A 243,918-nucleotide genomic window follows, 5' to 3' on the forward strand; every position below is an offset into this window, starting at 1 on the left:
TGTGTCTCTTTCAATTCTGGTTTCCTCGGTGTGTATGCCCAGCAGGGGGATTGCTGGGTCATATGGCAGTTCTATTTCCAGTTTTTTAAGGAATCTCCACACCATTCTCCATAGTGGCTGTACTAGTTTGCATTCCCACCAACAGTGTAAGAGAGTTCCCTTTTCTCCACACCCTCTCCAGCATTTATTGTTTGTAGACTTTTTGATGGCAGCCATTCTGACCAGTGTGAGATGGTACCTCACTGTAGTTTAGATTTGCATTTCTCTGATAATGAGTGATGCTGAACATCTTTTCATGTGTTTGTTAGCCATCTGTGTATCTTCTTTGGAGAAATGTCTGTTTAGTTCTTTCTAACAAGTGATTTCTAACAGGAGATACTGTTGCTGATAATGAGGGAGCAGTCTGCAAATGACACCTTAAGAATTTCTGCCTCGAGAGGTTGCCTGAGTTTAAGGACACAGTGAAGATATCAGAGACTAGACCTCAGTGAACCTGGGTACACAGAGGCGCCTCGAAGGGATACCTGGACCATACAGGGCGGAGGGCCCAGGACCAAAGTCCGGGCGTCTCCAGTCAAGTCAGCGTGCAGAAGGGTGAGCCACGCTCTGACCTCTGCTGTGTGTTGATACAGTTTGCAGCTCTGAGCCCACAAAGCAGGATGTACCAATGACTCAAGATTTTGTTCCTTTCAGTTCTCTGAAACTGGGCTCTGCTCATCTGAAGAGATCTTAGGAAATGTCACCTTGGATGTGGGGTGCTGGCCCCACCCCTGACCTGGGACAGGAAGACACAGTTCTCCTGACATCCAGCAGACCCTCCGCTGTCAGCCACGATGCTGTCTACCTGGGGTGTCTGCTGTTTGCCCAACTGCAGGTTTCCCGTGCTGGCGGGCTGGGGGGCCTGTCAGGGCCAGCAGGACAAGCCCTCTGAGCGCCTCCTCTGCCCTCGGGCACTGTGCCCACTCTCCTCTGTGCTTTCTCCCACTTTGATCCACTCATCTCTTTTCTTCATGTCCTGATAGCTGGATTCACCTCAAAAGGGTTTTAAGGTAAATTTGTTTTCTGGTCCTCACAAAAGCCTGTGAGGTAAGGATTATTATTTCCATTTTAAAGTCCTTGAACTGCTGCTTAGAGTGGGGACATAGCATAGCTAGTGGGCACAGCTAATGGCAGAACTGGGATTGGAACATTGATCTTTTTGACTCCAAATCATGTTCTCTCTTCCTCCCCAATAGGTTATTTTTTAAAAAAGATATGAAGAATTGATACAGATAGAAGAATATATGTAAACTTATGTAGATTATGTGCTATGCTTAGTTGCTCAATCGTGTCTGACTCTGTGACCCCATGGACTGTAGCCCACCAGGCTCCTCTGTCCATGGGATTTCTTCAGGCAAGAATACTGGAGTGGGTTGCCATGCCCTCCTCCAGGATGTAGGTTATAACCCATAACCAAAAAAAAAAAAAAAAAAAAATGCCCCCTGTGAACCTGCCCTTGGGCTCTCCATGGGACACGCTGCCTCCACACAGATATTGCCAGGGACCCTCCAGGAGCCAAGCTGAGCTGAGGGCATTCTGGTTTTTTCCTTTTTTCTGTCACTCTCACCTCCCCTGGGAGTCAGGCATGCCATGCTCAGCTTGGAGACAGAGAAACCAAGGTGCTGAACCTCTCCAACCAGACCAAGATCCCAGGTGGGGTCCCAAGGTGACCTGAGATTCTCAGAGCCCAGGGCGTCCTCACTTGGCTGTTTGTCACACCCTCTGGGCCCATTTTTGAACATGTGGATCCCTGGTCTCCATCCCTGATCTCCAGGGCAGTGGTCCAGGGCAGTATTTTTTCAGAATTCCATAGGTGATGACCCTGGTTCGGCTGGCCCACAGTCCAGGTTGGGGGACAAGGTTCTTGGGCCCCAGGCTACACCGAGCGACCCAGGGAGCTGGAGCTGGAGCTGCAGAGCCAAGGCAAACACTTCTACTTGGCTTTGCCCCCTCCCGGTTCTCAGGGTGACCTGCAGCCATGGGAGGGTGGAGGTGGGGTGGGCTCCTGCTACAAACATGTAAACCTTTTCCCCAGCACTCCACCCCAAAGGCTGTCATTTCACGTAAGACCAAGGTTAATGAATGAGTGTTAAGGGTTTCTAATATTTGTTGTTTATAAGGTAAGATGAGCCTATTGCTAGAGCTGACTGAAGACTCTTAATTCAGTATTCTACTGAGAAGCCTGGCTGTCACCCAGCTCTTGGCATCAGAAATGGCTGGGAATCCTGCAACTTTGGGGAGGAGTACACGCTGCCAGAGTCCCATTGCTGCTGCCTGTGTTTTCAGCTTCACCAGTGGCATTGGTGGCGAGCTGTCTGGTTAACCCTGCAGTGTGCAGTGATGTCCATTTGCATCAGCCGTTTGGGGAATCTATCATTTTCCAATAACTAGATACTAACATTATATCCCGGCTTCCCTGGTGGCTCAGTGGTAAAGAATTAGCCTGCTAATGCAGGAGACATGGGTTTGATCCCTGATTCAGGAAGATCCCCTAGAGAAGGAAATGGCAACCTATTGCCATATTCTTGCCTGGAAATGCCCGTGGACAGAAGGGCCTGGTGGGCTTCAGTCCATGGGGTCGCAAAGAGTCGGACACAACTTAGTGACTGAACAACATCAATAACATTAAATTCACATGCAAATTATCCACACGGCTGTTGCAAAGGCGGATGTGAGCATGCACTTTGGTACCCTCAAATTTGCTTGGATAGTGGCATTGCATGTTACCACACAGTTTCTTTTCTAAGGAAAATTGGGACAGGTGGGGGCTAGTGGTCCATGGGGTATCTTTTATCCAACCGGGTCACCAGGCAACAAAGTTTGAGAGTCATCGACAAAGTATGAGATGCCTGAGCCTCTAGGCATCACCTCCTAGAGTTGGGAGGGGCTTCTGCCCCAAAGTCAGGGAACCTCAGAATCTGCTATGGTTTCTTTAATACACTAGACCCAAGAGGTAGTTTCTTCCAATTTCTAAGTCCAAGACCAGGCACATGTACAGTGGCTGCCTGCCCAATAAAGTGCTATTTCATTTACAGCAGCCCAAGAGCGTAGCTTGTGCATGTTAATATCGGATTATTTCTCTTCATAGTTAGCTGCCTCCTCACTTCCCTGTCTCCATGGCAACACTTCTCAAACACCACTTCATACTCTGAATACACAATGTAAACAATCTGCAGTTGAACATTTCCCAATTTAGGGATTTGGAGCCACAGCCAGCAGGCTTGCCGTTAGAAATAAAGGCGAGACTCCAATCCTGAGAAGCCGCTCAGAAGCAGCGCGCTGTGGGAACACACGACAAAGGATGCCTGAGCCAAATTCTTGATGGATAAGAAGCCCAAAAGTCACTCACCAATACTCTGTCCTTTCTTAGTATATGAGGGACTCAGGGTGACTCACTGAACTGGCAGGGACTCCTCTGTCATTTAGAGACAGAGCTTGAAAGAGAGAGAGAGAGAAGGGAAGTGACTTTCCTATTGTCACACGGGTTGTGATGGAGTGAAGACCAGAACCAGGGCGAGTCCAGGGAACAGCACATGCTCACCTTGCATGCGGTCCCCCAGCACCCCTGCACTCGTGACAGACATTGTTGGTACATCTTTCCCGTTGAGCCTAGACTTGTGCTTCTCAATTCTAGCATTAACACTCTGGGAAGTCATTGCCAGTTGATTGGAAATGGCATGTGAGATGGTGATGAGTTACCATCCAGCATGACTAGTTCTAGAGCCAGTACTGCAAAGAGAATGGCATCAGTGTGGGTCACTCGTATGTTCCAGAAGCCTGGAGATCCAAGAAATAGGAAGATAAGGCAGGAAGGAAGTAACTCAACTGAGCGTCTTCTGAGAGCCAGACGCTAACCAAGGTTGGTGTTCCCATAAGCATATGACTGAAAAGATGCCCATTCATGGGGCGTCAAGGGTTGGCTCAGTCCAGGCAACAGTCAACAGAGGGGCAGAGCCAGCTGGGGAATATCAGAGAGGAGCTAAGCATGGACATTACAAGAAGCATAAGGCAAAGCGAGTCCATGGAGGCTCCAAGGAATGGACGGGGGGAAGCTGAGACAGAAGAACAACCCCAAAGGAGGACAGTGGAGCCAAAAATGGGAGACCAAGCCAAGTGCTGCTGGGTGTGGGGCCCTGGAGGAAGCACAGCTGATAGGCAGAAGTGGGCAGGAGTGTGGCAGAGCAGAGAAACTTTAGAGGGGCAGGAGACTGGTGAGGGTGCCTCCTTTCCTCCAGGGGTCTGGTACAGGCAATGCGGGTTGTCCAGAGCCACCTGACGTGGGGCTTCCTCAGCAGCTGGGGGCCACACCATTTGTGTCTCTTGTCTTGAGAACTGCCTCCTCTGGGCTTGCTGGCTGCAGGAATGTTCCCCGAGGCAACCCAGACTGGCACCCCACCTGTGCTTCAGGGAAAGGCACCGATCCATCCATGCAGGGGAGCCTGGAGGAAAGCCACACGTCCTTTCCCCCCACAGCCCAGAAGAACACCACTGGGTGCTAGGAGGGCCTCAGTGGGCTCCACACTCAGGCAGCTCTACTGTAGGAACTTCCTCCACTGAAAAAATAGGGACTCAACCTGCTAGGTGGGGAACGGCTTAGGACCCCCGTAAAGGCATTGTTTTTTTCTCTTCATCAAAGGAGATATTTTTCTTTCTCGTCTCTACCCACGTATAGTAATGCACACATTTTCCACATAGTTATAAGCATTGCAAGGATGATTGTTGGGTTTTTTAAAATAGAAAAACTCAGACCTTTTACTTTCTAAGTCTTAGCAATCCTTAGCATCCTTTGATTTCTGAGCAAATGATCACATGCTGTATCTTTAGCAGAGAACCGAAGTGCACCCCTAGCCTCAGGAAGCTGAAGACAGACTCAGAGAGTGGGTCCAGAAGCATGCCACCAGTGGTGTCCTATGGGAGGAGGCTGCCATTCCAAAGGGTGAATACTCTGGGAAGTGAGTGAGGAGGGGGGATCCCCCCATTTAGCTGCCAAACAGGCTTTGGAGCAGTGGGAGGATGGAGTCCATCATTTCCAGGTTTTAAACAAGCGAACAGAAGGAGAAGCTCATCCCTAATATAGTTGCTGCACAGTTTCTGCCTCATCATCTGCATCCCAGGGGCCCTGATTCTGCCCCCTCAGCCATCAGAATGCTGGTGACAAAGGGGTGCATGGCCAAGGGGGGTTTACCAGTTGTCTGTACTCCTGGGGATGGCATATCAGGTTTCCCAGTGAGACCAGGGCAGGTCCCAGATCTAAAAACGTCCTTGAGAGTCAGGCCTGGGCTTCAGGTCCCCATTCAGTAACCTATGCTAGGCTGATCTTGCCTGGGGCCCTCTTAATGAGGAGGCAACATCCTTAGGGCATCGCCATGGAAGGAAGTTCACATTCACATCAAGGTTCTAGGCTGTGATGACCTGGGGATTGCATCTGAGCATTAGACCTGGGGCGCTGAGAATGCCTTGGATATTGTTTCTGCTTTCTGTTCGTTCTCCTGCCTCCTCTCAGAGGAAAGACAAGGCTGATTACAGCATCCCCTGCCAAAGAAGACCTCTTTGCTGGGGCAGTTTGCTGAATGGAAAGAACTCCAAGCCAGGACACAACCTTCTAGCTTCACCTATGACTCACTCTGAACTTGGGAAAGTCTTGTCCCTTTTCTGGGCCCCAGTTTCCCCATCTATAAAGTGCAGGGATTATATAGCAGGATTCCTCAAAACATCAGTTCTGTGGGATTATTAACTGGAGATAAGAGCAGAAAGGAAAGTGGGGCCAAATTAGTTTGGGAAATGTAGAATTCAGCAAAATAAAAATGCTCCATTGCTGTGGATGTTCTCAGAGTCTTTAATACACTTTGCAGGTTTCCAAAAGATTATAGCATAAGGTATTTCCAAAATTTGGGCTTCCTTGGTGGCTCAGTGGTAATGAATCCACCTGCCAATGCAGGAGACACAAGAGATGCAGTTTCTATCCCTGGGTTGGGAATCCCCTGAAGGAGGGCATGGCAACTCACTCCAGTATTCTTGCCCGGAGAATCCCATGGACAGAGGAGCCTAGCAGGCTGCAGTCCATGGGGTCATAAGAGTCAGATACAACTTAGTGATAACAGCACGTTTCCAAAATTTATTTAAACACAGACCTTCTAAACTCTTTCAGGGTCAGTATTAGAATTCTTTTTCTTTCCTTGGAGAGCCTACAAAGTCATTGATCTTCACTTCTTGGAGCATCTCAGGCTGTTTGGTTTTTCAGTTTGTTTCTAAAATATAAATAGTCCTTGTGAGGTCTTAGGGGTGGGGGAAGAGTTCACCTTAAACCAGAGGCTCTTGAAAGTCCTCGGAAGATGGTTTTGGTAGGGAAGGGTTTGGTAGGGAAGTTTCTGCCTCTCTGGCAGAAACTGTATTCCAAAGCAGGTGTGTCTACTTTGGACACTTTTCCAGGGGGACCAGAGTAAAGCATCTGTCAAATTTTCAAAGGCATTTATACCCCAAAGATGGTGAAGCATTGTGTTCCAGCTCTTGGTAGAAATGGTTTGATTTTGCCGGAATTTGAATGAGACTTTGAAACCTTTAAAGAGTATTTATTTATTCATTTTTGGCTGTGTTGGGTCTCAGCTGTGGCATGCAGAATCTTTGTTGAAGTGCATGAGTTTCTTTCTAGTTGTGGCTCGTCAGCTCTCTAGCTGTGGCGTGTGGGCCTAGTTGTCCCGCAGCACGTGGGGTCTTAGTTCTTGGACCAGTATTAAACCCGAGTTTCCTGCATTGGAAGGCGGATTCTTAACCACTGGATCACCAGGGAAGTCCCGAGACCTTGATATCTTGATTGAAATCAGAGCAGTGAGGAATAGGGAAGAGAAGTGACTGCAAAGTGGACAGAAGATGGGGGAAACAAGAGGATTCAGCAGTGACTGCATACAGGGCAGGGCACAGCATTCCCTGGTGTCTTCCCTCTTCCCCCTGTGAGTGCCTCTAAAAGTCATCACGTGATTCTTAGCAATGGAACTCAGCTACTGAATATTAATGCTCCAAGGCAGGGAGAAAACTACCACTGCCCCAGAAAGTCTCCATCTTTTACAGGTTGCCAGGGCTCCATCTATTAAATTCTTGCTCAAGGGCACAAATGTCCAGAAAGTATGTGTCTCCTCAAGGCCAGATACTGTCTCTTCCTCAAAGACACTGGGGCCTCCACCTTGGACTCCGTACATGAAAACCGAAAACCGGTGAGGTTGCTGGAAATCTGAGAAATGGTGGCAGGAAACTGCCCTGGCTCCACAGCAGAGTCCACACAGACCAATGTGTCTGGAGGCACTGGGGCACTCGTGGGGGTGGTTCAAAGAAGATTCTGGTGGAACCAAAACCAGAAGACTACATCCACAGGAGACTTTGAAGTGTTAATTCAGCAGAGTTCTCAAGTTTACCACTCTGACCATCCTTTGATCACTGGCCTTTGCAACAGAATGCTAATCATAAGTTTCTGCATTATTATTTATCAGCAGCTCGGGGGATTAGAATTCTCTCTGCTTGAACAGCCTCATGACTGTTTACACACATGACCCCAGGAAGCACGGGGTTAGCAGCAGTCTGAGGGGAGAGCGTCACTTATTGGGTGTGCTCTCACAAAAGCTCTTTCTTTATATTTTCAGAAATATCTCCACCCTGCAGGTAAGAATTGACGTTCAGAACCTGGGTCAAACGAGGGAAGACAGGAAGGTCAGATCCCAAAGCTAATTGACAGCATTCATCCAAAATCTTTTAAATTAATTTAAAATGATGAATCATACCCACCCATCCACATTTCGTAACAGTCATGAAAGTATTAGTGTTTCTTTGGGGGGCTCTTTATTATGCAACCCAGTGATGAATCTCCTCTGGGCCTTCAATTCCCTCAAAGAGTTGCAGTTTGCTAATTTATTTTCCAGTGAATTGAGCCTTCTATTTAGCTTTTTGTTTCAGCTTAAAGGTGGTGGACCATGTGAAAGTTGATGTCCGGCCTAAAAACCTTGCTTGATGTTTTAAAAAGACTTTAAATCATCTACCAAAGCAGAATCACCCATCCATTCACTTAGCAGGTATTTACCAATGGCTTAGACGTGCAGGTGTGAGGGGAAACACTGACTGAAACCACACACCCTGGCCAGGCACCACAGTGACCATTTGCATGAGTTATTTTATGACAAGAGGTCCTGATAAGGAATACGGAACTAACAAGCCACCATCAACCGGAAGTATTTGGGGACAGGTCTAAAGGAGACACCAGTCCATAATGTCATACAAACCTCCCAGAATCCTCCTTGCTGTAATCCATCTTGGCTGAGTGATGCATGCACCGTCATGAAGGAGGCTGAGTCAGAATGATTGTCCAAAGACAATCCGGAAACTAACCGTATCTTCATAAGGCTTCCCAGGTGGCGCTAGAGGTCAAGAACCCGCCTGAAATGCGGGACATGTAAAGAAACATGAGTTCGATCCCTGGGTCAGGAAGATCCCCTGGAGAGGGGAATGGTAACCTATTCTAGTATTCTTGCCTGGAGAATCCCATGGACAGAGGAGTCTGGTGGGCTACAGCCCATAGGGTCGGGAAAGAGTCAGACACCGCTGAAGCAACCGAGCACTCAGGCACTATCACCCTCAAAGCCATAAAGGTGAGTCTGGGTGTGTCAGAGCAGTTCTGCTCTCCACCCAGGCACCTGATCCCAATATGTCTCTTCCTTTCGTTGGCACGTGTGTCTCCTTGGACAATTCATTTCCGAGTGTTAGACAAGAACCTGCTTGTGGGCCCTGGAAGGGATTCCCCTCCTTGCAACACAGGCGGGTGAACTCTGAGCTTCCATCTCACTCTGGCTTTTCTGGATCTCAGTTTCCCCACCTGTCAAAGGAGGGCTTGGACAGGAAGCTGCCTTCTTGGGGCAGGACAATGAAGCGCAGAGATCCTGGATCCAGACTGCCTGGCTTTGAATCCCAGCTTTGTCATTTACCAGTTGGGTAAACTGATGATTACAGCCTAGTCGGGAGGATTAAGAGGGTCGATAGATATAAAGTGCTTTGAACACTGCTTGGCCCCTGAGCAAGGATTGATAAATGGGCTATACTGTTATGATTATGCTTGCTGAGGCCCTGGTGAGATGACTCCGTGTGCAGGGCACAGACCCCTCGCTGTATCCTTGGCTCCCCAGCTGCTCAGCTGGACTGCATTTCCGGCCTCCCTTGCAGCTCTGGCACATGGATGAGCTCTAACCTCCCAGTGTGGGTGGAAGTGAAATCGCCATGTCCAGGTCTGACTCATGAAAATCTTCCCTGGAGGTTGGATTTTCCATGTTTCTCCCACTCTGCTGCTTCAGTGCAGGTGAGCTTGGCACACCTAGAAGCCCAGTGCTGAAGATGGTGTGGCCACAAGAGGGAAGGGACTGGGAACTCCATCTCACCACTTGGAGAAGTGCCGCCTGCCTTGACATCCAGTTCAGACTATGCCAGTGAGATCTGTGGCTGGGCACCAGGCTAGTGTGGACATTCGCGGCAACTCAAACATCTTTTCCTAGTGGCTGGACCTGCTTGTGGTTGTTTAATGTCTTGTCTCCAAGTTTCTGATGTTATCTGGGTGATGGAGCCAAAGGACACCCAGTTCTCTGGCTGGGGACAAGAGCTTGTATGTCCAGCAAGCCCTGGACTTCTCTCTGGCAAGCTCCCCACAGACAACTGCCCAAGTCTGGCCACCCGGGCTGGCTGCCCTCACTTTCTGGACAATGGGGCTGTATTTCTGCCCAGATGCCACAAAAAGCTACTCAGGTTCCCCAGCAGCAGCCCATGTTCCAAGTATTCCATCTCAGTCATCAGGTCTTGGTCCTCCCCTGTCTTCCCCATGGTGGTCCCTTGAGTGGGAACTAGCAGGAGGGTTGTGGAGAAGCCTCCAAAGTGGGCAAAGTGAAACTTTTCTTCATTGGAACTCAAACTGTAACACCCTCCCTGATGAAGCCAGGGCTAAATGGATGCTCACCGTGTGAAATTGGTTTCTGGTGAGGAGTGGTTTGCTGACAGTGTGCCTGAGTTGGAGACACGTGTGTCCCCGTGGTCCAGCGGCACTTATTAATGCCCCTTGTGGCTGAGTCCCTCTCCCTTTGATGAAGATCTTCTCCAACACTTCCTCTGTCCCTCTCTCCCCACCCTTGTCATTCTCCTGGCATGACTGACATTTCTCCCTGTGTATTCAGGCCCTTCCAGAAATGCAGAGAAGTCAGGGCTTTTGAGGTCTGAGCCATTAGAAAGACAGAAAAGTGAAAACAAAATAAAGCACTTCCAGAGAAAAATAAGAACCCAAACTGCTCTAGCCTTTGGCTGAGCGGTACATCAATTGTAAAGGAAAACTCAGCTTTTGTGCAATGTCATGTTACATACTGAGCTGGGAGAGGTCAATCCAAAAGCAGAAAATTAGCAAGGGTCAAAATTGGAGGTACCTTTGAACCGTGTCCCTTGCCAAAGAGCCCTTCCAACTGTCCCTTGGGGTCAGCCCTACCTGCCTCATTTCTACTTTCAGACTGACAAGCGCCAGGTGGTCAGAGAGGCAGCGGGCAGAGGACACTCAGGAGTCTGCACCTTGGAATGGAGTCTTGGACTGTGGCTGGTTACCCTGGGGATTTTGGCCAAGTCACTTAGTCTCCTTAAGTCACAATTTGATGTCTGTGTGGAGGCTGACAGTTGCCCACCTAAATCCTTCCTCTTCTTCTGCAAGAACAGGATCCTCCTGGGCACAGGCTTCTCAGGGAGGTGTTTTCAGCCTTCTTTGGGCAGGCTGATCATGTGACTAAGCTTTTCCCCAATGGACTGTAAGGAGTGACACAGACTGGGCTGGGACTTCTGACACCAGGTGTTTCTGTTTCATGCTCTCCCCCTCTGTCCTGTGGATTGAAACCCAGGCATGCTGGTGAACCAGCTCTGACCACAGAGATGCTGAGAATGCCCTGGAGGCTGGAGAGCCACAGTATGGCAAGAGTCTGAGTGATGAGGAGGAGCAGAGCCACCTTACAAACCTGGGTGGCCCTGTGGGGACTCTTGCATAAAAGAAACTACTGTTCTCAAAGACACTCTTGTTTAGTGACCAAGTCACGTCCGACTCGTCTGTGACCCCATGGACTGTAGCCTGCCAGGCTTCTCTGTCTGTGGGATTTCCTAGGCAAGAATATTGGAATGGGTTGCCATTTTCTTCTCCAAGGGATCTTCCTGACCCACAACTCCTGCCAGCTCCTGCATTGTAAGCAGATTCTTTACCCCTGAGCCACTAGCAAAGCCACTCTAAGACATTCTTCACTTCAATTCAGTTGCTCAGTCGTGTCCAGCTCCTTGCGACCCCATGGACTGCAGCACGCCAGGCTTCCCTGTCCATCACCAACTCCCGGAGCTTGCTCAAACTCATGTCCATAGAGTCAATGATGCCATCCAATCACCTCATCCAGCTTTGACTAGATGGACGTGTTTAAACATCTTTCCTCTTCTAGTTGGCCTTGACTGAGATTTCTCATCATAGTCAGTAACCAGGAGCTGACCCAGGCAGTAAACAAGGACATCATGTATAGCCTTCTATCTCTACCCAGTGAACTAGTTAGCACACCCATGAGATCTATCAGAAGGAGGAGCTGTGGCTTGGTGTGGTAGGTGATGGGTATGGCTAATGAGCAGAATATGTGTGTTCTTAGTTGCTCAGTGGTGTCTGACTCTTTGCGACCCTATGGACTGTAGCCCGCCAGGCACCTCTTACCATGGGATTTTCCAGGCAAGAAACTGGAGTGGGTTGCCATTTCCTGCTCCAGGAGAACCTTCCAACTCAGGGATCAAACCCATGTCTCCTGCATTGGCAGGCAGATTCTTTACCACTGAGCCATCTGGGAACGGGCAGAAGACTGGCTTCAAATCCTAGCCATATTGCTAACTCCTTCTGCAAACTTAAGTAGGGCACTTAATTGTGAGGATCCTTAGCTTCCTGTTCAGTTCAGTTCAGTCGCTCAGTCGTGTCCGACTCTTTCAACCCCATGAATTGCAGCACGCCAGGACACCTTGTCCATCACCAACTCTTGGAGTTCACTCAAACTCATGTCCATCGAGTCATTGATGCCATCCAGCCATCTCATCCTCTGTCGTCCCCTTCTCCTCCTGCCCTCAATCACTCCCAGCATCAGAGTCTTTTCCAATGAGTCAACTCTTCGCATGAAGTGGCCAGAGTACTGGAGTTTCAGCTTTAGCATCATTTCTTCCAAAGAACACCCAGGACTGATCTCCTTGCAGTCCAAGGGACTCTCAAGAGTCTTCTCTAACACCACAATTCAAAAGCATCAATTCTTCGGTGCTCAGTTTTCTTCAGTCCAACTCTCACATCCATACATTACTACTGGAAAAACCATAGCCTTGACTAGATGGACTTTGGTGGCAAAATAATGTCTCTGCTTTTCAATATGCTATCTAGGGTGGTCACAACTTTCCTTCCAAGGAGTAAGTGTCTTTTAATTTCATGGCTGCAATCACCATCTGCAGTGATTTTGGACCCAAAAAATATAAAGTCTGACACTGTTTCCACTGTTTCCCCATCTATTTCCCATGAAGTGATGGGACCAGATGCCACTATCTTCGTTTTCTGAATGTTGAGCTTTGAGTCAACATTTTCACTCTCCTCTTTCACTTTCATCAAGAGGCTTTTTAGTTCCTCTTCACTTTCTGCCATAAGGGTGGTGTCGTCTGTGTATCTGAGGTTGTTGATATTTCTCCCTGCAATCTTGATTCCAGCTTGTGCTTCATCCAGCCCAGCATTTCTCATGATGTACTCTGCATATAAGTTGAATAAGCAGGATGACAATATACAACCTTGACATACTCCTTTTCCTATTTGGAACCAATCTGTTGTTCCATGTCCAGTTCTAACTGTTGCTTCCTGACCTGCATAAAGGTTTCTCAAGAGGCAGGCCAGGTGGTCTGGTCTGCCTATCTCTTGCAGAATTTTCCACAGCTTATTGCTGATTCTGGCTATGCCTGTTCCCCAGGGATATTATGGGGGTCAAAGGACACAAGATGGTGAAAACACCACATATGGCAGTTGCCAATGGGAGAAACAGGTCAAGTCATATTTGCTGAATGTGGAACATTGTCTCTTCCTTCCATCTGTATTTGCTGAGCATCTACCAAGTCCAGTGAATGTGCAGGCAAGATGTGGTTCCTGTCCTCACAGAGCTTGGAGTTTGCTGGAAACTGTACACAAGGAAATGGCTTATCACAATACAGCGTGATGAATTCTTTGACAGAAAAACATAGAAGAGAATGCTCTTAACTCAGCCTTCAGTGGTCCTGGGAGGAAATGATATATCCTTTAAGATTGGAAGCAACAGAAAGAGTTAGCCAGGTGCCTTAGTCCAGGCTGCTTTAACAGAAGTACACATAGCAAGCGTAAACAACAGAAAGTTATTTCTCAGAGTTCTGAAGGCAGGAAAGTCCAACATCATGGTGCCAGCACATTCAGGAACTGATGAGATCCACTTCTGATTCATAGATGGGTATCTTCTTGCTGTGTTCCTACAAGGGGAGAGGGAGTTCCTGGGGTGCTATTGTGTGTGTGTGTGTGTGTGTGTGTGTGTGTGTGTGTGTGTTAGTCACTCAGTCATGTCTGACTCTTTGCAACCCCATGGACTTGTATCCTGCCAGGCTCCTCTGTCCATGGAATTCTCCAGGCAAGAATATTGGAGTGTGTTGTCATTTCCTTCTCCAGAGGTGCTATTATAAGGGCACTAATCCCATCCACGAAGGCCCCACCTTTAAGACCTCATCACCTCCTAAGGGCTCCACCTCCTAACACCTCCTAACACATCAAATTTGACAATAGATTTCAACATGCGAATTTTGTAGGGACACAAACATTCAGTCCATACCACCAGAAAATGTGAGCTTTGGAGGTGGCAAGGCATGGTCATGGAAAATTAAACAAGGGTCACCTTTGAAGAGCAAGAAAGAGCCTGAAAGAGGTTTGAAAGCTGGAGCCTGGAGTGAAAGTAAAGGAATAATGAAATATTGAACTGGAGGCGCCAGGAGGTTCTGGAGCAGTTTGGGTAAAACAATCTTGTCTGCAACTTGTATGAAATACCATTGCCCAGCTCCCACCCCCAGGTGGTTAAAAACAACCCAGGAGAATTGAATGCAGCCAATGTTGAAAGTACTGATTAGATCAAGCAGTATCTTATTTGTTTAGTTCAGGAGCTGGAGGTCTGGCTTGAAAGCAGCAGGGTATCTCTGAGGATTCTGTGGGAGGAAAGGACATAACTGGATTTTTCCTTTACGCTAGCTACTGGGTAGTCATTTCCAGTAGTCATGTGTGGATATGAGAGTTGGACCACAAAGAAGGCTGAACACTAAAGAACTGATGTATTTGAACTGTGGTGCTGGATAAGACTCTTGAGAGTCCCTTGGACTACAAGGAGATCAAACCAGTTATTCCTAAAGGAAACCAACCCTGAACATTCATTGGAAGGAATAATGTTAAAGTTGAAGCTCCAATACTTTGGCCACATGATAGGAAGAGTCAACTCACTGGAAAAGATCCGGATGCTAGGAAAGATTGAAGGCAAAAGGAGAAGGGGGTGGTAGAGGATGAGATGGTTAGAGAGCATCACTGACTCAATAGACATGAATTTGAGCAAACTCTGGGAGATACAAAAGGACAGAGGAGCCTGGCGTGCTATAGTCCATGGGGTCACAGTCAGACATGATTTAGCGATTGAACAACAACAAGAATAGCTGCTGGATGGAGGAAAGAAAGTGATGTAAAGACTGGTTAAGAAGGCTGCTTGGGGGTGCAGGTGAGGAGTGGAGCCAGAGCTGATATGGGATGACAAGAAGGGGACAAATCTGAGTCCTAAGTGACAACAGACTGGAGGGCAGTGGGGAAGAGGCAGGAAGACAAGACAAGAATGAGCCCCAGATTCCTGACACAGGGCTCAGAATTCCTGAAAAGACTCCAGATATAGACACATGAGTCAGTAGCAGAGAGTGAGTAACTTCAGCTGGAGAATTGATGAGCTTTTCTGGGAAGAGGTTGATAAAAAGGGAAGAAAAGAGAGCCTAGGACAGAGGCACAGAGGACCAAGGGAAGAGCTGGATGGAGAAGGAAGAGAAAAACTATAAGCACAGACTGTTAAGATCTTACGTTAAGGATGTGACTATTGTAAGAAGGGTATATTCAGAGTGTCCATTGTGTTGAGATGTATCCACAGGTCACTGGTGGCCTTGACAGTAAAGATGAATGGGAACTTGGGGTGGCATTGAAGTGATGGTGAGAGCGGGCTCCACCTAACAGAGGCAAGCATTCTTTATCTTTTTCACATTGTAACCAAGCCATGTTCATTTATTCATTCCATAAATACTTCGTTCATTAAGCACTTAATGTGCTGGGCACTGTGTTCAGAGCTGTGGATAAGACGGCCGGTCCTTGAAGTCCTCACTGGCCAGGAGGAGACAGATATTCTCATCCATTTCACAAAACCACGTGATGGAAGTGCTATACTGGCCATGCACTCCAGGGGCTTTGGAACAAGCTGGATCAACTCTATCAGGGAGGGGGAAGGGGCAGGCAACAAAGGTTCCAGAAAGCAAGGAGGCGGGTTGAGGTTTGCACTGGTATGGCTGTCATGGGGGTTGCCCACTGCAGAGTGCAGAGCTCAGCCTGGCAGGGGTAGGAAGGGCACTTCTGGCCCCTCCCACGGTGCTGGGGCCTTGTGACTAGCTTTAGACAATGAGTGGTGAGTAGTGGTGTGCAGAGCCCAGAGTCGTCGACTGCCAGCTGAAGATCCTCTCGAGGGCTTTCTACCCTCTGGCATGACAAGCAGCAGTCTTTGAGAATGTGGCTGCTCCCAAGAACCCAAGTAACTGCCCTCAAGACACACACCTCTTTATAGACAAGAAACGTAGGGGGTAAAAACTATTTTCCATCCACCTATCTTAGGCTCATTGGCGGGACCCTTGTAAATCAGACCAACAAAAGACAGACTAACAAGAGGAAAACAAATGAGTTTATTAACATGGGCATCATGCATACACATGGGATTACCTAGTAATGAGTAATTCAAAGGGGTGGTAAGAATTTGGGCTTACATAGCATTTTAATGTACATTTCATATATACAATGGAAAATAAATTAAAGTAATTTCATATATACAATAGAATATGACTCAGCCATTAAAAAGAATGAAAGAATGCCATCTGCAGCAACATGGTTGGACCTGGAGAATGTCATGCTGAGTGAAGTAAGTCAGAGAAGGAAAAATATGACATCCTTTAAATGTGGAATCTAAAAGGAGATAATACAAATGAGCATATTTATGAAACAGAAACAGATTTATGTTGCCAGGGGGGAAGAATAGGGGAAGGGATAGTCAGGGATGTACACACTGCTATGTTTTACGTGGATAACTAACAAGGTCCTACTGTATAGCACAGGGAACTCTGCCCAGTGTTATGCAGCAACCTGGAGGGGAGGGGAGTTTGGGGAAGACTGGATACATGTATATGTATGGCTGAGACCCTTTGCCATCCACTTGAAACTCTCACAGCATCGTTAATCAGCTGTACTCCAATATAAAATAAAAAGTTATAAAAGGTACATTTTCAGAGAAGTGAGAAGACAAAGGAAAAAGACTTTGTGTTTCTAGGGTGGCAAATTGTGGGAAGGCAAATGTAAGGGCTTCCCTGGAGGCTCAGTGGTAAAGAATCTGCCTGCCAATGCACGAGATGCAGGTTTGATCCCTGGGTTGGGACAATCTCCTGGAGCAGGAAATGGCAACCCACTCCAGGATTCTTGCCTGGGAAATCCCATGGACAGAGGAGCCTGGCGGATTATAGTCCATGGGCTCACAATGAGCTGGACACGACTTAGCGACTAAACAACAACAGCAACAAAAATATACGGGGAGATCAACGGTGGATAAGGGTGAATTTTAGCAAAGTTTGTAGCTAGATTCCTCTGGTGCTGTCCCTGGGTTGATAAGAATCTAGAGTTGTTCCAGTGATTAACTTCTGTCCTTCCTGGTAGAAAGGAGTGGGGACATCTCTACAAATTTATTTCCTACATTTAGGCAAATAGGGGAAAGGCAAGTAGAGGCAGCTTTTCTTGTATTTGCTTCTTCTTATTTAGCTTCAGCTCAAAATAATCCTTATGCCAAAGTGGCATGTTTTGGGGTCAAATATTCTGCTACCCTGAAGCAAACTTTTGTTGTTTTACCATATGTTATGGTTATCAGGGCATAACCTAGCCCAGTGACTCTCAAAATACGGTTTCTGGACTAGCCGCATCAGCTTCACCTGGGAACTTGTTAGAAATACTAATTCTTGAGCCCCACCCCAGACTTCAGTTCAGTTCAGTGGCTCAGTTATGTCTGACTCTTTGCTACCCCATGGAGTTTCAGCTTCAGGATCAGTCCTTCCAGTGAATATTCAGGATAGATTTCCTTTAGGATGGACTGGTTGGCTCTCCTTGCAGTCCAAGCCGAGTCTTCTCCAACACCACAGTTCAAAAGCATCAATTCTTCGGTGCTCAGCTTTCTTTATAGTCCAACTCTCACATCCATACATGACTTACTGAAGCTGAAACCCTGGGGTGGGGCTCAGCAGTTGGATTCTGAAGCATGAAAACTGCTGTCCTAGGTGTTGCCAACTGATACTGCCATCTGGAAAACAGAGCAGGAGGAGTTACAATTCATAGAGAAAGTCATTCTGGTAAACTTGCAAAAATGAAGAAGAATTAAATGGTGAGGCTCTTCATATCATAGGAATGAATTTTTAAGAAAAAAAAATTTTTTACTTATCTCCACCTACTGAGCTTTCCTATCAAAATGGTGAAAACTGGTCATGCGGACGGTCTCCTACTGTGACATATGACAGAAAACACTATTGCATAGAGAATACTCGGAATCCAACGTCACTGAAGCCAGAACTAGGCTAACGAAGACAAACCCAGAAATGCACTTTCCATCTGTCTCCATGGCCCTGCTTAGAGAATGCTCCTGGACGCTTTGAATTGAAAAGAACATAAGACCCAATTCTGTCTTCTGCAAGGTGAGTCATTAGAACTGCAGCAAAGACTATTTGGTAATGGGCACTATTTAAATGAAACAAAAAGTACAGTTTCCAACGACTTGCTTTTTAAACTGTCAAATAAAAAAATCCGTTTGTGCATATGAAATTATTCCAAGGGTTCTATTAACTGAGAGCAGGTGAAAGATGTCAAAGAAACGTTCTATTAAAGAGCAGGTTAAATGTTTAAAGACGGGCACCTGATGACTCCTTTGCCCTGTTTTCTATTCAGAAATGTCTATTTTCGCCAGCCCTACATGAGCTCCATGCACAACGGTTTTAAGAGAATATTGCAAGCTCAGTGTCTAAGTCATATCCAACTCTTTGCAACTCTGCCAGCCTCCTCTGTCCATGGGATTTTCCAGACAAGAATACTGGAGTGAGTTGCCATTTTCTGCTTTAGGGGATCTTCCCAACCCAGGGATTGAACCCAAGTCTCCTGCATTGGCGGGTGGACTCTTTACCACTGAACCACCTGGGTATCCTAATAATAAGATTCCATTTTTAAAGCTTCAATAAGTTTTTTTTTAAATTGAAACATAGTTGATTTACAATGCTGTATTAGTTTCAGCTGTACAGAAAAATGATTCAATTTTGCGTATATATCTGTGTGTGTGTTTTCAGATTCTTTTCCCTTATGGGTTATTACAATATATTGAGTATATCTTCCCGTGCTATGCAGTAGGTCCTTATTGGTTATCTATCTTACACACAGTAGTGTGTATATGTTTATCCCAAACTCCTAATTTGTCCTCCCCATGCCCCCTCAACACTTTCTCCTTTGGCAACCATAATTTTATTTTCTATGTCTTCAGGTCTAATTCTAGTTTCTAATACAAGTGAATAAGCTCACTTGTATTATTTTTTAGATTCTACAATAAATGATATATAATATTTGTCTTTGGCTTATTTCACTTAGTAATCTGTAGGCCCATCCATGTTGCTGCAAATGACATTATTTCATTCTTTTTAATGGCTAAGTAATATTCCATTGTATAAATATACCACATCTTCTTTACACACTCATTTGTCAGTGGGCATTTAGGTGGCTTCCATGTCTTGGCTATTGTATTATAAATGTGCTTCTATAAATACTGAGGTGCATGTATAATATGCCATTTTGTTCATTCTGCTAAGTCGCTTCAGTCTTGTCCGGCTCTGTGCGACCCCAGAGACGGCAGCCCACCAGGCTCCCCTGTCCCTGGGATTTTCCAGGCAAGAACACTGGAGTGGGTTGCCATTTCCTTCTCCAATGCATGAAAGTAAAAAGTGAAAGTGAAGTCGCTCAGTCATGTCCGACTCTTAGCGACCCCATGGACTGCAGCCTACCAGGCTCCTCCGTCTGTGGATTCTTCAGGCAAGAGTACTGGAGTGGGGTACCACTGAGAGTTGACTTAACCTATGTGATCTGAATGCTGTCTTGTGGATGGGATGAAAGCATATTATCACTTTAACTCTTTTTCCTTTGGCAAAAATAGGATGTCATCAGCTCTTTGCTAGCTTTCCAAATGCCACATTTAACACTGTTTTATGGTTTTTTTACTTGCTATTGCTAAATAGCAATCTTTGTACAGCCTGGTCATTAAGAAAATTCTTCAAACATATGAAAAGTGGGTTTTTTTGGTCACTGGCAGGGATGCTTGGTAGAGGTCACTCATATAGAGAGAGGTCCTCAATGGTAAGGCTGCTCTACAGACAAAACAGAACCCTGAGCTGTTCTATACAAGGCCTACCCGGCTGTTTCCATCTCGTTTACTCTAGGGGTTTCCACTGCAATTAGTCTTGTGTTCATGCCTTCAGTATCCGTGGGTACTGAAAAGGGACTATGGAAAATAATTAGTGAAACTTCTCCCTCCCCTGGCCCTCCAGGTACCTCTCACTTGTGTCACTGTGCCAGGCCAACACAAGCAATGCGTAGTCTGAGAGGAACTGTGCAGATGGTGTCCCACTAGAATCAGTGGGACAGATTTGAAAGGGTCACGCTTCTGACACTTGAGTGTACACACAATCCTCTTAGGGGGTCTGGTGAAAAATTCACATTCTCAGTAGGTCTGGGCTGGAACTCTAGAGCCTGAATTTCTTGCAACCTCCCAGGCAATGCTTATGCTGCTGTGACCACATTTTGAGTAGTGATAAATAAAATAACACACATCCTGCAAAAACAGTGACTTTTGTAACTGACTCTGTTAAACCGGCATTTATCTAAGGGTCTGGCTCCCCTTTGATTTGGGGTTCCTTGAAAGCAGGAACTGGATAGTACACATATTTTGGTTGTTTTGTTCTCTGACTGGCACTTGGCACTGATCCTGCACTCGGTGGGTGTGTATTTATTTAATTAAACAGATCTGGCCTTGTTCCAAAAAGGATTTTACATGGACTTAACCCCTAGCACACTCTAACTAGGTGCTCAATGGCCAGGGAAAGAAGTCATTCCCAGGGGCTGAGGCCCTCTGGCTCAAGGTCCCCACCACCTGCTTGCACCTGGACACCAACTCAGCGGCTGCTCTTCTGAAATTCTGCCTCCTGGCCCATTTTTGAAGCGGTTTACGCTAGAGGGCCGATCAGAGAGAAGGCGGAAAAACAAAACCAAGCCCAGAAAGCCCCGTGAAACGGTACGGCTCCAGAACATCAAAAGCTCAACTCTCCGCGGCGGGGCGGCAGAACTCTCGGGTTTCTCTCCAACGGATCTCCTGCGTTTTGCAGGTCAGCGTTGCGCCCCCGCTGCCGGCTCCCCCGCCCGCCCCGAGAGCCCTGCAGGAGCTGGTCCCCGCGGGCGCGGGCGCTTGTTGGCTTGGTGCAAGCGTGTTTGTTATCTCAGCTCGAGCAATTAATCTTCTCCTGCATCTCCCGCCCCGCGGGGGCGTAGGGGCCTCGGGTCGCCTCGGGGGTCGTGCAGAGCCCGGACTAGAGCGATCGTTCTACGGAAACCCTCGTTTCCAGAGTCCCTGCGGTGCCATAACCTGTTCCTCTCTGCAGCAGCCCCGCAGGGTTAGAGAAGGGCTAGTTTCGGCTCCGTAGGGGCAGGGGGAGAGAAAAAGGGAGAAGGAGGGTGACTGTGTGGGTCAGTAGCTGAGCCTCGCCGGGGAAGGGAGGAGCGCACCGGCGAGTGCGCCCTAGGGGAGGAGTACACGTGCTGGGGAGGAGGGGCGGGAGGGGAGGAGAAGGGAGGCGAGAGCTGCAGGCGGGAGGCGCCGCGGCCTCACAGACGCAGGCGCCGGTAGCCGGAGACAAAGTTCCCGGGGAGAGCTCGCCCCCGGAGGGACGACGTCTAGGCGGCTCGCGGCGAGCGTCGCAGGTCCCGCGCGTCCAGTCTGCCTCCCCACTTGAACGCACTGGGCCGGCCCGGCTCCGCTCGCCGGGAAGCAGGGGAGCATCGCTGGCCGGCGACCGCCGCCAAACTTGGAGCGGGAGGATGCTACGAGTGGGAGCGGCGGCGCGGCGCGCGGGGGCGCACTGAGTGCTCCCGCGGGCGCCCCGGGGCACTGCTCCCAGGGCTGCGGCCGGGCGAGGGCGCCGAGGCTGAGCGGGCAGGTAGCGGCACCAACGCCGGGACTGCGCCAGCCCTGCGATCCAGGGCCACCAGCGCCACCGTGCCGGCGTCGCCTCCTTGCCGCCGAGCCATGGTGCGCGGAGCGCGCACACCGCGCGCGGGACTCTGAGCTCCGGCTGCGCTGCGCGCCCCCCCACCTCCTCTCTCTGCTTCCCTGCCGAGCTCGCCCGCTGGCCATGAACCTTTGGCCTGGAGCCCCTGGCCTCTGAGCCTCGAGTCGACCGCTCCAGTCCACGCCGCTCGGCCCCAGATAGCACTCCGGCCGCTGAGGCTCCCCATCCTCTGTCAGAGACGGCATCCAGGCGCTGCGGGATGGCGCTCCGCGGGCCCCCTGGGCCGCGCAAAGTTCGCAGCAGGCGAGAGATGCTGCCGCAGCAAGTTGGCTTTGTGTGCGCGATTTTGGCCCTGGTGTGCTGTGCGTCTGGCCTCTTTGGCAGCTGGGGTAGGTAATGGTGCGGGCCTGCCCGGGGAGTTGGGGGGTTTGAGCTGGAAAACCGCGGGACAGTTCTGGGAGGTGTTCCCTCTTTTCCCAGCCAGGTTAGCTCCAAGGGTTCATCCAGTCCCCTCCCCATCAGGCAGGTAGAGCGCACCCAGGAGGGCTGAAGGCTACGCTCCGAGCGCTGGTGCCTGTTCCCCTGAGCTGCGCGTGGCCGCTGGGGGCTCAGAACGCGGCTGCAGGTCTGTGTTACTAAGACGAAAGCATGAACCACTGGCCCCTCGGCGCCAGAGTTCTGTCCCTGGGGGTGCCCAGGGAGTGTGGGGAGCGTAGCGGCGAGGTCCATGTATGGATTCTCTTGGCCTGGGGAGGACAAGCCTGAATGGACTACCTTCCAGTTTTGCAGAGCACGGAAGATTGTTCTCCGGGTCCCTCGAAAACCCAGGTTTTGAGTCTCAGCTCTCGCCCCCGCCCCTGCCGAAGGGGCGCCCGGGGTGTCCTGACGCGTCCTCTCCAAACCCTAAAAATGGTGGGGCAGTCTGTCCCCTGGGGAGGTTGCCGCTGTGTTTCAAAATCACTTTTCAACTCCTCTTAATCCCCGCGGAATTAGAGTGTTGGTGCCTGGAACCACTATCCACACGCCTTCCAACCGAGAAGAGACAAGGAAATTTGGGAGTTGCTTAGGATATGCAAATTTAAGATGGAGAGAAAAAGAAACTTACAAAAAATGTTAGGGATGGGGTAGGGCATGTGACCCAGGTGGAATCTTCAAAAGACAGAGTGGCTAACGTTCCCATTATATGGGTGCTGGGGACCTTTTAGTGTTGTTTTTAATATTCTGTTTTAATTTTTAATGTTCTCTGGCAACTTTATTTCAACTTTTCAATTGAAGTATAGTTGATTGATAATGTGTTAGTTTCAGGTGTACAGCAAAGTGATTCGGTTATACATATATGTGCATATGTATGTATGTGTGTATTTTCAAACATTTAAGAAAACAAGAAATGCTGTGATTTAACAATCAGGATATGGGGAATAAAGCAGATGGTACCTTGTTGAGCAGTTAGAGACAATTTAGAGAGGCTCATAGTGATTGATAAAAATCAGGTGGCGCTTCATTAAACTTTATACAGCCTTTCAAAACTCAAACTTCGTGATTTGAGGATGAAAGATTAAACAAAACTTGCCCTTTCCAAAAGAAATCCAGAAAGGTTATTTGAACACCATAGTACCTGGTGCTTTGCAATTGGGCAAGTTGATGTGTTTTCTCCCTCAATTACACACTAGAAATAACAAAATACCTAGAGGCTCTTAGATGTCAGCATTATAGAAGAGGTATTATTACCCAGCTGAAGCAGTGTGCACCTCAGGAGAGGTAAATGAATACTTTAAAGGTCTTAAAGTGAGAATTATTTTTTATTTGCTGGATCAGGAAGGCCTTTAGACGTTCAGCTGCACTTGGTCATCAGCATCCACTCCAGTGATCTTCCTTGTTACTCAGTATGGCCCTTGGACCATCAGAATCAGTGTCACCTGGGAGCTTGTTAGTGAAGTCCAGGTCCTGGCTCAGACCTACTGAATCAGAATGTGCATTGTAACAAGGTTCCCGGGTGATTTGTATGCACATTCGAGGGTGCAAAGTCCCGGGACAGACCCCATCACCTTTCTCCACCTGTTTGCCGACTATCCTTCAGGACCGGGATACCTGAGCACGTTTACTGGCTAAGAACTTAAGGGTTACCTGTCTAAACCCGGTATTGCACTTGTGAGGGGCTGAGACCGAAGCAATCTTGGCCAAGGTCAGAGCACATGCTGACCTATCTGGGACTAGAAACAATGAACTAGACCTAGGAAACAGATTACTGTAGGTGAGCAGGTGATCCTGTGCTTCCAGTCACTGACTCATCCCTGCAGATGGCTTTAAATAGTCAAACAGGGCTGTTGCTGACAGAGCCAGATATATGCTGTAAGGCCATTGTGAGAATGTAGGTGCCATGTTGATCTCATGGTGTTTGTGACTTATTTTCCAATCCAGGGCACAGAACAGCTTCTGTGAGCAAATATGTTCTCCCAGACACATGGAGAAATAGAAGGCTGATGGCACCAGTGAATGGGACTGAGGCAGCCAAGAATTGCACAGATCCTGGTAAGAGATTCTTCCCAAGGCATTTGACTTGGCCTCAAGATGGTATGGATGTAGACAGTCGTAACCAGAGCTGAGAAAAGATGGTTTTGTGACCCTGAATGGGAAAGGGTAGCAATAAGGAGCTGAAAGGTAACATACAGACATTAATCAGTTGTGCTGCTAAGCAACTCACATTCTTTATCCAACAACTGAAAAGGTCACATTTGAGAGTTTTCCATTTTCAGTTTTTGCTCTCACAGTGCTACTAAAGGGTCAGTGTTCTGCCCCGACCCCCCATTTTGCTTATCTGGATGTCTTCGTTTTCTCTCCCTTTTGCTCGCTGAGTCCATCTGATGGAACTCCAGGGGCAGCACACCCAGCTGCTTGGGGAGAGGACACTTTGGGATGACCCACCAGGTCATACCACCCAGGGTCGCTGCAGGGGTGGGACACACTGGGACCCCTTCTTTGGGAGAGGAATTCCAGGTATCATTGCAACCTGAGAGATGGTTCTGCTTGCCCTGGGAGGTGGTTTGATGTTCCTCTTCAGACTTCTCCAGGGAGTCAGAGGCTGTAGGGACCCAGTCTTGTCTGTTCTTCTTGCCAGACACAGGCTTTGCTTAAACGGGTAGAGATTTCTTCCCAGGAGCTGTACTGGCCAGCTAATAGAAGCTCAGACAGGCCAGTCCTAGGTTTTAGCTTCAGCCCCCAAACTTGGGGCCCCTTGTGCTAAGGACTCAATGGGATGATGCATTTGAAAGCTCTTTGGGAACCGTGAAGTTTTATCTTATTTAAAATAATTGAAGTATAGTTCATTTCTAATGTGTTAGTTTCAAGTCTATAGTAAGGTGATTCAGTTATATGTATATGTCTATTATCTTTCAGATTCTTTTCCATTTAGGTTATTATAGAGTGTTGAGTATAGTCCCCCATACAGGCTTATACTATAAACCTTGCTGTTTACCTATTTTACATATAGTAGTGTGTATATGTTAGTCCCAAGCACCTAATTTACCCCCACCTCCCCTCTATCCCCTGTGGTAACTGTAAGTTTCTTTCTAAGTCTATGAGTCTATGTCTGTTTTATACATAAGTTCATTTGTATCATTTTTTAAGCTTCCATATATAAGTGATATGATATTTGTCTTTCTTGCTTGATATGATAACCCCTAGGTCCATCCACGTTGCTGCAAATGGCCTTATTTCACTCTTTTTTTTTAAAATAGCCAAGCAATATTCCCTTGTGTGTATATCTTCTTTATCCATTCATCTGTTGATAACATTTAGGTTGCTTCTGTGTCTTGGGTGTTGTAAATAGCTCTGCTATGAACATTGGGGAACATGGGGTGCATATCTTTTCAAATTATAGTTTTCTCTGGATATATGCCCAGGAGTGGGAGTGCAGGATCACGTGGTAACTCTATGTTTAGTTTTTTAAGGAACCTCCATACTGTTCTCCATGGTGGTTTCACCAATTTACATTCCCACCGAGGGTGTAGGAGGGTTCCTTTTTCTCCACACTCTATGGAGGTTTTATTTTAGATGGATACCACTCAGCTTTTCCACCAAGTTGCCAAGCAAGTCAGTCTTTTTAGATATCTGGTTTCTTACCTGTAAAATGGGAAGAATAGAACTTGGCCTCCTACTCTAGGGTTGTTAGAAGAACCGGGTGAGGCTCTGCATGGGGCTGTATGAAGAAGGAACTAGAAACCCAGGCCAAAGGAACAGGTTAGGAGGCAGTCTTCCCATGACTTATTCTCATGGGAGTGCCAGCAAAGCAGTGCTGTGCTCCATTGAATCCAACACTTTGCGACCCCATGGACTGTAGCCCACCAGGCTCCTCTGTCCATGGGACTCTCCAGGCAAGAATACTGGAGTGAGTTGCCATTTCCTTCTCCAGGGGATCTTCCCCACCGAGGGACTGAACCCGCATCTCTTGTGTCTCCTGCATTGGCAGGCAGATTCTTTACCACTAGCGCCACCTGGGAAGCCCTTATTTTCATAGGCAAGTCTTATCCACATTTTACAGGTGGGTAAATACCTAGGGAGGAGACAGGAGTCACTTAAAGTCATGAAACTTTTAAGTGGGAAGCTGGTCCGGGAACCTAGGCCTGTAGGTCTGAAATGTTCGGTTAGTTCCATGCACCAACGAAGGCCAGGGCCTTCCCTCAAAGCCTGTTTTCAACACCATCAACTTCCCTTCCCTCAAAATGCTGTCAGAGGAGTCCATCTGGGACACAGAGGTTTAGCTAAATCTCTAAATTGTTCACCCTCTGCTTGATGGGGATGGGGCCGGGTGAACTTGCAGAAAAGCAGCTGGGATTCCCTTTGAACTCCCACCTGTCCTGGTGACCCAGTGGGCAGTGGTGCCGTCCTGTCATTTCACCTCCCTCAGCACATTCTTCCAGCAGCAGGAAGTGGCTGACGCATGTGTGGGACTAACCCGTGAACATGTGTACAGCCAGAAACTGTGGCTGGGGCCCATCCTCTCATTCCAGTCTCCTGAGATGCTAAAATCAGCACTCTCCATGTGGGGAATGCTTTTTCACCCTGGGTAAAGAGGGGGAGTGCATTCTGCACTGATTTCTAGCTCACCAAGCTCTCATCTTGGACTGGCTATGTCTTCCTCCTGTAGCTTCTGTCACGTGTAGTCTGGGCACACTGGCTGATTCAGGACTCCATTTCTTAGGAGCCCTACTGTTGCTCCTATCTCTTCAGTGTACTGTCTGATCAAAAATTATTCCACTAACTATGGAGCAGTCAGCCCTATATGGCAGGATTGCCTGGTTTTGTCCCCCTTCAAAGAAGGAAGCAGGGAAACTGGCAAACTGTTTAGCAACAAGTCACTTGAATTGGGCTTCCCAGTTGGCACAAGTGGCAAAGAACCCGCCTGCCAATGCAGGAGACATGAGAGACACGGGTTTGATCCCTGGATTGGGAAGACACCCTGGAGAAGGAAAGGGCAACTGACTCCAGTATTCTTGCCTGGAGAATCCCATGGACAGAGGAGCCTGGTGGGCTACAGTCCTTGGGGTTCCAAAGAGTTCATTTTGTATCAACTGTTTCTGGGATCGTGTCCTGCACATTAGAAAGGACTTGGTAAATATTGGTCAGGTGATGGAATGAAAGTGCCCTTTCCAACATTAAACACCTCAGTGTTTTTGCAAAGGTGAGGAACACAAGGCTCAAAAGTTTAGTGACTTCCCAGGATCTCTTGGCCGCAATGAACATCCTGGGGTCAACTGGCTCTGATCGCATGCCCTCCCTATTGTACTTGCCCCTGCTCTCCACCTAGACCAGATGGGGCCGAAGCCTGAGTTCCCTTCCAGCCTCTTCATCCGAGGACCATGAGACTATCTAGCCCCCTTTCCATTTCACAAGTGGGCACTTGGTGGAGGTAGAAGCAAGTATAAGAGGCAGCCCTTGTCATCAAGCAGATCATAATCGAGTAGAGAAGACAGAGTCTCAACCCAGGGGACTCAGTGACCTGGGAGGACTGCAGAGGTCCTCCAGGCAGCAGCCTCACAGGACCACATCAGGGGCTTGGAGAATGGCGAATGAGTCCAAGGCAGTTCTGCAGAGTCTGGGGGTCTAGATGAAGCAGGCCTCTGCTGCAGTGACGGAAAACTTTCCCAAGCTGGGTTTAGCCAAAAAGGGGGTTTATTGGCTGAGATCAAAGGTGAACTGTGATGCTCACTTTCCGCCTCTGAGCTCAGATATCATCCAGCGTGTGGTGACCACAGCCCTGGCTTTAGGTCCTCCCAGACCCCAAATGCTGGACAGAGCGCTGCTGGCTGAGGTGTTTCTGCAGAAGCCCTGAGGTTCTGGTGGGTTGGTGTGACTTGAGTCACATGACTTCCTTAAGCCAGCTGCTTGGCCAGGGGAGTGTTGGGCCTGGACCCGCTTAGAGTTAGGTCACAGGCTCTGTGTCTGGAGGGATGGGACTGAAGCTTCCTCCTCCAACACCTGAACTCCCCCTGGGAGCTGGCAGGGGTAGGCATTTTCAGGAGGTGGCTTTGTAGCAGTCCTGTTCTGGGGCTGCTGTGTTGAAGGTGGACAAGAGCTCCCTACCAGTTAGTGTCGGGGTGTGGGGGGTAGTGGTGACAAGGTGGCATTTGATGGCTGCCTTCTTTGCTACAGTTACAGGAGCTGCCTGTAAAGAACCGCAAGTTTCTTGCATCCTCTGAGAATCCACCGTGCATCCCTCTCCACCAGCTAGACTGCCTCCTTTGTGACCTACCAAATGGGGTCTTTTAGGGATGTGGTCTCCCCATGTGGTCTCTCCACATGTTTCTTCATGTGGAGCTTGAACAATGGCCTGCTGTGTCAGTTCCCAGACCGGAAGCATTGCCCACAGTAGGTGTTCAGCAAACATTAGTTCACATTGCCCACAGTAGGTGTTCAGCAAACATTAGTTCATGTTTTCATAAGAACCTCCAGGAAGGAAACGTGTCTTATTTTCTCTCCCCTCAGAGTGCAACCTGTGTGTCTCTCAGAGAGATAGCTTTGTGTCCTAAAAACACAAATGGGACCCTGCTCTTGTCATCCCTTAAGACTTGAGGTGGAAAGTGGGCTCTTTTCTCAGCCTGGGGTCATGTCTTCGTATCTCGGGAGTGTTTCTAGTTATTTGCGCTTCAGTGTGATTCCCGCTTGCCCCCCTCCCCCCACCCCCCGCTGACCTCATCACGTTATCCCATGTTGTTCTTATGACATATGTCTCTGCTGTCTAAAATAATTTAGTTATTTCTCATCTGTCTCCCCTTGAGGGCTACCTAGCTCACTGCTCTATGTCCAGAAGAGTGATTCTTAACCCTGGCTGCACGTTCAGATCACTGAGCCCTTTATTTATTTCTGGTTGTCCTGAGTCTTCATTGCTGCACGTGGGTTTTCTTTAGTTGTGGAGAGCAGGGACCACTCCACGTTGTGGTGCCCGGGCCTCTCTTGTTGTGGGGCTCTAGGGCGCATGGGCTTCGGTAGTTGCAGCACGCAGGCTCGGTAGTTGAGGCACATGGGCTTAGTGACCCCGAGGCATGTGGAATCTTCCTGGACCAGGTATCAAACCTGTGTTGCCTGCACTGACATGTGGATTCTTATCTACTGTGCCACCAGGGAAGTCCCCACTGAGCACTTTTGAAATGCCCGGGCCCCACCCTGGAGTGTCTAATTGCCTTTGTCTGGGGTAGAGCCCAGAAATCAGGACTTGTTCAGACCTCTCCAGCTTATTCCAGGTTGAAGCCAGAGTTGATGCACTTGCTGGGCTGGAGTCCTGCTGCTCAGTGTGGTTGGCATCACCTGGGAGCGTTAGGGATGCAGAGTTTCAGGCCCACCCCAGACCTACTGCAGGGTCAGAGTCTGCATGCTAACGGAATCCCCCAGGGCACTCCCATGCCCACCGAAGGCCAGGCAGCACTGGGTTAGAACGCCGTCTGCCACTTGTAGGCTTTCAGTATCTGAATGTTAAATGAAGGCTTAGACTTGGTCTGACATAGTGATTTTCCTGAAACAGTTTGGTTTCTTTTTAAATGTAGGGAAGCTAAAACAAAAAACAAAAACAAAAAAACCACAAGCTTCCTTTTGACCACTGAAGTCTATGGAAAAGTCATTTATTTTTCTTCCCTCAGAGGCATTGGGTCCCTCCCTACAAAATGCATGAAATAGGAATGAAGGGCAGTGACACTGAATCCTGTGGGAACTACCTTAATTTGGGCTGACAGAACAAAGCATTATAGGCTGGGTGGCTTAAAGAGCAGACATTTATTTTTTCAAACATTTTTTTGGAGGATAATTGCTTTGCAATATTATGCTGGCTTCTGCCATATATCAACATGAATCGGCCATAGGTATACGTATGTTCTCTCCCTCTTGAAGCTCCCTCTCATCTCCCACAACATCCCACCCCTCTAGGTTGTCACAGAGCTCTGGGTTGAGCTCCCTGTGTCCTACAGCAAATTCCCACTGGCTATGTATTTTACATATGGTGATGTGTATGTTTCCATACTACTCTCTCAATTCGTCCCGCCTTCTCCTTCCCCACTGTGTTCACAAATCTATTCTCCATGTCTGCATTTCCATTACTACCCTGCAAGTAGGTTTATCAGCAATATCTTTCTAGATTCCATATGCATGCATTAATATATGATATTTGTTCTTTCTCTTTCAAGAGCAGACATTTATTTCTCACAGTTCTGGAGCTAAGATCAAGGTGTTGGCTAGTTCCATTCCTAGCTTGCAGATGGCTTTCTTCTTGCTGTGTGTCCGTATGGTGGAGAGAGAACTGGAGGTCTGGTCCCCCTTCCCTTTATTAGAAGGGCACTAATCCTGTCATGCGGACTCCACCCTCATGACCTCAAATAAATCTAATCATTTCCCAAAGGCTGTACCTCCAAACACCATGACATTTGGGGGTTAGGGATTCAACGTAAGAGTTTCAGGGAGACACAAACCTTCAGTCTGCATCAGGACCCAAAGGGTTTCCACACATCTCTCGGTGGTGACAGCTGGAGTGTTTGAAGACAGTGGAGGGTGGGACCTGTGACTCTGGGAGGTTCTGAGAGCTGCAAATGCCTGAGCCTGGCACTGACCTGTGAGATCCAGGGATGGACACGTTCTGTGGCTGACTTTTGGAGCTTCTGGGGACCACGTACTCCTCCACCCCCAATCTTCCAAGATGGGTTCCTTTGTGTGATTGCCAGCTCCCGCTGGTCTTTCCTGATCACCCAACCCAAAGTAGCCTTCTACGTCACTGGTTCTCTTGGTTGCGCTTTTAACAGGCTCTCTATCTATTATTACACTGTTTGCCTCTCTCAACTAGGATATAAAAGACAAGGCTCATTTGCTCTTTAAAACCATAATAGGTATTTAGTGTTTCCTTGTGTAAAATGATGGTGGTAAGGGGGTGATAATTGCATTCATTTCATAGGGTTGTTAGAATTAAATGAGTTAATACCCATCAAGCATTTATACACACATGTTCACACATCAGCTTCCATTTTCATGATTATTTTTTTAATCTGCTTATCCAGAGATGACACAGTGCCTGTGTATTATAAGGACTGGAAAACTATCTGTCAATTGAATTTTATGAGGACAAGTTAAGAAGTAAACATCTTACCACACACTGTTTATTTTCTCTTCTGGAAATACATTTACATTTCTTATTTGTTTTTAACCTTTTGGAGGTTTGGGATGCTGGAGGATGGTGTACCTTGCAGAAATTGCCTCTGAATAAAGAAACTGGTTTTCATCTCTCGGCATTTAGGTGGCGTTTTATCCTTTGGCTTCTCAGCTGGGGTGGGAATGCCTTCCCCCATTCTTTTCTGCCTTTTCCCACACATTTGAGATGGAATCAGTGGCCCTGCCTCTGCCATGTCACTCCTGTTCATTTGGGCTCCCTATATCCTGTGCCTTGTGCTTGAAAAGGGAGAGAGGAGCTTGGTTCCCCCCACTGATGCTGGAGGAATTTTCTTCATCATGTTTGATTTTCCTGCTTTTCACATATGTCTTTTGAAAGGGCTCACGGTGCTGTGTCTTTGCTTGGGTGGCCATAACAAGAATACCATAGGTTGGGTGGCTTAAACAACAGAGATGTATTTTCTCACAGTTCTGGAGGCTGGAAATCCAAGATCAGGATACCAGCATGGTCAGGCTCCTGTGAGAATGCACTTTCTGGCCTATGTGTATCCTCACGTGGCAGGAGAGAGCAAGTGAGAACAACTCAGCTGGCTCTTCCTGTGAGGCCACTAATCCCATCAGGTCCAAAGCCATCCTTCATGACTTGTGCCACCCATGTGACCTCCCAGAGGCCCCATCTCTAACACCACTACCCTGGTGAGAGTACGGTTAGTGCTTCAGCAAAGGAATTTTGTGGGGACACCTTCAGTCCATATGGAGTAGGAAATGGCAAGCCACTGCAGTATTCTTGCCTGGAAAATTCCATGGACAGAGGCACCTGGTGGGCTGCAGTTCATGGGGGTGACAAAAAAGTCAGACATGACTGAGCATGCATGCATTCAGCCCATAAGAGTGTCCATAGAGGGAAGGCCGGGGGGAGGAGAGGGCAAACAGGTTCTTGAGAGGCGTGTGAAGATGAAGGGAGGCTCTAGATTTTCAGGAAAGCAGAGGCATTGGATCACATTCTAGGTGGAGGATATTTTGCAGTCAGCCTGGCTCTGATCTACTTTCCCTGTCTGTTCCGGGTCAGGGCTACATGTACAGACCAGGGGGAGAGGAGAGGGGGTGGGTGGTGGGGGGTGTGATGTCCTGCACACAGGAGCTGGCATTGAGCCAGGTTAGGAGGACATGTGATCATGGAGCAGGAACCCACTGCTGTGGGTCCCTGTAGGCGCCCCCGGTGTGGGGAGCAGAGGTGCAGAAAGCACGAGAAGGCAAGAGTAGGAGGAGGGGACCCAGAGCTGCAAAAAGTACATCAGGCCTCGTGGGTGTGGAGGTGAGGTGGTACCGGAGACGAGATGAAGTGTCTGGATTCTGAACGAACGTCTGTTCGGAGGCTGCTCCAGCAGGCTTGGGAGACAAGTCACATATCCCAAGTTTGAAAGTTGTTATGTAAAAGCAAATGCTGCTTTGGAAAAGCAAGAATTGAACTTATCCCTGTGGGCAGGGAGATCATGGTTCAGTTACTGTCCCAAGTGGCAGAGCAGGCGGTCCAGCCTGGACAGGGGCTTTCCTGCAAGGGACAACCTCTAGAGGAGCCAGGTGACTTCTGGGGGCCGTTGTCACCATCTGCCTTGGAACAGAGATAGGCTGGCAGAGCCACAAGTGGAGGCCAAGGAAGAGAACAGTCTGTCATCAGGGTGATCACTCTTGGCTTTTTTATGTGGGTGAACTGGATATGTTAATACAGCGGATCAAGTGGGAGCCAAAGTCTGGGTTCTAGTACTGGCTCTACCAAGATCCTGCTTGGCCTTTGGGGTTCGCCTCTCCCCTCATATCCCCCCTCCTTCCCCCACACCCCTGTCCCTCTCTCATGCCCCCAACCCTCCAAAGTGAGATTACATAGGATAAGTGTAAAGCCTTCCAGCAGCCAGACAGTGGCCCTGTCCAGAGAGCACTTTCCTCCTTGGACATGGCAGCTTGTGGTGGGGAAGGCAGACGTGTGGGTTTGAGTCCCAGCTCACTCGTACTGGCCAGCCATGTGACCCTCAGCGAGTTATATAATCTCTCTAAGCTTCAGATTTTCTCTTTTGTAGCATTTCCTACCTGCCTTGTAGGGCTGCTGCAAGCCTTAAATCCCATGATGGATGATTGAAGTATCTCAGGGTAGCCGGCACACAGTATCTGTGGCCACCATTGTAACCATGGCTAATACCAGCATACTATGGGCAGGAGCTATTCCACGTACCTTCTGTGTATTAACTTACTTACTCCTCATAAAAACCGTTTGGGTCAGTGCTATCAGTGTCTTCATTTTGAAGATAAGGAAAAGGCGACTTAGAGAGGTTAAATGACCAGTTCAAGGTCACCCAGCCAGCAAGAAGAGCCAGGTGTGTGTGTGTGCGAGGGAGAATCCACAAACTTTGTTTTAGAGTTGTTTTAGGTTTTCAGAAAATTCGAGAAGAAAATAGAGTTCCTCTATTATTGTTCTTTTTCCCAGCTTCCCCGTTAATACTTGCTGTTACTGCGGTACATTTGTTGCAGTTGATGAGCCAATATTCATACATTATTGTTAACCACAACCACAGTTTACATCAGGATTCACCCTTTGTGCTGTGCATTCTCTGAGTTGTGATATAGGCCTGTAATGACGTTGTATCCACCGGAACAATATCCTGCAGAATGCTTTCACTGCCCTAAACATCCTCTGTGGGGCCAAGCTTTTTAATTTGGATGGTCTGAATTGTGTGCCTACATCCTTATCCATAATTATGAATAAACTGGGTGGAAAAAGACAATTGAGAGGTGAGGACTTGCGTTGCAATTCCAGCCTCCTTCACTGACTGGGACTGGGTGCCCCCCTAAAGGAACAGGGAATGCCTGCCCATTTGCAACAGCAAACATCTGTGTGGGCCTCTCTTCTTGGTATGCTTCTAATACCAATTTGTTTGCAATCAAAAGTTTTTTTTTTCTTTTTGCCTTATCCAAACTATGGGGGCCATCTGCTAGCAATCTCGCCTCCTTGCTGGGCCATCTGCTCCCCCCGTTGACTTCCAGATTCTCCTCTCCTGACGCCATGCGGGCCTCCCGCAATCCAGAGCGCCCACTCGGCTTCCTCTTGAACTCTGAGGAACGTTCCTCCTTGAGTTAAAAATGGAAATCATTAAGCATTGCCATGTGTTGCCTTGGGTGGAAGAGATCCAGCCGTTCAACTCAATAGCAAAGTCAAATGCTTGAAAAGGGTTTTTTTTTAAAAAAAAAAAAACAACAACAAACATTGTCCATTATGAAGAGGCCATTGGAGCATAGCATTTGATGAAAAAAGAAGAAAAATAAATGTGCCGGAATAATTTACAGTTTCTTCTGAAAGGGCAGTGCATGTCCCCTTTGGGAAAGGAATAGGAAGGTCACTATGTGGCCGAGAAGCAGAGGAGCTCGCTGCCCAGTGGCTTGTCCCCTTGCACATGGGAAGGTGCCCCCAGATTCTGAGTCATGGCAACCTTTGCTAATTCAGCACAGGAGGGGGCTGCAGCTCTCTGTCTCAAGACATTGCCTGAGGACCTAATGGCAATGTGTATTTCTCAGCTGTCTACAAAGCCTGAGATGTACTAGGCTGTGAAGCTGGGAGTGGGGCGTGGGGGCTGGGTGGAGGTTGGGGGTGGGGATCTAGTCTCCGCTGTCAGGGAATAGGCTTTGCACGGAGGAGTCGGGGGCTTAAATAACAGAGTCGCCTATGGCAAATGCCTCTGGAGGAATGAGTATGGTGGATCAGGGCAAGGGTCACCTCCCTGGAGAAGGTGACGCCTGATCGAGCCCTGGAAGGGTAGGAGGTGGCGGTTGAAGGGTGTTCTGAAGTGGAGGGCTTGGTCCATAGGAAAGTGCTGCGCAAGAAATCACAGCTTTATCCCCTACCTGAGCAATGCTCACTAGCAACCACTGCCTTCTGCTCATTGGCTGTCCACGGGGAGAGAGAAAACAAACACCTCCTAAGATTACCATGCACAATAGTTAAGTAATTAGGCTTTGGGGATTTAGCAGGGAGTCAGTGCTCAACCAGGGCTAGGCTGAATCAGATTACTTTGATTTTTTTTTTTTTAAAGCAGAAGGAGGTAGGGTTGGGCAATATGCTGGGGCTGCTCAGGATGAAGTTGGTAAACGGTTTCAAGTTGCCCCCACCCCCAGTCACAATTCGGGCAGTTCACCCCAGTTCACAGGTTGTGCTGGGCCCAGCGCAGACAGTAAACTAATAGACCTATTTGCTAGTCTTTCCGCACTAGCCTGGGAACTTCTTGAGGGCACGGCTGTGTCCCCTGCATCCTTGGCTCTAGAACTGAGGCCGGAGCTGGGCATGAACTCAGTTTGTGGCAAATAGTGATTGGACAACAGAGGTCCCCATTCTCCCTGGCAGGGAGGTGCAGCCCACGAATGCAGCTCCTGTCTCCCCCGCTGTGCCCACTTGCCTGTTGATGCTTTGGGACAGATCAGGACACCCAGCCAAGAGGAATTAAGAGTTAAGAGCTCAGGGGTTAAGAACATGGACTCCGGAGCCAATGTGCCTGGTTTCCAATCCTACCTCTGCCCTTACTGCTTACTTGACCTTGAACTAGTTACTTTATTTTCTAACGTCACAGAAGGGGCAGGGTTTGTTTTGTTCACTGATACAGCCCAAACTCTAGAATAGCACGGTATGTGTGTGTGTGTGTGTGTGCGTGCATGTAGAGGCCTGTACAGTACCTTCCTCATGGGGTTGCATGTGCTTAGCATGTTAATCTACATAATGTACTTACAAGAGAGCTTGGCACAGAGCAAGTACTGAGCAGCTTTTTGCTGCTGAAATTGCCTCCAAAAGATAAGTCAAACTGAACATCATTTTACAGGATGAATTTTTTAGAAACAAAGGAATGAGGGTGAATTTTGTAAAGGCAGCACTTGCTTCATTTCGAGTAGAAAGGGTAAGAAATCGATATCTGGACCTATGTGTACTGTTGGCCTTTTGCGTGGTTGATGCTGAGATGGCCCAGACTATGGAGGTTGCAGGAGGCCTCTATGTGTCCCACATCTGGTCCTTTCGGGTGGTGAAGGGGGACTTAATGAATGCGATCTGGAATTTGGAGATCAGAGTCTGCATTCTGGCCCTGATACAACCTGCACAGATGAGTCATTTCAGCTATCATAGCCTTAGTTTTCTGCCTGTGAAATGGGCATCGTGATGACACTGTTTATTCTAAGGCTTTTCAGGATCAAGTGCCAGGTGCTATACACGTATTATTCCTACTGTTTGCATAACTATGCTGTTGTTTAGTCCCTAAGGCATATCCCCATGAACTGTGGTCCATCAGGCTCTTCTGTCCCTGGAATTTCCCAGGCAGGAATACTGGAGTGGATTGCCTTCTCCAGGACATCTTCCTGACCCAGAGATCGAACCAGTCTCTCCTGCTTGGCAGGTGGATTCTTTATCACTGAGCCACCAGGGAAGCCCTTTGCATAACTATAATAGATGCTTAACCTTTTGAAGAACATTCCTTCATTGTGAAATGGAGAAAATCAGTTATTTGGGATTTTTCAGAACTGACTCATTAAACCACAAGTAGGATTTGGTGCAAGTGCTGCACATGGCCCGTATGCAGGAAAGGCTCCCTTTGTGGAATGTCTGGCTAGAAAAAAAAAAGATGCAGGAGGTCTTTAGAACATCTTTCCAAATACCAGCTTTTATGACCCTCCTCATTGGTTTATCTCATTTCACTTTATAAATGTCTGACTGTTGATTTCATTATACATGCCTAGTTCAGGGACTAGCCTTTTAGCTGGGTCAGTCCCATACCAGCTGGTTCAACTCTGTACTTAAGATTTATGAAAGATTTAAGATTTATTACAATAATCACATGGATTAAAAAAAAATTACTTAGAAGGCCTCCTGAGGGCATTTTGTCTGAGCTCAGGTAGGAAACCATCTTTGAGTTTAGTACTTGGCGGCTAGATGAGTTTTGATCGAATAATACTATCTCCTAGGCCCGTGGGGAAGTGAAAACTGATCTAGATGTGACCCTGCCTGCAGGGAGCTCTCATTCCAGTTGAGAGGCTCAAAATACAAAATTGAGTGTACTACAAGTAGGAATATGAAGTGTTCCAATCCTGGGGATTAGAATCCAAGAAGGACAGGTAGGTTGTAAATATCAGGATCCAAGAGCATCCTGTCAAAAGGGGGCCCTGAAGATGGGCCTACACAGTCCCTTGCTGAGCCTTGTAGCAATCCTAGGAAGATAGGTGGTAGGTGGGTATTACTGTTGTTTTTATTATATTCAGTTTACAGAAGATACGAGGGAGGCACAGAGAGCTTAAATAGTTGGCCCAAGTTCTCCTAACCTGGAATTGGCAGAGTGGGAACTAGAACTCAGGCCACCTGGCCCCAAGGCTTGTATTCTTTGGGGAGATGATGAAGGGTCTCCTGGGTGAGGGACAGTTAGATCTCGGGGTAAGCTTGGAACACAACGTGTATGGGCGAGTGTGGGAGGCTAGTCATCGTGTAACAAGCATGTTGGACCAAGAGACTCAAACATCACAAGGCCTTTGTCCCCTGCCCTGTAAGCAGTGAGGACCACAGATGGTTTCTGAGCAGCTCTGTGTTTTAGGAAGATGACTTTGCTGGCACCATGGGGGATAACTTTAAAGGAATAACTTTAAGGTAATAAGGTGAACATTCTTAGCATCATGCCTAGAAACAAAGTGAAGACAGGGAGAACAGTTATGAGCTATTGCAAAGAAATTTAGGCAAAAATGGTTGTCTTCTGCTGGATGTGGAGGACTAGATGAAGAAGGGCATCTTCTGCAGGTCTCAGCAGATGTTGGAGGTAGGAGGTGTCATTTCTGACCACAGATGCAGATAAAGGTCCCGGACAAATCACCATTTTCCAAGATGGGGGCCTGGGAAGCACCCCTTTGTTCTTTAGACTTGGACCCCTCTGTAGGGACCCTCGCCCAGAACCTTGTGCTGAGCACAATGGCTGGTTTCTGTCCTCTGTTTTGTGTTCTGAAGTGCACAGACACTCATTGACTCTCCGTGTGTGAGGCCCTCGGTCAGTGCTGAGGGGAGGGAGAGAAGGCCCTGTTCTTGGTGAGCCCATAGGTGTGACTGTGACGTGTGACCTGGAATGACACTATAATGCCCAGTGCCGCTGGAAGACATCATGCAGGGTTGAGATGTGCTTTGACGCAAGTGGTGTTTGCTGGACAGACGGGAGCGTGCAACATTTCTGGTGCTGGGTATGATGGTTGCAGAAATAGGGTGGTAAGAGAGGACCCAGCTGGATCAGGGGCAAGAGTGGCCCTTTTCAGCTAGCTTTGCTCGGGCGGGCATGGTGGGCCCTGTGGCTGCATCGTGCCAAGCCTGAAGGGCACTGCTCCTCCATCTGGCTCGTGCAGGGTGAAGGATGCCGTTGTTTGCCTTGGGGCGCACAGCCAACTGGTGAGGGAACATGGGTCACCTCAATCCTCCTTCTGCACTCTGCCCCCCATGTTGGGATGCCTGGGTTATGACGCTTTCTGTATCAGCTGGGCTTAAGCCCCACGGGATTTTGCAGAGGCTTCAATTGCAGAGGCTTTTGCTGTAAGTGACACATAGGCATTTAAACCAAACCAGATTTAGCAGAGAGAGAATTCTGTGGCCCTTATTCTGGGTGATAGCCAACACTCAGAGCCCCACAGAGTCCCGCTTCTGTAGCTCTTTGCCCACTCTGAGTATGCAGAGGGGCAGCTGAGTGCCTGTCCTGGAAGGATTTGTGTCATCACGAGGGCCCCTGGCAGGGTGTCAGCGCTCCAGCCTCCCTTTGTGGGCTGGTGGCCTCTGGGTCCTACATTATTTGAAGGTGAACATCAGGACAAGGACCATTTATGCGCCACATGAAATGTCCTCTGTGCTGAATGGGCTGCCTCAGAGTGGCTGATGACCTTGCCTGACCCTCCCCTCCCCCAGGGTGTGGAGGAGCATTGGGTGGGGGCTCCTGGGATTGCCTTTAGAGGACATGGATGAGAGCCAGAGATGGGAGTCCTGAAGTTGAAAGGCTGGTCTGCAGTCTGGAGAAGCCCATTACCAGAAAGAAGTGGAACCTCTCTGGAGACCTGGAAGAATGTCGATAGAGGTGATTAATGGTGTAGATAGAATGACTTAGAAGCAGAGATTAGAGCAGCTAAGTCACTGTGGTTTATTAAGCCTCTGTCAAAGCAGACTGTGTTGAGGGAGGGCACTTGACATGGTTTGGGAGTGATTTCATCTGGTTGCAGGAGGCTGTACCTGGGGAATCCTCAGACCAGGAAGGGAAGAGACTCTTAAAGGAAACCTTGGCTCATCAAACAGCCTCCCCAGGAAAATGGAAGCCCCATCACCTGGGCTCTTTAAATTGGCTGGGGCAGCATGCTGGAGGGTTTATAACGGACCTGGTAGCAGAATGAACTGGCTATGCTGTTGAATCTTTTCTCTAATTTCTGAGTGATTCTTCTATGGACCTCAGAGGGGGCAAATCCTTGGAAGAATTGCTTTGAAATCTCTTTGGTCACTTAAAAACCTTGCTTGTTTTTCCTTCGCTGGCAAAAATCCCAATGTAGCATGGTGTGACAAGTATCTAAATGACTAGAGGGCTTTGGGTGGCCCGTATGCATTCGGAGGAAGAAAGAAAGAAGTGGAAGGGATTGGTGTCTAATTTGTAGACCACAGGCACTGGGCAGGTATTGCTGCTGCTTCCACAGCCTCTGAGCTCCAAGCTCACAGTGAATATTTAGACGCACACGATGAAGTCAGAAGGGCCCCGAGAGATCACGGCCGTGCACGTGTTAGAGCACAGAGCCGTGCGTCTCCATCGTTAATGTGCCCACGGTCACCTGGGGACTTGGTTAAAATGCAGACGCAGGAGGTCTGGGGGGTGCCTGAGGCTCTGCATTTCTAACAAGCTCGGGGGAGATATCAGCACCGTTGCTTCGGAGTACAGTAAGTCTCCTACCTACGAAACTTCAAGTTTCAAATTTTCAAAGGTGCAAACGTGCGTTCCATAAACATCAGGCGTGAGTGACACTGCGGCTTGCCCTCTGTCTCCTGTTGCTGACGATCCTTCAGCTCTACCATCTTCCGCCTCCTCTCCCTCCTGCCACCAGAACCTCTTCTTGCCAGCCCCTGTATGCTAGCTGTTGTACTCATGTGCTTTTCAAGGTACTGTGCTTTAAGATTAAAAACGCTTTATTTTATTGTGGTTGCTTTTTATGTGTTTGTGTGAAAGGCATAAACCTATTCCAGTACAGTACTATATAGCCAATCGTGTTAGTTGGGTACCTAGGCTAACTTTGTTGGACTTAAAAACACATTGGACTTACAAACGTGCTCTTAGATGAAACTTGTTCAAATGTAGGGAACTTAACTATAGTGAGAGTAGAGTCTGCCTGTCCTAGATATGAGTCCCAGCCCTGCGCGTGAGCTGAGCAGCCTTGGGCCAGTTACTGGGCCTCTCTGAGCCTCAGTTTCCGCAGCAATGAAATGAGGGCTATATTGCTTACCCAGCAGGGGCCTTGGTAGAATTCAGTGAGATCCTTCCGTTAGCTGCTTTGCTGAATGCTCTAGCAGCTACAGCGCCAGGGTTCGGATATGGAAAGCTTGTGCTTAGTGCTTGGTTCAGCATTCTCCCAGTGGCTTCGAGAAGCACGGGTCCTGAAGGTGATCTGCCCCACTCCCCATCTCTTGTTCGAAACAGCATTGGTGATCAGATAACTTTGGGGAAGACTTGTAAAGTCTGCCTCTAGTGGAGACAGATTGGCTCACAATAGCATGTTCAAGTTTCTGAAACAGTCTGCAGTCAGAAACCATTTAAACTTAGAAACCTGTATAATGGAAAAAGGCGTAAAAGTTACCATTTAAACCATTTTAAAGTACGAAGTGTAGTGGGATTAGGTGCAGTTCGCATAAGTGTGCAGCCCTTACCACCATCCCCCTCCAGAACGTTCTGGTCATCCCCACTGAAACTCGACTGAAACCAGAGCTGACTCCTTTCCCCTCCCCCAGCCCCTAGCAGCTCCCGTTCTCCTTTCTGATTTGACTCCTGTGGATACCTTGCATAAGTGGAATCATATTGTGTTTTCCTTTTTGTGACTGGCTTGTTTCACTTAGCATAATGTCCTCAAGGTTCATCCACACTGTAGCATGTGTCAGAATTCCCTTCCTTTTTCAAGACTGAGTAATCTGTTGTTGTGTATAGACCACCTTTTGTTTATCTAGTCACCCATCATTGGATATGTGGTTGCTTCCACCTTTTGACTGTGGTGACTAACGTTGCTGTGAATAGAGATTTACAAGTATCTGAGCTTTAAACTTTTTTCAACCTAGTATTTCCCAAATATTGTGGGAGGTGGGGAGAAGTTTGGGTGGAGAAATGCTGAACAGTCTAGCCCACTCTCTCCAACCCTGTATATTACAGCCCTGGTGAGACTCCCAGGTCTGAAGTTCTTAACCTGCCTGTGTTTTAGACTCACCCAGGGAGCTTTAAAAAAAAAAAAAATTATCCATACCTGGATTCCACCCTGGGCCAATTAAATGAGGACCTTTAAGGTTGGGACCTGGAGAGAGGTATTCTTAAAGCTCCCAGGTGACATTAATGAGGAGCTGGGGGTGGGAGGACTTCCCAAGGTTCACACACAGGGGCAGTGCAGGGCTGGGGTGAGAGCGGCGGCCCATTGAGTCCCAGGATGTTGCGTGCTGCAGTCCCTGCATAAGTCTCCATCACCCAGATCGAGCTCCTGCCCTGGCGTTCCTGCCATGGGTGCCCAAGAGCAAGGGGATGACCTTGTGCTTAGCAGTCCCTCGGGTTCCCATAAACCCAGGCCATATTGACAAGTGTATTTTGACCCTCTCTGCTGGGGAGGTCCTGCCAGGGGCAAGCCTGCACATGTGTGGTCACTAAAGCTGCTGTTTAGTGCCCAGATGTGGACTTGCCTCAGCGTGGCATGCCTCAGAGCTGAATACAGAGGAGACAAAGCCTTCCTGGTTTGGGAGGGTTTTGTTTACAGAGGATGGTAGGAGCACCACAGTTCAACTACTTCTCATCCAGGAAGATGGCTGTGGATTCTCCTTGTCACTTTGAGAGACTGAGTTTCCGGCCTTCATGCTGTCGGCCAGATGGCCTGGGCTGGTAAACGCTCCTCCTCCCTGAGACAGGGACTTGCCTCAGCAGGACTTGACCTTAGGAGCCATTGTTTAGTGGTCTGCCGTCCATGTTTAATTTCCTGGTGATCTTGATTGCCCAATCGCACTTTGGTCTGGTGTGTCATAGTGTGGAGGAAAAACTTAAAGGCATTTAAATAAGTGTGTGTGTGTGTGTGTGTGTGTGTGTGTGTTTTAATAGCATACCATGGGCCCAGGACACATGCCAAAGGGCTGTTTTTCCTCCAAGTTAAGCCTTCCAGCTTGGTCCTCTCTTCTTGAGAGTGCGGGGTCCTGGGATTTCCTGTGAGGAGACCTTCAACCCCGAAGAGATCATGGCAGTGTTCTGCTCTGTCCTGCTGGGTGATATACCGGGAGGCTGAGGTGAGCTAAGCACCAGAGGGTCTGCCCCTTTCCTGGGCCCAGAAGCACAATTTGCAGAGCTGGTGAACCCATGGTAACCAAGCCCACACATTCGCTTCAAACTAGTAACCAGTCCCCTCAGCAGGCAAGCTGCAGAGCCCAGGGACAGGAAAGTCCCTTTCTGATTTGGTACCTCTGACTATGGTATCATGGTGGTGGCCTTCCCCTTCACCCTTTCCAGTTGGAGAGAATGGCACACGTGGTTTGAACAAACTAGCAGAAATATCTTCAAGCTGTTTTACTCCATAGATACATGTGATATCAAAGGAATGATTTTTTAAAAACCCTCACAGCCACAAGGAATGATTTCAATTCTTGACCACATTGTCCTCTTAGGGAGTTTTTATGACCTTTTATACCCAGGTCTTTATCCACGGTGCAGAAGGAAGATAAGGGCTGTTTCTTCCTTTTTGTGCATCAGGCTCCTCCATGCCCATCTTCTCCTCCACGCCCAAAGGAGCAGGTACTTCTTTGTATTGGTTGTGAAAATCCATCACGAAGAGTAGACCACGAAGCCTGGGGGTTTGCATTCTAGGTTTGAAGAATCAGGCCAGGCGCCTGTGTGGGTGAGTCGGTCTGGAACTTACTCTGAGCTGCAGGCGTTCGACACTGATCATCTGGCAACCAGCTTTGTTGGCTGTTGAAGGCACATCACTACTCAGCTCATGCCATTCGTGGTGTAGCTGCCTGTTCAGTTCACCTGTCTTAGAAGTCCACCATTTCCCTTCCTGCGCATTCCTGGTTTCATATAACCCAGTGTCAATATAGCAACAAGGGACAGAGGTGACCCTGAAACTCTGTAGTAGACTCATCTCTCCTGGTCTATTTGCTATGGTTTGTTCTGGCCCGTCTGTGTGGTCACCTCTTTTCCTCTCCTGTCATTGTGTCTTGGGAGCCATCTTTTGGACACAATCTGTGTCTTAAATGGTAGTACCCTGTTGTCTCTTTCTAGGAGTAGTTGGCAGAGTAAGATGCCGTTTGCAGACTTATCAGAAATTCACTGTCATTCTCCATTCAATTTGAATAATCATTATTTTGAGTTTAGCTAATCCTCGAAGCCAGATTTTTCCAGTTAGCTTCTCCCTGCCTCTCAGATTGACTGGGTCCCCCCCTCCCCTCACACCTCTCCTGCTGCCTCTGGGGTTGAAGTCTGCTCAGACGATCTGCTCACTCATTTATTTACTCATTTGCTCATTTACCCAAGAAATGCAAGAGCCTCTGATATGGGAAGCACTTTGCCAAGTGCAGATGAATCAAACAGGGCTCACCCTAACATACAGTGTGGAAGGAAAGAGGAAGCATGAATCCAATTATTAGCACATCATGATGAAGAAAGTAACTGCTTTTGCAAAAAAAAAAAAAAAATCCTCAAAGTCAAATAGAAATCTAACTCTTTACTCTGAAAACTCATTCTCTCATGAAATAAACATTACTTAAATGCCCACCCTGTGCAGATACCATAGGCAGAAAGACCAACTCCAGTGTCAAGGATCCTAAATTATAATTTGGCTTCCCTGGTGGCTCAGTGGTAAAGAATCCTGCAGTGCAGGCGATATGGGTTCAATTCCTGGGTTGGGGTGATCCCCAGAGAAGGAAATGGCAACTCACTTCAGTATTCTTGCCTGGGAAATCCCACGGACAGGGGACCCTGGTGGGCTACAGCCCATGGAGTCTCCGAAGAGTCTGACATGACTAAACAACAAAGTTAAAATCTGACAGGGAGGTGAACTGTGAAGGACCAATAACTAAAACACTCTCTGGGGATACAGGGGCTTTCAGATCTACATACCTTCAGAGGCAGATAAAGCTGTGTCAAGGCTCAGAGAAGCAAAAGATTTTCCCTCGTGGTTGATTGTGGAGGAGCTGGCCTTAAAGATGGCATGCACAACTTTAGACCCCACAGATGGAGGAAACTCCATGAACCTAGGCCCTAATCCGACTCTTTAAGACCCCATGGACCGTCACCTGCCAGGCTTCTCTTCCCATGGGATTCTCTAGGCAAGAATGTTGGAGTGGGTTGCCATTCCCTTCTCCAGGGGATTTTCCCAACCCAGGGATCAAACCCAGGTCTCCAGGCCCTAAGGTAGAACTTTACGTGATTATTTGTGTATGTCTGCCGTTCCTTATCTCCAGCTCTCCCCATCTAGGTAGAAATGTGACTTGTGTGGATATTCAATCCACTGATGTTGGACAGGGACATGAAGCTTGCTTTGGGACATGAAGCTGCTCAGGGGCACATGAGCAGATGTGACTGATTCTGTGTCTGAACAGAAGCGTTAAAAGTCGCTGTGTGTCTCTGCCAGCTCTTTCTCTTTCCCCTTTCTCATGAGGATGGCGTGTCCTGGATGGACCTTTTCCTTCTGCCTGGATTCTAGAATGGGAAGACAGGAGAAGCTAACTTATGATTGCCAGTATACAATGCAAACATGAAGTAAGTGTGTGCTGTATGCCCCTGGTATACTGCGTCATAACAGTCATCTAGTGAAAGCTGACTTGTAACAGTCTCAGAATGGAGTGTTTTGCACACATGTAAAGTGAGGGGAGATTTGTGGAAGAGAGATTGCCTTAGAAGCAGATGGACAACAGGCTTCTGTTGTCCAGCTAAGGAGTTTGGATTTCTTACTGAGATAGTGGGAGTTGGGGGCGGGGGGCTTCTGAGCCAAAAGTTGATGGGATGAGGAATGTGCTTTGGGAAGATGATTCTAACCTCAGGACAGAGGATGGAACTGGTCCTAGGGAGATGTTTGAGGCTGTTTAGTTTCCAGGCAGAAGAAGAAGGGGCAGGAACAGTGGAGTAAAGAGAGGGTCCAATTTCAGAGACTAGGTCGTGGTCAGATTGACATAGACCTGGCAGCTGCCTGAAGGCTGGGGGGAGAGCGGCGCAGGGACCAGGTTCTTGCTGGGGTGGGAGATGCTTTGTCTTGTTAGACCCTCCATAAGCAGGGAGAACTGGCACCATCTGGCCAGCTCACCATGTGTCTCAGTACTGCCTGTTTCCAAGATGCTTCATTTTGCTGTGTCAAGATGAGAGATCTGGGGAGACATGCCAGTTATTGGGTGGACTTCAAGTTCACTCCCAGCTTTGAAACTGACTAAAATTCTGCTGCTGCAAGAACTGTTTTGCTAACAGGGTAAAGGTGTGACAGGTCCTGACCGAGGAAGCAGATAGAATGCCCAGGGGGATGGGGTCCAGTTGGGGTGCAGTGTACCCCAGAGCAGAATGCAAGGGGACCCCCTGAGGGACTTGGGGATTTGACTTGCCCCCATTCATTGATCAGTGTTTAGTCATCCGCTGTGTCCATGGGGGATTACTTCCAGGGACACCTGAATCCCAGGGTGTTCAAGTCCTTTAGATAAAATGGAGCATTAGAGTCAGCCCTCCTTGTCCACAGGCTCAGGTATGAATTTTGATCAGTGGTTGGTTGAATCTGGGGATTCGGAGCCTGCAGATATGGTGTACCAACTATAGCAGCATCAGTCCTTTATTAATCATTCAGCAAAGTGGTTAAAGTACCAACCCTGAAGCTGGATTGCATAGGTTTGAATCCTGGCTCTGCCATTCACTAACAACGATGTTGGGCAGGTTATTCATTAACCCTTCTGTGCCTGAGTTTCCCCATGTGTAGGATGGTGATGACATCCCTGAGGTGCGTTGTCTTAGGGTTCAATGCATTAACATGAGTGTAGTACTTAGAATAGGATTTGATACACAGTAAGGACTGTTGAAGTAGTGGGGGTGGGGTGGGGCAGTATTTATTGAGCACCTACTAGGTGCCAGGTACTTCTCTAGGCACTGGGGATGCGGCATTGACCGGAGTCCCTGCCCTCGTGAAGTTTATTTTAGCGAAGGGGGCAGCACGTAAATTTGCAAATAAGTAGATGTCTAAGATCAGATGATAAACAGCACAAGGAAGCATAAACTGGGATAAGGAGATAGCGACCAGGGTGAGTTTGGGGGTTTTCAGGGGACTTTTCTGGTGGTCTAGTGGTGAAGATTTTGCTGTCTAATTTTGCTGGCAGTGCAGGTTTGACTCTAGGTCAAGGAACTAAAATCCCACATGCCTTGGGGCCAAAAAAACCAAAACAAAACAGAAGCAGTATTATAACAAATTCAGTAGACTTTTAAAATAGTCCACATTAAAAAAATCTTAAAAAAAAAATAGAGTTTTCAGGAAGGCTTCTTTGTGGATGGGACTTCAGTATAGCAAGGGAGGGCTATCTAGCTGTCTGCCAAAAGAAAGGGAGGTTGTGTTTCTGGCTAAGGAAATAGAAAGTGTAAAGGCCCTGAGGAGACTTTTTCCAGAACAGCAAGGCTATGTGGCTGGAACATAGTTTGGTCATTGAAATACTTCCACTTCTTTTTTAAGGAAATTGAGGTTTTCTGCCTCTTTGGCAGGGTCAGTTTGTACAGCAGATGGGATACACAGTGGCGCTGGAATATATTGTTCTCAAACCTAACATTGTTTTTGGAGCCTCAGTAAAATGGGAATGGTCATCAGCAAATGGTCCCACGAGCAAAATGGGAATGGGCTTCCTTACTCCCTTGGGATGGTTATGGGGAATACATGAGGTCATGTGTCCTCAATCTCAGCACCGAGGTTGTGTTCAGTAAACATTAATTATTAGAAGCCTTGGGAGAGAGTGATCTGAGGGAAGGGATGGAAATGTCTCCCCAATATAACATGTTGGGCTCAAATCTGAGGTCATAAGGGAGTGATGGATCATTACTGTAACCATCTAATTAAAAAGGCCTTATATCCAAGCTGTTATCTATATTGCAGTAATAGCTACTTGTGGTGGTAATTTTACTTGCAAAAGGGGGTAATGACCACGGCATCTGTGAAATGGCATTGAACAAGGGCGGTGGTTCTCAAGTTTGGTTGCTCATTAGACTCACCTGGGGGATTTAAAAAATCCTGACGCTGAGGCCACATCTCAGACAAAGTAAGTCAGAATCTCTGGGTGTGGACCAGTCTGCAGTAGTTTTTAAAGCTCTCTTAGTGATTCAGATGTGCAGCCATGATTAAAAACCACTGAGCTGGGTTGGAGGGGGTGACCTCTTGTTCTGGAAGATTCTGCAAGGAGACTTGGGGGCACGTGTGCCAGATGCATGATCCTTCCCCCTGTGATACGGGACTGCTGCAGGGGGTGGTGCTGGGGTGAGAGTGACCTCGAGTCAGGACTCCACTAAGCTACTTCCTATGTAGTGCTGCAAGCTACTTTCATTGCCGGTACGGTTCATTTATGCAGTGGGACGTAGCTTGATTTTTAATCTTCTAAGAAAAGTGTCATAAAAATGAGTGCTTTACAGTGGCCTCCCTGTGTGTCACTAAAAAGAGTGCAGGCTCTCCGGTAGGTTCTGATGTCAATCTCCTAGTTCTTCCTTCTGGGGAATTGGTGATAACCCTTAGCCAGTGTGGTGATGGGAATTAATGTGATACATTCTTGAACCTGTCCAACGTCCTAACACAGATTCATTCCACCTTGTTTGTGTTGGGATGCACCAAACCTATCAAGGAGTCAAAGACACCAGCTGCCTGGTATGTCTCTTTGTGGGTTAAGACCACACTATCATGGCATCTGGTCCCATCACTTCGTGGCAAATAGATGGGGGAACAGTGGAAACAGTGTCAGACTTTATTTTGGGGGGCTCCAAAATCACTGCAGATGGTAACTGCAGCCATGAAATTAAAAGATGCTTACTCCTTGGAAGGAAAGTTATGACCAACCTAGATAGCATGTTCAAAAGCAGAGACATTACTTTGCCAACAAAGGTCTGTCTAGTCAAGGCTATGGTTTTTCCAGTGGTCGTGTATGGATGTGAGAGTTGGACTGTGAAGAAAGCTGAGTGCCGAAGAATTGATGCTTTGGAACTGTGGTGTTGGAGAAGACTCTTGAGAGTCCCTTGGGCTGCAAGGAGATCCAACCAGTCCATTCTGAAGGAGATCAGTCCTGGGATTTCTTTGCAAGGAGTGATGCTAAAGCTGAAACTCCAATACTTTGGCCACCTCATGTGAAGAGTTGAGTCATTGGAAAAGACTCTGATGCTGGGAGGGATTGGGGGCAGGAGGAGAAGGGGACGACCGAGGATGAGATGGCTGGATGGCATCACTGACTCGATGGATGTGAGTCTGAGTGAACTCCGGGAGTTGGTGATGGACAGGGAGGCCTGGTGTGCTGCGATTCATGGGGTCGCAAAGAGTTAGACCATGACTGAGCGACTGAACTGAACTGAACTGAATGGCAACACAGAGTCAGTAACACTGAAGCTTCAAGGTAAAGTAGCAGTCAGGAAAGGAAGAGGTGTCTCATTAGGTAGTGAGCTTCTGGTTATTTCTATTGTTTCCCTTCTTGCTTGGGTTGCCAGGGAGCTCTTATGCTCATTTGCCTTAGTCTCAAAAAAAAAAACAAAAACAAAAAAAAACCCACTAATTCTCAAGTCCTTCTTTACTATTACTTCTCCACATAGCTACTTGACTTTCAGCCGTTTTCTGATTTCAAGTATTTGGGCTATAACAATACTTATAAAGAAAATAAATGCTAGGTATTTTGGATATCACCCTGTGCCTCAGTAGTTGACTGCAAAAGAGCTGCTCTTATCATGTTCAGAGAAGTTGTTGGGATATTAGAGCTTCTTCTGTGACCCTGACACCCAGGCCCAAGGAGCAGAAAGACTTGCTCAGGAGATAAGATGGTGCAATGGAGCAAGCTAGGCACTCAGTATCAGATGCACAGGAGTCTGAATCCTGGCTTCTTCATTTACTAGACATGGGAACTCAGGCAGGTTTTAACCTCCTTATAAATTCCTTATTTATGAGATGGAGACCATCCTAGCTTTGCAGGTTTGTTGTGGGGATTGGATGAGTTAAGGTGTATAAAGCACTTGGCAGGGTGCCTGGCACTTGAAAACAGACACAGTAGCATTTTTATCATGATTATTGCCAAGTCTGGGGTCAGCAAAAATCTTTCTGTAAAGGGCCAGAGAGTAAATATTTTAGGTTTTCAAGCTGTATGATGTCTATGGCAATCGTTCAACTCTGCCATTGTACGACGCATTTGTGTGTGTGGACATGCTGCAGTAAAACTGTATTAACTCTGAGCTGCAGTTGATGACCCGCCCTGGGTCACACAACCAGTTGGCAGTTTCCTGATCCCCAGTCTCCGGGGTCCCTTCCTCTGGACTCCCCACTGCACACCATCATAAATGGAGACTGCACAGTAATTAGTCTCATGTTGTCCAAGCTATTAGTTTTCTGGGTTAATGTCTTTTTCCTAAGGTTCATATGAAGACAGAGTTTCGTCTTGAGAAATTGGAAACAGGATCAGCATGCCCATGCATTTCCTCTGGGCTTCATCATCGTCTTCTTTTTTAAATTTATTTTTGGCTACACTAGGTCTTTGTTGCTGCACACAGACCTTTTTTTTCTCTAGTTCTCTAGCTGCAGTGAGTGGGGGCTACTGTCTAGTTGCAGTGTTCAGGCTTTCCCTTGCAATGGCTTTTCTTGTGGTGGAGCAAAGGCTCTAGGGTGCTTGGGCTCAGTAGTTGCAGTGCCCAAGCTTAACTGCCCCGTGGCATGTGGAATCTTCCCAGACCAGGGATCGAACCCATGTTCCCTGCAACTGGCAGGTGGATTCTTAACCACTCTACCACAAAGGAAGTCCTGGGATTCATCTTCTGATGTGCAGGGGGAAATGTTTTTGAAGCACGTGGTTCTGAGTTCTCTCTTTGGGGAAGGCTTGTTGGAACCCAGGGCTGCCAAGGGATGGGGCCAGGTTCTTGTGAATGTGGGAACACCATCACTGAGAACGTTACACGGGAGTGAGAGTCTAAACTCAGGAAGGAAAGCAGGCTCTAAGGTTTAGCCACTGACCTTGGCTGATGATCTGAAGTTACCAGCTCTTAGGGAGGCAGCAATCCATGCGGTAACCTCAGGAAGGCTCATAATGAACCATCATGGAACAGCAGGCAAAAATGGGGACACGCCCCATTCCAGGTAGGAAGGGTGATGTGTGGATTACTGTGAATCACAGCCCCTCCTGCCCACCTCCCGATTTTCAGTGTCCTAAATAAGAAGTGACTGGATGATATTTCTTGAGCGTAGAAGGCATACTCTTTTTTTTTTTTTAACATCAGCCCCCACCTTTTAGTGCTTCCCTAGTAGCTCAGCTGGTAAAGAATCTGCCTGCAATGCAGAAGACCCTGGTTCGATTCCTGGGTCTGGAAGATCCACTGGAGAAGGGATAGGCTACCCATTCCAGTATCCCTGGGCTTCCCTGGTGACTCAACTGGTAAAGAATCCATCTGCAATGCAGGAGACTTGGGTTTGATCCCTGGGTTGGGAAGATCCCCTGGAGAAGGGAAAGGCTACCCACTCCAGTATTCTGGCCTGGAGAATTCCATGGACTGTGTAGTCCATGGGGTTGCAAAGAGTCAGACATGAGAGCACTTTCACTCCACCTTTTCAATTATTTGCTTATTTGTTTACGGCTGTGTTGGCTCTTGGTTGCTGTGTGCAGGCTTTCTCTAGTTGCAGTGAGCGGGCTTCTCATTGCGATGGCCTCTTTTGTTGCAGAGCACGGGCTTTAGAGAGCGTGGCTTCGGTCGTTGTAGCTCTTGGGCTTAGTTGCCCCGTGGCATGTGGAATCTTCCCAGACCAGGGATTGAATCCCTGTCCTCTGTATTGGTGGGTGGATTCTTAATCACTGGACTATAAGGGAAGTCCCTTTTTAAGGTTTTTTTTTTTTAAATTAAACTTTTAATTTTGAGAGCTGTCGATTCACACATAGTTGCAAGAAATAGTGCAGGGAGGTTCTGTGTACTCTTGTTTTCGCTGATGGAGATATTTTGAAAAACTATTGTACAGTATCACTGTCACGATATTGCCACGGATGCAGTCGAGATACAGAACATTTCCATCATCGCAAGGATCCCTCCTGTTGTCGTAGCGCATTTTAAAATATAAGCTTTCATTAAATTTGGGGGCATTCAAATAGAGTAGCATGCCAGCAGAACGGTTCTATCATTTTAATGACCTTCTTTTCCAAATACTATCTGTAACTGAGAGTCTTGTTTCCAACAGCAGAATGTCTTCTTTCTGAATTATGGATAAAGGAGCTTTAGAATTGATTGTTTTCCTAAGAGGCTGTACTTGTGGGTTGGAGGATGCTCCACAGCACCAATCCCACAGGACAGACACTTGCCACTCAACCTGGTGGACACTTGGTCAAAAGGAATCATTTTAGGGATGATTGTAGAGGGGAAACTTGCCTGAGCTCAGAATAATGCATTTATAAACGATGGCTGCAGGCTTGCAAATGTATTGCTCTTGCTGTTTAATTGCTCAGTCGTGTCCAACTATTTGCAACTCCATGGACTGTAGCCCACCAGGCTTTTCTGTCCATGGGATTCTCCAGGCAAGAATACTGGAATGGGTTTCCATTTCCTTCTCCAGGGGATCTTTATGACCCAGGGATTGAACCTGCATCTCCAGTGTCTCCTGCACTGCAGGCGGATTCTTTACCATGGAGCCACCAGACCCTATTAAAGTCTCTGAATCTAGAAAGACAGTGGAGAGTATTAACTGGTGAACCGACTCTGCCATTTGATCATGGGCAACTAAGTACTTTTTGGGGAACTGCTAACACTGGAGGGTGGAGGAGCCCGAGGAGCAAGTTGCTCCTCAGCATAACCTTGCTGCCAGGTTATAAAGAGAGGAAGCTACCAGTCAGATTCTGCCACGTGTGAATGTACAATCACTAGTGAGACAAATGAGGCTCTAACACACTATCCTTTTAGGTATGCTGAGCACAACCTGTAGGGAAGTTCAAGGTAGAATTGATAACATATTCATGTGTCAGGATTCAGTTAACCTTATAGTCAGGATCAGACAATCAGAACCCACCCTGAGCCAACAGTCAGGTTGAGACCATTTGGCGATCAGGCAGCACCCTTAAGGATGCAGGCTTCACTTCCTGGTTGCCCTGGGTGGAGATGACCTTCAAAATATCTCAGCCTATCCACCCATCTCCAAGGTCACTGATTTAATCAATGAGAATCCATTTCTAACACCCAGTATGTTGATCATCAAATTAGAATTCTGTTTACCAGTATATCCAAGTCATTATGCAGATTAGCAGAGTCCCTGAGTTGATGGGGAATAGTGGCAGCTGAAGGACCTGGGGTTTGGCCATTCATCATGCTAACTCACTACCCCAGGGGTGGGAATTCTAGATTAGGGCACTGGCATCCTCTAGGGCAGGGGTCCCCAACTTCCGGGATCTAATGCCTGATGATCTGAGGTGGAGCTGATGTAATAATAACAGGGGAAAAAATACACAATAAATGTAGTGCACTTGAATCATCCTAAAACCATCCCTGCCCCTCTTTCCTGGTCTGTGGAAAAATCGTCTTCCACAACATACACACACACTGTCTATACCGAAAGCTCTGAGTAAATTACAGATATCTTTTAAAAAGTGGTTGCAGGACAGGCTGAAAAACAGAATGCCACCTTCAACACTTATGGACTGTGGGACTCAGATTTTTTTAACTGCCCTGTTTCCCCATCCATGAAGTGAGGATAAGATCTACCTTAAGGCTTGCTGGTAGAGCTTAAGAAATGTTAGCTGCTGTTGTTAAGTGAAAAGAAATGCTTCTGAGCTTGCCTTCTGTCTCCACGGATGTGAACAAGACACGTGCCCTTTAGAATCATTCTTTAGTGCTCCTTCTCTGATGGAAAAGCTATAGGCTTCATTATAGCTGGAGAGTTGGGAACAAGAATGGCCGGGGCTGGGGACGTAGAGGAAACGAAGTGGCATTCCAGCAGCTGCTCTTTGATCAGCACTGTTGTGGGTGACAGTGAACAAGAGTCCTGACCCCCAGGGAGACGTGGGGGCTCTCCTAGGGAGGAGAAGCCTTGAACAAGAATTCAAGAATGAGATGAGCTGGGAACAGGTGCAACAGGCAGTCAGAGCAGTCAAGGGGCTTGATCTCTTAAGAGAAAGCTCCACCAAAGCAGGGATATTTGACTTGAGATATCATCATAGACAAGGTAGGAGTTACCTCAGTGGAGAAAGATGGAAGATGAAAAGACAGGTGCAAAGGCCCTGGGGCAGGGAAGGATGTGGTATATTACAGCAATACAGCCAAGTCTGGAGTGTGTAGAGCGATAGAGGAAGAACGCAGGAGGTGAAGGTGTAAGGGTGTTGTGGTTCTAAAGGTTCTAAAGGTCACTCAGTCATGTCTGACTCCCTGTGATCCCATGGACTGCAGCACACCAGGCTTCCCTGTCCTTTACCATCTCCCAGAGTTTGCTCAAATTCATGGCCATTGAGTCTCTGATGCCATCTTCTTTCTTCTTCTGCCTTCAATCTTTCCCTGCATCAGGGTCTTTACCAATGAGTCATCTCTTCGCATCAGGTGGCCAAAGTATTGGAGCTTCAGCATCAGTTCTTCCAATGAATATTCAGGACTGATTTCCTTTAAGATGGACTGGTCTCCTTGCAGTCCAAGGGGCTCTCAAGAGTCTTCTCCAACACCATGCTTCAAGAGCATCAGTTCTTTGGTGCTCAGCCTTCTTTATGGTCCAACTCTCACATTCATACATAACTACTGGAAAAACCATAGCTTTGACTAGACGGACCTTTGTCAGCAAAGTAATGTCTGTGCTTTTCAATATGATGTCTAGGTTGGTCATAGCTTTTCTTCCAAGAAGCAAACGTCTTATAATTTCATGGCTACAGTCACCATCTGCAGTGATTCTGGAGCCTAAGAAAGTAAAGTCTGTCACTGTTTCCATTGTTTCCCCCATCTATTTGCCATGAAGTGATGAGACCGGATGCCATGATCTTAGTTTTCTGAATGTTGAGCTTTAAGCCAGCTTTTTCACTCTCCTCTTTCACTTTCATCAAGAGGCTCTTTAGTTCTTTTTCGCTTTCTGCTGTAAGGGTGGTGTCATCTGCATATCTGAGGTTATTGATATTTCTCCTGGCAGTCTCGATTCCAGCTTGTGCTTTATCCAGGCTGGCATTTCACATGATGTATTCTGCATATAAGTTAAATAAGCAGGGTGACAATATACAGCCTTGACATACTCCTTTCCCAATTTTAAATCAGTCCATTGTTCCATGTCTTGTTCTAACTGTTGCTTCTTGACCTACATACAGATTTCTCAGGAGGCAAGTAAGGTGATCTGGTTGGTATTCCCATCTCTTTCAGAATTTTCCACAGTTTATTGTGATCCACACAGTCAAAGGCTTTGGCATAGTCAATAAAGCAGAAATAGATGTTTTTTCTGGAACTCTCTTACTTTTTCAATGATCCAGTGAATGTTAGCAATTTGATCTCTGGTTTGTCTGCCTTTCCTAAAACCAGCTTGAACATCTGGAAGTTCATGGTTCACATATTGCTGAAGCCTGGCTTGGAGAATTTTGAACATTACTAGTATGTGCTGCTGCTGCTAAGTTGCTTCAGTCGTGTCCGACTCTGTGCGACCCCATAGACGGCAGCCCACCAGGCTCCCCCATCCCTGGGATTCTCCAGGCAAGAACACTGGAGTGGGTTGTCATTTCCTTCTCCATTGCATGAACGTGAAAAGTGAAAGTGAAGTCGCTCTGTCGTGTCTGACTCTTAGTGACCCCATGGACTGCAGCCCACCAGGCTTCTCTGTCCATGGGATTTTCCAGGCAAGAATTCTGGAGTGGGTTGCCATTCCCTCCTCCAGGGGATCTTCCTGACCAGGGATCGAACCTAAGTCTCTTGAATTGCAGGCAGATTCCTTACCACTTGAGTTACCAGGGAAGTCCTGCTGTCCGGCAGCTCCCCATATCCATGTCACAAGGCAACCCTCCCCCAGTTTTGGCATGCAGCTATACACAGAGCATGGGGCTGTGTGATGGTTCCTATATTTCACACAGTTAGCACAGCAGACACATTGTTCTGAACCTTTCCTTGCTGTTGAAAGCTATCACAGGTCATTAGTAGATTAAATGTGGGTTTCTTCCTCTTTAGCCTGCATAGTATTCTGTTGTAGGATAGGGCTGTGATCTACCGAGCCAGCTCCCTCCTGACCCCCATGTGTAGACAGGTGAAGCAAAAGAGAGCAAGGAACAGAGCGTTCCCTGGTGATCCAGGGGTTGGGACTTAGCCTTCCAGTGCAGAGGGTGAGGTCCAATCCCTGGTTGGGGAGCTAAGATCCCATATGCCTCATGGCCAAAAAAACTAAAACATAAAGCAATCAATGTTATAACAAATCCAATAAAGACTTAAAGGATCCACATCAAAAAAACTTAGAAAAAGAGAGAGCAAGAACAGTGGTGTGATGAGTAACTTAGAAGGGGGATTGCTGGCCAGAGAGTATGTGAATTTGGGATTTTGACAGCTGGTACCAAATGACCCCCCATCGAGTTTGGATCAATTACCAACCTCTGTCCCATGGAGCCAGGGATGAAGGACCCCATGGTGTCATCAGACTTGTCGAGGCTGCCAGTCTGGCGCCTGGTTATGGGGTGGGTGGGTTTTTGTTTCTCACTTGTGAACGAGGTTGAACATCTTTTCCTGTTTGAACCGTTTTGTGTCCCTTTCTGTGTACTATCATTTACATTCTTTTCTATGCAGACACTTAATCAATTGCACATGATGGCTGTCTTGTCAGAAAGAGGAATTGCCCGCCTTCAGGGATCCTGAAGATGAGTTTAGAGAGCCCTGATGTGGAGGGCCTGACCGAGCAGGCTAGGGGAGGGGCAGGGAGAGCTCAGCTCCCGAGGCAGCTCTAACCCTCCAGGGGTCGGGGCTTCACCCAGTTTTGCTGCCTGCCTGTACTGCGGACTTCTCTCCAGCATCCTGCACAGCTGGCCTGGACAGAGGGACAGCACTCCTGTCACCCACAGTCACAAACTATGAGAACTTGAACTGAATCACCTCCCGGTTTTCCGGGCCTTCCTAGTGAGCTAGACGATAGGGTTCTCCTGTTAGAACCCAAGGCCACGTCTTAGACCCTCCCCTGCTCCCCGGTTGCCAGGGGATCATGGCCCTCACTGTCCTGACCTTGATCGCTTTTCAGTTCATTCATTTGTTCATTATCTATTGGCCTGCCTACAATGTCACCAGGAACTTTGTAGTTTGGGGGCCACAGTAGGGATGAGAATGAATGAATGCCCAGAACCTACGGCCCAGGTCGGGGAGGAAACAGGATACACAAGCAAAGTATATAACCCACTGTAATAGACCCTCTCTTGTACACAGATCTCCTGGGGCACCTTGTGAGAAAGCAGATTTTAATTCAGGCAAAGCCTGAGATTTTCAATTTCTAACAGTCTCCCAGGAGATGCTGCTGGTATTGGTCTCCAGACCACACTCTTGGAAACAAGGCCCAAGAAGGTGTTAAAAGCAATGGGGGAAAGACTTCCCTGGTGGTCCAATCCACCTTCCAGTGCAGGCGACATGGGTTTGATCCCTGGTCAGGGAACTTAGGTCACAGATAGTGGCGGGGCAATTAAATCGCAACTGCTGAGCCTGCACACCACAGCTAGAGAGCCTGGGTGCACATCTAGAGAGAGGCTTGAGTGCCACAATGAAGGCACCATGTGCTACAACTAAAAGACCCGATGCAGCCAAAACTTTTTTTTCTAAATCAAAGGGACAAAACCCTCAAAACAATAGGGGAAAACATAGAGCAGGGAAAAGGGGCCCTGGATGTTCTTGAGGGTGGGGCAGCGGGACTATCCCATGGGTTCCCCACCCCAGGCCTTGCTGAGAAAATGATGTGTGAACAGGAATAGGAAGGAGGTGGGGCACAGGCTTGCAGACACTGAGGGGACAGCCAGCGCTTGGGCCCTATGGCAGTGGGAGAAGCCTGGGTCATCAGGGGGACAGCAAGGGGTGCATGTGGCTGGAGTCTTGTTTAGTCACCAAGTCATGTCCAGCTCTTTTGTGACCCTGTGGACTGTAGCCCATCAGGCTCCCCTGTCTATGAGATTTCACAGGCAAGAACATTGGAGTGGGTTGCCATTTCCTTCTCCAGGGGATCTTCCCAACCCAGGGATCAAACCCATGTCTCCTGCTCGGCAGGTGGATTCTTTACCACTGAGCCACCAGGGAAGTCGGGCTAGAGTCTGGTGGGGGTCATCAGGAGAGTAGATTGTGGACATGGGGCAGAAGGTCTCATAGGCCTTGGAAACATGAATGCTGCCTTCATTTAGAAAATGACAATGGCCCAGTGGGTCTCACGTTCAGGTCGAAGCCAACATCAGAGAGATTTGGTGGTTTGTCTGAAGACAGCCCCTGAGCCCAGGTCCTCAGCCTGCAGATTTTTCTACTTGGAGACGCAAACCTGCAAAGTGTGGGAACTTTGTCAGTTCATGCAGAAATTGGTCTAGTGTTTCGAAATGCCTTTTTGCCCAAATACTGGAAGCAGGAGTTGCTGGGGAAGGGCAGAGGGGAAGCTCAGGGCAGCTGGGCCTGGGAGTGCCATCTGCCCAGGCTGGGGGTGTCCACCGGGGCTGGGGCCCCAGGCTTTGGGAGATCCCTCTGTACTCTCAAGCTGAGGTCACATGCAGTGGCCCTTAGTGATGCTGGCCCCATGAGCTGGTGGGTAAGTGGTCCTGAGTGTGGTCTTAGCAGGAAAGTCTTTCCATGTGCGGCACCCACCCTTTCTCATGGTCCCCTTGTTCCCTGAAAACTGGGTTTGCCTCTTGGTGGGTATTGAGCCAAAAGACCCAGCCATGCCAAACAGCCAGAGAAGGAGGGATTTATTACTTGCAGCAAATAAGAAGACCAGGGATCTTTCCCAAAGGAGTGTGTCCCTGAGCAGCACAATTGGGGGGGGGGCGCATTTTAAGCTAAGGGAGCATGCATCTTCATGAGGGCTCTTGTACAGAGAAGAGCTGAGCATAGACTTGGGACAAGAGTCACGCTAGGTTGGAGGAGCCCAGGTCTTAGCTGCTGAAAGTCATGAGAGGCAGCTGTGTGGTCAGCTCCGTCAGTTCTCTGGCACCGTTTAGTCTGGAGGCTAATTGTCCGAGGGCGTCTGGACCCTGTAAAACAACTCAAGGATGTGCGTCAGGCTATTCTTCACCTTTGAAACAGAACTGGGAGTCTTTGTGACTGATTTATTGTCTCCGTTATGGTTATTTCACCCAGCCAGGCAATAAGCGGCTTGTTCCCGCATTCTTTTGTTCCCTTAAAATCATTAACTACTAGGACCTGTTCTTCTGCACAGGCAAGCATGAAGGCCAGGCTTAGACCACAGAATGGCCTCAGCCTACAGTGGTTGCTCTTAAGTCAAGAAAGCCACGCCTGGTTCTCTTCCCTGGGGACCCCAGCCTTACCTGCCTACAACCCTGACTGGCTGATGTCATGTTTATTTCCTTGTGGGTGTGTGCATGCCACAGAAGGTATGAAGCATACACTTGCCTCACGTATACCCAGTCTAAATAGGAAGCACAGAGCTCTGATGACGCTGATGTGACATTTGCCGTGGTTTTCTCTCTTGCACGCCAGCATGAGCATGCCGCCCTGTGGACTGTTGCAGGTAGGAAAGCTGAGTCTCTGAAACCAGAACTCCTGAATTTGAACCCCAGATCCTCCATTCACTAGCTGTGTGAAACATCTGGCCTTTCAGTGTCTTAGTTCCTCTGACTGTAAAGTGGGGACAACGATGGCAGTGCCTTGGTGGCCGTAAGGGTTAGAGGAATTAATGGATTGCATTGTATGGCGTGGGGCCTGGCACATAGAACGAGCTTAGTGAATTGCACCATGCCCTCCTCCTTGATGAAGTGTCAGTGGATTCCATGGATACAGGATGAAGCGCAGTCTCTGCCCTGGGATGCTGTTCAGCCCTCTCTGGGATCTAAACCCCTGCCCCCTTCTCTGGCTACTCTCTTCTCATGCCCCTCGCTTACCTGATAACCCAGGTATGCAGATAACCCATTGTCACAATACATTACAGCTTCATGTCCCGAGCATCTGACGCTAAGCTGACACACTTTACAGCTCTCGAGTACAGAGAAAGCACTTTCAATGCCAAAGGAATCTTATAGAGATGTTGGATGCTGATATACAGGTTTCCCAGGTAACTGGACATGGGACATTTGCTTCTGTTGGGCCTGAGTGGTGGTGTTCTCTCTGTATTTTACTCAGTTGTATTTCTAGCTTTGATGAATAGTCATTGGATAATTACATCACCTTTCAGTATTAGAACCACATTTCTCAGTTTCTTGAGACTTACACTCAGGCTATTTCATCAAAAAATGTCAAGTCAATGCTACAGCCTTCCTTGGAAGGGTAAGATTAGGATCGTCTCTGCCAGAAGGACTTGGCACAATTAGGACCTAGGGAGAGGTTCTTCTAAAGTCAGTAAAGATCCAGACAGAAAGCTTGATTGCAAAAAGGGATTAGATATCCTGGTGTCAAACCAGAAATTGGTCAGCTTGATTACCTTTCATTTTGGAAGCTTAACCATGTAGAATACATGTTGCATTTTGGAACTTGAAGAGACATTTGCATGCTCACATTCATAGCGTTATTCATAGTTGTCAAAAGGTGGAAGCAGCCCAAGTATCCATCAATGAATGAATAGATAAAATGTGGTGTATACGTACAGTGGAATGTTATCCAGCTTTAGAAAGGACCTCCCTAGTAGCTCAGCTGGTAAGGAATCTACCTGCAATGCAGGAGACCCCTGTTGGATTCCTGGGTTAGGAAGATCTGCTAGAGAAGGGATAGGCTACCCACTCTAGTATCCTTGGGCTTCCCTGGTGGCTCAGCTGGTAAAGAATCCACCTGCAATGTGGGAGACCTGGGTTCAACCCCTGGGTTGGGAAGATCCCCTGGAGAAGGGAATGGCTACCCACTCCAGTATTCTGGCCTGGAGAATTCCATAGACTCTATAGTCCATGGGGTCGCAAAGAATCAGACACGACTGAGTGACTTTCACTTTAAAAAGGAAGGAGATTCTGATATGTGCTACAACCTGGATGAAACTTGTGTGAAATGAAATAAGCCTCTCACAAAAATATAATCCTGTGTGATTCCAATTATATCAGTTACCCAGAGCAGTCAAGATCAGTTCATTCACTCAGTCGTGTCTGACTCTTTGCCGACCCCATGAACCGCAGCATGCCAGGCCTCCCTGTCCATCACCAACTCCCGAAGTTTACCCAAACTCATGTCCATTGAGTCAGTGATGCCATCCAGCCATCTCATCCTCTGTCGTCCCCTTCTCCTCCTGCCTTCAATCCTTCCCAACATCAGAGTCTTTTCAAATGAGTCAGCTCTGTGCATAGAACAGTCAAATGATACAGAAAGTAAAATGGTAGTTACCAGGGGCTGGCAGGAGGAAGGAAAGTTATCGCTTAATGGGTCCAAAGTTAGATTTTTACAACATGGAAAGAATTCTAGAGATGGAAGGTGGTGATGGTTGTATAACAATGTGAAAGTACTTAATGCCACTGAACTGTGTGCTTTTAAAAATGATTAAGATGGTAGCGTTTATGTGTATTTTACCACAGTTTAAAATTTTTAAAGAATATATGTTGTGTTTCAGAAATGTGACAAGTAAAGGGGAGATCGTCTCAGCCTATCTTGGGCTGTTTTTAGTGGAGTGAAATCAATGAAAGTCTCTCAGATCTCCCTAAAACACAAAACTAAATGTGAACAAATGTTTGTTTTTGGTTACCTTCTGAGCATGTTCCTGGAAGGCCTGCTATTTGAGGCTGCTTTGGCAGAGAGTGTGGAGTGGAGGGAGAAATTAAAGTTGGTTCTTTTCTCCTGAATTCTCCTCTTCCAAAAATTGCTTGTTTCCGTTCTGCCTAGAGGGGACATAAGGTAGAAATATTGGGTAGGGAACTGGAAAGGAAAAGGAGAGTATGCTCAGAGAGGCCATTTAAATGCATTCAACTGGTATAGGTCTTTCTTTTTCTCCATCTAAAGAGCAAACAGTGGTGACCCATTTTGAAACATGTTTATTTTAAATTAAGTTGACCCTTAGGAATGATGGGCCTCCCTGGTGGCTCAGACAGGAAAGAATCTGTCTGCAATGCAGCAGACCTGGGTTCGATCCCTGGGTCAGGAAGATTCCCCTGGAGAAGAGAATGGCTACCCACTCCAGTATTCTTGCCTGGAGAATCCTATGGACAGAGGAGCCTGGCGGGCTACAGTCCATGGGGTCGCAAAGAGTCAGACACAACTGACTGACTTTCACTTCACTTAGCAATGATAAACATGCTTGTGGGTTCTGCTGTTTGCAAGCACAGGTTGAAATCCTATGACATAGGAGAAGATTATTTGCTGATCCAGTGGTGTTCTGTATCAGCAGGAAGCTGGTGTGTAGGAGTGGTGGGTGGCTTGACTGGGCTGCCCAATGAGCATCACTCAGCAATCTTCACTCATTCTAGCATGGAGAGCTCCCATATCCAGTGGCCTCCTGGACACCTCCTCTGGGATGTCCACCAGGCACCTCCGAGTTCACACGAGTAGTGCGGATTCTTGATGTCCTCCCTATCCCTCCCATGTCAGCCCCAGCTCCTCACCATCTCTCAGTGACATCACCAGCTGCCCAGGTCACAAGCTAGAAGTTATCAGACGTCCTTCCTTCCCACACCCCGCCGACGGCCTGATCAGGCTCCAAAGCACACCGTGAATCTGTCATTTTCTTCCATCTGTGTTATCACCTCCCCAGTCCTGGTGTAGCCTGCGGTGACAATCTAACCCATGGGGCCTGTCCTGTCTAGTCTAGCCTAGGGAGCTGTCTGCCCTTATCTCGCCAAGCCTCTTGGGCTCCTTGAGACAAGTCGGGGAGCATCTTACTGAGCCCCTGGCTGTCCCCCTCCCCCACAATCCACTTTTCAAACAGCCACGACGATTGTTGAATCCTTTCTAAAATTATCAAATACTATACCACAGGTGCAAATATATGCATAAGACACAAATATAAGTATGAAAGTGAAAAAAGTGAAAGAGTTAGTTGCTCAGTTGTGTCCAACTCTTTGTGACCCCATGGACTGTTCAGCCTGCCAGTCTCCTCTGTCCATGGGGTTCTCCAGGCAAGAATACTGGAGTGGGTTGCCATGCCCTTCTCCAGAGGATCTTCCTGACCCAGGGATAGAACCTGGGTCTCCTGCATTGCCAGGTGGATTCTTTACCATCTAAGCCATCAGGGAACACAGCATTATAAAGTGAACACTTATAGAAAGGTCACTCAGGTCAAGAAATGGAGCACTGTCACAACCCCCAGGGGCTCCCTAGCATGTCCTCTGCCAACCACACCCCTTTACTCCAGTAACCACCTTCAGTTCAGTTGCTTAGTCGTGCCTGACTTTTTGCGACCCCATGAATCACAGCACACCAGGCCTCCCTGTCCATCACCAACTCGCTGCCTTGCGTTTCCTAAACTAGGTAACACTAGTTTTATTTTGCTTTAAAAGCCTTTATATTATTGGAGTTATATGAAAACACACACACGTCTGTGTCTTTTTCTTTTACTCTGTTTTTGTCCATGGGTTCTTGTAGCTGTAGTTCACGGTCATTGTGTTTATTTCAGACAGGGCTGTGCATTGTTTTATACACTATGATGCGTTTTATTGAATACAGTTTACTTATCCACTTGCAATCGTTAGATGTTCAGTGCTAATACCAGCCATGCTCCTCTATCTATTCTTGTCCATGTCACCTGGTCCATGGGCTAACCCTACTTCTAGGGCAAGCCCTAGAAATGGAATTGCTTCCAAACAGCTTCCACGGTGTTTGTATCAATTTACATTCCCTCTAGTTGCATTTGTGAGTTCTAGGGCACCATACGCTCATCAACACATAGTATGGTGGCCTTTGTAACTATCACTGTCTGCGTGGGGCTGTGTAAGTGATATCTTATTGGAATTGTAGTTGCCCAGTGTCTTAAGAGATGGAACATATTTTCACCAGTCTAATGGCCATGAGACATCTTCTGTGTGAACTGCCTGTTTTCAGCTTTTACTCATTTTTCTATAAGTTGTCTTATTGACTTGTAAAACTTGTTTGTGTTTTGGATATGGGTTCATTGTTTTTGCTACAGTTACCTCCCAGTCTGTGACTTGCTTTTTTTTTTTTTTCTCTTAAGGGTGTCTTTTGTTAAAGAGAGGTCTACCTTTAATAGAGTCAAATGCATCAGTCTGCCTAGTTAGTATGCCCTGAGTTTTGATAAAGATTGATTTCCCTACCTCAAAGTCACAAGGATATTCTCTTGTCTTGTCTTCTAAGAACTCTGTTTTTAGTTTTCACCTTCAATTCTGTAATTTGCCTGAGAATGTGGAAGAAAGAGGTCCAGTGACACTGTTTCTGGTAGATAAACCCAGTGTCCTATTAATGAAGGGTGACCTTTTAAAAATGCAAATCATGGAGTGTCACCTGCTCCTTTGAATCAGCTGTATTTAACCTCAAATAGCTTCTAAACCCCTTACCTCTTTCTTACCTTCCTGTTTAACCATTTTAGCTCTACTTCTGTTTCTCAACTGGGTAGTATAGCCGAGCAGTCTACGGTGCTGGAGTAAGGCTCCAGTCTCTTTGGAGTTGTGGGTTTGAATCCCACCACTGCCAAGAAGCACTTTGGGCTTCCCTGGTGGCTCAGACAGTAAAACATCTGCCTGGAGTACTGGAGACCTGCGTTTGATCCCTGGGTTGGAAAGATCCCCTGGAGAAGGGAATGGCTACCCACTCCAGTATTCTTGCCTGGAGAATTCCATGGACAGAGGAGCCTGGAAGGCTACAGTCCATGGGATCATAAAGAGTCAGACATGACTAAGCAAATTTCACTTTTGTTTCTCAAACAGACGAAGCTCATTGATGCCTCAGGGCCTTTGCACTTGCTGGTCTCTTTCCCTGGAATACTCTTGTCTTGGAGTTTTGCCTGGATGTCTCTTGTATCTTTAATATCAGTACCACCCTCTCAGAGAACCTTCTCGGTTTACCCAATAGATCTCTCCCCTCATTGTTCTTTCTCCTGTATTAAAATCACCGGTCATGTCTTAAACTATTTTTCTTTAATTTCTCTCTCCCTGGTCAAATATCACTTCGAAATTAGAGATTATTTGGCTTGTCTTCTGCTGTGTTTCTGGTCCCAAAACATAGCCTAGTTAATAGTAGAAGCTCATTCACTGTTGAATAAATCAACCATAGTTCTGTGAAATAAATTCTGTGAAAAATAGCCACCAGGTGCCACAAAGGACTTTTGAAAACACTTAAAAGGTGGTTGATGTATGTTGTGATGATTTTCATTATTGAACTCTTATGTAGTGCTTACATGTACTTGGCACTGTTTTAAATTGCTTCCTCCGATGAGGAAAATGAGGAAGAGACACAGTAAATACTTAAGGTCACCAAATTGGAATGTCAAAGAGCTGGGATTCAAACCTAGGCAGGATTCATGTGCACTGTAAAATTCAATGAATGAGAAAGGGAAAAAGTGTGGGAGAGTATCAGTGTCTCTCTGGAAATTTGCAGGTGTCCCTGAGGAGCGGCAGAGCTTAGCGAAGCATCTCCCACTGTGTTGCATAGAGTTCTAAACCCTGAAAATGATCCACTGATAAGAGGTGCTGGGAAATGTGTATTTTGTATCCTTCGGAGAGTCACAGCCCAAGTTCAACATAATAAAGGGAAATCCTTTACCGTGCAGCAGGAACTCTCTCCCGTTGAGCCCAGCATTTCCCAGTTTGTATGAGCACAGCCTCCTTGCAGTACAACTATCAATACTCCATTAGTTAATGTTCTATGAACACATTTTGAACACACTGAGAACAGTATGCGATCATAAACAAAACAGCATCTGTGCTGTGCTTAGTCGCTCAGTCGTGTCCAATTCTTTGCGACCTCGTGGACTGTAGCCCACCAGGCTCCTCTGTCCAAGGGGATTCTCCAGGCAAGAACACTGGAGTGGGTTGCCATGCCCTCCTCCAAGTAAATCAGCATATATATATATATATATATATATATGTGTGTGTGTGTGTGTGTGTGTGTGTGTGTGTGTGTGTGTATCTTGCTTCTATATCTTTACTCTGGTTTTTTTTTGCTAAAATAATTATTCACAGATATGTACTTATTTGCCATGTGATTGTTTTCTGGTTATTTTTGTAGTTTTTTCCTGTTCTTTTCCCTTTGTGACTGGATGACTGTCTCAGTGTTGTGTTGGAATTCCTTTCTCTTGTGTATGTGTGTCTGTTGTAGGTTTTTGATCTGTGGTTATCATAAGGTTCATAGATAACAATGTCTCCGTCTTTCTCTTTCTCTCTCTCTCGTGTGTGTGTGTGTGTGTGTGTAAAATGTATAAATATATATGTGTATACATAATGTGTATATACACACATATTATTTTAAGATGATGAACGCTTAGGTTCAAACAGATTCTAACAGCCTTGTATTTTCCACTCCCCACACATTTAATCGTTTTGGCATCATGCATTCTCCTTGCATGTACTCTCTGTTGTGTCCGACTGTTTGTGACCCATGGACTGTAGCCCACCAGACTCCTCTGTCCATGGGATTCTCCAGGCAAGAATACTGGAGTGGGCTGCCACTTCCTTCTCCAGGGGATCTTCCAGACCCAGGATCGAACCACCTCTCTTGTGTCTTTTGCACTGACGGGCCGATTCTTTACTACTGTTGCCACCTCAGAAGCATATTTTGTTTTATTTGTTTGTTTGTTTGTTTTGAGTATTCCTGGTGGCTCAGTGGTAAAGAATCTGCCTGCAATGCAGGAGAAGTGGGTTCGATACGAGTTAGCTATTAAACACCAACAACATTCCTATACTAATTGTGGGTATAGGTGATTTTGTTCCTTTTGGCTTTTAACTTGCCATAATCTTTGTAAGTGATTGATTTACTGTATGTTTGCTTTTACCAATGGGATATTTTCTTTGATAACTTTCAGATTTCTAGTCACAGTCTTTTATTTTCCACTTTAAAAAATCCCTTTAACATTCCTTGTAAATCTGGTTTAATTGTGCTGAAATCTCTTAGCTTTTGCTTGTCTGTAAAACTCTTTATCTCTTCTTCAAATCTAAATGATATCCCTGCTGGGCAGAGTATTCCTAGTTAATAGGTTTTTTCCACTTATCACTTTGCATATATTGTGCCATGCTCTTCTGGCCTGCAAAGTTTTTGCTGAAAAGTCAGTTGATACTTTTGCTTTTCACTTGCCGCTTTCATATTCTCTTTACGTTAATTTTTTCCATTTTAATTATAATGTTTCTTGATTGGGACCTCTTTAGGTTCATGGGGTTTGGACTCTCTGTGTTTCTTGCATCTGGATGTCTGTTCCTTTCCCAGGTTAGGGAAGTTTTTCAACTATTATTTCTTCAAATAAGTTCTCTGCCCCTTTCCCCCTCTTTCCTCATTCTGGGACCCTGTGATGTGAATGTTAATGTGCTTGATGTTGTCCCAGAGGTCTCGTAAACTCATTTTCAAATTTTTCTTTTTATCTGTTTGGATTGGGTGGTTTCCACTACCATCTTCCAGTTTGCTGATCTGTTCCTCTGTATCATTTAATCTGTTTTCTCTCATTTATTGTATTCTTCAGCTCTGTTTGGTTCTTCTTTATATTTTCTCTTTGTTAATCTTTTCATTGTGTTCACCCATTCTTCTCCCAAGTTGGAATATTTTTATGATCATTATCTTGATCTCCACTGGGTAGTTTGCCTATCTCCACTTCACTTAATTCTTCTGGGGTTTCACGTTGTTCCTTTGTTTGAAACAATCCCTCTGTCTCCTCATTTTGCCTAATTCTGTGTGTTTATTTTTGTGTATGAGGTAGGTTGGTTACACTGCCTGATCTTGGAGAAGTGACCTCATGTAGTAGACATCCTATGGAGCCTTGCAGCAGACTCCCCTCTGGTCACCAGAGCTATGTGCTCTAGTTGTTGTTCAGCCCCTAAGTCACGTCCACCTCTTTGTGACCCATGGATTGTAGCGCACCAGGCTTCCTTGTCCTTCACTATCTCCTGGAGTTTGGTCAGACTCATATCCATTGATCCGGTGATGTCGTCCAACCATCTCATCCTCTGTTGCCCCCTTCTCCTCCTGCCCTCCTATATGCTCTAGGGGTGCCCCCTATGTGGGCTCTATGGGGGTGAGGCTGACTACAGAAGGTGAGCTGGTAGGTGCAGCTGGCTCTGAGCCCAGTTGGCTGCCAGGCCCTGCCTTATGTGGTGACTCTGGCCCCACTATCGGACGGGGCTGGATCCCAGGGTGGGAAGCAGGAGTGCCGGGGCTGCTGCTGGACCACTGGAGGACCCCAAAATGGCACTAGCCAGTGCCAGTGTCCTCATGGTAGGCTGAGCTCCCCAAAGTGGCTGCCACCAGCATCTCTGTCCCCAGGGGGAGTCCCAGTTGCTCTCACCCCTCAGTCCTCAGTGAGGCTCTCTAGCACGGCCAATAGGTCTTCTCCACCCAGGCTCCTTTAAAATTACCACCTCTGTGCTGGGACTTAGCATCGAAGAGCTTTCGTGTGTAGTTTTTAAGAGCAAAGTCTGTTTCCTACAGCCTTCTGGCTCTCCATACACAAGCCCCACTGGCGTTCAAAGCCAAATGTTTCAGGGGCCCCCGCTTCCTGTTGTAGGACTCCAGGGCTGGGAAGCCAGTGTGGGGCTTGGACCCCTCATTCCTGGGGAAGGACCTTTGCAGTTGTAATTGTCCTCTCATCGGTGAGCTGCCTGTTTGATGATGTTGGTCTCGACTATCCCTGCTCCCATCCCAAGCAGGAGTTGTGGTTTCTTCTTTATATCTTCGGGTTTCCCTGATGGCTCAGTGGGTAAAGAATCTGTCTACAGTGCAGGAGACATAGGAAATGTGGGTGTGATCCCTGGAGAAGGACACAGCCACCCACTGCGGTATTCTTGCCTGGAGAATCCCATGGACAGAGGAGCCTAGTGGGCTGCAGTCCGTAGGGTTGCCAAGAGTCGGACGTGACTGAAGCAACTGAGCGTATGCACACATATCTGCTCTCCATCCCTCCTGTCTTACTGTGTTCCTTCTTTATAGCTTTAGTTATGGAAAGTCTTTTCTGCTAGTCTATAGGTTGTTCTCACAGATAGTGACTCTCATATCTTTCATAGATAGTGACTCTCATATATCTCATAGATAGTGACTCTGCAGATGGTTATAATTTTTGATATCCTCACAGAAGAGATGAGCTCAGGGTCTTCCTTCTCTTTCATCTCAGCCATGCTTCTCTATGTATAAGTCCATGTATAATTTAAAAGCAAGGGAAGAAGGCATGTAAGCACAATTCTTATTAAACTCTTTGTCTATTTCCTTCCTGTAACTTTGTTATGAGTTTTAAACATACCTGACTATATTGAAATCTTTATAAAGATTTCAATAAAAGATAAAAGAAAACTTCCTATTAAATTTTTCTTCCATTTAACATTTGATTAATAAATATGATTATATAATTTTTGAAAAGATTATTTAAAATTAAAAAAATTTGATCCTCCCCTTTATGGTTTTATGCCCCTTCACCTAACCATTGATCTGTTCTTTGTATATATGAGCTTGTTTTGTTTCACATTGATTTGATTTTTTAAATTCTATATATAGGGGAGATCATATGGTATTTGTCTTTCTCTGACTTGTTTCACTTAGCATAAATGTACTCAAGGTCCATTCATATTGTGAATGGTGAGCTTTCATTCTTTTTACGGCTGAATAATGTTCCATTGTATATATACCACATCTTTCTTTATCCATTTATCCGCGGATGGACACTTAGGTTGTATCTAGAGTTTGGCTATTGTGAATAAATGCTGTAGTGAACTTAGAGGTGAATATATCTTTTTGAATTACTGTTTTCATTTTCTTCAGATAAATAGCCAAAAGTGAAAGTGCTGGATCTTATGGTACTTCTATTTTTACTGTTTAGAGGAGTCTCCGTACTGTTTTCCATAGTGGTGGTACCGGTGTACATTCCCACCAGCAGTAAGCCAGGGTTCCTTGTTCTCCACCTCCTTGCTAACATTTGCTATTTTGTTGTCTCAGATAACGCCCATTCTGACAGGTGTGAGATGATATCTCATTGTAATTTTGATTAGCATTTCCCTGATGACTAATGATGTTTGAGCCTCTTTTCATGTGCCTGTTGGCCCTCAGTAGGTCTTTGGAAAGAAGGTCTATTCAGATCCTATCCTCAGGTTGCTTGGGGGTTTTTGCTTTTGAGTTTGTGTAAGTTTTTAAAATATATTCGTGATATTAATCTCTTGCCAGATAACATGATTTGCAAATATTCTCTCCCATCCAGCAGGTTGCCTTTTCATTTTGTCGACGGTTTCCTTTGTTGTACAGAAGATTTTTATTTCGTTATAGTTCCACTTGCTTATTATTGCTTTTGTTGCCTCTGCTTTTGGAGTCAGATCTGGAAAATCACCACCCAGACTTGATTACAAGGAGCTCTTGTGTTTTCTTCTAGGAGTTTGATGGTTTCAGGTCTTAACATTGAAGTCTTTAATCCATTTTGAATTTTTGTATATGGTGTAAGACAGTCATCTAGTTACATTCTTTTGCGTATGGATGTCTGTTTTCCCCAACACCTTTTTTGCTTTTTAATGTATCTGGCTGCACAGGGCCTTCAACTGCAGCACATGGGTCCTCACTGTATCACGCGCGTGCTCTTTCATTGCAGTGCAGACTCGCTTGTGGGTGCTCTACCTGTGGCACGTGGCTTAGTTACTCCAGGCATCTGGGATCTTAGTTCCCTAACCAAGGATTGAATCCGTGTCCTGTGCACTGTAGATTCTTAACCACTGGACCACCAGGCGAGTCCCCTCCAACACCTTTTATTGCAGAGACTGTCATTCCCCCACTGTGTGTTCTTGGCTCCTGCGCTGTAACTTAATGAACCATATGTATGTAGGTTAATTTCTGGGCTCTCTAATTTATTCCATTTATCTATGTGTTTGTTTCTATGCCAAAGATTACTTGTTATAATTACATCCTGAGAAGCAGCTACACCATTAAATAAAAAAAGACTTTACTTCAGTCGTTAGATTTCTAGGTGGTTTCTAACTTCTGCCATCATAAATAAATAGTGTTAGGATAAATGCCTTCTGTGATAAAGCTTTTAAAAATACACTTAAAATTGTTACCTTCAGATACTTTCCTGAAAATAGAATTACTTGGGCAGAGTATACACATTTTTAAGGCTTTGATCTATTAAACTGCTTTTTAAAAAAGAGTCATGCCAGTTCGCTATCTGCAGGGTATAAAATTCTTGGTTTTTAAAATAGATGTCAGTGACCTGGTTTTGATTAGAAAATTCTACTACGAGGTGGATAATGGGTGCCATGAATTTTTGTATTCTTACAATTAAACTTGTTTCCCATGTGTTGAACTAAGGCTGTTGTTCAGGAATCATTCTCCCACATTTCACAGTTTTTATCTTTTCTGTAAATAGCTAAAAAGTCTGTTCCTTATCTGTCTGGGGATTTTGTGGCTTTACAACAAATGTGGATTTAAACAGACTAAGGGAAGGCCTAGGAAGATACTAAGATTCAGCTTGGTTGCACAGGGCTTGGGGTCGCGTAAGAGCTGTGCCCTTGGTGTGGGGGTAATCACTCCTAGGTCAAGCCCAGTCTAGCATTTGAGAAACTCAAAGAATCTGTATGTAGTTCCTTCTCCGGCACAGTGGAGCTGACAGAGAATATGAATTTACTTCTTCCAGGTCATTTACATTTTAACAGCGTCTTGAAAACACCCCTCTGTGCAAACCTCCAAAGTCCATAAGTGAAGGGATTTCAGGTGCTTTAAGTGGTTAGTGGAGAAGATGTTTTGGTCCAAGATGCCTGCCCAGTATCGATAATAATACAGCTTATATTCCTGTTTAATTTCCAACACCCCTGCACATTTTCTCCTCTCATTTGAGCCTCACAGAGGCGCTATGAGGGAGGGAAGATGCTCACTGTCTGTTTTTAGATAAAGTGATGCCCCCCTGGACAGGTACAGGAGTGACTCCTGGAGGAGTCAGTGCTCACTTACTGGACCATCCATCACCACCACTAGATCTGAAAATGTTTTGAGGATGAGTGTCCTTTTATCTGTGTTGATGGTACCTGCACATTGCCTGTCCTCCATGAGTCATTTATCAGGGTGATGGATAACCTTGATCCTAGGACCCACGGTCTTCCTTCCTTCATACTCACCAGGCTTCCAGGTTACCACAGGATCTCTCTGAGTTTCTACAGCACAAAAATCTCCAATGCCCAACTTGGCTACACAGTATCATCTTGTTATTTCAAAGGATGGGCCATTCTGTGTGCGTAAGTAATTAGAATAAAACTGTCCAGCCTCTTAAGTACACAATTGAAGTGAAACGGAACGTTTTAATCTTATAAAAAGACATGGCGTTGCCATGCTCCCAGCAAGCTTTCAGGTAGGAGGCGTCAGGATGGAAAAAGCCACAAGTGTTCACGGCCAAAATCTGCCTGTGGCTGGTGAATGTTTCAGGTTGGCCCACAGTTGGCATCACTCCCCACACGTTTCTCATCTCGAGGATGTTGACGGATTATGTAATAGAACATTTTTTGCTGAAGATAGCATTTGAAACTGCAAAAATGTTCCCTGCACTAGCTAAAAAATGTTTTGGGGAAAAAAAGTCTTAGGCTTCAGGCTTTCTTCTTGAAAAATGCCAACAGGGGGCAGGGGGTGGGGAGAAGAAGAGTAGTTAGGGAGAAAGGGGTCCTTGTGAAGGTATGGGGTGGGGCTCAACTGATTTCCCTAAAGCTAAGCTCTCAGCTGCGAGAGTTTCTGGTTGCTGAGTCGCTTTGTAAAGATAAAGCAAACGAAGGTTGAGATGGAAAGGAAGTGAGTGAACGGAGGACATTTCAGAGGCAAGGAGAGCATGCTTGGAGTTGTTCAGTCAACACATTCAGTAAATCTGATGCTTGCTGAGTGCTGGGACAGCAATTAACGAAAAGTTCTTGTCCTCATGATGCTGCGGTCTAGTGTGTGGGCAAAGAGAGACAGTCAACACTGTGTTTGGTAGAAAAACCCAGGTGACAATTACAGAGATGAAAAGCCTCCGCTTGAGTTGGGGTGTGTGGGATGGGGGTGGAGTAAGACGATGAGCTTAGCTTTAGTGTTGTTGAATTTGTGGTCTCCGTGGGTCCTCCAGGTAGGAGCTGGTGCCCAGCTTGGTGGTTGGAGTTGGAGCCCGGAGAGATGCGGGCTTGATATGGGATCTTCCAGGGTTGGGAGGGGCAAGGAGAGCTTTGTGAAGCATCCTATTCTGGGGCCAAGAGGAGAACCCATGCTTTGCCTGGCTCACAGTGCTCAGGGAGGCTCCATCATAGTAACAAATCCTGACAACGGCCTGAAACACGGGGAAGTTAGAGCAGGCGTGGTCCCTGGACCAAGTAACTTGGGGATGTGGCCCAGGACTTTCCTATCTTTGCTTGGCTGGAGTGAAACAGAAACCCCAGGCCTTGGCCTCCCTGTGGGATCCCAGCCTGATTCAGGTGGCCCTGGGGGCTGACCTCAGGGGCCTTTCACGTTGCTAGACTCTTGGCAGCTCAGGCCCAACCTTCTCTGCGTTGCTTCCCTCCGGCCTCTGGAGAGAGAACTTCCTTTTCCAAGACGCCTGGATGGCAGCGTCTTAGTACCACATCCGTCCAGGCTGGGGTGCTGCCTGACTTCCGGCCCTCCCTGTGCTCTTGGCCCCTTTGTTGCTCCTTCTGGCACTTCAGTCCTCCCCCTCCTTCCAGTCCCTCCAGTCTCAGCTCTCCTGTTGCTCAGAGAGGCCTGGGGGTTGGGTACCAGGTGGGCAGCTGTAGATTGGATTGACGCCACTGAAATTTACTATCAAGTCATTAAGCCAATATATTCACACAGCCACTGACGCAAATGGGCATCCCTAAGAGGGATTTTGAGGGGCATGGTAGAGATGGCTTCTGGCTTAAGAGCTTCCAGGGAAATGGAAATTTGGGCTTAAAAATGAGGACTTTTAGAAAATAGTTCCCTTTTACCCAACCCCCACCCCATGTAGCACTGGCGTCTGTGCTGGAGTGAACACGTTTTGCTCAACGAATTTTGCAGAATGAAGGTGCAAAGAGAGGAGACAGCTTGGGGCAGAAGCTGCAATGCTGTTGGTATTCAGTCAGCAAACACTGAATGCCTACTGTATGCCAGAGGGTGGCAGCTGGTAAGGAGCACACAGGATGAGGCTTTCTCTTAGCCAAGCCTTGTATGCCTCCTCAGTCGCTTCAGTCCTGTCCGACTCTTGGCGACCCCATGGATTGTAGCCCACCAGTCTCCTCTATCCATGAGATTCTCCAGCAAGAATACTGGAGTGGATTGCCATTCCTTTCTCCAGGGGATCTTCTTAATCCAGGAATCCAGCCCAAGCCTCCTGCATTAGAGGCGGATTCTTTACCCACCGAGGCATCTGGGAAGGCTAATGAAGGAAATTTGGAGTTTGTTGGAACAAAGAAAAAGAAGGATCGCGGAGGAGGGGAGAATTCCTCCCATTTTCCAGTCCCTTGTCTCTCTCTTGGGTGGCGGGTGCTGCAGGGGGATGTGCGATGCATGTCAGGCAGAAGGCCCAGCTGGTGCCTGGAGGACAAGCCTGTCCCCAGCAGGGTCTCGGGTAACAGTCACAGGACGTGAAGCTGGAGCAGACCCGCTGGGTGCTAAGCGCCGCAGCGGGGTGCGGGGGAGTTGCCGCTGTGCAGCGGGTGCGGACGTCTACAGTCCGGGAGAGATTCGGTTTCCGCACTCCATCTGAAGGCCCCCCGTGTTCCCGGGGTCAGGTGGCCACCAACTCCCTGCCACTGGCTGCTGCCCGGCCAGCACCACTTAGGACACAGGCCCATGAGGACTCTTCGCCGTGTGCAGGGTTCAGGTTACTGATGTTGAGGGTTTGTTCTCGGCTCTGTCGTCCACGTGGCCACGAGACCGCCTTTCTGAAGGCGGTCACTGCCCAAGGCCCTGCTTTGTTAAAGTCTCCAGAATGCACCACTGCCCTCAGGATGAAGAAGAAACTTCTCAGCCGAGCACTGAGGGCCTGGCTGGCGCTCTGGGCCTGGCTGCCAGGGCCCCCTCGCTGGGCCTGTGCACTTCGTGGCGGCATCTCTCACCCTTGGAAGCTTCCTCGGCACTCGCTCCCCTGTCCCCTTCCTCTGCCCCACATCCTGTGATCTGATGACTTCAGCTTCTTATTTCAACACCTAAATAAACAGCTGACGCCCTCAGACCGGGTTACCTGTAGGTTTTTTTGTTTTTTGTTTTCATTACTGCTTTTATAACATCATTAGATTATAATAATTAGTGTGTCACATTGCTGTCTTTTCAGATGTGCTTATAAGGGCTTCCCTGTAGCTCAAACGGTAAAGAATCTGCCTCCAATGCAGGAGACCTGGGTTCAATCCCTGGGTTGGGAAGATCCCCTGGAGCAGCGCCTGGCAACCCTCTCCAGTATTCTTGCCTGGAGAATCCTGTGGACAGAGGAGCCTGGTGGGCTGTGTCCATGGGGTCTCAAAGAGTCCGACACGACTGAGTGACTAGCACCGCTACTACGACCAGACGTGCTGTGAGCAGCTCAGCTCACCTCCCAGCCCGAGGTTGGCACGTGATGGTCCCAAGCCTTTAGCAGATTGGCCCGAATCTGTCATGGTTGTGGTCCCCTCCTTGGTGACCCCCTGCTAGACTCTTGGGGGCTGGAGAAGGGTGGGAAGGACGAGAGGAAGTGACAGGGGTGTGCCCTGAAGTGATGGGGATGGGACGGCTGCCTTTGGGGATAAAAGGGAGAGACAGGGAGCACACATGTTTATCTGTAAACACAGGATGAAACGAATGTGTACACAGACGGCAACACCTGTGCAGGTGGAGGGGGTGGGCGGGGCGATGGTGGCTGTGGGCATCAGGAGGCGTCATTGGAGCACAAGGCCCATCAGAAAACAGCCTTTTGCTCAATTCCAGAGGCCCTGCCCCCGCCACAGGAGGCCGGAAGCCAGGAAGGAAGGACTCAGTGTACATTCGCTGTTCCCTTTGCACAGAGAGGCTCCCCCCACCCAGGGGTCTCTTCCACCTCCATCGGGTGTTCCCTGATGGTCCGTGGGAAATCGGAGCCCCTTCCCCTACTCCTCCAATGACAGACGGCGCTAGTGACCGGGACAGCCTTGGCTCCTGCTTGAGTGTGTCCAGCAGAAGCTCCCCCAGCATCCAGCACACACCAGGGGCTTAGCAAGTGTTTGTTGAATGAAGCTCCTACCCTACTCCCTCCACTGAGGCCCAGCAGCCTGCTGACTTCCCAAGCCCACCCTGTGGGCCCCGTCTCCCTGCCTTGCTCCTGTCTTTCCCTCTTTGCCTGACTCTCCTCCCTCTCAGCCTCTCCAGCTTCCTTTGTGCGGTGCCTCCCTCGTGAAGCCCCCCTGGATATACCCCACAGCGTCAACTGGGCCCTTCTCCTTCTGTATATCTAGGCCGCTTGGTGTGAACAGACTCACAGTCTGACTACCACTTGTTTATCGCCACCGCATCCTGGGGACTCCCCGAGGGGAAGAGCCACTTGCTCATCCTTTGGCTGCCAGGACACAATGTGTTGTCTGGCACATATGTGCCCACTGGGAAAAGTCTGAGTTAATCTTCATTCACCTCCCAGGGCTGTTGGAGCCTTGATGAGGCTGTCTTGATGAGCTTGGGTCTGCAGATCAGCCAGGTACCTACAGTGATCTCAAGGCTTGCTATTGTCTTTTTTTCCCCTAAATATGTTTAGGAGTCAGTTCCAATGAGGCGGATGAACCTAGAACCTGTTATACAGAGTGAAGTGAGTCAGAAAGAGAAAGATAAATACTGTATTCTAATGTGTATATATGGAATCTAGAAAAATGATTCTGAAGAATTTATTTACAGGGCAGCAGTGGAGAAACAGACATAGCGAATAGACTTATGGACACGGGGAGAGGGGAGCAGAGGGTGAGGTGTATGGAGAGAGTAACATGGAAACTCACATTACCATATGTAAAATAGACAGCCAATGGGAATTTGCTGTGTGGCTCAGGAAACTCAAACAGGGGCTCTGTAGCAACCTAGAGGGGTGGGATGGGGAGGGAGATGGGAGGGAGTTTCAAAAGGGAGTGGATATACATATACCTATGGCTGATTCATGTTGAGGTTTGACAGAGAAAACAGCAAAATTCTGTAAAGCAATTATCTGTTAATTAAAAAAGAAGAATATACACAACATTGAGTGAATGAGTGCTAGAAATCTAATGCACAGAGTAGTGAATATAGACAGCGGTTTTTTATTATGTTTTTGGTGCTACTTCACTTTGTTTTTGGCTGCATTGGGCTGCATGTGGTGTCTTCATTCCCTGACCAGGGAACCTGCACCCCCTGCATTGGAAGTGCTGAGTCTTAACCACTGGACCGCAAGGGAAGTCCCAACAGTCTTGTATTATAATCATCAAGGTTGCTGTTGTCTTAACAATCCTTGTTTTGGAGCAGGTCTGAATGGGCTCATCGCTCACATGTCCAAAGGGCAAGAAAGCCTCCCTGTCTGGCTGGGCTGACCTCTGAGCCCTAGCATTCATGAAGGGGAACCAGGCTGGAGCTTCTAGGCACTGGTTTGTGCTTCTCCCATCCTCCAAGGCCCTCCCCTCGTGCTCCCCCCTCCAGCACGTCTTACCTGTGACCTGTTGTCGGCTTCCTTCTTCTCACCGTGAAGGCAGGACTGTAGCTACTCACCCTTCTGTCCCCAGGGCCTAAAGCTCAGAGAGGGAGCACAGTTAGGGAACAAGCCAGCCTCGGGTCCTAACATCCCTGGGGTGGTGTGTGCTGTGACAGGGAGGTCCCCAAGCAGGTGGAAGATGATTATAATAGCAGCTCATGTTCATTGATGACTTCCTATGTATCTGCCACTGTTCTTAGAATTTCATGCATAGAATATAACTATTCTTTTTATCAGTTTTTAATTTTTTCTTTATTATAGTATAATTGATGTGCATTTCTAAAATTCACTTTTTTCAAAGCCTTTATTGAATTTGTTATAATATTACTTCTGTTTTATGCACTTTGGGTGGCTTTTTTGGGGTTATGATGTATGTGGGATCATCGAAAGGCAAAGTTTTAACCACAGGACCGCCAAGGAAGTCACAAATTTCACCCATTTTAAAGTGTACAGTTTGAGAATTGTGTTCATTGTGTGAGACTCTGTAACCATGCTACAGTCAAGATGCAGAAATTTCCTTCACCCCCAAAACTTCTTCACGCCCACTTTGTCCTTGACCCCTAGTCCCAGGCAATCATTGATTTGATTTTTTTCTCACTACAGTTTTGCCTTTTCTATAGTTTCATACAAATTAGATCATACAGAGTGTAGCCATCCTCTTCGGCTTCTTTTCTTTAGTGTAAATTTCTCAAGATCGATGATGTCGAGATACTGTACGCCTTTCTGCTGCTGTGTAATGTTCCACGTAGCATGCTGGGACTAGACCCCAGTCTCTTGTTCTTAGCTCAGCGTCTTCTTGGCTGCTCTGTAAAGCCCCCTTCCAAGCTCTGGCTGAGGAATCTGAGCTTTCCATCTGGCTTTGAGTCTCAGGAGTGGAGTGAGGGGGCAGGTGGCTGTCCCACGTATCATCCAGGAATTGTTGGGTCCTTATTGTCACTTTAACACCTTCTGGTGCAGCAGGAATAAAGGAAAAGGCTCACCCGGGGTCTTGCTCATTTGGAGGTTGGGAGGTCAGTCCTTTGACACTAATCACATGAAAGCAGGAGTGTAATCACTGCTGCTGCCCAAGCTCTGTGCTATTTTGGCGAGAGGTGGAGACACACTTCCAAGAGCTATCGAGCACTTGTTACGTGAAGTCAGGGGCTGCTATTTTCTTTAATTAATTTATTTTTTAATTGAAGGATAGTTGCTTTACAGAATTTTGTTGTTTTCTGTCATAACAAAATTCTGTAAAGCAACTATCCTTCAGCCATCAGTACACATATATCCCCTCTCTCTTGAACCTCCCTCCAGGGGCTTCTACTCTAACAGTGTTGTACTGAGTCAGTGAATCCTCACCACAAGGCAGAGGGAAGGCAGAGGGAAGGCAGAGGGAAGGGAGAGGCAGAGGGAAGTTTATTCTGCCCAGTTACTCAGCAGCAGAGCTCTAACGTGCTCTTAATCCCACACCGTTTGCGGAGCACTGGAATGGAATTTGGTTTTTCCCAAGGTTGGCCCTGGCCTGGTTTGGAAGATGATGAGATTTGAGGTAGTAAACTGAAATGCTCTGCCTAAGAAATGAACAAGAGTAAAGGGATGTCAGCAGGTAGAAGGTAGCTCTTTATAAGAGAAACAGCGAGAAAAAGAGGGTCGCAGGCTGCTCAGGGGGAGAGACTCCCCATCCTGGATCATGGTGGGGGTGCAGAGCGGCTCCATTAGGCTCTGTTTCAGGTGGTGTTTGCGCTGTTACACCAGACCTTCAATGGCTGCGATGCACTTTCTGGTCTGAGGTGCTTTGGGGAATGAAAAAGCAGGAGGTGACATCAGAGCATGGGGCAGGGTGGGGAAAGGCCAGTGTTTGCTGCCTCTGAGTCTCAGGGTGGAGAATGGGCATTTAAGAGGAGCAGAAACTCAGAAACAGGAGTATTTGGAGAGTTGTCAGAGTATAGTTTTGAAAAAGGTAAACATAATTCTCATACAAATGGAGAGCAAACACTTGTCAAAGACTTACTTATCTCACTAATGACAGAGTCAGCAGGATGACAAAGGTGTTCTAGGAAAGATACAGAAGGAAAACATTCCCATGACTGAAAGGGTGCTGCAATTTGATTCTACCAAATCAACGGACATCCTTTAGAGAATGAAGCTACCACCTTTGGGATCATCTTTTATCCCTCTAGACAGAAACGAACGGCTGTTGACCAGTTCTCAGTGAGTTATCCTCCAAGTTTACTAAGTCTGAGCTACAGTGTTGTTGTTGTTCAATTGCTGAGTCGTGTCTGACTCTTTGTGACCCCACAGACTGCAGCATGCCAGGCCTCCCTGTCCTTCACTGTCTTCTGGAGCTTGCTCAAACTGATGTCCATTGAGTTGGTGATGCCATCCAACAGTCTCATCCTCTGTCGCCCCTTTCTGCTCTTGCCTTCAATCTTTCCCAGCTTTGGGGTCTTTTCCAATGAGTCAACTCTTCTCATCAGGTGACCAAAGTATTGGAGCTTCAGCATCAGTCCTTCCAATGAATATTCAGGGTTGATTTCCTTTAGAGTTGGCTATTTTGATCTACTTGCTGTCCAAAGGACTCTCAAGAGTCTTCTCCAGCACCACAATTCAAAAGCATCAGGAGGAAATTATTAAAATGACATTCCCAGGAGGACCAGATGACCTTTTGCTGGACAGGTTAGATGCTGCTCCAGTGTGACGTTGAAGGGACAGCAGATATCCATCTGCCTTATTTCAGAGTTGGATAATTTTTCCTCAAGTCTTTAGTGACATCTGGGGAGAGGTTCCTCCAAATTTCCTGTCATGGATGGGTTTGGGATTCTCGCTGCTATTTAAATATTAAAGGACACAGGCTCACTGTCAAAGGTAATGGACTGAAAATACATATCACCTTCACTCCTTCCCAAAATCCCATTGGAAGACCAGGGAAATGGTTTTTCTTAAGAACTAGAAGCCAGAAAGATAAGAAAAAGAAAATATCAAGAGTTTTGGAAGCTGGGGAGTAGAAATGTGAATAGTAAGTCATCTTGCAAGTGGAAGGGACAGCTTAAGTTGGGGGAGAGTACAACACCTTTATAAGTTGTGGGGGGGACGTGATGGGCTGAAGACACAGGGGTCGGTGGGAGGTCAGAGAAGCAGTTTGATGCCCTCTCCTCACTCTTCCTCCACTTAGGACAACCAGACTACCCTCCCACTTTCTACTATGCCAAAAAAAAAAAAAAAGAGGGATTACTTTTTAGAGAGAGTAGAGCCAAGAAAAGGGATTAGGGGAAGGTTTAGGGAGCTGGCTGGAGACTCAGAGCTGTCTTCCCCACTCAACAAGCCGGCAGCCAATTCTGTACCCACTCAGAGGAGACTGGGAAGTTCTCTGGGGACTGATCAGCCTGAGAAGAAAGATCTAAAGACCTAACCTCCAGAGGTCCCCACCGAAACACCCTGATTGCGCTACGATGAGATGTTCAGCCACCAGCTTCATGCGTGTGCCCTGCGTGTCCAGGCAGCTCTTCATACGTCTGTCTTGAGTCCAGATGACCGACTCACCTGGCATCCAAGAAGAGCGTTGACTTTGTAAGGCAAACAGAAGAGAAACAATTTAGAGTCAACCCGACTATGCATGGGTGGGGGCAGATGAAAGTTGGGGCCCAGCATATATTCCTAGGAGAAAGGTAGGTTTTGCAGTACTATGGCTCAGCGGTAATGAATCTGCCTACAATGCAGGAACTCCTGAAGACACGGGTTGGATCCCTGGGTTGGGAAATTCCCCTAGAGAAGAAAATGGCAACTCACTTCAGTATGCTTGCCTGGGAAATCCCATAGACAGAGGAACCTGGTGAGATACAGTCCTTAGGGATGCAAAGAGTCAGACATGATTGAGCCACTGAACATGTACACATGTAGTATTCTTGCCAAAATCTTTAGTGTGGATCTAATCCTGGGGACACAGGCAAATTCTTGTGTGGATCAGTCTGCAGGAAACTTCAAAGATGTGGAGACCTCAAAGATGGCGATGAGAAGGAAAGTTGACCTAACTCTAGAACAAAGGAGATGAAGATGGTGTGTCTACCAAATGCTATGGTTGGATCCTGAACTGGAAAAAGTACATATTTGCAAAACATATTTCAGGGATGGTTGGAGAAATCTAAACGTGAGCTCTATGTGAGTAATATATTAAGATTAAATTGCTTGACAGTCACGGTAGTGATGTGGGTAGAAACAAGGTCTCTAAATTTTGGTACTGTTGATGTTTTCGGTCAGATCATTCTTTGTTGGGGACAGGGGTGCTGCCCTGTACATTGTAGGGTGTTTAGTAGAATTCCTGGTCTCTACCCCCCAGATTTTAGTAATACTCTCTCAACTCTTAACAATAGAAACTGTCTCCAGACACTGAATTTCTCCTGGGAAAGGAGGCAAAGAGAGGGTAAAATTGCCCTTGGATGAGACCCCTTGGCATGAAGGAGAGACTGTTCTTTTTCTAAGGAGAAAGGTATTAAAGTATTGAGTTGGCCAAAAAGTTCATTTGGTTTTCCATAAGGTGTTATGGGAAACCCGAATGAACTTTTTGGCCAGCCCAGTACTTGGGGCTGAATGTCACTTCAGCAGTTTATCTTCGAATGGTTTAACAAAACAAATGTATGGTACAGAAAAAGTGTGACAAATATTAAATGGTTAGTCTAGGTGAAGGGTACAAGGGAGTTCGTTACATAATTTTTTCTTTAAATTTTCCTTTAGGTTTGAAAATTCCCACAGTAAGATAATGTAACAAATTTGCAAAGGAGAAGTCATAGAACTCAAAAAAAATGGCTAAAAGGTAAAAGTGATTAGTCTCCTAGGTATGGAGCAGAAATTAAATACAGGAGCTGCCGCATATTAACCATCTGACTTTGGGCAACTGTGTGACCTCTACAGATCTCAATTTCTTTGTTGGGAGAATGAAGCTCATCATTTGTCCTGCCTCCCTCACGAATGGAGAAGGCGGTTGCTGACTTTAATACGGAACACATTTCTCTGACCCTTAGACTTTGTGTGAATGGGGTTTATGTACATTTCTGATTTGTATTCATTCACTTGTTCGTCCATTTGTAAAATATTCTTTAACAATAGTTCAATAAATAAACATGCTTGTCTTAAACAGGAGGGGAAACAGTAAGAAAATTAGAGATCAGAAGGTCCAACATTAGAATACTATTCTAGGAAGAGAAGATAAGAGAAATGGAGGGGCAAGTTATTAAAAATAATTCAAGAACACTTTTTGGAACCAAATTTCCCAATGAAAAGCCCATTAAGTCTTTGGCAATATGGATAAAAATGGGCCTTGCTAAGGCTTCTCACTGTGGAATTGTCCCCCGTGTTTAGTAAAGTGTCTGAAAATTTCCAAACAAGGAGAAAGAGGTCACATCGGATGTCTTGAAAGACCAGGGAGTGACACCTTGGAAATTCTGGAAGAAAACCACTCCAGCCTAGATTCTCTGTCCTGATGAGCCTCTGATCGAGGCTGAGTGCAGAATAAAGGCATTTTCAGACATGCAGGGTCTTAAATGTATCTCGGTATCAGCCACTTTGCAAACGCAACACATGTCGCACACACTCTGGGGTCTGCTCCTCAGGTGGCCTTTGGGGCCTGGCTCAGTGTCCCCAACTGGCGCTGGCCCTTCCTCGGTCATCAGGGTAGGGGACTCCATCCTCTCTCCCAGGGGCTCTCATGTCTGTGCTGTTGGCCAGACGCTGACCACCACACTGGGCTGGGCTCCTGGTCCACCGGGGAGAAGATGCCCAGTGGCACTGGGTACTTCCTCAAGTCTGACACTGGCTCTGAACTTGGCCTGTGTCTCAGGAAGTGTAGATTTCAGAGGTCGTGACCCTGATTCTCTCTCAGACTGTCACAGTTGTGAGTATGTGAATCAAGAACAGAGAGATTTGTTCAAGAATCCAAGGATCTGGGATGTAGGCGTGGCTTGGAAGGGAACAGGCCATGATGTGTTTATATAAGTAAAGCACACCGTGAAAGGAAGACTTCAACCTGTAGATGCCAGGAAGGGTTCTCAGGGCTCTGAGCTGCATTTTGAAATTGGGTTGGGGGGGTGGGTGCGCAGGACTTAGGCCAGCAGAGGGGGTGTCTGTGTGAATATGTGCAGACATGAATCAGTACTGGGGAGAGGGCTTACAGGTAGAGGGGTCCCCCGTGAGTTTGAGATTCCTTGCAGCCCTTGGGAACCAGTCAGAGCATATGAGTCTCAGAGGATGGACCCACCTTCCACGCCACCTCCCCACAACTGAGTGAAAGCGGCAGGGTGTACGGGGAACCCACGGCCAGGCTGGCTCTGACCTTGAGTAGCCACTGTCCACAGGTATTTGCCACTGGGGGCCTGAGTCCGACCCAGGAGGGAGGAGTGTAGTGGCTCCACTGCGCTCTGCTGCTGGGGGCGTCTCAGAGGTAGGCAGGGTGTGGGTGGAGGCTTCTCTCCTAAGTCTAACTGCATATGCTGTATGTCACGGCCACGAGCTCTGACCGCGTGGATTGTGAGCTGGGATGTCTTAGCATTGTATCATCAGGGACTTTTAGGCAGTGATTTTTAGCAAAGTGTGCCCCAGAATCTGGAAGGAGACTCACTTCCTCGGACCATCATCAGACTCTGAGCCTTTCTGATCTCACTTCTCCTGTCCACAGAGTGGGGATGATGTCAGCCTCTGGGTTTCACAGATGTGGGTGGAACATTGCCCATTGCATTGCGTTTGTAATTCCATTGAGCCTAAGAGAAAGGGTGAGAGGGCATTACTGGAGTTCTTAAGAAAATCGTATATTTGGAAACGGAGGCTCTGGGAGGAGAATGCCTTGCCCAGGGTCCTTAGGGAGCCAGGGTGCCCAGTATCCAGGGGTGCATGTCCCCTACATGGGGGCTACAGCCCCACTTTCCTTCATTGATTGTTTTATCCTATCCTTATCAGACATCCTGGGTGACAGTGTTAGGTTTTGCAATAATTATTCCCTCTTCAGGTCTTTTAGATATCAGAGAAACTCACCATGGAGAATCAGGGTGGGGACGAGATCTGTCTCCACCCCTAGTGTTTTTTGGGGGGCCATGTTGGGTCCCTGTTGTTGCACGTGGGCTTTCTCCGGTTGTGGCAAACGGGGCTGCTCTCTATTGTGGTGCTCAGCTTCTCACGTGATGTCTTCTCAGTGTTTCGGAGCGCAGCCCTGGGTGTGCGGGCTTCAGGAGTCACGGCACGTGTGCCCAGTGGTTGTGGACTCTAGAGCACGGTCTCAATAGTTGTGGTGCATGGGCTTAGCTGCTCTGCAGCACATGGAATCTTCCTGGATCAGGGATCTAACCCCTGGTTAGATCTAATTCCCTGCATTGGCAGGTGGATTCTTAACCACTGGATGACCAGGAAAGTCCCCCCAGCTGGACTTTTAAGATGAGGACTGTGAACTCCATGGATTTGGACAGCCACACAGCACTTTTCTAATGAGAAAAAACACCCTTCACTTAGCTATGTGCGGGTATGTGTTTAACCATGGCCATTCTTATTTTTTTTTTAGAAATTTCAAACAAGTATAAAATTAGAGATAATAGTATAATGAGCCCCCCACACACACATATCCATCATCCAGATTCGTGGCCCATCCCATTTTATCGCTATCCCCCTACTTGCCCCTTCGCATTATTAGAGGCAAACTGCACATATACAGGATATCATTCATCAGCTATTCAGCATGTATCTCTAAAAGGCTTTTTAACGACATCACCACTATTGCATGCCATTCTTGCATCTGCGAAATGAACTGTTTTTATACTTTATTCAAACTAGACCTGGGTCTCCACTGCCTCCATGGGAAAAGAAGGCCCCAGCCCAAAGGCTGAGGGAAACTCAGAAGTTCTTTGCTTTCGTTCTTCCCTGGACGTGGCTCCTGGAGACGGAAGACTGGGTTCAGGGGCTGTCACGAATGATTTAGATCCGGGGTGATATTTACCCCACCTCTCCTGAGCCCTCGTGGCTCAAGCGGTAAAGAATCCGCCAGGTGGCGCTAGCGGTAAAGAACCTGCCGGCCCATGCAGGAGACCCACGAGACCCGTTGGATCCCTGGTGGGGAAGATTCCCTGGAGGAGGGCATGGCAACCCATTCCAGTATTCTTGCCTGCGGAATACCATTTACAGAGAAGCCTGGCAGGCTGTAGTTGATAGGATCGCAAAATGTCGGATGTGACTGAAGTGACTTAGCATTCAATACAGGAGACGCCGGTTCAATCCCTAGGACAGGAAGATGCCCTGGAGTGGGAAATGGCAACCTACTCCAGGATTCTTGTGCCTGGAGAATCCCATGGACAGAAGAGCCTGACAGGCTGCAGTCCATGGGGTCGCCAAGAGTCGGACACAAGAGTTGGGTCCCTCTTGTGAGATTAAATTGGATCATCTTGGAGGATGTGAATCTCTGGTCATGGTTCTATAAGCCGTTAGCCTCTTGGAAGGTGGCATCAAGTCACAAAGCTGAACTCCATAAACAGAGGACAGGTGTTCTCCCACAGCCAGGGGTACTCCCGTAGGTAGGTGCCTGGCAGGTGGGCACCGAGCCTGTTGTATCTTTCGTAGAAGGCTCGGGCATTCCGGAAAGAAGAGTCCCTTGCAACAATCTCCTGCATCCACCTTCTCTTCCTTAACTCTCAACATCACCGGCTCTCACCACATTTTCTCATTATGCCCAGTGTTTGAGAGCTCAGCCTGAATTTTAAATTCATGCTCTCAATATACTGCACCTTAAAAAACAGGACATTTTAACACTGTATTACACAAAGTTAGGGGACCTTTAAGCATTGGGTCCAATGTTTTGCAATTTGCTTGCTTGCCCTATTTTTGTTAATAGACCTTTAATTCTCCTTAAACATTTGCTCCTATCTTTTGCTTTTATTAAATTTTGAAATGCACGTGTGTTTTTGAGTCCTCTGGGTAACAAAATGTCAACAGATTATAGAGTACATTTTTTTCCATGCCTGCTCGCCTGCAGAATTACAACGGTAATCTAAATCTGATTAGAAATGAGGTCATGACCCCCCCAACACTCACCCCAGAACCTCTGATAATAAGACCAGGGAAATGTGAGAAATTAAACCAGTGATTAGGTTCCCTTCAAAACAGTTACAACTTTGTGCCGGATTCACTTCTAGGGGTTGGGCTTAGTGGGATGAAGTATCATTCAGTCCTTTATGCCCATCAGTGATCTGAGTGCCTGCAGAGTAAGGGTCATGAAGCAAGTGATCGAGAGAGAGTTGGGAGATGCTGTTTGACTCCCACTGGGGATGGCTGTAATTTAGGGAAAAAAAAAAAAAGAAGAAGAAGGGCTGGGAAGAATGTGGAGAAATTGAAACTCTCCTACACCGCTTATGAGGATGTAAAATGGTGCAGCTGCCAAGGGAGATAGTTTGGAGGTCCCTAAATAGGTTAAACACAGAAGGTCTCTGTTTTCTCCCCCTCTGTGGTCCATCTGCTGCACGCTGCATGCAAGACTCTGGGCTGGAGTTGAAAAGGCCTGGAAGCCTCTTTGCCAGGTGCCGGGCAGGCCCATACCTGTCCAGCTCCTGCTGAGGGGTGATGCGTGTGCCCTTGTCCTCAGCTGGGACCTGCAGGTTTTTCCAGGCATGGATTAGCCCAGCACCAGGATCAGCTGCTTACACCAGCTTTAGTTCTGGTGCCAGCAGAGTTTGGGAGTTCCTGGGACCAAAACCAAAGTCAGTGGTTCCCGACTGCCTCCCAGGGGACATGTGTCGAGGTCTGGAGACATTCTTGGCTGTCACAGCCCCCAGGGGAGGGATTTCTAAGGGCATCCGGTGAGCAGAGGCCAGAGATGGTGCCAAACGCCATGCAATGCTTAGGACAGCTTTGAGGACAGGTGACTTTCTGGTGCAGACAGTCAGTAGTGCTGGGGCTCAGATCCCTCTGCTGAGCACAGCGGTCAGGAGGGCAGCTTTGGTCGTGGCTCTGCTTGGTCTGGCTGCAGCGCGTGGGCTCTCCGTTGCTACCCTCACGCTTTCTCCAGTTGCGGCTAGCGGGGGCTTTTCTTCGTTGAAGTGCACTGGCTTCTCTTTGTGTTGTCTCTCTTGTTGCAGAGCATGGGCGTCAGTAGTTGGGCTTAGTTTCCCTATGGCATGTGGGTTCTTAGTTCTTACAAGAACTAAGGATTGAGTCTGTATCCCCTGCATTGGCAGGTAGATTCTTAACCAATGGACCACCAGGGAAATGCCAGGAGGGTGGGTTTATAATGCTAGGGAAACACCCCAGAGGGGACCATTCCTGCCTGCCACTTGTGTCCCATTTGTTATCTCAACAGCCACATAGGCACCTCCCTACTTCATGGAGGAAGACAAGTGAGACCCAGGAGGGGTCAGTGACTTGTTCAGGGACCATCTGAAAAGACCCTGATGCTGGGGAAAATTGAAGGCAGGAGGAGAAGGGGATGACAGAGGATGAGATGGTTGGGTGGCATCCCTGACTCACTGGGCATGAGTTTGAGCAAGCTCCAGGAGATGGTGAAGGGCAGGGAAGCCTGGCGTGCTACAGTCCATGGGGTCGCAAAGAGTTGGATGTGACTGAGCAACTGAACCACAGCAGCAACAGGGAACACACCTGCCCTGTGGCCAGGCTGGGATTTGAACTGAGGTCTGTCTCCCTCCAGGACCTGTTTCTTCAACGGTCCATCAGTAAAACAGGGAGAAGAACACATGTCTAGGCCACTTTATGGAGACCAAATGGGTCAGGTATGTTTTATTTAGAAAAACCAACATTACTCACTGCTTCTTGCCTGGGAGCCCTGGGGTATGGTCCTTGCTCACAAGGCACCTAGAAATGTAGTGTAGGGGGGCAGACCTTAAAACAAATTAAATCTACCATGCTGAAGATGAAGAGCTTCAGGGAGAAGGGTGCAGCCAAACTGAGGAGGTGCTGCCCGAGCTGAGTAGCCAGCCTGTAGAAGAAAAGCAGGGAAAGGTGTTTCAAGTAGGTGGAACAGCATGTCCAAAGGGATGGGGTTATGACCCAGTGTGGAGCTGTGGCAGGAGCCAAACTCCAAACTGGCTGCAGAGGCCCAGGTGAGAAGCGTGGCTTAGAGTAAGGGGACCTGGATGCTGTGCAGAAGGGCTGAGACTTCATCCTGAGAGTGAGAGAGGGGAGCGACAGGTCAGGTACATTCTAGGTCAGGCATCCTGGCTGCTGTGTAGAAGAGCGACCTGGGCAGGTGATGGGTCAGGGTGTCAGGTTGCTTTACGCTGTGAAGTTGGGCTGAATCAGTGGGGATGGAGGGGTGGGGAGGAGGGGACAGATTAGAGGCAGGAGGTGAACCAAGCAGAACTCCGTGATTGGTTTGCTCTCGAAGGAGAGAGTTCTGGGTTTCTAGCTTGGTGAAGGGGAGTGTTAGGATCCTACCTAAAAGGGAGGGTGCAGGAGATTTGGGGGTGGAAGGTCTGAGTGAGTCACGGTGGGACCAGCAGTGGGGTTTGTCCAACACGTGGTTGAGTCTGACCTTGGGGTGGTAGGTGTGTGTGCGGTCTGACTGCTCTCACTCACATGATCCGTGAGACTCCTCCAAGTTGCAGGAGCAATAGCTCACTCTGTTTCACTGCTCTAATTCTGTGACATGACTACATAAGGGACTGGTTGGTCCATCCAGCTCTCGGTGAACATTTAGTTTGTTTGGAGCCATTAGGAATAATGCTGCAGCGAGCATCCTTCTGTTACCCACTCCAGTCCTTGGATTCTTTCATCAGAGGCCAGAGGAGTTCAGGCAAGGCTTTCCCGGGCTCCTACAGCCCCGGGGCATGAAAACAAGCAGCAGCTGCCCTTGCTTGTTCCCTGAGTGGAGGTCGAGCTGATTCCTAAAGTGGGGTGAGGGACAGGGTCGGCTAGGAGGGGGAGGCGGGGGAGGGAGGGAGGCTTAGGTAACCTGCCCACCTTCTTGCTGCTGCTGTGTGCTGGGATCACGCCCGGTTCGCTGCTTTTGCTCCCGGAGCCTCAGAAATAGCAGTTGATTTGTGGCCTTTTTTTTAGTATCTTCTTTTAAAAATAGGTTTTATTTATTATTTGTTTGTTTTAAAAATTATTTGGCCATGCCGCATGGCATGTGGGCTCTTAGTTCCCCGACCAGGGATCAAACTCATTCCCTCTGCATTGAAGGTGCAGAGTCTGAACCACTGGACCACACTGGAAGTCCTATATCATTTTGTTTATAGTTGTCCCAACCGTGCATGTATGCAATTATTATTTTTGTGTGTTATAGTTTCTACGTGTTCTGTTGCTTGAGGAAATATGTGTTCAGGTACAAGTGCAAACTCGGGTAAAGGATACCGGGTCCCAGCCTATCTCACTTATACGTGCTTCTTGGGAGCCATGGTCTCTCATTTTTGTTGACTGTTTAGGAGTAGAACTGCCGGGTCATGGGGAGGTGCTTGGACATCTTTCAGACTTGGCCAGACAGTTTTCCCAAGTGTACCTCTCTTCACTTCCACCAGGGCATATGGGGAGCTGGTTCCTTTATGTCCTGACCAACATCTCTCTTCCGGTGCCTTGTTGTAATTTTAATATGCATTTCTCTGCAGATGAGGGTCTGGGCACCTTCACCTGTGTGTATCTGAGTCTTTTCCAGTTTTCTATACCTGCTAGGTCACTTCAGTTGTGCCTGACTCTGTGTGACATTATGGACTATAGGCTGCCAGGCTCCCCTGTGCATGGGATTCTCCAGGCTGGAATACTGGAATGGATTGCCATGCCCTCCCACAGGGAAATCTTCCTGACCCAGGGATTGAACCCACAACTCTTACGTCTCCTGCATTGGCAGACAGGTTCCTTACCACTTGTGCCACCTGGGAAGCCCCCAAGGTTTCTATTATATTGTCTTTTTCTGATTAATTTGTATCCATGTCTCTTGATTGTCAGATTTGTGTGTTGTGAGTATCTTCTTCCCTTGTGGCTCAGCTGGTAAAGAATCCACCTGCAATGCAGGAGACCTGGTTTCGATCTCTGGCTTGGGAAGATCCCCCTGGAGGATAAAAAGACCACCCGCTCCAGTATCTTCTTAGGTCTCCTATGAGTATCTTCTTACCCCCGTGTGTTTCATTTGTACTCTTACTGTTGTTTTTGAATGAAGGTTTTAAATCTGAATACATTCAAGTGAATAATGACGGCAATGAAGTAAACATCTTTATTAAAACTGGAGCGAACTGGGAGCTTAGAACAGCAGTTCCCAACCTTCTTGACATCAGGGACTGGTTTCATGGAAGACAGTTTTTCCATGGACTGGGGGGTGGGGACGATTTCAGGATGATTCCATTGCTGTTGGGTTTGTGCTCCTATGAGAATATAATGCCACCACTGACCTGAGAGGAGGTGGAGCTCAGGCAGTAATGCTCGCAATGGGGAGCGGCCGTAAATACAGAAGTTCTGCTCACTGGCCTGCCGCTCACCTCCTGCTGTGTGGCCCGGTTCCTAACAGGCCACTGACCCGTACTGATCCGTGGCCCAGGGCTTGGGGACCATTGGCTTAGAGACAGAGGAAATCTAGTACTCTGACTAGTGTGACTGCTTTTTTTTTTGGCCATTCAGTGTGGTTTGTGGGATCTTAATTCCCTGACCAGGGGCTGCACCTGCACCCTCAGTGGTGAAAGTGCAGAGCCCTAACCCCTGGACTGCCCGGGAATTCCTGCTAGCGTGATTTAAAATGTCTGGTTTCTGGAGGGGAGAAAGAAGGCCTCAGAGTAGATCTTGAGTCTTGGATTGTTACTATTTAGGTGGGTCCCCAGGTCTCTGGCTGTAAAGGGAATGCCGTCTGCCTGGCTTCCTGGGGTGTGCAGAGAATCCAGGGAGTTCACACGGATGAGTGGTATGTTCTCAGAGAGTCTGCTCTGAACCCAAAGGCAGAAGCGAGGCCCCAGACCACCTCCTCTCTGGCTGCCGGGGCAGCCTCGTCGCCCACAACCACAGCAGGGGCTGCTGGAATAACTAGCAGGAAGCGGGTCAGGCTCAGGCCCGAGGCGGCCTGCGGGGAAGCTGGGTACCCCTACCCTCTCTGCCTCCCCAGGGTCTCCCTCTGCCCATCCAAGACCTGGGAGCCCTGGAGAAAGGAGGCTTCAGGAGGCTGGCTGGCCTGGATCCCTGGCATCAGGGATTGTGCCACCCTGGCAGGTGCCTGGTTTGAAGGGGCTGAGGCTCGTTCCCACAAGGACCAGCACTCCTGCTGGAAACCCAGATCCCTACCACTCAGCGCAGCCTCAGCACAGCCTCCCTCCCCATCACTTTTGCTCCAGCCACTTGACCTTCCTGTTCCTCGATCACATCACCACTTCCTGCCTTTGCCTAAACCGTGCCCTGAGCTAAAGCTAAAGATTCTGTCTCCTCACCCACCCACCAGCACCACCCCGCCCTGTTTTCCCATCGTCCAGGTCTCTGCTCCCTGTCTCCCCTGTTCGGGAGCCCTTCCCACTCTCACCCTCTTCTGCCCTGGTCTCTTCTGGAGCTCGCCTCTCCCTGAAGCTGGGCCACATGGCACGACTGGGTAGGTTGCCCCTCCCTCCAGCACGGACCTCACCCTGTTTGCTGCAACCCTGTGGCCTGTACGTGTGCTTGGCACGTAGTAGGAAGTCACAAACCCTGAAGGCAGAGGGACGCAGACCCACAGATGACAAGGAGTCAGTCCTCTGCCACGGAAGGCAGAACAGGATGGCTGAGCGAGTTCCACGACCAGAGGTGAGAGGACCCCACCTTCCATCTGCGCCCTCTGGTTTAAAGAGGACTAGGAGCAGAGCTGGAAGCTCTAAAGGTTGAGTTTTCTAAGAGGCAGCCAACCGTGATCTCTCTCGTAACCCTTGGCCCCGTCAGTCTGAAGGAGAGGGCCAGCACGTTTCCCAGCCTCAGGGAGGGCTCTGCCCTGAGAAGCCTGCTTCCTGCCTCTCGGAGTCATGTGTTGCTATGACAACCGCAGCCCCACGCTGGGCTCAGAGCAGTGCCAGGTGGCCCTTTGCTGGGGCAGGCGAGTGTAGGTGCGAGGGTGGCTTTCTGGTGTCTGGGCAGACTCAGTCAGTGTGAGATCCTGCTGTCTTGGGGTTGGGTTTTCAGCACTCCACCCCTCACTAGGGGCTTCTCTGACCATCAGAGCAGGATGCGCTGCTTTTACAACAACTGGATCGGCCTTTGCAGAATTCCACTTCTGAGACAGGTGAGGTTTATCAGCTCCAGAAGGAACTTGTGGGTCCCACCCAGGGTCCCTCAGCACCCGGAAATCTCAGCCTTCAGGCGAGGCTGTTCCCCCTGTCCCGTACAGGTGCCAGACTGGGTGACCAGTAGGCCAGAGGCTCTGAAGGCACAAGGAGCCTAGACTGGACATGAGGTGCTGCTGTTTGTGAGCCAGTAACCATAGACAAGGGAGGTGAACCCTCCGAGCCCAAGCTGTCTCTTGTGTGAAAGGGGCATTGCTCCTTTTTCTGGGACCTGTTGTAAGGATTCTGTCAAAACAGCAATCCCAGGAGGATGTGCACCAAGTAAGAGGTGGATGGCAGAGATGCCCACTGAACCACAAAATGCAGTCTGATGGTCACTTTAAAAATCTGAATTGCATTTGCGTAACAGTACTTTGAAGTTCTTCAATTAAGTGATCCTGGTTTGCTTTGCTTTTTATTCTAGTAGGCTCAGGATTTTCAATCATGCCTGAAGAGTGGAATCACCTGGAGAACTTTAAAAAGTTTTTTAAAAATTAATTTTTTAAATTAAAATTTGAGATTCCCCATCCTCTCCCAGCATTATGATGCCACCACAGGAGCATGGCCTGGGCCCCAGGATTTTTCCAAGTTCCTCAAGTGATTCCAAGGCTGAGAAGCCCCTGTTTTAAGACATTATGTCTATTTTTTTTTAATAAATAGAATTTATTTATTTATTGGCTGCACAGTGCAGCATGCAGAATTTTAGTTCCCTGACCGGGGGTGAACGCACACCCCCTGCAGTGGAAGCTTGGAGTCTTAACCCCTGAACTGCCAGGGAAGTCCCATGTGTATTCTTTGATTCACTACCTTTTAGAAAACTGTAGGATCCTCAAGACAGGTAATTTTAAAAATCATGGAGGTTCTTAAAAGAAACTTTGCCTTATTGTGCAATCTGTATCTATCATCTTGTCTGTTTTTGCAGTGTGGGGGTCAGCTCCCTAACGGAAAATCTCCGCTGATTTTTTTTCCCTCTAAACCCCTTCCTGCCTCAGGGTTTTTGCACCCCCTGTTTTCTCTTTCTAAACACTCTTCCCAGATCTTGATAAGGTGGGATCCTTGAAATCTATTCCCCGCTAGTTTAAATGTCACCTCCTCAGAGAAGCCGTCTCAGACTTTCCAGGCTCAAGCCACTCTCTCCCTAGTCACATCCTATCACATTACCCTTCATGGCCGGAACTGCTATAATTACTCTGTTTATTTCCTTACTTATTGCTGGCTGCTCTGTTCTGGAGCATGAACCCTTGAGAGCCTCACTCTCCGTTCACCGCTGGATCTCCAGGCCTGGCACGTGGGAAGTGCCCAGTGAGGCCTGCTTGAATGTAAATGGGCTTGAATGTGCATCTCGGGCATTTGTGAGACCCTTGAGCACAGGCCCAAGGGTTGTCCCTGTAAGGCCTTTTGCAGGAGTAGAGGTGCAAGTGGTGCTGATGCATGAAAACACATTAACCAACCGTTAGAGGATGAGGCGTCTAAACCACAAAGACGGGTCTGCTTTAGGATTTGCCCTAGACTATTACAGGGAGAGGGGAAAATGAAGAAGGCACAAAACTGTACTAGAGAGCTCTCCCTTGAGGTCACGTGGATACTCCTATCAGTTCAGTTCAGTCGCTCAGTCGTGTCCAGCTCTTTGTGACCCCATGGACTGCAGCACACTAGGCTTCCCTGTCCATCACCAGCTCTTGGAGTTTACTCAAACCCATGTCCATCGAGTTGGTGTTGCCATCCAACCATCTCATCCTCTGTCTTCACCTTCTCCTCCTACCTTCAATCTTTCCCAGCATCAGGGTCTTTTCCAGTGAGTCAGTTCTTCACATCAGGTGGGCAAAGTATTGGAGTTTCAGCTTCAGCATCAGTCCTTCCAATGAATATTTAGGGTTTATTTTCTTTAGTATTGACTGGTTTGATCTCCTTGCAGTCCAAGGGACTCTCAAGAGTCTTCTCCAACACCACAATGCAAAAGCGTCAGTTCTTTGGTGCTCAGCTTTCTTTATGGTCCAACTCTCACATCCATACATGACTACTGGGAAAACCATAGCTTTGCCTAGACAGACCTTTGTTGTCAAAGTAATGTCTCTGCTTTTGAATATGCTATCTAGGTTGGTCATAGCTTTTCTTCCAAGGAGCAAATGCTATCATAGCTTTTCTTCCAAGAATATTCCTATGGATATACTGTAATGATAGAGGCCAAATACTACTAAGCTATAACCATGAAGATGCCAAAGTCAAGTGTTAATCTCTGGGTTGAAGGATAGCCAGGAATTTCATTTTATGATTATTTCATATTTTTTAATTTTTCTCTGGACACATTTCCTCTAACTAGATATACTAAATTTTACAGTGGTTTAAACACTGACTTGCAAATATATATGTATATAAATAATATATATACTATATATATATATAAACACACACACACATATATAAGTAATAATACCTCTGGCTCTGAAGCCAGATGAACCTGGCTCTACAGCTTGCTAGCTCTACCTTAGGCCAATTAACCTTTCTAAACATCAGTACATCATGAGAAATGCTGAACTGGATGAAGCACAAGCTGGAATCAAGATTGCCGGGAGAAATATCAATAACCTCAGCTATGCAAATGACACCACACTTATAACAGAAAGCGAAGAAGAACTAAAGAGCCTCTTGATGAAAGTGAAAGAGGAGAGTGAAAAAGTTGGCTTAAAGCTCAACATTCAGAAAATGAAGATCATGGCATCCAGTCCCATCACTTCATGGGAAATAGATGGGGAAACAGTGGAAACAGTGTCAGACTTTATTTTTTGGCACTCCAAAATCACTGCAGATGGTGATTGCAGCCATGAAATTAAAAGACGCTTACTCCTTGGAAGGAAAGTTATGACCAACCTCAATAGCATATTGAAAATCAGAGACATTACTTTGCCAACAAAGGTCCGTCTAGTCAAAGCTATAGCTTTTCCAGTGGTCATGTATGGATGTGAGAGTTGGACCATAAAGAAAGCTGAGCACCAAAGAATTGATGCTTTTGCATTGTGGTGTTGGAGAAGACTCTTGAGAGTCCCTTGGACAGCAAGGAAGTCCAACCAGTCCATCCTAAAGGAGATCAGTCCTGGGTGTTCATTGGAAGAACTGATGCTGAAGCTGAAACTCCAATACTTTGGCCACCTGATGTGAAGAACCATCTCATCTGAAAAGACCCTGATGCTGGGAAAGACTGAAGGTGGGAAGAGAAGGGGACGACAGAGGATGAGATGGTTGGATGGCATCACCGACTCCATGTATATGAGTTCAAGTAAACTCCAGGAGTCGGTGATAGACAGGGAGGCCTGGCATGCTGCAGTTCACGGGGTCACAGAGTCGGACATGACTGAGTGACTGAACTGAAGCCTCAGTATTCCCAGCTGTTAAATGGGGTAATTAGTCTGCCTCAGAGTTGTAGTGAGGGTTAAATATGTTAATATACATAAACTTTGGTTAGCACATAGTGCTCAGTATGCATTAGTCTGTATTTTTGCTATTACTGGGGTATTAGTATATTTTAGGTATCAGTTCAGTCGCTTAGTCGTGTCCAACTCTTTGTGACCCCATGAATTGCAGCACACCAGGCCTCCCTGTCTATCACCAACTCCCAGAGTTTACTCAAACTCATATCCATTGAGTCGGTGATGCCATCCAGCCATCTCATCCTCTGTCGTCCCCTTCTCTTCCTGCCCCCAATCCCTTTCAGCATCAGAGTCTTTTCCAATGAGTCAACTCCTCGCATGAGGTGGCCAAAGTATTGGAGTTTCAGCTTCAGCATCAGTCCTTCCAATGAACACCCAGGACTGATTACCTTTAGGATGGACTGGTTGGACTTCCTTGCTGTGCAAGGGACTCTCAAGAGTCTTCTCCAACATCACAATGCAAAAGCATCAATTCTTCGGTGCTCAGCTTTCTTTATGGTCCAACTCTCACATCCATACATGACCACTGGCTGGATCTCACATGCTAGTAAAGTAATTTTAGGTATACCATCTCATATAATCATTTAATCCCCCAAACAAACCTGTGAGGTAGCTGTAGAAGCAGAAACTGAGGAAAATTAAGCAAAACTTGCCTTTGGTTGTTGTCAGAGCCTGAATTGGGGCACAGGTTTGAGCTATCTTCTCAGGATATATCTTCTCATGTGTTGACCACCTGACCCTACTTGGACACAGAAGAATGGGTCAGTTCTATAAACTGGTCCTAGAGCAATTCTTAGAGAATCTTGTGTCCCTAGAAGTGGCCCTGGGTAAGGCTTGCAGTGAGCGGTGGGGTTGGGGGGGCAGGGGGCGTGGGGCGTGGGGTAGAGGAGGAGACTTCCTTGGTGATCCAGTTGCTAAAACTCGGAGCTCCCAGCGCATGCGGCCCGGGTTTGATCCCTAGTCAGGGAACTAGATCCCACATGCTGCAACTAAAGAGTTCGCATGCCACACCTGAAAGATCCTGCAACTAAGACCTGGTGCAGCCCAGTAGGTAGATACATACGTACTTAAAAAAACAAGTGGCCCTGGAACTCAGAGGGTCCAGAGGGTCCTGCCTTGGGCACGCTGCCCCCCAGTGGCAGATATGGGAAGTGCGTCTGATCTAGGCCACAGAGTCTCTTGGCCTGGTATGAAGAGTCAGACCATCTGTATCACCAGCTGTGTGTCTTCGCTGTCTAACAGTGAAGTCGTTGGCTTACCTCTCTCATCCACTCCGCCTTCGCCCTGCCTCCCCCGACCCCAGCCTCTTCTGGACAATCGCAGGGGTCTGCCTGTCTGCCTCGCTCCCCGAGCCTTCATTCATAGCGCCTCCTAGTTGTCTCCATAACCAGCAGATGCGTTCTTGTCACTTTCATATGTTAAGACCCTCCCTCTGCCTGGCCCTGGCCCTGTTCACTAGCCTCATTTTGTGCCCCCCTCTCCCTTACACCCCTGCGTAGCCCAAAGAGGGCACCAAGGAAGGGAAACTGGGTTGTGGAATTGACAGACTGGGGCAGGCAGACACAGGCTGCACAGATGTGAGCCAAAAGCCCTGACCTCTGCCTGCTCCCTCCTCGGTGTCCTTCCCCCTCTGTCTCCAGGCCCCACCCCCATGGCCTTTAGGCACAGCTCCCTCTCATCTGGTAAAGAATCTGCCTATAATGCAGGAGACATGGGTTCGATCTCTGGGTTGGGAAGATCCCCTGGAGAAGGGAAAGGCTACCCAGTCCAGTATTCTGGCCTGGAGAATTCCTTGGACTGTATAGTCAGACACGACTGAGCAACTTTTACTTTCCAGCTCTCCTTTTCTGAAACATTTCCTGTTGACACTCCAGGCAGCAAGGACTGCTTTCTGCTCTCTTCTGTTCCCCCTGTGGCCCCCCAACCCCTCCCGCCCGGCCTCACAGTTGAGCCTGTGACACCGTGTTTCCCACTTGGTGTTCCCAGCTACACTGGGTGCTTCCCCAGGGCAGAGGCTGAATCAGCTGTCAGAGTTACTTCGCCTATCAACAAGGTGCCGCTCATGGAATGGGCTCCAGTGTTCATAAATGATTGAAGGTGAAGGCCACTTCCCAGACCCCCAGGCCCTGTGCCCTGGGGGCCTCCTCCTGCAGAAACTCCTCCTTTTTTTTTTTTTTTTAAATTTCATTCTCTTTTTCTTTGGCTGTCTGTACAGCAATGCAGGATCTTAGTTCCCTGACCAGGGATTGAACCCACATCCCCTGCTGTGGAAGCTCAGAGTCTTAACCCTGGACAGCCAGGAAAGTCCCAGAGGTACCTTCTTTATCCACTCCTTTGAGAATATCTTCAGCTTGGCCCAGAGCCGTGCCTGGCTGGACCTCTGTCCCAGCTGCTAGAGATCGTGCTTTTGGCCGAGAACCCAGTAACTCTGAACTATAAGCCAGAATTAGTCTTGACCAAACCATTGCTCAGTCGGTAAAGAATCTGCCTGCAATGTAGGAGACCCCGGTTCTATTCCTGGGTCAGGAAGATCCCCTGGAAAAGGGATAGGCTACCCACTCCAGTATTCTTGGGCTTCCCTTGTGGCTCAGCTGGTAAAGAATCTGCCTGCAACGTGGGAGATCTGGGTTCAATCCCTGGGTTGGGAAGATGCCCTGGAGAAGGGAAAGGCTACCCACTCCAGTATTCTGGCCTGGAGAATTCCATGGACTGTATAGTCCATGGGGTCGCAAAGAGTCGGACTCGACTGAATGACTTTCACTTTCACACTTACACTTTCACTTTCCCACTTTCAAACCATTGCAGGACTTCAGCTTGACTCACATGCAATAGGAACGGAATAAACACCTAGTGAAATGAATTTTTGATTACCGCGTGGGCATTGTGAATCTTTGCGTCTTCCTTGCCCTGTGTTTCTCTCCCCCAGCTCAATCCTGAACGTATACTCTGTAGCTCCTCTGGAGAGAGCCTTGCAGGCAAGGCCTTTGGGGTAAAGTAACACTGGAAGTAGCATAAGAAAAGAAAATGACAGGCCTCTGTAGGCAGAGGTTTTAGCCTCTGCTGTAATTAAAATTTGCTTTAAGTTTCAGGACTGCATTTATCAAGACAGGCTGTACAGTGTAATGTGGTCACATTTTAGAGCTGATTTTTTTTTTCAGGGACGTTTAATGGAGGTTTTTAGGTCGGTTCTGATTTCTCAAGACGTACCTGCATGCACATCCGGAGCCTGCTCTTGCCTGTGCTGCAGAGGAAATGGGGCGATAGAGAGGTGAACTGGGTAAGAAACCTGTCCTCAGCAGACAGCTGTAAATAACGCAGGACAAGTAGAACGGTCTCTGGGTGCCAGGAAAAGGCAGCAAGTTCGGAACTCTAGCAGGTCCATCCTAGGGGGCTTCATGGAGGAGCTGGCCATCTAGGCAGGCCTTGGAAGACACTGAGGCTATAAATACATGTTAACTGCATCTGGGGAAAGGCAGCCCAGGTGGAGGGAGCAAGATAAAGGCCCAGAAAAGCAGCTGGCTCAGAAACCAGGAGGCTGCTAGATGGGCCTAAGTGGGACCCAGGAATAGGAAAGGGACAGGCTTGAGAAGGGAAGTTGGGGTCAAGTAGTGGAGGGTGTTTGAGAGTCACAGCTCTGGCAGTGGCTGCCCGTGGCTGCCCGTGGCATGCAAGAGCTCTTGTCACTGGGGGCAGTTTCCACTGTTGGGGCTATGGGGATGACAGTAGAACCTGCCAGCTGGTGAATGGTGGGTGAATGTTCCCACTCCCTGAGCTCAGAGGGCAGCTTGTAGGGGCTGGTTACTAAGTGACCCATCCGCACGACACAGAGAAAGGATCTGGCTTCTCTCTGCCTCCACCCCCACTCCCATCTGTTCTTTGAAACCTGACTCAGATTGACCAGTGCTAAGAGGAGAGTAATATTTAAGAGACTGATCTGGCGGGTGGGTGGTTTGGGGAGCACCCACTGCCAAGGCTTGAAGCCTGCCTCTTGCTTGTGCTAACTGTGTGACTTCAGACAAGTGATTTAACTTCTCTGAACCATCATTTCATGGTTTCTCTGAACCATCTGCAATCGACAAAGTAATTAGGATAGCACCTGAGAGGTAAAGTGGTTCTGAGCTATAAAGGAAGCCATTAGTGAGACTTAGAAACCATGCCTGAAGAATAGCAAGTGCTTAATAAGCTGCTGCTCTGCTTGACTTACTGTCTTACTACCCAGTTTGGGTCATGCCTTAACTCTTAGCATCTCTGCTAAGACACAGTGCCTCCCAGTTCCCAGGTGTTCTGAGAGGGATCTGGAGATAGTTCCCATCCGCCTAGAGCAGCAACAAGCTCAGCTGGAGGTCAAGGTCACACAGGTCCGTTTAGATGCTCATACAGGGATTCCAGGGCTTCCTAGGTGGCTCAGTGGTAAAGAATCTGTCTGCAATGCAGGAAATGTGACTTTGATCCCTGGGTTGGGAAGATACCCTGGAGGAGGAAATGGCAACCCACTCTGCTATCCTTGCCTGGGAAATCCCAGGGACAGAGGAGCCTGGCGGGCTGCAGTCCATGGGGTCGCAAAAAGTTGGACACGACTGAGTACGCACACGTGCATGACAGGGCTTCCAAATAGTGGCTCAGCTCCCACTGCTTGCTCAGGAACAGGCATGGGTGTTGGTCACACATTCTAGGTGAGCTGGCACCTGTGTAGTCTCAGCGCACCCCTGTCTCCCGGTTAGGCTGAGCTGGCATGTCTCAAGGACTGTGTCTGCCTATCCTGTGTGCCTCCCTTCAGCCCCCCTGCTTCCTGAACTTGATATCTCCCCTCCCAGGATTTGTGGGGAGAGGTGAGAGGACAGCAGAGGTGAAGCCCTCCCCAGAAGAGGAGGGGCTTCTAGGTGGCAGGACTCTGGATGCTCAGAACTTGTGTCCCTTCAAGGCAGCTACCACTCTGGTGAGGCTGATTTGGGGAGGTAGGGAGGGGGTGTCTAGAAGATCTGTGAGATTCCTCAGAAGGGGAATTTTCAGACTCCAAATCTCCATTCTTGGGAGCATATTTCCCTTGATGGTTTCATCTTTTCTCTTTGCTAGATGCTCAGTGGGAGCAAAGTGGCCCTCTGGGGAGCAGGCGGCACGGAATGTCATATGACAGCACTAAAATGCAGTGAACTCTGGGAGTTGGTGATGGACAGGGAGGCCTTGCGTGTGGCAGTCCATGGGGTCGAGAAAAGTCAGACACAACTGAGCGACTGAACTGACTGAAAACGGTGTTGGGAAGAGAGGGGCCTGGGTTTCACTCATGAGGACCTTGGAAAAAGTCTCTAACATCCTCTGCACCTCAGTTTTCTCAGCTGTAAAATGGGTTCAGACATACTTTCCAAAGTCACTATGCAGATTGACTGAATGCACGTAAAGCACTTAGTCATCTTTCCTGCTATAATTCCCTGGGAGAGCCTGAAACCAGCAGGGCGCCTGGGATCCAGCTGTGAGCAAGACACTGCCCAGTGGGGTCTGCTTTTTGGGGGAGCATGGGGTAGCCTTTAGCACAGTGCCTGATACACGCTAAACCCTCTAAATGATACGTGGTACCTGCTGTTAACCAGAATTGATGGTATTTAAAGCCAGCTTCTTCGTCCCCTCTGTCCTCCCCTCAAAAGGCAGTTAAATCAGGGAAAGTCAGAGAAGAACGTTGTCCACAGCAGGCGCCAAAGAGACAGAAAGGGGTTTGTTTGGCGTTTCCTTTAATCTGTGTTTAATGTGTAAGCAGATTATCTGAGCAGAACTGGGACTTCTGTGCGGGATGATTTGCCCATCTTTGGCCTGGGCAGCTGGTGGTGGAGTTGACACCACCGTTGAGGCTGGGTTCATCATTTCTGTTGAAATTCCAAGTAGCCCTCGGTGGAGAGATGTGGGCGAGAGGAGGAGGGAGCAGTCTTGCACGTTGCTGCAGAAATGTGTTCTCGCAGCTGTCCATGAACGCGAATCCCCTTTGCCCTTGACGCTGCAGAGGCTGCCGCTCTCACTCCCAGCCTCACGGCGTGAGTCTGTCTTCAGTCCCGCGGACCCACCTCCACCAGCCTCCTATTGTGCTGTGGGATCTGAGGGAGAAAAATGAAACAGCAGGAGCTGAGGGGGACTGGGGGCGACAGGCAGGGGTGAGGGGGAGCCGTCTGCCTCTGGAGAGGAGTGTTTGTATCACTGGCGTTTAAAGTTATATCAATATTTTTTTAATCATGGGAAATATACATAACATAAATTGTATCATTTCAACCACGTTTAAGTGTGCAGTTCAATGGCATTTCATCCTTTTGCTTCGTTGTGCAACTATCGCCACCATCCATCTCCAGAACTTTCCAGACTAGAACTCCACACCCATTCAACACTAGCTCCTCATCCTGCACCCCTCAGTCCTGGGCGCCCACCAGCCTGCCTTCTGTCCATACACATCCGACTGCTCTGTGTGTGTTACTGAGTTGTGTCTGTCTGAGCCATGAAGGAAGCCCCTTTGACTACGCTGCTGCTGCTGCTGCTGCTGCTGCTAAGTCGCTTCAGTCGTGTCTGACTCTGTGCGACCCCATAGATGGCAGCCCACCAGGCTCCCCCGTCCCTGGGATTCTCCAGGCAAGAACACTGGAGTGGGTTACCATTTCCTTCTCCAATGCATGAAAGTGAAAAGTGAAAGTGAAGCTGCTCAGTCGTGTCCGACTCTTAGCGACCCCATGGACTGCAGCCCACCAGGCTCCTCCGTCCATGGGATTTTTCCAGGCAAGAGTACTGGAGTGGGGTGCCATTGACTACTCTAGATGCCTCTAAATGAGATTATGTAGTATTTAGCTTTTTTTTTTCTTTTGACTGGCTTATTTCATTTGGTATAATATGTGCAAGGTTCATCTGTGTTGTAGGTGTATCAGTCCTTTATTCCTTTTTAAGGGTGAATAACATTCCATGGTACGTGTTTACCACGTGGTGCTTCCCCATTGAGTCATAGATGGAATGTGGGTTGCTTCCACCTCTTGGCTATTGCGGATAATGCTGCAATGAACATGGAACTACAATATCTGTTTCAATCCCTGCGTTCAATTCTTTTTTTTTTTTCTTAAAAAAATTTTTTTTTGGCCATGCTGTGGGGCAAGTGGGATTTTAGGCCCCTGCCCAGAGATTGAACCCAAGTTCCCTGCACTGGCAGCTCGAGGTCTTAACCACTAGACAGTCAGGGAAACCCCTTTGCTGTCAGTTCTTTCAGGCACATACCTAGAAGAGAAATTTCTAGATCATCTGGCAATTTCAAGTTTAATTTTTTGAGAAACTGCCACACTGTTTAAACTCTCATGCACAGTCCACCCCTTTATTGCCTGCATCTGGGGTTGACACACCCAGCCCTCCTTCAGTGCCCATTCCTACGCTGTTTTCCTCTGTTTTACCTAATAAAGCCTTGAGAGAGACCTTAGCACCTGTGTGAGACAGAGTTAGGTCTGAAGCGTGAGGAAGACCTGGGGCTGTGTCCTAGTCATGGGAGATGGACTCCCCAGGACTCAGTATTGAGACCTGCAGCTGCTCCCATACAGCCTGGCTTCCCAGCCACATGCTCTCTGGTTCTTGGAAGCTTCTGATGGATGGACTTCCAACCTTGTTGGCTGAAGAAGGACCACAGGCATTCACTGGGGACACTTATGCTCTGGGCTTGACTTTAGCCAATGGCCTGGGTTGAGCTCTCCCCTTGTGGCTTTCTAGCCATTTAATGTCTACACTTATGCAGTTGCAGAGTAGAGATGCCACCCTTCCCCCTTCTCATCTGGGCACCAAGGAGGAGGAGAGGGAACATCAGAGGTATCCTTGCTCATGTGGGGTGGTCAATACCAGTTCCAGCTGATGGTTCTGGAACTCATGTTGTCGACCCCGAGGGATGTCAAGGCTACTGGTGTTCAGGTAATTGGGAAAAGGACTTCAGGCTCTGGGGCAAACCCCCAAGACCAAGGCTGGTGCCCGGGAGATGTCTCGTGCCCACCTCTGGTCAGCCTGCAGAGGGAGTGGAGAACACTTTTGGTGCACTTGTCCTGAATTTGTGTTGCATTTCTTTAAAAAACAGAAAGACCCACTTCCATTTAGATACATGCAATGGCACCCCACTCCAGTAATTTTGCCTGGAGAATCCCATGGGCAGAGAAGCCTGGTAGGCTGCAGTCCATGGGGTCTCTAAGAGTCAGACATGACTAAGTGACTTTACTTTCTCTCTTCACTTTCATGCATTGGAAAAGGAAATGGCAACCCACTCCAGTTTCTTGCCTGGAGAATCCCAGGGACAGGGGAGCCTAGTGGGCTGCCGTCTCTGGGGTCGCACAGAGTTGGACACGACTGAAGCAACTTAGCAGTAGCAGCACTTGAACATTTATGGTAGAAATACCATAATAACTGGGATTTTCTTCAAAACAAATGGGATGGGGAGACAGTGGGAGCTGGCACAACTGACGGGGATATGAGATGAAACCAGATCGACCCTGAGTTGATAGTCGTTGAAGCTGGGGGGCAAACACATGAGCGCTCCTTACACTATTCTCTCTGTTCCTATGTCTGACCTTTTCCATACTGAAAATTAAGAAAAATAGAGCCTTTTCTTCCACCCTATTCTTGAAAGGAAGCTAACCTGCACCAAGCTCTTCTTACATTTAGACGCTTCTCTAATCTATTAAATGCTCACAACCTATGAGTAGTGGGTGCTGTTATCCCCATTTTTCAGGTGGGTAAATGGAGGCACCTTGACATTTCAGCAGCTGAGTGTTTTAGCTGGGCTCTGAACCTGGTATGGTTCCCTTACTGATGCTCTACCCTGTGGAGCTAGGGCTCCTGGAAGGAGGGTGTCAGCCCCGGGTCTGTGCAGCCCTTGGAAACCAGTGTCCTGGGCAACCCCTGACCCTGCCTCTGTGGCTTTGCCTTCCCCAGGAAGCCCTGCCTGCAGAACCTAGAGATCATTACAGGAAGAGGTAATGACTCGGCTCAGGTCACTCAGCTCCAGTGGGGCAAAGTGACTCTTGCACCGGGTGGGTGCTCCTGGCCAGCCCCCAGGTACCGTGCGCCTCATTAGCACAGTCTCGGTTCCTGTGTTCTCCCTGGGCCCCTGAACTTTGCTGTTCAAATCTCCGCTCGCCCTGGGGTTCCTGCATTCCCTGTCGAGTCTCACTCCCAAACATCCTCTTGTACTTGTTTTCCGCCCTGTCTGTTTGGTTTCTTAACTTGCCTCCTCTGCAGATGCCAGCTGGCCCCTCTGCACAGGTGGCTTCACCCATCGTTTGCAAAATCCATGTATCCCTGCCCCATCTCCTCCCTCCTCCCGGGTCGTTCCTGCTTCCCTCTGACCTGTGTCTCCCAGCTCAGCGCCCCCCGCCCCGCTCATGCGCTGCTGCCCCGCTGCCCCCATGGCCCAGGTTCACGGCTTCCTCCCACCCTCACGGAGGAAAGTGCATTTCTCTCCACTCACGCCAAGGCGTGCCCACGCCATCTCACCTTCCCCTTGAGTGGAGGGCACGGCAACTGCCAAACAGGACCTGAATTCCCGGCCTCCTACTCAGTTTCATCAGCTTGTCAGCCTTTATTCCATTTGAGATATTTTTAAACCCTCTTAACACTTCTGCCTTAGTTTTAACTCTCCCCCAACCCCAGTTAAAACACAGTTCTCCTTCCAGTGGATTTTCCCCTGAAGATGTGACAATATATTTTCTTAAAATGGCTTCTGGAACTTGATTCCTTCGCAACACATTTGAAATGAGAACCTCCACAAAAATGATACAGCGTTCTCCTTGGCTGTACTGTGTACCCTGCCCCAGACTAGGTGGGGGAGGGGGCTCCTCTATGAGCCCCATAAGCCTTCCTGGGGACCCATCTGTATCATTGAATTTACTTGTCACCAGATGAGCCTGGCAGCACTTTTTTTTTTTTTTTTTAAACAAAAAGTTTACCAGGGAAAACTGCAGTCCCTATTTTAGGAACCTTGAGTTGACCGTGAGCAGGAGGTGGTGTGGTATTAGATCAAGATGCCAGCTAGGGTAACAGACCCTCATATTTCAGCGTCTTAGCACAATAAAGGTTTTCATCTCACTACATAACACTCCAGAGTGTGTTCTTGGCTTGCGGAGCGTCTTCCACATGGTCATTCAGGGACCTGGGTTCCTTCCATCTTTGGCTTTCTCTCTCTAGGGCTCTGGGGAAAGAAAATGGTGAAATAAACACACCTGCTCCTTGATGACCTTGGTCTGAAAGGATGTATCGCTTCCACTACTTCCACATATGCCCCGCCTAAGTGCAAGTGACATTGGAGGTGTTCCCGTGGGCTGACAGCCCCAGCTGGGTTCCTAACACAGTGCCAGCATCACCTGCCAGCCAGGTACATGCATCCTTTAGGATGCAAAGCCCAGTCAAGCCTTTGGATGACAGCGACTTTGGTCAGCATCAGGCTTGGCTGCCTGAGAGGCCCCGAGTGAGAACGACTCTTCTGACCCAAGTTCCACGTGCTCTGTCCTGCCCACTCTTCCCACCGAGCCAGGACCTCCAACACCAGCTCTGGCTGCATGGCCACCCTCCTCGAAAGCACCTTTCTCAAACTCTTCTTTCCTTCTCCCCAGTCTCTTGTGGATTTTACTGATTCTTCTCTTTCAACAGTATCAGAAACACTTTGTATTATAATTTTCTAGAGATCAGGCAGAATTTCTGCATTTAGATTTAGTGTGTAAAAAACTAATATCTTGATCTGAAAAATATTGGGTTGTTATCTTCTCACTTTTAATTTTAGGGTCACTGAAAGAGGTTCAGTTCAGTCACTCAGTCGTATCCGACTCTGCGACACCATGAACCACAGCATGCCAGGCCTCCCTCTCCATCACCAACTCCTGTAGTCCAGCCAAACCCATGTCCATTGTGTCAGAGATGCCATGCAACCATCTCATCCTCTGTCGTCCCCTTCTCCTCCTGCCCTCAATCTTTCCCAGCATCAGATTCTTTTCAAATGAGTCAGCTCTTCGCATTCAGGTGGCCAAAGTATTGGAGTTGCAGCTTTAACATCAGGCCCTCCAATGAACACCCAGGACTGATCTCCTTTAAAATAGACTGGTTGGATCTCCTTGCAGTCCAAGGGACTCTCAGGAGTCTTCTCCAACACCACAGTTCAAAAGCATCAATTCTTCGGCGCTCAGCCTACTTCACAGTCCAACTCTCACATCCATACATGACTATTGGAAAAACCATAGCCTTGACTAGACGGACCTTTGTTGCCAAAATAATGTCTCTGCTTTTGAATATGCTATCTAGGTTGGTCATAACTTTACTTCCAAGGAGCAAGCGTCTTTTAATTTCATGGCTGCAATCACCATCTGCAGTGATTTTGGAGCCCAGAAAAATAAAATCAGCCACTGTTTCCACTGTTTCCCCATCTATTTGCCATGAAGTGATGGGACCAGATGCCATGATCTTCGTTTTCTGAATGTTGAGCTTTAAGCCAACTTTTTCCCTCTCCTCTTTCACTTTCATCAAGAGGCTTTTTAGCTCCTCTTCACTTTCTGCCATAAGGGTGGTGTCATCTGCATATCTGAGGTGATTGATATTTCTCCCGGCAATCTTGATTCCAGCTTGTGCTTCCTCCAGCCCAGCGTTTCTCATGATGTACTCTGCATATAAGTTAAATAAGTAGGGTGACAATATACAGCCTTGACGTACTCCTTTTCCTATTTGGAAGCAGTCTGTTGTTCCATGTCCAGTTCTAACTGTTGCTTCCTGACCTGCATACAGGTTTCTCAAGAGGCAGATCAGCTAGTCTGGTATTCCCATCTCTTGAAGAATTTTCCACAGTTTATTGTGATCCACACAGTCAGAGGCTTTGGCATAGTCAATAAAGCAGAAATAGATGTTTTTCTGGAACTCTCTTGCTTTTTTGATGATCCAGAGGATGTTGGCAATTTGATCTCTGGTTCCTCTGCCTTTTCTAAAGCCAGCTTGAACATCTGGATATTCACAGTTCACATATTGCTGAAGCCTGGCTTGGAGAATTTTGAGCATTACTTTACTAGTGTGTGAGATGAGTGCAATTGTGTGGTAGTTTGAGCATTCTTTGGCATTGCCTTTCTTTGGGACTGGAATGAAAACTGACCTTTTCCAGTCCTGTGGCCTCTGCTGAGTTTTCCAAATTTGCTGGCGTATTGAGTGCAGCACTTTCACAGCATCATCTTTCAAGATTTGAAATAGCTGAACTGGAATTCCATCACCTCCACTAGCTTTGTTCGTAGTGATGCTTTCCAAGGTTCACTTGACTTCACATTCCGGGATGTCCGGCTCTAGGTGACTGTGAGTGATCACACCATCGTGATTATCTGGGTCGTGAAGATCTTTTTTGTACAGTTCTTCTTTGTATTATTGCCACCTCTTTAATATCTTCTGCTTCTGTTAGGTCCAGACCATTTCTGTCCTTTATCAAGCCCATCTTTGCATGAAATGTTCCCTTGGTATCTCTAATTTTCTTGAAGAGATCTCTAGTCTTTCGCATTCTGTTGTTTTCTGCTATTTCTTTGCATTGATCACTGAGAAAGGCTTTCTCATCTCTTCTTGCTATTCTCTGGAACTCTGCATTCAGATGCGTATATGTTTCCTTTTCTCCTTTGCTTTTCGCTTGTCTTCTTTTCACAGCTATTTGTAAGGCCTCCCCAGACAGCCATTTTGCTTTTTTGCATTTCTTTTTCTAGGGATGGTCTTGCTCCCTGTCTCCTGTACAGTGTCACAAACCTCCGTCCATAGTTCATCAGGCACTCTGTCTGTCAGATCTAGGCTCTTAAATCTATTTCTCACTTCCACTGTATAATCATAATGGATTTGATTTAGGTCATACCTGAATGGTCTAGTGGTTTTCCCCACTTTCTTCAATTTAAGTCTCAATTTGGCAATAAGGGATTCATGATCTGAGCCACAATCTGCTCCCAGTCTTGTTTTGGTTGACTGTATAGAGCTTCTCCATCTTTGGCTGCATAGAATATAATCAATCTGATTTCAGTGTTGACCATCTGGTGATGTCCATGTGTAGAGTCTTCTCTTGTATTGTTGGAAGAGGGTGTTTGCTATGACCAGTGCGTTCTCTTGGCAGAACTCTGTTAGCCTTTGCCCTGCTTCATTCTGTACTCCAAGGCCAAATTTGCCTGTTACTCCAGGTATTTCTTGACTTCCTACTTTTGCATTCCAGTCCCCTATAATGAAAAGGACATCTTTTTTGGGTGTTAGTTCTAGAAGGTCTTGTAGGTCTTCATAGAGCCGTTCAACTTCAGCTTCTTCAGCCTTACTGGTCAGGGCATAGACTTGGATTACTGTGATATTGAATGGTTTGCCTTGGAAACGAACAGAGATCATTCTGTCATTTTTGAGATTGCATCCAAGTACTGCATTTCAGACTCTTTTGTTGACCATGATGACTACTCCCTTTCTCCTACGGGATTCCCGCTCACTGAAAGAGGAGGCAGTCACAGAAGATTTTTTTTTCCTTTTCTTCCAAGTTGCATCAGCATTGCTTGATTTCTCCCTGAGATCCCATCTGCCTGCCACTTCTCTTCTGAATGTCTGGGCCCTGATGACTCCATTTGAATCCTGGGCCAATTTTCCATCCTTCACATACAACACTGTTTCTTTTTAATTTTTGTTTTTAATCGGATAATCACTTCACAGTATTGTGATGGTCTCTGTCATACATCAGCATGAATTAGCCATAGGTATACATATGTCCCCTCTCTCCCCTTCTCACCCCTCTAGGTTGTCACAGAGCACCAGCTTTGGGTTCCATGTGTCATAGAGCAAATTCCCACTGGCTGTCTATGTTACCTATGGTTTGATCTATGTGTTGAGGCAACAGCTTCTCGTCTCTGGCTTGTGGCCAGAAGCAGCCTTGTTTCCAGTGACTTCTCAAGCAGAGGGACGTCCAGGTTTTGTTGATTGCTTTTCATGCCCTTCTGGGTACCCCATGTTCACTTTTAGGACCACTCTGTAAAGTAGGCCTTGGCATGGGAGATGGGCACCCAGATACCACAGTGGTAGAATCATAGAGCCCTCTGAGTTGGTGGCAAAGAGTAAGAGGGAGAAACAGTCAGTTGGGATTGACTTTACTTTTCCATCATTCAAAGAATCCAAGCTGCTGGTGAGCATCTCCCCTTCTGGAAATATCTATGGAATGATTTCTGCTTAGAGGCTCCAAGAGTTCCTACTGTTATCCTTCAGGTGGTTACCGAGTGTCTCCTGCAGGGCAGTGGGCACAAGGGACTTACCCCACATGGATACTGGCCATCCGAAATAGAGGCCGAACAGGTGCCAAGGGAGATGGTCACGGTTTCTGTCTAGTTCTATCCAAGACAAGATTTTAAGAACAAAGCCATGAGTCCTAATTTTCCCTTATCATTAATTCTCACACTTTGGATTTTGCCATTTGCTCTTTTTATAAATTAGAACGTTTTACTTGATTTGGGCAAGTCACATCTATAGGCAATGTTGTTAACATGCATAAGAAATGCAGGCTTCTGCAAACAGTTAACAAGGGTCATCCAGATGAGAAATTACTGCACTTGTAATACTGCTTTTATCATCATACATAATCCTACACAGAGTTTTGTTCAAAACAATCATGAAAGAGACTAGTATCATATGTTTTTTCTGTAGAAATTCAGATTATTCTTCCTATAACTTTGGAAACTACTCTGAACCATAAATAGCTGCTTAATGTGCAGTCATGTAGGATATCAGCAATACCATTTACACATCTGTGAATGTTGTTAAATTTTAAATGATAAGGTAGAGTTGAAAAAGAGATACTAAATTGAATACTGTCATTCCAGGCTCTTCTGCTTCAGGGTCTATTTCCTGGCTCCTTCCACCCAAAGAAAGCAGGGTGCCAATTAAGAACTGCTTTGAGACTAGAGCTAAAGGGTAACTTTCCCACTCAAAAGCCAGACATCAACTGATAAGAAGGGAGAGCAGAAAAAACAAAGGGATTCAGTAGGAGAGGGGCTGAGTGACCTCCCAGGTAGATAATGCAACCCAACAGTTCTGAACTTGACCCCAGATAGATTTATAAACCGTCCTTCTATTTTTCTTTAGAAATTGTGCACCCATCTTTTGGCCTGTTTTTTTTTAATTGAAAATAGTTGTTTTATAATGTGTTAATTTCTGCTGCATAGCAAAGTTGATTCAGTTATATGTATGTATACATTTCAGAGAAGGCAATGGCACCCCACTCCAGTACTCTTGCCTGGAAAATCCCATGGACGGAGGAGCCTGGTAGACTGCAGTCCATGGGGTCGCTAAGAGTCAGACACGACTGAGCGACGTCACTTTCACTTTTCACTTTCATGCATTTGAGAAGGAAATGGCAACCCACTCCAGTGTTCTTGCCTGGAGAATCCCAGGGACAGGGGAGCCTGATGGGCTGCCGTCTATGGGGTGACACAGAATTGAACACGACTGAAGCGACTTAGCAGCAGCAGCATGTATACATTTTGGCTTATCACAGGATGTTGAATATAATTCCCTATGTCTATCTATAGTTCCCTTGTTGTTTATTTTATATATACTAGTTTATACCTGCTAACCTCAAATTCCTGTATCCCTCCCCTCTCCCATCCTCCTTGGCAACCATGAGGCTATTCTGTATGTCTGAGTCTATTTCTGTTTCATAGATAAGTTCTTTTGTGTCATATTTCAGACTCCCCATGTACGTGATATCATGATATTTGTCTTTCTCTGTCTGACTTACTTTATTTAATATGATAATCTCTCAGTCCATTCACGTTGCTGCAAATGGCATTATTTCATTTTATTTCAATCTTTTTAATGGCTGAGTAGTATTCCATTGTATATATGTTATCACATCTTCTTTACCCATTCCTCTGTTGATGGACATTAAGATTTTTTTTCCTTGACTATCATGAATAGTGCTGCAATGAACATAGGGCTGCAGATATCCTTTTGAATTATGGTTTTATCCAGATATTAATATATGTCCAGGAGTGGGATTCCTGGAGTGTACTGGCCTGACTTTTGCAGCCAATTATTTCTGCCTGACTGAGGAGCTCAGGTATCTTGGTTAAGGGTTAATCTTGGCTGTACTACTTTTTAAATATTTATTTGTTTATTTGTGCTGGGTCTTAGTTGAGGCATGAGAACTCTTAGTTGTGGCTTCTGGGGGATTTAGTTCCCTGACTAAGCATCGAACCATGGCCCCTTGCACTGAGAGAGCAGAGTCTTAGCCACTGGACCACCAGGGAAGTCCTTTGACTGCACTATTTTTAACTTGCTCTGAGTTGCCATGAGTGGAAGCCAGGCTTCCCAACCCCACTGCCTCGAACAAGGCAGTGATGCACAAGTGCTCTCGAGACCAGTGGTTCTCAGAGCAGAGTCCTCAGCTTAACAGGAAGACTTAGGGGGACTCCTGACAGGCCAGAGCTGATGTTAAAAAAAAATTTTCCTCTGGTTCTTATGGACAAATGACATGTGTGTGTATGTGCTAAGTTGCTTCAGTCGTGTCTAACTCTTTGCAACCCCATGGACTGTAGCCTGCCAGGCTCCTCTGTCTATGGGATTCTCCAGGCAAGAACACTGGAGTGGGTTGCCATGCCCTCCTCCAGGGGATCTTCCCAACGCAGGGACTGAATTCGTGTCTGTTACATCTCTTTCATTGGTAGGTGGGTTCTTTACCACTAGCACTACCTGGAAAGCCTGGACAAATGATGTACCTAGGACTAACTTCATTTGCAAAACCTTCATTTGCAGAAATTGTGAAGGGTAACTATTACCCTACCTAGCTATTACAGACCGCTTTGCTAACACTTTCTATTTGTGAACTAAAATTTCACAAGTGTCTAGCACTTGAGGGCCCTGCTTCAAGATTCTGTAAGAAGTCTGGATCCCACTCAACAGCTGGTGATACTGCCCAGTTCTGACTACACATGTATCCATAGAGTTGGAATCTCCTTGACTTGGAGGAAGTTTGCTTGACAAGTGCCCCTTCTGTTTATTGTCTGGAGATGCTCATAGTTTTTAATTGCTGCTGTTCTTGCTTTCTCATAGTTTTTAATTGCTGCTGTTCTTGCTTTTCATTTATAAGCAAATCCCTATTAGCTGGGCTTCATTGCCCGTTTAGTTTGCATCACAGCACGAAGTTTGCCATACCTTCGTATTTTGGCTTGTTATCTGCCAGACTGAGATTTGTATATGTTTTCATTTGACTAAATCACACCCCACTTCTCCCATCCCCCCCCCAAACTGACTAAGGAGTGATGCTTCATGTCCATCATGAAATTCTTTGTCCCCTGAGAAGTGGGGACAGATGAGGCTGGGTGAACCCCGTATGCTGTTATTCCTCCTTCGTGGGCCATAGTGTAAAAAGATAAACAGTGAAAGATGAGAGAGTGAACCTCCTACACTGTTGGTGGGGATGTAAACTGGTGCAACCAACATGGAGAAAAAAAACCGAAACTAGAGTTAGCAGGAGATCCTGCAATCCCATACCTGAGCTTATATCCAGATAAAACTGTAATTTGAAGAGATACATGCATGCTAATGTCCATAGCAGCACTCTCTACAGTAGCCAAGACATGGAAGCAGCCTGAACAGCCACTGACAGATGAACTGGATAAAGATGTGGCTTATACACACGCGGAATATCAGCCGTAAAGAAGAATGGAGTAATGCCATTTGCAGCATCGTGGACGGACCTAGAGATGATCGTACTAAGTGAAGTCAGTCAGACAAATACCGTATAATATCACTGATATGGGGAATCTAAAGTATAATGCACATGACCTCATTTACAAAACAGAAATAGAAAACAAACTTATGGTTACCAAAGGGGCTAGCAGGTATGGGGGAGAGAGATAAATCAGGAGGTTGGGATTAACATATCTGCACATACATACTACCATATATTAATATAAATAGGTAAATAACAAGGTTCTATTGCATAGCACAGGGAACTATACTCAGTATCTTGTAGTAGTGAAAGTACTATATGAAATGTAAATAAGTTCATGTGTATTATTTTTTAGATTCCACATATAAGTGATATTATATGGTATTTGTCTCTTTCTGACTGACTTCACTTAATATGATCATCTCCAGGTCCAGCCATGTTGCTGCAAATGGCATTATTTCTTTTTTATGGCTAATATTCCATGTGGGAAAAGAATCTGAAAAAGGTTGTTTATGTACAACTGAGTCACTTTGCTGAACACTTGAAACTAATACAGCATTGTAAATTAACTGTCCATCAGTTTTAAAAAGTGAAAGATGTGGGAACTCTTGCTCAAAGAAAGACCAGGGTGCAGGAATCCCAAGGAGGGAATGGAGACCAAACCTAGGGAGGGTGACTTCCTGCGTCGCCATACAGCTCAGCGTCGTATTTAAAAGCACACCCGCAGCTTCTCTGTCTTAAGTCAGTTGACACCTACCACATCTGTAACTCTTTCTCTGCAATTAGGTTTAGTGTGTTTGACTTAGTGTTCTGTTTCTCCATCTGTCTTCTCTCTTCTTGACTGTATCTCTCTTTGAGGGTCAGAATTGTGTCTCCTATGTATACAGCAGTCTGCTGAGCTGTGATGTTAACAGATCTAATGGGGGCATTTGAAGGGCTTCCTGAATCTCCATCACAGCCTCTGCTCATGATGGCCCGCCTCCCTGCCACCCATACACCCTATTTCTACCAAAATATAGATAAGAATTGGAGTCTTCCTGTAGCATGGAGGGTTATAGGGCACCATCTCCATGCTGGGCTCTGTGCTGCCCCAGGGATCCTAACAGAGACAAGCCACTGGCTCCTGCCTTCAAGATGTTAATAGCATTTTCTCATTGTCTGGTAGGTAGAAAGTATAATTTTCTTCTTATCGCTCTAAGTTTTGACTACTTACACGGTTTGTATAGAGAAGCATCAGGGGAAAGGAGAAGTTCTCTGCCATTTTTGCTATAGTAATACACACCAGAGGTTCCCTGGTTGTTGCCCTGAGATTGGAGGATGGTGTGAAACCTCTCACAGTGGATAATCTGAAATTTGCATTTACAGTGCAGAGGTGTCTGTGCTCAGAGTCCCCCGGAAAATTAGCCTCCCTCTGTGCCTAGCTCTTTCTGCTCCTGCCTGGTTCTCCCGGCTGTGATATTGGAAGGAGTCTCTGAGTCACCATGTGGAGTGACCATCTGTGACTGATGAGGGGTCACAGCCTGGAGATATGTGGGTGTCTGTCTGTGATGAGCAGAGTACCGTCCTGTTTCCTTAACGCCCAGTCCAGGGCTGTTTCCCCCATTGTTGAAGGAAAAAAGACCGTTTGCCTGAGAATAGTTGCTTTATCATCCTGTGGGGGTTGTCTGTGCTCAAGAGGGATTTAAACGGACAAAGGAAGGGGTGTGCATGAGTAGAGATGTGGAGGTCAGCCTGGCCAGACATTGTGTGTGGGACGCTGATCAGGACTGGGCTCACCCACGACCCCGAGGGAATGGCTGGCAAGATTGGAATTGTTATGTTGTTTAGTCACTAAATCATGTCTAACTCTTTTGTGAGCCATGGAATGTAGCCTGTTATGCTCCTCTGTCTGTGGGATTTCCCAGGCAAGAATACTGGAGTGGATTGCCATTTCATTGTGCAGGGGATCTTCCCGACCCAGAGATCGAACCTGCGTCTCCTGCCTTTTCAGGCCGATTCTTTACCGCTGAGCCACCAGGGAAGCTCTGGAATTGTTATCCAGGGCAACAAATTTTGGAAGGAATGAGGGGTGTTTCTGAAAGTTGTGTTTGTGATTATCTAAGGTGCAAATTGGGATTTGTAAAACCTAAAGAGCAAGCCTACCTGGTAGCGAGGCTTTTCTGACCTATGTTTTTACTCACCCTAAAAATAAAAGCAAATGACTTATGGCTATTTAGGATTCATAATGTTACTGGACTTTAGGTTTGGCCACTTAAACTGAAAAGCCAATAGTTCAAGAGGCAGGTGTCAATAGAAGGGAAAGTTGCTTTAATCAGAAAAAATAACAATCTGGGGAGAAGGTGTCCTGAGAGCAGCTCCCAAGATTCTGCTCAGCTGTGACAGTTTTTCAAGGGAAAATGGAGGGAAAAAATCTCAGGGAATTGTCGAGGCAGGAGGTTGGGTTCTGGGTCGTTCTTCACTGAGTGCAGGCTGGCTGGGTCTGTCTTCAGATGTTACCTTTCCCGCGTGATCTGCCTGCAAGATTGTTTATGGGGCTGATGGAGGTAGACAGCTAGTCATTCTCTTCCGACTTCATTCTTCATTCTTTTTATCTAGGAAAAGAATCAGCAGGTTAGGCGAGGCGTGGTGTGTGTTCAGGAAAACATAAGTCAGGAGTTCATTTCAATTGCTTAGTGATCTCATTCCTATATTTAGGCTTTTAAGGTTAGAAGGGGACAGAAATGGGTCAACAGGAAAGGGGCAAAAAAGCTGCTTTCAATTTTCCCCTGTCAGACATCATTCCATTTCTATGGGATCAGAGGCAAAGGTCTGTTTTCTGTAACTCCTCCTTGCTGACATAGGGCACCATATTCTCAGAGTGGAAGATGTCAACGTGGGTAGCATCTCTTTGCCGACACTTTTAGTTGCCTGCTTGCATATATGAGCAGAGCAAGCTACAGTTATCTTTGATGCCCATAAAAATATACTATTATTATGAGCAATGATGTTAATTCTATTCTCTTGACTCCAGTTCTTAGAACTGAGCTAGCCATAGACATGGGGTTGCAAAGAGTTGGACACGACTGAGCAACTAGCCCTATAGACACAGTACAGCTCAAGGTGGAATACCTTATGTTGTGGCTGCAGGCTGGTCATCATGCAGTTAGCTTTTTCCCTCTGGTGACAGTTACAGTGTCTGTACAGTAACCCAGGAATGTGTATCAGAGACTGAAAGAGAATGTGGCTCTCTCGTCCTAATCATTAGCTGCTCAAGCCTGCTCTTTTGTGACTGTGGGAGTCCTGGGAGGCTTCAGCTTTTCTACAAACAAGAGGCAGGGGACTTAGAGGGGTTTTTGTACTTAATATCAGGGGAAGGTACTACAAGGTTCTGCTCAGTTTCAATAGAATATGCAGGGTTCGATATATACACTATTGATACTGTGTATAAATGGATAACTAGTGAGAAGCTAGCTCAGGACACTCTGCTCAATGCTCTGTGGTGACTTAAATGGGAAGGGAATCCAAAAAAGAGGGGATGTACATATAACTGATTCACTTTGTTGTCCCGTAGAAACTAACACAGCATGATAAAGCAACTATAATCCAATAAAAATTAATTTTAAAGAATTTTAAAAATAGAGTATGTAGGATTTGGCTCCAGAGTGGTCTGGAACAGAAAACTTAATGGAGGCCACAGGGAACCCAACCTGACTTCTTTTTGAGAACAAGCCAAGCACCCACAATAAGGGCCCAGCAGGGCTGAACCCTGAGCTCAGGGTGTGAGCACAGCTGTCATCGTGCCTGCACCGGGGCCCTGGCTCAGGGCTGAGCCTTGGGGAGGATGGGCTTTTGCTGTCACCCCTTCAGTGCACAGCCCCCCGCATAGGCCTGGTTTCTGTTTTCTAATCGTCCTGGGTGTTTATGTGCGTAAGTTGGCAGAAACACGCAAGTGGGCCACTTGGGGGGAGGTGTAAATTGTCATCAGAAACCACTGGGCAACAGAAAGGCAGGTCTGTGCCACCCTGGGGGTGGCCTTGTCCCTAGGGCAGCGGGGGCCACCGAAGGCCTCTGAGAAACAGCCTGGCACAACCACGGCAGGGCTGAGAAGAGGCGAGTCTGGCAGGGAGCGTCCTCTAGAGGGTCAGGGAGCTGGACGTGTGAGAGCCATTTTGGAGGGAGAACTGGTGGGCTTGTTTAAAGATAGGAGGGGAGGGATGGGAAAGGACATGAAAGGGGTGAGCCCCCAAAGCCTGGTTTTACTGACATCTCCTCCTCTTCCTTGAAGCTCTCCATGCCCTAGGAAAAAGCCTGGGGACTTCCCTGGTGGTTCAGTGGCCAAGACACCCTGCTCACAGTGCAGGGGCCATGGGTTCAATCCCTGGTCAGGGAATTAGATCCCATATGCTGCAACTAAGATTTCACATTTCAGTTCAGTTCAGTCGCTCAGTCATGTCCGACTAGCTGTGACCCCACGGACTGCAGCATGCCAGGCTTCCCTATCCGTCACCAACTCCCAGAGCTTGCTCAAACTCATGTCCATTGAGTCAGTGATGCCATCCAACTAACTCATCCTCTGTTGTCCCCTTCTCCTCCTGCCCTCAATCTTTCCCAGCATCAGGGTCTTTTCCAATGAGTCAGTTCTTCTTATCAGGTGGCCAAAGTATTGGAGCTTCAGCATTAGTCCTTCCAATGAATAGTCAGGACTGATTTCCTTTAGGATGGACTGGTTGGATCTCCTTGCAGTCCAAGGGACTCTCAAGAGTCTTCTCCAACACCACAGTTCAAAAGCATCAATTCTTCGGCACACAGCTTTTGTTATGATCCAAATCTCACATCCATATATACTGCAACTAAAGATCTCACATGCCGCAATGAAGACCCAGAGCAGCTAAATGAGTAAATAAATATTTTTTAAAAAGAAAGAAAAAGTGCTTTGCTTCTTCCCAGGACCCTGACCAGCCAAGGGCTTCTCATTTGGTTCTCTCACACTTGTCCCACCTAATGGGCCCAAACAGAGCCTTTCTGACCCTCACGATGTGGGGAGGGGAATTTCTATGGCTGTTCGGGCATAAATTACCACCAAGAGGGTGGGCTACACTGGATGGAGTTACCACATAAGGGAGCCTTGTCTTCCTGTGGGGTGGCCCTTCCCCACCCAACGCCTGCTGCTGTCCAATCCTGGGATCCTCCCGGCCCAGGGCCAGCCAGACCGAGGGAGCCTGGCTGCAGACTTGGCAATCATCCAGCACCTGAGGATGATCGCCGAACTCCTGGAGGGGGATCCCAGCAAGATTTAGGATCTTAATTAACAACTGTAACAACCTAATTTTGCTCAGCCTGGTTAGATGACATTTAAATGCCAGTACTTTCCTAAACTGCCTGCTGAGAGCCCTGCTAATTTGTTCAGGCCTCAATTGATGGTAAAATGCATTCTCAGGAAGATACAGTTTTCTAGACTCAGATTCTCGAAAGATAGCATGCTGTTAATTTCATGTTCACTGAGTTAAACATGTCACTTCATGGGGTCTAAATTACGATAAACTTGCTTACGCAGTTCAATCTCACCTCAACTTTGGCACCTACTAGATAGGAATAAAGCTTTCCCATTTGGCCGGATGAATCCAAACAGTTCCAATTAGTGGCATTTGGATCTGAGGTTTCTTTTTCCCTAGAAGGGGCAGGACAAATATATCTAAAGGAAATTAGGAAAAGGCAGTTGGATTTTTACGAAACATGTCTAGAAAATAATGTGATATTCTGGTTACTTTTCATATGCAAGGTGTTACCTGAGGAAGAAATCAGTATTTCCTGGTGTGGACTTTTAAATGTTGCCTCATATTTGGATTGAAAGCCATGTTATTGCCTCATCGGAGCGGTTATGGAATTTTGAAGCATCTTTAGTTACTTCTTCCTGCTTTTGTTTTCCTTTGGTGAGATATTGGAGCTGGAGCTCAGCTGGCTGCCAAGGCTTTGCTCTACAATGGAAGTGAGCCAGCCCCTGGCCCTCTGGTACCTCCAAGCACATTCTTCCAATGAGCATTTCCATCACACTGGTTAATTAAGACAACTGTAGCAAAATTTATTAATTGCAAAGGTATTAGGTTGGCCAAAAAGTTCGTTTGAGTTTCAATGACAGCTTACAGAAAAACCCAATTGAATTTTTTTTAATATAAGTGTATTTATTTTAACCAATTGAACTTTTTAGCTAGCCCAACAGTTAGATACTTGAAAGTGGCCTAAAGAAAGCTTTGCAGAGAAGGAGAATTTGTCTTGAGCTTTAAAGGTTGAAGGTAGGCGCTGGGGAGGTGAGGCACAATTTCAAATCAAGTCACCACTATGTTGGAACTGGTGGTGTTCTGTTAACGATCTGTATTTGATCAACTGGAAAAGATCAGAAGCTGTGGGTTCAGAACTTGGGGGAAAGCACACCCAGCCACCTGGAGGCAGGTAAACAGGGGAGAGAAGACCAGAGGGCTTGGCTAGGAAGCTCCAGCCACAGTTGTCTCCTTTGGACAATGGAGAGCCTTGAACCTCAGGTCATTAGGAGTGCCCCTTCCTCCCCGCTTCTTGGGGAAGTATTGGACAGTATACGTAGCTCAACACGTAATTATCTAAGATGAGAGACCATATCATCATGAGCTGCAGTGATGTGAAGTGAATTCCTTTCCTCTGACTGCCCTGAAAGCACCCTGAGAACCTGGGCCTCCTCTTATTTTGGGCTTGTCTTGTTTATTTCTGTGGGCTTTGGTGCTTCGGGGGAGGAGCCTACTCCCACTTGTAAATACAAGTGTTTTTGTTGATATCCTTGATGCCTGGTGTAAACAAGTGTGTTTGAGGAGCTGTTGGCTAAAGGAAAGAAAGAAAGCTCAAGTCTCATCTGTCTTTCTGCCCAGTGCCTGCTTGAAAGGAGAAAGTGGGAAATGAGGGTGAAAACCCAGGTGGAAATGACTGTTTTGAAAGCGTCTCCACTCACGCAGGTGTCTATCCGTTCTTGATTTCCCGCAGCAGAGCAGGGGAAACAATGAAAAGACCCCAGCCTGATCACTTGGTCTCGTAACAGAGTCAGAAATCACCTGCCTCTTGGAGTCGAGTTAACCAGCAATGCTCGCTGGTTAAAATCACCAAAAATCTGTTGTGTGCCTGGTGCTGTGTTGAAAATGGGCAGCATCAAAGGAAAAACACAGAGTGTACTCAAGAAACTTGTGCTCATGGTCTGGGGGTAGATCACTGTGTAGAGCTATGCAGGTTGTACAACGCTCGGGGGCGCCATTCAAGTCAGACATATTGTTGACTTGTCACTTAATTATGAGATTATTCCAATAGATAGAAGCAAAATATGTTGAGGAAGGGACACTTTCCCCCTAATTCTAGTGCCTTATGGGCTAATAAAGTCTGAATGTGGAGGCAGACAGAAAAACAGTTGCAGGACACCATGCCAATGGCCAGAGGGGACCTGTGTGCACAAGACAGACTTAGTAGAAGAACCCTCCATGTACCTGAGAGAGCAGTGGAGGGCTTTGCAAAGGCAGTCCTTTGGAATACCATCTCCCTGAGCAGAGAGCCAGTATCATATAGTGGGAAAGACATTAGGTTCAACACCCAGATTCCTGGGTTCACATCTCAGATGTGCCCCTTACTGTATGACCTTGGACAAGTTACCTAGCCTCTCTGTGCTTTTCCTGAGTTGCTACTAATTCTGCAGTAATCCTCAGGACTTGTTCTCTCCAACCAGGCTTAGAAATGAAGAATAGAGCAGAGTGGGGGTGCAGGTAGGGAGGCATCTCAGTCCTGCCCCTATGGACTAATATGCTCACATCTCTCCCCACAAAACGCTCCTGCCCTTTCCTAGGGTACAGACCCGACAAAAGCCAAATTCACCCAGTAACAACAAAACTCATTCTGTTTTTCCTCTAAGCACCAATATTCACAAAAGTAAGAGAAATATGGGTTAGACACATTCAGATCTTCAAGGTCCATTGCCCAGTTTCCTTGATGATGGGCTACATTGGTTCCCTAGCATTTAAGCACTTGGTAGTTGCTGATTATGGTCCTCAGATAATGTTTATCAACTCATACTCTTGTTTCAAGTTACAAGGGCAAAGCTGAACAAGATTAATGTTCGCTGGGATAAGTAAACCTTATGTCAAAAGCAGGACATAAAACTGGTTACCCTGGCTTCTAAAAATATCTCCATGAGGCAGGCAGGATTATTGAATGCTAAGGGTGCTCACAACTTAATTTAGTGTGTGCGCTTAGAGTTCTGTTGTGTCTGACTCCTTGCAACCCTTTGGACTGGAGCCCACCTGGTTCCTCTGTCCATGGGATTTTTCAGGCAAGAAATACTGGAGTGGGTTGCTATTTCCTTCTCCAGGGCATCTTCCCAACCCAGGGATCAAACCCACGTCTCTTGTGTCTCCTGCATTGTAGGCGGGTTCTTTACCCATTGAGTCACTGGGGAAGTATTTGGTATGGTTACCCACTAAATTGGGATGGTCCTGAAGTTACATATTGATAGTAGAAACTCTCTGGGTATATCTCCTTGAGCACAGCCATGAAGGGCATCCCAGCTCCTTCACATCACCTAAGTGTGATCTATAGATCATGAACAAAACCCCCAACTCTAGATCATAGAGGCAGTTGCTTCAAGACTGAGGGCATATATTAGGAAAATCAGAAAATATTATTCCTTTGAATGTTAAGATAACAACCACAACAGTAACCGACAAATCCCCAAATCTCAGTAGCTTTACCCAGTAGTACTTAATTTTTCATTTGTTCAGCAGTTCAATGTGAGCATTTGGCAGGGAGCCTTGCAGGGAATGACACAGGGATCCGGGCCCTTCCTGCCTCCACTGCCGTCCTCAGGTGGCCCCCAGGACCCCCGTGGAAGGTGAGAGAGGGTTGAGAAGAAGCAGTGTTGGCTTCTGAGGGACTTGGGAACAGAAGTGACGCATGGCACACACTGGTGGTCTGGCTGATGAAGTCCTCTGGGTGGACAGCAGTTTATACCAGCAGCAACCCTGTACTGTGGAAGGGAGCATGGCTCTTTAGGAAACCTCCCCCTCACCACCTTACCACCGTGTAGTCATGAGTAATAGTATCCCCCCCCCAACAGACACAGACACACGCAAAGAGACGCAGAGACACGCAGACACAGACACACATGCTGACACACACAGCTACAGAGACACACAGACACACACCCACAGACACCCCTGAAGAGCAGATTATCTAAAGCTCAGAGAGTACTGGCTGGAGTTTGAGGTCCTGGAAACAGGACTTGAAAAATCAGGGAGAATTATCTTCATCTCTTCTGGATACAATTAGGGGCAGCCTTTAGTCAAAATTTGAAGTAGGCATCTTCTTGCCTCGATTTCTTCTTTCTTTTACATCCTTCTAATGCCTTCCTCTACAGACTCTGCTAAAAATCTCTATTTGGGCACTGCATCCTCACCCCCTCCATTCTGAATTGTATCCCCGTTCCGGCATTATATCCCTCCCTTCTCTTCAGTACCGCTGATGCCCAGTATTAAGAGGTGAAGTTGATAGGAGTCATTTACACTAACATGTAGTTGACTGACAGCTCTTTTTCTCTGGGAAATAATTGCATTTTTAAAAGAACATGTTTGAAAAGGCTTTGCTCTGGGTTTGTCAGACACTCAGTTCAGTGACTGCATTAGAAAGAAGTGAGCTGTGAAATTTAAACACAAATGTAAAAGAAATGGGGAAAATGAATACTGCCCTTGGTGCCTGGACTCTATGCATGTCCATCTCCCTGAGCAGAGAGGAATGCAGTGTAGTGATGACATGCTGAGCACCTCAGTACAAACCCCTATTTTGCCACTTGCTGTGTGACTGTAGACAGGTTACCTAACCTCTCTGTGCCTGATGCTCAGTTATTGTAGAAATTTCTGCTGTACCCCAGGGATTGTGTGTTCCCAGCTAGACAGACCGGGTAGATCAGTTTGCCCTTCAGCTGGGAGCTGGATCACCTCCAGAGAAATGACATGATTTAAGAACAGGGCATAGTAGTTGTTTGTGTTTGTAAGAAAGTGGCAAATATGAGCATTCAAGTGGGAGATTTTCTATCAGTCCCTGAGTGGTCAAGATGGTGCCTGGAATTAAAATATTTAGCATAGGCCACAACCACTTGAGTGGTTTCCAGCATTAAGGATTGATTTCAGCATTAGAATCAGTTTGCAGGGTGACCTGAATCAGTGAAGGCAGAGGGAAATGTATATATATACACACACATATACATATTTACATACATACTCATAATATGTAATATACATATACGCATATGTGTGTTCAGTCACTTCAGTCATGTCCAACTCTCTGCAACCCCATGGACCTCGGCCCGCCAGGTATACGTATTTTGGGGAAGGAGGGCTACGTTTGTTTCTAGTACAGTTTCAGACAAAAATGATTTCCAGTGAACCAAAGTGCTAACTTGTAATGGGATGCTCATATGGTATCTGTGTGCATGTCCTTGCTGCAAGAGTGTGTCTCTCTTTTATTTTGCATTCACAAGGGGGGATGAGTCAGGATGGAAGAAAAAATGGGGGGGGGGGGTGACTAAATTGACCTGGGATTAGAATCTATTTTTGTACTTGTGGTTAAATAGAGTCTTCTGGGTTTATTTGTTTAAGGAAGTGGCTTACTGCATTATTTACTTGGTTCTCCCAGAACAGCAAGAGGCAGTGCCTCTGTGTTGGAAAGTGCAGCTAAAGCTTTTCTCCCTCTGCAAGCACGTGAGTCTGTTTCCTGGGAAGCCTTCTAGGTGGGCTAATTATGTTGGGGGTGGACCCCTGTTTGTTTTACCCTTGCTTTGTTTTAGAGCAGGTTGATCTATACCTGTTCTGCCAGCAGGGAATTTCCCTGTGGGAAAACTTCAGGCGGATGTATTACTGTATGCCTTTTCCTCACGCGGGGAACTTTGATGCCAGTATGTGTGGATTACAAGGCATTATTGTCTGGACTAAATAGAACATCCTGGGGGCTGGAGTTTTCTGAGAGAGAAAAGAAGCTGCAGGAAATCTGGCCTGAGGACCATCTGGCTGAGTCTTTGGGGATGATTGGGGGTGTGAGTGAGGATTTGGATGGACTTTCTGCAGACACAGGTGGGGGCTGGGTCAGGACGGCCTATGGAAAACAGCGCCCCAGTCAGTTCTGATAAAGTTCAGCCTCCTCAGGCCTTTCCTATCTCAGCCAGGGTCACTGAGACACGAAGGGGTCCAGCAAGCTGACGTCAGCAACCCCAGGTTGTAAGAGGAGGCACTGTTCAGCAACTGGATGGAGGAATGGACCTGGGGTGGGGGGTTGCCAGCGCTATTTCCCAGGGAGCCTGTTTTCTGCTGGGCTGGACAAAGATGAAGGCCGTTTGAGGCTATGAGGTGCAAAGCAGGTAGAGGAGCTGCTCAGGAACAAGGGATAGGGAATGCAAATGCAGTAAATACTTTCATTATTGGGAGCTTTGCAGCTGCTGCTGAACTTCTGTCTTTTTGTTCGAGAGTAGGCTGGGTTTTAGAACTTTTTATTGACAGATAACATACATGAAAGTGGGCTTAATACATTTTCCCAAGCCATGCGTACCCGGGTCACCAGCACGAGACCAAGCAACAAAATATTGCTGGCCCCAGAAGGCCGCCTGCACCCCCTTCTGGTTGCCCAGCCTCCCTGGCTGTCCTGACCATTGCTATATACTGGGCCCTCTTCCACATGTTTATGTAGACCGTCTTGCTCCATTTTCTGAACAAGCCTCAGAGATAGCAACTAACAGTGTGCCTCTATCACAGGTAGTACACATAGACACAGCAAGTTAAGCACCTCACCCAAGGCCACACCACTAGCAAGCGGTAGACCCGAATTTAAAGGTGGTGAGAGGTCCACCTTGCCCATGGGGCCTCTGGGCGGAGATGGGGGACACTTGGAGGTACTGTATTTTGCATACCAAGAAAATAGAATGGCCAAGTGTAATTGTTCCATTAGTACTCTGATGAATACGCTATAAATGCATCCGCAAATGGAGGTCTAGACATTTCTGATGCTTGCATATGTGGGGGTGTGCTCACCCCACGTTCACTCAGCACACTTGGGTGTGAGCACCTCTTGACCAACTCTGAGCCCTTCCCTCAACTGGAGAAGCACTTCTGTGGTCCCGCTCTCTCATTTATAGGTGAGGAAGAGGGTCCAATCCTCTCATCACAGAGAGGGGAAGTGACTCACGGAAGGTCACACATTCAGTGAGAGTCAGAACTAGGACTCAGACACGAGGGTGTGGACTCCTTGTATAGATCTCTTTCCTTTCTGCCCTGCAACACCCCAGCTCATCAGCTTCTCTGTGAACACAATCCATAGACACTCACAGTTGAGCTGAATAGTGCAGAGCCTCTCTCGGGTCACAGGCTGGGGTCCCAAGCTGCCTGCGCACATCCGCCCCCTCCAGCCTTGGAATCAAGGTTGAACACTTAGTAGGCTCCATTGCCCACTTACTCTCTTTGCCCAGTGAGCTGCTGCTGATAGCCAGCATCTTCCGTGCCCAGTGGGAGGCCTGCCCCTTTTTGACCATCTCTGAGACCAAGTAATTCCCCTCTCTCATTTAGGCTCTTACCCGACATGCAGTGAGAACAGGCACCCCTCCAGTCTCTGCCAGCTGGAGCCTCTCTGGGTTGTTTGTATGACACAGAACAAGGTCCCTGAAGCTCATGCATCCTCTGAACCCTTAGTTGGTGGGGGAAGACAAGAAATCCATACCGCCTGCCGTTGCTTCTCTTCCGAGAGCTTCCTCCAGCTCAGTGTGTTGGTGCCTGGGATTAGTGCCTTCGTTTTTGCCCCAGTGTTATTGAGCACCTGCTGTGTATAAGGGACAATGCCCAGAGATAAATAAGACAGATGTGAATGCTTTAGATGAGGCCATTTATCAAATAATCCTCTTGGATGGACACTTTATCACATGCAGTTCCAAGATCAAGGCCTCTGCCTTCCTGGGTTTCAATCTAATAGCAGCTGGTTGATTTAGGACTTTGGTTGAAAGTGACCAAGACCCAGCCTGGACTGGCATGAGCAAGTGATGGGATGTGATTGGCTCCTGATCTGGGAGGTCTGGAGCCAGCTGTAGGCATAGCTGGATCCAGGGGTCAGTGAGCAGCAACAGGATGGGCCCAGCTCTCTTCCATGCTGGTTTCCTTCCCAGCCAATCTTGCTCTACACAGGGATCCCGGAAAGTCACAGCCTGCATCTTTCATACTTTTAGGTTCAGCGGAAGACAGCTTCCCCTCACATTCCTGGGACTGACTCTCATTGGATCATTTACCTATCTCTGAACCAACCTCGTAGCCCTAGGGAGAGACCAGGCCCACGCTCATCAAATGGCCAAGAACAGGGAAAAGGTGCTCCCCAGAGGAGAACAAGGGTTGCGGGATGCGGAGCAGGCCAAAACAAGGACATCAACCCTGTCGTCTACCCCGGGACTCTGAGTCCCCAACTCTGGCATAATCTAGCTCTCTCTGAGTCCAGCAGAGCTGCGTTTGGGCCAGGCACATTTGTCCTCTTGGTCACAGGGTGAGGGGCCATAGCCCCCAAGCCTTCCTGAACCGTGCCACCTCCGTATCATCACCCGCCTATATTCATGGCATCTCACGGCCCTCTCGTCATTCTAGCCAGAAACCACAGGTGTGTCCTTCCTGCCCTCCCTTGGTCCTCCATCCTGCTGCTCAGGCGGCCCCAGTATCTGTGCACCTGTCCCTTCCTCTCCATCCTCAAGTTACTCCAGCAGCTTCTGCCCGAGGTCCCTGCTCCTCACCCCCATCTCCCCACCACTCCAAATGATCTTCCTAAAACAGGCATCAGCAAACTATGGTCCAGGAGCCAAATCTGGTTCCCACCTGTTTGTAGATGGCCTACACGCTAAAACTGGTTCTCACTTCTTGAAATGGTTGAGAGAAACGTGTAAGAGTAATCGTTTGTGATACTCAAACATTATGTGAGATTCACATTGCAATGAGCATCAGGCTTTATCGACACATAGCCACACCCATCTGTTGATGTGCGTGTATATGGCCGCTTTCATTGCTACCAAAGCGGAGATTAGTTATTTGAGAGATTATATGGCCCCCAAAACCTGAAATACTCACTATCTGGCCCTTTACAGAATTAAGTTTCCAGTTGTTGGGGTAAAATATTCTAATCCTGTCATCCCTGTGCTCAGAAGCCTTCAAGTGCTTGCTGGTGTCACGGGGACGTAGCTGATTGCCACCCTGGCACTCAGAGCTTCTCCTGATGGTCGCCTCCCTTACTCCCTGGGTCCTGACTGCACAGAATTCCATGACTCGGAGGCGCTCTCCTTCCAGCTTCAGCATCCAGTTCATTCCTTTCCCTAGAAAGCTCGTCTCTCCTTCCTGGGAGAGACCAGGAAATCTTTGGAGCCCAGCTCTCTCATCTGCTGCTTTTTCCCTGAGTCCTTTTCTGAGTTGGAGGTAATTGTTCCCTCTTCTGTATTCCACTAAAGCTCTGCCCCTGCGGCGTTTGTCTCATTACAGTCACCATCCAAACTGTACATGTTTCTCCTCCCCACTAGATTGCAAACACTGCTGGGTTTATCTGTCCTTCCTTGCAGCCGCCGGCACAAACCCTCCCAGTAGATGGTACCCGCTTGGTATTTCTCAGAAGGAGTGGAAGTCAGAGTCTGATCTGGAAGCAGCTTCTGTTTGAGGGACAGACCTGCTGCTTGTATAGGAACACATGCGTTGTAAAGTGCAGCTTGCCGAAGAAAAATATGAAACTATTATAAGACAGAATGACTAGGAATTGATTAACTTAATGTGATATTAAGGGGGGAAGGGGAAGAAGCAGAGGTTTCTGGCATGTTCCTAGGCACCCAGTTTGGGCAGAGAGGGTGCTGTGAGGGAGGAAGAACTGTCCTTAACAGCATCTGGACTGGTAAACCCACCATGCATGAGAGGCAGAGTGGGCACTTCTTAGTTATAGGAGGCAGAGAGAGGCAGGCATCAGTGTTCAGTGGACAAAGACAGCAGTCACTGTCTTTGTGTTTAAAGTATTTCATTCCCTAGACAAGCGTCTCTCAACCCAGACGCTATTGGCATTTGGGTCTGTATGATTCTTTTCTTTTTTTTCTAAGATTTTTTTTTTTTTGGATGGGGACAATTTTTAAAGTCTTTATTGAGCTTGTTAAAATATTACTTCAGTTTTATGTTTTGGTTTTTTGGCTGAGAGTCATACGGAATCTTGGCTCCCCAACCAAGGATCAAACCTGCACCCCCCTCTACTGGAAGGTGAAGTCTTAACCACTGGACCACTAGGGAAGTTCCAGGGCTGCACAGTGTTGGTTATGGGGGCTGTTCTGTGCATTGTGGGGTGTTTAACAGTATTCCTGGCCTCTGTACTCACCTCTGCCCCCAGCATGCCAGCAAAAGGCATCTCCAGAGCTCGCCTGAGCAAAGGGACACAACTGTTTCTGGCTGAGAAACACTTTCCCGGTGACCGCGTCTCACACTTTCTGTGGTGAAAGACTTGTTTCTTTACTTTCGCCAATACTCTTGAATATGCTACAAAAGTGTGTTCGTAAAATACTGGAAAAATGAGTCAGTCAACAAATGATCACGTTTGTTTGTCACAGCATCAAATCGCTCGCAAGTGTTTCATTGGTCTCCTTTCTGCTTCGCACTCTGCTCTCCTCCTGCAGCGGACCAGTAACAAAAGGGTTTGCAGACCGCACTTGAGCACAACTCTAGACCCGGGAGAAGGTTTAAGAGTCTTCATTCTCTGCTCGAGTAGAAGTGGAGGATGGTTGCCGCTGAATGGGTATCACTTTTACACCGTGGCAAAGTAAGAAAGTCATGCGTGGAAGCATCGTTAGGTCGGGAATGGTCTGTGGAGTGCCTTTGGGGAGGAGTCTGCATTGCTGGGCGGACGTGTAGAGGGAGGCAATTCAGGCTGGTTGGAAAGTGAGACTCCTTTCCCCGCCTTAGTGATCAGCGTCTCTCCTGCCACACACAGTGTGTCCCACACGGAGGGGACGAGACACGAATGAACTGAGTGAGGAACTGTTGGGTCAGGCATCTCATCAGGGACCTCTTACTCTCCTCTTCCTCAGGTGGAAACCAAAGCTGCTCTGTCAAAACGACACTTAGTGGCAGAACTGAGGCCAGAACTGAGCTTTCTGGACTCAGTCCAGTGACCACTGTCGATTCTTTTTGGAAAATGAATTTGTTTCTGGCCGAGCTGGGTCCTCGTGGCTGCACTGGTGTTCTCTAGTTGTGACGAGGGGACTACGCACCAGCTGTGCTGTGCAGACTCCTCATTGCCGTGACTTCTCTTGTTGCTGAGCACAGGCTTTAGACACGTGGGCTCAGTAGTCGTGACTCACAGGCTTAGTTGCTCTGCGGCATGTGAGATCTTCCCGGACCAGGGATCGAAACTGTGTCCCCTGCATTGGCAGGTGGATTCTTTACCACTGGACCACCATGGAAGTCCCTCATTATCTGATTCTTGACTGTCTCACAAATCTTAATTTTGTTGATATTTGTGAGGGGGGAGCATGGGCCTGAGTTTCAGTGAACACATGTGGTTCATTTTATAGTTTGTTCTGTGCTTTGATGACTCTCCTGTTCATAAAAAGCTAATAACCTCCTCAAACCTCACAGCGCTTCATGGAAACTAAGGAGCCAAGTAATTTTCCTCTGGCTCACAAAGGAAGGCCAAGAATAAAATTCAGACCCTAGTGACTCTTCATCGGAAATGTTTTTGACAATCTAAGGATGAGAGCAAGCATAGAACTTAGAATTAGGCAGACTTTTTTGATCTTCTGAGATCTTAGGAAAGAGACGTTGTGTGTCTAAATTACAACTGTCTGTCATTCAGCGACTGTTTAGTTAAGCATCTATGATGTGCAACACCCTGGGAATCCATCAATCTGCCAGCCTCCTCCTTTCTGCTTGTCACCTTGCTTCACCCTGTTAGTTGAGCTCCAGTAGCTCAATGGTCTCATTAGAGCTGTGAATGTTGACAAGGCCACCGAGGGACTGCCTGGGATTAGCACAAAAGCAGAAGCTGTTGTGTCCTTTTCAAGAGGGTCTCAGTGGGCCTTGCCGGATATAACTGATGACCTCAGTTTCTGTTTGTACTCAGTCCTGACCAGAGGCTTCTTGCCTTGAGGCTGCCCAGGGGACCAGCATGGATTAAGTCTGGGAAGAGAGGCAGTTTTATAAGCCACGGAGAAGGATGGCCAAACAGGGAGCCTCTTGAGTGAGGGCTGGAGAGACAGGGCAAGGCCTCGGAGTGCTGAAGTGGGATGACTGACCCACAGCTGTGGCTTATCAAGCCAGCGGTGAAAGCAGCCTTCAGGTCCCTAGGAAGGGGATGTACTGAATGTCTATGTCGGAAATGGTGTAAGTCTTTCCTGGCACATAGGCAGGGGTTAACTTGAACTCTCTTGACTAGTTGATAGTGAGTTTCTACTAAAGGGCACTTAACTTCTAACAAATAGAATAGCCGTAAAATTTATCATCAAACTGGTACACTTGGACAAGTGGAGGGGAATCATTTTGGGCAGCAGATGTAAATAAGATGGTTTGGGAATATATAAAAGACTGAATAACAATGATTATTATATTGTTCTTAAGAACTCATTAATGCAGAGTGGTCTTCTGTGTTCTGTAGATAAAGGTTAATCAAGTCAACAAATAATAAACACAATTATGGTGTTGAGCTGTGTCCCCCAAAAGAGGTATCGAAGTCCTAGCCCCTGGCATCTGTGAAAGTGTCGGTCTCTCAGTCATGTCCTACTCTTTGAGACCCTGTGAACTGTAGCCTGCCAGGCTCCTCTGTCCATGGGGTTTCCCAGGCAAGAACACTACAGTGGGTAGCCATTCCCTTCTCCAGGGGATCTTCCCAACCCAGGGATCAAACTCTGGTCTCCTGCAATGCAGGTGAATTCTTTACCATCTGAGGCACCAGGGAAGCCCAGCATTGTGACTGGGATCTTATTTGGAAATAAGGCCTTTGCAGATGTAATTAGTCAAGACGAGGTCATCGTGGAATAGGGGGCAGGCCCTAAATCCAGTGACTGGTCCCTTACAAGAAGGCCATGTGAAGATGCAGAAACACCCAGAGGAGAAGCTATATGATGACGAAACAGACTGGAGTGATGCGTCTTAAGTCAAGGAACTCCGGGGGTTGCTGGCTGTCACTGGAAGCCAGAAAGGAGTCAGAAACACATTTCTCTGAGTCTCTGGAAGGAACCATCCACACCTTGGTTTTTCCCATTTCCAGCCTTCAGAACCACAGGAGAATAAATTGCTGTCGTTTTAGGTCACCTGACGTGTGGTACTTTCATACATAAGCCCTAGGAAACGAATCTGGGTACCTCCTATGCGCCAGGATCTGGTGGAAGTGCCAGGGTTACATCAGAGACCTCCAGTCAACATAGCCCAATACCATGAGGGCTCACGACGTAGAGCTCTGTCCCTGGGACTTGGCACAAACTTCTGGTTTCTGCATATACAGCCAGACAATAACTGTTTCGGGATGTTGATCAGACAACATGCTATTTTTGTTTAATACATGAAAGAAGTCATGCTAAGAAAAGTTGTGCCTATGAAAAAGTTGTCTGTCCTTTTCATAACTTGATAGTGCTATGCGGTGCCCACTGGTGAGCAGTTCAGAGTTGCATTGCTGTGTGATGGACAGGAGTCTTGATGACTGATCCCCTTCAGATATTTTATTGGCCTTTCTGGAAAATGTTCTTGTTGGATTCAGTTGGATTGAGTTGGGAATCGGGACAAGCAGTAGAGAGGCTGGCCCTTGCTGATCATGTCTTGACCATCTGGACCATTACTCTGGCTGGTGGGCCAATCACTGTGGCTTATGGTTGGGCTTCCTGGACTGGCTGTTGCAGAGGACATGAGTCAAAGTTCTGTTGTCCCATATGGCCTGGCCAGTATCTGTTTATATGTTTGGGCCTTTGTCCTGCTGTTGCCAACCAGCAGTGATGCTGAGGAAAGCTCTTGACCTGTCTGGAAATCCATGTTCTCTCTTCCCTTGAAAATGGGAGGTTATGCCATTGTCAGTGGGCAGGACAAGGATGCTCAGCATCAGGGCAGGGAGAGAGGTGGAGATGGCAAGAATGGCTTCAAAAATGTTTCTCAGGGGATTTTAATAAGCCAGGTCCCCTCCTGAGTGGAGAACAGCTGGGTCATGTGGCATCTGGAACTTCTTCCAACCATAAAATTCCACAGTGGTTTCTCCTGGAGAGAACAATACTTCCACTGGACCTTCCAATCATATTTTTATTTTTCATGGTGCTTAATCTCTTTCGGAATGTACTGAAATGAGAGAGTGGATTTTAGACTCATTTTCATGCTGGTTAAGCCAATGATTTAATCTAATTATTTTTACTCCTGTTTGGGACATGGGAGTGATGCTATAAAACCTATACATTTCAACTGCTGTCCTTGAAAAATATGCAACTCTTTGCAACATTATTTTAAACCATAGAATTGGAGGGAATCACGACTTTTCTTATTTTTTTATTTTTTTATTTTTTTTTGCTTTTGGTTTCTGGCACATGGGTGATATCTAAAACACAGAAGTTGGAATGATAGAAATTTGAAGCTCTTTCAGTTACTCCCCAGACTGCCCGTCTAGCTTTCATAGTTTCAGAATTAACGTCAGGGCTTAGAATATGGAGTTATTTTTAACCAGGATAGAAAGTGAAGAGAGAATGGCATGTTTTGAGGCAATTTTCTTTCCTTTTGAAAAATTCAATTCACAGTTTCTATTCCCAAAAGGGAATACACTAATTAGGAGGTTTAAGAAAGATCAACATCTAATGGAAACACATCTTTGTCCAACACGCTCCATCAGGGAAGGATCATGGCTCAGCATCCAGGCAGCAGTTTGGAAAGCCAGGAACTGGGAAAGGAGACCAGCTAGCCACACCATCTCCTGGTCATCCCTCCAGGCAAAGCCCATCCTAGCAGCTCCTGGGTTCATGTCAGAAGAGAGTGGATGGCCAAATACTCGTGACTCAGCAGGCGTTTCCTGAGTACCTACCCTGTGCGTGGCAACGCACTCCAGTCTTCTCGCCTGGAGAATCCCATGGACAGAGGAGCCTGGTGGGCTGTGGTTTCCATGGGGTCACAAAAAGTTGGACGTGACTGAAGCGACTTTGCACACATGCACACACACATACCTTGTGCCAGGATGTGGCGGTTCACAGATGCGCCCAGTGCAGCCAGAATGGAGCAGACTGATGAAACTGTCAGGGCTATACCACACAGGGCCTTGAAGACCTTGAGAGGGTCCTGGGCATTCATCCGCAGAGGAGTTGAAAACCACTGAGGAGTTCTAAGCCATAGATGCACGTGAAAAGGCTTATCTGACTGCTGTGTAGGAAACCTAAAGGAGCACACTGAGAGTGGATGTGAGGAGGTCAGGCAGGAGGCGGGCTCGGTGCTCCAGCCAGAGAGGATGCAGATGTTGGAGATGAGGAAGCTGATGAACTCAAGAGCTGTTTTGGAAGTATGATTGTGGAGAATTGGCCCAAAGAAGGCAAAATTAGCTTTTAGGGCAGGAAATAGAAACCATTCTCAACATTTTCAACAGAAAGGAATTTAATTCAGGGAATTAGGTTCTTACAAAATTGCAGGAAGGGCCAAAGAAACAGGAATCGGAAATGGAATATTCAAATTCACAAACATCGTATGTTCAAATAGGGAAGTATAGGTATTATTGTCAGGAGAGCCATTCAACACTTGGGTCTCCAAACCTTTGGTTACCAGAGGAAGTCTCTCTGCTTCTTTTCTGTCCTCTGAATCTGCCAGATTGGCAGAACATACTTCTTAATCAGAACCCTAGCTGCAAGGCTGGCCAGGCTCCTCAGAATAGGAAGTAGGACTAGTATGTGTAACTATGCAGCACGTGGCTTGCACCCCCATACTTAGTGCCCTGGATGGGAAGGCTCATGGAAGGAAGTCAAAACGCATGCTGAGTGCCAACTGGCCTATCCACCCATCACAGGGCATGAGGGAGGAGCAGGTCATCAAAGATGGCACCAGACCAGTGTGAAGGGTGGGCCATTCACTGCAGACAGGTTTAATGTATTTATAAGGTGACCAGGGAGGGATGTGCAGTTGCCAGCTGGGTATGTTAGGTCTTAAGCTCAGGAAAGACTGAGATCTGGAAGAAGTCTGCAGAGATCCGAAAGTCAAAGCCAGGTCACCTGGTGAGAAGACGGCTCAGGACAGAGCCCCTAGAACCCCAGCATTTGGGGTCCCACAGAGGAAGGGACCCTCTAAAGGATTGTGTGCACGTGAAGAGAGTGTGGGGTCAAAGAAACTAAGCGAGAATGTTGCAGAAAGGCGGAGTCATACAACTGTGTGGGTGACTCTGAGCGCATTTTGTTAAATGAAAGAAGCCAGACCCAAAAGACTATATTCCGTGATTCCATTGATATGACATTTTAGAAAAGGCAACACATTGGAAGCTGGGGCTTGGAGAGGGCTTGACTATAAAAATGCCATACAAGGGAATTTGAGGGTGATGGGACTCTTCTGTCTCAGAGACCTGAGGATGCACAGAAACGCACATCCCAATGAATGAATTTTACTGGATGTAAGATGGGTGGATGGGTAGATAGATAACACATATATTCATTCATACTTTCATATATGTGTTCATTCACACATATAGGAAGTGGTCAGTTTTACTAAATGTTTCAAGGAAGTCAAGGAAGATGAGTGATGGGTTTCCCCTGGATCCATGGACTAATGGGCTAGACCTTGGGATGGGTAGGCCCTGGGCTCTAAGTGGAATTGACCTAAGACGGGCAATATGCATTTCTCGTTTCAAGAGCATGACTTCTTTTTTTTTAACTTTTTATTTTATATTGGAGTGTAGTCAATTAACAATGTGATAGTTTCGGGTTCACAGCAAAGGGACTCAACCATACATATGCACGTATCCCTTCTCCCTCATACTCCCCTCCCGTTCAGGCTGTCCTAACCCTGAACAGAGTTCCCTGAGAGCACGACTACTTCCCATGGCCTACGGAGCTTCCAGAAGTATGGAGTCTGCTCCTTGGTTAAAGGAGACTTCAGTTCTGAGATGTGGGTAAAATGTTTAGGTGAAAATAACCTGGTATTGGTTGGGTTCCCAGCCTGGGTTTTTCTCTCTCCTGTGTCAAACAGTGGTTTTACAACTGCAGGTGACTCTTATAGCTTCTCAGAGCCTCAATTTCCTCATCAACAAAATAGAAATAATAATCTTCTCAGGACTCGACATGGCAGATTAAAGAACTTTGGAGGTCAGTAACACAGCCTTCAAAATTTGACTCTGGAGAAAATCATAATTCAAAAAGTCACATGTACCCAGTGCTCATTGCAGCACTTTTTACAGTAGCCAGGACATGGAAATAACCTAAATGTCCATCGACAGATGAATGGATAAAGAAATTGTGGTACATATATACGATGGAATATTCCGTTCTGTTCAGTTCAGTCGCTCAGTCATGTCCGACTCTTTGCGACCTCATGAATTGCAGCACGCCAGGCCTCCTTGTCTATCATCAACTCCTGGAGTTCACTCAGACTCGCATCCATCGAGTCAGTGATGCCATCCAGCCATCTCATCCTCTGTCATCCCCTTCTCCTCCTGCCCCCAATCCCTCCCAGCATCAGAGTCTTTTCCAATGAGTCAACTCTTCGCATGAGGTGGCCAAAGTACTGGAGTTTCAGCTTTAGCATCATTCCCTCCAAAGAAATCCCAGGGCTGATCTCCTTCAGAATGGACTGGTTGGATCTCCTTGCAGTCCAAGCGACTCTCAAGAGTCTTCTCCAACACCACAGTTCCAAAGCATCAATTCTTCGGCACTCAGCTTTCTTCACAGTCCAACTCTCACATCCATACATGACCACTGGAAAAACCATAGCCTTGACTAGACGGACCTTTGTTGGCAAAGTAATGTCTTTGCTTTTCAATATGCTATCTCAGGCATAAAAAGGAAGGAAACTGAGTCAGCTGTAGTGATGTGGATGAATCTAGAATCTTTCATAGAGTGAAGTAAGTCAGAAAACAAATATCGTATATTAATGCATATATATGGAATCTAGGAAAATGGTACTGATGAACCTATTTGCAGGGCAGGAATAAAGATGCAGATGTAAAAAACAGACTTGTGGACACAGTGGGGGAAGGAGAGGGTGGGGTGAACTGAGAGGGTGGCGTTGTCATATGCATTACCATGTGTGAAATAGATCGCTAGTGGGAAGCGCAGGGAGCTCAGCTCGGTGCTCTGTGATGCCCTAGAGGGATGGGATGGGGAGGGGATGGGGGAAGGCTCAGGAGAGAAGGGATATCGGTATATATATCGGAGAAGGCAATGGCACCCCACTCCAGTACTTTTGCCTGGAAAATCCCATGGACGGAGGAGCCTGATAGGCTGCAGACCATGGGGTCGCTAAGAGTCGGAAACCACTGAGCGACTTCACTTTCACTTTTCATTTTCATGCATTGGAGAAGGAAATGGCAACCCACTCCAGTGTTCTTGCCTGGAGAATCCCAGGGACAGCAGAGCCTGGTGAGCTGCCGTCTATGGGGTCGAGCAAAGTCGGACATGACTGAAACAACTTAGCAATAGCTTATTCACTACATTGCACAGCAGAAACTAACACAACATTCTAAAGCAATTATTCTCTGGTCAAAAAAAGAGAAACTTGACATGGGCATCACTCTCTCCACAGGCTTGCTGCCCTTCCCACCTCCCCCAGGTCGGTAACCCCTGGCTTCCTCACTATCACAGCAAGCTTTACTGTCTCTCAATCGTGTGTTCACTTGTCCAATTCCCACCAGCCCCTTAAGAGCCCATCCTCAAGGCTCAGCACTTAGCTTGGTGCCTGACATGTAGTCAACTTCAAGAAGCATGTATTGACTTGTACTCGTTCAGGATCAGGGTGTTTGCCATCCTGCTAATCAGTCACTTTCTGAGTAGCTTTGGCTTTCTCCAGAAGTCCCATCGCCCTCCAAGAAGAGGAGCTGCCAGGCCTGAGGATGCTCGTAGACGCATTAGGACCTCATCCGCCTGCTCCCAGAGAGTCCAATACCTGCCACGTGGGGGCTCAGTAAATACTTGTTAAACAAATTCATACATTTTGCAGCTAGCAGCAATGTCAGCCAAAGTATAGAGCTTTGAAAGGGCAACATGAATTCAGGGTTTCTGAAATATAATGGCATCACCCATCTAACTGTGTGTGTCAACAAAAAAGGTCAGCTGTGCCCTAGGGGTCTGATTTATGTTCGAGAACTTGGTAGCTTTTGTTGGGGAGGGGCTGGCAGATGTCCCCTGGGGCCTTATGGTTTTCCCTCCAAAGTTTGCAGGCATGCTAAGTTGCTTCAGTCATGTCCAATTCTTTGTGACCCTGTGAACAGTAGCCCGCCAGGCTCCTCTATCCATGGGATTCTCCAGACAAGAATACTGGCGTGGGTTGCCATGCCCTTCTCCAGGGGATCTTCCTGACCCAGGGATTGAACCCGAGTCTCCTATGTCTCCTGCATTGGCAGGCAGGTTCTTTACCACTAGTGCCACCTGGGAAGCCTGGGTAAAGCTCTAGTGTTTAGGAAGGCAACTGACAGGAAAGACCTCTTGCCCTAGTCCCCCTCACCCCTGCACACAGTGGAGGGGGTGTCCAAAACCAAGAGTGACGGAGAAACCAATTATGGGCACTGAGGTCCACAGGAAAGAATTCTGAGAGGAGTCGGGAGTGGCTGCTGGGTCGCTGGCAGCTCCTCCACCCCCACCCTGCAGTGTGGACGGTGCTGGAATCATCTTTGGTGTTCTGAGCTCCGCTCCACCTGCAGACACATCTCTTCCCCCTCCCCACACCCACCACCCCCAGATTTCTGCAGCTTAAAGGCTTAGGCATGACCTCAAAAGCTGCTTGTGTGCGCCCTGTTGATTCCTCCCTTCTCCCTGGTGGGGATTTGATCAGGTAGGGCAGGCGCAGCCCCCTCTCAGACATGCAGGCGTCCTGCCCTTGAACGTGGCTGGGGGCTCGTGATCCCAGCAAGCCCGAGAGAGGAGAAGAAGGTTTTCTCAGGAAGCTGGGATTAAACTGCACCTGCATTCAGATCCTAATGTGGCCAGTCTAATCATGCTCACCCTTTGCCCCACTAAGCTGGCTTTGTCTTCTCTTTGATTTTCACAAGCTGAGGCTCGTCCTCTGGATCAGCGGGGACCGACCTGGTGTGGAGGGAGGATTCTGTCCATCAGTGATCCTCAGAGTGATGGCAGCCTAGCTGGGCTAAGTGCCGTGCATACATTATCTGTATCACTTAATCTTTACTGCAGCCTGGCACGCAGGGTCTGTAGCATCCCACTTAGAGATGAGGTCACAGTGAGGAGGTGTTCAACAACTCCCCAAGGTCATACAGGTAACGAAGGACAGAGGCACTCCCCAAAACCTGCAAGTTATCTGCTTCTGGAGACAAAGCCCTGAGCAGCTGTATAGCTGGCCTGCAGTTGAAAATTGTTGCTGTTGATGACAAAGGTGGGAGGGATGGAGTTCCTGTTATTAACACATTGGCTCTGTGGCCGCTACACGTCCCCCCTCCCCCATATGCCAGTTTCTAGAGGATTTGATTCTTGAATTGGGGAGTGGACGGGTCCCCGTTACCAGCTGCCAACTGGGGAGGGTAGGGCGACCATTTCCCTGCTTGTAGCCTTTGATATCCATGCCAGGGCATGCCGCACACAGTAACAATGACTGTTTCACCCCCTCGTGTGGTAGCAGATTGCCACAGAAGAAACGGAAAGGACAGAGAGGTTAAATGACTTGCCCAGGTTTCCACAAGCTGATGGGTAGTTGAATCAGGACCCAAGTGAAGTCTCCATGTCCTGGTACTGCGTGATTTCCATCCGTGTTAGAGGGTCTCCATGCTAAGTCCTGGTTTATGTGGTCCCTGAACAGATCATTTCCCTGCTGAGTCTTATTTGGAAACAGGGACATTTGTGGCTGTGGCGCCTGCCTCGTGGGCTCGGGGTGTGTCCAAAAGACTTGGGTAGGTACAGAGGGCGATGGGTCATGAGCAGCTGGTGGCTCTGCCGGTTACTCTGTCTCTGCTGGCAGAACTCAGGCCATGATGGCATTCGCTCCCCTCCACAGCCCTCCAGCATATGCACGCGGTCACAGAGCAAGGTGCCACGGCTGAACTAGTAGAAGCCATTTCTCACCAAGGACAAAGTCATTTATAGCCCACATCCCCCTCCCCACTGGAGCCCAGACGATATGTCCTTATAGCCTTATTTGTTTCTAATTCTCAAAGAGTGCCCAGGATTGGATAAATCACCAGCTCACAAATCATTGGTTTGGAGAATCAAAAACTGACTCAAATTTTCACAGCAGAAATGTCTGTTTGATCTGCCCTTATATCCCAGACAGTTCCATTTCTCCTGGAAACAAGATCCTGGGCGCGAGAATGCCAAGTTATTCCCTCTATAATTCTCCATCTCTGAGCCGAGCCTTGAAGCAGACTCCTGCCCTTGAACTGACAGCAGCAATTCTATTAAAGAAGTTTGATTACAGGGGAAAAAAGTGAAAGAATCTATATTTCATTAAATGCTGCTTGTTTTAAAGTGGGAACATTTTCTGAATATCTGGGGGAGCTAATAATGTTTTCTAGGTTTTATTGGGAGACTTATCTTAAAAAGCAGAATTTTTTTTCTGTTTTAAAGGAAAACCCATCACTTTTAGAGCCAAATTATATTCACAGAGGAGGGACTTTTATCCTGGAAGTTTATAATAAGCATTTGGGGCTTCCTAGGTGGCTCAGTGGGTAAAGAATCCGCCTGCAATGCAGGAGACACGGGTTCGATCCCTGGGTTGGGAAGGTCCCCTGGAGAAGGAAATGGCAACCCACTCTAGTATTCTTGCCTGGAGAATCCCATGGACAGAGGAACCTGGTGGGCTGCAGTACATGGGGTCGCACAGAGTTGGACATGACTGAGCAACTGAGCATGCACTTAGAAGCATTTATTGAGTGTCCACTCTGAACCTGAAGAGGTTTCATTCTAGGTATTTAAGAGTTTTGCAAGAGTAATGAAAGCGTTCTAACAGGATGAGATGAGGTACATTGTCATTTTTGTTAATATGTGAAAGTCACTCGGTTGTGTCTGACTCTTTGCGACACACAGTCCATGGAGTTCTCCAGGCCAGAATACTGGGATGGGTAGCCTATCCCTTCTCCAGCGGATCTTCCCAACCCAGGAATTGAGCCGGGGTCTCCTGCATTACAGGTGAATTCTTTACCAACTGAGCTTTGAGGGAAGCCCTTTTTGTTAATATAGGGCTGGCCAAAAAGTTCATTTGGGTTTTTCCAGAAATTCAAACATACCAGAAACATGGTATGGAAACACCTGAATGAACTTTTTGGCCAACCAAATGTTTTAGCATTGCTTTTTCAATTGCCTGCTAAGGTCTATTAACCTACTGTGTGCCAGGACAGTGTGGATCAATGCCTTCCAGAAGCTTCCAGTACAGCTAAATCGATGAGGACCGGTGATGAGGATACGGGGATGTGGCAGTGTCTGATGGAGAACCTGCAGAAATGACATTGATAGGATACTTACCTGTTGGTCACCCACTGGGGGCGGTTGTTTTTCAGTCACTAAGTCACGTCCAGCTTTTTGTGATCAAACAGACTGAAGCATGCCAGGCTTCCCTGTCCTTCACTATCTCCCAGAGTTTGCTCAAACTCATGTCCATTGAGTCGGTGATGCCATCTAACTATCTCATTCTCTGCCGCCCCCTTCTCCTCCTGCCTTCAATCTTTCCCAGCATCAGGATCTTTTCCAACGATTCAACTCTTTGCATCAGGTGTCCAATGTATTGGAACTTTAGCTTCAGGATCAGTCCTTCCAATGAATATTCAGGGTTGATTTCCTTTAGGATTGACTGGATGATGAGAAACAGTTATTTCTCCATTACAGGTGAACATTTTGAGGCCAAGAAGCAGATGAGTTGTTCAGGCTACTTGGGCCTGTCAGGAACGGAACCTGCATCCTGAGTGTTTGATTCCCAAAGCAGAGGGCTCTCTGCCTCATGGGGCTCCCCCCACAGTCCAGAATGCGTGAGCCCAGAGGATATGGTGAGCCCAGAGGATATGGTGGTACCCACCCCACAGGGGCATCCTTGGGGCCAAAGAAAGGTGTATGACATGGTGCTCAGTGACCTGAGATGCTGCCTATACTGGTGGAAGCATACCTGGCATCGGGGTGCTGAGAGGTCAGGAGACAAGGGTGCTCCTAGCCCCGCCCCCTCCTTGTTCCAGCTTGGCTTCAGCTCCCCTTCCAGGGCTTACCTGGAGCCTTGCCTCCCATGGACCATTTTTCCTGCTCTGTGTGGTTCTGCTGAATGCGTGCTCAGCAGGGGACAGATTTTCTTGGTGCCCACAGTGCCATCCCCATCCCTGACAATGTCACTTGACCTCTCTGGGATCTCCACTTCCCCACCTGGAGTGACAGATGCGTTGTGGGTGGGAGGAGAAGGTGGGAGAAGGGGCTGATGGCTCCAGACTGGAAGGTCTTTGCAAAGAGGCCACCTGTCCCTGAGCTCTGAAGTGACTCCGGCCTCTTCTCTTCATGGAGCTGCTTCTCAGCTCTGACTTGACAGTGGTGAGGGAAGAGGATTCCAGAATCCTGGGGTGAGGGTGCTGGTTTGAAGCTCACCATGAGCTTGAAACACTTTTTAAGGCACGTTATTAAAGTTAATCTCACCATTTTACCAGTGAAGAAACTGAGGCACGAGGAAGTTAAGGGACGTGTCCCTGTTGACCCAGCCTGTAAATATTAGAGCTAAGAACTGAACTCGGCCATGTGAACTCAGAGCCTGCTCAGAGCAAGACAACGGTCTCCAGCCTCAGCAAGACTGTTGGTGGGGATTGTGTTTGTAACAGATCTGAGTGTGCGCTGAAGCCAGTTGGAAAGCTCTCTGCTAGGAACGCGATCAGAATCCTTTGACAGAATGAGGAACCATCCTCTGATTTTCCTCTTTGGCATCTTTCAATTTTTTTATGCTTTTTTGAGAACAACTTTGTGCCAGGTCTCTTCAGTTGTGTCCAACTCTTTCCAATCCCATGGACTGTAACCTGCCAGGCTCTTCCATCTGTGGGATTCTCCAGGCGAGAATATTGAAATAGGTTGCCATTTCCTCCAGGGAATCTTCCAGACCCAGGGATTGAACCCGAGTTTCTTTCTGTCTCCTAAATTGGCAGGTGGGTTCTTTACCACTAATGCCACCTGGGGTCACAACTTTATTGAGATATAATTCACATACTATAGAAGTCATCTGTTTAAAACACAGAATTCAGTGGCTTTTCATATTTAGAACTGTGTGAGCATCACTGCAAACATCACCCTAGAAAGAAATGCAGTACCTCTTAGCTGTCATCCCCCAAACACCATACCTTCCAGCCTTGGGCAACCATTAATCTATTTCCATCTTTATGGACTGGCCTCTTCTGGACATTTCATGTTAATGGAATCATACAATAAGTAGTCTTGTGACTGACTGCTTACAATTCTTTCACTTAGCAAAATGTTTTCAAGCATCCTCCGTGTTGTAACATGTATCATACTTCTTTTTATCACCAAATAATATTCCATTTGTATGGATGTATCATGCTTTATCCTCTCATCAGTTGGTAGATGTTTGGGTTGTTTCTGCATTTTGGTTATTATGAATAATACCACTGTGAACATTCATGTACAGGTTTTGTGTGAATGTATGTTTTCCATTTCTCCTGGGAAGATACTTGGGAGTAAAATTTCTGGGTCAAACTCTCTGTTTAATATTTTGAGGAACTGATAGACTGGTTTCCAAAGTGACTGCACTGTTCTGCGTTCCTGCTAGTGATGTATGAGGGTTCCAGCCTCCTTGCCAACACTTGTTTTTATCTGTCTTTTTGTTTATAGCCATCCTAGTGGTTGTGATGTGTTTCATGCTCTCTTTTTTTAATTGCAAGGGATATACAAGCCATGGTCAACTCTAAGGTATAAAATATCTGGATAATCTGTATCCAGCAATGTTTTCCTAAGAGCTCAGATCTGCCACAAACAGGAGAAATAGCCAGTCTCTCCCCAGGTCCAACACCAGGGGCCTCCACAGTTCCATGGCCAAACCCTAGGGACACTCCTTGATAACTAACACCTTACCCTGTTCTCTTGTCTTCCAGCAATTCACGAGTTCCCCACAGACCTGTTCTCCAACAATGAGCGACAGCACGGGGCCGTCCTGCTGCATATTCTTGGTGTAAGTGGCCCTCTTGGGGTGGGACATCCCTCACTTCACGGCAGGGAAAGCCTGTCTGCAGAGCACAATGTGTCAGAGATCTCACCGTGTTCTTGTAAGAGCCCTCTGAGGACAGGTCCTGGACGTGTTTTACCCACAAAGAAATGAAGTCTTAAGGATGTGAAGTGACTTGCTCAGTGTCACACAGTGAACGGCCCCAGAGCCAGGACAAAGGTTCACGTCTTCTTGTGCTTCCTTTTCTGCTTTTTATAAAACGGGAGTGACAGCATCTCTTCCCCAGATGTGGAAATACAAGCAAACATGGGTCACATCCTTCAGACATAGCAGGGAATGGGATAATGCTCTCCAGTACCCCGCCCCACCCCCACGTTTTACCGTCCTGACATAACTGCGGTTTGAGACTTTGGTGCCCTTCTTCTCAAACTTCCTCGGTATTAAATGAGCCTGGTGAGCAGCGGCAGAGTTTCGAGAAGCAGTTCAAAAAGGCATAGTGGGCTCAAACCTAAATGATATGTAATAGTTGCTCTTCTCTGCATGCGAACTACAGCCCACAGCCATTGCCCATAGTTATAAGTGAAGTTTTATTGGAACAGAGCCATTCTCATTCATCTGTATATCATCTGTGGCTGCTTTTCTGCTTCGCTGGCCGACCTGAGTAGTTGTGACAAAGACTCTGGGATCCACAAAGCCAAAAAAGATTTTCTGTCTGTCTCTCTATAGAAAAAGTTTGCAAGCCTCGTTGTCTGCTGCAGAGAAATGAAAGCGCTCAGGGTTTAATTTTCTGCTTTGGATCAACCACAGCAAATGTTCCTCCTGATGTGGTTCCCTGGCTGCTCAGCACCATCTGCTTCTATATTTAAACCCAACCAAGTATTCTTCTTTGCAAGAGATAATTAAGCAAGGGAAAGCTGGGGTTCTCATATAGATAGTAGCCACCTGAGAATAAGGGGTGAGTGAAGTTTTAATTAACGGGATAAACCATTAATGAAAATGAAGATTGTAGGCAAATTTCAAGTGACAGTCTTGTGTATTATTTCTCAAATGGAGTTATTATCTTTCTAGTTTCTCTGGCTTTCCCCTGCCCTCCCTGTTCACTGAGGGGATGTGGAATTGATCAGTTAGTCCCACAATCTATCCCTCTGCCTCACCAATGTCTTGTCAAACCCTTTTTCCTAAACTTGAGAGATCCTTGAGAATTTTGCAGGAACCCTTTCAGAGCAAGCACTACCCAACTACATCTGGAGAACAAAATCCAGCCCACTTCCTGTTTTTATAAATAAATTTTATTGGTAGGCAACCACCCTCATGCCGGGGTCCAGCCCCAGTGGATCCAGGGAATTCGAAGCGGGGACGGAGTCAGTGAGGAGAGATTTATTTATTTAGAGATATAAAGAGAGATTAGGGAAGAATAGTGTAGTGAGAGAGAGGAGAGAAAATAAAATAGAGGAGAAAAGAGGCTGTATTCCTTGGTTTACACAGGAGACCAATAAAACTCTGAGACAAGGGGCTTGCACCATCTACGTAGGCCACTGGTGCCCGCTTGAATAGTGGAGGGTGCCCCGCCTTGGGAACAGGTCTTAGAAGCCAGGACAAATAAGTAGACACGGAGAGCCTCTGTGCTCCAGACAGGAATTCAGCCTGAAAAGGGAGAAAAGAACGACATGGGGGAGCCAAGCATCGGTGCAAGACCCACAACTTTATTTTCAAACGCAGCTTATATGCCCCACGTTGTACATAAAGAAATAATGGAATATGCAGAGTTTTGCAGGGGCAGCAGTCCTGACCCTTATTGAGGCCAGACTTTCTTTTTGCATACCTTCCCATATACAAAAGGTCTCAGGTGGTTTTACATCATCTTCTGGCCAGGGAGCCTGTTAACATTTTTATGGCTCTCTTCCTAGATAAATGTCTATCAACCAGAAAACTCATTTTCCCTTGAAGTGTTTTTTCTTTAATCTGCATCACCCTCAAAGTACTAAATAAAGTTACATTCCTGTAGAACAAAGGTGCAGTGGGTTATAACAAAGAAAGTACTTGACTCAAAGATCTAATGTTGCTAATGCCAGGGCTACTACCTGTTTTTTATACATACCAACTATATCAACAAATAAAAGACACGAAACCTTGGCAGCAAGTATTGGCTCAACAATGAAACCCTTAATCAGTCCTATTCTAATGATTTTGACTCCTCGGAAGCCCCTACATTCCTAGGATATTTGAAGCTTCCTGTGCCTCTTGCGGTTGGGAGGCTGTAAATAATCACATGCACAGCACATGGAAGAGTCTGGACAAACCTGTCAGGCAGGCTAGAAAGCCATCAGAGGGGTTTTGGGTTTGAAACACTCTTATTATGCCCAGGAGACTTATTATCTAAAAGCTCTAAATTAACTTTTTCCAGAAAAAGGTAGTGGGGGGACAGCCCCCTGTTAATGTCAGAGGAGTTGGTGGAAAGCATAACACAGTAAAGCAGGCAGACTCTGGATTTGGGGGTAGATGCTCGAGAAAGTCCAGGGGGACCCCTGAGGCCTGATCCCGCCTTTGTGTTTGTCAGGCCCCTTTCCTCATGACCTTTGCCACGGGCAGGATTCTCCACACTGGCCCCCCGGCACCCTCATGTCCCTGGCTGCTCTTCTTCTACAGCAGCAGAGTGGGGACAGGCTGTATGGCCTGTAAAGACTCATCAGACACTTTGAGAAAAACTTTGCTGAGCCCTTCTTTAGAGCAAGGAAAAACTTGAGCTTTGGAGCCAGATTTTGTCTGTAGCACTAAGAAGCTTCTCAGAACTTCCCGCCCAAGTGAAGGAAATAGTGGTGCCATCTTGGCCCCCTTTTCTCTCCAGTGTTTCTGAGACGTCTGGGGAACCAGAAGCTCTTTGCCTGGGAAATGCTGTAGAGGCGAATTTCTGAGCATATAAATTTAGGTTGGGATCCTGAGATTTGTAGCAGGGTCTCCTCTCTCTCTCTCTCTCTCTCTCTCTCTCTCTCTCTCTCTCTCTCTCTCTCTCTCTCTCTCTCTCTCCACATTTCCCACACCCCTGGTATTTGTTTCTTTTTGTTTCCCCCCAAAAGATACTGAATCAAATTCAGGGATAGCCACAGCTGGACTCCAGAACACATTTGCCTTGGATGCTGCGGTCACAGTTGATAGATCTTCCACTTTATTTGTGGGCTTTCCTGATAGATGGGTTGGTAAAGAATTCACCTGCCAATGCAGGAGGCACAAGAGACATGGGTTCGACCCTTGGGTCAGGAAGATCCCCTGGAGTAGGGAATGGAAACGTACTCTAGTATTCTTGCTTGGAAAATTCCATGGACAGAGGAGCCTGGAGTCAGACACAACTGACCAACTGAGCATGCCTGCATGCATGCAATTAATTGTAACGTTGTTGGAATATCACACCATTTTAGCTGAAGCAGCCCAGCCTTTCCTTCTTTTGTGAATAGGGCATTCATATCGCTTTTTCTCTGAAGGAAAAAATGGCTTCCTGGTGTTCAGCATAAAATCCCATCTCCTTTCCACAGATTCTGGTCCTTGCCTCTCCCTCCAACCTCACATTAGTCATTTTCCACTTTACTTTCAATCTGTTCTGCCTGCACCAATGTCCTTGCTGTTTTTCAAATGCATCAAACACACTCCTGCCTCAGGACCTTTTCATGTGCTGTTTCCCAGCCATTATAGATACTTTATTTGCCTATTTGTGCCCCACAAAGAGGCAGATGCTTTTCCTGGCATCCTTGTCACCTTGTCCCTAATGGCTAGAATAGTACCTGGCATACAAGATGAGCTCAGTAAAGTCATGTTGGGTGGACAGGTCAGAGAGGAGTTCTGCAGATAACATCATCTAGAAACTACTGATCTGTTCTTGCTCTGTCATCAAACAGAAGAAAATGAGACTTGGAGACATGACTTATCCAAAATCACACGGCAAAAAATTCCCAGGATCAGCCCTAGAATCTGGATTCCTTTCCCTGAGCCTCCCAATGTTCAGTGGCTCGTGTATTTTAACCTGGACCAACATCAAGCAGCATCCCAGGAAATGCTGGGCCTCAAGTTGTCTGTTTTGGCAGGAGGTGGGCAGCTGTTGACAGGAAATGATGCCTTTGCTAGCACTCGAAGAGGGGAAATCAGGATGATGCTTATTTTAAACTCTTAAGATGATGGTTTTAAATGCTTGCCTTCTCGGCCCTTGAGGTTTGGATCTTGCCTGTCGAGGGCCTCCTTGTGTGTTGGAGAGAGAGGACTGCTTGTTTAAGAAGAGAGGAAGGCACACGGGACCTTGTGGACTGACTTTTAGTCCCCTCTGATGCTCAGCAGGTGGTTTCTCCTGTCTGGGCCCCATCTGCCAGTGAGGGGATTGAGGAAAAGCACACCCGAGTGGTGCTGGAATTTTCCTAGCCCAAGCAGGCTGGTTTGGGGTGTGATGGATTCCTGGCCACGCCCATTGTGGCGGGAGTCCTGGCTGATGGCTGTCTCCCTGTTTCCTTTGCAGGCTCTGTACATGTTCTACGCCTTGGCCATAGTGTGTGATGACTTCTTTGTTCCGTCTCTAGAGAAGATCTGCGAGGTGCGTGGCAAGGACTTAGGACCTTTGGCAAAGCCCGGGTCAGGGGCTGGGGGTGACTGACACTTGGCGTATCAGTACCAGGCCAAGAAGTGGGGAGCACTCTGGCAATGAAGGTTGTCAGGCCAAGTACATGGCATTGCTAGTGCAAAGCCTCGCTCTGAAGCTCTAGATTACAATTAGGGGGTGGTGTCCTCCCCCAGAGCTTGGCAGAAGAAAATGCTCCCCCAGTGAAATTACTACCCAGGACCTCTGGCTTCATAGCAGATGCTGGTAGTTAAGCCAAAGCTGGTTAGTTAGGGAGCATTTGCCAAAACCAGCTGCAAGTGACAGGTACCAGGTGGGGCTCTGTGTCCCCAGGGAAGATGCTGAGCTGCAATGGCAGGGAATGCCCTTGGTCCTAACCTTTGCAGCCTGACATTTTCTCCTTTTTATTCTTGTGTCAAGTCTTCCCAGTCCTTTCCCCTCCTCCCTCAGCTTCGAGCCAAGGAAGCAAAACTGTCTCTGTTTTTAGCATCTGCTGTGTTCAGACTGGGGGCTTCCCAGGTGGCGCTAGTGGTAAAGAACCTGCCTGCCAATGCAGGAGACATAATTATGAAATGTGGGTTCAATCCCTGGGCTGGGAAGATCCCCTGGAGAGTGGGCATGGCAACCCGCTCCAGTATCCTTGCTTGGAGAATCCCATGGGCAGAGGAACCTGGCAGGCTGCAGTCCATAGGGTCGCACAGAGTTGGGCAAGACTGAAGCAAACTTAACACACATGCACAAGTGCAGACTGATCTGGGTGTCACTGCACTTTATCCACTTGAAGTCTCCCAGCTGTGTGAAGCCATACTGTCGTTGGGACATTTGCCGGTTGGACATGGATTGTTAGGGGTGGGCACGTCCCCATTACTTTATCCCCTGTTGGGCTCCAGGAGGACTGGCTGCTTTTGACCTAGTTCACTAAGTGGTGAGTGACCTGGGAAAAGTGTGCAAAGGCCCTGCCTTGCCTTTGCTCCACGCTTGACCCCTCACCCCACCCAGATCAAACGATATGCTCTCCTCTAAGACACTTGTCAGTGAGAGAATGAGCCAGAGGAGGAACAGAATCAGGAAATGGCTGCTGGGATGTCAGGGTTGAATGTTCAACCTAGAGGCAGCCTTGGGGTGGTGGGCTATCACTTCTTCAGAGGAGGCCCTCAGGAGAAACAGTCAACTGGTCTTTCCAGAATACACACCCTGGAATATGTTGTGGGTCACAGCAACCAGGTTAGGTCCCCTGCCCCCTTTGGGGTGACAGAAGCCCACGGACACAGGACACATTCAGTGGAGATGCTAGACGAGGTTACCCATCTCCCTAAAAACACAGAGGTGAGCAAGGGTGATGGTCCTGGCTTCACAGGGAAGGCTGATGGAAGAAACCTAGTGAGACCCATCAAACATACTGAGGATTCAAAAGGAGGGAGGGAGCATCTCTGGGGAGAAACCGAGGAAAGCTTCATGGAGGAGGTGGCATTTGGTCCAGGCTTTGGAAGTGAGAAGTTCCACCAGCTGAGTGGAAGGAGGTCATTCCAGAGGGAAGGAGTGACCCAGGCAAAGGCAGGAAGGAGAAAGGACAGGATATAGCATGGTTTGGGTTCTGCTAAAAGCTGTCATAGGTGCTTTGATGGCTGAACCTCTGTGAAACCTCCTCTTTGGCAGGGCTAGGGTGGGTGGGCTTCTTCCTGGTGGGGGTCAATGCTTTGCCCTCATCCCATTTTCCACCAAACCCACAGCTCCAACCCTTCTGAGGACTCCCGTAGCAAGCTTACTGAGGAGGTTGTACTGGCCCAGGGAATGGATTCCTCAGTGGCTTCAGAGCCCAGGCTCCCCAGGAATGCTTTGGGAGGTGGGGGCTGGAGGAGACCAAGTCCTACTCTGAGCCAGTCTTCCCAGAGGCCTTCTAAGGACCATAGCTGGGCACCTTCAAGTTGGCATTCAGGGGACCCAGAGTTTCCATGGTTTTCCCAAGCACCCAAAGCCCCCAGCCCCAAATTCCAGATCAGAGGATGGGCCTCTGTGTCCAGAACATAGTCTCACCAAGCAGAATGGGCCTAGATAGTTCTAGCCCTGTGCCAGGGCTTGGCAGGAGAAAATGCTCCCCCAGTGAAAATATTACCCAGGACCGACTCAACTCTGGGGACAGGAGGTGAGGTCTATTCCAGTGGGCAGCCAGGTGTCCGGCCTGCCATTGGGAAGGCCTTCTGGGATGCAGGGGCCAGGCTATGCACCTGCGTTTTCCACATCCCACAACCTGATGTATGGATGTTCGCATGGTACCCAAGGTCTGCGTGAGCACCAGAAGTGACAGGCGCTGACTAGCGGACTCCCCGATGATCCCCAGCTCCTGTTCCAGGCATCCAAAGATGAAAAAGACCCATCTTGTCACCCGGTGGGGGAAGCACGCACGTGGACCTCAGATCCCCACTGCATGAGTCACGTTTCAGCTTCTCTTCCCTGGGGGAGTGGCTGACTCATGGTGGCCCTTTTAAAAAGTCTTTATCGAAGAGAGACTGTTTAAGCGTTCAGACAATGAACAAAAATTGACAGGTAGGGGAAGGGGAGAGGGGACTCTGGGGTGAGCATCAAGCAGAGTGGAGGAGGGCGTGTGCTCAGGATGAGCGAAGAGAGGCCACCAGCCCTGAAGCTTGACTCTGGCTGCGGGGCTACGCCCTGCGTTCTCCATAAGTGGCCAGCAGGCGTGCTTACTGCGCCTGCAGTACAGCCTGAGGGTCTGCGGTCACTTCTGTTTCAGAAACTCCATCTGAGCGAAGATGTGGCTGGAGCCACCTTCATGGCTGCGGGAAGCTCAACACCAGAGCTGTTTGCCTCTGTCATTGGTAAGAAATCCTATCAGCTTGAGACACGGGATATAGGAAGAACCCAGGTTGGGTGCCCAGACTCTTGTGGGCATGTTTTTTCAGCTGAGTGTCAGCTTTCTCATCTGTAAAATGGGAGACATGGAGAGAAAGTGAATTAGTGGTTCCATGGGGTGTGGGGTGGAATAGGGTACTCACAGGTATGGGGTTTTTTTTGAGGTGATAAAAAATGTTCTAAAATTAGATTGCAGTGATGATTGTATAATTCTGACTATACCAGAAAATGCTAAAGTGATATTTTAAATGGGTGAATTTTACAACATGTGAATTATCAATAAAGCTGTTCCCAAAAATGGGAGGATTGGTATAGCAGGTCCCTAAGGACTCTTCCACCTCTGGTTTTGTCGTTCTCACCAGCATCTCAGGTGTTCCCTGGTAGTAAGAACAAGTCCTGTCCATTCATGGGGTAGGGGACACGGAACCAGCCAGGGTCTGAGGAAGGGGCAGGCCTGGGCTTGCACATGAGGTTGGCGCCTCTCTCTTCCCAGGCGTGTTCATCACCCACGGAGATGTCGGGGTTGGGACCATCGTGGGCTCTGCTGTGTTCAATATCCTGTGTATAATCGGAGTTTGTGGATTATTCGCAGGGCAGGTCAGTGGTATCTCTCTTCTCATGAAATGGCATAGGGATAGTGTGGGAGAGACCCAAGGCCCAGCCTTAGCCATGCCTATAACTCCATGTGGCTTTGAGCGGGGGTGTCCCCTCCAGGCCCCTTTCCTTGCGTGTAACATGGGTATCCTGTGTTCCTTCCACCCATGGGTCTGAGAGCAGAAAGCACGTCAGCTGTCCCCTTGGCTGGTCTTGGGGGTGGGTTGTGGGGCGTTTATTTGACAGCAGTAAATATTTAAGAAGCGTTTCCTGTAACCCTGACCATGAGCTAGACTCTGGACTTACTTGGGGCCTGTCTTCTGTCTCCCTGTGGGTGCGTGAAGCTGGCTTGCTGATTTCCCAGCACATTTTCCTAATGCTTGGAGCCACAGGGGGGCATTAGACTTGACCTCAGAGAGTCGGGCTCATGGAAAGCTCTTTCTGGCCAAGGGAGGTAGAGGGAGGCGGCCAGTCACCCCCAGAAAGTTCTAGCGCTGAGAGAAGAGTGAGTGTCTCTGGCCTCCCCCGGCCACATGGCTTCTCCTGGGATACGTGCCACGTGGTCACCGTGAAGGAGCAGGGGGCAGCTTTGCCATTACTAATGAATGCAAACCCGCTGTCCTCTGTCCCCAAATATCACCAAGAGAGTGAGGTGCCTGGAGCAGCCAGACACGCTGTGGTCCCGGTGGACAGTTAAGATGAGCTCCGAGGACATGTGTCTGCAGCTGGAGGGGTCTGGGGGCAATGGGACACCCCCCCAGCTGTGTCCCCTCATACCCCATCTCCCCAGCTGGTGACGCTAATGGCCCTTTGCTCGGCAGGTGGTCCGTCTGACATGGTGGGCCGTGTGCCGAGACTCCGTGTACTACACCCTGTCTGTCATCGTGCTCATTGCCGTGAGTTAACGCACCCTCCCCCCGCCCCACTGTCCTGTCCCTGGCACTAGGACCAGAGAACCCACGGCACCCCACCTGGGGTGTGCTGGCCACTCACTGTGGTCGTGTTGACCTATTCCCCTCCACAGTGCTTCCCTGTCCTGAAAACCTCATACCTGATGCCTTGGTTATCAAGCACATCCAGGTACCACCTTGAGGGCAGAAAGGCCTTGAAAAAGCTAAAGCAGGCGTCATATGGTTGATGCAGTTAAGCTTAAGAACGTGCTCATCAGAGGCCTTGAGACCCTCACTTAGAGCCAGTTTCCTAAGGAGCACAGTTTCTGGTTTCCTAGCTCACTGCAGAGCTGGGAAGAGAGAGACCAGCTGGGAGCCCTCAGGGTAGGCAGCTGGGAGCAAGGATGTGTGCAGAAAAGGCAGAGGGCCTGAAACAGGGACCCCTGAGGGCTGGGGTGACATCATGCATAACATGTGACAGCGATACAGCAGTGAAGCCCATGACGCAGGTTACTGCCGAGGACCATGCCGTCCACAGGGGAGCAGTTTCCATCCAAGAGGAGCTTTCAAGTGACTGCATGAGGGCAGGTCATATCAAGAGGGCAGATGCGTGTGGCATGCCCAGATCTCAGAGTATGAAATGTGTTCTAGAATAGTTCTCCCCCTAAGGACATCTAGAGCCAACTGGATTTGATAACCATGATCTTTGTATTAATTAGCTGTTGCCATGTAACAAATTTCCCTCAACACTCAGCAGCTTAAGACAGCAAACATTTATTGCCCCCTTTTTCTATGGATCAAATCTGGGAGTGGCTTAGCCAAGCCCTCTGGCTGAGGATCTCTCATCAGTGTACTCACCGGCCAGAATACAGTTATGTCAAGGCTCCCCTGGGCAACAATCTGCTTTCAAGATCCCTCGTGAGGCAGTGGGCAGGCCTCAGGCTTGTCCATAGAACAGCTCACATCACTGGGGACTCCTTCCCCTCCCAGCAAGGGCGAGGAGGTGCCGAGATGGAAGCCATAGTCTGTTTGTAACCGAATCTCGGACGTGACAGCCATCACTTTTGCCATATTCTGTTAGGAGCAGATCGCCAAAATCACATACACATAGGGAGACTGCCCACCACACCCCCAAAAATGAAAGTTAGAGGTAAAACAATTTACCTATATACAATTTTACCAAATCAGCATAATGCCCAAAAGCATTTCATAGAAGACAAAAGTAATTCATAATAAAAGAATACATCTGGTGTGTAGCTGTTTGGGCAGGAGGATGCTGGAACGCTGAGTGATGTAATCTGTTGACCTCATACAGGAAGTCTGCAGGCCCTATGGGTGCCAGTGCAGGCTAATATGCTGGACTGGCCACCCTGTGAGTGGTGTTGACATTGATGATGGAATTTTCTGAAATTGTGAATGACTCCTGATAAAATCCTAAACTGAGCCAAGTACAGTCATCCCTCTCCACTTGCGTGATAGCTAACTCACTAGAAAATTAAGTATTTATTAAAACTGCGTAAAAATACTTTGATTTATAAAATGGAGTTAAGTTCAAAGCTCAGGTCATTTTTTTTGCTTCTGGCTTAAATAGCTAGCAGGACATTTAAGATGTGTGTCAAATATGGATAACTCCTCTGGGAGAAAGATTTTACACGTTCGAGATTGACTGGTGTGCTTGGTCTTAACCCTCTAAATGCCAGTAGCCTTCCACTGGGTCATAAAAAACTGACACTGTCCCCATACGTGTCCCCCAAGTTCCCCAGATGGTGATACCAGGCTCCCCTCTGCCTCTTCCTCATAGCCTTGAGACTGGGGAGCCTCAGAGCAGTGCCCAGCCAGGATGACCCTGTCCGAGTGGCCTCCCAAAGCAGATCCTGTGTGTGCTGCCTGCCTGACAACCAGCAGAGGGTGCAGTGGGCCCAAATCCAGACTGCAGCCTGTGGCCTGTCCTGGCCTCTTGTGTAGGGACCCCGATGTCTCCAAGATCAGATTGGTGGGCGTAACCCCTTCCTGTGTGCACTGGGCCTGGCTGGGGCAGTCACAGGATGCCTCCCAGGACCACAAAGGCATCATTTGTCTGCATCCCACATAGGGGATGCTGGGTGGAGTTGTTGGGCAATGTCAGTGCCCTCTTATGAAGCTGTGGCAACCTCACCATCACCCTTGGCCTCCCTTCAAGTGGTACAAGTGGGTCCTTTGTCCTCAGAGCTTCCAAAGGGCTTATTCTTTATTTTTAAGACAATGACACCCTTTCCTCCCCACCCACCCCACTCTGCCCCATCCTACCCCACACAGAAGTACCAAAGATGGAGGGAGGAATAGATAGATAGATAGATATCCAAGCGCAAACATACATACAGAGATACCTTTTCAGTTTTTAAGATTCTTGATTTCAGCAACCCTATTCCATTAATGAGGGCAGACCCCTGCAGATGGGCCCCCATGGCTACTTGGATTATCAGAAGGCCAGACCAGTTCTCTTTGGAGACCCGCACTAAGCCTCATCCTGCAGCATCTGCAGACCAAGGTTTCCACTAAGGAAGGGTCACTTCTACATTTGAGAAACCCATACCCAGAGAGAGGTGCCAGCTTTCTGTGAAAATCAGAGCAAGCTGGTGTGTGTCACCTCACGGTACTTAGGGGCCTTGTTTGTTCTTCTTTTGGAGTAAATCTGTCCCCCCATTCTTGTTTCTTTTGCCTTCCCAGTTCATATATGATGAAGAAATTGTGTGGTAAGTTTTAAACATTTGTTTCTTTTTCATTTTTCATTAGTATCCTTGTTTGTTGGGTTCACTGCATCTTTTTAAAAATTATTTTTACAAACATAAGAACTTGTGAAATTAAAAAAGGCTATCATTCTTTTGTAATATTTATTTATTCTTGGCTGTATAGAGTCTTAGTTGCAGTATACAGAATCTTCCTTGCAGGGCGCAGGCCTCTCTCTACTTGTGGCGTGGCCCCAGAGTGCATGGGCTCTCTAGTTGTGGTGCATGGGCTGAATTGCCTGTGACATGTGGGATCTTAGTTCCCCAACAAAGGATGGAATCTACATCCCCTGCATTGGAAGGTGACTTCTTAACCACTGGACCACCAGGGGCGTCCCAAAAAGGGTGTCATTCTAAGCAGTCATACCTTTATCTATCCTTTCAAAGTGACAAAGATTGTTTTCCTTAATATTCCCACCCTGCTAGATAGCAAGATATTTTATAAAGCTAAAATAATGAAAACAGTATGATGTGTTGCACAGGAATAAACATGGGCCAATATGGGATATGGAACCGAGAACACAGTAATGGGCCCAGTTCTGGGATGGGGCATCATGACAAGGCAGAGAGATGGGGATGGGGAAGGGGGCAGCCTCAGATGCTGCAAAAACAAGGAATCCATGTAGAATCCCTCACACCTAATATAAGAATAAATCCCAGATGAATTCAAGATTTTGCTGCAAAAAGCAAAATTAAAGAGTTTTAGGGTAGAATATAAAACTCATCTTAATGACACTGAGGTAGGACATGATTTCTTAATTAAGATACAAAAGGCACAAACTTCTACAGAGAAGGTTGATATTTCCACTCTAACCTTTAAGGCATGAATGTATTGGGTTGACCAAAAAGTTCATTCAGATTTTCCTCATGATGTTGTTGTTATTGTTCAGTCACTAAGTCATGTCTGACTCTTTGCAACCCCATGGACTATAGCACGCCAGGCTTATCTGTCCATCACTATCTCCCTGAGTTTTCTCAAACTCATGTCCATAGAGTCAGTGATGCCATCCAGCCATCTCATCCTGTCGCCCCTTCACCTCTTGCCCTCAATTTTCCCCAGCATCAGCGTCTCTTCCAATGAGCTAGCTCTTCGCATCAGGTGGCCAAAGTATTGGAGCTTCACCATCACATCGTATTTTCCATAATATGTTATGGTAAAAACCCGAGCAAACTTTTTGGCCAACCCAATACCTTCCACAAGCCATAAAAACATTCTCTTCGTTGACAGTGATTGAGACCTGTATCCTGTATGTGACTATTTGTGGGAATGTATTCATGAGCAGCTGCATGCTTGGGGACCAGAGCATGCTGGTTCTGGGTCTACCCCACCTGTGAGCCAGAAAGTCTCTTTCCTCTGGGTCTCCTCTTCCTCACCTGTAGACAGAGTTCTGAGGAGGTGGTCAGATCATCGACAAACCCCTTTGTCACTCTGCTGGGCTCTGGACTCTGTCAGCAGAGGAAGAGCTCCCCAAAATGACTGCAGGTCATGTTGGGAACTTAGTAGGTCTTCAGGATACATTCCTCAGATGACCCAACAAGTTAAGCCATGGGACTGCCCAGAGGCTTGTGTTCTGAGCTACAGAAATCCCTACCACGTGTGGAGTTGGATGCTGCTTCTGCAGGACGACAGGAAGAGTGCACCCCAGAAAGACCTCCACCCCACCGGCCCCCACCTCGTGTTCTACCCAAGAGGCTACTGTGCCCAGCCTGTCTCTTCAGGCAGTTCTTAGGGCACCTTCCCACCTGCACCCCCAGCTCCTCTGGTCTCTGGCTGGAATCTCACGTGACCACGGGGCCCTTTAGGGTCAAGTCTGCATGACCCCTGGCCACTCCCCTCCCTTCCCTGGGATGAGGTGCTGTGCTTAGCCGCTCAGTCTTGTCCGACTCTTTGCAACCCCATGAACTATAGCCCCCCAGGCTTTTCTGCCCATAGGGATTCTCCAGGCAAGAATACTGGAGTGGGTTGCCTTTCCCTTCTCCAGGGCATCTTCCCAACCCAGGAATCGAACCCATGTCTCCCATATTGCGGGTGGATTCTTTACCATCTGAGCCACCAGGGAAGCCCGAGAATACTGGAGTGGGTATTAATACTGGAGTGGTATCCCTTTTCCAGAGGATCTTCCTGACCCAGGAATTGAACCAGGGTCTCCTGCATTGCAGGCAGATTCTTTACCAGCTGAGCTAGCAGGGAAGCCCTGGGATGAGGTGGTTCCTCCCTTTTCTAGGTAGCTTGAGGAGCTCCTCCTGAGTCCTGCAGAGCCCCTGTAGTTGAGAAGACCCCAGCCCAGCCTTCTCTGTTGCCAAGCGAGTGCCAGATGGCAGGACAGATGCGGGCTGGGTGGCTCGTCCGCTGGCCTGGGTCCTGGGTCAGGGAAGGTGACAGGACACCCCGCGGTGCCCCACCCGCTGTGCCGGGCACACCGAGCCGCAGCTGCGGGCTTCCCCCGTTCTAACCGGCCTCCTTTCTCTCTCTGAGGTGGGAAGGCCTGGTGCTCATCATCTTGTACGTGTTTTACATCCTGATCATGAAGTAAGTACCCTTCTCCTCTCCTGGGCTGTCTCACCCCTGGTTCCACACCCCACTGCAGCCTTTCATCAGAGGCAGAAGAAAACCTTGGTCAGCCCTTTCGGTCAGTTTTGGCCACCCTGTTTCTCCAGGGGACACCCTGCTGGGGCAGCCAAGGTGGGAGAGACATATTCAGACTCTGTAGTACGGTACCGTCCACACTTGGGCCAGGGCGGGCGGCTGGTGGCAGGAGGCTGAGGCCACTCCCCGAATGAGTAATAGTCAAGGACCTCTCTCCCACCCTGTTCCACAGCCTTGGCCGCAGGGTGACTGCTCTTGCTTGCTGTCTCTATAAATCCCCTGATAATTTAATGCCACTCTTGCAAAAGAGCCAGGCAGCTCCAATCTCTCCAGACTCATAAAATGCCACCTCTGGAGGCTGTCACCCTTGCACAGCTGCAGAGGGTACCGCAGGCAGTTCTAAAGGTGCAGACCCTGGGTGCACACCCTCCACCCAGTGTCTGCACCCATGAGGCCCTCTGGAAGCTTCCCCCGGTCAGAATCATCTCAGAACTACCCAGGATGTGTAGCATTCAGTCATAAAAAGGAAAGTATGACTCATGCCGTGATGCAGAGGAACCTTGAGGGCATTATACTGAGTGAAAGGAGTCAGGTCACAAAAGGACAAATACTGGGCCATTCCACTTCTGTGAGGTGCTGAGGAGACTCAGATTCCTAGAGGCAGGCAGCAGATGAGAGCTTGATTACCAAGTGCCTGGGGGAGGGCATCATTAATGATTCCTTGACGAATGAGAACAGAGTTCTGTTTGAGACGATTGCACCACCTTAGAGATGTAATTATGGCCACCGAAATGTGAGCCTGAAAATGGAAAATAGTTAAAATAGAAAATTTTATGTCAGACGTATTTTTCCACAATTGAAAAAAAAAAAAAGCTACCCATGAGATAAGCCACATTCAGATTTTTAACTTTCTCCTCACACCTCCGCAGATAATTAAAAAAGAAAACACCACTGAGGTTTATAAGACTAGGAATCCCCACGCTGACATAAAACACGTATCGTGTTTTCTAAAAATGGATGGTAAGCTGTCAAAACGGCAGGAGAATTGTCTTTCAAGGTCTCCTCTCTGAGTGCCTTTGGGTGAGGCCGCCAGCCTGGGGTCTGGGACGGAGTCTCCTCTCTTTGGGGACAGTGGCACTGGCTGGATGGTGTGGGGACAGGGCCTCAGGGCACCCATGGGAGCAAGGCCAGGCCTGGGAGTGCCTGCTTTGGGCCTCTCCCTTTTGTTAGGGCAGGCTTATGGTGTGCAGAAGTAGGCGTCAGTCATTTTCTTGAGCTAAAATGTCTCTTATGACCCCAGGAAGCCTATTCAAAAGGGGCAGGCCCCATTGTTCCAGGGTTCCTGTCAGGAAGCTCTGTCAGCTCAGCTGAAAAGATTAGGATTAACATAAATACGCTATGGATACTATGTGTAAAATAGATAATGGGGACCTACTGTATAGCACAGGGAACCTACTCATTGCTCTGGGATAAATTTAATTGGAGTCGCAAAAAAGAGGGGATGTCTGTGTGTATGGAGCTGATTGACCTTGCTGTACGGTAGAAACTCACACAACATTGTAAAGCAACTATTAATATAATCGAATAAAAATTAAAAAAAAAAAAAACTCTTAGCTCCCCACCCCCTCACCCAAGGCCAAGCTCACTGCAGGTGTGCAGGGGAGGGGGATGGGGAGGAGGCCCTGCCCACTGCCCCGCCCCTAGCCACTCCCCTGCCCGGCCTCTCCTGCTGCTCTGACCTCCCTTAACTAACTTGCAGGTACAATGTGAAGATGCAGGCCTTTTTCACAATCAAACAAAAGACTATCGCAAATGGCAACACGGTCAACAGTGAGCTGGAGGATGGTAATGATTACTGTGATAGTAGCTCTGATGACCCTTCCCTGCCATTGCTGGGGCAAGGTAAGGCTGAGCAGACAGGAGGGGGCAAACGTGCCATTAAAACCACACACACACGCCATAAGCTGTCACTGTCTCCCTTGGTCACAGGACCCTACATGAGGAGGGCAAGTGATTGGGAGCTGTGGCTCAGATGGGACAAAGATGAGCCCAGGGTCCACAGTCACGTCCCCAGGGGTCGCCCCAGGCCTCCTGAGGAAGGCTCAAGGCCTGCCTGGCTTTCCTGACATGCAGTGAACCATATCTCTGACCTGGGTCAAAGGCCAGTGCCAGGAAGCTGAGGACTTGGGAAGGCAGAGCAGGTGGAGTCTCCCTGTGGTTTCTCAGATGCCAGGCCCGGTTCTGGAGAGCTCTGTTCTAGAGAGACCGCTGACTCGTTGCCCAGAGGAATAGCAAGGCTGGGAAGGATGCCATAGAGCTGGAGAATTCCAGACCTGCCCCCAAGAGCCCTGCTGGAAGCCCCTTCTCCTGGGAGCTGTGGCCTGGTCTCCTCAGCTTCTCCCTGGACCCTTGTCTGGGGATTCTGGACCTCCGAAGCCAGCCCGTGGTCTGTCAAGTACCCCCAGATGTTTGGGCTTGACCAGCTACTGCCTTGGAAATCTTGTCCTCAATTCTTATATTTTGGCCGAACCTTGCAGCATGTGGGATCTTAGCTCACTAACTAGGAATTGAACTCATATCCCCTGCAGTGGAAGCTCAGAGTCTTAACCACTGGACCACCAGGGAAGTCCCTATTCTCAATTCTTAATCCAGCCAGTTACCAGGTGATTCCATCCAGGGCGGCAGTTCTGCCAGGGAGCCAAGAGCGTTGATGCCCTCTCCCACCCAAGACTTGTGTTAAGGTCTGAATAGGTTCTTGGAGTCAGGATCTGGGGGAAAAAACAGCTTTAACTGGCATTGCCGACGAGTTCCACCCATGGTGTTGGTAAAGCTCTCCTTTAACCAGGAGCCAAAGCACCGTGGACCAGCCTCCTGAGGGGTATTTCTCTTTTATTCCTCATGGCCTTGGGCAAGTCACTTTTAGGTCACTTTAATTCCTAATTCCCGTAGGCTCAGAGGGGACTGTTTGCGTGTGTCTGGGACATGTAGGGGCCGAAATCTATACTCCTAGGTACTCCCCCAGCCCTCACCCTAGGGGTGGGTCAGGGTAGGAGATTCCTCACATGTGCACTTTGAGCAAGTGCTGGTTGGCCAAAAAGTTCGTTCGGATTTGGGGAAAACCCGAACAAATCTTTTGGCCAATCCAATATGTTCTGTCCCATCTCAGGTAACCCCCACGAAGAAGGTACCTGTCGTGGGTGCTGAGTGAGGGGTGAATCTCTCCACGTGGAAGGAGGAAGGCTGCTGGGGAGAGGGTATGGGTGCAGCCAAGACCACCGGCCCACCCCTGGGGGCCCCAGGAAGGAGCCCAGCAGAGCACAGGTCGGTGCCGTGCTCCTGTTTCTTAGACGTGAGCAGACTGCCCCAGAAGAGCTGTTTCCAGAACAGCCTTGTCAGGAGGAGAGGAAACGGTGTGGCCGCTCTTTGGGACTTTTAGCTCACAGACACAGCAGCTCCAAGGCGGGTCCCCACCCCTCACAGTTTCTTAAGACAGAGGCTCTTCCTGGCCATCCTTGCACACAGAGATCAGAGCTCCTGGGGTCCTCTGAACCTTCATGGTGAGAGGAGCGATTCTGTTTACCAAGTCAGTGGGAGATGCCCACATACTCAGGTGCCAGCCCCAGGAGCTACCTGCTGCCCATGTGGCTGATGGAGGAGGCTGGTCCCCAGTGCCGTGGGTCAGGGATGTGAGCATTTCCTCTTCCAGGCAAATCCAGGCTGCCCTGAGGCCACGTGGGGCCTTTCCAGGGGCTCTCTGGTGGCCCTCACTTTTGCACTTTAATCAGTAGGATTTCCCACTAGTTTATTGCTTTCCCCCAATCCTCGAAGTCCAGGACAATTTCTGGAAAATTGGAAGATTAGACAGAAGACTGTCCCCTAAGGCCAAGGAAAGGAGGGGACATAGGTCTCCCTCCAGCTCTTATCAGGGTGAATGCTCTTAGATAAAAGCCAAGGAGGAAACGGGCTAGGGCAGGGTGTAGGGACGTAGGCCTGGAACTGGAGAGGTTGGGGCCCGGAGACACAGCCCCGGATGGTGGCTGCTCCTTTCCTCTTGGGCCCATGCTCTTCAGGCCTCCTTCCTGGGTCTCCTTTGGTGGGCCCCTCTCCCCAGCAGCCTTCCTCCTTCCACGTGGAGAGATCGACCCCTCACTCATCACCCACGATAGGAGCCTTCCTCCTGGGGGTTACCTGAGATGGGACAGAACAGATTGGCTTGGCCAAAAAGTTCGTCCGGATTTCCACACGAACTTTTTGGCCAACCCAATACTTGCTCAATGTGCACATGGGGTGGGGGGTGGGGCAAGCGGGGAAGTGTTTATCACTCACTGAAGGGCATGGTCCCCTAAAAGCAGATTGACTGGGGCAGGAGATTACACCCCAGGGTGTGGGGGGGGGTGGGGGGTGCCTGAGGAGAACAAGGCTTTGGGATTTTACCCTTTCTGACAGTGTTGCCACAGAATCTTTCAAACTCAGAGCTCATCTCCCCTGGTCCTCAGTCTCCAGGCAGGTCCCATAAACCACGCCATCCAGGGTTGTCAAAGATTGCTGGCTTATAGATGCTTTCAGGAAGACACACACACACAAAACCCTGATTTTGCTGTTTTGCAGTTTGGGTGTTTCCCATAGATGTAAAATCAAACCTTTTTTTAAACCCAACCTCTTGACAGGAAAGGAGATTTGCCTTTTTACCCCCCACTCCTATAAAATGCCATTATGTACTTGAATGCTCTTAAAGATCACACAGTTCAGCTCACCAGATCAGCGCAAGCTGGTGTTCTCTTTGGGGGGAATAGCATCCTCCAGTTTTGTTCTGCATACAGTTTTTTTTTTTCCCCTAAAAGTTTTACACATTTTTTTATACCACACTTCAATTCTGCTCCAGAAAGCAGAGCACAATACAGCAAGAAAAGTGTCCAGGATGGAGGCAGGCGGGCACCCCATTTCCCACCGTGGCTGGAGGTCTGGCCTCTCCTTGCTGGCTGTCAAGTGGCATTGCACATGACCCAGTAGCTGGGGCCATTTTGACCACCAGCTGGGCTCACTGTAGGACCCTTCCAAGCTTCCCTGGCCGGGGACACAACTTTGTCTTGGAACGGGGAGGGAGGGGGTGATACCTGGCCTTAGGTTGAACTTCCAGGGCAACATGCTGACATTGGCTGGGTTACCTGCTAAGCACGCAGTGGGTGGCGCCAGGATGAGATGCCCAAGAAGCCGAGGAGGAGAGGGGCCATCCCCACGGCCAGAGGTCCCAAGCATTGAAGTCCCCCTACTAACACCCTCCTTCACATAACCCCCGGCATCTTGGCCACCATCAAGAATGCTGCCCCAGACTCCCGGCGCCCACCGCACGCTAATCATCTCTGCAATCTCTGTTGGCCTTTGTCTCCTTAACACTTCTCCTCTTCTAAATTGTAAGTAATCTGCTTTGGCCCAAGCAATAACACATGCATTTAAGAAACAGAACCCACGAGTCCAATGCACGCCTCATTGGCGGTTAATATTTGTCTCCCTCAAATGCATGGTCCTCCTGGCTTTGGTTCTAACCACATGCCTCCTGTCTGCTGAGCCTTGCTGCCTGTTGGGTGAGGGTGTGTGTGTCTGGTGTGCATTTGTTCGTGTTTGTGCTGTTAACTCTCATGCAGGTTTGCTCTGACTGCTCCTAGTTACCCTGTTATCCAGGAAGGACTCTCATCAGAAACGGGTGACCAGTGGAGAGGGACGGGCGTACCTGCTTTGGCAGCCCCTCAGAGGGGAAAGGCTCCCTGCTTCTGAGTGCTGTGTCCAAGAGTGTTTCTATTTCTGGACCCTCCTGGGCTCTGGAGTTGACTGTCAAGCCCCCCAGGGACTCCAGCCCAGAGCATGTTCCTGAAGGTGGTGGGGAGAGTCCAGGGACCAAGGAGATTTGTTCTTCAGCCTCATGAGTGGGAGCAAAGGGTCAGAGAGAGCGGCCTCCCTGCTGGGGGGTGCTGGTTTCACTGGAGACCCTGGTCTGGGCCAGCAGCTCACTGTGCACCCCTCACAGCAGGCTCCTCTCCTGGGTCTCAGTTGCCTCCTCAGGGCCTGTGAGCCAGATCCTTGACCTCACTCCTACCGCCTCATGGAGAACAAATTTGGAAGCATAGTGTGCCACGTGGAGCTGGTTCTTCTAAGAGAGAGCAGGGAGCTCCACAGGAAGCTTAGAACCAGTGCTGTTACCCCCCAGCATTTTCCCTTTACGGGGCCCTTGTCCATTTGTGAAGTTTTGTCTGAGCCTCTGTAAATGGTGGGGAAGAAAGGTCCCCCTCAGAGTCATTGGTGAGAGGTGGCAGGGATCCAGTCCACTTTGTAGGTGGGCTGCCTCATGAGGCTTAGGTGAGGAACTGAAAGACCCTTGCCTTTAGCCAAGACTGGGCGCCAGAAGAGAGGGTCGTCAGTCGGCAGAGGGCGTAGCCCTGGAGATGAGCATGTGGTCCTATAAAAGGGGACCCTGGGGATCTGCTCAATACTTGCGGGTGGTTCAGACCCAGGTGGTTCGCTCTACTAATAGGAGGGTCTGCAGCCAGCCTCCCATGTGGCTACCAGCGGCTGAGACCACAGCCCAAGAAGTCTGCCCCTCGGGGGGATGTCAGTCACCCCAGCCCTGGGGTTTTGCCCTGGCGGTTCTCAGCACTAATCATGGCTTTGTGCTCAATATAGTGAAGGAGGAGCCGCAGTACAACAAAAACCCAGTGGTGATGGTGGACGAGGTCATGAGCTCCAGCCCTCCCAAGTTCACCTTCCCAGAGGCGGGCTTACGCGTAATGATCACCAATAAATTTGGGCCCAGGACTCGTCTGCGGATGGCCAGCAGGATCATAATTAATGAGGTAAGTTTCCTTCAAGGCCCGTGAGACCACGTGAGCCTGAGGCCTTGGATGGGTTCCAGCACTGCAGGAAGCCCTGGCTTGTCAGGACACTTCCTGGCGTTGGGCCCAAAGTGTCCTCTGCCAGGCTAGTGTTTATCACCAGCCCACTGAAGCAAAGAAGCCCAGACAGCACCCACAGGCAGCAAATGATCCTATCAGGAAGGAATTTAAGGCAGGTAGCAATCGAATACCATGTCTGCCACATTCCACTAAGTATTTTGTCAAGTACTGCTGCTGCTGCTAAGTTGCTTCAGTCGTGTCCGACTCTGTGCGACCCCATAGTTGGCAGCCCACCAGGCTCCCCAGTCCCTGGGATTCTCCAGGCAAGAACACTCCCGTGGGTTGCCATTTCCTTCTCCAATGCATGAAAGTGAAAAGTGAAAGTGACATCGCTCAGTCTTGTCCAACTCTTAGCAACCCCATGGACTGCAGCCTACCACGCTCCTCCGTCCATGGGGTTTTCCAGGCAAGAGTACTGGAGTGGGGTGCCATTGCCTTCTCTGTTTGTCAAGTACTAGAGAAAGACTAATTGGAGCAAGACTGGTCTGAAGTGCAGATTTTTTTTTTTTTAATGTTACTCAGGGCAAAAAAAAGAATACATACCTATTCTGTATGGATAGAGCAACTCTAGAGGAAAACTGAAAGACTATAGAAGCCTTCTGGTTTGTCTCTCTCAGCATGTGGATCCATTACCTCCTTTGTTATAATGGAAAGTGAAGTGGAAGCGAAAGTCGCTCAGTCGTGTCCAGCTCTTTGCAACCTCATGGACTATACAGTTCATGGAATTCCCCAGGCCAGAATACCAGAATGGGTAGCTGCTCCCTTCTCCAGGGGATCTTCCCAACCCAGGGATCAAACCCAGGTCTCCCACATTGCAGGCAGATTCTTTACCAGCTGAGCCATCAGGGAAGCCCAAGAATACAGGAGTGGATAGCCTATCCCTTCTCCAGTGGATCTTCGCAACCCAGGACTTCAACCAGGGTCTCGTGCATTGCAGGCAGATTCTTTACTAGCTGAGCTACCAGTGTTATAACTTACGTCTCTTTTAATGCAACCTCAAGGTAGCTGCAGATGTTCTTTTTCCAAGGATAATTCTCTCTTGATTCCTATAAAGCTGGAGTCATGACCCCCTTCCCACTGCTACCATTCATACTCATACTGAGTCACGCCCCACCTCCTTACAATTCTGTCCTTGCATAGCTGTTGCTGAGTCCAAACTTGGTCTGTTTGCCACAGGACAGGCCAGTTAACTGAGAGATTAGGTGTTGAAGCAATGACTAGGACATAATTTGGAAAGCATGATTGAGAAGATGGCAGACTAATGTCTCAATAGGACAGAGGTGGGGAGGGGGGTAGTTGAGTAGATAAAGACCTTTATCTTGCAGAAATCTCCTGGAATGGCCAACCTGGGGGAAGAGGCGTAATGTGTTAATCAGAGGGGCAGGCTCCCCTGAGGCAGGTCTTTAGGGAGGGAATGTGTTAATCTCTTCAGGAAGAGGGTCAGGTTCCCTGAAAAGTATTAGTCACTCAGTCATGTCCAATTCTTTGTAACCCCATGGACTGTAGCTTGCCAGGCTCCTCTGCCCATGGAATTCTCCAGGCAAGAATACTGGAGCTGGTGGCCATTCCCTTCCCCAGGGGCCCCATTCCCTTCTCCAGGGCATCTTCCTGGCCCAGGGTTCCCTGAAGCATGTTATTAGGTATGATTATAATAACAAAGGGTGGCACCGGTGGTAAAGAACCCACCTGCTAATGCTGGAGACAAAAGAAACTGGTTGGAAGATCCCTTGGTGGGGGAGGCATGGTAACCCTCTCCAGTGTTCTTGCCTACAGAATCCCATGGACAGAGGTGGGCTCTGTCCACCTGGTGGGCTCACCTGGTGGGCTCCAGGTGAAAAATGTAATTTTTCAAAGGTTGAAGTCAAACAGATCCATCATGGAGTCAGAATTGGTTCTTCCCTGCAACACAGGTATTTGCGGGGTTTTTTGTTTGTTTTGACTATGAGGAAGACCTTTCATTTAACCCTTTTTGGGTGGTAAAATATTATGCCTGGGCATGCGTCTCAGATGTAGATCATTTTTCTCTTTTAGGTGGCTAAATGTTGTGGACATGTTTGTAGGAAAAACAGTTTTCGATTTCCACCCAATCCTAGACTTCATGATTTAGGAGTCCCTGCCTAAAACCAATACGAAGCCAGTTAATGGTCAACTCATCTTTCTTTTGGAAAAAATAACATGCTTCCATTTTAAGTAATAATGTCTTTTTTTGCCCATCTTTTTGCTTCCAGTAAGCACAGGATAAGTGTTAGGCACACAGTTACAGAGTATTGCCTTGGGGGCATGTGTAGCATAAATATTTTTAATGAGAGCCAGATAAAGATGAGCCATGCAAAGGCAAACAGATTTTTAGAAACATGGAAACCTGTTAATTTCTTGATATGTGGTTTCTCCCTTTCTCCAGTTTAGTAGAAACCCACTGACTTGGCTTATGCTTGGGTGGAAAGAAGGCAGACTCGGTCAACAGCTATAAGGAAATAGGGGAGGGAAGAGGTCTGATTGGTTCAGAGGACACCCATTACACAGGGTGAAAGATTTGGACAGCAGAAGCCTTCCAAATGGCTATTAACCCTATACGATGCTCAAATTAAAAGGGAAATGCGAATTAAAACCACGATTAGATTCCACCACACATCCACCAGAATGACTAAAATGGGAAGGACTGACAATATCAAGCATCGACAAGGATGGGAAGCAACTGAAATTATAATCCATTTCTGGTACAAGTGTGAAATGGTTCCACTTGCACCTACCTTATGACCTCACAATCCCACTTCTAGATAAATACCCCAGAGAAATGAGTGCATATGTCCACAAAAAGGCATGGTCATGGCATTCTTCCTCATAACCAAAAAAGAGGAAATAACCCAAATGCCCATCAAGTGGCAAAGGACATACGGTGTGTTATTCACACGGTGGAGTACTATAAACTCCTGGAAAATAACGAACTACTGATTCATGCAACAAGGTGGATGAACCTCACAGATATTAGGCTGAGTGAGAGAAGCCAAATATAAAATAGTATGTACTCTCTGAATCCATATGTAGGAAATTCAAGTTCAGGAAAAACTTAATTGATGTGTATAAAAGTCAGAATGGGGTTACCTTAACTACTTCTGGAGAGAGGGGACACTTAGCGAGTTGTCTGAGAGGCTGGAAATGTTCTACGTCTTAATATGAACCATCACTGGACCATTGTACACAATGTACATGCAATTTTTGCATGATATACCTGAAATAAGATTTTTTAGCTATGCAGAGCCTCTCCTGTGACTTTGGTTTATGACCTGTGGTTTATGACCATCCACTGGGAAAGTCAGAGTGACTGCTTTTATCCATTGTCATGGGCCAGTTTGTCAGGTTGACACTAAGAAGAAACCCTGGGCTCTGACCGATCCCCTTGCTGATACTGGTCTGAGTGGAAATGAGCAAACTTAGCTGGATTCTAAGGTCCTGGAGCCATTTCTCAGGCAAATCCGAAGCCAGGGGTGTTGTTCTAGAAACCCTTAAGTGCCACCTGCCTGTGAGGAGCCAAGCAACAGGATTCAGCTTTGTCACGCGCCTGGGTGTCTGTCTTGCCTCCTGTCCACACAGAGGCAAAGGCTGATCAACTCGGCCAATGGCGTGAGCAGCAAGCCGCTTCAGAACGGGAGGCACGAGAGCATCGAGAACGGGAACGTGCCCGTGGAAAACCTGGAAGAGCCACAGCGGGACCAAGAGCCCCCGCCGCAGCCCCCGCCACCTCCCCAGGAGCCAGAGTCCGTGGAGGCCGCTTTCCTGTCCCCCTTCTCCATGCCTGGTGAGTCCTGGGGGGCAAGGCTCTCGGGCCACACTGCTGGGGCCTCCGAGGGTCCAAGCCCGGGTCTTCAGGATAGAGAGCTGGACCCAGGAGGGCGGGGGAGTCAGGTGTGAGGGTCCAACATTAAGTCACTCGATGAACACCTCCTCGGTGCTGAACTGTGGGTTAGAGCCACTGTAGGAGGCAGGTACTGCCCAGGGTTGGGGAGCCTGGGGTGCCAGACAGCTGGCCAAGTGGAGGCCTGGGAAGTGCACCAGTAACCCCTAGAAACTGCACTCAAATGCCCAGGGCAGCGGGGCTTTCTCATGCAGTAAAGAAAAACAAGCACATACGTTATTTTTATGGACATGCTCAGACTCTCCAGCCCTTCCAGTGTGGGCAGGCCGTTTTGCCCATGTGTTGCATATTTGCTGGGACAGGATATACTAAAGCCACACATGATCTTTAGACAGTTACACCTTCTGTGTTTGACGATAACCCCTACCTATAAATAAGTTAGAGCCGCTGTGGCTCTGGCCCATGCCTGAGTGTCCTCCATCTCATTGGATGGGCCCGGTGTCATCTGACTGACTGCCAGCTCCTCGCTGACCTCACCTCTGCTCCAGGCACACTGGCCTCCTCACTGTCCTTCTCAGAAAGTAGCAGATATGCTCCTGCCCAGGACCTTTGCACTTGCCCTTTGTTGAAATGCACTTTCTTCTGCTGCCTGTATCACTCACTTCCTTATCTTCTTCGGGTCTCTGCTTAAATGTCACCTTTTCGGTGTGGCCTTCTCTGACCACCCTAATTTAAGTATTTTATATATATATATTTTTATCTTGTGTGTCTCCCTGGCTAAAATATCAGCTCCGTGCCAGCAGGTATCTTTGTCTATTTCATTCACTGTTGTATCCCCAGTGCCCAAGCATGACACATAGTAGGTGCTTAGTAGATGTCCATCAAGTGAATGATTTCAGGAATTTGTGTGTGAGAGGATCCCCAGACACACCCAATCTGTCTTCATCTTTAGCCATACTCCTCTGCAGTCCATGATGAGAAATAAAGGCCTGAGCTCTTTAGCCCCATCTCGGAGATTTTTTCTTGGTGTCCTGCCATCCTGAATGGCAGCAGAATTCCAAGATTTTCAAGTCCAAAACTTGATGTTTTTCCAAAAAGACTTCTGTGTTTAACCACAGGCTCACGGATGGCGCCTGATTTGGGAGATGGCTTGGGGTGGGGAGAGGAGAGGAGAGGCAGTATGGTCCCAGGGAGGAAGATGCAGGCACAGTCCAGGAAACAGCCTGCTTTGCTGGGGGTTCGGACTGAGAAGAAGCCACCCTTTGGCGGTTCTGTTCTCCAGCCCCAGGAGGTGGACGGAATCCCCGTTTTACAGACGTGGGGCCTGACAGGGTGGTCACCACCTCCCCCTACTGCGGTTTCATCTAGACGGTGTTCCTGACCCTGCTTATTGTCCAGGGCTCTGCAGGAAACCAGGGGAGGGGCCTGCCCTTTGGGGCAGCTGCCATTCTGTAAAGGGAGGCAGCCTCATAGAAGGGCACCTCATCTTTCCATTTCCTTGAAGCTTTGAGTTTGGCAGGACTGAATTGGGTGGTCCCCAGGGCCAACCACCTCCCTCCTCTCATCCTGGTGCCAGAATCTGATGCTCCTGGAACAACTGGCTTGTGGGAAACCAGGTCTAGCTCCCTGCAGGGACTCTGGGCAGGTCACCTCCTGAGGTGAGGAGCTCAGAATGCTGTTCTTTTGCAAGGGCTGGGACCAGATCGCTCCCAGGTTCTCTGCATCCATGAACCCTTTCCCAGGGAGCTCCGCCTTTCCTGGAGGGTGGAAACTTCCTGTTGAAGTTGGTTCCACATTCTTCTTCAAGCCAGAGGCTCTGGGACATTCCCCTGGGCTGGCCCTCAGCAAAGCTTCCGCCCAGGGCTCGCCTCTGGAATGGACCGGGGCTCCCTGTGTCCCTGCGGAAGCTCCCTTTGTGTCCCTGCGGAAGTGTTTCCAGGTGGCGCCCTGGGAAACCGCAAGTACTTCCTCTCCATCTCCTCTAACCTCAATGTGAGAAGCGGGGGGCCAGGGAACGGGGTTGTGTGGCTGCTGCCTGTTTAGGTGTGTCCAGCGGCCAAGGGAAATTGAGGCCAATGTGGACAGGGGTTCACAGGAATGTGGAGCCAGGCAGCGGGACACAGCACCTGTGAGAGATTCCGCACAGCCAGCTGCAGGCCCTCCGTCCACCCACTCATCCTCGTCATCTTTTCAGCTCGTCTCTGGTTGTGGCTTAGTGGTGAAGACTCCGCCTGCAGTGCAAGAGACTTGGAGGAGACATGAGTTCGATCCCTAGGTTGGGAAGATCCCCTGGAGAAGGAAATGGCAACCCCACTGCAGTATTCTTGCCTGGGAAATCCCACGGACAAAGGAGCCTGGTGGGCAACACAGTCCATGGGGTTGCAAAGAGTTGGACACGACTGAGCAACTAAACAATTGGTTGTGGCAACACAACGATCTGAGACCGTGGGGAGGCCCTGAGGGGCTTTAGGAGCCGGTGGAGCTAGTGTTCCCCTAAACTGGGGCCCAGGAAGGAAGCTGGGGCCAGGGGAGGGATAAGGGGCAGGGCACTGGGAAGAGGGGAGGATCTGTTCCACTCAGAACTAGCGTGGCTGCAGGTATCAAGAAATGAGCCCAGGCTGTCTGGTGTGCAGCTCTTCCGTGTGGTTGGGGACAGGCTGGGAGGCAGGCGCTGGAGGCTTGAAGTCCTGGGTTGGAATCTTGGTTCTGCTACTCACCAGCTCTGTGACTCTGTTTCATCCCCTAAACCTCAGTTCCTCATCCACCAAATGGGATGAAGGCATCCTCTGTAAGCAGTACATAGGTCTTTATTCTCCCCTTCTGTGTGACACACGGGTGCTCAGTAAGTGTTCGTTTGGATGACATGCCTGCATGTTAAGTCACTTCAGTCATGTCCAACTCTTTGCAACCCTATGGATTGTAGCCCACCAGGCTCCTCTGTCCATGGGATTCTCCAAGCAAGAATACTGGAGCGGGCTGTCGTTTCCTACTGCATGGGATTTTCCCGACCCAGAGATCAAACCTGTGACTATAATGTCTCCTGCGTTGGTAGGTAGGTTCTTTATCACTAGGGCCACCTGGGATGACAACATGCTTTAATCACATGGTTTCTGTTACATACAGCTTCTCACGCTCTCTTCTGCTTGGCCCATAAACAATGTTCTAGAAAATTCATGGGAGTCAGAATCCCTGGAGGTCTGGCACCGTGGTCATTCCCAGAGTCAGGAAGAGGGAACTGGTATCTACTATGCTATCCACCCGTTTTGTGCTAGGCACTGGGCTTCAGGTACTTTGCAGACAAGATGATTATTTCAGCCAGTAAATATTTGGGTACCAGCCTCTTGTGGGCCTTGGTGATCCAGGCAGAAACAGGACACCCATGGACTCTGGGAGCTTCCAGGCGTGTGGGTTAAATCTGAGCAGATGATCACACAATACATTTTATGTATCATCTCCTGCCCTCACTACACAGCTGAAGGTTGGGGATGGTGGAAATGCCAGCCCATAGCCCCCAGGCGCTGCCCACCCACATGATGTGTCACTGGGCTCGTAGACCAGAGCCCGAGGGCACCCAGCCACAGCCTGGCTCGGTTGCCTGCCTGGTCTGACGCTGGATTCACATCTACGCCCGGTGCTCTTCCCACTTCAGGCCACAGAGGCTGGTAATTGGGCCTCCTGGGCCAGCTGTTGGCTGGGGGAGAGGAAAAGCCGGAGGAGCTCTTTCTCCCATGGGAACTGTGGTCTGCAGCGCAGGCGTTGCCCTGCAATGGCCAGCCAGTGACCCTGAGCCCCAGTCTGGCTGGGGAGAACCCTTAATATATGCTGTTTGTGGCTGATGTACTGTCTGGGACATTCTCCTGCCCCATGGGCCACACCCTTGCCCTCCAACTGGACTCCTCCTGCTCCCATAAGGGTAAGGAAATCACATCTTGTGTCCAGTATGCTGGCCCTTGTGTCTATCATTATTATAAGTGGCCGCATCTATTGGGGTCTCGTGTGTCAGGCATTGAATGGAAAACAGGGAATTCTTACAGGGCTCTTCTGGAGCTTCTGTGTGCCATGTCCTGTTCTAAGAGCTTTACATGCATTCCCTCATTTAATCCTCATGATAACACGTAAGGTGGGGACGACGATCATCTCCAGTTTATGGAGAAGGAAAGGGAAGCACAGAGAGGTTCAGTGACTTGCCCACAGTCACCCAGCTACTAAGTGGAAATCAAGGGTTTCCAACCTGGGTGGCCCAGGCTAACCACCTTCTCTTTGTACCATGCATTTTCATTACATCCTTGCAGCTATCTTGAGAAGGAGGCATTACCATTATCCCCATTTTACAGAGAGGGAAACTGAGGCTCCGAGAGGCTGTGGGACTTCCCAAGTCACACAGTTATTATGTGGGGAGCCACTCTTCCACCCTGCACCTCCTGATCTACAAACACCATCTCGGACTGGTCCAGTCAGGAGCAGAAATCTAGGCCCTTGGAGGTTCTTAAACTGTGTGTGTGTTAGTCACTCAGTCAAGTCTGACTCTTTGTGACCCCATGGACTGTAATGCACCAGGCTCCTCTGTGCATGGAATTTTCCAGTCAAGAATACTGGAGTAGATATTTCCTTCTCCAGGGGATCTTCCTGACCCAGGGATAAAACCCAGGTCTCCTGCATTGCAGGCAGATTCATTACCGTTTGAGCCACCAGGAAAGCCCTTGAATGGTAACAGGAGGTAAAGTGTACTGAGCGCTTCCTATGGACCGGGCAGGGTGGTTCACACGCACTCATTAAGTCCTCAGGACCACCCTGGAGGGTGGGTACTGTTATTATCCCCATTTCCCAGGTGAAGAAGCTGAGGCTCAGAGAGGTTTAGTTGCCCACTGTCACACAGGAAGAAGGGACAGCACCCCACACTGGCATAGTGCTTAAGGGACAATACTGTGGCCAACCAGTGGATTCTTCTGCACTCTTCCTGTAGAGTCCTTAAGAAAATGCTTGTCTCTGTCCATCGTGTCTTCTAGCTGGTACATAGGTACCAAGGAACTTGTCTGTGTTAAGAAACCATGTTGAATTGAGTTGGAATTATAGGCCTTCAGGGACCTGGCATGCTCTCATCAGTCCTCGGATGACACAGCTAAACATTTTCTTCATCAGAAAACTCAGCACAAGCCATCTGAAGATTTCGGGAAGTTTCTAGAATGTCTTCTCCCCACCCCATCCCCATCTTCCTCTGTCCTACAGGGAACTAGAGAGCCGTGCTGGCTGGGAGGAGAGGGGTCTGCTTATTCTCTCTGAGCCCAGTAAGGGGGACTGCAGAAATGGAGCTCTAGAAAACTCTGCCCTGCTCTTTCCTCTCAGCCGCTCAGCATGGCTGGGAGCACAGAGGAGAAGCTGCTGCTGCCACGGGCTCACGTACATGTGAAATTCCACACCCAATTTCTGTCTGCTCCAGGCCCCCAGAGGCACATGGCACTTCACGGTAAAAATGATTTTGTTCTTGCCTGGGTCGTGGGAGCCGCCAGAGAAATCACACAGTCGGTAGACTGTCTCGTAAGTCAAGGTCAGGATTTCAAAGAAGTGGCCTTGTCAGTCACTGTGGAGCCCTGAGGTGTCAGCTCACACCTAATTAGAACAAACACTGGCTGAACACTGTAATTTCTTAATATAACAGCTCTATTGAAGTGTAATTTACTTACCGTAATAGTCACACCTTTGAAGTACACAGTTGAGTGGTTTTTCGTCTACTCACAAAGTTGTGCAACCATTACCACAATCGGTTTTCTTGAGCACCCCCAAAGGAGCCCCCTACCTGCTAGCAATTATTCTCCGTCCTCCCCGCCATCTCCTGGCAACTGCGACTCTGTCTCTTCAGGTTTATCTATTCTGGATATTTTATATAAATGGAATCATTAAATAAGTTACCTTTTGTGTCTGCCTTCTTTGTTGTTGTTTAGCTGCTCAGTCATGTCCGACACTTTGCGACCCCATGGACCGCAGCACACCAGGCTTCCCTGTCCTTCTCTGTCTCCCAGAGTCTGCCTTCTTAGCATGTTTTCAAGGTTCATCTGCATTTGGCATGCGTTGGTCCTTCGTTTCTTTTTCATGACTGAATAATATTCCATTGTATGGATGTACCACATTTCTCCATCAGGGAATGAACAATTGGATCATTTCTGCTTTCTGGTGATAAGTGGTTTATAAAAACAGCTGCTAAAGCATAATAGAGAAAGAGTGTTTTTTTTTGGGGGGGGGTTGTTTTTAATCTAAATGAAAGCAATATTCCTCTGAACTCTCTGTGGTTAACAACAGATGGTCTCTGAATGCTATGGTTAAAAGCAATCTGGGGAATGTTAGACCAGCTTCTTGTATTCCAAAGCAGAAAACTGAGGGGCCAGGGCTTGCCCAGGGGTCAGTACTGACCAGATGGAGCCAGGCATCTGGGCCACCTGCCCTGGAATCTACTCTGTGATCACCCCACAGCCAGACCAGCACAGTCCAAACTGGAAGGAGGGAGGTGAAGGGGCTCAGGACCTGTCATGAGCTGGGCATGCGCTGGGGACCTGAAGTGTCTACGGATGCTGGCAACAGAAGCCCACATGAGCTTCCTTTGAGATAAAAGGGGACCTTTGTTATCATAAGGGTACAGGGGTGTGTTGTGGATCCCATGAACACTTGGACTCACCCAGGGCCTGGACTCAGAGCCTTCATGCATGTTGAGGCTCTTCTTGGCTCTTGTCTTCCTTTCACGTGCCTGCCTGTCTCACTCTGCTCCTTGGCTGTAGATTGGCTTTTCTTAAATCCACTGTCAGTGCCCATGGCAGACCGTGGCCTCCTACTGGCCCCAGACTGACTTCTGCCATGTCCTGCCTCCCTCACTGATTGCCTAGGGTTGCGTCTGAATTTTAGAGTCCTAAGAGGAAGAATGCTATCAGCCCAGAGGTCAGGGGCCCACCCCTGGTCAGTACCCATGCTGGCCAGCATGGCTTTGGTGGCCCCTGGGAGGGCTGTTTGGAGAAAAGAGATGCTGAGCACACACGCCCGCACCCCTTGTAGGTCTATGACAGGTGCCTCGGGCGTTATCAGGAGATGATGGATGCTAATCACTGATGTGGGAGAAATAGAAATTGATAGGCCTAGTAGATGGGTTCCTTATGCAGTGGTGGGACAGACACTCCAGGCTGGGTACCAGTAATGACGCCCACTGAACCGGCTGCTACCACCTCTCTCAGAATTGAAGAGGTGGGGGACTGGGATGTGCTGAAATGTTCAAAAACTCACTGTCAGAGTCACGACCCAGGGACCAGGAAGCCACTGCCACAGCTTTGCTGCCACTGGGCTGCTGGTCAGGCCTGAGAAGGCATCCCTGGTGCCCACGCAGCTAGCTCCTGGGCAGGAATGTGCCGCTGTAGCCAAAGCAGCATCCCAAGAGGCCTGTTTCACAGCAGTGCATCAAAAGCAGCAGAAAGGTGGCCCAGCCCCTCCTCAGTCTGTTTTCCAAAATAAGGAGCCCAGTTTGAGTCTAGAACTTCAACTGCAAGGGAGTCTGGGAAGTGCTGTATGGACACCCTAGGAGGAGGTTGGCGTGGGGGCTGCTGAGGGCCGGCTCAGCATGTCCACTCCCATGGGAGCTGCAGGGATGCCTGGAAAAAAGCAGGGGAACTAATCTTTGCTGATGACTTAGACCGGAACAGACCTGGTGAGGGGCTCATGTGGCTTCCAGTCGCATAGTGAGGCAGAGGAGGGGGCTGGGCCCTGACCTATAGCTTGGCAGACACGTTCTTCATGGAGCTTGGGCCATACACGCCTTATATTTGGGGCTTAGAGTCTGCACACAGCCCTGCTTGCATGTCTGGTGTGGTCCCCATTTCCCAGGTAACTAAGGGCCTCAGGCAGGGCTGGTACCCCAGGTCTGCCTGACTCCTGAGGGCTGTCCTCGGCCTGGTTCCAGTATTGACTTTGGCCAGGAAGGCACTCTGCCAGGCTGGAGTGTGTGCTCTGGAATACAGGGGCAGCAGGAAGGAAGGGGAGGAGGCAGCCAGCTGCTGGGTCTATGGGGTTTGTAAGCACTGGGAACCCACAGGCCTGCCCTGGATGTTTGCTGGATGTTTAAGGTGAGAGGGCCTGCTATTGGGCCTGTCAAGCATTCCTGACTCTTATTTCACTCCCCAGGGCCCCCAGACTCAAGGTGCAACCTTCAGAGGCAGGATGGTCAGCTTCGTACTTCTTGCCTTTCTTTTGTTTCCCCGTAGATCCTTGGGGTGGGTGAGACGGAGGGAGTTATCATGTCACAGCTGAGGACACGGTGGCTCAGAGAGGTTGAAGGTCCACCCACTGCCACACAGTCACGAGTAACAGAGGGCAGACCAGCTCTCTGGCCCCAGCCTTGAGGTTCCTGTGGTGGAGTGCAGAGCTGGCCGTAGCTTGAGGTCATCTTTAGAACAAGAGAGGTGGCTCACCGACCTCAGCTCTGGGACCCACTGACATCCATTCCAGAAGCTTGACTTGGTGGGGGCTGTGGGCGTGGATGCAGAGCTGGGGTAAGGGTCCCTGGAGTCTGCGCCTGCTGAGTGAACTCTGGGCCTAGCTTCTGTGTTGACCGGGAGGTCCTGGTCTGCATGTCTGATCTCTCCTCCTTTTCCAAGGGGAGGAACACTTCTTGGGGAAGCATGAACAGGGTCCCAGAGGCTGAACCATGGTACCTGACTGCCGTGAGAGGGGGAGACCAAGCTAAGGCTGCCTCCCTGGGGACGGCCTTTCGCAGCCCCCCACAAGCTCTCCAGGCTCTACACTGGGCTGCCAGGGCGTCTCTTACTGGGCCTTTGGTCCCTGTGCACTCAGGCCTGACTGCCCGCGTCCCCCTGTCAGCCCCCAGCAGGTCCTGCCCTCTGACCTCACTGGAGCCTCTTGTTTTCTCTCACATGCTCCACTTCTGTCTTCCCCTTCCTCCCAAACCTCAGCTTGGCAGCTCAGCTTAATTACAACCCTGATCTTATCTACTTCCCGCAGGGTCCCACCGCCATTGTCTCTCTAGTGCCCTTAGGCTCAAAACTCATGCTCCAGGGTTCAACATGGTGTCAGTAAGAGGCTTTGGTATTGGGCTTCTGGGTCTGCCACTTCCTAGCTATGTGACCTTGGGCTAGACAGCTTATTTCTTGAAACCTGTTTTCAGTTCAGTTTAGTCACTCAGGCGTGTCTCTTTGAGACCCCATGGACGGTAGCACGCCAGGCCTCCCTGTCCATCACCAACTCCCAGAGTTTACTCAAACTCATGCCCATTGAACGAATGATGCCATCCAACCATCTCATCCTCTGTCGTCCCCCTCTCCTCCCACTTTCAATCTTTCCCAGCACCAGAGTCTTAAACCTGTTTTAGTTTCCCTAAAACACCCAACCCAGTGCTTGACAGTCGTAGGTACTCAGTAAGTGGAACTTAATTAACCATTATTATCAACAAAAGCTAAAATTTAGTGCGTACTCTGCACCAAGTGTGGGCTAAATGCATCTCATGTGTTGGCTCATTTTAGTCTCACAATAGCAGTGTGTGTTAAGAGCTGTTGTTATCCCCATTTCACAGCTTGGGAAACAGAGATGCCCAGAGGCTAAATACTTTCCTAAGGTCACAGAGGTAGAATATGCTAGAACTGAAGTTTGAACCTGACAATGTAGCTGTCATTAACCATGAAGTTTCTATGCCCCTCAGAGAGCAATCAGTTTAATGGTAAGTCTAAGGATAAAACAAAAAGGTATTAGAAGTAACTAAGAATTGATGGTAAGATTCATTCACTCCCAAGGAATAAGAAAACTTTAATGGTTCCCCTGCTTAAGAGGATTTTTCTGTTTAGATCACAGCCTTGAGCTAAAAGTGTAAGGCTCTAATCTGACAGTTGATGACGCTGTCCACCAGTGGGCAGCAAAAGGACTTTCACAGGCTTTGAAATCATGGGACTCAGAGGGCAGGCAAGTAGTATAGTACAGAGGACTCAAGATTTAGGCTCTAAAGACCTGCATTCAGGTCCTGGTACTGCCTCTGAGCTTGTGATGTTTAAGTCACTGAACTTTACCAAACCTTACCTGTGAAACAGTGAGAATATCTCCCCAAAGTTGATATGAAAAATAGTGTTTGCGAAAACCACCTCCAAAATGTGTGAGGCACAACACAAATGTTGAATAATGGTGACAGGACTCTTCACTAACCCATCCCTGACGATGATCCCCCCTCAAATGCATCCCCGTACCTCCCCACAAGGACCAGCTCAGAGGTCACTGGCTGGGCATGCAGGTTCTCTTTGTGGCTCTGCCACTAATTGTCTGTGAGGTTTTGGCAGTTCATTAACCTTCATGGGACTTGGTTTTTCTCTTTATAAACAGTTAACCAAGTGAGATTTATCTCGGGAATGCAAGGTTGGTTCCACACATGAAAAACAATAAGACATGCTGTATTATTAGAATAAAGGCTAAAAATTGCACAATCGTCTCAACAGACACAGAAACAGCATTGGTCAAAATCCAACACCCTTTCTTAATGGGGGAAAAAACACTCAAACTAGAAATAAATAGCCTGAATTTCCTCAATCTGATAAAGGCCATCTACAAAAAACCCCCAAATTAATGTCATATGTAGTGGTGAAAGATGGGAAACTTTCCCCCTAAGATTAGAAATGACACCTCTTACCTCTTCTATTCAGCTTTGTGCTGGAGGTTCTATCCAGGGTAAATAGGCAAGAAAAAACAAAAAGCATTTAATTTGGAAAGGAGGAAGTAAAAATGTGTTCATAGATGACATGATCTTATATATAGAAAATCCTAGGGAATCTACCAAAACACAAAAAACAACCATTAGAATTAATAAACTTGCAGGCTCCAAAGTCAATATACAAAATTCAACTCTATTTCTATACATTAACAATATGAAAAATGAATGTAAGAAACTTCATTTACAATGCAATCAAAAAGCAATAAAGTACTTAGGGATAAATTTAACAAAAATAGAACAAGACTTGTACACTGAAAACTGTAAAACATTATTGAAAGAAATGAAATATCTAAATAAATGGAAAAACATCCTAAGTTTATGCTTGAAAGATGTAAAATTTTTAAGGTGGCAATAGTCCTCAAATTGACCTATAGACTTCATGCAATCATTGTGAAAATCCATGCTAGGTTTTTGGGGGGTTTTTTTGTTTCTTTTGTTTTTGCAGAAATTGACAAGCTGATCCTAAAATTCACATGGAAATACAGGGGACCCAGAATAGCCAAAACAATCTTGAACAAAACTGAAAGACTTCCTGACTTCAAAACTTATTACAAAGAAATAGTCATCAAGACTGCCTGATAGTGGCATGGGATAGAAATATAGCTCGATGAACTAGAACTGAAAGTCCAGAAATATGCCCAGACATTGCAGGAGATGCAGGAGACATGTGTTCAAACCCTGAGTTGGGAAGATCCCCTGGAGGAGGAAATGGCAATCCACTCTAGTATTCTTGCTTAAAATATCCCATGGACAGAGAAGCCTGGCAGGTTACAGTCATGGGGTCACAAAGAGTTGGATGCAACTGAGCATGAAAAGAAAAAGAACTTCAAGATCAATAATTCTTGGTAAGGGTGCCAAAATAATTGAATGGGGGAAGGAATAGTCTTCTCAACAAATGGTGCTAGGAAAACTAGATAGCCATATTTTTTAAAAAAAGAAGTTGGACCCTTAACTCACACCACATATGAAACTTCAGACTTAAATGTAGTAGCTGAAAATATGAAACTCTTAGAAAACAGTGTATATATTTGTGACCATGGTTTCTTATATATATCAATAGCAGAAGTAGCCAAAAATAGAAAATTAAAAAACAGACTTCATCAAAATTAAAACCTATGGGATTTACGGGATCTATGAAGTAAGTTGAAAAACTCCTGGAATGGGAGAAAATATTTGTAAATTATATTTCTGATAGGGATCTAATATATGAAATACACAGTTCTATATACAGAACTATAGAACTCTTAGAACTCAACGGTAAAAAGACAACCCAGCCTTTAAAATGGGCAAAGGATTTGAGTCAACAGTTCTCCCAAGATTTATAAATAGCCAATAAATCCATGACAGATACTCACCATTATTAGTCATCAGGGGAATGCAAACCAAAACCACGGTGTGATACCACTCATCACTCAGAATGGCTATAATTAAGAGAGACAACACTAATGTGTTGGCAAGGATGTGGGTATATTGGAAACCTCATATACTGCTGATGGGAATGTAAAATGGTGCAGCATCTTGGAAACCAGGCTGGAAGGCTTTCAGAAGGTTAAATGTAAAGTCACTGTAGTAGTTCAGTCACTCAGTTGGTGTCCTAACTCTTGGTGACCCAGTGGACTGCAGCATGCCAGGCTTCCCTGTCCCCCCGTCCATACTGCACCATACTGTGTGGTGCATCAATTCTAGTTATAATTCCTAGTTACATATGCAAGAGAAATGAAAACATATGTCCACCAAAAAACTTGTACATACATATTCATAAGGGCATTATTCATAGTAGCTTAAAAGTAGAAATAATCCAAATATCCAAGTGATGAACAGGTTAAACAAAATATAATGTCTTCATATAATGGACTATTATTTGGCCATAAAAGGGAATGAGACACTGTTCATGCTACAACATGGGTGAACTTTGAAAACATTCTGCTAAGTGAAAGAAGCCAGGTGTGAAGGGCCACATACTATGACTCCAGGTATATAGAATGCCCAGAATAGGCAGATCTGCAGAGGCAGGGCAGATCACTCATAGAGCTTGAGAGGAAGAGAAATGGGGAATATTGGCAACAGGGAGGGGGTTTCTTTTCAGGGTCCTGAAAATCTTCTGGAATTTTATAGCCTGAAGGAAATGGCAACCCACTCCAGTATTCTTGCCTGGAAAATCCCCTGGATGGAGGAGCCTGGTAGGCTACAAACAGTCCATGGGGTCGCAAAGAGTGACTTGAGCGACTTCACTGACTTCACTTTCACTTTCTAATATACTAAAACCACCTAATATACTTTAAAAGTGGTGAATTTTATGTCTTTATTATCTCAGTTTTTAAATGGAGTCAATCTAGAATGGTGTTTCTCAAGCTGGATAAGCAGCATTAGTAGCAACAGGGAACTTGTTACAAATGCAAATTCTCGAACCACCTCCCTCGCCAACTCCACAGCTGTCCAATCATTAGCTCCAGGGGATTCTGATTTATATTCCAGTTTGTGAACCACTGGTCTTAGACCTATGCTTTTGTGTAAACACTCCTAGTTTGCTGCTGCTACTGCTAAGTCACTTCAGTCGTGTCCGACTCTGTGTGACCCCACAGACGGAAGCCCACCAGGCTCCCCCGTCCCTGGGATTCTCCAGGCAAGAACACTGAATATCTACTTCATCCAATAGCACACACCCCCTCATACCACCAGTTAACCACTCTAGGTAGTTCATTGTCCACGTTATTTTGTTTGAAGTTTTTCATTAGCAACTGCATCTGTTCTTCATTTTTTGTACCAGTATGATTAGCCATCTGTTTTGTTAGAGTTCATTTGTAAAGATTTTTTTCACATAATTAAATTGTGATTTCCTGCTTCAAAAAAGAAATCTGAGAGGGAAAGAAACACCAGCAGCTCTTCTTTCTCTTGCTTAGGTTTGCACATCAGAGTCCACAGTGAGCGTCTCTCACATGTCCTTGACATTGCACTTGAAGGATGGCCGTTGGCGGTGGGTGGGAGGGGCTCATTGTCAGAGGAGTGTCCCTCAGGATAAACATTGTCACCCTGTAGACCCCCAAGCTCTTATCGCTTTGCCCCATAAATTAGTCTAGGCTTGATGTTACAGAAATCCAACTCAGGTTGGTTTAAGCCAAAGGACCCACAGCGGCAGATTCAATGGGAGAATCTACCTTCAGGCAAAGCTTGACATTGGGCTCAAGTGGTTACAAGACCCTATCTATCTCTCAGCAAGGCTTTCCCCTGCACTAGCTTCATCCTCAGGTAGCTGGCAAAGATGACCACCAGCCATCTAGGTTTATATCCCATTGGGTTAACCAAGTGTACATACAAGTGGTGCCTCTGGCTGACTAAGGATTGCATTGGGCTGCGTGTAACAGAAAATTTAAGTGACAAAGACTTCACCTCAAGGGGTTTATTTTTAATCACATAATAAGTCCTGAGATTAGGGAGTCTTGTAGCTCTGTTATACCGTCGGTGTTCCATTTCCATTCCTCCATCCTTAGCAGGTGACTTTTGTCTTCAAGTTTGCCAAGTGGCTCCTGTGGCTTGTACGTTCATGTTCCAGGCAGGAACAAGGGGGAAGAACAAAGGACAAGAGGTGTGTCAATAAACCGTCTCTTCTTATCAGGAAGATAGTCACATTTCTGGAAACCCCACCGCATAGACATCTACTTACATCTCATTGTCCAGAACTGTTCCGTGGCCTCTCCTTCCTGCCAGGAAGCCTAGGAAATTAAGGTTTTTAGCTGGGAACCTACTGTCCAAAGCAAAATAAGGTTCTGTTAATAAGGAGGAAGGGATAATGGATATTATAGACAGTGATTCTCAGCAAAATCCACACATAGGTCTCTAAATGGGTTATCCACTCAAGCCCAAACCTATGTAAGCCACTCAATGGCAAGGGTTGTTGACTTGTCCCCTGGCAGATTCTCAGAACCTAGAATAGCGCCAGCACAGAGAATGAACACACTAAGTATTTATGGAATGCATGATTAGCCAAGCTTGACTCGCACACCCCACCCATAGCGCTAGGAAGTAGAGTCAGCCCTCCAAACCATGTGAATGATGTGGCACGAAGGGTTGGTTCCCTAAAAAAAAATTAGCTTGCTGTTACCAGTAAAGGGGAGTGGATGCTGGGCAGACAAGAACAATAAATGCCCAGCACAGCCGAGCATTCCCCCAGCTAACCATTTCCTAGAGATAGCAAACTACCCATCCAGAACTACACTTTTCATATGCAGACTAACCAAGCCTGAGCCCAGTATTCTGAATCACCGGCCTCCATCTGGCTCTCACATGCCAGGAGGCTCTGTTCCCTGGTGCTGATCAACCAGGGTCCCATCTGGCTCTCTCACTGCAGGAAGCTCTATTCCCTTACCCTGATCGCCCATGGTCAAGGACCAGATAACTGGAGACAGCCCTGTCCTCAAGAACCTCCTGAGACTGTTCAAACGAGCCGATCCTAAGCCTGCTCACCCCGCCTTGCATTTGCTCCTGGAAACCACAGTAATCATTTCCGTGTTTGGGGTCTTACAATGCCTGATTAAACAATGTAGACGCTGAAGACCAGTGGAAGGTGGGGGTAGGGGGTGGGGGGAAGGGGCACAGCATGATCACTGTGAATGTGTTCCACACTTGGACCATGACCCACAGTAATAATTAAATTGTGCACACGCGCACGCACACACACACACACACACACACACACACGTACATGGATATCTATAAAAAGGAAACAGAAGTCTTCTGAGTAATATTTAACTCACTATATACCATAGCTATAATACTTTTTTCTTTTTAGGGGAATACTAGATGCCACCCACTTAATTGATTTCACAATCCCATCCACTAATGGATCTCATCCAAGAGTTAAAAAAAGCCATAGAACAGGTCAAATGGAGCATTGTCTCTTAGTAAACAATTGTGGGCCTTGAGGCTTGCTAGCTGAGTGCGGCCAGATCAGATGTCCAAACCAGATGTGAAATCCATACTAGGCAAACTGACATCAGGTGCAGTTTGGTGCCTGTGAAAATAAATTATCCTTCTGCTGTGGCATGTATATGTACCTGCAAAGACACTCCTAAGCCTGTAAGTGTCCAGGTTTACAATTCCCCAAAGTAAATCCTTCCCTTATATGCAGGGTTTTAGGTCATTTATGGGGATGCCCTCCTTCTCTGGCAGCCCGGATGAGTTGGGATGTGGGTTGAAATTTTGTACAAACTAATCAGGAAAACTTTCTTCTGTTTGTACAAGGATTACAAAATACAGAAAGGTGTGTGTAGAGGAAGATCTGGGAAGATAGATGTTTTTCTAGGTGTAGCGTCTAGAATGAATTTGCTGATTTCTAGCTAACCGTATTCTCTTGATTCATAAACAGGCTGGGTGTTTTTTCTCAGCAAATACGATTTTAGTGACTTAGGAAGATTCAGGCACAGGTGTTCAGAGCTAAAACTGCTATTGTCAGCCTACTCTGCAATTTCTTTTTTATTGAGCTATAATTTATCAACCATAAAATTCATACTTACAAAGTATACAAGTCAGTGTTTTTTTAATATGTTCACAAAGTTGCGCAACATCACCACCATATAATTTTTTAATTGTTTATTTGTTTTTGGCTATACTGGGTGTTCCCTGCTGCATGGGCCCTGCATGGGCAGACAGATTCCTATCCACTGTACCACCCAGGAAAGTCCTTTTTCATTTCATGCAGTGTCTTATAGGTTCATGCATGCAATGTAGTATCAATGCTTCATTCCTTCTTATGCATGAAAAACATTCCATTGATTTATATGCTACATTTTGTTTATCCATTTATAACCTCATGGTTATTTGGGTTGTTTCCTCTTTGAGGCTGTTATGAAAAATACTGCTATATATATTTGAGTACAGATTTTTGTGGGACGTATTGAGGAATTGCCTACTGTTCCTGACTCAAACTTCCAAAATAGTGTTGAATAAAAGTTCTAAGAGCAGACATCCTCATCTTGTTGAAGGTTTTCAGCCTTTCACCATTAAATGTGATGTGAAGTGTCGGGTGTTTGTAGGTGCCCTTTATCAAGCTGAGGAAATTCTTTTCTATTCCTAGTTTGCTAATGCTAAGTGTTTTATCATAAAAGAGTGTTGGATTTTGTATCATTTGGGAGGATTGTGCTTTTTCATTCATTATTCTGTTAATGTGGTTTATGATTGAATTTCATATGTCAAACCAACCTTACATTGCTGGGATAAATTCTACTTGGTACTGGTGTATAATTCTTTTTATGTGTTGCTGGATTCAGTTTGCCAGAATTTTAAGAATTTTCGCATCTATATTCATAAGGGATATTGGTATGTAGTTTTGTTTTCTCTTGATGTCTGGCTTTGGTATCAGTGTACCACTAGCTTCACAGAGCAAATTGGGAAGTGTTCTCTCCTTCTTTATCTTTTGGAAGACTTGGCAAAGGACTCATGCTAATCCTTCTTTAAACACTTGGCGGAAGTACTCATGAAACCATCTGGTCCTGGCTTTACCTTAAGGGAAGTTTCCTGATTACTATTTCAGTTTCTCGTTATGTGTCTATTCAGGTTTTCTCTTTCTTTTTGAGTCAGTTTGTTTCTGTCTTTGTGGAATGTTCTTTCTGTTTCACCTAGGTTACCTAATTTTTTGGCACACAGTTGTTCATAGTGTTCCTTAACAATTCTTTTTATTTCTGTAAGATTCATAGTGGAATCCCTCTTTAATTCCTGATTTTAGTAATTTGAGTCTTCTCTCTTTGTTTCTTGGTCACTCTATCTAAAGATTTGTCAATTGTGTTATCTTTTTAAGAACCAATTTTTCATTTAATTGGTTCTGGGATTTTTTCCTATTTCACATACTTCTGCTTCAATCTTGATTATTTCCTTTCTTCTTTTTTTGGACTTAATTGACTGGTTTTTTTTGTTTGTTGGTTTCTTAAGGTGTAAAGTTAGGTCATTGATTTGCGTCCTTTCCTCTTTTTTAATATAAGAATTTATAGCTATAAATCTCTAAGCACTGATTTCACTGCATTCCATATGTTTTGATGTGCTCTCTTTTCATTTTCATTCATCTCAAAGTATTTTCTAATTTCCCTTATTATTTCTTCTTTGAACCATTGGTCATTTAGGAGTGTGTTATTTAATATCTACATATTTGTAAATGTTCCAGTTTTCCTTCTGTTATTAATTTCTAATTTCTTTCCAATGTGGAAAGGTTGTAGAATAAACATTACATGATTTAAATCCTTCTAAGCCTTTGACTGTGTGGATCACAATAAACTGTGGAAAATTCTGAAAGAGATGGGAATACCAGACCACCTGACCTGCCTCTTGAGAAACCTATATGCAGGTCAGGAAGCAACAGTTAGAACTGGACATGGAACAACAGACTGGTTCCAAATAGGAAAAGGAGTACGTCAAGGCTGTCTATTGTCACCCTGCTTATTTAACTTATATGCAGAGTACATCATGAGAAACGCTGGGCTGGAGGAAGCACAAGCTGGAATCAAGATTGCCAGGAAAAATAACAATAACCTCAGATATGCAGGTGGCACCACCCTTATGGCAGAAAGTGAAGAGGAACTAAAAAGCCTCTTGATGAAAGTGAAAGAGGAGAGTGAAAAAGTTGGCTTAAAGCTCAACATTCAGAAAACAAAGATCATGGCATCTGGTCCCATCACTTCATGGCAAATAGATGGGAAAACAGTGGAAACAGTATCAGACTTTATTTTGGGGGGCTCCAAAATCACTGCAGATGGTGACTGCAGCCATGAAATTAAAAGACACTTATTCCTTGGAAGAAAATTTATGACCAACCTAGATAGCATATTCAAAAGCAGAGATATTACTTTGCCAACAAAGGTCCGTCTAGTCAAGGCTATGGCTTTTCCAGTGGTCACATATGGATGTGAGAGTTGGACTGTGAAGAAAGCTAAGCGCCGAAGAATTGATGCTTTTGAACTGTGGTGTTGGAGAAGGCTCTTGAGATTCCCTTGGACTGCAAGGAGATCCAACCAGTCCATTCTGAAAGAGATCAGCCCTGGGATTTCTTTGGAAGGAATGATGCTAAAGCTGAAACTCCAGTACTTTGGCCACCTCATGCAAAGAGTTGACTCATTGGAAAAGACTCTGATGCTGGGAGGGATTGGGGGCAGGAGGAGAAGGGGACGACCGAGGATGAGATGGCTGGATGGCATCACGGACTTGATGGACATGAGTCTGAGTGAACTCCGGGGGTTGGTGATGGACAGGGAGGCTTGGCGTGCTGCGATTCATGGGATCGCAAAGAGTCAGACACAACTGAGCAACTGAACTGAACGTGAAGTAATAATAAGAAATCAGGCTCTTTCCCATTCCCGTGGCTGTCTGTTGTTGCTTTACTATTATTGCTGCTTGTCTGGTGACTTTTCTAATTCTGTAAAATCTATATTGTTTGTTGCGTGACCCCTGAAATATCTGCTAGTGATTACACAGAGATTTCTTTAGATGCCTGGCTCAAAACAAGTCTCCTTCTCTTTGCTGGGTTCTGTGTGGGTTTGGGGCAGGCCTTTAACCCTCAGTCAGGCAGTTTACAACTCCACCTTAGCCTTTTACTTCTTGTTTTCTCAGAGTCTCAATGTTAGACAGAAGTGAAAGATTAAGGTGTTCTCAAGTCTTTCCTGCATGCTCAGTTGCCCAGTCCTGTCTAACTCTTTACGACCACGTAGGCTGGGGCCTACGAGACTCCTCTGACCATGGGATTATCCTGGCAAGAAAACTGGAATGGATTTCCTCCTCCAAAGTATATTCCCAACCCAGAATCAAATCCGCATCTCCTGTGGCTCCTACATGAGCAGCTAGAATCTTCACCACTGAGCCATCTGGGAAGCCAAGTCTTTCCTAAGAATGCAAATAACACTGGGAACAGCCCTTTGCCTGTTATGAACTTTCGGTATTCCTAGAACTACCTGGGAGCTTTTCCAAGTCCTCTAGGGATATCTCATTCCCAGCTTTTCCTTTTAAGCTTTTTCGTTAACCTATTGTTTGTCCAGCTGTTTTCCACCACCGCAGGCAGCGCAGTTTTCAACAATTGTCTCTGATTGTTTTCAACAAATGCCCTCAAGGAAAAAGTCTGTTCATACTGGGTGAGCTCTGATTCAGGTAAAATAAAGACACCTTGAAAGTAGGGTCTTCCAGGAAACCAGCAGACAGGTCAGATAATGCCAGTCCTCTGGGAACAGACTTGGAAGGAACTCTAATCCTGTCCTTCCCCCTCGGGTGGATGCCAGGCTACTGGTTTTTCAAGACTGCTCCAAAGCTGATGAAAGAAAATGAAAACAAGACAAGTTAAAACTCTATAAAGTTCACTGTTCTTAATTTTACCCAGATTATTTTCTTAAATAAACACTTCCTGGATGGCTACAAAGCTTTGGTTAATTTCCAGAGTTCTAAAACAAGTTGACTTAGACTATTTTTGCTAACGTTTTCATTGCTTTTATGGAGGAGAGAATTTTCAGAGGCACTTCCTCCACCAAATCATTGGCATTACCCACAAGCCTGCTTTGAGCATGCATGTGCTCAAAATACCCAGTGGCTTATTAAGGATAAGCCACTTATTAAGGATAATTACACTATGCCTGTACTCAGTGGCCACTTTTCCTCAGTTAAATTGTTTGTGGATTCCCTTGGTAGGGGTCAGTGAGGTCATACCTGTCAGCTGAATACCACATTTTAGTCTTGCATCTGCCACTGATTGAGTATATGACCTTGGAACAAATGAGCTGAGATTTCTAGAGCACCTTCTTTGCCAAGTTCTTTGCGCTGGGTATTTTGTATACATTGTGTCATGTCATTTTTGCAACAACCAAGAAAGTGATAATGTTTCCTTTTAACAGATGAAGAAACTACTAAAATGCAAAATGCTTAGCATTATGCCTGCTCCACATGGCAAATACTCCCTGCATCAACTATTGTGTTGCCACTTACCTCTGTTATTATCGGAGGAGGAAGTGGAGTTGAGGGGGTTGCTCAAGGTCATTTGAATTCCAAGCGCACTTTGACTCCAAGGCCTATTCATATTCGACATCCCATTCCAGCTGCCCTGTACAAATTTGTTCCAGCTCTGGGTCCCATTTTCCTCACCCTGTCAAATGAAGGATTTGGACTGACAGTGGTTATTCAGTCAACAAACACTCATCTGTTTTGCTGAGATCACTTCCAGGTTGACGATACGGAGGGGAGTCATTCTGCGAAGTCCGTTGCTGGGAGTCATATTCGTAGCATCGTCATGTTTGGCATGAAAGGGTAAACGTGCAGGTAGAGTGGCAGGTGTGTAACCTACTGTTTCTCGCCCTTCTGGCTCCACCCCATCCCTCTGCAGAGGCCAGAGGGGACAAAGTCAAGTGGGTGTTCACCTGGCCGCTCATCTTCCTCCTGTGCATCACCGTCCCCAACTGCAGCAAGCCCCGCTGGGAGAAGTTCTTCATGCTCACCTTCGTCATCGCCACGCTCTGGATTGCCGTCTTCTCCTACCTGATGGTGTGGCTGGTGAGTGGCGGGGGAGGGGGTGGACCGTGCGGACAGCCCCTGCCCAGCACCTGCCGGAGGTGGGAGAGCTGGGATCAAGAGTGACCACAGGCACTGCTGGATCACCTTCAGCAACTCACCTACCTTGAAAGACCTTGGCTTATTTCTCAGCAGGAAGAGGTTTCAGCAGAGTCATTTGAAGCTGTGCTGTGTATCGGGGATACCCAGATAGACACGGCATGGTCCACAGTGTCCATGGGAGGGAAGGTTACCTTCACATGGACAGCCTGGGACATGCCACCCTGGTGTGATGGGAAGCGGAATGTGGCAGGGATGGCAGACACTGTCTAGAAAGAGCTCTGGAGGGCTAATCACTAGGCCCCCTTCCTTTTCAGCATCCATAGAGGAATGTGGTGGAGACTGGAGTCGGAGGGAGACAAACACCAGGCGGCCCTTTTCATGGCCGCTGCCCAGGGGTGTTCTTCCCCCCTTCCTATGTCCAGGCACAGATATAAACTTTAGGTAAATTGTTCTAGTCCTCACAGCAACCCAATGGGGTAAGCAGTTTTATTGTGCCCATTTCCCAGATGAGGAACCTGAGGCCTAGAGATTGAGTCATTTTTCCTGTTAGGCAGTTAACAACTATTGCACAACTAGTTGCACAATTACTGAATTCTAGAGTTGGGATTAGAACCTGGGTATTGATCCCCCAGAGTCTAGGATCTCAGCCACTTGCCTGAATGGCCTCTCAGTTGCTCTTAGAATCTTCAGGCAGAGAGGCTTTGGCCTAGCTCCTCTGGCCCCACATGACTGCTCCCTGGGCAAACCTTTCACGGGCTAGGTGGGGCCAAACAGGAGCCCCCTTCTTCTGACTCTGTATATCATCTTGTGGGGTTCCCCCTCTTCCTTTCACCCACCTGGGGAGCCCATGAACAGCGAGAGAAGTGGGTGCAGAACCTCTGCGTTTCTATTCTGACGTTCACCTGCAAGCCTCTCACACCTCAGTAGTATCCATGCAGCCATTTCACTCTCCTCCTAACACCTGATGCCACCTAACACACAGGGCAAAGGTGTGTGATAGCCTCAGAGGCACAAGGGCCACATTCTCTTAACCCAAGAGGAATAGTTTGGTGGGAAAAGAAGAGCTGTGGGGTCACATGGGACTGGCTGTGGATCCTGGTTCTCCCACTGGAGCCATGAAACCTGGACAGGTGACCCAGCTTCCATGAGCTACTGTTGTCCCCTCTGCAAAATGGACATGATTGCCACTGTCTGCAGGTTATTGGGAGATGAAAGGGTTCTGTTCAGGCATCAGGTGTGAGCTAGCACCATAGCAAATTGATCATAACTGTAAATATCAGCCATGTTCACCATGAGATGCAGCCGACACTGCTTCCAAGCTTGTTCAGACAGAGGTTTAAATCTCATAGATGCCAAGGTGTGTGCGTGTTTTCTTATGTAGCAAAGAAGTTGCAAATAGCTTTAACAGGCTCCCCCCACCCTCCGAAAAGGATGACGGTCAAAGATGTTGTTGTTCAGTCACTGAGTTGTGTCCATTTCTTTCTGACCCCATGGACTTTAGCACTCCAGACTTCTCTATCCTTCACTACCTCCCGGAGTTTGCTCAAATTCATATCCATTGTGTTGGTGGTGCTATCTAACCATCTCATCCTCTGCCGCCCTCCTCTCCTTTTTGCCTTCAGCCTTTCCCAGCATCAGGGTCTTTTCCAATGAGTCAGCTCTTGGCATTGAGTGGCCAAAGTATTGGAGCTTCAGCATCAGCTCTTCCAATGAATATTCAGGGTTGATGTCCTTTAGGACTGATTGGTTTGATCTCCCTGTAGTCCAAAAGACTCTCAAGAGTCTTCTCCAACACAATTGGAAAGCATCAATTCTTCAGCACTCAGCCTACTTTAGGGCCCAACTCTTACATCTAAACATGACTATTGAGTAGGGTTAAAGGCCAGCCCATGCTTACATTTGATAAAAAGATCCAGCAATTTCTTTTACTCGAGTGCATTCCACAAACAATATTGCAAGTGAAAAAAGTATTTCATGACATTTGAGTGGGTGTGAGAGTTAGGGAAGATCAAATTAATGAATGTGTGAAATTTTTTCTTCTTTTTAATTAATGAAAACAACAGTATCATGAAATCAGTTCTACTAATTAGCTGTGAGGTAGGACATTGAATAACATTCCCATCCCCCTCGCCTTGTCTTACAAACTCCATTCCTGCTTCTTAAAAGAGAGTCTTCGCAGAAGCTTGGCCAAAGTCATAGGAACCACCTTGCTGCGGCACTCTTACCTGTGATTTGGAACTTCAGCTGCTCAGTTTTGGGTAATTGAGTGGTTTCCACAGTAGCAAGTGGTAAAGATGACAGTGCTACGTTAGCCTGATTTCTGAGAAAGCAAGATGTGCCAGGGGCCAGGCGCTTACTTTCCTCATGGGGGCGCCAGGGAGCACTGAAGTCTCACCTGCTCTTCTTTTACCCCCACCATCCTTCACATCTCTCACCCCTAAGGCTTTGGGGAAAACAATTCTTGACTGTCAGTATCCAAAGGGAGGGAATCTCAAAAATAAGTCATCTGATGCAGCACCTTCGCCCACCTGGGGAGACTGGGGACCAAAGAGGAGGTGTGACTCCAACAAAGTCAGGTGGATCATCAGCCCAGCTCTGGACTTGGCTCCGCTTCCCTTTCTGAAACCTCAGCATCAGGAGTTCAGAGGGCCCCAGGCTGGAGTCCAAGGATAAGCCATACTCAGGTAGCATCTCTGGTCCTGAATGCTTGGAGTGTGTTCAAGTGTTAGTCGCTCAGTCATGTCCAACTCTTTGTGACCGCATGGACGATAGCCTGCCAGGCTCCTCTGCCCATGGAATTCTCCAAGCAAGAATACTGGAGTGGGTTGCCATTGTGTATACACACACAGCCTTCCTTCTGTCTTTCCACCCTCCAGCTTCTTAGCCAGGTAGTCCAGTGATATAAGGAAAGGAAAACAAGGGAAGCATCTTCATTATTGCCAGAATACTCCAGGCTCCTATACTTATGACATCTGGTATCACCCATTAAGAACATGTCAGCCACGCCAGGCTGTGCTTGTGCAGACCTCCCTCTTGGTCACTGTGGGTTAAGCACTGATGCCTCAGCTCTGTGGCTTTGAGTCCTCAGTCTTTCTCCTTGCACAGCCCAGAGCAGGCCAGTCAGCGCATGCACTGCCCGGTTCCTGGCGCTGCTGAACTGAGCACTGTCTTTGGAGGGTCGAGCATCTCCAAACCCATCTACAAGCTTTGTCCTAGGAGGCATATGGTTTTAGTCCACAAGCTCTGGCTTCATTCCAGGCCTAAGCTGTGCCCTTGGAAAGCACACTTCGTCTGGGCTAATCACTCACATTTTCTGTGCCCCCATAGATTGCAAGATGAGTGATTGAAAGTGAAGGGAAACACACATCTATGAATGTCTCACGCAGCCCATGCACTGTCGCCTCATCTTTTCTCCTACTCCTCATTTAAAAGCCCATTTCACAGATGAGGGAACTGAGGCTCAGAGAAGTAAACTAGCTTACCCAAACATTTGCTGGGACTGGAGCCATCAGCTGAGATGTGAACAACCCTGAATAATCCTGCTGTTCACATTTTCTAGATGGGGAGGTGAGCCGTCTAAGGGGTGTTTTGAGTGAGGTTGTCCAGGTGCTTCTAGGCCTTTCCATTCAGCTGCTGCTCACCATTTCCCGAGTGTCAGGCATTTATTAGAGGAGTTATGTGACCATGCTTCAAGATCCTTAAAAGCCTGTGTATCCTTCAATCCAGTGATTCTATGTCTTGGAACTTTTCCTAAGGATATAATAGCAAGATGAGAACCGAGATGTTCACACAAGACAAAATGATGTTCCAGAGGGAGGATATATATGTACTTATGTATATGTACTTTATATATATATATATATAAAACACACACATACATACACTCACAGCAGATCTGCATTGTTGAACGACGAAAACCAACACAACTTTGTAAAGCAGTTATCATCCAATTAAAAAAGCATGATGGCAAGGTTGGAGTGCAGGCTTTAGAGTCAGAAAGACTTGGCCTGGAATCCCTGCTCTGCTGCTCACCGACCTGACGCCCACCTGCATTGTAACTTCTCCCCCTCTGACCCTCGTTTCCTTGGGCATAATAATGGTGCCTCCCTCAGCAGTGGGTGGTGCCTAGAGCAGATGAGATTGTGAAAGTGAAAAGGTGGAAAGGACCTGGTACATAGGAGGTGCTCAGTAAACGTTACATGTTATAACACGGTGATATTTTAAGAAGGAAAACAAGCCATTTCCTATCCACCAGTGATGGATGGACAGGAACTTTTACAGCTATGCAATGGAATCCATGCACCAGTGTAAAATAAGACTGTAGATGAATATTTATGATGGCAAGATACTCACATTGTATCACTGTGTGAAGCATATAGTCACAAAATATGTGCTGATAGTATAATCTGATTTCATTTTTTTCTAATACAAACACCAAAAAGAAGGTCAAGGATATATTCTAAAGCCCAGGGATCAAACCCAGGTCTCCCACATTGTAGGCAGATTCTTTACCAGCTGAGCCACGAGGGAAGCACAAGAATACTGGAGTGGGTAGCCTAGCCCTTCTCCAGCGGATCTTCCCTACCCAGGAATTGAACTGGGGTCTCCTACATTGCAGGAGGATTCTTTACCAACTGAGCTGTCAGGGCAGCCCATATTCTAAAGCAGAGGTTTTCAAATGTGGTTCCCAGGTCAGCAGCCTCAGGGTCTCAACCAACTAGGAACTTGTTAGGCATGCAGATTCCTGGGCTTTACCCCAGATCTTCTGAATCAGAAACTCTGGGGGTGGGGCCTGGCGGGTCTTATTTTAACAGCTCACTACAGGATTTCTTACATTTTCGAGTCTAAGACTCACTGGCTCATAAAAAGTGTTAATAGTTGTTGTCTGAGAGTCTTGAGAAATGGTAGGTGATTTTTACTAATACTTACATTTGACTTTTTTTCTTAACTTTTTAAAACAGTAAACCCAGATTACTCATGTAATCTGGAAAAAAGAATACTCAAAAGACAGTTTTAAAAAAAGAAACCATATCCCAGATTTTTCTGTTGGATACAGGAGTACTATGTTTAAGTTAAAAACTCTGAGTTGTAAGCAGGGTTTTCAGGGGTGCTCCTCTGTGAGTTGATGTTTCCCCCCTCTTCTGCAGGTGACTATTATTGGATACACCCTTGGGATCCCCGATGTCATCATGGGCATTACTTTCCTTGCAGCAGGCACGAGCGTCCCCGACTGCATGGCCAGCTTGATTGTGGCCAGACAAGGTACGGATGGTGTCTTGGGCCTGCAGCTGATGGCATCACGTGGACGTGGGCCCATCCCCCTGCCCGCGTTACAGTTCATAGCTCTCAGGACTGGTAGTCACTAAGTCCCGCCGTGGAGGAAACGGTGATGACTGGAAAGCATCATGTAGATTCCATCCATGGAGAGAATCACTACCAAGATCACCTCCTCTAGGCCTCTAGAAGCCTCTGTGTGGAGGTGAATAAAAATGGACTTGTTCTGGGAGTTCCCTGCTGCCCTAGTGGTTAAAATTTCAGGCTTTCACTGCAGGAACTGAGATCCCACTAGCTGTGCTGCCAAAAAAAAAAAATGAACTTGTTCTGATATCACCAATGTGTGATTGAACAGAATGGAAGCCCAGAATTTTTATAGCATGCACTAATGTTCTGATCCCAGGCAGGCCAAGTGGGGATATCCTATGTCTCCAATTATTTTCTGATTCCTCTTCAAATTCTAGAACTTATGTAATGTTATGGCTTGCTTGGTGGATTTTCTTTGGAGCTAAGTGCTTTGGGGGTGAGCAGGCTAAGGAACACTGTATACTCCTCGATGGCAGAACAGAAGGGCTATGAAGAGCCAGCCTTCCTCTGCTGCTCCTTTGCTACCAGTGAGATAGCATCCACGCCTGGACTTCCACCGACCTTCCTCCGTAGACAGCAGTGTGAAAGTATGGGAGGCAGGAAGGGCAAATAGTGGCGTGAAATCTCAGAGGAGACAGGAGGGGAGAGAACTGTCCAAACAGAAAGTGGGTTCAGAAAGGAGGAAAATGTTTTATTTCTTCAAGATGAAAGAAAGGTTGGTTAGTTGGCTGATCGGTCCTGAGAAAAGATGAAATGAGGGGAAGGGAAGGGTGGGAGTATGTTTGGCAGGAGGCTGGAGCCTCGTGGAGAATGGGGACAGCTGGGGACGGCAGCAGAGGGGCATGGAATTGAACTGAATGACCTTCAAAGTGAGTGTATTCATTTCCCAGGGCTGTCATAACCAAAGTACCCCAACTGGGTGACTTAACAGAAATGGATTCTCCAGTCCTGGAGGCTACAAGTCCAAGGTCAAGGTGTTGGCAGGACTGTACTTATCTGGAAGCTCTGGGAAGGAATCCTTCCTTGTTCTCTGCCAGCTTCGGGGGGTGCCAGGAATCCTTGGGTTATGGCTACCTCCCTCCAGTATCTGCCTGTGTTTTCACATGGTGCTCTTCCCTCTGTGTGGGTCTGTGTCCAAAGACACACCAATCACTGAATTAGGGCCCACCTTAATTCAGTAGGGTCTTGTTTTAATTGGATCACATCTGCAAAGATTCTATTGGCCAATTAGGTCACATTCACAAGTTTTGGTTGGACATGAGTGGAGGCTGCTATTCAAGCCAGTACAGGGAGGAAAAGGAAAGCCAATAAGCCCTGAGAGCCTGGCTGACGTTCGGGGTTGTGAATTTGGGTGGGGTTCCAGCATGAATTTGGAGTTGTACCAGCTCCCGCGACACACAGATGAGTTCATCCAGAGCTGGGGGTGGTTGGGTGGACACAGTGGAAGGTCAAGGGGCCAAGAGAATCTGCCGTTTAAACAACTGGCCTTGGAGTCCAGGCTAGTGGGTCAGGAAAGGGGTCATAATACGAGAAGATTAAGAACTTGGAGGGGAGGGTCCCAGTGTAGTCCAAAGGGGCTCTGTAGGAACAAGAACAGGTGGGGATATCATCCTGTGAGATGTAGAAAGACAGAAACGGAGGAAGGCTGACATGGGGGTGGGAGTGTATAGCTGTCCTAAGGGTGATGCTGATGTGAGTGACAGAGGATCCAGCGGACAACATTAAACATAGATTCTTTACGGCGGAGGATGCAGAAACCTCTGCCCAGAGCCCCCTGCATGAGGCAGGAGCCGTGCAGTGAGCTCTAACATGCAGAGACTGCATCCTGGGCTCCCTAAAGCCTCACAGCCCACAGTGTGGTCCAGGCTGGCAGCATCAGCTTGAGAGAAATACAGAGTCTCAGGCACCATCCCAGCCCCACTGAACCAGAGTCTGCTTTTCAGCAAGACCCCAGCAAGTTGTTTGCTCTTTTTTGTCCATTAAAAAATATTGTATTGGAGTATAATCACTTTACAATGTTGTGTTAATTTCTGCTAAACAACAAAATGAATCAACTATGTATACGTATGTCCCCTCCCTCGTGGACCTCCCTCCCACCCCATCCCACCCGTCTAGGTCATCACAGAGCACCGAGCTGAGCTCCCTGGGCTTTGTAGCAGATTCTCACTAGCTATCTATTTTACACATGGTAGCAGATACGTGGGCTTCCCAGGTGGCTCAGTGGTAAAGCATCCACCTGTCAATGCAGAAGACACAAGAGACATGGGTTTGATCCCTGGGTTGGGATGATCCCCTGGAGAAGGAAATGGCAACCCACTCCAGTATCCTTGCCTTGGAAATCCCATGGACAGAGGAGTCTGATGGGCTACAGTCCCCGAGGTTGCAGAGTCAGACACGACTGAGCAACTGAGCATGCACACAGTATACATGTGTCAGCCCTAATCCTAAATACACATCTCTCCAAAGAAGACACACAGAGAGCCAAGAGGCACTTGAAAAGATGCTCAACATCACTAATTATTAGAGAAATGCAAATCAAAACTGCAGTGAGGTATCAACTCACACTGGTCAGAATGGCCATCTTCAAAAAAAACCAAACAACACATGCTGGAGAGGGTGTGGAGAAAAGGGAACCCCTCTTGGACTGTGGTTGGTGGGAATGGAAATTTGAATCGTGTGCTCTCAAAGTCTGAGAATTGCTACTGTAAGATTCCTTATGGAGCTGCACCCACACAGAGCCCGGCAGTCCAACCTGAGAACACGCTCGCTCTTCTTGACCAGACCCGGGCACCTTGGTTCCTCCAACCCATCCAGCTAGTGCCTGCCTCCTCACCAGGGATGACTAGCTGGCCCAAAACAGGAGCTGCACGTTCGTGTTTCACAAGATCCCGGGAGACTGGAAGGCAGGTTTCCCAAAGATACTGCCCCCAGTAGGACTAAGCTGCCAGGATTTTGAAGGCACTCAGATAGGTGCCCAGGCAGACAGGGAGGGAGCTGTGATGCCCTCAGGGAGACACTGTGCTCTGGAGGTCAGTGGATGTCAGCAACAGGGTGGGAGGAGGTAGCCTGGCTAATACCTGGGGGCAGGTGGTTGAACAGAGGTGAAGCGGTCATCCAGTTGCTGGTCTGAGTCTCTGCAAGCTGCTCAGTGACCAACGGGACTTTATGGTTATAGGCACGTGCATTTCAGGCCTGTTCTTTCCACGGATGCTTGTGGCCAGATTATGACAGTCGTGTTGAATTTGGGCTAGGGAGCCAGGTTAGAACAGATTTCAGCCAGCATTAAAAGTTTGTTCTCTAACTTTTGGTACCTCTCAAGTTATTGAGTTCCTAAGATTGTTTGGCTGGTAGGAGACTGGACAGTGGGGCAGGAGGGGAAGGTAATGACATAGCCCCTCACCTCTAAGATGCTTCTAGTCTGGCTGGGGACAAAGAGTCCATTCTTGGGAGGCCAACCGGGCCTAAGACCTGCTGCTCTGTCGTCGGGTCAAGTTCATGGTGCCATCGCCTGGGTCACAAGTATGCATCAAGGACAAGGCCGCCTCCCTCCCAGAGAAGGTGGGCATCTCAAATAAGGAGAGGCACATAGTGGGTCATCCCAGAACACAGGCTGACACCCCAGCAGGAGAAATAATGAAGGGCTCTGGGTTAGTTTCCTAGGGCAGCCATAATTACCGCAACCTGGGAGACAGGAAACCAGAAACTGACTGTCCCACAGTCCTGGAGGCTAGAGGTCAAGGTGTTGGAAAAATCTGGTTCTTTCTGTCTGCTCCGGGCCTCTCTCCTTGCCTTGTAGGAGGCGGTCTTCATGTTCGGTTGGAGTTCTCCCTGTGTGCAGACCCGTGCACAGATTTCCCCTTTTAATGAAAACACCAGTCATACCGAATTAGGATTCATCCTCATGTTAACCTGATTACCCCTGTCCGATTCTTTGTGACCCCATGGACTGTAGCCCGCCAGTCTCCTCTGTCCATGTAATTCTCCAGGCAAGAATACTAGAGTGGGTAGCCATTCCTTCTCCAAGGGATCTTCCCAACCCAGGAATCGAACCTGGGTCTCCTGCATTACAGGCAGATTCTTTACCATCTGAGCCACCAGGGAAGGCCTGCAGAGACCCTGTCTCTCAATAAAATCACATTCTGAGGTATTGGGGGTTAGGAATAACCTGTCGATTGTCCCCGCAGGCCTTGGTGACATGGCGGTCTCTAACACCATAGGAAGCAACGTGTTCGACATCCTCGTGGGACTCGGCATACCGTGGGGGCTACAGACCATGGTTGTTAATTATGGGTCCACGGTAAGTTCGTCTCACTTCCTTAGTGAGATGACACTGGACACTTGTGCTTCACAGGGAGCGAGCGTGGCGTTGGCCCTGCAGCTAAGAGCTTCAGGGGAGGCACTGCCCCCGTCTCCTCTGCAGGCTGGCAGCCGCTTTGTACAAAGGCATCCAGAGCAGCCTGGGGGTGCCTGCAAGAGGCAGCCCATGTTTGCTTGGAACTCACAGGTGCTTCGGCTGTGAACACCCACCTGTGGCTTCTAGAGGAGGGAAAGGGTAAGCCCGAGTGCAGTGGGCTCCCAGGACAGATGGGCCCCTGAGCAGCCCAGAGGTTCAGGGCGTGTGTGTTTGTTTCTCCAGGTGAAGATCAACAGTCGGGGTCTGGTCTACTCCGTGGCATTGCTGCTGGGCTCCGTCGCTCTCACCGTGAGTTTTTACAATTCCAGAATGGCAGTTTGAGACACACATGGTTTCCTCCGATTCTGCACAGTCTCTGAATTCTTCCCCTTGGCCATGAGGGATATAGCTGAAAACACATATAAATTCACAGATACCCTCAAACACAGTTTGTGCCAAGAATGTTGGCATCCACCACGACACTTGTCCCTGAGCTGGTGAGAAGTCCCCAGAAGGAGGGACTTAACGTTTCCTCTCTTCTTCCTGCCCGGTCTGTCTCCCCTCAGTGGTGCGAGTGGGAGGCACGTTCCCCCACCCCCAGTCCATCGGAGCTGCCTTGGGGGCGTGATGCTCAGGCCTCGGGGATGGTACATGGTGACTCAGAGGCCTCCTTACTTCACAGGCCCCAAACTGTGGGAAACAACGCCTCGGCTTACTTTATTCCATCTTTACAAGCACTTGATGATTTTCTACTTTGCAGAGGAAATGAAGGCTCGGGAATTAGGTAACTTGTCCCAGGTCACAGGGCTAGGAAATGGCCATTTGCCATAATTGTTCTTTCCCATAACTGTCCCGTTAGTGCTCTTGCTAAGAAAGGAATCCCTTCTTCATGGACCCCACATTTCTAAAACCTTTTAATGAGGACTCAGATCCACTCCCTTCATGAAGTCTACAGGCATGGGAAAAGCTGGGATTTGAACCCCTATTGGTCTGTCTCTAAGGACCCACAGCATTGGAGGTAACTACAATTCAACTCTTGGGGAGCCTTGATTCATGGATAAGAAAGAAGGTAGTTTCAGAATGGAGGGGACATATGTATACCCGTGGCTGATTTATGTCGGTGTATGGCAAAAACCACCACAGTATCATAAAGTAATTAGCCTCCAATTAAAATAATTAATTTTAAAAAAGAAAGAAGGTAGTAATAGGAGGTAGCCAAGTATGAAACAAATGTAGAAAGAAGAAGCATTCCAACCCTATCACTCACACACATACACACGCACACACACGGTCCAAGCTGAAGCTGTCCAGACAGTGGGCCAATGGGAGCCTTGAAGGTTTTGCTGAAGAGGGTTGAGGATACCAAATTCTAAAGCAAGGGAAGAAGCCAGTGACAGTCCCCGGTTGTCACTAAAGAAGGCTTGGGAGGCCTGTGCATCCCCCAAAAGGAATGTGCCTACCAGGGGAGGGCCTGTCCCCTAAGGACACCTGCTTTGCATGCCTGGAGTCAGCATCCTTTCATTAGACGAGTCTAAAGCCTACAGGGCTCATTCTGATCAAACCAAGGATACACCCGGCAGCACCCCTCTGTTCTCGTCCACAGTGTGGAGGAAGTTCTGGGGCTCACCGTTCGTGTGTAATTTTCCAGTAAAAGTGCCTTTTGTATTTCTCTGCTACCCCAGCCCAACACTCGCTCTGTCTCCTTCTAGGTCCTCGGCATCCATTTGAACAAGTGGAAGCTGGACCGGAAGCTGGGGGTGTACGTGCTGGTCCTCTACGCCGTCTTCTTGTGCTTCTCCATAATGATAGAGTTCAACGTCTTTACCTTTGTCAACCTGCCAATGTGCCGAGAAGACGATTAAAACGAAGCCACTGCCCCCCGTCCGGGAGCTGTTCTGGACACTCCGGCGCTGGCGTCCCTTTTTCCCTGCCCCTCCCCACCACGGATCTCTCCTGCATCGGCCGCCACCGTCCGTTCTTTCATCCACGGGAAGAAAGCGCCATCGTGGTCTGCGTCTGGTCCCAGGCCAGGCTGCTGGGCGTCATCCTCCTCCTTGGAGTTCTGCCCCCACAAAAAGGCAAGATTCAGGGGACGCTGTTGGAGCAGCTTCGCAGACCTCCAAGCCACTGGCCATAGGGACATGGCATGTATCTTCTCTTGGACGCCTGGATCAAAAGGACTTCTGTACATGGGTTGTCTTTCTGTCGCACGGCAGCCTCGGAAATGAGGCAGTTGGTGAACACAAGGTCTCCTGGGGCAAGTGCAAAATAGGAGTGTTGTTCTTAAGGGGCCCCGCTGGACCAGAGGGTGTGGGTTCCTTGGGCAGCATGTGCTCCTTAGAGCTTCTGAATCCTGCTGGAAGCACTCAAGTTTTGGAGAGAGCGAGGCTCAACCTGTTGGGAGTTTGGGGCCATGACGACAAACACTCCACTCCTTTTCCTGGACAAATTTGGAAGAAAAGAAACAGTTGTTCACAGCAGAAGAGAGAAAACAAGTGCATACTCTTCTCGTTTTCACTGATACATTCAGAGAATGAGCAGTGACACAGTCAAAATAAAATGTCAGCTATAGATCATCATACTTGAAAAATACCATCGCACACAAAGGACCTTGATGGGGACCAGAAAGGTAATACTTACGGGAAACAAATCCTATGTGTATCATGTCGCGTTGACACTAAGACATTTGGTTTGGAACATAGAGAAAGTTGAAGACTAACATCTACATGGGTGCTAACTCAGAGACACAGTGGAGATAGTGCTTTACAGCCATTCATTCCAGACCTGTGGCATGGGACGCGCTGTCAGTTTGGGTTTGTCATTTCTTTGTAAATGCCCTGCCCTCAAAATCACCCTGTTCAAAGACCCAATTGTTTATATGCCCAACAAATTTCATAGCCTGCTGAACTGGAATGTGTGTGCCAGAAGTAATGGTTCATGACAAGAAGAGAGATTTCCTGCAAAACCACCAATTGCTCTCTGGTGAGCTGGAGGCAAGTATGGAAACCGTTAACTTGGAAATTTTTAGAGCTAAGGTTCTTGAATCTTATAGTTTGCTAAAAAAGGCCAAAGATGGGAGGTTAATTGAAAAATAGATAGAAACATTAAACAATTTTGACTGCTTCGTAGCTCTCAAATACATATTAAAAAGATTTATGAACACAAACCATTTGTGGTTTCTGAAAAGAAAGCACAATTCATTTTGTAGAGAGGTGTTCTTTTTTATTTTTTTTAATGTTTCTATTGCAAAGAGTCTATCAGATTTGATGCACTTTAATACTGGGCTATTTTGCACAGAAGACTGTATGGGGAATGCCCCCATGATGGTATGAGGAAAGGAGGGTTTTAGTGATTCACTGATAATTAATCATGGGTGATAAGTGTAAATCCAATAGCTGATTCTTTCCCGAGACACAACGGTTGTAACCTGCAGTGGAATCTGTGGCTGTGCTCTCTGTGGCCTCCTGAGTTTCAGAAGGAGGGCGTGTTTAACCTTGTGTCCCTAAAATGTCCTTAGCATGAGCCTCAGACGTGACAGCCCCATCACTGGCTTTCTATTCTGGATCCTCATCAGTGTTAGTAGCTACACCAAGTCAAGACTTCTCCTTTTGTTTCTCTGCTTAGATACTCAGTGGTCTTCCAGTTGAGGACAGGGGTCATTTTCCTGAGAAATTAGCTAAGTGGGCGGCCAGGGAGCCCCTAGGTTCATCAGCACAAACGTTTAGACGCAGAAGGTTTCAGAGTTGTCGGAACCATTCTGCCCACAGAGAATAGCCACCTGGTCTCCTCTGTCTTACAGCCTCATCCAGGTTTCAGAGTGCATCTGTGTCCATTTTTGAATCTCAAAACTGCCCTGTGATGTAAGTAGGGATGATCGTCCCCATTTAACAGGAAGTTCAGTCTTGGAGAGGTCAGGTGACTCTAGGTCAATAGCTAGTAAGTTGCAAACAGGAGCTGAGCCCCAGAGCGCCACCCGGCTCGGCCAGTCCAGCATGTGGTCATCCTTGGTCGTGCAGGTGGGGATGTGTCCTTGTCCTTGGGGTTGGCCCTTATTGTTTGAGTCAAAACTTCATCACATTTCTAACTGACACCTGGATGCTCTGTCTCCCATCCTAATATTTATCCCCATCCTATGTCCCTATTATTTTCTGATAAAGATCAAAAAATGTTTTTAGCGAGGCTGTATGGGCCCTGATGAGAGCCCTGCTGGTGTTCCGTCTTTGAATCCCTGCGTCGCTTTCAGAGAACACACCCTCCTCACCCACCTCTTCCTCAGCAGAACCCATCTGAGATGATAAATATGCTGCAGTTCCAGTTTGAGACAAAAACTAATGTTTCTAATATGTAGAACAGCCCTCCTGGCTAATCCTCTTATGACTTTAATGTGCCAATGTAACTTCCTTAAAGGATCTATGCATTTATTGTAGCTAGGAAACTATATATATACACTGTAGGTGAAGAAGTCTCTTTTGTAACTAAATATTTTTTCCATTTCAAGTTTAAAGAATTGCTTGATGAATTAGGCCTTCATTTGAAAAATGCTTTCGTCACTGCGCAGGGTTGCTTCCTTTATCTTATTCCCGAAGCTAATTAGCACAGAGTAATTACTCTGCTATGAAAATAGGCAATCTGAAAAATAAACTTGGCTCTTTCAGTTGGGGGCAGAAAAATGAACCCATTGTACTCAGATAGAAAACGTCTATAAAAGCAGGAGCAGGAGGCTCCTGGCATCTCTGGTTTGGATTTTCCTTTGCCAGCCGAGCATAGTCAAGGGGAAGGTATGCAGTGTCCTGAGAGCCTGGCCCTAGAGGAAGGCTCTAGGTCAGCTGCAGTGACAGACTGATGCTAAAGGCAGATCAGAATGGTCTCATTCCCATCCTTCCTGTAAGCCACAGTGTCCCGGCCTCTGTGTTCGCCTTCCATAAGCTCCGACCTTGTGAGTTTTCCTCTGTTCATTACCTGCTCCTCCTCCCCTCACCCCACCTATTAGGACTTGTCCTTGCTTCTCCGGATGGTGCCTAGTGGTAAACAACCAGCCTGCCGATGCAGAAGACACGAGACACCAGTTCAAGCCCTGGGTTGGGAAGATCCCCTGGAGAAGGAAATGGCAACCCACTCCAGTATTCTTGCCTGGAGAATCCCATGGACACAGAGGAGCCTGGTGGGCTACAGTCCATGGGCTTGCCAAGAGTCAGCCACAACAGCGATAGGGCACATTGCTTCTCCTTGTCAATCTTTTGCTTTTACACACCCAAGCAGCTAAAAAGAATGACCCTTCAGGGGCCAGATGGGCATCCCCATCCCTCCGGGGGTGGGGGAGGCAAACCCCTACAGATCCCAACCAAAGACCCCCTCCTGGGCTTCCCAGTGTCTAGGTTCCCAGCGTCTAGTTCTAACTACCCCCCCACTTTCCTTTTTTAAATTTTTTCTAAAGATTTTTTTGATGTGGACCATTTTTAAAATCTTTATTTAATTTGTTACAATATTGCTTCTGTTTTATGTTTTGGATTTTTGACCAGGAGGTATGTTGGATCTTAGCTCCCCGACCAGGGATTGAACCAGCACCCCCTGCGCTGCAAGGGGAAGTCCTAACCACTGGACTACCAGGGAAGTCCCCCTCTTCCTTTTGGGGGAGGATTTGCATGCCTTGTAGCATCAGTGGGCGCTCAGCCCTCAGGAAACACTGGGCTCCACACACAGGCTGGGAATCCAGGAAGAGTGTGGGCCTCCTGGCCTGATGCCCTCCTTTCCTCCTGGCATCTCTCCTCCCTGAGCTCTAGGGGCCCTCCCTGTCCTTAAGGCAGGGGTGGACAGAGGCAAGATGGACTGGGAGAGGGTCCATTCCTCCTCCTCCCTCCCCAGGTGTGAAATGCGCTAGCGGAGTCAAGGTCTGTAACAGGACAGAGAAGCGGAGACTCTTCGACTCGAGCTGGCACTGCCCAGTGAGCTCGTGGCCCTCCCATCTGCCCTGACACTGAGTGGGTCCTTAGGGTTTGGGCTTGGCCTGTCTCTCAGCCTCACCTTTCCTTCCCTGGCAGGAAAAGATGGTTGTGCAGCATATATGACAGGCTCTCAGCAAATGCTTGCTGCTTGAATAAACAAAGAACTTGCTGGTTAGGGTGAAAATCTTCGGGAGATTTTCCCCTGCTACTGGGTTTTAAGGGCTTCCCTTGTGGCTTAGCTGGTAATGAATCTGCCTGCCATCCGGGAGACCTGGGTTCAATCCCTAGGTTGGGAAGATCCCCTGGAAAAGGGAAAGGCTACCCACTCCAGTATTCTGGACTAGAGAATTCCATGGACTGTATAGTCCAGGGGGTCACAGAGAGTCGGACACGACTGAGCGACTTTCACTGTGATTTATATGGGCTTCTCAGGTGGCGCTAGTGGTAAAGGACCCACCTGCCAAATGCAGGAGACATAAGAGGCATGGGTTCAATCCCTGGGTTAGAAAGATCCCCTGGAGCAGGGCATGGCAACCCACTCCAGTATTCTTACCTGGAGAATCCCGTGGCGGGCTGCAGTCCATATTTACGGGTCCCTCTCGTACCCTCTGAACATCATTTCTGTGTGAGTCTTCCTCCCCTTGGGGCAGTTAGCAGATGCATTCAGGATCTCTGAGATGGATCACGTCTCGGCAGCTTCGTCACCACGTGGTGCTCATTCCAGACATTTTTGGAAACGCTCTCTGGGCAGCTCTTGAGTGGCAGGAAGAGCGTCATCCCCCGCTTATTCCTGGACCCAATGTGCTGCCCCTAGCCCCTGCCCTCTATGTGGATTCACCCCAAGCACTGGGCACCCCTCCAGCTATGGACCCTTTCTCTTTGCAGCTGGTCACATGAGCCCCTGAAGTGCAAAGATGCTCTCAGGACCTTCTGGGCACTGTCCAGGGGCCTGTCCTGCACTGTGTCAGTCATGTGGGTGGTAGAACAAGAGCACCTTGGCACAGGCCCATCCTCCAAGGCCGAGGACACAGGTGGGAGGCAGATTTTGTGACCTGGCTCTTGTGGAGCCCCTTCGCCTTGACGCAGAGAACTGTTCTCCCAAGGGCACAGTCCATTTAGGTTCTTGCATTTGCTTCTTAATAGGGAAAACCAAATGGGCGCTAGTTTGAAAGTGAAAGTGAAGTCGCTCAGTTGTGTCCAACTCTTTGTGACCCCATCGACACCAGGCTTCTCAGTCCATGGGATTTTCTAGGCAAGAGTACTAGAGTGGGTTGCCATTTCCTTATCCAGGTAATCTCCCTGACCCAGGGATCAAACCCAGATCTCCTTCATTGTAGACAGACACTTTACCATCTGAACCACCAGGGAAGTCTATCAGAGACACTAGTTTAGTATGCACTTAATTCCAGACCTCATAGCTAATGGGTCAGTATCCAGAGTCACAGGCTGCCCGACCTCAAGGAAATGGTACCTGCATGAATTTGGGAGAAGAGGTGTTTTCTCCCATCTTGCCACCCAGGAGGAGCTGTTTCTTCCATCACAACAGGGAAGCCAGCTCAGTTGTATTAGAGCTTTGATTATTTTATGGGGGTTTTTAAAAATTCTAACTTCTCAGTTGACCAATGGTTCCCAGGTTCCTTTGTGAAAGTGAAATGAAGTCGTTCAGTCGTGTCCAACTCTTTGCGACCCCATGGACTGTACCCTCCTCAGTCCATGGGATTTTCCAGGCAAGAATATTGGAGTGGGTTGCCATTTCCTTCTCCAGGGAATCTTCCCCACCCAGGGATTGAACCCAGGTCTCCCGCATTGTGCCTTTACCGTCTGAGGCACCAGGGAAGCCAACTAGGTTCCTTTGGTCTCTACTAAATCCTCATGCATTGCAGGGGGGCGTGCTTGGTGTCATCTTTTACCTGCACAAGCTTCCAGGCTTTCTATCACCCCTTATGGTGTTGGCATCCAGCTGTCAAGGTGGTGTGTCCTCCACACACTTCATAACAGGGGCTGAGAACTTACTGTCTTCTAGTCTGGGAAAACATCTGCTGCCTGGACACCCTGATAAGACTCAGGGTCATGGGAGGTGGCTCTGACAGTTAGAAATGCTCCCTGAACCCATGTGAAAGTCAAGCCCTCTCTGGTGTGGTGTTTCCACCGTTAGGTTTATGGGTCTGGGATGGGCTGCTGCTTTATTCAAAGCCCTATGATACATGCAGGCCTATCCACACCTATTTCCTCCATTGCTAGAATTCAGACAGCTGCTTTTTATGCAACACGTTGGTTGGGACTTATCCACAGTAGCAGCCAACAAAGCCCTTAATCCTGGAGAAAGTGTCTACCCTCCCCATCCCACCACTGAAAAATGTAGTTTTTAAACTATTGAAAATATGCTCAGCTTTTGGTCTCTGGGTATGTGGCTTGGTCTGGTCAGACTTTTTGCATAAAGCAGGGTCCCAGACAACAGAGCCCCACACCCCCACTCCAGAAGGTCCCAGATACCTGGGAGTATCCTGATGAACGTGAAGTCCCCTTTCAACAGGAGCGAGGCCTTTCTTCCCACTGAAAATGGCTGGGATGTGAGCCAGACAGCTCTGTTTTTCCAAATCAGATGTTCTGGTGGGTTTTTCCTCTGGCCGCCAGGGCATCCCTGCTCTCACCTCCAGAGGTACCCTTCTGAATCCATGGGACACTTCCTGGCACTTTCGCCACCTGCCTGGACCAAGGATATCTGGGGGCCCAGGGAGAGAACTGTGGCTAATTCTCTGTGGCCGGGTCTAAGGGAGTCTCCTCGGGGGGGGCTGCTAGTCTGAGAGGCTGGCTGTCCAGTTCAGAGCACACGCTTCCTGGTAGGGTGCCTGCCCTCTGTGGGTATCTCCTATCCAGCTACTGCCAGCCTGGAGCAGTTGCTGAGTGTCTGAATACAAAGAGAGCCTTGATTACCTAGAGAGGAAACAGGGCTGCCAGCCAGATGGGGCCGGGCCCAGGCACAGATGCAGGAGCTGCCAAAGAATGGGCAGGGGAGGCCTGACCCAGCCCGGGGGCGCACAGGACCATGGGATCTTCCTGGGGCTCAGGTGTGACCTAACAAATAGCAGGTAGATAGAACCAGAGCTCTCATGCCCAAAAGGAACCCCCCTTAGAAATAACCAAAACCCAAAACTTCTGAGGCTGTTACGCGTCACCTGAGTGAGACATTTCTGGCATGCTGCCATCTTTGTTCATCATCTCTAATGGGCAAAGCAGGAGCCGTGAGCTGAAAAGTTGTTAATAATAAATATATTTATCCTACTATTTATTTTTTCAATAACTGTGACCTCCTGCACTGTGAATGCTCTGTGATATGAGATTCTTAGTTTAATAAAACTGTCATTAAATTTGAATGAATTGCTACTATTGATTACTAAACATTGGCATGAGTTTATTCTTATTGTGAAGACAAATCTAGAGTAAATACGAACTAAACCTTTATAAGAAATCTAGCAGTCAGTATTGTAACGCAATCTATGAAAATCTGTACACTGTCAATAAAGTAAATGAACACAAGTTGTCTTTCCCTATAGAGAGCTTCCAGTCATGTTTTAATAGACACATACATATTTGTATTTTTGGAAAGAATTCTTTACACTGGAATAAAAGCCATTTATGGAAACCATTTCTATTTGCATATTACGAAAAATAAACTTTGCAAAGGATGTGGGTTGGTGCTTTTTAATTATGATTGATAATAAAACGAAGCAGGAAACTCATAACTTACCTTGAAAAATAAAAGTGTTAGTCGCTCAGTCATGTCAAACTCTTTACAACCCCATGACTGTAGCCCACCAGGCTCCTCTGTCCATGGAATTCTCCAGGCAAGAATACTGGAGAGGGTAGCCATTCCTTTCTTCAAGGGATCTTCCCAACCCAGGGATTGAACCTGGGTCTCTTACACTGCAGGCAGATTCTTTACCATCTGAGCCACCCAGGAGGTCCACATAACTTACCTTAGCAAAGCGCAAGTAAATCCAGAATAATCCAGCCTTCTTCTCTCGTCTCATCAGCGAGGTCAACTTTATGGGCAGGGCACCCATGGCGTCAGCCATACAGGGCCTCACACTCAGAAAGCCCCCAGGCTCGGCTGTCACTATCTTGAAATCTTAAATGATTATTTCAAGGGGACCTCGCATTTTCTTTTTTTAAATTATAGTTGTGCAATATATGTTATAGATGTATAATATAATTCATAATTTTTAAAGAATATACTCCATTTATACCTTTAAAATGATGTTTTAATTCCCTGATAGTACAATATGTCCTTGTAGCACATGTTTTCATTTTGCCCTGGGCCGTGAAAATTATGAATCTGGTCCTGCTCATCAAGAACAAGGTTATGCTATACATAACAGAGAAGAGATTGGTATCCTTAGGCAAAGAACTCTTGCAAGCTAATAAGAAAATGGCAAAAACGTTTCAATAGAAAAATGATAAAGAAAAAGCAATTCTCGAAGCAGCATAAATGGCTAATTAACAGAGGAAATTCAATCTCACTGACCACAGCAGGGAATACATATTAAATACAGTAAAATATGCAGAGACCTAGGTCTATAAGGCTTGAAACAAACAAGTTGGGAGCTGGGTCTTCAATATGCTTCCCTGGTGGCTTAGATGGTAAAGAATCTGCCTGCAATGGGTCTTCAAACCTACGAATGCAAAACTGAACGTGAATGTTAATATTTTTTAGAATGAGAAAAGCAATCACAAGAGATTATATGTTTTTAAAAGAAAGTCTCACAAATGTAAAAAAGCCAATAAAAATACAATAGCATTTTTACTAATCATCTAACACTCCTTAATAATAGTTTTTCTACATTATCTGGCTGGGTATTTTTCATCATCTCTTCATTTGACAGTGATTTTGTGTTCCCATTTCCTATGAGGATAGAAATATAATTCAGTATTTATCCTGGCATGGTTGACTGAAAGGTTTATTTCCAGTTGGAATTAATAAAGCATATAATTGATCAATATAATCACACAGATTTACTTGCTAAAATTTTCTACAAAAGAATGTTACGCCATCGGCTCTTGTGTCATGAGAAATTGCAATGAGGGGGAAAGATTCTGGTTAATTCCTTCATTTGAAATGTTTCCTGAGTCCCAGCTGCCTCAGTGCCACCATAAACTTTAACATGCATGTGAATTACATGGGTGTCTTGTTGAAAAGCAGATTCTGATTCAGCAGGATTAGATGGGGCCAAAGATGCTATATTTTCCAGCAAGTTCCCAGGTGTTGCCAGAGCTGCCGGTCCACGCTGAATAGTGAGAAGATGGACCAATCCCAGGGCTTCCCAGGTGGCGCTAGTCGTAGAGAATCCACCCGCCCACGCATGAGATGCAGGTTTGATCTTTGGGTTGGGAAGATCCCCTGGAGGCGGTAACTCACTCCAGTATTCTTGCCTAGAAAATCCCATGGACAGAGGAGCCTGGATGGCTACAGTCCACGGGGTCACAAAGAGTCGGACACGACTGAGGACAAACGAATCAGTCCCGCTCAGAGTGTGAGCTGGGCATCTGTGCAGCCTCTCAGACTTGTCCGTCTGCCACAAGACGAGTATAGATACTGACAATATAAACATTTATGGCAATATGATGAGTAATTTTATGTCTGAACATGTTTTTTAATTGCATTTTTCTAGCAATTTTTGTTGTACTCATGGACATATCTGTCCACAATGAATTAAAAATTTTTTAATATTTTTTAAAAGTCTTCTCCACAGGTTCTAATTCAGATGAGAAGTTATACTTCAGATGAGCGTTTAGATGGGTTTGACTCTTTTCTGTGTAAAAGTCAATCCACAAGATATTGTGGCCTTTGACTTGGTAATTCCAGCTCAATCAGCTCTGAGGATCCTGTAGCCTCAAGTTCCTAATTCTCAGTATCTCATTGTCCCTCAGTCCATCTGGCACTGCGTGGTTTACAAAAACCAGTGGAACACAGGACAGTAACAGAAAATATCTCCATTTCACAGATGTAGGAAATGAGGTTCAGAGAGCATGTGTGCTGTGTGCAGGGTCTCTCGTCCACCCACCATGAGAGCCAGCCTGAACAGCCAGGCCTGGGACTGCCCAGACCAGAGAAAGGAGAGGGTGGTTGGTGGAATCTTGGAGCTCGTTTCCTAGTTGATTTCACAACTCAGGCTCTATCAGCTTGTTTTTGATGTTTTCTGAAACTTGCTCCAGGCATTTCCAAGTTCACCGTGGTGCTGGTACAGGCAGTCTGATGGTCCACTGGTGCGAGAAGCAGGCCTTCACCTGGGCTTTTGTTGCCCATTCCCTGGTGGCTCAGACCGTAAAGAATCTGCCTGGAATGTGGGAGACTCAGATTCGATCCCTGGGTGATAAAAATCCCCTGGAGAAGGGAAACCACTCCAGCATTCTAGCCTGGAGAGTTTCATGGACAGAGGAGCCTGGCAGGTGCAGTTCACGGGGTCACAGAGAGTCGGACACAACTGAACAGCGTGCACTTTTTCACTTTGCTAGCTGGTGTCCCCCAGGCAGAGCCAAGGGGAGGAGGAGATCCTGACCCCTGCCCATCCCCACCAATGAGCTCTCTGCTGAGATTCAGCCTACACCCACTGCCTTTGCTGCTGCTGCTGCTGCTGCTGCTAAGTCACGTCAGTCGTGTCCGACTCTGTGCGACCCCATAGACGCCAGCCCACCAGGCTCCCCTGTCCCTGGGATTCTCCAGGCAAGAACACTGGAGTGGGTTGCCATTTCCTTCTCCAATGCATGAAAGTGAAAAGTGAAAGTGACGTCGCTCAGTCGTGTCCGACTCTAGCGACCCCATGGATTGCAGCCTACCAGGCTCCTCCATCCATGGGATTTTCCAGGCAAGAGTACTGGGGTGGGGTGCCATTGCCTTCTCCGACACCCACTGCCTTTAAGGTCTCCCACCCTACCCTCTGTCCTGTATGCGTCTTCAGACCATGCTAGCCCCAGGCTCTGGTTCCTCTCAGTCACTCTGCAGGTTTTAATACAGAGGATTACATCCTTTCTAATAAACAAACTCTGGTTCTCCACTTCTTTATATCTCCCTCTCTTCTCCTGGAATCTCCTCCACCTGCTCCTTAAATGAAAGTGTTTACCTGCATTCCACCCTGAAGCATTTCTTCTACCTGGTGGCTCTCAATCCTGGCTGACCGTTGGAGTCATCTTGGGAGCTTTAAAATACAGGACTGTCCAATCAAGCTGGCCTGGGCGTTAGGGTTTTAAAAGTTCCTGTGCTGTGCTTAGTCACTCAGTCATGTCCAACTCTTTGTGACCCCGTGGACTGCAGCCTGCCAGGCTCCTCTGTACATAGGATTCTCCAGGCAAAAATACTGGAGTGGGTTGCCATTCCCGTCTCCAGGGGATCTTCCCGACTCAGCGATCAAATTTGGGTCTCCTGCATTGCAGGCAGATTCTTTATCACCTGAGCCACCAGAGAAGCCCTTATTTGCAGATAAAAATCCCAGGTAATTGTAATGTACAACCAAGATTCCACTGATCCAACTCAACCTTTTGAGACACAGCAATGATTAGCAGCTTCACTGCTGTCCCTCGAGATAGAAACTGCCAGCCACAAGTTTCTCTGTCCCTCCAGACCCCTTCACAGGTGCTTTTCACCTCCTAATGGACTATTCAGCTCCCCAAGTGCCTCATAGTCAGTCTGATTAGAAATAATCCAATTTTTTAAAAATTGGCTTTTGGCTGTGCTAGGTCTTCATGGTTGCACGTGGGCTTGCTCTAGTTGAGGCAAGCCAGGGCTGCTGTTCATTGCGGCGCACAGGCTTCTCATTGTGGTGGCTTTTCTTGTTACAGAGCCCGGGCTCCAGGTGCCTGGGCTTCAGCAGCTGCCACTCTCGGTCTCTAGACCACTGGCTCAGTAGTTGTGGTACACAGGCTTACTTGCTCTGCAGCATGTGGGATCTTCCTGGACTAGGGATCAAACCCACGTCCCCTGCACTGGCAGGTGGATCCTTCACCACTGGATCACCAAAGAAGTCCAAAAGTAATCCAGTTTTCTAAAGAGAGAAACGTGCATAATTTTTTTCATAATAGTCCCAAACTTGAAACAGCTCAAATGTCCATCAACAGGTGGGTAGAGTAAAAGAGAATATTTAATAAATTATAGAGATGTTGAGGTTATCAATGGGGGGGAAATCTTAGATATTGAACTCCAGGTAATGATATCCTGGCTCAAGTGTTTAGGGGTGAAGGATACTGATGTCTGCAACTTACTAAGATACCTGGGTGGGTCATGGACAGACGTGATACAGTGAGTTTGGTAGTGTTAGTGGTAGATTATAGATGGTGGGTGTATGAATGTTCACAGTACAGGGTGTTTTTTTCCGTATGTTTAAAATCTTTCATAATAAAAAGTTGGGGAAAATCACCAAACTCTCCTCCCACCCCCAGTCACCTTTTGCTCTTCCCCAGTATCTCAACACTCATCGGCAAAATGTCAGCTCCTCCCAATGCCCCTACTGCTACCTTCTTTTTTTCTCCCTTGCGGTCATTTTTGCAACTTCTCATTCCCCTTCTGCTCCAGCCTTCAGGGCCCCACTGGCACTATTTATGTGATCCAGGGCAGAGGCTCTGAACTGGCCTCCCTGCCTCCACCCTCAGTTCCCTCCCAGTCCAGCCTCCATTCAGCAGCTAGAGGGATCTTCTAATGCAGAAATCTGGTTCATCCGTCTTCTAGAACTTAGAAGCATTTTGTTGCTGTTCAGTCGCCAAGTCATGTCCAACTCTTTGCGACCCAATGGACTGCAGCACCCCAGGCTTCCCTGTCTTTCAAAATCTCCCAGAGTCTGCTCAAATTCATGTCCATTGTATCGAAGATGCCATCCAACCATCTGGTCTTCTGTCTTCCTCTTCTCCTCCTGCCCTCAGTCTTTTCCAGCATCAGGGTCTTTTTCAATGAATCAGCTCTTCTCATCAGTTCTGTTCAGTCACTCAGTCATGTCCAGCTCTTTGTGACCCCATGAACTGCAGCCCACCAGGCTTCCCTGTCCATCACCAACTCCTGGAGCTTACTCAAACTCATGTCCATCGAGTTGGTGATACCATGCAACAATCTCATCCTCTGTCATCCCCTTTTCCTCCAGCCTTCAATCTTTCCCAGGATCAGGGTCTTTTCCAGTGAGTCAGTTCTTCGCATCAAGTGGCCAAAGTATTGGAGTTTCAGCTTCAGCATCAGTCCTTCCAATGAATATTCAGGGTTGATTTCCTTTAGGATTGATTGATTTGAATCTCCTTTCAATCCAAGAGACTCTCAGGAGTCTTCTCCAGCTCCACAATTCGAAAGCATCAATTCTTCAGTGCTCAGCCTTCTTTATGGTTCAACTCTCACATCTGTACATGACTGCTGGAAAAACCATGGCTCCCAATTACCTCAGACCCGCCACAATGTCGTTATCTTCCTCTTTTTCCTGCATGACTCTGCCTAGCCTCAGAGACTCTACTGTCTCCCCTGTTTGAAATGGTTTTCCCACCCCTTGTCCTGCAGAGGAGGGCCCACACTTCAGGCCAGAATGAATCACTTGCTTCTGTTTGTTTTTTGATTTTTTAAAAGAGAGCTTGGAAACAGGCTTTATTTATTTATTTTTTTGGCCATGTCCCATGGCATATGGTATCTTAGTTCCCCCACCAAGGATCGAACGCACTCCCTTTGCAGTGGAAACACAGAGTCTTAACCACTGGACTGCTAGGGAAGTCCTCTGTTTTGCTTTTAATTATCTTTTTGTGTGTGTGTCTGTAAGCTTGCTTCAGTTATTGATTCTTTTTGACAATTATGCATTTGGAATTTTCTAGAACAGTCTCATATACTTACCCACGGCCTCCACCAACCACTGAAGGTCACCAGTTTTGGGATGTCTGTGCTACATCTTTTAGACCAGCCCTTAAAGCTAGAAAGTGCACAAAGTTTTTGGTCACTCCCTGATTTAGTCAGTAAACATGTATTGAAATCCTGCTTTGCAGCGAGCAGCAAGCCAACTGCTGGTTGAAGAGATGGGAGGCCTCCTGCCTGTCACTTCAAGGGGCCCCCACATTCTGGGAGGGAGCGAACGCAGGAGGCAAGAGCACAGAGAAGGGGTACCCAGTCCTCCTCCCAGTCGGGGAGACGTTGACTCAAGCTGAGCCCTCAGGAATAAGGACAGTCAGGAATCAGGCTGGGAAATATCATGCCCACACATGAGCCATGCAGAAGGGGACACATTCTAATCACAGCAAACATTTCATCGTTTAAAAAGAGTCAATGAATAACCAGGAGAAAATATGACAGAGATGTTCAAATATTTTGTAGATGAAAACAATGTTGTCTGCCATTTCAGTAAACACAAGTGTCGCCCACACCAATCCAGCCAGCCCAGTGCTGCACCAGAAGGGGAATTCAGGATGGAGAAAAACAGGAATACTGGCCCCAGGTGCATATCAAAGGAGTAATTTCAATGAGCCCAGATTCTTGCATCTTCTGATATGTAGGAAAGCATTAAAATCATTAACTTGAGTGTGTGAGTGTGTGTGTGTGTGTGTGTGTATGTGATTAGTAGTAATCATTTGATGTTCAGTTCGGTTCAGTTCAATTTAGTCGCTCAGTCGTGTCTGACTCTTTGCGACCCCATGAATCGCAGCACGCCAGGCCTCCCTGTCCATCACCATCTCCCGGAGTTCACTCAGACTTGCGTCCATTGAGTCTGTGATGCCATCCAGCCATCTCATCCTCGGTCGTCCCCTTCAACTAGATGGGTTTTGGGGGATTTTTTCAGCAAACATTTCTACACATTCTGACTCCTCTCTTACCGCTTTGGAACAGTCCTCAGACCAAATCTAAGACTGCTTTTCTGGCTAGAGTCCTCAGTGCTGTGCTGTGCGGTGCTTAGTCGCTCAGTCATGTCTGACTCTTTGCAACCCCATGACTACAGCCCGCCAGCCTCCTCTGTCCATTGGATTCCCCAGGCAAGAATACTGGAGGGGGTTGCCATTCCCTTCTCCAGGGGATCTTTCCCACCCAGGGATCGAACTCGGGTCTCCTGCATTGCAGGCAGATTCTTTACTGTCTGCGCCACCAGGGAAGCCCCATAGTCCTCGGCAAGTTCCCCAAATAAAACATAAGTCAACTTTTAGGTAGTGTTTATTTTTTCAGTCAACACTATCTCATACCGTACACAAAAATCAACTCAAAATGGAATGTAAGACCTGAAACCATAAAACTCCTGTAAGGAAGTGAGCAGTATGCTCACTAAAGAAGAAGGCTGTGTGTGTGGGTTCGCTCAGTCGTGTCCAACTCTTTGCTGCCTCATGAACTGTAGCCTGCTAGGCTCCTCTGTCCATGGAATTTTCCAGGCAAGAATCCTGGAGTGGGTTGCCATTTCCTATTCCAGGGGATCTTCTCAACCCAGGGAACAAACCCATATCTCTTGTATCTCCTGACCTGGCAGGTGGATTCTTGACCAGTGTGCCACCTGGGTGCTCCAAACAAAGAGGACTACATCAAGCTGAGAAGCGTTTGCACACCAAAGGAGACCATCAATAAAATGAAAAGGCAACCTTCCAAATGGGAGAAGACAGTTGCCAATCTTGTATCCAATAAGGGATTAATATCCAAAATATATAAAGGATTTAGCAACTCAACAGCAAAAAACCTACATTTTAAAAGGACAGAAGACCCAAATAGACATGTTTCCAAGGAAGACATACAGACAGCCAGAAGGCACATGGAAAAATGTTCAATTACTATCAGAAATACAATCAAAACCGCAATAAGATATCACCTCACACCTGTTAGAGTGGCTATTATCAAAAAGGCAAGAAATAAAGAGGTATTGGCAAGGATGTGGAGAAAAGATAACCCTCATACACTATTGGTAAGAATATAAATTGGTGCAGTCACTATGGAAAACAGCGTGGAGGCTCCTCAAAATTTAAGACTAGAACTACCATATTGCAACCCAGCTATCCCATTTCTGGGTATTTACTCAAAGAATACAAAGACACTAATTCAAAAAGATGTCTGTGGACTTCCCTGGTGGTCCAGCGGTTAATAATCTGCCTGGCAATGCACGGAATGTTGGTTCAATCCCTGGTCCGGGAAGCTTCCGCCTGCTGCTGGGCAACAAAGCCTGTGTACCACAACTTCTGAAGCTTACATGCTCTAGAGCCTGAGGGCTGCCAACTACCAAAGTTTGAGTGCCTATAGCCAGTGCTGCACAACAAGAGAAGCCACCACAATGAGAAGTCCGTGGCCCACGACTAGAGTAGCCCCTGCTTGCCCAAACTAGAGAAACCCCATGCACAGCAACAAAGACCCAAGGCAGCCAAAAATAATTAATAAATAAATTTTTTAAAGATATATTCACCCTTATGTTCATCACAACATTTTTTACAGTAGCCAAGATATGGAAGCCACTGCCCATTAAGTGAGGAGGGATAAATATATAAATAGGAAAGTGAAAGTCACTCAGTCATGTCCAACTCTTTTCGACCCCATGGATTAAGTCTCCAGGCTAGAATACTGGAGTGGGTAGCCGTTCCTTTCTCTAGGAGATCTTCCCAACCCAGGGATCGAACCTGGGTCTCCCGCATTGCGGGCAGATTCTTTACCAGCTGAGCTACAAGGCAAGCCCAATACATATATAGATATGTATTGTATATATGTATGTATATGTATATGTGTATGTATATATGTATGTATATGTATATATGTATGTATATACATATACAAATGGCAAGATGGAGCCATTTGTGACAACATGAATGGACCTTGAGTGTATTATGTTAAGTGAAAGGAGTCAAACAGAAAAAAGCAAATACCATATGATTTCATTCATATGCCAAATATTTAAAAAAATAATAATAATAAATGAACAAACAAAGCCAAATAAAACACAGAGATGCATTGTCCAATTTTAGCAAGAATCCTGCTAAGTCAGTTTAGCCAGATCCCCCATCCTCCATGCTGATAACTCTTGATATCTGATCCAGTTTTTCATCCCCCCTGACTCCAGGTGATGTTTAACCGCACTGCCTGCCTTCAGTAGGAATCTTGTTAGGTCAGCTCAGTCAGAATCCCTCTGACTCTTGATATTTCCTCTTAGTAGTATCCCATCCACTGACTCCCACCCTGCTCCCACTTTCCTTTGCTCTATTCAGATCGGACAGGTTCAAGACCCCACGGCAGTGGTCCTCCTTGAATAAGGCCTGCCTGCTCTTTAACGAGGATCATGAAGACTGTTTTCTTTACCGCTCGCCACATGCTGCCTTGAGGCCGGGAGGAGGCGCAGTGCATGGTGGTCAGAGCCAGCTGTCTGGGCAGCAGAGTCCAGGGCTGGGGAGCACGGCCAGGCACACGGAGAGGGTGCACCCTAGATCCAGGGGCCAGAGCACCTCCTGTGGGGCTCCTGACCCACAAACCACTGCTGACGTGGGCCTCAGGGCCACAGAGCTGGTTGGGGTAGGGGCTGAGGGGCCCGCAGGGCCAGCGAGGCTCCCAGGGGCTGAGCAGGGTAGAGGTGCTACGAGCAAGCTGGCACCTTCCCCTGTCCTGGGAAACCCCTCAGGCTGGGACCATCTAAGGTGCTTGGTCACCCCAGGCCAGGGCCAGGCTCACAGGTGTATGGCCTGGGCATCCACAGAGCCCATGCTTAGAAGATCCTGCACATAGACGTTCTTGTGCTCGGTTTAATGTTCTACTGCTATTGTCTTGAAATCTGCATCACTTTAATATAAATTTATTTATTTTAATTGGAGGTTAATTACTTTACAATATTGTATTGGTTTTGAGCCAAGGGTTCACACATTTTCATTTTGCGCTTAGTCCTGCAAATCGTGTAGCCAGCCCTGCCCTAGGCCCAGACCCCTGTGAGGGTCACACACTGCAATGCCAGTGGCCGAGGCTTCTGTGGATGACACCCCCTGAAAGGCAGGGACCCCACGCCTTCCTTTCTGGTCCTCAGCATCACCTTGTCTAAGGAGGCAGCATTAATTAATAGCAGCTGAATTGAACTCAAACTTCCTTAAACACACATCTTGGCAACCCTGTCAGGGGAAGAACATGGGGTGGGAGACACTGCAGAGTCCTTGGAGCTGGGCATCCATTCTTCACTTACAAAAATCAATAAGTGGGGGAGGGGTTCCCTGGTGGTCCACTGGTTAAGAATCTGCCTTACAATGCAGAGGACACCAGTTTAGTCCCTGGTCTTGGAAGATCACACAGGGTAACAAAACCCATGTACCACCAGCTACTGAGCCTGCATGACCCAGAGCTTGAGCTCCGCAACAAGAGACTAGCCCCCACTTGCCGCAACTAGAGAAAGCCCAAGCTCAACAACAAAGACCCAGTGCAGCCAAAAATAAAAATAAACTTTTAAAAAATCAATAAGGGAAAAAAATAAAAGGGCTTCCCTGGTGGCTGAGAGGGTAAAAAAATTTGCCTGCAATGCGGGAGTCCTGGGTTTGATCCCAGGGTTGGGAAGATCCTCTGGAGGAGGGCATGGCAACCCACTCCAGTATTCTTGCCTGGAGAATCCCCATAGATAGAGGAGCCTGGCAGGCTACGGTCCATGGGGTCACAGAGTCAGACAGGACTGAAGTGACTAAGCACAGCACAGCACAAGGGAAAAAAACAAAAAATAAGTCAATGAAGGGAAACTGACATTTATCACAAGCCTGCTACTCAACATACAGGGAGGCACCGTCCATATAATCTTCACAAGCAGCTGTGAGGCAGGCTTCCACATATCCTCCAGAAAAAGAAACGTGGGCCCAGAGAGGCTAAGAAACTTCTCCAAGTTCACACAGAGGGCAAGAGTGTCACTGAAAGGGAACTGCACTGTGTGGTTTTGAAGCGGCCAGAGCACGCATCATCTCAGCACCCACCCCACCGCCCAGCATCTCCTGAAGGCAGGGAGTCCACAGTGAGGAGTGTTCTTAACCTGAGGTCCCAGGAGCCTCCTGCAGGGTACACACCCCTCTGGGGACTCTCCCCTGGGATGGCAGCAGAGGCCCAGGTTGGGACTGTGGCCAAGAAGACCAGTGCTGGCTCAGGTTTCCTCTCACTCAGCCCAACTTGTTGTGAACCCATGATTCTAAAGGAAACACCCTGGGTTTTCTCATGAGGAAGATGCCTTGACACCACACTTGATTTTCAGAGGAAGTAAATAGCCCCAAAGGGAGAAGTGAAACAGAAATAAATCATGGCCTCTCTCCCACATCGTGATAGAACATCTTTTTCGCCGAGCGCGCTGTGCAGAGGTTTAAGATATGATCTTTGGGACTTGCCTGGTGGCTCAGTGGTAAAGAGCCTACCAATGCAGGAGGGGCTTCCCTGACAGCTCAGTTGGTAAAGAATCGGCCTGAAATGCAGGAGAGCTGGTTAAATTCCTGGGTCGGGAAGATCCCCTGGAGAAGGGATAGGCTACCCATTCCAGTATTCTTGGGCTTCTCTGGTGGCTCAGCTGGTAAAGAATCTGCCTGCAGTGCAGGGGGCCTGTATTCGATCCCTGGGTTGGGAAGATCCCCTGGAGAAAGGAAAGGCTACCCACTCCAGTATTCTGGCCTGGAGAACTCCACGGACTGCCGCAGAGACTGGGACTCGACTGAGTGACTTTCACTTTCACCAATGCAGGAGTCACTGGTTCTATCCCTAGTCTGAGAAGATCCCACAGGCCTCGGAGCAACTAAGTCTGTGTGCCACAACTATTGAGCCTGTACTGTACAGCCTGGGAGCCGGAACTACTGAAGCCCCCACTTCCTAGAGACTGCGCTCTGCAACAAGAGAAGCCACCACAATGTTCACACCTCACCACAGATAGAGAGTAGCCACCACTTGCAGCCACTAGAGAAAGGCCTACACAGCAACAAAGACCCAGCACAGAGCAAATAAATAAATAATAAAATATATTTTTAAAAAATACACTCCGCGCCCTCAAGGCAAAAACAAACGAGGAGAATGAGCTATGGTGAGCGTTTCCAGCTCCTCTCAGTGGTGGGCACTTCAGCTTTCTTCAGCAGTAACTCATTTTCCCCTCATTACTATCTTGACAGCTAAGTAAGGTCCTGCCTCCAGGCCTCTCTTCATACAGCTTTCACCTCCCCCTGGGATGCCCTTCCCTTATTTCTGCCTGTTGGAACCTTCCTCTAGAAAACCACAAAAGACCAGTGGCTTAAACAGGATAGGATTTTATTTCTGTCTCATGTAGAAGAAGACAAGGGTGTTCATTCTGGCCTGTTGGGGCACTCTATGGCACCAGGCAGTCAATCTCTTTATCTGTGGTGGCTCTTTCTTCCTCAGGATATAGATTCTGCCTCATAGCACAAAACAGCTGCCTAACTTCACCTTGACTACAACCTCATGAGAGATCCCAAGTCAGATCCAAGCAGTTAAGCTGCTTCTGAATTCCTAACCCAAGGAAACTGGGTATGATTAAAAAAAAAAAAAAAGTTTATTGCTGTTAAATCTGGGGCTAATTTGTTACACATCAATGAATGACTAATACACTGTATATACAGGTTTAGTCTTTTTATTCAACTGTTCTGAGCCCCTAGTCTGGACACCCATGGATGAATCAGACAAAGTTAAAGACTATCACTTGGAACACGAGGAGAGGGCAGAAATCATGTCTTTTGTGTCCTCACCATGGAGCCCTTTCTCCACCTTGACACACAGTAGGGTCACAGGACCTGGCACACAGTAGGAGCTCTGCTTTCCAGAGAAGATCTTCTACTTCCTGGCTTGCCTTCCAGTGAGATGAGCCAGCTTAACAGAGGATGAGCTGTTAATGCTCAGTGGTCTGGCCTCCCGTCAAAAATGTGGATTCGTTTCTCAGAGGTCACTGTTTCAAAGCCTCTTTCCATTCCCTCACTCCCCATGCTGCCAAGAGGAAGGACATGCAAACCAGGCAAGCAAGAGCCTTTCCTGAGCCAGCTGCCTGCAGCTGGAGAGAAGGCTGCATCCTTCAAGGCTCTCTAAGGCCTGCCTCCTCCTTCAGGGCTCCCGGGTCATCCTTCACTCGGACAGAGAGGCAGCAAAGAAAGAAAATGTTCTTCTTGAGAAATGATTCCCCATGCTGAATCTTTATGAACCACACTGTCAGAGCAACTTGAATTATACATCTAACTAATGGCTTTGTTTTCTTAAATAATACATAGACAACAGTCTACTATGAATTCCACACAGCCTATTGACTCTTTCTTTTTTTTACTTTATTTTGCTTTACAATACTGTATTGGTTTTGCCATACATTGTGAGGGAGAGGGTGGGATGATTTGGGAGAATGGCATTGAAACATGTATACTATCATGTAAGAAACGAATCACCAGTCTATGTTCAGTACAGGATACAGGATGCTTGGGGCTGGTGCATGGGGATGATCCAGAGAGATGATATGGGGTGGGAAGTGGGAGGGGGGTTCAGGATTGGGAACTCATGTACACCCGTAGCCTATTGACTCTTACAGAATGCTTTCACTGCTTTTCACTAAACTCTTGAATCTGTAACCAATGCTATGGTTGCAACTGATGAATGACAGGAATGTTGCAAATAACACACATTAATTTACACTAATGGATATAACCAAAGCAAAACAATAAATATGCATTCAGAATTGTACTCATTCATTGATGACATGAGGACTTCTCTATATAATTAAACAATAGTTTTTGAAGACTGGAAGAATATTTGCTTGATTTCTTTGTGCTTTTCATAGCATAATGTCTAAAGAAAATACATACTTTCAGAAGTAGCTTTTTAGAAGTAAAATTGACATACAAGAATTGTACATGTTAAAGGTGTATATTTGATGTCAATATATGTAAATACCAATCAAGCCATTACCACAATCAAAATAATGAATATAACAATAAGCCACATGTAAATATTTCCTCACATATGACCTTGTTTTTCTGGTCATCCCTATGCAGATGCAGTTGACATTGTTGTCTGTCTACCCTACATCCATTCTCTTCTTCCTTCTCTTAATTTTGCTAGGGTTTCAACCATTCCCCAACATGATCTGAAGGAAGGTCATCTCCAAGCCCAAGACCAAGTGTGGATCTTAATCAACCTAAGCCAACTGGTGTGTGACATTCTCCAGATGACTCAGCTAGATGTGTGACCTAAGTTGGCCAATCATACTGAAGGACTTCAGTTGCATGCTTTGGAAACAGGCTTTTCCCCTCTCTAGCAGGATGGCCTCATAGAGCATGATGTCAACTGCCATTGGAAGCTGTCTTAGAACCATAGGAGAACCAGCCTGAGGTTGAAGTCAACGCTGAGGAGGCCAGAGCAGAAAGAGGGACCAAACCTAAGTGACTGATGGTAATGTTTAGTCTTTTTACTATGCAGCATCCAAGATGGTTCCAAATAGTCCTTGCTTGGTCTTCATATCTTTAAGCCTCTCCTGCTGAGTGTAGGCAGGACTTATGACTTGTTTCTAAAAGAATAGGGCAATGATGATGATTAGGTGGTACAAGGCTCAGACTTCCATATTTCTGGCAGACTTTCTCCATTACCTTCTAAGCGTGCACACATTAATGAAACAAATGGCCATATTAGACATTTCCATATGTCCAGGAATGGACATGAAGGTGGCCTCCAGCCAACAGCAGGCAAGGAACCGAGGCCCCTCAAGGAACTAAGTCCTACCAACAGTCAAGTGAGTTTGGAAGCAGACCGTTTCCAAGCTGAGCCTTCAGCTGAGACCCCAGCCCTGGCTGACACCTTGATAGCAGCCTCATGAGAGACCCTTAAGCAGAGGCAACCATCAAAATTGTGCTAAGAATCCCAAGTCACAGAGACTGTGAGATCATAAATATGCTGTGCTAAGAGAAATATCAATAACCGCAGATATGCAGATGACACCACCATTATGGCAGAAAGTGAAGAGGAACTAAAAAGCCTCTTGATGAAAGTGAAAGAGGAGAGGGAAAAAGTTGGCTTAAAGCTCAACATTCAGAAAACGAAGATCATGGCATCTGGTCCCATCACTTCATGGGAAATAGATGGGGAAACAGTGGAAACAGTGTCAGACTTTTTTAGGGGGCTCCAAAATCACTGCAGATGGTGACTGCAGCCATGAAATTAAAAGATGCTTACTCCTTGGAAGAAAAGTTATGACCAACCTAGATAGCATATTCAAAAGCAGGGACATTACTTTGCCGAATAAGGTCCGTCTAGTCAAGGCTATGGTTTTTCCTGTGGTCATGTATGGATGCGAGAGTTGGACTGTGAAGAAAGCTGAACACCGAAGAATTGATGCTTTTGAACTGTGGCGTTGGAGAAGGCTCTTGAGAAGAGTCCCTTGGACTGCAAGGAGATCCAACCAGTCCATTTTGAAGGAGATCAACCCTGGGATTTCTTTATAGGGAATGATGCTGAAGCTGAAACTCCAGTACTTTGGCTACCTCATGCAAAGAGTTGACTCATTGGAAAAGACTCTGATGCTGGGAGGGATTGAGGGCAGAGAAGAAGGGGATGATTGAGGATGGGATGGCTGGATCGCATCACGGACTCGATGGACATGAGTCTGAGTGAACTCCGGGAGATGGTGATGGACAGGGAGGCCTGGTGTGATGCAATTCATGGGGTCGCAAAGAGTCGGGCACGACTGAGCAACTGAACTGAACTGAACTGAACTGAAGTCACTAAGTTTGAGGTAATAAATAATAGCAATAGATAAGAAGGCTGTATATTGCCATCATGCTTATTTAATTTATATGCAGAGTTCAGTTCAGTTCAGTCACTCAGTCGTGTCTGACTCTTTGCGAGCCCATGGACTGCAGCATACCAGGGCTCCCTGTCCATTATTACCAACTCCCAGTGTTTGCTCAGACTCATGCCCATTGAGTTGGTGATGCCGTCCAACCATTTCATCCTCTGTTGTTCCCTTCTCCTCCCGCCCTCAATCTTTCCCAGCATCAGGGTCCTTTCAAATGAGTCAGTTCTTCACATCAGGTGGCCAAAGTATTGGAGTTTCAGCTTCAGCATCAGTCCTTCCAATGAATATTCAGAACTGATTTCCTTTAGGATGGAGTGGTTGGATCTCGTCCAAGGGACTCTCAAGAGTCTTCTCCAACACCACAGTTCAAAGCATCAGTTCTTTGGCACTCTGCTTTCTTTATATGTAGAGTACATCATGAGAAATGCTGGACTGGATGAAGCACAAGCTGGAATCAAGATTGCTGGGAGAAACATCAATAATCTCAGATATGCAGATGACACGACCCTTATGGCAGAAAGCAAAGAAGAACTGAAGAGCCTCTTGATGAAAGAGAAAGAGGAAAGTGAAAACGTTGGCTTAAAACTGAGCATTCAGAAAACTAAGATCATGGCAACTGGTCCCATCACTTCATGGCAAATAGACGGGGAAACAATGGAAACAGTGACAGGCTTTATATGGAGCGGCTCCAAAATCACTGCAGATGGTGACTGCAGCCATGAAATTAAAAGACGCTTACTCCTTGGAAGGAAAGTTATAACCAACCTAGACAGCATATTAAAAAGCAGAGACATTGCCAACAAAGGTCCATCTAGTCAAAGCTTTGGTTTTTCCAGCAGTCATATATGGATGTGAGAGTTGAACTATAAAGAAAGCCGAGTGCCAAAGAATTGATGCTTTTGAACTGCGGTGTTGAAGAAGACTCTTGAGAGTCCCTTGGACTGCAAGGAGATCCAACCAGTCCATCCTAAAGGAAATCATTCCTGGATATTCATTGGAAGGACTGATGCTGAAGCTGAAACTCCAATACTTTGGCCACCTGATGCAAAGAACTGACTCATTTGAAAAGACCCTGATGCTGGGAAAGATTGAGGGTGGGAGGAGAAGGGGACGACAGAGCATGAGATGGTTGGATGGCATCACCAACTCAATGGACATGAGTTTGAGTAAGCTCTGGGAGTTCGTGATGGACAGGGAAGCCTGGTGGGCTGCAGTCCATGGGGTCGCAAAGAGTCAGACGTGACTGAGTGACTGAACTGTACTGAGATAACAGATGCATTTCCCTAACCTGGGCTGTGAGTTATATGAGACATTTCCTTTGGTCCACTTAGAGTCAAGGTTTCCTGTCACTCAAACCCAAAAGCATCCTCCTATGGCATATCTCATTCCACTAGTTTGAAATCTCCTCAAGGACAGGTCTTCCATGTCCTCCCAGAGTCTCACTGGTATCATAATTTGTAGACTGTATGAATTAAAGACATTCTTTTTTTCCCCTAACACTTATTTGGCTGCATAGGGTCTTAGCTGAGGCATGAGGGATCTCTTGTTGCAGCAAGAAGATTCTAGTTTCCTGATCAGGGATCAAAACTTGGTCCCCCACATTGAGAACGTGGAGCCTTATCCACTGGACCACAGGAGAAGTCCCAGTTAAGGACATTTGTGACCCTAATTTTAGTTCATCTTCTGATAGCACCGTTCAGTTCAATTCAGTTCAGTCGCTCAGTCATGTCCAACTCTTTGCAACCCCATGAATTGCAGCACGCCTGGCCTCCCTGTTCATCACCAACTCCTGGAGTTTACCCAAACTCATGTCCTTCGAGTCGGTGATGCCATCCAACCATCTCATCTTCTATCATCCCCTTCTCCTCCTGCCACCAATCCCTCCCAGCATCAGAGTCTTTTTCAATGAGTCAACTCTTCACATGAGGTGGCCACACATGAGTACTGGAGTTACAGCTTCAACATCAGTCCTTCCAATAAACACCCCAGACTGATCTCCTTTAGGATGGGCTGGTTGGACCTTCTTGCAGGCCAAGGGACTCTCAAGAGTCTTCTCCAACACCACAGTTCTAAAGCATCAATTCTTCGGCACTCAGCTTTCTTCACAATCCAACTCTCACATCTATACATGACCACTGGAAAAACTATAGCCTTGACCAGACAGACCTTTGTTGGCAAAGTAATGTCTTTGCCTTTTAATATGCTATCTAGGTTGGTCATAACTTTCCTTCCAAAGAGCAAGCATCTTTTAATTTCATGGCTGCAATAACCATCTGCAGTGATTTTGGAGCCCCCAAAAATAAAGTCCACTGTTTCCCCATCTATTTCCCATGAAGTGGTGGGACCAGATGCCATGATCTTCATTTTCTGAATGTTGAGCTTTAGGCCAGCTTTTTCACTCTCCTCTTTCACTTTCATCAAGAGGCTTTTTAGTTTCTCTTCACTTTCTGCCGTAAGGGTAGTGTCATCTGCATATCTGAGGTTATTGATATTTCTCCCAGCAATCTTGATTCCAGCTTGTGCTTCCTCCAGCCCAGCATTTCTTATGATGTACTCTGCATATAAGTTAAATGAGCAGGGTGACAATAGACAGCCTTGACGCACTCCTTTTCCTATTTGGAACCAGTCTGTTGTTCCATGTCCAGTTCTAGCTGTTGCTTCCTGACCTGCATACATGTTTCTCAAGAGGCAGGTCGGGTGGTCTGGTATTCCCATCTCTTTCAGAATTTTCCACAGTTGATTGTGATCCACACAGTCAAAGGCTTTGACATAGTCAATAAAGCAGAAATAGATGTTTTTCTGGAACTCTCTTGCTTTTTCCATGATCCAGAGGATGTTGACAATTTGATCTCTGGTTCCTCTGCCTTTCTAAAACCAGCTTGAACATCTGGAAGTTCACGGTTCACATATTACTGAAGCCCAGCTTGGAGAATTTTGAGCATTACTTTACTAGTGTGTGAGATGAGTGCAATTGTGTGGTAGTTTGAGCATTCTTTGGCATTGCCTTTCTTTGGGATTGGAATGAAAACTGACCTTTTCCAGTCCTGTGGCCACTGCTGAGTTTTCCAAATTTGCTGGCATATTGAGTGCAGCACTTTCACAGCATCATCTTTCAGGATTTGAAATAGCTCAACTGGAATTCCATCACCTCCACTAGCTTTGTTCATAGTGATGTTTTCTAAGGCCCACTTGACTTCACATTCCAGGATGTCTGGCTCTAGGTGAGTTATCACACCATCATGATTATCCTGGTAGTGAAGATGTTTTTTGTACAGTTCTTCTGTGTATTCTTGCCACCTCTTCTTAATATCTTCTGCTTCTGTTAGGTCCATCCCATTTCTGTCCTTTTTCGAGCCCATCTTTCCATGAAATGTTCCCTTGGTATCTCTAATTTTCTTGAAGAGATATCTAGTCTTTCCCATTCTGTTGTTCTCCTCTATTTCTTTGCATTGATCACTGAGGAAGGCTTTCTTATCTCTCCTTGCTATTCTCTGGAACTCTGCATTCAGATGCGTATATGTTTCCTTTTCTCCTTTGCTTTTCACCTCTCTTCTTTTCACAGCTATTTGTAAGGCCTCCCCAGACAGCCATTTTGCTTTTTTGCATTTCTTTTCCATGGGGATGGTCTTGATCCCTGTCTCCTGTACAATGTCACAAACCTCTGTCCATAGTTCATCAGCACTCTGTCTATAAGATCTAGTCCCTTAAGTCTATTTCTCAATTCCACTGTATAATCATAAGGGATTTGATTTAGGTCATATCTGAATGGTCTAGTGTTTTTCCCTACTTTCTTCAATTTAAGTCTGAATTTGGTAATAAGGAGTTCATGATCTAAGCCACAGTCAGCTCCTGGTCTTGTTTTTGCTGACTGTATAGAGCTTCTCCATCTTTGGCTGCAAAGAACATAATCAATCTGATTTTGGTGTTGACCATCTGGTGATGTCCATGTGTAGAGTCTTCTTTTGTGTTGTTGGAAGAGGGTGTTTGCTATGACCAGTGCGTTCTCTTGGCAGAACTCTGTTAGCCTTTGCCCTGCCTCATTCTGTACTCCAAGGCCAAATTTGCCTGTTACTCCAGGTGTTTCTTGACTTCCTACTTTTGCATTCCAGTCCCCTATAATGAAAAGGACATCTTTTTTGTGTGTTAGTTCTAAAAGGTCTTGTAGGTCTTCATAGAACCGTTCAACTTCAGCTTCTTCAGCGTTACTGGTTGGGGCATAGGCTTGGATTACCATCATATTGAATGGTTTGCCTTGGAAACGAACAGAGATCATTGTGTCGTTTTTGAGACTTGCATCCAAGTACTGCATTTCAGACTCTATTGTTGACTATGATGGCTACTCCATTTCTTCTGAGGGATTCCTGCCCACAGTAGTAGATATAATGGTCATCTGAGTTAAATTCACCCATTCCAGTCCATTTTAGTTCGCTGATTCCTAGAATGTCGACGTTCCCTCTTGCCATCTCCTGTCTGACCACTTCCGATTTGCCTTGATTCGTGGACCTAACATTCCAGGTTCTTATGCAATATTACTCTTTACAGCATCAGACCTTGTTTCTATCACCAGTCACATCCACAACTGTGTACTGTTTTATACGAATACATATGAAAGAGCAGAGGGGGCATTTTGCTTGAGCAGCTGTGAAGAGATACCCCACGTCCAAGGTAAGAGAAACCCAAGACAGTACGTGTTGCGAGAGGCATCAGAGGGCAGACACGCTGAAACTGTAATCACAGAAAAGTAGCCAATCTGATCACAAGGACCACAGCCTGGTCTAACTCAATGAAACTAAGCCATGCTGTGTGGGGCCACCCAAGATGGACGGGTCATGGTAGAGAGGTCTGACAAAATGTGGTCCACTGGAGAGGGAATGGCAAACCACTTCAGTATCCTTGCCTTGAGAACCCCATGAACAGTATGAAAAGGCAAAATGATAGGATACTGAAAGAGGAACTCCCCAGGTCGGTATGTGCCCAATATGCTACTGAAGACCAGTGGAGAAGTAACTCCAGAAACAATGAAGGGATGGAGCCAAAGCAAAAACAATACCCAGTTGTGGGTGTGACTCATGATAGAAGCAAGGTATGATGCTGTAAAGAGCAAAATTGCATAGGAACCTGGCAGCACAAAGCAGGGACAAATCAAACAATGACACAGGACTCAGAAATAGAGCAGGCTTTCTCCTTGGTTACAAGTCTTTTTATTTAGACAATAAGAGATTATTAAGTGCCTGCTGTTTGCAAATCCCTCCACTGAAGATTATGAGGGGAGAGAAAAAATTTTTTTAAAGAGGGCGTATTTCCCGCTCCTAGGGAGCTGGCACTCTCATGCTAAGGATAACAGAGGCATGAGAACATCGTAGTGTCTAGAAATATGTAACAAGTGTGGTTTAAGAGGGTATTTTAGTAGGGAGCATGCAGGCTTCAGAGAGGAACCTGGAGTCAGATGAACCAATGCAGTGACTGGGCAAGAGAGAGGTTCTTTAAGAAAGATCTTGAAAGCTTTCAGTTTCTGCCACAGTGATGAGTGGGGCTGGCCGAGAGCAAGTGGGAGACCAGACAAGAAGCTGCCCCAATAATCCAGGTTGGAGGTTGCTTTAAAAGTTTGTTGGGGTGTGTCCTCAGCTCATGAGCACCCTTGGTCTCTGAGATTGCCAACCCCTCACAGCCAAGACAATAATCAGATGTTATCTCCAGAGAACTGGGAATCGGGACTATGGGATGCTAGTCAGTCTCTATACAGGGGAACTGAGACCTGGAGACTTGGGGGTTGTGGGGTTGTCTGTCTGCAGAGAGAAGGGGAGAAAGACGGGGACCTGCAGAGAGAGGACAATGAGGCAGAATGCCGGAGACTGGGACTAAAGATATCCTGCTTGGTTCTAGGGGACAGAAAAGGGTGTTAGTCGCTCAGTCGTGTCTGACTCTGTGACCCCACGGACTGAAGCCCACCAAGTTCCTCTGTCCATGGGATTCCCCTTCTCTAGGGGATCTTCCTGACCCAGGGATTGAGCCTGGGTCTCCCACATTGCAGGCAGATTCTTTAACATCTGAGCCACCAGGGCCAAACATTATCTGTCAGGATCCCATCCCTTCTGGATCCTATGGAATCCCTGTGCACCTGTGGGTTCTACTAGGCACACCTTCATATGAGTCAGATTCACCTTCCTGCCACATGGAGTCTCAGAGTGGCTGAAGGTACAGGTGTGGTCAGATCCTCAGCCAGCTTCCATAGGATAACTGGGCTTTTGGAAATGCTTGTTTAGTCAGGGTCGTGTTTCAGAAATCTGATACAGTCCTATAAAAATTCAGAGTCCCAGTTTTTAGTCTTTTTTAAAATTGTAAGGCCCTTTATGCACAGGCCCTCATTCCTGCTGGGCGTCTGCTGGGGAGAGCTGAGAAGAGGCTTCCTCCAGAGCCAGGTTCTCAGGTCACCCCAGCCCCTACCCAGTCACTGCAGACACTGTGTTCCTGGCTGACCTGAAGGATACTGAGTGATTTTGCAATAATAAAGTTTTTCTCCACCAGTTTCATCATATTTCACCAGGGTAACAGGGAACAGAAATGTTGGAGCTCTGGTAGGGGGAGGTGGTCAGAAGAAGATGGAAAAGCCTCAGGAAGAGAGCTGTTTTCTGTGTCTATTTTTGCAAAACAAAATTGCCCCAAACATTTTTATTATATTTCACAATTGTTCCAGTCAAGAATTCAGGTAGGACTTGTCCAGTGATTCTCCTGGTCCATGTGACATTGATAGAGGTCACTGCATGATATTTGGCTAGCAGATGGGCTGGTCCAGAGGATCCAAGATGGTTTCACTCATCTGTCTGGTCCCTTGGCTGATTTGCCCAAGAGTGCCTGCCAAAGTCCGGTAAGATTTGACCTCATTTTGTCTGATTCCACAGTTTTGCCCTCCTGCCCTCCCTGACCCCAGTCCTTCCCCACACCCCAGGAGTCTGACCCAGAGGGACTCCACACCTATAGGGACTGACCAATAGGCTCCCAAGCCCTCTGGCTTCCAGCTGAGTTTAGCGACTGCAGGGCCCACTGCTTGCTGGAGGTTAGGTGGAGGGAGATTATTCGGATTATTTTCCTGGCTGCATCCCTAGACTGAGGGTCCTTGGTCCGCTCCCTAAGTGATCATTCTACAGGACAGGACTCTCTGCTTCTGGGTCTGGTAACCACTCCTTCTCGTCTTCAGGCTGAGGAAGATAATAGATCTAAGAGGGACAGCGCAGTCCCTGCTACTGCCCACTACACACTTACTAAATCCTCCTCTTGCACGTGCAACTGTAGCCCGCCAGGCTCCTCAGTCCATGGGATTCTCCAGGCAAGAATACTGGAGTGGTTTGCCACGCCCTCCTCCGAGGGATCTTCCCAACCCAGGGATTGAACCCAGGTCTCCCGCATTGGAGGCGGATTCTTTACCATCTGAGCCACCAGAGAAACCCAAGAATACTGGAGTGGGTAGCCTGTCCCTTTTCCAGGGGATCTTCCCAACCCAAGGACTAAAGCTGTTTCTTCTGCTTCTCCTAGATTGCAGGCGAATTCTTTACTACTTAAGTCATACTCAAGTTATCCTAATCAGAAGTACCTGTGAGAGCTGACTGATTCATTTGTGCTTAGTCATAGCACAAGTAATTGTTAATACTTATTGAGTACTTACTACATGCCAGGGTCTGTTCTAAGTCCCTTACCTACATTAGTTCATGCAACAGTCACAGAATCCCTATGAGGTAGGTGCTATTACTATCCCATCTGACAGATGAAGAAACTGAGTCACACAGAGGTGAAGTAGTTTGCCTAAGGCTGCACAGGAGCTAAGTGGCAGAGCTAGGATTTGAACCCTGGCCTCCTGAAAGCTAGTGGAGGTGATGGAATTCCAATTGAGCTATTTCAAATCCTGAAAGATGATGCTGTGAAAGTGCTGCACTCAATATGCCAGCAAATTTGGAAAACTCAGCAGTGGCCACAGGACTGGAAAAGGTCAGTTTTCATTTCAATCCCAAAGAAAGGCAATGCCAAAGAATGCTCAAACTACCACACAATTGCACTCATCTCACACACTAGTAAAGTAATGCTCAAAATTCTCCAAGCTGGGCTTCAGTAATATGTGAACCGTGAACTTCAAGCTGGTTCAAGATGTTCAAGCTGGTTTTAGAAAAGGCAGAGGAACCAGAGATCAAATTGCCAACATCTGCTGGATCACTGAAAAAGCAAGAGAGTTCCAGAAAAACATCTATTTCTGCTTTATTGACTATGCCAAAGCCTTTGACTGTATGGATCACAATCAACTGTGGAAAAGTCTGAAAGAGATGGGAATACCAGACCACCCGACCTGCCTCTTGAGAAATCTGTATGCAGGTCAGGAAGCAACAGTTAGAACTGGACATGGAACAACAGACTGGTTCCAAATAGGAAAAGGAGTGCGTCAAGGCTGTCTATTGTCACCCTGCTCATTTAACTTATATGCAGAGTATATCATGAGAAACGCTGGACTGGAAGAAGCACAAGCTGGAATCAAGATTGCTGGGAGAAATATCAATAACCTCAGATATGCAGCTGATACCACCCTTACGGCAGAAAGTGAAGAGAAACTAAAAAGCCTCTTGATGAAAGTGAAAGAGGAGAGGGAAAAAGTTGGCTTAAAGCTCAACATTCAGAAAACGAAGATCATGGCATCTGGTCCCATCACTTCATGGGAAATAGGTGGGGAAACAGTGGAAACAGTGTCAGACTTTATTTTTTGGGGCTCCAAAATCACTGCAGATTGTGATTGCAGCCATGAAATTAAAAGACGCTTGCTCCTTGGAAGAAAAGTTATGACCAACCTAGATAGCATATTGAAAAGCAGAGACATTACTTTGCCAACAAAGGTCTGTCTAGTCAAGGCTATGGTTTTTCCTGTGGTCATGTATGGATGTGAGAGTTGGACTGTGAAGAAAGCTGAGCACCGAAGAATTGATGCTTTTGAACTGTGGTGTTGGAGAAGACTCTTGAGATTCCCTTGGACTGCAAGGAGATCCAACCAGTCCATCCTAAAGGAGATCAGTCCTGGGTGTTCTTTGGAAGGACTGATGTTGAAGCTGAAGCTCCAATACTTTGGCCACCTCATGCGAAGAGGTGACTCGTTTGAAAAGACCCTGATGCTGGGAAAGATTGAGGGCAGGAAGAGAAGGGGACGACAGAGGATGAGATGGTTGGATGGCATCACCGACTCGATGGACATGAGTTTGGGTAAACTCTGGGAGTTGGTGATGGACAGGGAGGCCTGGTGTGCTGTGGTTCATGGGGTCGCAAAAAGTCAGACATGACTGAGTGACTGAACTGAACTGAACTTCTTACTCCAGCCCCTACTCTTAACTTAACTACTCTATATACTAGGAAAGAGTAGTTACTAACTTTTAACTACTCTATATACTAGGAAAATTTCTGTTGAACAAATATGCTCTGTTTCCTCAAAGTCTGTAACCCAACTCAGAGCAAGATTTTGAAAAATAAGACTGTGCTGTGAAATATTTTTCTTTGCTAATCGTCCCCAGAAACTCCAGCAAGGTTTGGAGTTAACCTCCTGAAGGTGACTTTCCCCTGAAAATTCACACATTCCTCCTCCGGATCAAGCCTATTTGCCCTCATCTGAGTAGAGGGAGGGGAAAGTGGAGGAGCTTGTGGAGGTGAGAGCTACCCCAGGAGGACCCAGAGAGGCCAAGCAGCCTTTTCTCTTTCGGGGAAATAAGTTGAAGTGTTGACCTCTGCATTCCTACAGTCCTGCCACAACTGGACATCCTCCAGACCCGGCTGAGAGTGAAAGGTGGAAGGAGGGGCTGCAGTCACGGACAGCTTGGAGTCTTTGTGTGATGGTTAACAGAAACCTGACGGAGATTTGGCTTGAGTTTTTAGAAACAGAAAGAAAATATAAAGGACTATATTGGTTCTTATACATGAGATGTCTAATGGTGCTTTAAGCATCTCAGAATCAAAACCTCAAAAGATGTCATTAGGGCATAGTCTCTCTCTGCATTACTTTCCTCTCTCGACTATCTTTTGAGCACAATTTTACCACATGGTGGCTCAAGTAACTACTGGGCTGCCCCAAGCTTATGCTCTCCCTGGATAAAGCCAGTTTGTGGTTGGGGGGGGGGGGGGTGGGAAGACTGCTGGCATTTCCTGATAGTACCAACATAAAGTCCCAGGGAGGGATCCTATTGGCCCAGCTTAGGTCATGTGCTCATCCATGAGGCAATCACTGGGCCTGGGGAGTATAGGGCTGATTGGTCAGATTAGACTAGTGTATGTCCTCTAAAGTGGGGGTAGAATCTGGTTATTTTCGGATGAACTTAACTGAGGAGGGTTGACTCCTTAAATGCAAACTGTTAACCAAAAAAGGTGAGGGTAGAGGAAGGGGTTTGCAGGCCTAAACAGCTGGAGATTTTCACTTCCCACAGGAGTCCTCAGATTCACTCCAGGGAGAGAAGTGGGGAGTGTGAGGACTTGAGAGTGAAAAGGCGACCCAGGAAGGAATCTAAGGGCTAGCTTGGCAGAGGCCGTGACTAAAGGGAGCTGCTCAGATTCCAATCTTGGCAACATCCTCCTCCGTCAGTTAGCAGCAACAAGGTCAGGGCGGGGCCTCGCCTGGTGCCCACCGGAGGAGTTCTGTCTTCACAGAGGAGGTGAGGAGCAGGCCTTGTGGAGGCCCCTGGTGGACATGGTTAGAGCCCTGGAGATGGTTTCATGGAACCCGGGCTTTGAAAAGCTTGTCCTGAGTTTCTCAGATGTGGTCCAGGGAGCAGAGTGAATGCAAGTCGTGTCCAACGTTTTGCGACCTCATGGACTGTAGCCCGCCAGACTCCTCTGTCCATGGGATTTCCCAGGCAAGAATACTGGAGTGCACTGCCATTTCCTTCTCCTGGGGATCTTTCCAACCCAGGGATCGAACTTGGGTCTCCTGCCTTGAAGGCAGATTCTCTACCATCTGAGTCACCAGGGAAGCCCACCAGGGTGCTGAAGGAAACCTTTATTTGTGGAGGCCATGGAAGAGTGCGGTTACTCGCAATCCAGATCAGCCTAGAAGGAGCTGGAAGACTATTCTAGGTGTGAGAGCTGGATGGACCCTGGGGCCCAGGGAGCCCTGGGAATGGCCTACAGGCTTGTTTTAGCAACAGCAGAGGACTAATAATAATGGCACCCTGGAGTGCCCCCCTCATCCCCTCCGGTTTATACATATCACTTCTACAGACGAGCAAGCAGGGGTAGGGAGGGCAAAGAGGCCTCGCCTCCGAATGCTTTCACCAGAGCCCTGGGCCTCAGTCCTGTGACACCTTACCTTGCCATGTGCCTCAGGCAAGTCACCTCCTTTGTCTCAGTTTCCTTATCTGTGAAATAAAGATGTTAGACCAGAGGGTCTCAACTGGGATGATTGTGGCCACCAGGGATATTTGACAATGTCTGGAGACGTTTTGGGATTGTTACAAGGAGAGGGTGATGCTACGGGCACAGTGGGCAGAGGCCGTTCTACAAGACACAAGACAGCTCCAACAACCAAGCATTATCTGGACCCAAATATCAACTGTGAAGAGGCTGAGGAACCCTGCACTATACTGAGGTCACTCTGTAGGGGTCAGTGCTGACCAGTCACTGAGATATTCTGAGGGCACCCCGGGCTCAGGAGGCATTTTTGAGTGCCCAGGCCTTTAGAAGAGAGGTCTCCTGGTCCCACTAGAGTAGCTGTAGTTGTATTTGTGTAAACTGACTGGCTTTCTCTCTCTGCTCTGATCTAGACGTGATACCTAGAATAGGTGAATTAGATGCCTGGCTTGATGGAAGAACAGACGGCCCTGTGAGGTAGTGAGTCCACCGTCAGTGGAGGCATTCAAGAGAAGGCAGTGTGGCCACCTGTCAGAGACGTGGAGGAGGCGCCCTGCCTCTGGTCTGAGCTGTCCTATGGCATTTTGAGCCTCCTTCGGGCAGGAGGTAAAGCGCGAGACTGCTCTGCGTAGAGCTCTCGGTTTCCCCACCTGCCGGTCCGGAGCGGAAGCGCCTTGCTTCCCACGGGACTCTCCACCAAGCTGCAAACTTTTCTCCAAGTTTTTCTCCCCGGTGTCCGGGAGCTGCCAGAGCGGCGCAGGGAGCACCCCGCGCTGGCTGCTCCGACCCGACGCCGCCCGCCGCCAGGCCCGGCCCAGCCCAGCCCAGGGGGCGCGGCTGCAGGGGCTTCCGAGGGCCCCCGGGGGTGGGAGTGGGGGGCTCGGGGCCGCGAGCCGCTGCCGAAAGGCTTTTGACAAAAAAAAAAACCCTTGACCACCAAGGCCAGCCTCTTCCTGAAAGCCCCGCTCGCTCCGATACAGGAAGTGGAGGGAGCGAGGGCCCCAGAGCGCGGCGGCGGCTGCGGCGGTGGCTTCCCGACTCGGCGCGGGGCTGGCGGCGGTGCCCGCCCGGGCCCTTCCCCAGGGCAGCAGCGCCAGGGGCATGCGGGCGCCCGGGCCCCCGCGGCCCGCGCCGCCCGGCGCCTGAGCCCTTGCCTTCACGGTCCCGGAGCTGACGGCGGCATGATCCGACGAGCCGGGGCGCCCGAGCGCGCGGACCCCGTGGGGTAAGTGCGGAGCCGCGGCGCCCCCTTCTCCCTCGGTGTCCCCGGGCTCCTCTCGTTCCGCGTCCCTCCCGCCCCCGAGAGCGCTCGGAGCTCCGGAGTAGCCCTGCCGCAGGACTTCGGGGTGTTGGACTGAGACCGAACCCCTGGCCACGGCTCGGGCCGGTCCCCCCGGTACTGCGCGGAAAGGGGCGGCCCTGGTGCCTCTTCAGGACCCAAGACTTGGCGAAACTTTTAAACCCAGATGTCGCTCGCCGGAAAACCGACTGGCACGTCCGGGGCTAGGTTGGTGGGTATCTGAGGGTCGTCTCTTATCTGTCAGAGCCGAAGCGGAGGGGCTGTGCGATCGCGGCCCCCTCCCCGGGTTGTGGTCTCGCCTGAACTTCAGATGCGATCACCGCGGGCCGGGCCCCTCTAGCCTCTCGCGCCCGCCGCTTCGCCTGTGTCCCGCGCGCGTCCTCGAGTGCTGGCGCTCGGCCGCGCGTGGGGCCGAGGACCCGAGTCCCCGTAAGTTTGGACACGCCCGCGGCCTGTAGCCCACCCGCCCGCCAAGACCGAGGACCCACCGGGATCCCCTCCCCCACCCCTCTTTTGGATTCCCGGACAGTGGTGACCTTCGGACCGGCCTTCGCGAAGCCTGGGGCTTGGGGAGGGTCCAGGGCGCACGAACTGCGCGTGGCCTTAGGAATCCCCTACGGAAGGGAGGAGGCGCTGCTTGGAATGCGTGAAGCCAAACCGGTTTGGGAACCGGCTTTCGGGAGGGGTCTCCAGCGTCTGGTTTCCTGTCCCCCACCCCCATCTCGCACCCTCGGACTTCTGGACATTGCTCAGGGCTGCGCTCCGAAGTAGATTCTTTCGATCAGCCCAGCCCAGCAGGCGCCCAGGGAAAGCTTCAGTGGGATGAAGAGGTTCCTGTTCAGAGGCAGATTACTGGGCAAACCTCTTAGACCTTTCTGGGAATTAAGGATGGTGGGCGCCATGGGGGAAGCCAGGCTCGAGCTACTTCTGTGATGGACACTCAGTTGCTGCCTGGCTTAGCTCTGTGACCTCAGCTCCGCGGGCCTGTTTTCCCCAGTGTTAAAACAAAGCGACGGGCTGTTCTCCGGCAGCCCCGAACTGGGGAGCAGCTGGAGGTAACTGGCCCTAGGCTAGTGGGAGGGGTGTCTCAGAGGGACCTGAGAGCACTAGATCCGAATGCCTCCCCTCCTCCCCCTCCCCCATTTCCGTCCCAGCCTGGATCCTTTCCCTTGGAAGTGGAAAGACAAATGTCATCCGCTGGAGGAACTGGAAATTTTGTTGGGGAGGGCGCCCCCCCAAGAATCAAATATCTACCACACCCAATACTGATGGGTGGACCTAGGAGGAGATTCCCAGGGAGGAAGGGGAGGTGAGGGGCCAGGGTCCCGAACTATGTGACTTCCCATAATTGTCCCAGGTTGACCTCTCCTTACCCATTTCCTCTTGCCTTTCTCTGTTTATTACAGGGTCAGTTATTAATACTTAACCTCTCTGTGCCTCATTAGTGTTAGTGTTAATAAGTGTTAATCGCTCAGTCGTGCCCGACTCTTTGCGACCCCATGAACTGCAGCCCTCCAGGCTCTGCTATACATGAGATTTTCCAGGCCAAGGGGTTGCCATTTCCTTCACTTACCTAGAAAATGAAGATAAGTGATAATAACTACCCTTCAGAGTTGTTTTGAGGATTAAATGAGATAATGCATAAGAAGTTTTGCACCTGGGGCGGAGGGCAAACTTTTAATAGTTATTATTATTACTGCTATTATCATTTGTTGATAACCTCTGTTTCCCAGTTGCTTAACTAGGATGGGATGGCTTTGGCCTCATCCGTAAAATGGGGGTAATAATAACACCTGCTTCTTAAGATTGTTATGAGGATTGGATAAATTACTATTTAAGTAGCTATCCACAGGCAACCAAGGATGAACACACCAGTGCAAGCTTACTTTAAACTGTGTGGGGCCCATCCATCATAAATAGTAATTGAATATTGGTTTGTTGCTAAAAAAAAAAAAGGTTGCTTTATTTAAGAGGATCTTTGGAGTTGGAAGAGTTCTGAGATAGTGTCTCATTTAACCTTGCACCCAGTACAGGAATCCCATTGACAATATTCCTGAAAGGTGCTTGCATACCTCCAGTGATGGGGAACTTAACCACCACTGTGGTAGTCTTTCCAATAGATGTCAAAGAAAGTCTGCGTCCTTCTGACTTGTACCATTAGAAACCCTGTTCAGAGGGGCCCAATCCTTCTTCACTCAAATACTAGAAGACAGTTCTCAGTCTCACCCGTGCATCCTCTGTCAGCCCCTGAGCTGCACATCTACCCGTGTTACAGTACCCAATGATGGTGAGGGGCAATCATCTATGACCCCTCACCCCCAGGCCACCCCCAGTGCCTGCCGACCACTCAGGGCTGGCTTCCAAGTCTTTAGCTGAGCTCAGCTTTCCACCCGGCTCCCAAAGCCCCCTCCTCCTCGCTGGCAGGAGATGGATGTCCAGACAGCTAGGGGAATGCCTCCCACCCCACACCCAGGGGCTCGGAGGGGGTGGCTTGGATGTCAGCCCCCTGGAACAGGAGTATGAGGATCTTGGCAAGCAAGCTCCGTCTGCTTCTTATTGGAAACACCGGCTGGGGAGAAGGAAAATGCAGACAGGCTGCCCAGTACTCTGGATGCAGCCACTTCTCTTCCTCTATTCATTCAGTGTTCATTCCACAAGTAGTATCTGCATTAAATAGAGGGGGGGGCCCAGCCTTAAACTGAGCCCCTGCCGGCTTGCAGCTGACCTTCCCACCAGGAAAGACAAAAAGTCAGGGTTAGAGGGTATGGGAGCCCAGGGGGGCTGTTCTGGAGCAGGTGGCTGGGGAAGGCCGCTCCAAGAAAACCGTGTTTAGCCAAGATCTGAAGGAAGTGGGGAGAGTGAGTCAAGCCCCTGAGAGGTGGGGGGTGGGGGTGGTGGTTGGTGTGTCTGACACGGGGAGGCCAGGGAGGCTGGAGTGGAGTCGGGAAGAGGACAGAAAAAGGCTAGCCGGTGGGGTACAGGCTTTGGAGGGTGCTCTAGGTGAGAGGGGCCATGGGTGGGTTCGCAGAGGGGTGACCTGACTTGTATTTGGATTGTATTGAGGACAGATTGTGGGGGGAATAGGGGCAGAAGCAGGGGGGCGCCTGTGGTGGCTGGGAGAGAGGGCTGGAGCTGGGAGAGTGGGCAGTGGAGACATGAGAAGCTGGAGCCCCAGGCTTCGCTGGTGGGTTGGAGGTGAGGTGAAGCTGCTGAAGCTGTGACTGTCAGGTGACCAGACGCCGGACAGTGGCGGGGTCGCTGGGAATGTGTGTGCTCAGAGCCCACACCCTTTCTCATGTTTGATAAATTAAGGATCTGTTTAAGATTTTATTTGGAAAAAGAGCCCACTCTTGGAAAAAACATGGCCATCACAGACCTCATCCAGTCCCCTCGTATGACAAGGAAATGGAGACCCAGAAAGAGGAAGTGACTTACCCAATATCAGGGGAGCTGGGCCCAGAACGCGAGACTCCTGAGCCTTGGGCCTGCAAGGGGTTGTCAGGGCAAGGCCCCAGGCTTAAGAGAGCCCTGGCTGTCTCCCTCATGCCTGATCCATTGTAGGGGTCCTACCAAACACCTCAAGGAGCCCCTCAACCACTTCCAGCACTAGGGTGGGGGCTCTTCCTGGGTGAGGCCCACCCAGAACAGGATCCAGTGATGAATTCAGGGTCCCAGCTACCGCTCAGCTCGCTGACCCCGGTTTCTTTGCTGTCAGGGGCTAATGCTCCCAGATGGTCCTGGCTGGCCCTCAGCTGGGATGCCCACCCCCTTCTAGATCCTAAAAGAGACTCTGACCCACAGGAAACAATTGATACCTCATCAGCTTAAGCAAAAGGTACCTTCCTTCACTTCGGGTCCTGAGAAACCCCAGTGCACCCCTGGGAAGTGGAAAGACACCCCTGGGAAGCACACAGGAGGGCAGGGAATAGGGGTGCAGGGGCCGCTCAGGATGGGAGAGTCTCAGCATGTTTACCCCTGGCCCCCTTCCCATCATCCCTACCCCTTGACAGGCCTTATCCTGGGCCCGGGTCCCTATTTTGTCATCTCTACTGAGGCAGTAAGTTTTAAAATACAATGAGATCACCTGCATTTTAATCCAAGAGATCAGGAAATCAAGTCAGAAACCAACCAGGAATGGGCTTGATAGTTGAAGAGAGCACCCACCCCTGGCCCACCTTGCGTCTCCCAGGAGCTCCCTTTTACAGACAGGCGTCTGGGCTGGTCTGCAGCAAACTCAGTTGGCCTCCCAGCCATGGGCCAGAGCAGAGGGAAGGGAAGAACAGGTCCCAGACAACCACAAACACCGTCCTTCAGACCCGCTCACAGATTCCATCTGTCACAGCAAGATTCTGTCCTGAGAGTCGTCCCCTCGGTTGTGTCATCCAGGCAGTGACACATAAGCGGAAGTGGGTGGGCAGCCGGGGAGGGGGCGGGGGGCAGGTTTGGGGGAGAGAAGTGCCCGAGCCAAGGCTTTGAGGTGGGAAGTGTAGAGTGGGCCCGGGAGGGAAGGAATCTGCCCCCCAAGGTATCAGGCAGTGGGGTCGAAGGGAGCAGGGAAGGCCAGCTCTGGCCAGGGAGAGATTGGCAGGGGTGTGAAGAGGACTGCTCACTGGGCCCCATTCTTTGCCCAGGTTACTCTAGGGGTTCGGGGCACCTGTATGCCTAGAAAGAGCCCAGTTATGGGGGAAGCGACCCAGAAAAGACCCAGGCCAGCTCTGGATCACAAATAGACATGCATCTTCGCCGAAAGAATGGGGTCAGCTGGGTGTACAGGATCTGGGGGGACCCTGGCTGGTCAGGAAGGTCTGTGGTCCACTGAGAAGCTGGGAAAATGATGTGTTGTGTGTGTGCGCGTGCGCGCACACACGTGTGCACGTGTGTATGTCTATCAGCCAAGGTTGCCAAACTATCTTTTCCAGGGCAGCGCTGTTCCTTATTCTGAGATTAGGTCTTCTTGCTGTATTAAGCCTCCTTTCTTTTATGAAATGATCGGGCACATTGATGGTAGTTGTTAGTTTTTAATGTCTTTTTGGCAAAAGAAGAAGTTGCTGGAGGAAAGTCTGAGAAACACTGCTTGAGCTGCTTCAGTGGAATTTATCCATTTTGTTCCCCCTTCACCCCCTCTCCAGAGAGTCGGCCTGGTGATATGGTTCTTTGCTGATTTTGAAGATGCTTCAGGACCTGCATGCTAAGAACATCAGTAGGGCTGGAGGATATCCTA

General features: G+C 47.8%; 1 protein-coding gene and 1 non-coding gene across 3 annotated transcripts; one reads left to right on the plus strand and one right to left on the minus strand.

Moving 5' to 3' along the window:
- The first annotated feature begins 21,979 nt into the window (after positions 1-21,979).
- On the plus strand, positions 21,980-202,229 carry SLC24A4 (solute carrier family 24 member 4). 2 transcript variants are annotated; one of them, XM_068991293.1, is made up of 17 exons: positions 21,980-22,109; positions 24,139-24,249; positions 144,144-144,220; positions 148,710-148,784; positions 151,558-151,642; positions 152,170-152,273; positions 153,092-153,166; positions 155,867-155,892; positions 158,402-158,455; positions 160,272-160,414; positions 165,188-165,357; positions 169,048-169,252; positions 190,387-190,553; positions 195,761-195,875; positions 200,159-200,271; positions 200,611-200,676; positions 202,077-202,229. In XM_068991293.1, exons 1-17 carry the CDS (start codon positions 21,980-21,982, stop codon positions 202,227-202,229), a joined length of 1,869 nt encoding a protein of 622 aa, XP_068847394.1. The 2 variants fall into 2 exon arrangements, with proteins under 2 accessions (XP_068847394.1, XP_068847395.1); XM_068991294.1 differs by having other exon boundaries at positions 160,272-160,357.
- Positions 200,004-200,075, minus strand: TRNAY-GUA (transfer RNA tyrosine (anticodon GUA)). Its single transcript has one exon. It is a non-coding gene; the product is annotated as a tRNA-Tyr (tRNA).
- Positions 202,230-243,918: the final 41,689 nt, after the last annotated feature.

Source organism: Capricornis sumatraensis, chromosome 19 (assembly GCF_032405125.1).
Source record: "Capricornis sumatraensis isolate serow.1 chromosome 19, serow.2, whole genome shotgun sequence".
Taxonomy (NCBI): domain Eukaryota; kingdom Metazoa; phylum Chordata; class Mammalia; order Artiodactyla; family Bovidae; genus Capricornis; species Capricornis sumatraensis.

Excerpts from the sequence above, each read along its gene's own strand:
- SLC24A4 (XM_068991293.1), top strand. The coding sequence starts at position 21,980 with ATGGCGCTCCGCGGGCCCCCTGGGCCGCGCAAAGTTCGCAGCAGGCGA. Across the intron at positions 165,358-169,047 it reads GCAGGATCATAATTAATGAG|AGGCAAAGGCTGATCAACTC; the intron begins GTAAGTTTCCTT and ends CTGTCCACACAG. Across the intron at positions 200,677-202,076 it reads TGGGCTCCGTCGCTCTCACC|GTCCTCGGCATCCATTTGAA; the intron begins GTGAGTTTTTAC and ends GTCTCCTTCTAG.